The sequence below is a fragment of the Phocoena sinus genome, chromosome X, assembly GCF_008692025.1.
Source record: "Phocoena sinus isolate mPhoSin1 chromosome X, mPhoSin1.pri, whole genome shotgun sequence".
NCBI lineage: Eukaryota > Metazoa > Chordata > Mammalia > Artiodactyla > Phocoenidae > Phocoena > Phocoena sinus.
Genome location: NC_045784.1, coordinates 14,764,281 through 15,052,638, shown reverse-complemented (window position 1 = coordinate 15,052,638; position 288,358 = coordinate 14,764,281). Strand labels below are relative to the sequence as shown.

At 44.2% G+C, this 288,358-nt stretch overlaps 1 protein-coding gene and 2 pseudogenes across 7 annotated transcripts; 1 reads left to right on the top strand and 2 right to left on the bottom strand.

Annotated features, from left to right (window-relative positions):
• Positions 1 to 108,584: 108,584 nt before the first annotated feature.
• LOC116747744 lies at positions 108,585 to 110,255 on the bottom strand (annotated as a pseudogene).
• A 22,277-nt stretch (positions 110,256 to 132,532) lies between these two features.
• RAI2 (retinoic acid induced 2) lies at positions 132,533 to 288,041 on the top strand. Of its 7 annotated transcripts, none has more exons than XM_032620937.1 (3): positions 132,533 to 132,568; positions 160,593 to 160,641; positions 285,865 to 288,041. In XM_032620937.1, the coding sequence occupies exon 3, from the start codon at positions 285,889 to 285,891 to the stop codon at positions 287,467 to 287,469; it is 1,581 nt and encodes a 526-aa protein (XP_032476828.1). In that variant the 5' UTR covers positions 132,533 to 132,568; positions 160,593 to 160,641; positions 285,865 to 285,888; the 3' UTR covers positions 287,470 to 288,041. The 7 variants fall into 7 exon arrangements, with proteins under 7 accessions (XP_032476828.1, XP_032476827.1, XP_032476831.1 ...); XM_032620940.1 differs by lacking the exons at positions 132,533 to 132,568; positions 160,593 to 160,641 and adding an exon at positions 227,942 to 228,265 and having other exon boundaries at positions 285,865 to 286,023; positions 286,240 to 288,041; XM_032620939.1 differs by lacking the exons at positions 132,533 to 132,568; positions 160,593 to 160,641 and adding an exon at positions 227,942 to 228,265 and having other exon boundaries at positions 285,865 to 286,104; positions 286,240 to 288,041.
• LOC116747781 lies at positions 153,405 to 155,870 on the bottom strand (annotated as a pseudogene).
• Positions 288,042 to 288,358: the final 317 nt, after the last annotated feature.

Sequence of the window (288,358 nt, the reverse complement as noted above, 5' to 3'; positions counted from 1 at the left end):
TCTTTGTGACATCTTTGTCTGGTTTTGGTATCAGCGTGATGGTGGCCTCATAGAATGAGTTTGGGAGTGTTCCTCTCTCTACTATATTTTGGAAGAGTTTGAGAAGTATAGGTGTTAGCTGTTCTCTGAATGTTTGATAGAATTCGCCTGTGCAGCTATCTGGTCCTGGGCTTTTATTTGTTGGAAGATTTTTAATCAGTCTCAATTTCAGTGCTTGTGATTGGTTTGTTCATATTTTCTATTTCTTCCTGGTTCAGTCTTGGAAGGTTGTGCATTTCTAAGAATTTGTCCACTTCTTCCAAGTTGTCCATTTTATTGGCTTATAGTTGCTTGTAGTTGTCTCTCATGGTCCATTGTATTTCTGCTGTGTCAGTTGTTACTTCTCCTTTTTCATTTCTAATTCATTGATTTGAGTTTTCTCCCTTTTCTGTTCTTTTTTTTAACATCTTTATTGGAGTATAATTGCTTTACTATGGTGTTTTAGTTTCTGATTTTCTCCCTTTTTTTCTTGATGAATCTGGCTAATGGTTTATCAATTTTGTTTATCTTCTCAAAGAACCAGCTTTTAGTTTTATTGATGTTTGCTATCGTTTCCTTCATTTCTTTTTCCTTTATTGCTGATCTGAGTTTTATGATTTCTTTCCTTCTGCTATCTTTGGGCTTCTTTTGTTCTTCTTTCTCTAATTGCTTTAGGTGTAAGGTTAGGTTGTTTATTTGAGATGTTTCTTGTTTCTTAAGGTAGGATTGTATTGCTATAAACTTCCCTCTTAGAACTGCTTTTGCTGCATCCCATAGGTTTTGGTACTTCGTGTTTTCACTGTCACTTGTTTCTAGGTATTTTTTGATTTCCTCTTTGATTACTTCAGTGATCTCTTGGTTATTAAGTAGTGTATTGTTTAGCCTCCATGTGTTTGTATTTTTTACAAATTTTTTCCTGTAATTGATATCTAGTCTCAGAGCATTGTGGTCAGAAAAGATACTTGATGCGATTTCAATTTTCTTAAATTTCCCAAGGCTTGATTTGTGACCCAGGATATGACCTATCCTGGAGAATGTTCCATGAGCACTTGAGAAGAAAGTGTATTCTGTTGTTTTTGGATGGAATGTCTTATAAATATCAATTAAATGCATCTTGTTTAATGTATCATTTAAAGCTTGTGTTTCCTTATTTATTTTCATTTTGGATGATCTGTCCATTGGTGAAAGTGGGGTGTTAAAGTCTCCTACTATGATTGTGTTACTGTCGATTTCCCCTTTTATGGCTGTTATTATTTGCCTTATGTATTGAGGTGCTTCTATGTTGGGTGCATAAATATTTACAATTGTTATATCTTCTTCTTGGATCGATCCCTTGATCATTATGTAGTGTCCTTCTTTGTCTCTTGTAATAGTGTTTATTTTAAAGTCTATTTTGTCTGATATGAGAATTGCTGCTCCAGCTTTCTTTTCATTTCCATTTGCATGGAATATCTTTTTCCATCCCCTCACTTTCAGTCTGTATGTGTCCCTGGTCTGAAGTGGGTCTCCTGTACACAGCATATGTACGGGTCTTGTTTTTGTATCCATTCAGCCAGTCTGTGTCCTTTGGTTGGAGCATTTAATCCATTTACATTTAAGGTAATTCTCGGTATGTATGTTCCTATGACCGTTTTCTTAATTTTTTGGGTTTATTATTGTACATCTTTTGCTTCTCTTGTGTTTCCTCCCTAGAGTAGTCCCTTTAGCATTTGTTGTAAATCTGGTTTGGTGGTGCTGAATTCTCTTAGCTTTTGCTTGTCTGTAAAGGTTTTAGTTTCTCCATCAAATCTTAATGAGATCCTTCCTGGGTAGAATAATCTTGGTTGTAGGTTTTTCTCCTTCATCACTTTAAATGTGTTCTGCCACTCCTTTCTGGGTCACTGAGTTTCTGCTGAAAGATCAGCTGTTAACCTTATGGGGATTCCCTTGTATGTTATTTGTTGTTTTTCCCTTGCTGCTTTTAATATATTTTCTTTGTATTTAATTTTTGATAGTTTGATTAATATGTGCCTTGGCACGTTTCTCCTTGGATTTATCCTGTATGGGACTCTCTGTGCTTCCTGGACTTGATTAACTATTTCCTTTCCCATATTAGGGAAATTTTCAACTATAATCTCTCCAAATATTTTCTCAGTCCCTTCCTTTTTCTCTTCTTCTTCTGGCACCCCTATAATTCAAATGTTGGTTTGTTTAGTGTTGTCCCAGTGGTCTCTGAGACTGTCCTCAATCCTTTTCATTCTTTTTTCTTTCTTCTGCTCTGCAGTTGTTATTTCCACTATTTTAACTTCCAGGTCACTTATCCGTTCTTCTGTCTCAGTTATTCTGCTATTGATCCCTTCTAGAGAATTTTAAATTTCATTTATTGTGTTGTTCATCACTGTTTGTTTGCTCTTTCGTTCTTCTAGGTCCTTGTTAAACGTTTCTTGTATTTTCTCCACTCTATTTCCCAGATTTTGGATCATGTTTACTATCATTATTCTGAATTATTTTTCAGGTAGACTGCCTATTTCTGCTTCATTTGTTAGGTCTGGTGGGTTTTTGCCTTGCTCCTTCACCTGGTATGTGTTTCGCTGTCTTCTCATTTTGCTAACATACTGTGTTTGGGATCTCCTTTTCGCAGGCTGCATGTTCGTAGTTCCCGTTGTTTTTGGTGTCTGCCCCTAGTGGCTAAGTTTGGTTCAGTGGGTTGTGTAGGCTTCCTGGTGGAGGAGACTAGTGCCTGTGTTCTGGTGGATGAGGCTGGATCTTGTCTTTTTGGTGGGCAGGTCCACGTCTGGTGGTGTGTTTTTGGGGTGTCTGTGGCTGTATTATGATTTTAGGCAGCGTCTCTGCTAATGGATGGGGTTGTGTTCCTGTCTTGCTAGTTGTTTGGCTTAGGGTGTCCAGCACTGTAGCTTGCTGGTCGTTGAGTGGAGCTGGGTCTTGGCATTGAGATGGAGATCTCTGGGAGATTTTCACCGTTTGATATTACGTGGAGCTGGGAGGTCTCTTGTGGACCAGTGTCCTGAACTTGGTTCTCCCTCCTCAGAGGCACAGCCCTGATGCCTGGCTGGAGCACCAAGAGCGTGTCATCCACATGGCTCAGAATAAAAGGGTGAAAAAAAAAAAGAAAGAAAGAAGAAGATAAAATAAAATAGTTATTAAAATAAAAAATAATGATTAAAACTTTTTTTAAAGTAATAAAAAAAAGAAAGTAGAGAGCAACCAAACCAAAAAAACAAATCCACCAATGATAAGAAGCGCTAAAAACTATACTAAAACAAGCAAACCAACAAACAAAAAACCGGACAGACAGAACCCTAGGACAAATGGTAAAAAGAAAGCTATACAGAGAAAATCACACACAGAAGCATACACATACACACCCGTAAAAAGAGAAAAATGGAAAAAGAATATATATCGTTGCTCCCAAAGTCCACCCCCTCAATTTGGGATCATTCGTTGTCTGTTCGTGTATTCCATAGGTGCAGGGTCCCTGGATCACGGGACCCTGTGAGTGGCGGGCTGCACAGGCTCCCAGGAGGGGAGGTGTGGATAGTGACCTGTGCTCACACACAGGCTTCTTGGTGGCAGCAGCAGCAGCCTTAGCGTCTCATGCCCGTCTCTGGGGTCTGTGCTGATAGCCGCGGCTCGTGCCCATCTCTGGAGCTCCTTTAAGCGGCAGTCTGAATCCCCTTTCCTATCGCACCAGGAAACAAAGAGGCAAGAAAAAGTCTCTTGTCTCTTCGCCAGGTCCAGACCTTTTTCCAGACTCCCTCCCGGCTAGCTGTGGTGCACCAGCTCCCTTCAGGCTGTGTTCACACCGCCAACCCCAGTCCTCTCCCTGTGCTCTGACTGAAGCCCGAGCCTCAGCTCCCAGCCCCCGCCCGCCCCGGCGGGTGAGAAGACAAGCCTCTCGGGCTGGTGAGTGCCGGTCGGCCCCGATCCTCTGTGCGGGAATCTCTCCGCTTTGCCCTCCGCACCCCTGTGGCTGCGCTCTTCTCCGTGGCTCCGAAGCTTCCCCCCTCCGCCACCCGCAGTCTCCGCCCACGAAGGGGCTTCTAGTGTGTGGAAACCTTTCCTCCTTCACAGCTCCCTCCCACTGGTGCAGGTGCCATCCCTATTCTTTTGTCTCTGTTTTTTCTTTTTTCTTTTGCCCTACCGAGGTACATGAGGAGTTTCTTGCCCTTTGGGAGGTCTGAGGTCTTCTGCCAGCGTTCAGTAGGTGTTCTGTAGGGGTTGTTCCACATGTAGTTGTATTTCTGATGTATTTGTGGTGAGGAAGGTGATCTCTGCGTCTTATTCTTCTGCCATCTTGAAGCTCCTCCTAGGTTATCTTTCAAATGATATTGATTGGAAACTAATCTTGAGGTCCTCTTGGTAGAAAATAATTTTTTTTTTCGTTTAACATTTAATTTTATTTTTTGAATGGATAATATGTTCACATGATTCAAAAGTCAGAACCAGGACTTCCCTGGTGGTCCAGTGGTAAAGAATCCACCTTCCAATGCAGGGGATGCAGGTTCGATCCCTGGTCAGGGAACTAAGATCCCACATGCTGCGGGACAGCTAAGCCCGCACGCCACAACTACTGAGCCCTCACACCTCAACTAGAGAGCCTGCGTGCCTAAAGCTACGGAGCCCACGCACACTGAAGCCTGCGCGCCACAGCTAGAGTAGAGAAAACCCACACACGAGAACTAGAGAGAAGCCCACACGCCACAATTAGAGAGCCTGCAACCAAGAGCTAGTGCACACCTCAGGGAAAGATCCTGTATGCCTCAACAAAGATCCTGCATGCCACAACTAAGACCCGATGCAGCCAAAAATAAATAACTAATAAATTTTTTAAAAGAGAACAACATAAAAAGTTATATGTTGTGAGGTGTTATGCCCATTCCTTCCCCTATCCTCCTGTTACCTGTTCCTTTATCCCCTAGAGGTAACCATTTTTATTAATTTCTTATATATCCTCTTATACAATGCCAGCAAATATGAAAATATATTCTTATATCCCTCTTTCTTACACAAAAGATAGCATGTATGTGGTTCTTTACCTCAATTTTTTCAGTTAGGCCTGCAGTCTGGAGTTAAGACCAGATTTGCACTGGGAGATCTTATTCATTTTTTAAATATCTGCATAGTATTCCTTGTATGGCTGTCACAGAGTTTATTTAACCAGTTCCCTGTTTGTTGACATAGGGTTGTCCCAATCTTTTTGCTATTATAAACAATACTGCAATGAGTGACTTGTATATATGTTTTATCTGGAAGTGTATCCATAGAATAAATTCCAGAAGTGAAATTATTTAGCCAATGGGTCTTGAAATTTTGATAGATATTGTCAATTTGCTTTCCATTAGAGTTGTACCATTGTGTACTCCCCTTACCATCCCCACCCCCCTGCAGTGTATGAAAGTGCCTGTGTTCCCACAGTACAGTGAGAAGTGAATATACTTAGAAACCTAACTTGGTACTTAAAGTGCTCAACACAATCTCTGTAACATAGCTGCTCGCTCTGACCATCTTCTCTAATGGTATAACTCCAAGTAGCATTGGCTGAACTTTCTGCTGAGTGCAACTTAATCTTTTTCTCTTAAATCTTTTAAAGGGTGAAATACAACACACGTACATAGAAAAGTTCAGAAAACAACAATGCGTAGCTTAATAAATGATTGTGAAATGAACACACGTGGACCACAACCCAGATCAAGAAAGGGAGCATTTACAGCACTCCAGAAAGGCCTTGTTGTGCCCTCCCTCCTCACAAAGAAGTCACTGTCCTGATTTTTTTTTAGAACGTATTCAGTTCCTGGTGTTCTTTCCACTTTGCCTTCGTATATATGCAACCTTAAACATTACAGGTTAGTTTTGCTTGGGTTTGAACTTTATATAAATAGAAGAATACAATCTTTACTCTTCTGTATTATGGTAAACTACACATAACATAAAATTTACCTTATTAACTATTTTAAAGTGTACAGTTCAGTGATATTAATTACATTCACATTGTTGTGAAGCCATCCCCACAGACCATCCCCACAACTCTTTTCATCCTGTAAAACTGAAACTCTATACCTATTAAACAATAACTCTCCATTCTCCCCTCCCCCCAGCTCCTGGAAACCACCATTTTATCTTCTGTCTGTATGATTTTGACTATTCTAAGTACCTCAGGTAAGGGGAATTATAGTATTTGTCTTTTTGTGATTGGCTTATTTCATTTAGTATAATGGCCTCAAGGTTCATCCATGTTTTACCATATTGTAGAATTTCCTTCCTTTTAAAATTTGAGTAATATTCTTTTGCATGGATAGACCACATTTTGATAATCTATTCATCTGTTGATGGACACTTGAGCTGCCTCTTGTTTTAGCTATTGTGAATAATGCTGTTATGAACATGGGTATACAAATATCTCTTTGAGGCCTTGCTTTCAGTCCTTTTGGTATATACCCAGGAGTGGAATTGCTAGATCATGTGGTTCATATAAATAGAATAGTAGAGTCTCTACTCTTTTGTGTTTGACTTGTTTCAGTTAAATTTTGTTGGTGAGGTGTATCCATATTGATGTCTGTAGCTATATTTCATTCATTTTGGGAGTCTTATTCCATTGTATGAATATGTTACAATTTACCCTTTCTGCTCTTGATGGATCTGTGAGTTGTTTATAACTTGGGTCTACAGTGCTACAGACAGTGTTGCTGTGAACATTTTGGCAGGCGCCTCTGCTGCATACATTTCTACTTTGTATGCACCTAGGATTGGGATTGCTGACTCATAGGGTGTGTACCTTCAGCCTTAGCTGACTTGGATTATGTTACAGTGAAGAGAATGAGAAAACCTGAGTTAGACAGATATTGTTTTGAATTTTATTTTTAAAATCCTTTCAAAAGACAATTACATTTTTTAGGTCTTTTGCTCTTGGTAGATGTATCCCCCACATTTTGTAGCACAAGGTTTCTGTGTGTGGGCTATGACCCCTAGGACACGGAAGGATGCCTGTTGATGTCTCCTAGACATCTAGAACAGGGACTAGCAAACTAAATCCCCATAATCTGTTTTCATAAATGGACTTCTATTGGCACACAGCCACACCCATCATTTACATATTGTCTGTGATTGCTTTCGTGCTACCATGGCACAGCTGAGTGATTGCGGCAGAGATTGTATGGCCCGCAAAGCTCACCCCAAATCTCCTAGATGGCTATCGCTGCCGTGACAAATTACCACAAATATAGTGATTTAAAACAACACAGATTTCTTATTTTACAGTTTTGTAGGTCAGAAGTCCCACAGGGTCTCAGTGGACTAAAATCAAGGTGTCGGTAGGGCCAGCATTTTCTTTTGGCAGTTCTAGGGTAAAATCTGTTTCCTTGCCTTTTCCAGCTTCTAGAGGCTGCTTGCATTCCTTGGGTCATGGCCCCCTTTTCCATCTTCAAAGCCAGCAATGTTGCATCTCTCTGTGCCTTTCTTCAGTAGTCGCATCACCCTGTGACCACTGCTGGGAGAGCTTATCTGATTTTAAGGACCCATATGATTAGATTGGGCCCTAGACTACTCACATAGTCCAGGATAAGCTCCCTCTCTCAAGATCCTTAATCACATCATTGATGTTCTTTCTACCATGTAGGCTAACATATTAATAGGTTCTGGGGATTAGAACATAGACATGTTTGTGGGCCCTTATTCTGCCTAGCATACTAGCCCTTTCCAGAAAAAGTTTGCCAACTCCTGATCAAAAACAAAACGTTGAGGAATTTCTAGTTGGAATCTAATGTAATCTAATAGGAATATAACTTCCTAGTCAAGAATTTGGCACTTCCATAATCTTTAGCTTCTCCCGCAATCTACCTAAAGTCATCCTGGTAAATGAGACAAGTGGCAGGGCTGTATTATGGACACTTGAGCGCAGTGGAGGAATTAAAGTACAGACAATGCCTTGATGCCTTTCTCTTGCAAAATTCTGTGTTCTCTGACTTTCCCAGTGGACTTAAACAGCATCAAATTCAGTAGCAATCTCTCCCAACAGGCCAGCAAATCCTCATTTGTCTTCTAGTATTCTGACAGGTATTAGCATTTTCCAACTCAGCCGAAAATGACCTCAGTGAGATCACATTATAAAGCTCTGTTAAACATGATTGGCAATATAAAGTGATCAAGAGCTACCTTTCCCATATTTACTGAACATATTAATAGTCTGAAATGATTCTAATATTTTAGCTACCTGGTATGTATATATTCAGTGGGACAGATAATAAATTTTAGAGCAAGTTTTTGAAAGACTGAAACATTAGGATTTCATGTTTTTTGTATATTTTAAAAGGCCTCTGGCGGGGGAGGGACCAATTGGGAGATTGGAATTGACATATACACACTACTATGTATAAAATAGATAGCTAATAAGGACCTGTTGTACAGCACAGGGATCTCTCCTTAATTCTTTGTAATGGCGTACATGGGAAAAGAATCTAAGAAAGAGTGGATATAGGTATATGTATAACTGATGCACTTTGCTGTACACCTGAAACTAACACTAACATTGTAAGTCAACTATACACCAATAATTTTTTTATTAAATAAAATAAAAATTATCAAAGAAAAAATTTTTTTAAAGATCTCTCATTGAATTTTTCAATCAAAATCTATAAAAATAAATCTAAAATTCTTTCCTATTATGTGCAATTAAATGAATGTATCTTGAATTTAACCCAGCTTTTTGGTGTGCACAATATACATATTTCTGAATAAAAATTCCACACTAGGTAAGACAAATTCTTGTTATCATATAAGACAGTCCAAGAAATAGCATCTCCCAGGGAAGTCACTAGTGTGGGGTCAAGGGGCTGGCCACAGGGGCTTTCTCTGAAAATGTAGAAGGCATGCATGTCAGTTCTGCACCTGACCTGAGACTGTGAGGGATCCCAGGTACCCAAGGGATGTACGTTCAACCCATAGGTATTAGCTGGGAAGCTGTGACTACAGCTGCAAGATGATGGTTGGGGGTAGCCAAAGGCTGTCACTAGTGAATTGCCTATCAAAAGGCTTGAGTGACAAGGGCTTTGCTGAAAGTGTCTTTCATGGGGAGTGGGGTGTGGGGTTGGGCAGATATGAGTGCTGTGCTAAAAGGTCTTGATTAGCTTTAGTTAATCCAGTGTATTAATCAGTATAGGACAGGTTATGCTGTAAGAACAAACATCTATCAAGTGTCAGTGGCTTAAAATAACAAAACTTTATTTCTTTTTAAAATTTTTATTTATTTTTTTATACAGCAGGTTTATATTAGTTATCCATTTTATACATATTAGTGTATATATGTCAATCCCCATCTCCCAATTCATCACTCCCCCTCTCCCGGCCACTTTCCCCCCTTGGTGTCGATACGTTTGTTCTCTACATCTGTGTCTCTATTTCTGCCCTGCAAACTGGTTCATCTGTATCATTTTTCTACGTTCCACATATATGCGTTAATATACGGTATTTGTTTTTCTCTTTCTGACTTACGTCACTCTGTATGACAGTCTCTAGATTCATCCACGTCTCTACAGATGACCCAATTTCCTTCCTTTTTACGGCTGAGTAATAGTCCATTGTACCACATCTTCTTTATCCATTCATCTGCCGATGGGCATTTAGGCTGCTTCCATGACCTGGCTATTGTATATAGTGCTGCAATGAACATTGGGGTGCATGTGTCTTTTTGAATTATGGTTTTCTCTGGGTATATGCCAAGTAGTGGGATTGCTGGGTCATATGGAAATTCTGTTTTTAGATTTTTAAGGAACCTCCATACTGTTCTCCATAGTGGCTATATCAATTTACATTCCCACCAACAGTGCAGGAGGGTTCCCTTTCCTCCACACCCTCGCCAGCATTAGTTGTTTGGAGATTTTCTGATGATGCCCCTTCTAACTGGTGTGAGGTGATACCTCATTGCAGTTTTGATTTGCGTTTCCCTAACAATTAGTGATGTTGAGCAGCTTTTCATGTGCTTATTGGCCATCTGTATGTCTTCTCTGGAGAAATGTCTAGGTCTTCTGCCCATTTTTTTATTGGGTTCTTTTCTTTTTTAATATTGAGTTGCATTAACTGTTTATATATTTTGGAAATTAATCCTTTGTCAGTTGCTTCATTTGCATCTATTTTCTCCTATTCTGAGGGTTGTCTTTTTGTCTTGTTTATGGTTTCCTTTGCTGTGCAAAAGCTTTTAAAGCTTCATTAGGTCCCATTTGTTTATTTTTGTTTTTATTTCCATTTCTCTAGGAGGTGGGTCAAAAAGGATCTTGCTGTGATTTATGTCGTAGAGTGTTCTTCCTATGTTTTCCTCTAAGACTTTTATAGTGCCCAGTCTTACATTTAGGTCTCTAATCCACGTTGAGTTTATTTTTGTGGATGGTGTTAGGGAGTGTTCTAATTTCATTCTTTTACATGTAGCTGTCCAGTTTTCCCAGCACCACTTATTGAAGAGACTGTCTTTTCGCCATTGTATATCCTTGCCTCCTTTGTCATAGATTAGTTGACCATAGGTGTGTGGGTTTATCTGTGGGCTTTCTATCTTGTTCCATTGATCTATGTTTCTGTTTTTGTGCCAGTGCCATATTGTCTTGATTACTGTAGCTTTGTAGTAGAGTCTGAAGTCAGGGAGTCTGATTCCTCCAGCTCCGTCTTTTTTCCCTCAAGACTGCTTTGGCTATTCAGGGTCTTTTGTGTCTCCATACAAATTTGAAGATTTTTTGTTCTAGTTCTGTAAAAAATGCCATTGGTAATTTGATAAGGATTCCATTGAGTCTGTAGAGTGCTTTGGGTAGTATAGTCATTTTTACAGTATTGATCCTTCCAATCCAAGAACATGGTATATCTCTCCATCTGTTGGTATCACCTTTAATTTCTTTCATCACTGTCTTATAGTTTTCTGCATACAGGTCTTTTGTCTCCCTAGGTAAGTTAATTCCTAGGTATTTTATTCTTTTTGTTGCAGTGGTAAAGGGAAGTGTTTCCTTAATTTCTCTTTCAGAGTTTTCATCATTAGTGTATAGGAATGCAAGAGATTTCTGTGCGTTCATTTTGTATCCTGCAACTTTACCAAATTTGTTGATTAGCTCTAGTAGTTTTCTGGTGGTTTCTTAGGATTCTCAATCTATAGTGTCATGTCATCTGCAGACAGTGACAGTTTTACTTCTTCTTTTCCAATTTGTATTCCTTTTATTTCTTTTTCTTCTCTGATTGCCATGGCTAGGACTTCCAAAACTACGTTGAATAGTAGTGGTGCGAGTGGACATCCTTGTCTTGTTCCTGATCTTAGAGGAAATGCTTTCAGTTATTCACCATTGAGAATGATGTTTGCTGTGGGTTTGTTGTATATGGCCTTTATTATGTTGAGGTAGGTTCTCTCTATGCCCACTTTCTGGAGAGTTTTCATCATAAATCGGTGTTGAATTTTGTCAAAAGTTTTTTCTGCATCTATTGAGATAATCATATGGTTTTTATTCATCCATTTGTTAATATGGTGTATCACATTGATTGATTTGTGTGAATTGAAGAATCCTTGCATCCCTGGGATAAACCCCACTTGATCATGGTGTATGATCCTTTTAATGTGCTTTTGGATTCTGTCTGCTAGTATTTTGTTGAGGATTTTTGCATCTATATTCATCAGTGATATTGGTCTGTAATTTTCTTTTTTTGTAGTATCTTTGTCTGATTTTAGTATCAGGGTGATGGTAGCTTCATAGAATGAGTTTGGGAGTGTTCTCTCCTCTGCAGTTTTTTCGAAGAGTTTGAGAAGGATGGGTGTTAGCTCTTCTCTAAATGTTTGATAGAATTCACCTGTGAAGCCATCTGGTCCTGGACTTCTGTTTGTTGGAAGATTTTTAATCACAGTTTCAATTTCAGTGCTTGTGATTGGTCTGTTCATATCTTCTGTTTCTTCCTGGTTCATTCTTGGAAGGTTATACCTTTCTAAGAATTTGTCCATTTCCTCCAGGTTGTCCATTTTATTGGCATAGAGTTGCTTGTAGTAGTCTCTTAGGATGCTTTGTATTTCTGTGGTGTCTGTTGTAACTTCTCCTTTTTCATTTCTAATTTTATTGTTCGAGTCCTCTCCCTCTTTTTCTTGATGAGTCTGGCTAATGCTTTATCAATTTTGTTTATCTTTGCAAAGAAACAGCTTTTAGTTTTATTGATCTTTGCTATTGTTTTTTTAGTCTCTATTTCATTTATTTCTGCTCTGATCTTTATGATTTCTTTCCTTCTACTAACTTTGGGTTTTGTTTGTTCTTCTTTGTCTACATCCTTTAGGTGTAAGGTTAGGTTGTTTATTTTAGGTATTTCTTGTTTCTTGAGGTAGGCTTGTATTGCTGTAAACTTCCCTCTTAGAACTGCTTTTGCTGCATCCCATAGGTTTTGGATCATTGTGATTTTGTTGTAATTTGTCTCTAGGTATTTTCTGATTTCCTCTTTGATTTCTTCAGTGATCTCTTGGTTATTTAGTCACGTATTGTTTAGCCTCCATGTGTTTGTGTTTTTTTACGTTTTGTTCCCTGTAATTGATTTCTAATCTCATAGTGCTGTGGTCAGAAAAGATGCTCGATATGATTTCAATTTTCTTAAATTTACTGAGGCTTGATTTGTGACCCAAGATGTGATCTATCCTGGAGCATGTTCCATGTGCAGTTGAGAAGAAAGTGTAATCTGGTAATTTTGGATGGAATGTCCTATAATCATCAGTTAAATCTATCAGGTCTATTGTGTCATTTAAAGCTTGTGTTTCCTTATTAATTTTCTGCTTGGGTGATCTGTCCATTGGTGTAAGTGAGGCGTTAAAGTCCCGACTATGATTGTGTTATTGTCGATTTCCCCTTTTATAGCTGTTAGCAGTTGCCTTATGTATTGAGGTGCTCCTATGTTGCATGCATATATATTTATAATTATATCTTCTTTTTGGATTGATCCCTTGGTCATTTTGTAGTGTCCTTCCTTGTCTCTTTTAACATTCTGTATTTTAAAGTCTATGTTATCTGGTATGAGTATTGCTACTCCAGCTTTCTTTTGATTTCCGTTTGCATGGAATATCTTTTTCCATCCCCTCAGTTTCAGTCTGTATGTGTCTCTAGGTCTGAAGTGGGTCTCTTGTAGACAGCATATATATGGGTCTTGTTTTTGTATCCATTCAGTGAGCCTGTGTCTTTTGGTGGGAGCATTTAATCCATTCACGTTTAAGGTAATTATCGATATGTATGTTCCTCTTACCATTTTCTTAATTGTTATGGGTTTGTTTTTGTACGTCCTTTTATTCTCTTGTATTTCCCACTTAGAGAGATTCCTTTAGCATTTGTTGTAGAGCTGGTTTGGTGGTGCTGAATTCTCTTAGCTTTTGCTTGTCTCTAAAGCTTTTAATTTCTCCATCGAATCTGAATGAGATCCTTGCTTGGTAGAGTAATCTTGGTTGTAGGTTCTTCTCTTTCATCACTTTAAATATATCATGCCACTCCCTTCTGGCTTGTAGAGTTTCTGCTGAGAAATCAGCTCTTAAGGTTATGGGAGTTCCCTTGTATGTTATCTGTCGTCTTTCCCTTGTTGCTTTCAATAATTTTTCTTTGTCTTTAATTTTTGCCAATTGGATTACTGTGTGTCTCCTCGTGTTTCTCCTTGGGTTTATCCTCCCTGGGACCCTCTGTACTTCCTGGACTTGGGTGGCTATTTCCTTTCCCGTGTTAGGGAAGTTTTCGACTATAATCTTCTTCAAATATTTTCTCAGATCCTTTCTCTTTCTCTTCTCCTTCTGGGATCCCTGTAATGAGAATGTTGGTGCATTTAATGTTGTCCCAGAGGTCTCTTAGGCTGTCTTCATTTCTTTTCATTCTTTTTTCTTTATTCTGTTCCACAGCAGTGAACTCCACCATTCTGTCTTCCAGGTCACTTATCCGTTCTTCCGCCTCAGTTATTCTGCTATTGATTCCTTCTAGTGTATTTTTCTTTTCTTTTCTTTTCTTTTTGCGGTACACGGGCTTCTCACTGTTGTGGCCCCTCCCGTTGCAGAGCACAGGCTCCGGATGCGCAGGCTCAGTGGCCATGGCTCACGGGCCCAGCCGCTCCGCGGCATGTGGGATCTTCCTGGACTGGGGCACAAACCCGTGTCCCCTGCATCAGCAGGCGGGCTCTCCACCACTGCACCACCATGGAAGCCCCTAGTGTATTTTCAATTTCAGTTATTGTATTGTTCATCTCTGTTTGTTCTTTAATTCTTCTAAGTGTTTGTTCTTTAATTCTTCCAGGTCTTTGTTAAACATCTCTTGTATCTTCTCGATCTTTGCCTCCATTCTTTTCCCTTGGTCCTGGATCATCTTCACTATCATTATTCTGAATTCTTTTTCTGGAAGCTTTCCTGTCTCCACTTCATTTAGTTGTTTTTCTGGGGTTTTATCTTGTTCCTTCCTCTGGTACATAGCCCTCTGCCTTTTCATCTTGTCTCTCTTTCTGTGAATGTGGTTTTTGTTTCACAGGCTGCAGGACTGTAGTTCTTCTTGCTTCTGCTGTCTGTCCTCTGGTGGATGAGGCTATCTAAGAGGCTTGTGCAAGTTTCCTGATGGGAGGGATTGGTGGTGGGTAGAGCTGGGTGTTGCTCTGGTGGGCAGAGCTCAGTAAAACTTTAATCCGCTTGTCTGATGTTGGGTGGGGCTGAATACCCTCCCTGTTGGTTGTTTGGCCTGAGGCAACCCAACACTGGAGCCTACCAGGGTCTTTTGTGGGGCTAATGGCAGACTCTGGGAGGGCTCATGCCAAGGAGTACTTCCCAGAACTTCTGCTGCCAGTGTCCTTGTCCTAATGGTGAGACACAGCCACCCCCCGCCTCTGCAGGAGACCCTCCAACACTAGCAGGTAGGTCTGGTTCAGTCTCCCTTGGGGTCACTGCTCCTTCCCCTGGGTCGCGATGTGCAAACTACTTTGTGTGTGCCCTCCAAGAGTGTAGTCTCTGTTTCCCCCGTCCTGTCAAAGTCCTGCAGTCACATCCCACTAGCCTTCAAAGTCTGATTCTCTAGGAATTCCTCCTCCTGTTGCCAGACCCCCAGGTTGGGAAGCCTGACATGGGGCTCAGAACCTTCACTCCAGTGGGTGGACTTCTGTGGTATAAGTGTTCTCCAGTCTGTGAATCACCCACCCAGCAGTTATGGGATTTGATTTTGCTGTGATTGCGCCCCTCCTACAGTCTCATTGTGGCTTCTCCTTTGTCTTTGGATGTGGGGTATCTTTTTTGGTGAGTTCCAGTGTCTTTCTGTTGTTGATTGTTCAGCAGTTAGTTGTGATTCTGGTGTTCTTGAAAGAAGGAGTGCATGCATGTCCTTCTGCTCCGCCATCTTGAACCAGTCTCTCCAAAACTTTATTTCTTATTTATGCTATGAATCCCTCAGGGATCAATTGAGGTTCTGTTTTTGTCATCATCAGACCTAGGTTGAAGGGAGAATCACCATGTAGAGCACTACAAGTCACTGGAACAGAGCGAGAAGAGAATATGGCAAAACATGCACTTGCCCTTAAAGCTTCTACCCCAGAGATGATACATACCCCTTCTCCTCATGTTCTATCAATCAAAGTACAGGGATGCAGTTTTGAACTATATATGAAGAAGAATTTTCTGAAAATTTAAGTAAAGCCACCTCCTGGTCATGCCCTGTAAGGCCCTGCAAGATCTGGCCCCTGTTGGCCACTCAAATCAAATCTCATGCCATTCTTTCCTACCTGGCTTGGTTCTAGGCATGCTCACCTTTCTACGAATGCCAACAACACGCCAGGCTCTTTTCTGCCACAGGACTTTTGCACTTTCTGTTCCCTTTGCCTGGAAGGCCCTTTCTTTACCTTTTTTATAGTTAGCTCCTTCCCATTCTTTTGGACTCAGCTTCAGTGTTGCCTCCACATGGAGGCTTTCCCTGACCATTCAGTCTAAATTAATACCCACCTCTTGTCACTTATTTTCTCTCCCAGTACCCACATACATCAGTCTTAGCATTAGTCATGATGTATAGTTACTGTATGTATGTATGTATCTATCTATCTGTCTATTTTCTGATTCCATCCATATACAAGCTCCATGTGGGCAGAAAACTTATCTATCATTTCACCACTAAATCTCTAGCACCTTTACATACTAGGTGCCCAATACACGTTTACTGAATGAATAATAGGCTCTTTTATGGATCTTTTTTCAAGCATACCCAAGAGTAGGGAGAATAATATAATGAACTCTGACATCCCCATCACCAGGCTTCAGCAGTTTTCAACTCATGGCAAATCTTGCTTCATCTAGATCCCCAGCCAGTCCTCTCCTGAATTATTTTGAAGCAATCCAAGATATGATATAACTATTTTCTGCAAATAATAAATGTTGCAGTATGTACCTCTAAGAGATAAGGATTCTTTTTTAAAAAATAACCACAATAAGATTATCACACCTTCTAATCTTATCAGTACAGCTTAGAGCTGTCCGTGAAGAGCACAGGCTGCTTCAGAAAGATGCAAGCGCCTGGGTGGTTGACGAATGTTTACTGAGCCCCTACTCTGTGCCAGCCATAGATTTCGAAGTGAATCATACAGACAGGGTTCCAGGAGCTGATGTTCTGGGGAAGGGGCAACAGTCAGAAATGTGAGCTGGGGCCTCCTTCCCCACAGAGCTCCCCAACACGGGCTGTGTCCAAGTCAGTCTCTGTGAACAGGAATGTAAAGATGTCATGGCAAGGAGTTGTGCTTTACAGGGGGGACTAGTGCATCTTAAAGCTTATGGATTCTTATTTTCATGCTGTTTTTGCCTTCATTTGACCCAATTCCTTATTTATGTCTCAAAATATTTGTATGAAAAGTATTTTCTTTGGTTTTTCTTTGCAAGAAGTGACCTGGATTTTTCTCAATTCTCTGTGATTTACCCATTATGTTTACCAAACAGGTCACTAAGGGGGTGGGTGGCCAGGACTTCTCCTAGCCCATATGCCATCTGTGTATGAACGTAAAAGGCATGGCTTGCCCTGGGCTGAGCAGCCTATATTAGGGTACAAGGCTTGGTGTGCAGACCACGGAGTTGGATTTTAGAGCCTTCTTGCCCCCTCAGTCAAGCACTCACCCTTGTGAGTAAACCACCTCTAAATCAGTACATGGCAGGCCTGAAGGTGGTTATCTGTTCAGGGTGATTTCCTGACTATTTTAATTTTGTGCAACTTATGTTCTTGCCCCCAAACACAAGTAATTCAGTAAAACCATTAAATGCAAAGGTGAGAAATGGCATGTGTTTTGTGACAGATATCTGCTGTTCATTTGTCAAAATCCAACTCTGTGTGTGAGGAATAGTTAGTGGGACGATAGCGTTATGATTATAAAGCATGGTATTTTACAAAGTTCTCAATTCTACTGACAGCCAACTATGTGAATTATTTCATAAAAGTGTGGTATGCCTGTCTTATTCTGATGTATTTCTAAAAAATGATACATGGATAATAAATCCAGGGTTTATAAATTTACTTCTTGTCAAGAAGTAGATGTCATTATAATGTCTGCTGTCATGGAAATAGTTGGGATTTTTCAGACATATGAGGGCACCTCAATAGGTTGAAAATGTGTAGATGTGTTACACTCCTTCTGTCCCTTAAATTTTCTTCAAATTTTTCCTTTTGGAGGAAAAATACATTGCAAGAATAAAAAACCTAAAACATGTTGAAATAGCACACTTTCAATTTGAGAAGGCTAGTTTTTCCCCACTATTTAAGCAAAGGAAGAGGTAGTAGTTCTGGGTACCAAAGAACTAGCTGAAGTTCTGCACTTCTGTTTAGCATGGTATAGCATGTATATGGCAAGAGGCTGGAGGAATGTTATGTGTTACCTTGCTCTGTACTGGAACCGGCAGTTCAGTGGTGTTCTGTCCAGTGTGTCGGCCACAGCTACGTGTGGCTACCGAGCACTTGAAATGTGGCTAGTCTGAACCGAGGTGTGCTATAAGAACAAAACACACACTGAATTTAGAGACTTGGTATGAAAAAGAATGTAAAATCTCTCATTAATAACTTTTTAATATTGACTTCATGTTGAATGGTATTTTACATATGTTGGGTTAAACGTTATGATATTAAGATTATTTTTACCTGTTCCGTCTCATCCTTTATAATGTGATTACTAGAAAACTTTAAATTATCTATGTGGGTCACATTATGTATTTTTTTGGACAGTGCTGATTTAGATATAAACAGAGCCAGCTTGATGCCTAGATGTCTGGTCAACTGTGACAACCAAAAGCTCATCCATCCCTGTGAATATTTTCTCTGTTTGGCAGCCAGTTAGACTGCTGGCCTGGTTTTCTCTGAGCGGACACAGGCAGAGAGGAAGGTATTGTGGAGATGGGGTGGGCAGGGGCACATGCATTATAAAACAGGTTTCCAGCGGCATACTTACTAGGTGACTTGACGCAAACCTCAGTGAAACCCCCTTGACTGCTTCCAGCCAGACCTCCCCTCATGGTGGTCTGCCTGTCCCCAGGTGTTCTATTAATCTCTTTGGAGCGAATCGCATTATCTAAGACATTTAACTATTTGGAAGAATTTGACATTACATGGTAAAAGGGCTGCAATATGCATATGGATATTTTATTTTATGTGGATTTTTTGCACAGGAAAAGAACTAACCTAAGTCCAGTGAATTTGGAAAAGGTGGCAAACTTTTGGCAGAGTCCTGGCTGATATACTTCATTGCAAATCCATTTTTCTTTCCACACTATCTGAAAGTCCAGATTTCTCGTATTAGGGTTTATAAGGTGTAAATCTCTTTTTAAAGAGAAAAATCCCTGCTGCTGAAATTCCTTCATGATACCCATGTATATATTTGGATTCAGTTAGTGTACAACATTTTCAGCAATTGCTGAATGCCTCCTGAATGTTGGATCTTTATTTATTTATAAGAAACAAACTATTTTACCATATTTTTGCAAGGTAGATACTTTGATCCCATTCTACAAATGAAGAAACTAACATTCAAATGCTTATGTAGGGCTTCCCTGGTGGCGAAGTGGCTGAGAGTCCACCTGCCGATGCAGGGGACACGGGTTCATGCCCTGGTCCGGGAAGATCCCACATGCCGCAGAGCGGCTGGGCCCGTGAGCCATGGCCGCTGAGCCTGCGCGTCCGGAACCTGTTTTCCGCAACGGGAGAGGCCACAGCAGTGAGGGGCCCGCGTACCGCAAAAAAAAAAAAAAAAAAAAAAAAAACAAATGCTTATGTAAGTTTCCCAAGGCCTCAAAGCTGCTCAGTGGTAGATGGACTGAAGATTTGAAAACAGGTCTTTCTGGCTCCAAAGTTTAAGTTCTTTCCTCCAGAACTCACTGCCTCCTTTTAAAACACGGAGCAAGAATTGTTCCAGAGCCACAAAATTCTACATGTAAACTGAAGGCTTGGGTCTGCTCTAAAGGCTGGGCTTTATTCTAGATTCTGAGAGGTCCTCAAAGTGGGAGGGCCCACTGCCAAGGATAAATGGGCAAGGAGGAAATCAGTGAAGACTTCAGAGAAAATAATAAAGAGAACAGGACTGTAAGCCAAATGTCAAACTCTTCATCATTGGCCTTCAGACCCTCGACAGATCATTTAATTTCTGTGGGTCTTACTGCCTTTACTTGAAAAGTCGAGATGGTATTTGTCCACTCTGCCTCCTTTAGGGGTCACAATATGGACCAAATTTAGATATTGTCTGGAAAGTGCTTTGTAAACTCTAAAATGCTCTACAAATAATGTATTATTAAAGTAAAATTATGTTTTCGTATTGTTCTTTTTTTTTAATATTTTTTAAAAATTCATTTTTTAAACATCTTTATGGAGTATAATTGCTTTACAATGATGTGTTAGTTTCTGCTGTATAACAAAGTGAAATCAGCTATACGTATACATATATCCCCATATCTTCTCCCTCTTGCGTCTCCCTCCCACCCTCCCTATCCCACCCCTCTAGGTGGTCACAAAGCACTAAGCTGATCTCCCTGTGCTATGCAGCTGCTTCCCACTAGCTATCTATTTTACAAAAAAATTAGTTCACTTATTTTTGGTGCATTGGGTCTTCGTTGCTGCATGCGGGCTTTTTCTAGCTGCGGCGAATGGGGGCTACTCTTCATTGCAGTGTGCGGGCTTCTCATTGCAGTGGCTTCTCTTGTTGCGGAGCGCGGGCTCTAGGTACGTGGGCTTCAGTAGCTGTGTCTCATGAGCTCAGTAGTTGTGGCTCACAGGCTCTAGAGCACAGGCTCAGTAGTTGTGGCACATGGGCTTAGTTGCTCCACGGCATGTGGGATCTTCCCAGACCAGAGATTGAACCCCTGTCCCCTGTGTTGGCAGGTGGATTCTTAACCACTACCCCACCAGGGAAGTCCCTGTTCTTATTTTTAATGTGGGATGATACTTGATTCCTCTTAAGTAGATAATTGTCAACTGAATTTAAAAAAAGCTTATTTGTTTGTGTATATTTCAAACAGAACAAACCTAAAGTTCATCATCTGGAATGGTCATGAGAGGGAATGAGTTTTAAACATGCTGTGGTGGTAATACAAGAAGCTCAATGGCTAGAAACTAATGCTCTGTGGCCAGAAAGGAACTTAAGGTCACTCTGGTCAATACCTGGAAATCTTCTTATTCCTAAGTGTAGAAGACATATTTGAAATAGACTATACTGGTTTTACTGAGGGACATAAAAATAAGACCTGAGTGAATTATAGAGACATACTGTGTTCTTGAATGGGAAGATTAGAAAAATAGTAGTTCCACCCAAATTAATTGATAACATTAACATAATCCCAATCAAAGTTCCCATGAGACATTATTGATAATTTAATGCAATTACTTTAAATTTTATGTGGAAAACTACTATGTATAAAATAGGTAACTAATGAGAACCTGCTGTATAGCACAGGGAACTCTACTCAGTGCTCTGTGGTGACCTAAATGGGAAGGAAATCCAAAAAAAAGCGGATATATGTGTACGTAGAGCTGATTCACTTTGCTGTACAGCAGAAACTAGCACAACATTCTAAAGCACCTCTACTCCAATAAAAATTAATTTAAAAATTTATGTGGAAAAATAGCCAGGATAGTTCGAAAAAGAGGAGTAATAAGTGGAGGGTTGGAGTTTAGCGTAGATTCCTATCTTCCTATCTTGGCCCCAATTCCTCACCTTTCCTTTGCAGCTCCGTCATTCATCATGTGACTTTGCAGTTCTTCTAAAGGCCCCTTAGTGTGGAGCTTGACCATGTGACTTGCTTTGGCCACTGGAGTGTCAGTGGGAGTGCTAAGAGTCAGTTCTGAGCTTAGGGCTTGTGAGGCGTCCCAGGTTTCTACTTGTTTGTTGCATCTCTCATTGAGCCAGGAAGCATGCACCTTAGCTGGCCTGCTGGTTAAAGGAGGATGAGGGATGCGTGGAGCAGAGCCACCTCATGTGACTTGTAGACCTGCAGTGAGAAGCAGATCTCCCCAGCCATTGCAGCTTGAAGCAGACCCACCTAGATAAGTTGAATTCCAGTCAATCGCAGATGCCTGAGTGATAATAAATGAATGTTGTTTTAACGCTTAGGTTTTAGGGTGGCTTGTTACGCAGCAATAGGTAACTGATATGGCCTTATAACAGATGAAAATCTATTGTGTTGTTATAGCCAGTATGAGGTGGAAACAACATTCAATTTTGGGTCTGTTTTACTCCAAAGACCACATCTTGCTTTCCTGAGAAAGTTAATTCAAGGTTTGTGTTAAGAGACAGTGGCCAGGGGTTCCCCGGTAGCGCAATGGTTAAGAATATGCCTGCCAATGCAGGGGACACAGGTTCAAGCCCCGGTCCGGGAAGATCCCACATGCCCCAGAGCAGCTAAGCCCGCGTGCCACAACTACTGAGCCTGCGCTCTAGAGCTCAAGAGCCACAACTACTGAAGCCCACAAACCACAACTACCGAAGCCCACATGCCTAGAGCCCGTGCTCCACAAGAGAAGCCACCACAATGAGAAGCCTGCACACCACAACAAAGAGTAGCCCCCACTTGCCTCAAGTAGAGAAAGCCTGCATGCAGCAACAAAGACCCAGCGCAGCCAAAAATAGTAATAAATAAATAAATAATTTAAAAATTTATAAAAAAAGAGACAGTGTCCATACTACCCAAAGCAATCTATAGATTTTTTTTTCAATCTACAGATTTAATGCAACTTCTCCATGACATTTTTCACAGAAATAGAACTCATAACCCTAAAATTTATGTGGAACCATAAAAGACCCAGAATTGCAAAAGCAATCCTCAGGAAAAAGAACAAAGTTGGAGGTATAACCCTCCCAGACTTAGACAATACTACAAAGCTACAGTAATCTAAACAGCTGATACCATGGCACAAAAACAGACATATCGATCAATGGAACAGAATAGAGAGCCCAAAAATAAACCCACACACCAAGGGTCAATTAATCTTTGACAAAGAAGAAGGCAAAAATATACAATGGAGAAAAGTCTCCTCAGAAGTGGTGTTGGGAAACCTGGACAGCCTCATGTAAATCAATGAAGTTAGAACACTCCCTCACATCATACACAAAAATAAACTTGAAATGGCTTAAAGACTTAAATCCAAGACATGACACCATAAAACTCTTAAAAGAGAACACAGGCAAAACATTCTCTGACATAAATCATAGCAATGTTTTCTTAGGTCAGTCTCCCAAGGTAATAGAAATGAAAGCAAAAATAAACAAATTATAAGCTTTTGCATAACAAAGGAAACCATCAACAAAACAAAAAGACAACCTCAGAATGGGAAAACATATTGACAACCCATGTGACCGACAAGGGCTTAACTTCCAAAATATAAAAACAGCTTGGACTTCCCTGGTGGCACAGTGGTTAAGAATCTGCCTGCCAATGCAGGGCACACGGGTTCAATTCCTGGTCTGGGAAGATCCCACACGCCATGGAGCAAATAAGCCTGTGAGACACAACTACTGAGCCTGCATGCAGCAACTACTGAAGCCCACATGCCTAGACCCCGTGGTCTGCAACAAGAGAAGCCACCGCAATGAGAAGCCTGTGCACTGCAACCAAGAGTAGACCCTGCTTGCCACAACTAGAGAAAGCCCTCGCGCAGCAACAAAGACCCAACGCAGCTAAAAAAAAAAAAGGTTCTATATTAAAAGAAATGGACTTCCCTGGTGGCACAGTGGTTAAGAGTCTGCCTGCCAATGCAGGAGACAGGGGTTCAAGCCCTGGTCTGGGAAGATCCCACATGCTGCGGAGCAACTAAGCCCATGCACCACAACTACTGAGCCTGTGCCCTAGAGCCTGTGAGCCACAACTACTGAGCCTGTGTGCCACAACTACTGAAGCCCGCGTGCCTAGAGTCCATGCTCCGCAACAAGAGAAGCCACTGCAATGAGAAGCCCGTGTACCGCAACGAAGAGTCGCCCCTGCTCACTGCAACTAGAGAAAGCCCACATGCAGCAATGAAGACCCAACGCAACCAAAAAAATATATTAAATAAATTAAAAACAAAACAAAAAACAAACAAAAAGCCAAACAACTCATACGACTCAATAACAACAACAACAAAACAATCAAAAAATGGGCAGAAGACCTAGATAGACGTTTCTCCATACAGATGGCCAATAGGCACGTGAAAAGATGCTCAACATCACTAATTATTAGAGAAATGCAAGTCAAAAGTACAATAAGGTATCACCTCACAGTGGTCAGAATGGCCATCATTAAAAAGTCTACAAATAATAAATGCTGGAGAGTATGTGAAGAAAAGGGAACCCTCTTACACTGTTGGTGGGAATGTAAATTGATGCAGCCACTATGGAAAACAGTATGAAGGTTCCTTAAAAAACTAAAAATAGAACCACCATATGACCCAGCAATCCCATTCCTGGGCATATATCCAGAAAAGATGAAAACTCTAACTTGAAAAGATACATGCACCCCAATGTTCACAGCAGCACTGTTTACAATAGCCAAGACATGGAAGCAACCTAAATGTCCATCAACAGATGAACAGATAAAGAAGATGTGGTCTATATATACAATGGAATATTACTCAGCCATAAAAAAGAATGAAATAATGCCATTTGCAGCAGCATGGATGGCCCTAGAGATTATCATACTAGGTGACGTAAGTCAGATAAAGACAAATACCATATGATGTCACTTATATGTGGAATCTAAAATATGGTACAAATGAACTTATTTACAAAACAGGAACAGCCTCACAGACAACGTTATGGTTCCCAAAGGGGAAAGGGGGTTGGGAGGGATAAATTAGGAGTTTGTGATTAGCAGATACAAACTACTACATATAGCAGCGGTCCCCAACCTTTTGGGCACCAGGGACCGGTTCCGTGGAAGACAATTTTTCCACAGACTGGGGTGGCGGGATGGTTTCGGGATGATTCAAGTGCGTTACATTCATTGTGCACTTTATTTCCATTATTACACTGCAATATATAATGAAATATACAACTCACCGTAACGCAGAATCAGTGGGAGCCCTGAGCTTGTTTTCACTTGCCACTCACTGATAGGGTTTTGATATGAGTCTGCAAGCAATTGATTTATTACGGTCTCTGTGCAGTCAAACCTCTCTGCTGATGGTAATCTGTATTTGTTGTCATTCCCCAGCGCTAGCATCACTGCCTCAGCTGCACCTCAGATCATCAGGCATTAGATTCTCATAAGGAGCGCGCAACCTAGATCGCTCGCGTGCGCAGAGTTCACAGTAGGGTTGGTGCTCCTATTCGAATCTCATGCCCCCGCTGATCTGACAGGAGGTGGAGCTAATAGGGAGCGGCTGTAAGTACAGATGAAGCTTCGCCTGCTGGCCTGCCTGCCGCTCACCTCCTGCTGTGTGGCCCGGTTCCTAACAGGCCACGGACCGGTACCTGTCCGTGGCCCGGGGGTTGGGGACCCCTGATATATAAAATAGGTAAACAACAAGGACCTACTGTATAGCACAGGCAACTATATTCAATATCCTATAATAAACCATAATGAAAAAAGAGTATGAAAAGTTATATATATCTGAATCACTTTGCTGTACACAAGAAACCAATACCACATTGTAAATCAACTATAGTTCAGTTAAAAAAAAGAGAGGGAGAGACAATGGGCATTATACAATCATTGTGCTCTATAACCAGGCCATTCCTTATATTGCTTAGGAATGATATCCAAAGACCTGCTTTGTTGTGAGACATATAACATGAATCACCTCGCTGAGATAGGGGAATTGATAAAAAATCAATCCATGTGCCCCAAACCTTCCAAGAGCATAAATGGTTTAGCTCCCTTGTTAGAAATTCAGTTCAAGGCAGATGCAACAAAATTACACTTCTTTGTTATGAAACTCCCACTCCCTTCTTTCCAGAAAACTAACCTCTTTAGGTACCTTCTCCCCAAGAGGTCCTGAAGGTATCTTGAAAGCTGTGGACCTGCTAGGGAGGGATAATGTACAATGTCTCGGGCAATCATTCATGACTTATAAGGGCAAAGCTTTTTAGTTTAAAGAGAAGGAATGGCTTCTATGTTACCATTCTACACAGACTGCCAGAATCTTTCAGGAAGCTCCCATTGTCAAGTTCTCAACAACTTGTAATGACTCTTGGCTCCCACACTACACATTTCTGTGGCTGCGCAGCAGTATTTCAGACTCTTTCAGTATCATAAAAATCACAGCTAATAAACTCCAATCGGCACCTGAAGGAAGGGGTGCTTGCTTCTGACTGTAATATACTGGCCTCTGCAGTACTTCAAAGGGTGGGCGGCTGCTCAAGTCTACCTTGCCCTGGTTTCCATCCCTAGGTGAAGATTAACCATATGTGCTCTGGGCAAATCTGTTCTGAGTTTGCCTTCCAGTGTTTCGTACCCCTTTATATCAGCCGCTCAGTTTGACAGCCCACATGCTCAGTTTCCATTTGATCTTTCAGTTTCTTCGCGTCCTCTCTTACCCATCTCAGGCTTCTGATTTCTTCTTTTCAGAAGATGGAGCATGTATGTCCATGAGAGAAGCTTGATAATTTGAAAGTTTAAATGATAAGTCAAAACTAAATTTGAGAGTTACTGGGTGCCTGGCTCCTAATATTTGAAAATACTTTGTTCTTAGCTAAGGTTGGGTATCAGATGCATGATGATAGGGTAAGCGATATAAATTTTTATGGAATTTCAACTGAAAAAAATTTTCCTGTGTGTCCAGAGCTTTCCCCTCTGAACCTTTCATTGTCACTGTAGCTTTATATTGAGATCTCAAAGTTTGGGTTCTTTGAAAACACCTTGTGAAAATGCACGGACTATTTTTTTAAATAGCCTATTTAAAAGAGGGTTGCTGAACCCTGGAGAAATGGGAGAGCAATATTTATTGACCAGCGTAAAATTACTCCTAAATGATATGTGATATATATCACAGAGTGGGGGTATTACTTAGTGATTTAGGGGAAAACTGTCCCCTAAGTTTTAACCACATTTCTCTCAAGAGAAAACATATTTCCCAACTTGCATCCACATGCTTTTGATGAGGTCAAACAACTTAGACCTCATGTGCACATTTTAACATCTCTGAAATCGAGATGCGTCTAGTTGATGGTGCCTTATCGTTGTCAGCCAGGCAGTAGGCATTGTCTGCCCCCATGCAAACTTAGACCAAAAACCTTCTGTGCTTCCTCCAGGTAAAAATCTAGAAAGTACACCAACACTGAAACTTGCAGGATGGGCATCAGTGACTTGGAAGAAAGCCCCAGAGACAATAGTGGAGCCCACTTCTATGAAAAGCTGTGTCATCAACTCTTCGTGAAATAAAAATTGTAGATGGTCAGGAAGTATTATGTTGGCAATGTCTTTACTTCCTGGTGGCACATAAAATAATGGTGTCTCTTATAGTCGTTGGCATCTTAGCTTTGCTGAAATGCAGTATTCCAGTGCGCCACGTTCTTCCTTGTTCCTCTGATCAGTGATGTCCAGCCAAGGAAATCTGGCACTTACGGATGTGAGGAGTTTGATGCTGGCGCCAGCCTCTGGTCACTCCTGGCATAGTTCACCCTGTAGCTCAGTGGTTAACAGGCAGTAGGACTTGCCTCCTGCTGTTTCGTCATTGCACTGTGGGTGCCCGAGTCATTGGATGTGGGATACAGACCCCACCAGCTCTACATGCATTTATTTTCCACTTTGTCAGATATTTCCCTCTCTGGTCAAGCTTCTTTACTTGGAATGTGCTGTTCAGGCCAAAAGAGTCTTCTGGGAGGAGAGAGAGTTTAGGGTCACCTACCAGTAATCAGACCTTTCACAGTTTCAGTTGTCTAAAACAGAACTCCAGACCTAAGAGTGTGTGAAAATGTCCTTCAGGTGGCAAAAAGCTGTCACAGGGTTCTAGAACAGGAGCACAGAGCCTCAAGCCTTCTCTCAGATAATTAGGTGCAAAATAAATTAGGAGCTTAGAAGCAATAATATACACAAATTAGCACAAAGCAGGAGCCGAAGCTATGAAAAGGAGAAAAGAAAAAGAGCTATGAGAGTTAATCTTTGTCTAGAGTTGTGTAGAAATCTGATAGCCAGAGACATGATGGACAAGTCTTTTCACGTCTCTAAGTCTCAGTTTTCTTATCTGTAAAGTGGGATACACCTACCTCATGAATCGACTGGAGGCATTAAAATGCTTTCAAAATGCCTGTGTACAATAACATCACATTGAAATAATTATACATGCTAAGAACACCATATGACTTGATAATCTCTGAATGTACATGCCCGAGTGGATGTAAACAATGGTCTTAAGTCATGAAGTAAGATGTTCTGAATAATCCGTTTAAGGAAGTGGTTGCTGGCGGGGGGCGGGGGTGGTCAGTGGTAGAGGGATGCAGGCCATTTTTTAGAAAGATTTCCCTCAAAAACACTTGTATAGGGGCTTCCCTGGTGGTGCAGTGGTTACGAATCTGCCTGCCAATGCAGGGGACATGGGTTCGAGCCCTGGTCTGGGAGGATCCCACATGCCATGGAGCAACTAAGCCCGTGTGCCACAACTACTGAGCCTGTGCTCTAGAGCCCGCAAGCGGCAACTACTGAGCCCGCATGCCACAACTACTGAAGCCCACGCACCTAGAGCCTGTACTCTGCACGCAACAAGAGAGGCCACCGTAGTGAGAAGCCTGCCCACCGCAATGAAGAGTAGCTCCCGCTCGCCTCAACTAGAGAAGGCCCACAAGCAGCAATGGAGACCCAACACAGCCAAAAAAAAAAAAAAGAATAAATAAAATTAATTTTTAAAATATTTTTTAAAATGCTTGTATATATTGGAACTTATCAGTACATTTTAATTATCTGGATAATTGACATATATGAAAACCTCATCTTCAGCAACGCTGGATAAATGAAACATTGTGGTAAAAGCATATTCTAAGATCTCCAAATCAGGCTTTGGAAGAATTTAGTGCTATGATTGATAAAAACCATTGTAAGTCATGTAGTGAAAAATAGGTCTTGGAAACTGGGCCTTTTTTTTTCTTGTTATTCATATAAACACAGGAAACCAGGACTGTTTTAGCTACAGATTCTAGCAAATACTTAAAATGAAAGTGTAAGAGCAGAGCCCCATAACGGGCACCTCTCCTAAGGTTGCCTTAAAGTTGAATCCAAAAACCAATGATGACCACCTGCCGTTATTGCACGTAGGAAACTTGTATGTAATTTTGCCTTTCCAAAAGTGGCCAAGAAATAGTGGGTGGATAGGATGTGGAGATACACTAAAATAATTAGAGTCAAAGCCCTATGTGACTGATTTACCTTCTAGCACATTTCTCGACTTCTCTCTCGTCTGTGTTATTCATTAAAATCACCTAAACTGATATTTATGTAGGTCATCCAGTCCTGCCGTCCTTGTCCAGTGTGAGTTCTGCCAATAGTCTGGCTACATGGGGAGACCACCCTGTATATAAGGTTCCCTAATGCTGAGTACGTTTTTTTATCTTTGAAACCTAAGCAAGTTTGTAATCTTCTAAAACAAGCTACTCTGTTTCAGACAGTATTTTCAATTTAAAGGCATAGAACTAGCCTTTCAAAGAGCAAAGAGTGAAGAGTATGTTTTGCAGTTTTCCTTGGGAGGCCTTCTAGGGCTTTACCGTAAGACAATTGCAGGGAAGGGATTTCTTCTAGACCTGTGACATTAGCCATGGTAGCTTACTGAGCCCTTGAAACGTGGCCAGTCTAAATTGAGATGTGCTGGGAGTGTAAAATACATACCCAGACTTCAAAGACTTGGTTTAAAAACAAAAGTTAAATATATCATTAATATTTTAATATTAATTACATGTTGAAATTAAGATATTTTGGGGCTTCCCTGGTGGCGCAGTGGTTGAGAGTCTGCCTGCCGATGCAGGGGACACAGGTTCATTCCCCGGTCCGGGAAGATCCCACATGCCGCGGGGCGGCTGGGCCCGTGAGCCATGGCCGCTGAGCCTGCGTGTCCGGAGCCTGTGCTCCGCAACGGGAGAGGCCACAACAGTGAGAGGCCCGCGTACCGCAAAAAAAAAAAAAAAAAAAAAAATTAAGATATTTTGGGTTGAATAAAGTATATGGTTATAATTAATTTCACCTAGTTACACCCCCTTTTAAAATGAGGCTACTAGAAAATTTACGATTACGTATGTGGCTGGTGTTTATGGCTTGCATAATATTTCTCTTGGGCAAATAGGTCTAGGGCATGATAAGGTTGGCTCACCCTAGTCTGGTTCCCTGTATCAAGTCCTTTTAGGACTAAGAAACTGAGAGTGACAAATAGGAGATACTGGTCCTAAGCCAGACTCTGACATTAACCACGCCAGTCTCCCCTGTGCCTCAGAATCCGGATCCATGGTTTGGGGTAACATAACCTACTCTCCACACCTCACGGGTTGGCTGTGAAGATAAAATGAAATCATGTATGAGAAAGAAGCCATTGGCAAACTGCTCAGGGCTGTTGCTATCATCTAGGATACTCTCAACACAAAATAGTCATCAGAAGGTTTCCTGAGGCTACTTGTCCTCCCTATTCCAGACCTCAGGGGACATCATATTCCATACGACATGGGAACATCACTCCATCCACAGCTCACATTTACTGTGTGCTTCTGTGTAGTGGGCATTGTGCGAGGACTTGATAAACATTAGCTCATTTAATCCCCAAAACCATCCTATGAGATTGACACTGTTATTACTGAGCATCAGAGCTGCGTGGTGTTTAAGATGAGGGGCTCTAGAGCCAAACTATTTGGATGCATAACTGAGAGCCCCCACTTTAGAGCTGTATGACATTGGGCAAGCTACTTAACTTCTCTAAGCCACAGCTTCCTCATCAGTATGATGGGGGAAGATAATAAGACTGCATTAGTTAAGGTACTGCTAACTGGTATAACCAGCAAGATCAAATGGGCATGATGGCTCACATAAAACAGAATATTTGCACATGTAAAGCACCTATAAGTTGGATATTCCAAGCAGGGATCCAGGAATGCAAGCTTCTTTATGTCTCCTTCGAATGACTTTCAAAGTCACTGAGCTTGTCTGCACCAAGCTAAAAGAGGAAAGAGTACGCAAGATGATGTATGGAAGGAACCTGAGGCTCAGAGAAACTTGTCCTAAGGTCATACAACTAGGCAGTCGAGGCTTTGAGATTCACACTCAGCTCTGTCTGGTTCTGGAGCCCGTATTGACTGCACAGGTCATAACCCTATTGTTAGGGACACCAGTTCACTATGTACAGAGCCGAGCTACCACCAGAAACGGGGGCACAGTTGACCACTTGCCTTGGACTCTACATCTGAGAAGATGGAGAAGGATCTGACCAACAGCTACACTGGCTTCACACTAGATGGTGGAGTGGAGAATGTGCTCTGTGCAGGGAGTAGAAATCGGACACCACGGCTGGTCCTCCTGGGCATCGCCACTGTCGCCACCACAGTCACCACAATCTTCTCTTTTTCTCACTGCCTGCCTTCACTTCCTTTTGGAACATTACAAGCCCTTCATAAGCTTGAAAAAACAGCTCCTAAGACAGAGAAACAAAAACTATTTACAAACACAACTGGGGCAATGAGCTGGAGGTTAAGGGCTCTGGTTCTAATTCTTGCTCACTTACCAAGTGTGGAAGATTTCTTCATAGTTCTAATTCTCTACTCTTTATTGTATCCATGCTGTTTGCCATGTGTCTTTTTAGTTCCTACCACCAGTAGCAGAGAATATATCCCCGTCCTGTCAGTGTTGGACTTGGCCATGTTACTTGCCTTGGCCAATGAGCTATTAGCAGACACGTTGCAAGCAGAGGCTTGAAGTATGCTTACATCATTAAACTTGTTCTCTTGCCTGCCTTATATTCTCCATTAGAAGAACAAACTCTGGCTAGCCCACTGGTCCAAGTGATCAGAGGCACATGGAAAAGATTTGAATTCAACTTGCAGCTTGGAGCCTAGCCCAGCCTAAATCAATCAGTCCCTAGCCAGAGAAGAGTGAATGTTTTAAGGGACTAAAGTTTGGGGTAGTTTGTTACACTCATTATTTTGGTAATAACTGACTGATATATCAACCTTGATTACCCTCAGCAAGTCATTCCTCTCTGGAACTCAATTTACTTCTCTAAGCAATGAAAGCATTGAACAAGATACCCTAAAGCCCCTTCCAGCTGTCCTGAAGACAAAGCCAAGCTATCTTACCGCATTTTTCCCTAAGGCTTTGGGTTTAGGAACGGAAGTGGAGCTTTTAAGTGAGTATCCTTTAAATATGATAATTAGGCAACTCTCTCATTATAATTTTGAGCAATATGGCATTAATTTATTTTCATATTTTAATGAATAGGAGCAGATTTCATTAGCTTTCAAACACCAAAAGCTTGCTTTACTAGCCTCTTCTCCATAGCCAGCAGGGGCTGTTTCTTTGGCCCTCCTGGCAGCTCAGAAGGTAAAGCCTGGAGGCTGCTGAAGGGGTGGCAGGTGGCCTGTATTCAATCTCCAGCCTTGAGGAGATAGAAGTCTAACTTCAAAGGTAGTGGAGACATCCAAGCAGTCGTGAAAAGAGCTTACGTCCATCCACCCCTTTTCCAAAGGTGCTTATACTGGAGAGAGGTCCAAGGGGATATATAGCCATGGAATGTACATATGTGCCTTAAAAATTGGTCCCTCAGAACTGGCAGTGATTGTGATAGTAGATTTATTGTGTGTACCACAGGTCAAGGTTCACAGGTTACTTTCCAAATATCCTTTTCAGGTGTCTGAGAATTCCTATAAAAGTATACATTATGGGGGCTTCCCTGGTGGCGCAGTGGTTGAGAGCCCGCCTGCCGATGCAGGGGACACGGGTTCGTGCCCCGGTCCGGGAATATCCCACGTGCCGCGGAGCGGCTGGGCCCGTGAGCCATGGACGCTGAGCCTGCGCGTCCGGAGCCTGTGCTCCACAACGGGAGAGGCCACAACAGTGAGAGTCCCGCGTACCGCAAAAAAAAAAAAAAAAAAAAAATATATATATATATATATATATACACACACACACACACACACATACATTATGGTACAGAATACTGTGAGGAAAATCAGTTCATTACTTGTTCCACTTGGAGCCCAAATGAAAATAAGATAAATATTCTCTCTGGGGTCTCCAGGTCCTCAAGTTTCCTGGTGAAGTTTCTGGCACTAACTGTCAAGGGCCAGATGGGCTAGAACTCTGTTCTGACTGGAGTGGATGCACCTGACATTCTGTACTTGAGATTTTTCTGACACTTACTGATTCAGCAAAATGAACTGAATCTAGTCATCCTTCCATTTGATTAAAAAGAATGGTTTCTTCTTGTACCCATACATAAAAGTACATACCAGGCGAGACATTGTAACCTTATTTTCACAAGCAGAAGATTAGAGATGACAGAAATGTCCACCAATAGATGACTAGTTAAATAAAGTAGCCACTGAAGTGGTCTAGGGTAGTGCTTCATATCAAAGTACCTGAGGTCAAAGGCTGAATTCAAATCCCGGTAGTGTTGATTATGCACTTGGGGTACTGGGCTAGTCATGTCATATCTCTGTAGTTCAGTTCCTCATCTGTGGAATGGGGATGGTATACCTCTATAAAAAATGTTTAGGGTTAGTGGGAATTAAATGAGCCAAGATATGTAAGACACTTAGAACAATGCCTGGTATATAGTAAGCATATAAATATATGTTCACTATTATTATATTGTTAAAAAGAATGAGGTAGATTTCTATACTCTATTGAAATGGAATAATCACCCCAAAACTTAGTGGCTTAAAACAACAACCGCCATTCATTATTTCTCATGATTCTGAGGGTTGACTGGTAACTAGGGGACTAGGAGACTGAGCTGGGAGGTTGACTTAATTTTCACTGTAACTTGCATTGTTTGAATTATTTTCACCATGTCCATATTTTATTCAAAATGAATAAATAAAAATGTAAAGAATCAGCAATAATATCAATGTTGCAGCTGTCCCTAGTACAAGGGGAAACCATTCCTGGAGGAAGCAGCTTCATGAAACCAACCTTTCACTCTCCTGCCAGTCATCAATGCTGAATAGCTTTGGATAACTTTGAATTGTCCTCACTGACCAGAGAGGTCCCCCCAACACACACACACACACACACACACAGTACTGGTATGGTTTTTTTTTTAAACCACCAAAGTAGTTCATGTGTCTGTCAGGTTCTCACTAAGAATCAGGTTACTGGATACTTGAAAAACATTTTTCCATTCCAATTTAAAATCATCATTTATTTGTGACTGACATAACATCTCATTTATGTCTGAAATCTAAGAGTAGAATGACTCCACCAAATCGGGAATCTATAAACACAGTATCATATTTTGATAGACACATAGCTGTGGATTTCCACGTCATTGTTTGGTAGCTGTGGTTTTATGCTATTTCTCTGTGGTATTAGATGGTTGCAAGGAGTTTTCAATTCTTCTTTTACAAAGAAGGAGCAAAAACAGAGAGTACGGACACAAATTCCCAGCCATCTCATGTGCCACAGTAAGGAAGGCCGTAAAGTCATTCCAAGGTGAGGGACAGGAATGTTCTGTCTGCTCTGTTTCTGTTTGATGTGTGAGACCCTCTTGTCCTAAGAGCTGGGTAGTGGTGCCACTGAGGTAGGAAAGAGATGATTCCAGGCTCCACAGCTTATGTGCATCTTGTTATCGCGATGTTTGGCTTTTCGTTCTGGGCATGTGCTTGCCCATAACAGAATCTATTGCATTTCATTTTTAAAAGTCTTATTCTAACTTTATGGATATGGAAGCAAGCGTTCCAGATTTTTCACTTTCATTCATTTTTTTTTTCTGCCACACCATGCAGCTTGTGGGATGTTGATCCCCAACCAGGGATTGAACCTGGGCCCTCGGCAGTGAGAGTGTGCAGTCCTAACCACTGGACCGCCAGGGAATCCCTGCACTTTCATTCTTAAGTTTTAAAATGTCCATTTGCACTTCCATTTGTGACCCCATTTAGCATGATCTTTTGAATGAAGGCCAGCCAGACTGAGCACTAGTGAATTTCATGAATGAATAAATCAAGCAAGGGTCAAAGTGCAATTCATAGAGAATTTTAGAGGTCAGATTCACTTCCTCATTCCCCCTTGCCTTTAAAAGGGCCTTTGGGGGGTTATTATAAATAATCAGCTTCTCTATAGTCACCAACATCATTATTCGGGGCTCACAAATTTTGTGACACGATTGTGCTTATAGACATAACATTTTGAAGCAGAAAGGGGCCGTAGAGATTATAATGAAGAAATACAAGTTCATAGAGGTCAAGTGACATGCCGTCGCATAGGCGGTTAGTGAAAAGTTCCAAATAAAACTTGCAGATTTTTGCAGCTCCTAATCCATTGCTCCTTTTCCTGTACCACGACATTATAGCTATTATTGTAGGGTTCAGTGTCACCCTTGCCTTCAGCATGTTTACGGTGTAGTGAAATGCACCAGGAATTGTGCTACTGGGCCATTGGGCAAGGCTGGGGTGCATGTGGGGAGGGGATGATTCTCTACCGAAGCTTCAACAAAAACCACTCTACTTATATCCTTATTTGTTCATGCTTCTGGCTAAGATTTTGTTGGAACAAAGGGTTCCACGACTAAAGCATTTGGAAACCACATCAATAGTCCAATCCAAATTTAATGCAGGGTATAGGTTCAATAAAACATGTGTAAAGCATGCATGCGAAGTGGATTGACATGTCAAAAGAAGTCAGGTTTGTGACTGGGTACAGTGCTAGGTCAAGTTAGAATTCTGAGTCAGGTGAGCAAAGTCCTTTTTCATCACTCCAAGTTATAATGTCCTCTTCTCTTCCATCTAAGTCAGCAGTTCACACCTGGGGGTGGGGAGTGATTTTGACCCCCAGGGGACATTTGGCAATGCCTGGGGACATTTTTGGTAGTGATAACTGGGGGGGGGGGGAGGTTCCTACTGGCATCTAGTTCGTAGAGGCCAGGGATTATGCTGAACATCCTACAATACAGAGGACAGCCACACAATAGAGAAGTATCTGCCCAAAATGTCAGCAGTGCTGAGGTAAGAAATCCTGAACTAGTTAAACCCTACTTATTAGTCAGGGCCAGATCAAGGCCCACTGCTTCTCTTTGATGTTTTCCTGGTCTCCACCAACCCTTTTGGCTCTGAGATTTTATGGTTTCTACTCCCCAATTTAGCAGTGAGTTGAATAATTATCTTACTTGCTCATAATTTTCCAAGCCAAGATTAGTCTTAGCTGCTCAACTAGGTTATAAGTGTCTCGTGAGAAGGCAGAGTGTTTTATGAATGTACTTGTTCTGGGTGCCTTATAAGCACCTAAACTTGGCTAAACATATAGGAAATGCTTTTCTGGGGGAGATGTGACAGGGGAAAGTTCAGAAGAATGTCTCAGGTGCCCAGAGGAGCTACTTAAACAAATATCAGGAATCACTAGTAAAGAAAGTCAGCAGGGACTTCCCTGGTGGTGCAGTGGTTAAGAATCCACCTGCCAGTGCAGGGGACATGGGTTCCATCCCTGGCCCGGGAAGATCCCGCATGCCGCAGAGCAACTAAGCCCATGTGCCACAACTACTGAGCCTGCGCTCTAGAGCCCGCATGCCACAACTACTGAGCCCACGTGCCACAACTACTGAGCTTGCATGCCACAACTACTGAAGCCTGCGCACCTAGAGCCCGTGCTCCACAACAAGAGAAGCCACTGCGATGAGAAGCCCGTGCACCGCAACGAAGAGTAGCCCCCACTCTGCGCAACTAGAGAAAGTCCGTGAGCAGCAACAAAGACCCAACACAGCCATAAATTAATTAATTTGAAAAAAAAGTCAACAGATCAGCAGATTTTTCTAGTTGGTGTAAGGACAAAGATGGTGGTAAAAAGCGAGAAGGCATGGGGAAGAAGGTGGAGGCAAAATGGAAGGGGATTTTGAAGCCCACAGAGGATTTAATGATAGAACAGGTAGATAAAACAGATAGATAAATGAATCTAAAGATTTCATTCACCATTCATCCATTCAACAAATACTTATGGAGCATCTTCGAGGTATGGGTACTGTTGTAGGCATGGTAACCAGCAGTGAAGAAAACGGAGTGTCTGAGGACTGATATACATTCTGCTGGAGGGAGGGGAAGATCATTAATAAACTAATGATGTAATATAATGTATTATCTATGCATGCTGTATACATACACACATACATACAGCTAATACAATGTAAAAGCCACATATATGATGTAAATCCAGATAGTGATAATCAGTGCTATACTAATAAGGAGTTAACTGCTGACTTTAGGGGTGGGGAGAGCCTAGATTTATAGCATTTGCCAATTTCCATGGTATAAATACTCTGACCACAGATGATTTTAAACTACAAATGTGAGGTCACCGAGCAGGGAGTTGGGAAGAGATGCGTATAGTACTATAAAGAAGATAACAAAGCATGTTGAAGAGGCTGAGGATGACAGGGATGGTATTTTCTTTTTTTTAAATTGAGGTACAGTTGATGTATAATATTATATAAGTTTCAGGTGTACAACATAGTGAGTCACAGTTTTTAAAGGTTATACTCCATTTGTAGTTATCATAAAATATTAGCTATATTCCCTGTGTTATACAGCATATCATGGTATTTTATTTATGCATAGTCGTTTGTACCCCTTAATCCCCTGCCCCTATCTTGCCCCTCCCCACTTCCCTCCCCGCACTGGTAACCGCTAGTTTGTTCTCTGTACCTGTGAGTATGTTTGTTTTTTGTTTTATTCACTAGTTTGTTTTATGTTTTAGATTCCACACATAAGTGATATCATACAGTATTTGTCTTTCTCTGACTTATGTCACTTAGCATAATGCCCTCCACGTCCATCCATGTTGTTGCAGATGGCATTATTTCATTCTTTTTATGGCTGAGTAGTATTCCATTGCGTATATGTACCACATCTTCTTTATCCATTCCTCTGTCCATAGATGCTTAGGTTGCTTCCATATCTTGGCAATTGTAAATAATACTGCTATGAACGTTGGGATGCATGTACCTTTTCGAATTCGTGTTTTTGTTTCTTTAGAATATATACCCAGGGGTGGAATTGCTGGGTCATATGGCAGTTCTCTTTTTAGTTGTTTTGAGAAACGTCCATACTGTTTTCCACAGTATGCAGTAGGCTGCACCAATTTACATTCCCACCAGCCGTGCGCAAGGGTTCCCTTTTCTCCACAAGCAAGGGTGCTATTTTTGATGCTTCAGAAGATGTCTCTGAGGATGTGACATTTGAATAGTGCGGCTTCTGTAAAGAGTTGTGATCTTTGTTTTATCAGTATGTTTAGTGACTCATGAGACCGCACCTATTTCGCCTTCTCCCTGTAGGGCTGTGAATGTGGGCAAAATTGAGCTTCTGCCAAATCTTCTTTCTCTCCCTCAGAGGAGCAGCTGGTGAGATGCCTCAGAAGAGAAAGTTGAAAAGAGCTCCCTTTTCCACATCGCATCCCCTGGACCTAGCATGTGCTTGGAAGTCTCTGTAAGAGTAAAGACTGTCACCATATCTGTGGGAGTACCAGGGTCCTACCCAGAGCTGGCTGGAAATCTTGCCTCTTTCCCAGAGATAGATTGTAGATTTTTCTAGGAGTCACTCCACAACGTGAGCCTGGGATACTTGGCAAGGCAGTCCTACTTCAAGTCATAACATTGTCCACATGCTTTCTGGGTTGTTGTTGAAAAAAAAAATGTCATGCAAATAGGATTTTCCATTTTCAAACAAATGCCCACAGATCTCCACAATTACAAACTGGTGCTGCCTAAAAGAGTGGCGGTTTGGTTGAGAAATGGATTTCAGTTTGTAACTTCCAAGGGTAGATGATAAATTTCCAGGAGTAAAAAAGCTGGAAACATTAAGGAAATGTTTTCAAACTATCCTCAACCAAGCCACTGATATAAATGAAAAAAAAAAAAACTTTCCCCGAATGCCAAAAAAGCATACTTCAGATGTCCCCGTCAACTGTGAGACAGTTGCTTTCCCATGAAGACCTGCCATATGGACTGTATGAGAAATCTCAAATTAAAATAAATTGTTATTCAGAGAGAGCCTTTCAATAGAGCCAAGACTCCCAACTTTACATTTACAGCCTTTGCCACACTATTATGAGGTCCAGTTGGGTTGTTTAAAATTTTTGTAGTATTTAATCCCCCAAGTGCAGCAATCTTTGTTTTAATCTCTCCTCTACACTACAGTGGCCCTGAAGCCAGTGTGAAAGAAAACAGGAGCCCTGGGCGCCAACTTCCAGCCTCCTGGTTTCCCTCCCCCCACTCCAGCTTCTGGCCTCAGGCTCAAGGCTGGGCTGCTAAGCCCTACAGGATTCAGTCCTCCTTTAAAATGTTGGGCGGGCTTAGGCGGGCCCATGGAGGACAGAAGAGAAGATGGGCTGGATGGGACCCTGGTTCAGATTGTACAGTCAGTGTGACTGACAGGGACATTACTTCAGCCTCTGGGGATTTTTACCGGGGAAACAGACTGGTCTTGCTTTGGTGACATTGGCATCAGGAAGGGGGACACTTTATTCTCCCCTTGCATGCTGCTCGATGCTTGTAGGTCAAGCTTGCCCTCTGGGATTCTTCTCCTTCGGCCCCTCGCCTCTGATGGTTTGGGGGGGGGGTCATTGGAAATGGAGGTGGGAGGCAAGTAAGCCAAGGAAAAGGTTAAAGCCAATTGTGTTCATTTGCTGGGGCTGCTGTAACAAGCTGGTAGCTCAGAAGATTCTTCCTTGCCTTTTTCAGCTTCTGGAAGCCCCATGTGTTCTTTGGCTTGTGGCAACGTAACTGCAACTTCCGCCTCCATCTTTATATGGCCTTCTTCCCTCTGTCTATGTCCAGATTTTCCTCTTCTTATAAGGACACTTATATATGACCTCATCTTATCGTCACTAATTATATCTGCAACCACCCTATTCCCAACAAAGGTCACATTCTGAAGTCCTGGGGGTTAGACTTCAACACATCTTTTTGGAGGGAAACAGTTCAACCTATGACACCACTGAAGAAAGGGAGATTTTTTTTTTCCAATAAAGATACTCCACCCTTAACACATACTCAGTGTCTCAGCGTAGACGGCATCTAGGACACAAGTGAGCGGGAGGAAACAGCCCGCTGGTCCAGGCCTAGATGTCAGGTCACAAGCTGCATCCTTGTTGAAATTCTTGCCCCAGCCACAAATGTAAGGGTGTCAGGGACAGACTCCTAGTTTGGGAGTCTTAACTCCAAATTTCCCAACTCCTAGAGGTGTAATTGGACCTGTAATGGTATTCTAACTGTGTCCTTTGTGATTTAATACAGTTTATATGTGGCGTGGACATCTGATCAGAAGCCAGATTAAGAGCTCTTCTTCTGCAGAGCTCACCCCACCTAGGGAAGGAGGCTTGTGGAGGTGAGAGGGTGGGAGCTCCCCAGTGTTACAAGGGTCGCTGAAGAAGGCTTCTCGGTCAGAGTCCTCTCTCTGTTTCAGCAGCCCTGACAATCCTTTTCTCTTACTTACTCTGATCTTGAGCCCAATTTTTACCCTGGGGGCCTTCAATTATCTGTCTCCCTTGCATCTAAACCAGCTGACATGATGGAGTTTGGCACATAGAGGAAGAGAGAGGGAGGTTCCTTTTCCTTCCGTGATTAGAGGTGAAAGGGGGCTTCCTGGATAATGGTATAACTTACTTTTAAGTAAGCTGCAAAATAAAATGATCTCCCTCATTCATTCTCTGGACGGGGGGCAGAGGGGGACCAATATGCACAATGTAGACATTTCTGTCAAATTAACACAGCTGTAGCCCTCAAACCCATCACACAGATATTTTCTCCTTAGGTGTGCTCAAAAGGCAGACGCTCTTGTGATTGTAGGCTAAACAAACAAAAGAAAAGCCATACCAAAGACTCCCCACACTCCTGGAAATCAATTTGAGGCCTCCTTAAATTTCAGACCACTCTCCACAAGACTGACAAGCGTTGGCCTAAGTTGTCAGTTCCTGTCCTCATTTTGAGATATGGAACTCTTTGGAGACCTGGGGAAGACTGTAGATCCCTTCTCACGAAAGTGTTATTAAATGCATTAAACACAATGCAAAGACTTAAAACGGAAACCAGTTATCTTGAATATAGTTACCAAAATATTAAAAAAACAAAATTTTGGTATAATATTATTTCTGTGCATTTGTTAATGCTTTCAATAAGAAGTTCTAGCAGCAATAACCATGGTAATTTCTAAGTGATAATGAGTGTAAGAAATGATATTTTAGGATATCTGAAACAACAGTAATGTGATATGAAAATATCTGTGATTGCTGTTGGTGACAGTCACTGGTGTGGTTAATACTACTGAGATGTGTCGTCTATATTCCTAACTGAAGGACACACTCAGTTTCATCTAGAGGTGAGTAAAGACAAAGGTATAATTTTTTTCCCATCTAAGTTCACAGACCCTTTGGGGATCTGTGGACCCAGAACAGAAGCCCTGGCCTATGGGACTTTGGGGTCTCCTCAGCCCTCTCCCACCTGAGGCCTCCTTAGTGGCCCATGTAGATAACGTTGTCGATAATCCCTCCCTGTGAGAGGAAGCTGAGCCATATTCTGAGCCCTGCCTGAAAAGAGCAGAACTCAGAAAGTCTGAATAAGGCTCCCTGAGGCTGGGGGTTTGCCTCTTCAGACACCCCATCTGCCTCTGACTTCTCTCTCTGCAAATGCCCTTCCTCTCCCTCTCCCTTCCTCACAGCCAAGGGCATGGGCCTGGGAGGTCCCATTCCTGCCACTGTTGCTCATCTGTGGCTCCTGCAGCCAGAGCAGGGTTGGCCCCTGCCTCCCGGTGTGCTGACCTGCCTGATGCCACCTGTGTGAAATGGGCTGCTCCCCTAACACCATCCGCCATGGGCCCCTCTACACCTCTCCCTTGCTCTTCTGCCCAACCCCCAGCTCAGCCTGCTGCCCACAGAGCATTCTATCAGTCTTGTCCCAGTTCAAACAGAACAGCAAGGCCTCTGTTCTTGAACCAAACAATCAGTAAACTCCAGATCTTCCACCTGTTCCAGAACACACTTGGTCAAATTCCTTTTTAACCCAGTCTCCTCAACACTCACCACATATTTAATAATTTTCCCCCTCATCTTGGGAAAAAGATGGAAATAATAGAGTCCTTGTGCATGTTGAATCAAAACTGCATTTCTTTATTTTAAGAAAATCTTATGTAGCACTATGACTTTCAGGAACAGTTCTATATACTTTACAAATATACCATACCATTTAATCCTTGTAACAGCCCTGTGAGGTGGGTATAGATGAAGAGACAGAGGGACACAGTAGGGTTGCCAAATTCAGCAAATAATATAGGATGCCCCGTTAAATTTGAATTTCAGGTAAACAGCAAATATTTTCAGTTGTTTATTTAATATGCCCCATGCAACATTTGGAACATATTTATACTAAAAAGTTATTCGTTGTTTATCTGAAATTCAAATTTAGCTTAGTGTCCTGTATTTTATTTGGAATCTATACAGAGAGGTGAAGCAACTTGCCCAAGGTCACACAACCAGCAAGATTCAAACCAAGGTAGTCTGGCTTTGGAGTCTTTGCTCTTAGCCATCTGTCTCAGAGAGATGAAAGTCACATCATTGCAATACATGGAACATGTATTCCTTGTGATGGTTCCTTGCGATGGGAAGAATCTCTGTTCCAAAATTGTTTGAGATGACTGCTGAAGAAGTAGTCTGGTAGACCCACTTCAAATGAGGTAATGGATGCCTGGTTGCAAGCAAGAACTTTCTGTGTTGGCCCCATTGAATGCTGGATGCTTTGGATCTGAATGTGCAAAAGGAAGGCTTGACTTGCCCTCCGGCTGCTAGGAAAATCTTTTCAAGGATCAGTCGTGGAGTCCCACAGAACCATCCAGTTTGTACACCTCTTCTTCTGCCTGATTGGAAAGAAGACACCAGTAGAAGGCATTTTCCACCCACCACCCTGTCAGGCACCACTGGTCTCCAGCACTCTTGTTAAGATGCAAGTGGATGGTCTGTGATGAGTAGTCTCTCTGACTGTCACCTGCCCTTCACAACAAAGATCTGAAAACGGGGTTCATTGAATTGCATTTCTTAGTAGAGGGCAGAATCTTGGATACCTTGAATGTGTAGTTTCTGTGGTCAAATGCTCCCCATCAGAAGTAGACACTCTCATAGACTGTGGAAGCATAACACTGGTACAACTCTTATAAAGGGCAAGTTGGCAAAATCTATCAAAATTAGAACCCTTTGAACCAACAATTTCCCCTCTAGGAAAATTTCCTACAAATTCACTCTTCCACATTTGTGCAAAGTGGCATGTGAACAAGGTTGTTCTCTGCAACACTCTTGGTACTAGCAAAATATTTGAAACAATGTAAAGAATCCTCCAAAGGGAACATAAATTATAGTACATCTATACGGTGGAATACTATACAGCCACGAAAAAGGAATTAAGAACCTCAAGCATGAATGTGAAAAGCTCTCCAAGATATATTGTGAAGTGTGGAAAAAGAAAAGTGGAGTGGAGTTCGTATTGTGTACCACCAGCTGGTTAAAAAAAAAAAAAAAAGAGGGCTTCCCTGGTGGCGCAGTGGTTGAGAGTCCGCCTGCTGATGCAGGGGACACGGGTTCGTGCCCCGGTCCGGGAAGATCCCACATACCACGGAGCGGCTGGGCCCGTGAGCCATGGCCGCTGAGCCTGTGCATCCGGAGCCTGTGCTCTACAATGGGAGAGTCCACAACGGTGAGAGGCCCGCGTACCGCAAAAAAAAAAAAAAAAGTTTTAGAGGGGAAGCATATACAAATATATGTGCATGTATACTTGCTTGTATATAAAGAAAATATCTCTGAAAGGAAACATAAGAAATCGGTCATGGTAATTACCTACGTACAGTGAGGGAAACCGGGTGGCTGGGGGACCGAGGTGGAAGGAATGTTCATTGTATCATCTTTTATACCTTAAAAAAGTTGGATCATGTGTATTCATTTTTTTATTCAAAAAATATTATTAATAAAAGGGAAAACTTCTCCCCACCATAGACTAAAAGATCACCTAACCAGGGCAGGGGAGGGAGACAGTGGGAATTGGGAGCTACAATTCTCTTGGTAGATTTGGAGATAAAAATGTGATCTTGTTTGACTTCCTGGAAGTTTCCTTCCAGTTAGCACCTTCCTGCTTTTCCACAAAGAAAAGAAGGGGACATGCCCCCAGGCCAAACGAACCCTTTATCTGTTCCAGTACCTTTGGGGAGGCAGCAATATATTTCTCCTCAGTGTTTTCTGTTCTGCCTTTCAGAAATCCTACATGCTTCGGTTCGCTGTCTCCCATGGGTTTTTCCTTGGAACAGCTAACGTGGAACCGAAAATCCATCTGGGATGGCTGCCCCTTATTTAAAAAGATCAAGGTCGTTGTTAGTCCCACAGTCTAGCAAAGAAAGTGATACAAGCCCAAAGTCCAACAGTCGGGAATTTCCTTGTGGAGTAGAGTTGGCTTCTGTACAGCCTCCTTCTTGGTTATTTTCACCAAGAGTACCTGGAATTTTCCACAGATTTGGGGCACAGGGACCACTATAACAAGTACACTGTTGCTCATGTGGGGTTCACCTCCCTGAGGCTGTGATCTGAGATGGCACAGCAAGTCCCTGGGGAAGGGACAGAAGCCTCTTTGGTAGTGATCGTCTCGAAATTTAGCAATTCAAGTAGTTGGTGAAAAACACGTTCTGAGGGCTTCCCTGGTGGCGCGGTGGTTGAGAGTCCGCCTGCTGATGGAGGGGACACGGGTTCATGCCCCGGTCCGGGAAGATCCCACATGCCGCAGAGCGGCTGGGCCCGTGAGCCATGGCTGCTGAGCCTGCACGTCCGGAGCCTGTGTTCCGCAACGGGAGAGGCCACAACAGGGAGAGGCCTGCGTACCGCAAAAAAAAAAAAAAAAAAAAAAACACGTTCTGAGATACCATACAAACTGGGATATCTATTTATTTGTCTTGCAAACTCATATGTGGCACTTTTATGTGGCGACACTATGACTCACCTCATAAATATTAATTTGCTTAATTTTCATGGCAACACTATCAGGTAGTTACTATTAATATCCCCACTTTACAAATGAGGAGACTGAGGAGTAGAAAGGTTAGGTCACTTGCTCAAAGTAGTGATCGACAGACTTGCAATTCAAATCCAGAGGTCTAACTCCGTAATGCATGTGTTTAAACGTTAGCATAATGCGAAGTGGGTGAGTTTTCGATACCAGATGTCTTTGAGCATTCCCTAAAAAGGCAGATTAAGTCCATGTAACGATGAAGTCTCTTCTAGGGGTTCAAGATCTGTCCAGACAATTAACTGAATTGGAATTAAAATGGTCTGGACAGATCTTGAACCCCTGGGGTACTCTTGGTTGCTAATATGGAATTATTCTGCCTGTTCAGGAAATTCTCAAGACATCTGATTTTGAAATCTCATCAATTTCCCACTACTCTAGTGGTTTAAAATGCAAATATTTGGGGAGAACACTTCTATCTCTACCAACAACAGCCTAAGTAGATGCTAACATGTAAATAAATGGTTTTGTAAGAAATGGCCGGGGTGCTTGGACCTATGAGAGAAAGATAGGAAAGTTTTAATTTTGATTACGAGTATCCACAATGGATGTGAGACCCAGAAAATGATTGCTGCTTAGTAGATCATGGAGTACAATCTCCACCAAAAGATGTGGCACATCAAGAGTTAATTCAGGTTTTTCCTGAGCAGTCTCAGTCATATCTCTTCTTTTGCTCTCCTTCTAAATGTATTTATTTTATTTATTTATTTTTGGCTGCGTTGGGTCTTCGTTGCTGTGTATGCGCCTTCTCCAGTTGCGGCGAGCGGGGGCTACTCTTCGTTGTGGTGCGCTGGCTTCTCCTTGCGGTGGCTTCTCTTGTTGCGGAGCTCGGGCTCTAGGCGCGCGTGCTCAGTAGTTGTGGCTCGCGGGCTCTAGAGCGCAGGCTCAGTAGTTGTGGCGCACAGGCTTAGTAGCTCCACTGCATGTGGGATCTTCCCAGACCAGGGCTGAACCCATGTCCCCTGCATTGGCAGGAGGATTCTTAACCATTGCGCCACCAGGGAAGCCCTGCTCTCCTTCTGAATACTGAAAAATTGAGACAAAGGTAACAGTTTTCCCATGAAAATCACCATCCCTCCTCCCTCTTTCCCAAACAAGGGGGAACATCGAAACCATTCGCTATCACCCTAGGATCACACCAGGCATCATGACCACTGCCTTCTGGTTTCCCCACCATAAAGTAGCTTCCAGAAGATGTGCTGCACGGAGCTCTAAGAACACTGGCTGCAAGGGCTCTTTTACTCTGTTGCTTTCTGCAACAGCATAATCCATTGGCTGATCTTTGGAACACAATGTAGTAAAAAGAATTGGCCCCTGCCGGTGCTTAAAAGGGGCTGGAAGGGGAATGTTAATTTATTGCTAATATATACTGTGTTAAAAATAGAAAGAAAAATGTCTTTTGTACCCACTTTGCCTTTTGGTGCTCTAGAAGTGGGGTGGGGGGGTCTAGTGGTCATGATTAGAGGTCATGTTTTGGTTACAACTTAAACCTGTATGATTGTTGAGACATAGGGGAATGAAATCCTTTGTTCCATGCCTGACAAGAAGCTTCCCAAAGGAGCTGACCTCCGCAGAGGCCAGAACACACTTGCCGCACTAACGCTGGGGACATTTATCTCCTGGCCCCAGATCTTTTGAACTTGCATTTGCACTTTCTGCCTGTCCACCCGATGCCACACTAATGGGCTCTGGAAACCTTCTGCGGTGGGTCAGGTCTGCTGGCGACAGGCAGAGAGGAAGCAGGCTCGAGATCCCTGAAACCTCATTTCAGGGGTCTGGAAACAGAGGCTGGGAGAGAAAAATGGCCCTTTGGTGAGGCGCCCAATCAATAGTCTTTGGATTGAAGAGTTGTGGACTCAGAGTGGTCAGATGGGAACGATATTTAAGGGAGATGCAAGGAGGCTCCTGAGAGCTTCAGAGAGTGGATTTCCTCCTGCACTTGGGTATTTTTATTTTTTCATTTTTTTATGATACCCAGAAAGATGATCATTTCTTTTTTTATTCCAGTTTATTTATAATTGACATAGAGCAATGTAGAAGTTTAAGGTGTACAGCATAATGATTTGACTTACATATATCATGGAATGATTTTCACAGTAAGTTTAATGAACATACATCATCCCATATAGATACAAAATTAAATAAATAGAAAAAGATTCTTCCTTGTGGTGAGAAGCCTTAAGATTTCCTCTAATAACTTTCATGTTTATCATGCTATACATTGCATACGGCACTTATTACATTATAGTACTTATTTATCTTATAACTGTAAGTTTGTACCTTTTGACTACCTTCATCCAATTCCCCCTCCCCTTAACCCCCCAACCCTAGTAACCACAAATCTGATATCTTTTTCTGTTTGTTTGTTCTTGAATATAATTTTTAAAAATTTTTATTGAAGTACAGTTGCTTTACAATGTTGTGTTAGTTTCTACTGTACAGCAAAGTGAATCAGCTATACGTATACATATATCCCCTCTTTTCTGGGTTTCCTTCCCTTTTAGGTCACCACAGAGCATTGAGTAGAGTTCCCTGTGCTACACAGTAGGTTCTCATTAGTTACCTATTTTATCATAGGTAACTAATGTATCAATAGTATCAATGTAACATAGTAACATGTAACAACTAATGTAACATAGTATCAATAGTGTATATATGTCAATCTCCATCTTCCAGTTCATCCTACCACCCCCCTTTCTCCCTTGGCATCCATACGTTTGTTCTCTACGTCTGCACTTGGGTATTTTTTTAAATTTTTAAATTTTTTTAACATCTTTATTGGAGTATAATTGCTTTATAATGGTGTGTTAGTTTCTGCTGTATCACAGAGTGAATCAGCTATACGTATACATATATCCCCACATCCCCTCCCTCTTGCATCTCCCTCCCACCCTCCCTATCCCACCCCTCTAGGTGGTCACAAAGCACCGAGCTGATCCCCCTGTGCTATGCGGCTGCTTCCCACTAGCTATCGGTTTAACGTTTGGTAGTGTATATATGTCCATGCCACTCTCTCACTTCGTCCCAGCTTACCCTTCCCCCTCCCCGTGTCCTCAAGTCCATTCTCTACGTCTGTCTGCGTCTTTATTCCTGTCCTGCCCCTAGGTTCTTTAGAACCTTTTTTTTTTAGATTCCATATATATGTGTTAGCATACTGTATTTGTTTTTCTCTTTCTAACTTACTTCACTCTGTATGACAGACTCTATGTCCCTCCACCTCACTACAAATAACTCAATTTCGTTTCTTTTTATGGCTGGGTAATATTCCATTGTATATATGTACCACATCTTCTTTATCCATTCATCTGTCAATGGACACTTAGGTTGCTTCCATGTCCTAACTATTATAAATAGAGGTGCAATGAGCATTGTGGTACATGACTCTTTTTGAATGCTGGGTCACACGGTAGTTCTATTTTTAGTTTTTTAAGGAACCTCTATACTGTTCTCCATAGTGGCTGTATCAATTTACATTCCCACCAACACGCACTTGGGTATTTTTTAATTTTTAAATTTTTTTTTGGCTGCGTTGGGCCTTCATTGCTGTGCGTGGGCTTTCTCTAGCTGCAGTGAGTGGGGGCTACTCTTTGTTGCGGTGTGCGGGCTTCTCATTATGGTGGCTTCTCTTGTTGCGGAGCACGGGCTCTAGGTGTGCGGGCTTTAGTAGTTGTGGCACACGGGCTCAGTGGTTGTGGCTCGCGGGCTCTAGAGCGCAGGCTCAGTAGTTGTGGCGCACGGGCTTAGTTGCTCCGCGACATGTGGGCTCTTCCCGGACCAGGGCTCGAACCCGTGTCCCCTGCATTGGCAGGCGGATTCTTAACCACTGTGCCACCAGGGGACCCCCCTACTTGGGCATTTTTAAAAGCTGCTTATGGATATTTGGGCTGCAAGAAACAAGCATAGCCAGAGGGGAAAATCAGCAGAGCTCGCCAAGACTTTCTGGAAGATGTGACAGCCGGATGCTGTTATGCTCCCGGGTCTCAGTCACCAGTTGCTTCCTCTGTCCCCGGCAGTGCCAGCTCCCAAACTGTCCTTCATTTTGAGGAAGCCAGGAGACCCCCAAGGAATAGTGCTTGGCTGTAGTTGGAATCAGTTTCAGTGATTAAGTTAATTAACATATTTGGAGTTTTGACTACCTTTAATATCCTCTACCTCTATAAAAACTGCTGTGAATTAAGGCAAATATTTTTGTGGAAATAGCCTCCCTGGCCAACTTAGAGGAGGGGAAATGATAGTAGCCTGGATCTAACTACCTCTACTGCTCTTTAAGGGATTTCCAAAATATATGATTCTTTTTCCTAGAGAAAAATTTAAGTACACTTTTCTTCATCTGATTCCCTCCCTGTTCTCTCCCTTTCCCTCTCCTCCCACCCATTCTGATTTATCAAAATCCACTGGAAATGGACTGGCCCAGCCCACACGTTGAAAAAGGGCAGGTAGATGGAGTGCTCGGTGAGAGACAGTGGGGAGAATCAGCAGTCTTCCCTACGGGGCCAGGAAGCTGCGAGAAGGCAGTTAATTTCTTAGCACTAAGTGTCCCTTCCCCTGGCCTGCCTGCTTGAGAGAGACCCACTTTCAATTCAGTCGTGTTGTGAAAGGTCACCCACTCAGCTTTCTGTGCCGTGAAGAGAAATTGGTCAGGGCCTCGCTGAGAGCGGACCCTTGGCTGTTCATCATTTGGGCTGAGTTCTCCAGCTTTGCACTGGCCCAGCGTTTTATTAAGCAAAGGCGTAGCTGGTAGCCTGGGGCTGCGTAAGAAAGCTATGTGTTCTGTCCTTTTAGGAAGAAGAGGGGTAAGGGTGGGATGAGGCTTTAGGGAGAAAAATGATACAACCAAAAAGTAAAAATAAGGATGGAATAAAGACCATAATTAGTTCTGTTATTTTTCTTTATGTCATACAGTCAGAAACCACATTTGAAATCTTCCTCCTCCGGTAATAAAAATGTGCATGTCAATCATCATTGCTGGGCAAAATACTTTTTTTTTTTTGCCGTATTACGTTTCACCAGAAGTCTCAGTGACCTTTGCGTCTTAAATTGCAGCCAGGTAACCTGGCCTCAACTGTACAAGCCTATTTTCCTTTTCTTCTTGTCCCCCCCTTCATTCCTACAGAATAAAGTGATCCAGACCTACCGGCAGTTCAGGTAGGACATTAATCAAAAACCTAGTAGAAATGAGAAAGTCCTTCCAGCAGCAGGCAAGAGTTAGAGCTGTGAGCCAGGGCATTCAAGTTTGCCTTTAAACTGACATGAAAACAAAAAAACCTTGTTTAATCAGAACCTAAAACCAGACCGAATCTCATCCTCATGGGTCACTCTATTAACTCGTGTTTAGCATCAGTATCACTCACTGCCTCCCATCCCCCACCTGCACCCTGGAAAGAGCAATCTGTGTTTAGAAACTGTTTCGTTTATACAGATTATATATAACTACTTCATGTATTTGCGTTTGCTATTTCTGCGCCTCTTGTACTCATAGTTGACACACACACAGCACTCAGAAAGTTCTTAAAGACTTATCAAAGGACAGGGAGAGACAAAAAGAAAATGGTGAGACAGCTTCCCATGAAGATGGCAAATTGGGTTGGTAGAAAAGCCTTTGCTTTATTTCCCCATTTTTACCCTCTGATACACATGAGATGTATGGCTAATTAAAATCACTCTAAAGCTTATGGCAGTGAAAGGAATAGAATGTTTGAAGCCCCTTGGTCCTGGCTGCCCTTGGCAACCTCACTTAAAGGGCTTCCGTACGGAGCATTTAACAGTTGTGAGCAGGGCCAGCCCGTGAAATGAGCTGGTGGGATTTTTTGCCACCGAAGTGTCATTGTGGGGGAAAGTTCGATGCTGACCAGGACAACTGGTCCACCACGGCTCTGGCTCTCTCTAGGATACCGAGCAGGTCATAGTAACTTCGACAGAACTTGGATTCCTCACCTGTAAATGCAGCAGTATGCTATTTAAAGAGGTACTAAGTCCCTTCCATTGGAATATTCTAGGATTTTGGAGTAGAATAACATTTTCTTTGACCTCATTTTTCTTCTAGGGAGATGTAAATAAAGTTAAATGTGACAATTCAGTTGAAGTGTTAGATGGCCTCTTTCTGGGCCATAACTATGATGTCAGGGAGATGAACTAGTAAGTAGTTTTAACCTTTCGTGTATCATGGGTCCCTCTGAGAGCCTGATGAAAACTCTCGATCCTCTCCCCAGTAAAACACACATATGCCTATTTATGCTCGCTTCGTACAAAGGCCACATCAGGGATGGTGGATTTCCAGAAGCGCATCATTGGATCCCAGTTAAGAACTGCCAGACAGGAGATTTTAAAGCCCCACCCAACCTCTAGAGGTCTGTAGCTCCATTATACAGCTCTAGGCTGGACAATATTTTTAGCATTTACTAGTTCATTAAGCATTTTAGCTTCCAAGATCATCTCAGGACAGAGGTGCGGGACAGCCCTCAAACATCTATTCCCTCTCCCAGATCTTTCCTGCTCTCCCGTCCTCCTGAGTTATACCCTGGTTAACATTATTTATATCTAACAAATACTTATTAGCACATACTATTATATGTGGCAGACACCTATATTTTAAAAATTAATGTGTTTAATCCTTGCAAAAACCCTACGACATAGGTAGTATTGTCATTTCCATATTATAATTGAGAAAACCAAGGGACAGAGACGTTAAATAATTTGCCCAAGGTCATTGAGTTAGTAAGTGGTGGATCTGGGTTTCAAACCCAGCAATCTGACTCCAGAGTCTGTGCTTTTAACCACTGTGACTGTTTCTAAAGTATTTGGGTAATGGAGATTTCAAAACAAAAACCATTCTGTGAAAATTCTTCAAGTTGTATACTTACGATTTGTGCATATTTCTGTGTGTATTATACTTCAGTTTTAAAAAATTACTTTACAAATCTGTGTCAATTGGGAATACTTTTGGCAGCAAGAAAAATCTCTTGAATAGTGGACTAAACCGGAGGAGTATTTAGTGTTTATTTAACAAGGAAGTAGGTGGTCTCAGAGTTGATTTGGCAGCTCGGTTGCATCCCAGTGACTCAGACTCTTTCCAGTTTCCCTTTCGCCCATCTTCAGTGTTCTGGCAGTGTCTCTCCTCCTGGTCACAGGTGGTTACTATGTCTCCAACCACCACATCTGTATAGGAAGGGATGGGCAGTGGAGGGGGTCTCCTCACATACTTCTCTCCTCTCCTTTTGCAAAACCTCCTGGCACACTTTCCCATTCGTCTCACTGGTCAGAATTAGGTAACATGGCCACTTTCGTATAAGGGAAACTGGAAACATGAGTCTGACTTCTCCAAGCCCCTATGGGCTGTGATGGAGAAGGGAGAAGGGGTGGGAATAAACACTGTATCTCTCAACAGTGTCTGCTACACAGTCCCTAGGTAAAAACACTTCTGCACTGAGACAGGAGGAGAGGAATGGAAGTGAAGGGAAAGCCTTCTTTGAGATCAAAGGTAGCCAATTACTATTCTTTTCCTCTAGATTAAAAAAAAGCCTCATACTCATTCCTTGAGAAGATGTAGAATATAGCTGATAGTGAAAACTATTTGGAATGGCAGATTTGAAAGTCTCTGCCGTCAAATTGGAACGATGAGCTCTTAACCAGTGGCTTAATTTGAATCTTTGAAAAATGGCCATTTCATTACTTTCTTTAATGGAGTATACATCAAATTTCACGTGTCTCCTGAACACCAGGCTAGGTTTAGCCAGAGGGTGCACGTTTTTCAACCTTCTACTAATTCTTGCACATTTTTAGCGGTTAAAATGCCTAAAGGGACTACCATTCCAGTAGGAGGAGAAGAGCGGTTGGTTAGGTGGTCTTGTCCACAGCTTTGTACCTGAATGACAACGATCCTTCCTCTGTTCACATTATCTGCTAAACTCCTTAAAATTCCTGTCTGTGGAGAGAACCATTTTCCTGCAGCCTTCAAGAACCCTATCACCACAGTGTTCGGTTTGTGGGGTTTTGTCTTAGTTTAAATTCACCCAGAAGATGATGTCAAGATCAAGGATTCTGGTATAAGCAGTTTCTTTGGGTGAGGAAGGAAACACTGGTGGGAGAATGGGAAAGTGATACCGGGAAGGGAAAGCAGTGAGTAGAGCGCCCCAGGACCATCGCAAAATCTCCAAGTTTCTATTTGTATGCAGTCAGCTTACAGTGAAGGAACACTAATGAAGTTTCAGAAAATTACAGGTGATGCTGGGATTCCTTTGCCTGTCAACTCCTTCCACGTCCCAGTCTCTACTCAGGAGGCCTTAGAAACTTCCAAAGACAACCTGGGGGTCGCAGTCACAGAGCAGCGGCAGGAGTCTTTGGAAGATTTCATTGCTAGAACGTGTTCTCCTTCAGCAGACGTCATTTCTGGAACTGGAAGTCAAAGAAAAGAAGAGGAATTACCTAGAAATAGCAGGTCTTCTTCAGAGAAAATGACCAAAGCATAATATACCAAAAACTACTCTGCTAAGAAACAACCTGGGAAGGACCTGCATTCCTGCTCTGACTCACCTGTAAAGCAGAAAAGCAAAGGAATTGGGCAAAATAATTCTTTGCTTAATGAACCAATTAGAAGTGAGTCTTCGAAAAAACACATTTCTGTTAAGAAAGAGAGTACAATAGTGATTGTTTCATCAAAGACAACTAAAAGTAAACTCAGTCTACTAGAACATTCTGAAAGTGATACTCTTGGATCTGATTGTGAATTCCCAGAAAGCATCCATATTCCATCACGCCTAACGTAGGTCTAAATCCTGTGTTTACTTGATGTCTCTGGGAAATTCTGAGGAGATAGCGTAAAACACAGTTTAGGGTTCTTCTACCTGAGGGTAAGAGAGCTGGGGTATTTATATACCAACTCCCCAGTATTACTGGCGGAGGCTCCTTCCAAATGGTGTTAATTCCCTGGCATTTCTGTCCTGCCACACAGGCAGACAAATCTTCTGACTTCAGTGGCTACAGATAGCCCTCAGACAAAGAAAGGAAGGTGCTGGCATTTGGAAATGGTGAAGGTAAGGGGATGTAGATTTCTTAGAATTAGAGTCCAGAGCCCTCTGCTCTTCCTTCCTTCTCCTCATTTTATAATCAAAGTAAATATGGTACAGATACGTAAAGTCTCACACCTAGGCAGTGGCTGGACTACAGTGAGAACCCAGTCCTCTCACCTTTTCATCTTAGATTCTTTCATCCTCACCATGTTATTCACAAACCGGTGGGGGGGGGGATACTTAAAATAATAAAAGGTTATTGCTCGGTTGAATTATCATGAAATTCAGAAAATACTTTTTCTTTGTGTAATATTAAGAAAATGTAATCTTTAGGGACTTCCCTAGTGGTCCAGTGGGTGAAACTCCGTGCTACCAATGCAGGGGGCCTGGCTTCCATCCCTGGTTGGGGAACTAGATCCCGTATGCGTGCCGCAACTAAAAGATCCTGCGTGCTGCAACTAAGAACCGGCGCAGCCTAAATAAATAAATAAATAAGTTAAAATTAATAAATTGGTTATGGAACAAAGTAAAAATAGTCACAAACACTCCTTTCTCTGTACATATCCCTCTTGGATGTTAGATGATCTTCCCACAGCTGCGAGCAAGACTGTTCTCAGTTATGGGTCCTTCCGCTCTGCCCTTTGGATATTCTCTAAGGTCTTCTACTTAAAGTTTGTCCATTTGACTATTAAATACAAGAGCATGTGATGTAGCCAGCCCCATCCTCTTGTAGCACTACTAGTGCTTCTTAAAAATGCAATGAGGAAAGAATTTGCAAAACCTTCTAGTCCCACAGGGAACTGAAGAAACCCTGCAGGTGGAGCTCTAAGATATGGGAGTGTTTAGGAAAATCTTAGGGAAGAAAAAAGCTCAGCTTCACAAGAAGGTCTGAAGTAGAACATTTGGCCACTGTTTCTCTCCACACGCTCTACTCTCCGAGCTACATAGACTGTTCTTCACACACTTCTGGGAGCTCCTAGGGCTATTCAGCATCTCTGCTCCATTCTGATTTTCCTCCTTTTCTCTAATCCTCTTTTCATCTCACTCACCCATTTCTCCTACTCTAGGAAGGGCTTAATTCTGGCTCAGAGATCAAAGTAATCGGAATAGAAGCAAGGTGTTCAGACTGACCTCTCTTTGTTAAGTAGGTTTTGACATCTTTGTACCCAGAGGTTCATGGCTGGATCTTCCAACTGCAATGATTTAGAAAGAACTCCTCGTCACCTTCTCTTTCTTTTGCTTAAATCGTGGAATAATATGCATAATGTAAAGTGTAAAAATTTCAGGTGTACAGCTCAGTGAATTTTAACAAAGTGAACACATCCAGGTAACCACCACCCAGGTCAAGGTGTGAATTATCAGCACCGAGAAGCCTACTTCGTATGTCCCCCGTCATTACCGACACCCCCAAAGTAAAGATAACCTTTCACCATAGATTAATTTTGCATATCTTTGAACTTCATGTAAATGGAACCACACAACATGTACCCTTGTGTGTCTGGCTTCTTTTGCTCAACGTCAGGTCTGCAAGGTCGTTCTTATGGCTAGGTCATCCATGGTGCATCCGTGGTGTTGTGAGCAGAAGTGATTTATTTCTTTTTTCGTTGCTGTGTAGTATTCAAGTGTGTGAATCAACTACAAGTTATCCATCCATTGGGATCGTTTACAGCATTTTTAGTACTGAATTTCATAAGGTCATTGGGACGGGATGAGATCATAATTATATTTAGACATTTATGCCTAAAAACATTCATTGGCAGGTTGACAATGGCCTATCAAGTCTATTTATTTAGCTAACATGTATAGGGAGCTTACTATGTGTCAAGCACTGACCTAAGTGCTTTATAAGTGTATACTCATTTAGCTTTCATACCAACACTCTGAGGTAGGTCACTATTACTGTTCCCATTAAACAGATGCAGAAGCTTAGACACGGATTGGTCTGGTTAAGTCACTGCCTAAAGTTACATAGCTAATCCAGCAGACAAGAAAGTTCTGGCCAGTGGAACTACCTTAGATCATGTCTCTACTGTGCCCCTTGGATGTATTCTATTACAGCACCAAGAACATTGTAGTATATGTCTTTATTTACCTCTCTTTTTGCTCCTCTGGACCATGAGCTGGAGCGCAGCTCCTGTGTCCTATTTTTGCCAGTGTTGGTTCAATGGACAAGCCAGGGGCTTTGCTGAAGTAAATGCTTGTATGAGGAGGGAGTTTAGTGTGAGGCAATGAGCTCATGGGCACCTTTTGTTAAAGTGCCTAAAATTTCTTTATATTTTCCTGGTGAAAACTGGGGGAGCAGGACTAGGGAGGAGAGCAGGAAAGGGGAAGAGGAGAGAGGGGGCATCGCCCGTCGCTTGTGGATCAACCATGCAAACTGCTCAGTAACCATAAATAATATATTTTATTTAACCCAGTATATCCAAAACAGTGTCATTTCAGAATGTGATCAATGTAAGAATTATTAATGATACATTGTAGATTCTTTTTTACTAAGTCTTTGGAATGTACAACACACCTTAACTCGGATCGGCCACGTTTCAAATGCTCAACGGCTACCTGTGGTTACTGGCTACTGTGCTGGACAGTGTAGGCCTAGAGCCTTGCTACTCAAAGTGTGGTCCTTGGACCAGCAGCATCACAAATGGAAGTTTGCTAGAAATGCAGAATCTCGGGCTCCATCCCAGCCTTACTGAATCAAAACCTGCCTTTTAAAGAGCTCCTGGGGTGGGGACTTCCCTGGTGGTCCAGTGGTTAAGACTCTGCACTCCCAATGTAGGGGGCCCGGGTTCGATCCCTGGTCAGGGAACTAGATCCCGCATGCCGCAGCTAAGAGCCTGCATGCCACAACTAAAAGATTCCAGCATGCCACAACCAAGATCCCCCGTGCCGCAACTAAGACCCAGCGCAGCCAAATAAATAAATAAATATTAAAAAAATAATAAATAAAGAGCTCCCGGGGTGATTTGTTTGCACATCAAGGTTTGAGAAGCCGACCTAGTGATCAGCTGCATTGAAAGGGTATTTTCTAATGAATGGCAGATAATTCCCTAACCCTGAACTTACAAGCACAGTGTCTCTAAGTTCATTTGTTAACTTCCCTCCCTCTTTCCTTCCCTCCCTCCCTCCCTCCCGTCCTTCCTTTCCTGCTTCCTTCCCTCTGCCGGTTCGGTTCCCACATTACAAAGACTTTTGCAGTCAATACCGCCCCTTCTCTCAAATGACAGTACCAAGCTATGAAATTCTGCCAGCTCATCCTTTGTGAATGAAGGGAAGTGGATTCAGCCGCAGTCCTATCTTCCTGCCATTATCCTGTATTAAATGTCCTTCAGTTAGTGTGTGCTGTGGGTCCCCTGCGAGACCCCCTGCCGGTTTATGTCACTTGTGCATTAGCCTCATTGGTTACCAAACGTCCCTATTATTAAGCCTTTAAAAGCCAGCCTTGTTCACCTGCCAGTGCTTTAATTTCCTTTTCCATCTCCTGGAAGACTTTCCCAGATGGAATTTTTGTGAGTCTTCTCTCCACATCCATCTTCTCTTTTATCTTGCAGGAATTTATTTCCTTGCAGCCCTCTCTTCTTTCTCTTCCTTTCCCTTTCTCTGTCCCATTCTTCCTCTCCCACTACAGTGTGCTGTCTTTCTGCAATTTTCTTTTTTTTTTTTTTTTTTTGTGGTACGCAGGCCTCTCACTGTTGTGACCTCTCCCGCTGTGGGGCACAGGCTCCAGACGCGCAGGCTCAGCGGCCATGGCTCACGGGCCCAGCCGCTCCGTGGCATGTGGGATCTTCCCGGACCGGGGCACGAACCCGCGTCCCCTGCATCGGTAGGCGGACTCTCAACCACTGCGCCACCAGGGAAGCCCTCTGCAACTTTTTAATACCGCTCTCTCTCCCCAAGAGAAGGTAATTACTTGGTTGAGAACAGGTTGGTTATAGCTATGTGTGCATTCACCAAGCTGGAGCCTCGTCAGCAAAGCTGTTTCCAGCCCCTGCTGGCTCAAGCGACATTTGGCAAGTCATCGCTTTCCAACCCCATCCAATTGTTCCTGCCAATTTGATGAAATTGTGAAGCAGGTTGCTATATTGGCAGTTTGAAAATGGATACTGCAGAGAGTTATAGAACCATAATTTGAAAACTTGTTTTTGTATAACTTGTCCACCTTACCTGTTTGTTTTTAAAGAGCAGTGCGATACAGTTTTAGCAATGTCTGTATAGTATTAAGCTTGAATTTTTAGAGAGGAAATTCAGGATGCAGATAAAAATGCTCAGCCCATGGGAATGTGCTTTATTTTCAAGTTGACATTTCATCAAGGACGCAGTGGAAGCTTTTCATCTTGTTCTCCTTGCTCTGGTGTCTCGGGTTGCCTATGGTAGCAAACAGCCAACCATGGCTGGTGGGCCAAATCCACCTGCCTCCTATTTTTGTATGGCCAGTAGCTAAGAGTGGTTTTTACGTTTCTCAATGGTAGGGAAAAAACAAAAGAAAACACAAGTATTTTGTGACACCTAAAACCTACATGAAATTCACATTTCAGTGTCCATAAATCCAGTTTTCTTGGTCACACAGCCATGGCATTCATTTATTGTCTATGGCCGCTTTCGAGCTATAATAGCAGAGTTGAGTGGTTACGACAGACTTTATGGCCTGCGAAGCCCCAAATATTTACTCTCTGCTGCTGTACGGACAAAGCTTGCTGACCCCGTGTCATGTGAGCACCGATTCCTAACTTGGGCTGCATCCTGGGAGCTTTAAAAATACAAATGCATGTCTTGCCCCTAAACATACTGAGTTAATTGTTTGGGGTGTATCATTTGGTCATTTAAAAAACTCCAGGTGATTCTCCTTTGTGGCTGAGGTTCAGAACCACATAAGCCAATACAAGGAGATGTAAAACTTTTTCATTCATGACAATTCGAGGACCTAAAGAATATTTACTCCCTTACCTAACATGGAAGTACTAACTTCATTTCCTCTCCTTATGCTTATCGGGCTGTTTCTGATTCTTGCCCGCTTGCCTAGCTTGGATTTCTTTTCTTTTGACTATCTGAGTGTCTTTTTTAGCTCACATGTTTCCAAACACCGTCGAAGAAAAGCAAGGAAAACAAGGTTGAATGATGGTCACTCCTAATTTTAGAACCACCTCGTTGGGGCTTTGACGGGTAATTCATGGTTCCTCCGGGTGGAGGAAAGCCATGGTGGCTGATGAGTGCATAGCTGAGAAAGTTCCTTCTTCCCTGACCACCTGGCAACATTCCGTTCACCCCTCTTCGCAGGTGAAGCTTAAGAACCGACCGCTTATGAAACACTTCCTGTCCACTCCCCACTCCAGACCTGGCAGAATTGTCCCCTCCAGCCTCTGCATCCCCACTGCAACCCCCATGGACTTTTCCCCCAGCAGCTGGGACACCCTCTGCATTTACTGGTTTTATATGCCTTTCTCCCTCCACTGAAGTGTTGTTTGCTTGAGGGTAGAGCCCTGTCTCATTAATCTCTGTGGCCCTTGCTCCCAGAATCATGCTTATTATCCATTAGGTACTCAGTAAGTATAACGAAGGAGGCAAGGAAGTAATGAAGCTCTGTTTCCTCAGGAATTCAAGGTGTTTCCTGAGATGCCTGTATCGATACCGTCAGTTGCAGGCCGGAAACATAACGTGTTGTTGGAGACGGCACCTTAAGGCAAATCACTATAAGATGAACTCGTGGTTTTAGCAGAAAGCTTTGCTGGAGAACACCAACATGGCAAGGAGAATCATTGGGATCTTTATTGAATAGTATCAAATTAAGTGGGACCAGCCACCACACTGAAGACCAGGCTTTACTGAAGATAGGACTGTTCCAGAGAGGGGCTCATCAGGGGTCCAGAGTGGCCCCACTGGAAAGCCTGCTTTGCTCAGGAGAAATTCTTGGCAATTACCTGTAATGAATTCAGCTAAAATCGTACCCATCCTTTGGTTTGAACCAGCCCTCTGAATTCCGGCTCAAATGGTCAACTTGCCCTCTCTCTGAATCTTTAGTTCCCCTCTATATACATCTCTACTGTTTTTCCTCTCCGGTGGTCTAATTACTCCGTGAGGTGAGAGATCATGTCACTTAATTCACCACCGAATACCTGTACAAAACATGGTGCCACACACATAGTGGGCGTGTGACAAATAATTGTTGATTGAATGAATGAATGAACGAATCTGCAGGACTCAAAGCTCCAGTTTCTTTCATCTGCTGTGGTGGGTCATGGTGTTCAACCCCCCAACATCCAGACCATTCCAACTGATGAGTCTGAGTTCCAGATGCTCTTAACCTTGGGCCCATGGACCCTTAATTGGTCCATGGATAAAATTCGAGGGGTCTGTGACTGTGCATGGAAAAAATACCTCTTTATTTTCACTAATGTTTAACTGAAACATAGCTTTTCCTTTCATTATAAATGTAGGCAACAAACCATAGTAGTATATTAGCAGGAGCTATGGTTTTTGTCACCAGTGGAATCCTTTACGATCATCAGCAATTCAGAATTATTGTAGCAATTATATCTACCACGAGATTTTGTTATTTAATGTGTTAATAAAGAAGCACACATACTTATATCATGAATTTATTGAATGACCAAATTAATCTTAATTAACCTGAATGAATGCATTAAAATGCTAATAATGTTATTTCCAGATAACTGGATTTCTTTTTATTCTATGTATTTTACTTTATACCTTTAAAAAATTCTTAAAAAGAGTCCCTAGGCTTCACCACACTGCCATAGGATTCCCCGGCACAAGCAAGGTTAAAAATCCTTATCTAGTGCTGGTTATAGAGGTGGACCCAGTTTGTAAAAAATGCATCAATCTATACGCATATTTTGAGGTATATTATGCTTCAGTAAAATGTTTTTTAAAAATTGGTCTGAACCAATCATGGCAATCCCATATGAGTAATTAATTTAATAAAGGGTATATGTCCCAGTCTGGGCCAATGAGACATAAGAGGAAATTCTGCCACGGAGACTGGAAAGGAGACACAGAGAGAGAAGTCTCTCCTCTTGACCTGGACTTCGTTGTATCTGCATGTTCTATCTCGGGCTGCTGTGGCCATCCCACAGGGGTGGACAAAGCAAAGTGGAGCTGGAGATACAACATAACGTGCTTGGAGTCTGCCCTGACTCTGGACACCTTGTGATTGGGCTAACATATTTTCTCACTGTTTAAGTCAATGTGAGAGCAATTTTCCATTACTTGCAATGCTGTGCATCCTTACTGATGCACAGGTGTGAACACAGAAAAGTGAACAGTTCTACTCATACCATAAACGGACAACACAAACACAAGCACGATCAGTCCTCATAAAATTAATAAGATCATTTTCCTCCAATGCTGAGTGGAAAACATTTACCAAGCATAGATGATGGCCGAGTCTCCTATGAACAGCCTCACAGATTCTGCTTCCAATATGGGATAGTTTTGCAGCTCAAGAGCTGATTCCCTGCTGGCTGCTGATCTCCTGTTCACACCTTAGTGCATGGAGCTTGGGTGACCACCCATGGACCACAACCTGACTGACCACACGAGTAAGCAGCTAACATGCACTGATAGAACAGTCTGGGCCCTGTTCAGTATCCATTCAAATTCCCTTCTGTGACATTGGCATTATCCCAACTTTGATGTTCCTCTCTGGTCCCTGGACTTGGAAAGCTGTCTGACATCCTCTACTGTATCAACTGTATTAATACTTTCAAAGAACCGACTTTTAGCTTCATTGATTCTTCTCTATTGTTTTCTCTTGTCTTGATTTCCTTTCTCACCTTTATTATTTCCTTCCTTCTCTCTTCTCTGGATTTGAGTTGTTTTTCTTTAACTTTTTGAAATAGAAACATAGATCATTGATTTTCAGCCTATCTTTCCTAATATATGCTTTTAAAACTATAATTTTGCCTCTGTGCCCTTCTCTATCTACACCTATAAGTTTTGATATGCAGTATCTTTCCTTATCAGTCCAAAATGTTTCTAATTTCCGTTGTGATTTCTTCTTTGACTCATGGATTATTTATAAGTGTATTGCTTAACTTTCAATCAGTTTTGAATTTTCTAGTAATCTTTTTGTTATTGACTTCTAGCTTAAGGTCACTGTGATCAGAGAATATACGTACTCTGAATGATTTCCATCCTTTGAAATTTGTTGAGACTTGACGACCCAGTATACAGTGAATTTTGGTAAACGTTCCTTGTGCACTCAAAAAAGAATGTGTGTTTTGTTACTGTTGGGGACTGCCCCTGTATTGAACCTCTCTCCATACTTCGTTACAGTTTTGACTGTTCTATCTTTTCAGGCTCCAGTATGTCCTGCAATGGGACTCCCTGCTGAGCACTCCCTCATCTCCGACACCAAGGCCACTGAATGCCTCCTCACCCACATTCAGGTGAGTTGCATGGAATTTGGACAAGCAGTGCCTTTTCTCTAGTTCTTAGCAGGCAATCAGGGCAATTACCCTGCATCGGGGAGAATTACCTTAGCACTTAGATGTAGAAATGGAGCAATATCTTGAGAAACTGCTTCACTTCCACAGAGAGTGATCCAAATATCCACCTCCCACATAAAGACACGCTTCCACATACACACACAGTCTCCGTCTAGGGCTAGGTGGCGAGTGTCACAAATGCCCATGGAGGGGGTGCGCTTGGGGAACTTGGGCTCTAGCCCATATATGACTGCCACATATGCAAGACAAAGTACACGTGGCAGCGGCCACATGGTTATTGCAAATGCCTCTGGGCGGCTGTTACGTTGAAACCTAAAGATAAACGGAAGCAAAAGTAGATCCTCCATATATGTTTTCCACAATCAGAATCATTTAGGATAAAATGGGCACACGCTGTGAGTCAGTGCTGAAGAGAATAATCAGAGAAGAAAGATAAGGGAGCGAAAGTAGATGACGAAGGATCAATACGCCGCCTAGAGTGATATTAAGGAGACTGAGGCGAAGCCAGTTAGGGGCTCACAACTTCATTTCTACGGAGGCAGACGTATGGAAGATGGGTTCCTGATGTGCGTGACCATGGAGACCTCAGGTCAGAATCAAATCTCCGTAATCTCACTTGATGGGACTTGGGAGGGGATGACAGAAATGGTTCTGGGTAGTCAAGGATTTTCCCTTCATAGCTGACACACAAATTCACTTCTCTGTACAGGTTTAGGGAGCAAGCAGTTAGTCCAGGGTACGAGTGGGTCTTCCTTCCTGAGGGGAAACTTAGAAGAGAGAGATTAATGTGACAAATTCCAGTCTCCATTGCTGCAGTTGGACTTGGGGCTGCAAGTGGTATTTGCTATCTTCCTGTTCCACCGTCCTTAAATTCCCTTCACGCTCAGCGGCCGTCTCTGCTGGTCTCAATGGCTTGCCCGGTAACGTGATCGCCTCGGTAACTACTCCCTTCTCAGACTGAGCTCGATGCACATGTCTGTTCACAGTCACAGTCGGGTGAGGGAGTACCACAAGGTGGGCACACGGATCACCTGGGCGCCACGCGTGTTGCTCCTTGCCCTTGCTGCGTGAAAGTAGCCCAACTTCTCCTGCTGACCAGGGTCAATTACCCCGCAGAATGGTGACTCATTACTTGCTTGCTGGACCTAGGACACAGGGAACACAAGGGGACAGGTGTAGCTTGCTATGTCTTCTAAAGGGGAACTGTGGTGGCGAGAGTATGCCCCCTTTGGGACATACTGATCGAGAGGAGCCCAAAGTTGAAGGGGTGGGAAGCACAAAGTCCCCCAGTGGGTCACTGGCAATAATGGCAAGTGGAATCACTCCTACTTCCGTTTCTTGGTTCACAGATCCATGGGCTTTTCCTGTGGGGGATGTAGTGCCATATCAATGCCTCTGTTTCGGTGTGTATACTGAATCCTGGAGGATGGCACTCCATCCTTGCCGGGTCCTGCCTCTGAGCTGGCATTTCAGCTGTACCTTCAGCAGGCAGTCCTGTTGCTCTATGGTGTCCAGTTGTATTCTGAATGGTACAGTGTGTAATACAGCCAGTGCCTCCCACGATTATGAGTCCACTGTCCCACCTCCTGTGCTGTGAGATGAAGCGTCCTGGTCAGATGCTATGTTAAATGCTGTCAGGCATTTTGTAAGCCCCTGAATAGTGGAGCTGGTTGAGGCTGTGCAGGCAGATAAGGCAAACCCATATCTGGAATAAGTATCTATTTGTGTGAGAATGAACAGCTAGATTTTCCAGGATGGAGGGGACTCACATGAAGTCAATTGCTATCAAGTGGCCCATCAGTCTCCTTAAGGAAAAGTGCCATACTGGAGGCTCAACATTGGTCTACAGTGCTAACAGGTTGGGCAACTGAGGTGGCAATAATAGATTCCTGCTATAGACCCTATAGATTCTAATAGGTCCCTGTGTGACCTCCATCTCTGACGCCATGGTTACCCCATTGTTTCCATTGTGCCAATTCTGTGGTGGCTAATGATAAAAGCTGGATGGCATCAGTCAGCTGGATCATTTTGTTTACTTGGTTGTTCAGTGCCTTGTCTCCATGGTCGATGCTTTCTGGTGGGTGTTAACCTGAGAATCATGGATCTTCACACTTTGTACCTACTTCCATATATCCATCCACATGCCAGAATTAGTCACCAGGCTCACCTAAACACAAGGGAGCCAAGAAGTGTATTCCAACTCCTATGCTCAGAAAATAGAGAGCAGGAAATATTTGGAGAATAGCAGTAATGACTACCACAGCCTGCATTTGTTATACTCTGCTAGAAGGGTCTCAAGGCATGTTCTTTCTCTAATATTCTACAGTTTTAGAGAAAGTAAATGTTTACTTACAGCTTTCTTTCTTCCTAGAATCCAAGCAATGTTTCCTTGGGGCTGGGTCAGAGACAGTATAACTCTTGAATTTTACTCGCAACACTCTTCCCTTATACTTCCTTACTGGTAAAATTATGTTATTCCTGGTGATTTTTGTCCTGTTACGGAGGGATTTTTTAAAAGCAGCTGTTCAGTACTCATACAAATAGGCTTGCAGTGAGCCCACCCAACCAATCTGGCCGGCCACACCCATGCACATCTGAATCCCACAGAGACAAATCTGGCCTGCCACTATGCTTATAACACCATTTATATTTTTTTGGCCCTCAGCTGATTCTCTCCCCAACTACTATATAAGCTCCTTGATGCTGAGACTTTCTCTTTATAACCCCAGTTCCTAGGACGGTATCCTGCCCACTTAAAATGCTTTGTAATATTTGTCATTGGTGATGAAATGATTCTAAAAAGCAAACAAAATGGGTTTTATGACAAAGATAGCCACCCATGCAAATAATTCAAGGCAAACAGTTCTCAGAGGATAAACAGGACCCAGAATGCTTTTTACCCAGGGTGCCCACTGCTCTGACCCGTAGCAAACAGAAAACTCTGCAAGTTAGGGCACCGTGTTGACATTTCATGTGGCAAATGTTCAGAGGATCGCGGCTCCTCAGGAAGGCTTTATTGAATCTGAATCCCAGAAAGTAGGACAACCTTAGCCAAGTCTATGCTAATTAAAAGACTATAACCATTTTATTTTATGTGCAAGACCTTAAGGTGTTAAAGGCCACCATTTTCAAGTTGAAAAAGTCAATCTTCAGGGCCCTTGCTTGCTATCTGTCTATCTATCTATCTATTAACATCTTTATTGGAGTATAATTGCTCTACAACGGTGTATTAGTTTCTGCTTTATAACAAAGTGAATCACCTATACATACACATATATCCCCACATCCCCTCCCTCTTGCATCTCCCTCCCTCCCACCCTCCCTATCCCACCCCTCTGGGTGGGCACAAAGCACCGAGCTGGTCTCCTTGTGCTATGTGGCTGCTTCCCACTAGCTATTGATTTTACATTTGGTAGTGTATATATGTCCTTGCTTTCTGTTTCTATTCCTTTCTCCATTTTAACTTTTACCCCCAACCCAGAAGCACAAACAAAATGCCTTCGATTTGGGGAAACCAAGAACTTGTTTTGATATTTTGTTTTATGACCCAAACCTATATATTACTGGCTGCTGAGGCATTATTTCTCCCTACACACTTATCATTCATAGCTCCGGGGGTGAAAATATTCCAGAATAGTATGTAATGTCTGTTATACATTTAGATGCATAAATTTTCATTGTCAAGATGGTGATTTAATAGAAACTTATAGATTCATGGTAGAATATTTTTAATGCCTAGGTTTTTTTAAAAACAAAGTGTGTGTGTGTTCATTTCTCTCTTCTTGGAAATGTTATTTCTTTGTGATATAGTCTTTATTTATCATGGATGGGTCTAACAAATTTTGGCAATAGGCTAAAGAAAATTAAGGAAAAAGCATTTATCCTCTTAAGAGTAAGGAGGTAAAGCGTCTTGACTTCATATCCATCATGTCAGTAATAAACCCAAGGTCTCAGGTCCTGTAACATCAGGCATGTAAGTTGAATATGGGATTTCTCATTTTAAGGTATTCTTTCTTTGGGACTATAAATCACAGACATTGGATTAGCCCCCCCGAGAATTCAGGTTTGTACCAGCCTATGTTATTTTGAGTATTTTTTAGTCTAATTTGAAGTTTTTCTTTTTAGTGCTTTTAAAAGTATAGTTTCTTTCTCTTTCCCTTCCTCTCCCTCATTCACTTGCTCGTGTCCTCACTCTCGCTCTCAGTGTTAGTTTGATGTTACTGATCTCCTCCACTAATTCCCTCACTTGTTTTGGCAGGAACTTCTTTGTAAAGAAATATAATCACTCCTCTTGGCTATAAAGTAACCTTGGCCCAGTAAGATTATATTGAAGGGGAACCTAAGGTGTTCCTCAGGTGTCACGAGAAATAAGTTGTCTCTATCTGTTTTTAGAACCATTGTAATAGTTTCAAGCTCCTGAAATCAAAGTTCAGATTTTTTATCCTCATGTAGGTAGTCCAGAATGAAAGTCAGGATATAAACTGTAAGATATTTTTCAAGTAATTTGAATAATCCCTCACTGGGAATTTAAGTTGTAAATGCCTTTGATACGTTCTTTTGAAAGCTGGAACAGGAGTGAGTTACAGTAGTAAACGGCTGACATTTCTGTGCAATGGAAAAGGCAATGCTTATTTTACTTCATCGTGTTTAGTAATTCATCTTCAGGAACTGGGCCCTTCTTCAGCCAAGGCTAGGGAGAGGGAGGGAAATCAGACAAGAATGCGACTAGAAATTGTGCTGTGTCTCATCCCATTGACTGTCATCTCAGACTTTGCAAAACACCACCCATGCAAGACAAGCAATCAGAATATTGTAGAATAATATATGATTGGAGCGAAGAGGAGCTATAAGGCAGTGCTGTCCAATGGAAGTATAACGCGAACCACTTCTGTAATTTTAACTTTTCCAGTAGCCACATAAAAAAGTGCAAAGAAGCAGGTGGATCGAATTGTAATAACAGTTAATTAACACAGTATATCCAAGGTGTTCGCATTTCAACATGTGATTAATATAAAAAATATTAACGAGATACTTTATATTCTTTTTGGCACTCAGTCTTCAAAATGTGGTATTGTACATTTCTAGTATATCTCAGTTCGGACTTGCCACATTTCAAGGGCTCAGTAGCCACACGTGGTAAGTGACTACCGCAGCAGACCAAGCAGGGATGGATAATATCTCATTCAAAACCCTCTCTGACAAATAAGGACTCAGGAACCAGAGAGGTTAAGCCACTTGCCCCATGCAAACTGCTGTGTCAGACAGCAAGACTCAAAACCAGATCTTCTAATTACCTATCAAGGCCACTTTCCACTACTTCAAGAGGTTTTCTTGGCCTGATATCTTATGGACTTCCTCCCCCAAATTTCACGCCTCTGCAGCTTCCAACAAGAAAGAAATATTAAAATAGGAATGGGGGATCAGACAGATTCATATGTGAGACTTCAGCAGCATTCTCATACAAGGCTTAAGAAGGAAGTGAAGAGATATTAAATAATATTTTAAAATCTCCTATCTGCTTTAAATGAGTTAAAAATCTCGATGCCGAGGCAAATTATATCTGGGATCATTGAAAGAATGAGATGAGATAACAGAACTGCTATTGGTTACCGGGAAAATGATGGACAGGGGAATAAATGCTAGAGAATTGGCGCATATCCAGATTTCTCTAACTGGAAAAGACAAATGGTACTAGTAGCAAACACGTACATAGTACTCACTAGGTGGCAGGCGCTGGTTCTGAGTGCTTTACACATGTGGCTTCATCAGTTCCTCACAATAATCTTATGAGGTAGGTACTCATACTATCTTCACTTTTTAGATGAGGCAACTGAGACCACAGAGAGGTTAAATAATCTGTTTACCATGTATGGCCAGTAGATGGCAGAGGCAGGATTTGACTCTGAAGTCTAATTCTTTGGATTGGCATTGCACCATGCTGCTCACAGATTTAAGATTTCAGTATCTGTCTAGTTCCCTGCCCTCTTATTCTCCCTTTCTCCTTGGCTGGGAATCATCTGATAGCCTCTTAAAAGTTCAGCCCAAGCCAGGTTCTGGGGCAAGGGGTGACTTCAGTAAGAGAAGTCCTAGTTTAATGCTTTGCAGGTCCACCATCCTATGCTATTGGCTACCATCCCCACCCTGACCTTATGTCTCAGTTTGGGGTCCTGGGTCCTTCCTTGTATTATGTATCCCTAAGTTAAGTATTGGAGTCTGTTCTTGGACCCTAGCTTGCAACTTGTGGACAGAAGACTCTGATATCCCAGTCTCGTCAGGTCACTGTACAGAACCTTTCCTTGCGTCTACTCGCCTGCCACTTCTATTCCCTGTTACCTCTTTTTTTTAAAAAAAATACTTATCGATTGATTGATTGATTTGGTTGTGCTGGGTCTTAGTTGCGGCTCGCTGGCTCCTTAGTTGTGGCATGCGAGCTCTTAGTAAGGGCATGCATGTGGGATCTAGTTCCCTGACCAGGGATTGAACCCTGACCACCTGCATTGGGAGCGCAGAGTCTTATCTACTTTGCCACCAGGGAAGTCCCTATTCCCTGTTACCTCTTGAGAGACCTCCGTGACAACAACTGCTTTTGACAAAGCCTTGTGTGAAATTATACTCTCCACCCACCATGTTCCACCTATGGGTCAGAACTTGCTCCTATCGCTCAAATCATTTCCAACTCCCCATCCATTCCAGCGACTGAGTCTAACTTTAAGAATCAGCCTCTCGGGCTTCCCTGGTGGTGCAGTGGTTAAGAATCCACCTGCCAATGCAGGGGACACGGGTTTGATCCCTAGCCCGGGAAGATCCCACATGCCACGGAACAACTAAGCCCGTGCGCTACAACTACTGAGCCTGCACTCTAGAGCCCACGTGCCACAACTACTGAAGCCCGTGCTCCGTAACAAGAGAAGCCACCACAATGAGAAGCCCGTGCACCACAACGAAGATGCAACACAGCCAAAAATAAAACAAATAAATAAGTAAATTTATAAAAAAATAAGCAAACAACTGTTCTCTTTAAAAAAAAAAAAGAATCAGCCTCTCCCAGTTTGCTTGGTTTTCTGCACAGGTGAATCCTTCCAGTCATGAGTGAAACACCATAGTATCAAGTCATTGAGCTGGGCATTGGTCCTTGGAAAAATTATAAGTGTATTATTAAATAGTTGATTTGGAAGCACTTAAAATGGAAAGCGATTATTGTTAAGAAATCCTTGTAAAACCAAACTCAATTCTTTTTCCCTTCGTCTGGATAGTGTTCCGAAAATTGCCAGTAAGAAGAATGCCTTAGACATAGTGTATCTGGATCTCAGCAAGCTATTAAACAGGGCTATCATATTTTTGTGGATGAGAAGTAAAGAGATGATAGAATAGATATGTGAATTCACATCTGGTCTTGAATGTCAACTTTGAGCTGGATTCCAATACTGTTGTAACAGCCTTCCTCTTAACCCTGTCCTACTCTACTTCTTATTAAACGCTCTAATAAACACTTAATGAGGAAAGCTCAGTGAATGTGTAGAAGATGCAGAATAGAGACGAATAGATTCCATAGCCAGTGACATGTTCAGAAGTCAGAGGGTTCTCCACAAGGTAGAATGAAGAGTTAAAATGAACAAGATTAAATACAATAAGAATGCATATAAATGTATGTATTTTTGTTTAAAAATTAAACTATACAAAAACAGTATGAAAAAGACATGGGCCAACATTAGTATAGTGGTGGTAAAGGGGGAGTCTTAGGATCTTTATATATTGTAACTCACTGTGAGCCAAAGTGTGCACGGCTGCCAAGGATCGAATGTGATCTTGGACTACATTAATTATAGTATAATGGGAAGGTTAATTCCCTTGTAGTTGGTACCTGCCAAACTCTGCCTGGGTTTTTGTACTCAGATCATGGCAGTCTGACAAACTGCAATGGATCTGGTACAGGCAGCCAGGGTGGAAAAAGGTCTGGAACTAATGGTATGCTGGAGCCAGCTGGTACTCACTTGCTGGAAATTGCTAGATATTCAGGAATTTTGTGAGCTGGTTGTTAAGCTACTAAGTACCCTTAGTAGCTTGAAATGGGTCGTGGTGAGAGTATTTACACCATGGTAATCAGCAAATGCTGTAAATCAAGACTTTGTTTTCCAGACAGTGGTTCTGCCAGGGTACTACTGTCAATAATTCCCTGATATGAAGAGTGATTAAAGACAGACAGAGTGTTACATTCAATCAAAAAAAAAGAAAAACTATAGTGGGGAGAGGATAAGGATTTCAGAGCAGTCTTTAAATACTTAAAGAGTTTAACTCCCATTTACCATTGCAACAAAAAGAATAAAATACCTAGGAATAAACCTACCTAGGGAGACAAAAGACCTGTATGCAGAGAACTATAAGACAGTGATGAAAAAAATTAAAGATGATACAAACAGATGGAGGGATATACCATGTTCTTGGATTGGAAGAATCAATATTGTGAAAATGACTATACTTCCCAAGCAATCTACAGATTCAATGCAATCCCTATCAAATTACCAATGGTATTTTTCACAGAACTAGAACAAAAAATTTCACAATTTGTACAGAAACACAAAAGACCCCGAATAGCCAAAGCAATCTTGAGAAAGAGAAACAGAGCTGGAGGAATCAGGCTCCCTGACTTCAGACTATACTACAAAGCTACAGTAATCAAGACAGTATGGTGCTGGCACAAAAACAGAAATATAGATCAATGGAACAGGATAGAAAGCCCAGAGATAAACCCACACACATATGGTCACTTATCTTTGATAAAGGAGGCAAGAATATACAATGGAGAAAAGACAGCCTCTTCATTAAGTGGTGCTGGGAAAACTGGACAGCTACATGTAAAAGAATGAAATTAGAACGCTCCCTAACACCATCCACAAAAATAAACTCCAGATGGATTAAAGACCTAAATGTAAGGCCAGACACTATCAAACTCTTAGAGGAAAACATAGGCAGAAGACTCTATGACAGAAATCATAGCAAGATCCTTTTTGACCCACCTCCTAGAGAAATGGAAATAAAAACAAAAATAAACAAATGGGACCTAATGAAATTTAAAAGCTTTTACACAGCAAAGGAAACCATAAACAGGATGAAAAGAAAGCCCACAGAATGGGAGAAAATATTTGCAGATGAAGCAACTGACAAAGGATTAATCTCCAAAATTTAGTAGCAGCTCATGCAGCTCAATATCAAAAAAACAAACAACCTAATCCAAAAATGGGCAGAAGACCTAAATAGACATTTCTCCCAAGAAGATATACAGATTGCCAGCAAACACATGAAAGGATGCTCAACCGCACTAATCATTAGAGAAATGCAAATCAAAACTACAATGAGGTCTCACCTCACATCAGTCAGAATGGCCACCATCAAAAAATCTACAGACAATAAATGCTGGAGAGGGTGTGGAGAAAGGGGAATCCTCTTGCACCGTTGGTGCGAATGTAAATTGCTACAGCCACTATGGAGAACAGTATGGAGGTTCCTTAAAAAAGGAACTTAAAAAATAGAACTACCATATGACCCAGCAATCCCACTACTGGGCATATACCCTGAGAAAACCATAATTCAAAAAGAGTCATGTACCACAATGTTCATTGCAGCTCTGTTTACAATAGCCAGGACATGGAAGCAACCTAAGTGTCTATTGACAGATGAATGGATAAAGAAGATGTGGCACATATATACAACAGAATATTACTCAGCCATAAAAAGAAATGAAATTGAGTTATTTGTAGTGAGGTGGATGGACTTAGAGTCTGTCATACAGAGTGAAGTGAGTCAGAAAGAGAAAAACAAATACCGTATGCTAACACATATATATGGAAACTAAAAAAAAAAAAAAAAAAAGGTTCTAAAGAACCTAGGAGCAGGACGGGAATAAAGATGTAGATGTAGAGAATGGACTTGAGGACACACGGAAAGGGAAGGGTAAGCTGGGACGAAGTGAGAGAGTGGCATGGACATATATACACTACCAAATGTAAAATAGATAGCTAGTGGGAAGCAGCTGCATAGCACAGGGAGATCAGCTTGGTGCTTTGTGACCACCGAGAGGGGTGGGATAGGGAGGGTGGGAGGGAGATGCAAGAGGGAAGAGGTATGGGGACATATGTATATGTATAGCTGATTCACTTTGTTGTAAAGCAGAAACTAACACACTATTGTAAAGCAACTATACTGCAATAAACAAGTTAAAAAAAAACTTAAAAGAGTTTAGATTTTCTTTCTCAGCAAATCAGAGCAGTCTTCTCCAACACTCCCATCTTTATGGACAGAACAGCCTGAGCTCTCACAACCTCCCCACCCATCCAGAGGTGTGGCCCCAACTGCCAGCCACTAGTGAGTTTCTCATATTATGTTTAAAAGTTATGGGAATCTTACAGTTTGCTCCATAAATGATCCATATCTCTCTGAATATAAAAATAATGGATTGAAGAGGCACTTCTCAAATTTTTCTGTGTATGAATCACCTGGGGATCTTGTTAACATGTAGGTTCTAATTGAGTAGGTCTGGAGGAAAGACTGAGATTCTGAATTTCTCAGAAGCCCCCAGGTGGTGCCAGATCTGCTGGTCTGTGCATACTCTGAGTAGCAAGGGTTTAAATTATGGACTAGTCTCTTTTCTTGCCTTTTTTCCCCCCCAACTCCATCTTCCAGTAAATTCAGCACCCAGGGTGTTTAATCTGTATTTAATGTCTGTCTCCGATAGAGACACAAGCTTCTGGGGGGTATGTACATGTGCCTCTGAAAAACTCAGAGTTAAAACTTTTTAGACTTACTTGTATTTCATCATTTGTTCTCTTGTAGAATTCCTTTTTATTGAACAGCACTGCAGCCTTTGTACTTTCTGTCCATCCTGAGTATCATTATGAGAAACAGTGGAGGAAATTCATTCTTTGACCCATTGTAGGAAAATTGTCAAGGGTGTCATCTACCTTGTTACGTTCTGTTCTCTGTTTGAGGACTCAAAGGAACTTCAGTTTTATTTCTAGCAGTTGCTTCTTCTGAACAATTTATTCTTTTTGATCTTACCAATACCCTGAATCTCGTAATTGAGTGCATTTTCCTCTTTGACTCAACATTCATTCAACATATACTGGTTGAGCACCTGCATGGGGACACAGCAGAGAACAAAATGGACGCATTTTCCTGTTCTCATGGAGCCTTTTTGCAGTTTCTCTTCCTTGTCATTGGTAGGAAGCATCTGACTGTTAGGAAATACAGAACCACATTGGAGGCCACCTCCAACAACCCTAAAAGACCTGGTAAGGAAGACATTTCCGGTTTGAATCTGGCTCCTGGGTGTGTGAATTTCTAACCCTCATCTTCTCTTTACTGGATTCTCTCAACTTTTCATTTTTCTCTTTGGATACCCTGTGCATACTATTAGTTGTAAGCTGCCTCAAATCCTCTATGGAATGAGGCAGTATGTAAATAACTCATTAAGTATGTGGAGCTGGAAAAATCAGAACTAAAGCCAATGCAGTAAAGTTATAGGGAATCACACTTTAGCCTCATGTACAAACAGTCTAATGTCCTGAAAACAAATGGCTCACCTTATAATATAGTGATGTTTTGGACACTGATATTGGCAGTTCACCTTTGGGGAGTTTTGACATGGTGCTGCCCGACCTGAAGGGCGTTCGTACTAGATAATACCGCAGGTGCCTTTCAATAATCGGATTGTATAGAACTGTCCATGATTTCAGTTCTTCTGCAGGCACAACAATGGCTCCTCCTTTCCCTACTAGCCCCAGTATCTTTTGGAGAAGATGAATTCTTTAGGGAAGATGGTGGGCTCTGGGGAATCCCACATGTCGGGGTGGGGGAAGTTTTGGAGAGGGGCTTCTGCCAGAAAAGCAGCCCAGGGCTCAAATCCTCCACCTGGGGTGTGTTTTGTGACACTCACTAAAATCTAAACTCCTGCTTTTTCTTCTAACTTGTCTTGATCCAATTCATGGTTTTCCTCAGATGAATAAAATATCCTTGTATTTATAGTGGATGCCGTAAACCAGCCAGCCACCGTATTTTTTACATCGTAAGCAGCTGCTGTCTGAGCCAACACAGAGTAAGAGAGGCCGATTTGTATTTTTACAACCAGATACGAAGCCAGCTTTCAGTAATTCGGGAAGCACGTGCTGCCACTTGTGATCCTTAGGGTGCTAATGTTTAAATGAGTCCCTAAAGGTTGCAGAGACTACAGTTAATATAAGGCTGAAAGGCAGCCCCATTTTCGCCACTTACTCGAAAACAGGAAATTTTAAAGAATTAATTGATTTTAACTTCAATATGAAATATTGGCACTTGTGATGATACTACTCTGTGAGTAGATAGAGGCAGCATTTATGACCTTTTTAACTACATTCCATTCACTGAAAAATGACAACTATGCTAAAGAAATACTTTCCTCCTTGCTGCTGGCTTCTCCCAGTGAGAGCTTTTAGCAAAGGGCATAGAAAGTCCTGCCAATAAATAACAAAAATTTACTATCCCCACCATCATTTTACAGTCTTGCCCTCCCACAAGAGGAACACGGAGAGCAGAATAGATGAAATCAACCTGCTTTGCTCAGCACCAAGGACATGTCATTACTCAAACTGGGCGACTAAGGGGGGGGGGGGGATTAGTCTAGAAGAAATACACAGACTGAAAATGATGTTGCCCCAGACATGTTTTGTGGTGATTGTTGCCGTCATAGTCATTATTCCAGTTTTCCACCGCTAATGGCTATCTGCCCCAGTTCTTCCAGTGCCACAGAAATCAGAATTGTCTTCACCTTCTGAAGACACCGAAAGACAGAAATCCCTTGAGTCGAAAGCCATCTAGAAGGAATCATTTCTGTGTTCCTTTTGTGGGACTGAACATTCCCCTTCTATACGAGAGAGACTAGGATGCTTTAGAAAGCGCATCTTCAGACTCCTTGAATTGAGGAAGGAAAAGAGACAGAGCCAGAAAGAGCTTAACTGGAATGAAAAGCATTTTCCTGGACACTGCTCTCCTGGATTAATCAGGTCCAGCATGGGCGGCTTAAAGAGCTTCTTGGGGAAAAATTCCCTTCTTGTATGACTATTTCTAGCCAGGCTGCATGCAGAGGAGTGCCTTCTAGCCTTTGGTCCGGGCCATTGCAAGCAGAATCCAAACAACTGTTTGTTATTCCTATAAGGAACTTTGATGATCTGAAAGGAAATAGCAGGATGTACGAAAAGACCCAAATTTCTCTCCATTAGTGGTTTCAGGGGCTCTTGGTGTAGCGATTCTTGAAATTACAATTACAGTTCACGAAGTTTCTCAGACAAAGCCCAGCTATTAGATTTGGTTTAAGAAAAGGAGCAGGGAGTGCTCAGCCTCTATTTCAAAGAACCTCAGCTTTACCCTCCTTGTCTAAGTCCTGAGGAAAATAACTTGCACTGGGGGGGGGGGGGGGGGGGGGGTGTGTGGAAAAAATGTATCTTTCTTCCTTCGTAAGCACGTCTTTTTAAAACTTAGCCCAAGTTCTCTCTTTTTCCCCATGATCTGGGGCTTAATTCCCATATGCAGGCTATTATTGTCATAGCTAGTCCCTTGCTGCTCTAAATACATCTTTTATAATGCTGCAGATTTCAACACTTATTACTCTTTCGGTTACAGCAGTGGTATACCCAAACGCTCCCCAAGCAAGACATGCACAAGAGCAAGAGGCAAGGCACCAATGATTAGGTGGGTGTCTACGATGAATCAGGCACTGGGCTAGTGTGAGACTGGTGGAAACGCCTAGTGGCCTGGTGGAAGCCTCCATCTGTATGCTGTGAGGATAGTATAATGGGCCCCACCGTAGAGATGGAGGAAATGAGGCTCCCTTTGCAAGGAGATTCAGCCATTCTCCCAAGTTTCGACAATTTGAAGCCAGATAGTCTGACCTCAGAGCCCATGCTTTCTGATATGCCAAACTGCCTCTTGCTGAGGACAGATGATTTAGTCTCCATTTAGCAGATGGCAATATTTAAGGCTAAGAAGGTTTCTAACTTTCCCAAACTCTCACAGTAATCCTTGCCAGGTTGATGTTTCTGGAAGTCTGTTTACTGTACCAAGCCATTCAGTACAGGAACTCCAAGACAGATAATCTGGCTGAATCAAAGTGTTGCCGGAGCAGTGTATAGACTATTTAAGAGAAGCTCCAACTTGATTATGGAACCTATCAAGAGTCATCTTATACAGGGACTTCCCTGGTGGTGCAGTGGTTAAGAATCCACCTTCCAATGCCGGGGACACGGGTTTGACCCCTGGTCCAGGAAGATCCCACGTGCCATGGAGCAACTAAGCCCATGTGCCACAACTGTGGCCCATGAGCCACAACTGCTGAACCCGTGTGCCACAACTACTGAAGCCCACGTGCCTAGAGCCCGTGCTCCGCAACAAGAGAAGCCACCGCAAGAGAAGCCACGGCAATGAGAAGCGCGCACACTGCAACGAAGACTAGCCCCCACTTGCCACAGCTAGAGAAGGCCCGTGCGTAGCAACGAAGACCCAACGCAGACAAAAAAAAAAAAAAAAAGTCATCTTATACAGTCTTCCTTCGGTGTCTGTGGGGGGTTGGTTCCAGGACTCCCACGAATTCCAAAATCTGCGGATGCTCAAATCCCTTGTATAAAATGGCTTAGTACACTCGGTCCTCCGTATGCACGGGTTTCGCATCCGCGGATTCAGCCAACCGCAGATCAAAATACCAAGTGTCGACTGTACTCAGTGTAAAGAATAGCTTCAGATCAGAGCTTTCCTTGGAGATGGTAGAATCCTTCTACTATGACATCTACCAACTTGGTTATGTTATACTGTCTCATTGGTGGCCTGCAACCATTCATCTTTACTATTTTGTTGCACTAGCTCATTACTGGGGTTTCCTGTCTTCATAACAGCAACGTGGGATTCTGATTTCCCTCTTCAGCTATGCGAACATGGTACCCATTAGTATTGAGTCATGAGTCAACAGCTGTGTTTCTACACTATTCCTGGAACCACAGCACAGAGAATAAATATGCACTCCAATAGGTCTCATCATAGCTGTTCCTGGATACTGCAAACCATGCAAGGTTAGCAGAATGGGACAAGGACACCTCCCCCTTACTTATACAAACCCACCCTGGGCATCTGTGTCTGGGGAGGACCCCCCGGATTTCTACATAACTCATGGCAGAGTCAGGTCAGGGCAGTAGATAGACTCTAGTAGGGGACTGTGGTGAAGGCTCATATCTGGTCACTAAAATCCATTCTCCCCATCTTCCATAGTAATAGAGTTGTTGCTGGATACGTTGAATACCTCTCCCGTGTTCTTGCATTTGAGCCCCTCTGTACAGCGGACAGTATATTTAAATGTAATGCCTAGCTACACATTTCCTAGCATTCCTTGCAGTTATTTGTGGCCATCTGACTATGCTCTAGACCAGTGTTTCTCAAAGAATCACCATCATCTGAGAGTTGGTTAGAAATGCAAGTTCTTGGGCCCCACCCAAGAAACTCTGGGGTTGGAGCCCGCAGTCTGTATTTTAACAAGCCCTCCAGGGGATTCTGATGCAGGCTAATGTTCTTGAAAACGGAATGTGAGTAGAAATAATGTGTGTCCCTTCAGTGCCTAGGTCTAAAGACATTGAATATGCCTCTTCCATGCTTTCTTGCTACTTCCAGGCTAGAACCAGACAAGCTTTAACCATGCAGGTAGTGACAATGCTTTAGGGAAGGTTTTATGCTAAGTTTTATGCCAGTGTGATGAAGCTAAAGAATCTTTCAGACTTAAGTTTAAATGCATAGGGTGAAAAATATAGGATTAAAAATAATTTGTATTTATCAAGCCTGTGAAATTATACTATATGTACATTTTTAGTAATGCATTAACTAACAAGATCTGGTAGTGGGTCTAATGACTTCCATAAATCCAACATATCTGCAACAATTGTAATATGATAGGGAGAGTATCTGTGATTTCTATTGGTGACAAAGTCCCAGGTACTGCTAGTACTATTATGGGTTGTTGTCTACATTCATAATGTAAGGAAATGCTGAGTTTCATTTAGGGATTTGTGGTAGGCTGAATAATGGTCCCCAAAGGTATCCATGACCTAATCCTCAGAACCTGTGACTTTTACCTTACGTGGTAAAAGAGACTTTACAGCAAATGTGGTTAGATTAGGATACTGAGATGGAAGATCATCCTGGATTATTCAGGTGAGCCCTAAACGTAATCACAAGTGTCCTCCTGACCTCCAGAGCTGTAAGAGAATAAATTTGTGTTGTTTAAAGTCACTAAGTTTGTAGTAACTTGTTACAGCAGCAGTAGGAAACTCATATAAGGTTAGTTAAAATAATGGTAATTTTCCCCCATCCAAGTTCATGAACCTCCAGAATTCTATCCATGGGCCCCCCAGGTTAAGAACCCTTACCTCTAGGGGTTTGGCAAGCTACAAAGTGGAAGGAACCTGGGTCCCTGAATGACTCTAGGAGGCAGAGCTGCTTGGGTTCTCTTTGTTATAGTACCTTAGCTTCCCTTAAGTATTATGGGGAGTAGGAAATTCCTCAAGAGGAGGTAGGGAATAGATCTAAGGAAATCATATATGGACAGGAGAAAGAATCCATAGCACCCCAGCCCATCAGACTAAGGAGCGAACAGCGCTGTTGAGCAGTCAGGGCTGGAAAGCCAACAACCAGAAAGTTCAAACATTAGTCAAATGTGAAGAAATAAAGAAAAGAATATCTAGTTTTAATTATGCAGTTTAATTTTTTTCATATCAATGAATGAAAAATGTCTAAATTCACTCTGGGGTAGAACTATATAAATTATTATTAGAAGGTGATTATAATTTAATTACAGTTTTATTTCATTTAATACCTCAAATGCTTTCCTGGAAAGTTAAGGGAAAATCTATCCATTTTTTTCTTGAATATAATTATGATTTTGGAGCTTCCATCAATATACAAAATTCAACTTGATCTTTATACATCAGCAGTTTTACACATCAGGAAAAGAATTTTTTAAAAATACCAATTATAATGATAACAGAAGTATATAAGGTATCTAAGAGTAAATCTAACAAAAATGTGTAAGAATTCTATGGAATAAATTATAAAACTTTATTGAAAGGTGTTAAAGACCTAAATCAGTCATTTATGCACATACTATGTTCATAGATAAGAGGATTCTACTCTCCCCAAATGTATCTACAAATTCAATGGCATTCCAACAAGCTTGATCTTGGCATGCTGTTTCTAAAGCATACATGAATGGTAATGCCCAAGGATAGCCCTAAAGAAAAGAAAGCAGGTGGAGAAATTTGACTCCCCAAATATCATGACTTGCTATGTAACTATAGTAAAGACAATGTACTCTTGACAAGGGCTAGACAATGGGAGAGAAAAGAAACCCCAGACACAGACTCATACATATATGAAAACCTGATATGACAGTTATAATTGAAAATTGGGAAGAAAAAAATGAACTATTCAATACACGGTTGTGGGAAAATCGGCTATTCCTAAGGGGAAGGAATGGAAATGAATACCTACCTCACCATACACCATATGAAATGAACCTTTACCTTATTATACACAAACATCCATTCCAGATGGATTAAGAACTTAAATGTGAAGGGCAAACCTTAAAAACTTTTAGAAGAAAACAAGAAAATATTGATATGACCACCCTGGGGGGAGGGAATGATTTCTTAAATAAGACACAAAAAGTTTAAACTTTAAAGAAAAAGCTTGATGCATTTGGTTACATTAAACTTCAGGACTTCTTTATATAAAAAGTCACCATTAATAGAGTGAAAAAATAGCCACAATTTGAATGAAGATATTTGGCATGTTGTTTCTAACAGTTTTTTTGTTAGAAAACTGACAAATAATTCTTTTTTTTTTTTAAACGTCTTTATTGGAGTATAATTGCTTTACAGTGGTGTGTTAGTTTCTGCTGTATAGCAAACTGAATCAGCTATACATATACATATATCCCCATATCTCCTCCCTCTTGCATCTCCCTCCCACCCTCCCTAGCCCACCCCTCTCAGTGGTCACAAAGCACCGAGCTGATCTCCCTGTGCCATGTGGCTGCTTCCCACTAGCTATCTATTTTACGTTTGGTAGTGTATATATGTCCATGCCACTCTCTCACTTCGTCCCAGCTTACCCTTCCCCCTCCCCATATCCTCAAGTCCATTCTCTAGTAAGTCTGTGTCTTTATTCCCGTCTTGCCCCTAGGTTCTTCAGAACTTTATTATTATTATTATTCCATATATGTGTGTCAGCATACGGTATTTGTTTTTCTCTTTCTTACTTCACTCTGTATGACAGACTCTAGGTCCATCCACCTCACTACAAATAGCTCAATTTCGTTTCTTTTTATGGCTGAGTAATATTCCATTGTATATATGTGCCACATCTTCTTTATCCATTCATCTGTTGATGGACACTTAGGTTGCTTTCACGTCCTGGAACAAATAATTCTTATCCAGAATGTATTGTATGTATATGTTATCCATTTTTTATATAAACACACACATCTTTGTGTATGTGTGTGTGTGTGTGTGTGTGTGTGTGTGTGTGTGTGTTCTATTGCTGTGTAACAAATAAGCCCAACACTTAGAAGTTTAAAGCAACACACCTTTATGATCTCACAGGTTCTGTAGGTCAGGAATCTGGACAAGGTTTAGTAGCATCCTCTGCTTCAGGCCCTCTCACAGGTGGCAGTCGTCTCAAAGACTGACTGGGCGGGATCCACTTCCAAGCTCACACTCACGTGGTTGTTGGCAGGATTCCGTTCCTCGTGAGTTGTTGGACTAGGGCCTCAGTTCCTCATGAGCTGTTGGCAGGAGGCCTCTCTCAGTTCCTTGATACGTGGGCCAATCCATAGAGCCTCTCACACATGGCAGTTGGCCTCATCGGGGGAGCAAGCCAGAGGGCAGAAGAGGGTGCCAGCAAGAGAGAGCGTGCTAGCAAGGCACAATCACAGTGTTTTGTAACCTAATCTTGGAAGGGACACCTTATCACTTTTGACATATTCCGTTTGTTGGAAGCACATCACTAGGTCCAGTCCACACTCAAGCGGAGGGGTTACACGAGAGCATGAGTATCAGGAAGTGGGGATCATTGGAGGTCATCTTAGAAGTCTGCCTATTACAATACATATTAACCCAATAGAAAATTATGCAGAAGTCTTTAACAAATATTTTACAGCAAGAGAAACACAAATGACCATACACAATTGGAAAACTGTTTATTTCATTAATAAATTAATTATTAATACCACGGTGAGATACCATTTCATGCCTACCAAAATGCAAAACTGAGACGTGACTGTAACAATTGTTGATTATTTCTGTATCTTGGAGCAATACTATTCCTTATACACTGTTGATAAGTGTGCAAATTGGTACAGCAAAATTTTGGAAAAGAATTTGGCATTACCTAGTAAAGTTCACATTCAGAAACCTTCAGCCTGCTAATTTTACTCTAAAGAAACCCTGTGCATGTGCCCCAGGAGAGATGTATAACAATGTACATAGCAGCCTTATTTATGATAGGCAAAAACTGAAAAAGCAATGTCCAACGCTCGTAAAATGAATAAATAAATTGTGATATAGCCATACAGTAGAATAATATACAGCGGTGAAAATGGATAAATGATACCTATACACATGAACGTGAAGAAACATAAAAAAAGCGTAGAATTGAGTGAAATGAGCAATGCACAAAAATACAGTATGATTCCATTTATGTAAAGTTCAAGGACAAGAAAAGCCAAATAATTTATATATCTCTATCTCTATCAAGGACGTGATTAACAAGAGTAGAATAATGGTCTTCTGAGGTGAGCGATTGAATAGTATCAGGGAGGAGACACACAGGAGTTTCAAAGGTGTTGGGCAGTGTGTACTTAAGTGGATTTCTTTATTTGTTATCTCAGCACTGAACCCACAGTACGTTATTTTGTGTATATGGGTTTTCAAGCTAAAAATGTATGGAAGAATAACCACAGCTGATATTTATTCAGCATTCCTCTGTGCCAGCCACTTTGCAGATGTTCTTATTGAAAGAATGAATTCTGTGCTTTTATTTTTATTTATTTATTTTACTTTCAGGAGTGTTTACCTAAAACAAAATAGAACATATTTTGTTTAAAGCAAGGGTGAAATGATGCGATAATAAAAACAATGAGGAAAATACTAATACCCAGTTCAAGAAGAATTTTGCCTTTTTACAGAATACAGAATTTAAAACCATTTAATCTACCCATAGAACCCTCTTTGTTGTAGAGGGCTATCCTGCATACTCTAGGATGTTAAGCAGTGTTCCTGGCCTCCACCCCCTAGACGCCAGTAGGACCCCTTCCCCAGTTGTGACAAAAATGTCTCCAGACACTGCCAGATGTCACCTGGGAGGCACAATTGTCCCTGGTTGAGATCCACTGAACTAGATGGTCTTGACATGTTCAGTGGAAGTACATATAAAGGGAACCTATCACGTGTCTATTTCATATTCCCTTGGTAGTTCTTGTTCATTCATTTATTTGCCCAACATTTATTGAGGTACATTCTCTGAGAACTAAATGTTGAGTAGCTTTAGTAGTTATGTCATCACTCCAGGTCTCTTGAACATTACTCACTTGCCAGCTCAGAAAGTACCCAATAGTTTATAATCACCATTCTGCAGTTTTTTAAGTTTCAAGTTTATTTTAAAATAAATAGAAAGGTAGACTTCGGCAGGATTCAAAGATGTATTAGTGACCAGTAGGCTTTTACTGACCTTAAAGGGGGCCACTTATCCCCTCCACAACTCAGGGCTAATGCAGTTTCTTTGAAGTTTTGTTGGGTTTAGCATACGAGGAGCTTCCAGCTATGTAAATTCAGTGGCTGCTTTAATTGATTAAATCGTAACCTGAGCTAAGTGCATATGCTGAAAACAAGATTGACCTGTATTAAAAATTTAAGGAAAGGACATTTAAAAAAGTGAATGCACGCACTTATATGCATGCATAGATATTTTTTCTACTCTGCAATGAGAAAGATTTTCAATATCTCTGTACATATTAAGTGTAGGCTGCAGACTTTATCAAGCCCTTTGGATGTTCATTTTGTTCGCTTAGTCATTTTGAAGACGCTCCTCTAGCTGTGCATGATTTGCTCTTTCCCTTTCCTTGCTCATATTTTTAAATTGTGCATTTACAAGGAATAAAAAGAAACTCCTAACTTGCAGTGTAATTGTGCATGAGGAGTGTGTATTTTGGTCCCTGCCGCTATGTCAGAGCCTCAGAGCGAGGATGCTGTTGCCATAGAGACAGAGATGTTGAGCTGGTTTCATCACCTTTGCCCTGCTATTTAAAATCATACTCACAGCAAAGCTCTGACAGACATAGGGCTTCCTCTGGTAGGTCAATCACCTCCTCCCTTTTTCTCTTTTGAAAACAGCAACTTGGCAGATTAATGCCATTTTCATTTATGACTGTTATAAAATGTAATGTAAATATCCTCCTGCACAGAATGAATGGGTAGCTCTTTGTGTTGTTTTGTTCCAGAATGAAACTGAAATTCCTTGAGAGTTTGCCAAAACCAGTTCCTTCAATGGGTTCTGCTTAGGGTTCTACCCTCTCTCTTGGCTCTCTGACAGTACCAGAGCAGTGGTTAGAGAACAGAGAGATGCCAAGGACATCACGGGATGAGGCGAAAAGCAATAGAAAGGAAGTTAATCACAGGCTTTAAAAACGTTGTTTGAACAGACCCCACTGTCTTTGGGAGTAGGCACTGTTTTACACTTGTGGTGGATGAGTGGGCCAGTGCTGCCTTTCTGGAGGCAAGTTGCTAATACATATCAAAAGCCTTAAAAATGTCCTTTGCCCCATCAGTGACAGTCCTAGCAAGTTTTTCTAAGAGAACATACCTGAGTGTAAACAAAGATTTGCACACAGGATTATTCATCACAGTTTTATTTATTTATTAAATATGAGTGAAGTCATATTTTAACAATTGAAGGAAGTTAATTAAGTTAATTAAAGACCTTCAGGTTTTTGGAGGGTTTTGTTTTTTGTTTTTTGTTTTTTTTGGTTGCGCTGTGAGCCTTGCAGGATTTTAGTTCCCTGACCAGAGATCGAACCCGGGCCCTTGGCAGTGAAAGTGCCGAGGCCTAACCACTGGACCGCCAGGGAATTTCCATCACAGTTTCAGAAACATGTCCATAAAAGGGAATTGGCTTAATTAATTTTAGTACGTCACACAATGGAATACTAGGCAACTGTATTAAGTAATAGTGCGCAGAAGCTTATTTATTAACCTGAAAAGATGTTCAAGTGATACTATTTAATAAAAAAAAAGCAGGTTACAAATCAGTAATCCTAAGTATGTTTGTATTCCATAAAAAGTAATTGTAGAAACATACACGTATACATTTGGGGAAACCGGAAGGTTATGTGCCACATTTTGGTTCTGTGAGTGTTGCTGTCATTTCTTCTTTTTACTTCTCGAATTTATAAGTCTTACAGTGACCTTCCATTACTTGTATAATTTAAAAAGTCTATTAATAAATAACTAATTTTACTTACGTAAAATATTTTTTAATTAAAAAAAGTCCTAGAAGCTTTCCTTAAAGAAAGGGAATTTTTATTCAGTGTCCCAAGAATTCCAAGACTAACTCACTGTCTTCTGTTCTCAAATTGATTCTTCGCAAATTTGGGCAGGGGTGGCCATTTATTATTTTGGGCCCCATGAAAGACGGCCAGTTAAATCCAGTTGAAAGCATTGAACCTACTGAATTTTTGAGCTACTGTCAACCACTGTCCAGAACAGCCCCCAAGAAAGCAGGTCTCACACTATCACCTCGCAGAACTTCCGGCTCCCCAAGTAACGACATCCGTGAGGGCCAGCTCTATAGAGGGGAGGCACCAGCTGCCGTGAGAGCTGAGATGAGCTGCAGATGAAGGGATTCAATAGTCCCATCTCTGCCCTCTCAGAACCCTGCCAATGGAGATTCAGGGATGGGGGTGGGGAATAAACCTTGAGCAAATCATAAATAAACTTGCGGCAAGGATGTGATTTCAACTCTCCATGCATGTTCCCTCTCTCTCTCTTTCTCTCTCTCTCTCTCTCTCTCTCTCTCTCTCTCTCTCTCACACACACACACACACACACACACACACACACACACACACACCCTGCAGATGAATTTGATATTACCAGTGGCAGCTTTTCCCAGTATGAAGGAAGGAGGGTGGTGGTGAAAGAGTCTTCCCTTGTCACCTGTATTTATTATTTCCTTTCCTAATGGAGAAATTTTTGTGAGTCCAAAATAATGTGCAGAAGCGTTTGATGTGAACAGCTGAGACACAACTTCCGTGCTCATTACTCGGTAACTCTTCCCCCACTCCAGTTGTCTCAACACTGTCACACCAAACCAGATAAACTCTTGGGGCACAACAGCGCATACGACAGCCTGAATGAGATTTCCATGAACCCACTGTAAATCGTGGGTACCATATTAACTGTGGAGATCTGCAAACTGCCTGGTGGGAGGAGTGGTCCTTTCCAACACCCCTTTGCTGCTCCGCACCCCCGGAGGGGCGTGACCTTCATTCTCTGCCAGGCCAGGAAGGGAAGCTGAGGTCCCCGAGTTCCCCCTGACCTGCCTCAAAACTTCACCCTCAGGTTTCCATTGAGTGCCTGCTCTCCGGGAGTCCAGAAATGGCCCTGACGCTGGACAGGCGAGGCAGATCAAAGGCATAATGCCTCCTCAGGTTGCCTCTAACTGAGCACTTCAAACGGTAGCCTTTAATCACAAGAGCAGCATCTGCATGGGCTTTGGATTTTGAAAAACAATATTGGCCACAAGGTACCAGACAGAAAGGTCTAGAAAAAAGCACTAAAATACAGGGGAGAAAAGATATGTCCATACTAAATATAAGGCAGGCCATTGCTTTTTAATTTCCCCAATATTGCTTTATATATGGTACTTTTTTTAAAAAAAAAAAAAAGGTCAGGATGTACCTGTATTTCAGATTAGCTCAACCGAGTTTTACTTAACCTCTCTGTGCCTCACTATTCTCTTCTGTAAAATGGTAACAGAAATAGAAGATACCCCATAGGTTTGTTCTGAGAGTGAAATGAATTAGTATGTGTAACCCCCTCAAAGCCCCTGGCATGTGGTGAATGCTCAGTGATTACCGTTATCATTGTCACTGTCGTTATCATTGCCAAGCATCCCTTACTACCAGGCCCTCCGCTGAGAGTTGTATGTGTAATAGTTGAATCTTTATTATTGAACTATATCATTCCACTGTGTGAACACTAGTTATCCACTCTTCTACCAATGAACACTTGAGTTTTTTGTATTTTTTGGCTATTATTAATAAAGCTGCTATGAACCATCTTGTACTTGTCCTTTGCAGGACATATGCACCCATTTCTTTTGGGTACACACCTTGGAGTATAATTACTAGGTCACAGTTCAGCTTCAGTAGATACTGCCAAATAGTTTCCAAAGTATTGCCGATACTTACTTGTTAGGCACTTATTTTGTGTCAGGCATGGAACCATGGAGCTACAGGGTAAACAGAACACAGATTTAGAAGCACTACCCGCCCCCCCCCCCCCGACCGAATAGCATTTGAAACATCTTGGCTTTTACTATCCCCCTTTATCTTCCAGTAGAACATAATGAGTGCCACAGAACTGATAGGAGAGTTGAGAAGCAGAAAATGCCAGCAATGTGCTTACAGTCTCCCAGATCACAAAGCCAGTTAGCAGCAGAACTGGAATTAGTAGAGGAACAACAACAGCAAAATTCCACTCTTTGGTCTATACACCTTGGTCATAAACCTTCAAAGGGAAGCCATCCTCGGGTTTATGCAGTAGTGGGCAGTTCCTGCCCCTGCCTGCCTTTATTAGACTAATGTGCAGTACATGAGCAGAGTGTATCTCGGACCCTAGGGAGCTCCTGAAATCCTTGTCTGTGCTCTTGAAAATCCCAGAATTGAGCTACCTGAGCTAATCCTTAGTTTGGCTCCAGGAGAAGGCAAACAAGAGGAATATCAGCTGTTACCTTTCCCTCGGCGTAAGAAAACTGGATATCTTAAGAAAAAAGAGAGAAATAACATATTCTGGTACCTAGAGTTAAATGTTCTCCTTGCCACAGATCAGTACATTCTAAACTCAGAGTGGGGATGAATGGATACGAACAGTCCTGGGTAGAGGGGATAGACCATGGTTTCTCCACCTTGGCACTATTGGTATTTTGGGCTGGATAACTCTCCGTCGTTGGGGGCTGTTCTGTGTATTGTAGGATGTTCAGCAGCATCCCTGGCCTCCACCCGTAGATTTAAGTAACACCCCCTAGCCCCAGTTGTGACAGCCAAAAATGTCTCTAGACATCGCCAAATGTCCCTTGGGGGGCAAAAGTGTCCCTGCCTGAACCACTGGGATATGCTTATGTTAAGAATGTGGGACAGTTGAACTTTTATATTTTTCATCATTTCAAATCCTGAACATGTAAAGATTGTAAAGCAAAAGGGCTGACATTTAATATCACAGAACTTTGATACTCTCTAGACAAGTGTCAGGAACACTTAGTCTTTTACTTCTTTAAGGGAAATACACTAGAATGCTAAAAAGAGTAATAAACAGAAAATCCCATTTCAATTCTTGAAAAGTCTGAATTATTCAATTTTTCAGTATGATCTTATTTCAAATTCGGCAGTGAGTTCTTCAGTTACTTCTTTGTTGAATAATAATTTGCCATCGCATATTGGTTATATATTAATAGATATTTCCAAAGGGCTTTAAGGTCTTTGAAAACAATTTCTTCTCTTAAATGCTTAGTTCTTGTTGATATTATTGATATATGTGATTTTCTCTATCGCTGAATAAAAGCTTTGGTAAACAGATGCTAAAATTTTGGACCTTGTCTAATTATGTCCAGCTGGGTCAGAGGATTATTTATTCCAAAGAAGGAACTTCTTTCCCATTATGATAAAGGTTTAACACTTTGTATCTCTCATTCAGTTAAAGACAGCAATTACTGAGCACTTACTAGGTGCTCTGCCCTGGGGATATAATGATCCACACGACAAGCTCAGAGAGCATGCTGGTGGTGTTAGGTGGAAAGGGCACTACTGAGCCATCAGTAGTGGCAAGTTCTTAGTTCTGATCTGCCAGTGGCCAGCTCTGAGACCTTTGGAGGGGCACTCCGTCTTTCTAGAACCATCTATTAAATGAGATAGATAGATTAACTGAAATGGCAGACAGTGCCAACTCACATCAACTGCTATTGGCTACCCAGAGCACTTGATTTGTGGGCTCCATCTTCACTCAATGGCAGAGAAGGCTATCATTGATTACTGACGTCTGCCATGGGCACACTATGGGAAACGGATAGCACCCCACATGAATTCGCCATCCCCGGATTCCTGAGGCATCAGATTCTATGATTTGCAAGAAATCTCCCTTCCCGCTTCAGTATAGTTCAGCGTGGGAGAGCAAGGTTATTTAAGTTTCTTACTTTGGAAACAGGCTGTATTCTCCCTTTCCCCTTATCCTCCGCTTCTAATTCTCTTGGTCCTAGAGAAGAATTGTAAGTTATTCCACAATATAATTCCCCCTAAGTTTAGTCTGCAATATTCTCTGACATCTTGTTCTGTCTTTGAAAAGATCAAATTAGGCAAAATTTGACCTCCCTTCATTCAGGGCTGTTTTGGGTAAATGATTTTTCAGTGCAGTGAGAGATGACTGTTTTCTTAATTTTGAGTAGATGAAAATAGACACCAATCAACAAACCTTTGGCTAAGGGGAAAAATCTTTTAAACTCACATTTTGCTTCAATTACATTGAGGACAAAGGAGCACATTGCACCCTGTGCATGAATAGATGCTCCATTATTCAAAACAACATCAACGAGCATTCTGTCCCCTATAGAAAATATGCAGTCACTGTTTAATTCAATGGTAGGATGCGAATTTAAATTCCCAGAAGGGGAAGACTGTTAATGCCATTTAAATTGGTTGTAAATTACAGATAATACGCTTGAGACCCCCGAATACAGATTAGTGAAGTATTGCTTTAGGAATTCAATTCTAGTTTGAACTTACTGTGTATTTATCTATGAAATATAAAGCCATGAAGGCTTGTTTACAGCTCTATTTTATTGCCTATCTTTTTTATTTCTGAAGCAAATATTTCACTTTTAAATGCCACGGAGATGGTTCAGCGTAGCGTAAAGAACTATAAAGAAATGCCATGATGTTAAAGACAGATTAGCACCCTCAGAGGCAGCTCCTCATTAAAAAACAAACAAACAAAACAAAACAAAACAAACCTAACACAGGGACACTACAACGGAATTTAATCAAGATACCACACTAGCTGACTCTTCTTTTTACCTCGTTTCTGTTGGTGTTCCTGCAGTTTAAAAATCCCAGAGTCACAAGACAATCGTGAGTTTCAGAAATTAGGGGCTGGCTGTGATTAGCTCTTGCTGCTAAAGTATATCGGCCACTTAGAGGTTGTTTCTCATTTTCACAGATTAACTAATCATGAGTGGGATGCCTGATGGGCGAGTCTTTGTTGGAAGAATCATTCCTTAAGAACAAGGGCTTTTCAGAAGGAGAAAGTGTTAGATAAAAATGGACACTTTGCAGCAAAGGTTTCAGAGTTTCCAGCTTGAAGAGTAGCAATTTCCCTCCCAGTTCATAGAAATAAAAAACGGTTCCCCCCCTTGATGTGGTTTCATGTCTCAGGTAGGAAATAGGTTACTCAGGGTGATACAAATAAATCAGCTTTGAGCTCGTGTTCTTTCTCTGGCAGCCTATGGGCTGTGTTTTTATTTTGTGTGTGTGTGAAACTGAAAGGTATAAAAAAAAAGTCACCATTGATATATATACACAGAATGGAGCCAAGCTACGGAACAATGGAGGAATGCCTAATTCATTATGCCAGAAAATGGATTGTTACCATCAATACCACATGGAGTTAATCATTTCCAAAGAACTAGAATGCCAAGTTATCCATAACACCGCACCTAAATGGAATAATGTTTTATTTTTTCTTTGATCTGTCAAAGGTGCTTCAAGCTTTGCCAGGACCTTAGTGACACTATCAACATTTCATTGTATAGTTCCTATGAATTACACAGACCTTGTGATATCCCAGAGGTTAATGGAATTTTTAAAATCCTTGGTATTATCTTTTTTACTTGTCATGTGTTTACGCGTTGTAAAATAACACAGAACCTGCCCCCCTTTTCTTTTTCTGGCTATTTGCAATTAGCTTAAACAGAAGTTTTTCTTCTCTACACCTAAGGATAAGGATGAAAACAGCCAGTTAAAACCCAAAGCTTCAAAAAAAAAAGGTGGATGAAATTCAGGTAATCTCTGCCTGTGTTAGGAGACTCTGACAAAGTTTGTGTGTGTGTGTGTGTGTGTGTGTGTGTGTGTGTGTGTGTGTGTGTGTTAGTAGTGGCGGCGGGATCTCTCTGCCTTTTCCTTGACAAGATTTGGGTTAGAATAGTCCTAATGCACATAAAGTGAATGATGAGACTCTGGATTTCATTCTTAAGTCTCCTTCGGTCCTCTGGGCATCTGTATGTCTTATCAGATGAGGCTGGAGGCTGGCTTCCAGTGCTAGCTGTGTCCACCTGCGCCAGCAGGCAGTGATCAGCACAGCAACGGTCTCTTATCTTTTCTCTGTGTCCTGGGGGTGGATTTGGGACATGCACACTCTTTCTGGGAGAAGCCATGGACCAGTGTTCCAATGTGGTGGGTGGGCAGTGCCAGCCTGCTCTATCTAGGTCCCCATAACCTGGCCCCCAACCCCCCAAGCTAACAGGAACAGAGAAGCAGGGCAGAACAAGTGCCAGACTGGGGACCAGGTGACCTGGGTTCTTGCCTGGCCTCTGTCATCTTCTTTATCAGATCTCTGGGTCTCAGTGGAGAGTGATGAGTTTCCTCATCTTGAAAGCAAGGAGGGTCATTCATTTTGACTAACATTTGGTGAGCACTTAACACATACTAGACTCTGACCTGAATCCTGGACAAAAATAAAAGTAAGACATGATTCCTTTCCTCAAGGGGTTTAAGGTGAAGAACCAGAGTGGGTGTAGACAAACTTGTAGACAGATAATAGCAATAAAATGCGGTAAGTTCTTAACCCCAGTATAAACAGAATACTGTCAAAGCCTAGAGGGAGAACCACCAGGTAGAGTTAAGATCACTTCAGCATAGCCATTAAAAGCATATACTTTTCAAGCCAGACTTGGGTTCAAGACCTGGCTTTACCTTTATAAGCTGTGTGACCTTGGGCAAGTCACTTAACCTCTCCGTGCCTCATTTTTCTCATCTTTCAAATGGAGGTGATAATCGTACCTACCTCTTCGGATTGTTCAAGCAGTTATGACAGTGCCCGGCATGTAATGAGCCCTACCTATATTCATATATTATGATAATGTTCTAGAATTCTCACAAGTCCACGGGGCTGCAAAGGAACTAGTGAATGAAAGGGAATCCTTAATTGAAAAAAATCTAACTGCATTTCATAGAGAATGAAGATACATAAGCATATTTCATGCTTATTAGGTGTCAGTTGGTTCACTAACATCCCTGCCCCCATGAATGCCCATAAGTCAGGGCCCAGGCTGCCAAGCAGGAGCGTTTGGCATGGTTAGGGATGTTCCGCGTTAAGACTAGGGAAGGAACATTCTTTGATCTGCAGCGTGCTCCCGGGGAACACACACAGAGAAGCTAACCATCCCTGGCCCACCCGGCTCAGGCGGATCGTGGGAGAGAACATTTTCAGGCAGGAACATTTTCGGGCCTCACTGACTCCAGCGCCTGAGAAGGAAAACAGGAGGGTGAGTGGGTGTTTGTGCTTGGAAGTTGCCATGAAGGTAGAACTTGGCCCTGGCAGGAATGAGGGCCACGGGGTTGGCTGGATATCGGAGGACTCAGGCCAAGTGTGGGCAGCTGTGGGCTGCTTCGGAAGGTCCTTCTGGGAAGTGGGAGTCAAAAAGAGAAAGGGCAAAGAGACGCAGGAGACTGGGCTGAGGTCTTGGTAAGGAATTGAGAGGAAGGAGACCATGTTAGGCCTTGGAGACACAATAGTATCTCCAGAGAAGGACGGGAAAATAAGTCACATTAAGCACACACCTGAGACATTCATGGAGCAGAGATGGTCAGACTCACGGGAATAGGGATGCTCTGGTAAATATTTAACAACCATCTCCCTTCAGGGAAGAAGGGCAGAGAAGGGACTCTTAGAGAATTTGCTGATTTCCCTAGTGTAAATACTACCACCGTGGCTGACTTCAAGCTACCGATGTGATGTCACTCGATGTGGAGTTGGGAAGAGTTGCTGGGTGGCACCCTGTGATACATGCTTTCCCCCCTACACATGCGGGAGAGATACAGGTAAGCTCAAGTGCCAGGATAAGAGTAAAATGTCATAAATGGATTAGGAAGTGATGAGTTTTGAGTATTTATTACCTTTGTCTGAATATAATTTATCTAATTGTAAATTTCTATAATTTCATTTTAAATAATGACCATCATTTATAATGGGCTTCCAGAATTCCTGAAAATTTAACAGTTGGCCCTTGGAAGATGGTTCAAGCTAGCTGTAAAGCATATCAGTTTTCTCCGTGGTAAACAGGAGCCCCCTTCTCATCATACTGTCTAGATCACAGGGTTCTTGTGAGGGTCAGAAAAGTATGTGAAAGCATTATTGTCATGGGAAGAGTATAACCTAGTGGTTGAGAAGGCAGTTTCTGGAAACAGGTTGCCTAAGTTGAATCTTGGCTCTACTCTTTTTTAGCTGTGTGACATTTGGCATATCCTTGCCCTCTCTGAGCCTCAGTTTTCTCATCTTTAGAATTTCTGAGAGGCTTAACTGAGTTAATATTGTAAAGCACATGGAACCGTGTCTAGCACACAGTAGGCACCATTTAAACATTGACTAAAATTGTTTTCAACTTGAGCAGCAGTAAGCCTGCAATTCTTCCAGAACCAGAAAGCCTTATAATTGGGGAACCCAAGAGCCTGGCCTCCTCCCCACTGCTTGGTTTTAAAGGGACAGCTCTCCTCTATGGTAATGGAATTGCTACTTTGCTAACAGCCAAGGCTTTTTAGATAATGAACCCTGAGGCCTATTGCGGAGATAAAGATGCTGCTAGAATCAGATTCCATGGCCACTCACCGCAGTAGTGGGGGGCGCTGGGGGAGAGAGCAGGGAGAGCTATCTTATTACATGCCTGGCTGGCTCAATTACTTCAGTCCTGACCTAGGCAGAGCCCCAGAGTTCCAGGGACCATTAGCTGCCCCGCAGAACCTGGTCTCATTTACTATCTCAGGACAGGAAATGGAAGAAAAGCCTGCTCACCACAGGTCCCAGGGCTGGCCAGGGTAAGAAAGTAGACAGATGGGTGGAGAGAGATGGAGGACAGCTTGCGGCAGGGGACAGGAGCCGTGGCTGCCACAGCAGCCACAGACTCCTTCAAGGAGTCTGGGATGTGAGGCAGACGGTTCTCAGGCAAAGTCAGGGACAGATTTGGGGGTGGGGATGGGGAGGAATGTGGTCGGAAAGGTGGTCAGGGTCTCCTCATCAGGGACGAAGAAGTCAGGTGGCTCGGAATGAGACTAGAATGGCAGAAGCGAGAAAGGTTTAGTCCGCAAGGAGGAAAAACATTAATGCAGGCCGCTAGGGCCAGGTTTTTCCAGTTAAGGCTTTGCAACCATTACGGAGTCCTGACTCCCATGGAGTGGGTCAGACAGAACCAGCATTTCCTCTTTCTTAGCAAACTAAACTAGAAGAGTGTGGCATATACTGTCTGGGTGCTCATCAATCCCACTTGCTCTTCCTTGGGTGCTCAGACTGTGTTTCCCTGTGGCCCTTACAGTTAGGTTGGAGCCTTGTAACTATGGCCGTGGAGTGTAGACAAAAGTGAGATAAGCCATGAAATCCCCTGGATGACTCTGTGTGTGTGTGTGTGTGTGTGTGTGTGTGTGTGTGTGTGTGTGTGTGTGTGTGTGTCTGTCTCTCTCCCCCTCTCGCTCCTTTCTCCCACAACCCTGTGTTAAAGGTGGTGGCATCATAATATGGAAAGAGCCTTGATCCCTGGAGGGGGAAGGAAGCCACTAAGTAGAGCTGCCTACTCTGCATTGGGCTAGGGCATGAGCAAGAAACGAACTTTTATTTTGTTAAGCCATTGAGATTTAGGGCTTCAGAGCCTAGCAAGCATTTTCCTGACTAATAAAAATAACAGAATGAAATGGAATGGAGTGGAAAGGAAGGAATATAATGGAATAAATTAGAATAGAATGGAATGGAATACAATAGAATAGAAGCTATCAGAGTACACTGCGGTTCGTAAAAAGTAAACTGGTTTGTTGAAACATTTGTTTCAGTTCATATATAGATTACTTTTTTTTTTTTTTTTTTTTTTTATGCGTTACGCGGGCCTCTCACTGTTGTGGCCTCTCCCGTTGCGGAGGACAGGCTCCGGACGCGCAGGCTCAGCGGCCATGGCTCACGGGCCCAGCCGCTCCGCGGCATGTGGGATCCTCCCAGACCGGGGCACGAACCCGTGTCCCCTGCATCGGCAGGCGGACTCTCAACCACTGCGCCACCAGGGAAGCCCTATAGATTACTTTTTAATAAAAGTTTTATTTTTTGCTGGAGGAAGAGGTTAAAAGTTTTGAAAATCACTGTCTTAGAGCTAGAAAGAGATTTGTGGGGTGTGATAGAAGAAAAAGCTTTAGGTAAGATGGGGATTGCATATTTACCACCCTTTTAAAGAAGGTGCTGTAGACTTGCTGGGCACCTCTATCTTATGTCTAGTTTTAGTGGAAGTTTGCTATTTGTGCCTGCCAGTCTACTTTGTCTTCCACTGGGAATAGCATCTTAGTGTTAGTCCATATAGTTTGTTTGGGGCTGGCTCTACCCCTTTGAGATCAAGGTGGAGGACACATGTATGAAGCCTGGAAAATCAAAGTGTTTCATTCCTGAAGCCACAGTGATTGGTTCAGGGATGAACACAAGACCCAATTTGGTCCACTCAGAGCTAAAACTGGGACTTTGGCTGGAGTGATGAAAGTAACTGCTTTGTGTCCCCTGGTTTTGGAGCTGTGGGGATATAAATCTGAAACTGCTGACGGCTATCCTGCCATCACAGGGGAATACTTGCCAGAGAATAGAACCATCATTGAAGAAGGCAGAGCTAGAGATCAAACAAGACCAAGTCCCAATGACATCATTTGAATCCCTGGATCTAGCCATGCCTGAAGTCATCCATGTAGTTTATAGTTGAGTCTAGAAATTCAGTTCTTGGCTTCTTCCAAATTGGGTTGAGTTTTTGACAGTTGTAACTGAGTCCTGAGGCTGTGGTCTTCCACATTTTTAAGATGTCTCTTCCTTGGTAAAATGGGCCTCAGAAAAGAACTAAGTGGAAAACAGCTGGTCCTCAGGCTCCTCCAGGCTTTGCCAAGGAAGAATTTCAATCACAGAAGAATCAGGCTTCCACATTAGGAAAAACTATAAGGTAAAATCAAGGAGAAACTCATTGTTTCTTGTTTTGAGAGGGTAAAGAACAGATGAATGCCATTACAGCTACTAATATATTTCTCTTCATTTATTCAACAAATATTTATTGAGCACTTTCCATGTGCTAAGAAGTATGTTAGGCCCTGGAGATATAACATTGAGTAATAACAGATCAGATTCTTCTTAAGAGCTTACTATGTGTCAGAAACTGTTCTAGGAACTTTATGCTTATTAATTTTATTTGCCCCTTCTATCTACCCTATCAAGCAGATAACTATTACTATCTCCCATTTTATAGATGAGGAAACTGAAGCACAGCGAGATTGTTAGGAAGGAGCCTTGAACCACACTGCCATAGTCCTTAGTCGCTGTAAGCGCATGGTGGTTTCTACGAAGGACCATCCCCAAAGTCTCTTAGGCTCTCTGCTCTGAATTAGAATTCAGTTTAACAAAGTCTGACTTTGACTTGAACTACAGCATCACTTGTTGAATTCCAGGCACTGCTCAACTTACCTTTGGGAAATTAGTCTATTAGCTATTAAGATGTGTGACCCAGGGTGGGGAAGGGAGAATAAAAGGTCACTTAGAAACACAGTTTAGTCTAATGGTTAAGAGCACAGTTTGGGGACTCATCCTAGATCCTGGGTTCAAATGTCTACTCTGCCATTTTCTAGCTGTGTGACCTTGCAGAAGTCACTGACCCTCTCTGAGCTTCTGTCTCTTCATCTTGGAAATTGGGTTAATGATTCCAATTCATTTGGTGGTTGCACAACTGGAATAAAGTAGTGAAGTGCCTGGGGCCGAGTCAGCACCCCGTAAATGCTGGTTGTTATAACTCTTCCTCTTTGGCTCCCATCTCCCTGTTTGTTACTGGAGGAATTGGGCAAGATGCTCTCTGAGGTCTCTATTGGCATATGTTTGTGTGACTAGAGTTTTCCAAATGCTAATTTGGGAATGGCAGATTCCCACTATCATGGTTTTTCTTCTTAAAGAATTATTTTCTGTTGTGTCTCTGTAAAAATTGGGCTTTTTGTGCTAGTTTGCAGCCACAGGAGCGTTAAGCCTTTCATGTGACATCATAAGTTGGTGCCCATAAAAGCAGTGAAACACCATATACCAAAGCAGTGAGGAAGAGAATTCCAGGGGCTGATGGCCCTAATCCAAATCTGGACATTCTCTAGGGGAGGGGGGTGTTGGCTTCCCATTCCTTGACTCCTCTAACAGCTCTGGAGACACTCCCACCCCCAAGCTAGAGGATGTGGCATTGGAGGGGGGCACGGAGTGAGGAAGAGCAGGGGAGGGGAAAGGAAAGACAGCAGGACGGGGAGGGGTGTGGAGAGGGGAAAGGGATGGAAAGGGTAGAAGTCAACTAGGAGAATACAGAGAAAGAAGAGCTGGGCAGGCAAATTGAGGAGGTCAGCTCAGACCTCACCATGAAATATTCAATCTCTTCTAGTAGAACTTGATTTCAAAAATGTCCTATTGGGATAATGACAGGATTGGTTCAAGATGGCGGACTAGAAGGACGTGCTCTCACTCCCTCTTGTGAGAGCACCGGAGTCACAACTAACTGCTGAAAAATCATTGACACGAAGACACTGGAACTCACCAAAAAAGATGCCCCACATCCAAAGACAAAGGAGAAGCCACAATGAGAGGGTAGGAGGGGCGCAATCACAATAAGATCAAATCCCATAACCACTGGGTGGGTGACTCACAAACTGGAGAACAATTATACCACAGAAGTCCACCCACTAGAGTGAAGGTTCTGAGCCCCATGTCAGGCTTCCCAACCTGGGGGTCTGGCAATGGGAGGAGGAATTCCTAGAGAATCAGACTTTGAAGGCTAGTGTGATTTGATCGCAGGACTCTGACAGGACTGGGGATTCCACACTTGGAGGGCACACGCAAAGTAGTGTGTGCATCGGGACCCAAGGGAAGGAGCAGTGACGCCATAGGAGACTGAACCAGACCTGCCTGCTATTGTTGCAACACCATTAGGACAAGGACACCGGCAGCAGAAGTTCTGGGAAGTACTCCTTGGCTTGAGCCCTCCCAGAGTCCGCCATTAGCCCCACCAAAGAGCCCAGGTAGGCTCCAGTGTTGGGGTGCCTCAGGCCAAACAACCAACAAGGAGGGAACCCAGCCCCACCCATCAGCAGTCAAGTGGATTAAAGTTTTACTGAGCTCTGCCCACCAGAGCAACACCCAGGTCTACCCACCACCAGTCCCTCCCATCAGAAAACTTGCAGAGGCCTCTTAGATAGCCTCATCCACCAGAGGGCAGATAGCAGAAGCAAGAAGAACTACAGTCCTGCAGCATGTGGAACAATAACCACATTCACAGAAAGAGAGACAAGATGAAAAGGCAGAGGGCTATGTACCAGATGAAGGAACAAGATAAAACCCCAGAAAAACAACTAAATGAAGTGGAGATAGGAAACCTTCCAGGAAAAGAATTCAGAATAATGATAGTGAAGATGATCCAGGACCTCGGAAAAAGAATGGAGGCAAAGATGGAGAAGATGCAAGAAATGTTTAACAAAGACCTAGAAGAATTAAAGAACAAACAAACAGAGATGAACAATACAATAATTGAAATGAAACTACACTAGAAGGAATCAATAGCAGAGTAACTGAGGCAGAAGAACGGATAAGTGACCTGGAAGACAGAATGGTGGAGTTCACTGCTGTGGAACAGAATAAAGAAAAAAGAATGAAAAGAAATGAAGACACCCTAAGAGACCTCTGGGACAACATTAAAGACGCCAACATTTGCATTATAGGGGTGCCAGAAGGAGAAGAGAGAGAGAAAGGACCCGAGAAAAAAGTTGAAGAGATTATAGTCGAAAACTTCCCTAACACGGGAAAGGAAATAGCCACCCAAGTCCAGGAAGTGCAGAGAGTCCCATACAGGATAAACCCAAGGAGAAACACACCGAGACGCATAGAAATTAAACTGGCAGAAATTAAAGACAAAGAAAAATTATTGAAAGCAGCAAGGGAAAAATGACAAATAGCATACAAGGGAACTCCCATAAGGTTAACAGCTGATTACTAGCAGAAACTCTACAAGCCAGAAGGGAGTGGCATGATATATTTAAAGTGATGAAAGGGAAGAATCTACAACCAAGATTACTCTCAAGGATCTCATTGAGATTCGATGGAGAAGTCAAAAGCTTTACAGACAAGCAAAAGCTAAGAGAACTCAGCACCACCAAACCAGCTCTACAACACATGCTAAAGGAACTTCTCTAAGTGGGAAATACAAGAGAAGAAAAGGGCCTACAAAAACAAACCCAAAACAATTAAGAAAACGGTCATAGGAACATACATACCATAATTACCTTAAACGTGAATGGATTAAATGCTCCAACCAAAAGACACAGGCTTGCTGAATGGATACAAAAACAAGACCCATATATATGCTGTCTACAAGAGACCCACTTCAGACCTAGGGACACATACATACTGAAAGTGAGGGGTTGGGAAAAGATATTCCATGCAAATGGAAATCAAGAGAAAGCAGGAGTAGCAGTACTCATATCAGATAAAATAGACTTTAAAATGACTATTACAAGAGACAAAGAAGGACACTACATAATGATCAAGGGATCAATCCAAGAAGAAGATATAACAATTGTAAATATTTATGCGCCCAACATAGGAGCACCTCAATACACAAGGCAAATGCTAACAGCCATAAAAGGGGAAATCCACAGTAACACAATCATAGTAGGGGCCTTAAACACCCCACTGTCACCAATGGACAGATCATCCAAAATGAAAATAAATAAGGAAACACAAGCTTTAAATGATACATTAAGCAAGATGGACTTAATTGATATTTATAAGATATTCCATCCACACACAACAGAATTCACTTTCTTCTCAAGTGCTCATGGAACATTCTCCAGATAGATCATATCTGGGGTCACAAATCAAGGCTTGGTAAATTTACGAAAATTGAAATCCTATCAAGTATCTTTTCCAAGCACCAAGCTATGAGACTAGATATCAATTACAGGAAAAAATCTGTAAAAAATACAAACACATGGACGCTAAACACTGCGTTACTAAATAACCAAGAGGTCACTGAAGAAATCAAAGAGGAAATCAAAAAATTGCTAGAGACAAAAGACAATGAAAACACAATGATCCAAAGCTATGGGATTCAACAAAAGCAGTTTTAAGAGGGAAGTTTATAGCTATACAACCTACCTCAAGAAATAACAAACATCTCAAATAATCTAACTTAACACCTAAAAGAGCTAGAAGGGCTTCCCTGGTGGCGCAGTGGTTGGGAGTCCGCCTGCCGATGCGGGGGGCGCGGGTTCGTGCCCTGGTCCGGGAGGATCCCACGTGCCGCGGAGCGGCTGGGCCCTTGGGCCGTGGCCGCTGGGCCTGTGCGTCCGGAGCCTGTGCTCCGCGGCGGGAGAGGCCACAGCGGTGAGAGGCCCGCGTACCGCAAAGTTAGTAGAAAGAAGGAAATCGTAAAGATCAGAGCAGAGATAAATGAAATAGAAACAAAGAAAACAATAGCAGAGAGCAATAAAACTAGAAGCTGGTTCTTTGAGAAGATAAACAAAATTGATAAACCGTTAGCCAGACTCATCAAGAAAAAGGGGGAGAGGACTCAAATCAATAAAATTAGAAATGAAAAAGGAAAAGTTACAACAGACACCGCAGAAATACAAAGCATCCTAAGAGACTACTACAAGCAACTCTATGCCAATAAAATGGACAACCTGGAAGACATGGACAAATTCTTAGAAAGGTATAACCTTCCAAGACTGAACCAGGAAGAAATAGAAAATATGAACAGACCAATCACAAGTAATGAAATTGAAACTGTGATTAAAAATCTTCCAACAAACAAAAGTCCAGGACCAGAGGCCTTCACAGGTGAATTCTATCAAACATTTAGAGAAGAGCAAACACCCATCCTTCTCAAACTCTTCTAAAAAATTGCAGAGGAAGGAACACTCCCAAACTCATTCTAGGAGGCCACCATCACCTGATACCAAAAACAGACAGAGATACTACAAATAAAGGAAACTACAGACCAATATCACTGATGAATATAGTTGCAAAGATCCCCAACAAAATACTAGCAAACAGAATCCAACAACACGTTAAAAGGATCATACACCGCGATCAAGTGGGATTTATCCCAGGGATGCAAGGATTCTTCAATATATGCAGATCAATCGATACACCATATTAACAAATTGAAGAATAAAAGCCATATGATCATCTCAATAGATGCAAAAAAACCTTTTGATAAAATTCAACACCCATTTATGATAAAAACTCTCCAGAAAGTGGGCATAAAGGGAACCTAGCTCAGCATAATAAAGGCCGTATATGAGAAGCCCACAGCAAACATCATTCTCAATGGTGAAAAACTAAAAGCATTTCCTCTAAGATCAGGAACAAGACAAGGATGTCCACTCTCGCCACTGTTATTCAACATAGTTTTGGAGGTCCTAGCCACAGCAATCAGAGAAGAAAAAGGAGTACAGATTGGAAAAGAAGAAGTAAAACTGTCACTGTCTGCAGATGACATGATACTCTACATAGAGAATCCTAAAGATGCAACCAGAAAACTACTAGAGCTAATCAATGAATTTGGTAAAGTTGCAGGATACAGGATTAATGCACAGAAATCTCTTGCATTCCTACACACTAATGATGAAAAATCTGAAAGAGAAAGTAAAGAAACACTCCCATGTACCATTGCAACGAAAAGAATAAAATACCTAGGAGTAAACCTACCCAGGGAGACAAAAGACCTGTATGCAGAAAACTGTAAGACACTGATGAAAGAAATTAAAGATGATGCAAACAGATGGAGAGATATACCATGTTCTTGGATTAGAAAAATCAGTATTGTGAAAATAACTATACTACTCAAAGCAATCTTCAGATTCAAAGGAATCTCTATATCAAATTTCCAATGGCATTTTTTATAGAACTAGAACAAAGAATCTTAAAATTTGTATGGAGACACAACAGACCCCGAATAGCCAAAGCAATCTTGAGGGAAAAAAATGGAGCTGGAGTAATCAGACTCCCTGCCTTCAGACTATACTACAAAGCTGCAGTAATCAAGACAATATGGTACCGGCACAAAAACAGAAACATAGATCAATGGAACAGGATAGAAAGCCCAGAGATAAACCCACACACCTATGGTCAACTAATCTATGACAAAGGAGGCAAGTATATACAATGGAGAAAAGACAGCCTCTTCAATAAGTGGTGCTGGGAAAACTGGACAGCTACATGTAAAAGAATGAAATTAGAACACTCCCTAACACCATCCACAAAAGTAAACTCCAGATGGATTAAAGACCTAAATGTAAGACCGGACACTATAAAACTCTTAGAGGAAAACATAGGAAGAACACTCTTTGACATAAATCACAGCAAGATCTTTTTTGATCCACCTCCTAGAGTAATGGAAATAAAAACAAAAATAAACAAATAGGACCTAATGAAACTTAAAAGTTTTTGCACAGCAAAGGAAACTACAAACAAGACGAAAAGACAACCCTCAGAATGGGAGAAAATATTTGCAAACGAATCAATGGACAATTAATCTCCAAAATATATAAACAGCTCAATATTAAAAAAACAAACAGCCCAATCCAAAAATGGGCAGAAGACCTAAATAGACATTTCTCCCAAGAAGACATACAGATGGCCAGGAAGCCCATGAAAAGCTGCTCAACATCACTAATTATTAGAGAAATGCAAATCAAAACTACAATGAGGTATCACCTCACACTAGTTAGAGTGGGCTTCATCAGAAAATCTACAAACAACAAATGCTGGAGAGGGTGTGGAGAAAAGGGAACCCTCTTGCACTGTCGGTGGGAATGTAAATTGATACAGTCACTATGGAGAACAGTATGGAGGCTCCTTAAAAAACTAAAAATAGAATTACCATATGACCCAGCAATCCCACTACTGGGCATATACCCAGAGAAAACCATAATTCAAAAAGGCACATGCACCCCAGTGTTCATTGCAGCACTATTTACAATAGCCCGGACTTGGAAGCAGCCTAAATGCCCATCGACAGATGAGTGGATAAGGATGATGTGGTACATATATACAATGGAATATTACTCAGCCATAAAAAGGAACGAAATTGGGTCATTTGTAGAGACGTGGATGGATCTAGAGACTGTCATACAGAGTGAAGTAAGTCAGAAAGAAAAAGACAAATTATCGTATATTAACGCATATATATGGAACCTAGAAAAATGGTACAGATGAACCAGTTTGCAGGGCAGAAATTGAGACACAGATGCAGAGAACAAACGTTTGGACACCAAGGGGAGTAAGTGGTGGTGAGGGGAGTGGTGGTGTGATGAATTGGGAGATTGGGTTTGACATATATAAACTAATGTGTATAAAATGGATAAGTAATAGGAACCTGCTAAAAATATAAATAAAATTCAAAAAAAAAAGTAAAATGTCCTGTTGGAAACCATGGAACAAATCCCCAAATAGGAGACTATGTGGGGTTGAGGAAGAATTAATGACCATAGAATGCTCCTTAAGAGCAAAAGTGTCATAATACCATTGACCTTATTTTCTGCTCTGCAGGTCTTCTACATACCGTGATTTATTTTATTGTTGAAATAAAAAACCAAATGCAATGCAAACACAAAAATAAGTGAAAAAGACTAAATGTCTATACTCCTCAGAGATACCCTCTCCAATGGGATAATGGTTCCTTCCTTCATTCACTTATTCATTGCTTTATCTACCAGTCACTCATTGGGTGTCTACTCTGTGCCATGACCCAAGCTAGATGGTAGGGATTCAGAGATAACTAAGACACAGTTCCTGCCCTATAAAGAGTGAAAATGCAGTGCCAGTTTTGACACTCCTCCCCTCTATAGGCGGGGGACCATATCCCTTCCCCTTGAATCTTATCTGGTCTTAATGACTCACTTATAACCAATAAAATGAAGTGGAAGTAACATATAGGGTTAAGTTATAAAAGGTGATAACAGCTTACGCCTTGCTTTTTTTAAAATTAATTTATTTTTGGCTGCGTTGTGTCTTCGTTGCTGCGCGCGGGCTTTCTCTAGTTGTGGTGAGCGGGGGCTCCTCTTCGTTGCGGTACGTGGGCTTCTCATTGCAGTGGCTTCTCTTGTTGTGAAGCACAGGCTCTAGGCACGTGGGCTTCAGTAGTTGTGGCACGCAGACTCAGTAGTTGTGGTGCACGGGCTGAGGTGCTCGGCGGCATGTGGGATCTCCCCGGACCAGGGCTCAAACCCGTGTCCCTTGCGTTGGCAGGCAGATTCTTAACCACTGCGCCACCAGGGAAGTCCCCTGCCTTGCCTTCTGAAGCATTCACTCTTAGAGCCTTGAACTGCCATGAAAGAAGTCCCGCCATCATGAGACCACCATGGTGTGAGGAACCCCAAGCAGTTACACAAAGAGGCCATATGTATATGTTCTGATAAACAGATGTCCCAGCCAACAGCCAGGATCAACTGCCAGATGTGAGTGAAGATCCTCCAGGTGATTCTCGCCCCCAGCCATTCATTCTCCTGTAGCAACTGAATCTTCCTAACTTAGGTCCCAAACAACATGGAGCAGAGGCAAGCCATCCACTGTGCCCTGTTTGAATTACTGACTCGAGAATCCATCCATGGGCATAGTAAGTATTGCTTTATGTCACTAAGGCTTGGGATAATTTGTTATACAGTAGTAGTAATTGCAACACTTTCTAGTGATTGTTAAAGCCGCAAATAAACCTGAAAACACAGTTATTAAATTAAACCACCATGATCGTCATCCCCAGAGGTGTTCATCACTCACCCATTTGTGATATTCACCAGTGCTTACAAAGAACATTTTATTTTATTTTATTTTTTTAGTTTATTTTTATTGGGGTATAGTTGCTTTACAATGGTGTGTTAGTTTCTGCTGTACAACAAAGTGAATCAGCTATACGTATACATATATCCCCTTCCTCTTGGACCTCCCTCCCACCCGACCCCCCACCATCCCACCCATCTAGGTCACCACAAAGCACCGAGCTGAGCTCCCTGTGCTATACGGCAGGTTCCCACTAGCTATCACAAACAGCATTTGAAAGAGAGTTACTGTCTTCAGGAAGTTGACAGCCTGAGATGGGCAGACCCACCCAAGGGGCTTAACGCTTGAGAACCAGAGTGTGTTAAAGGGACTAAAAATCTGGCCCTTCAACTTTTATCAAGTTCTGGCTTTATTTTTCAGTTTTAGATCTGTAACCCAGTTGATCCAGTTGGCATTGGCCTTTGTACGTGGTGTGTAAGGGGCGAAGACACATTATGGTTTACATATGGCTATCCCATTTATCCAGCACCATTCTTTGCAAAGACTATACTTTTCCCACTGCTCTGTTGTGAATCATTTATCATAAATCAAGTGCTCACATACATGTTCTGGATACTTTATTCTGATCCATTGATCTGTTTGATTTTCTGGGTGCCAAAACCCACAATGTTTTATATATCAGAGCACTGTAATAAAGCATAATTTTTAAGAGTAAAAAAGAACAAGCTTATCAATGCAACTGCCTAAAAATGACAATGAAAGCCCTTCTTATACCACGATTCAGAAATATGCCAACTACTTAATTGGCACTTAATCAATTTCATATTCTACCAGTCGATCTTAGGCCCCAGATACCCACCTTTGATAACCATGCATGAAAGAAAATATGATTCCACCATAGACTCATAGAATGCTAAATCTGAAGGAGGTCTACAGATCGGCTGGTCCAACTCATACACAATTACTGAGATCCAGAAAATTGGGTGCCTGTTCCAGGGCCGCACAGCTAGTTAGTGGCCAAGTGCCAGGGGCCAGGGTCCCTATCTCTGGACATCAGGGGAAGCATGGTACTCGGGGTGTCATCATGTAGAAGTGCCAAACACAGATCATGGGGTCTGATAGAACTGGTAAGAATCGCAGTTCTGCTCCTTACTGACGGGGTGAGTATGGCCAAGTTACTTAACTTCACTGAGCCCCTGATTTCTCATCTGTAAAATGGGGGATAATTATGAAACTTACCAACCAGGGTTCATTATGGGAGTTCACTGAGTTGATGCACAGAAAGTACATAACATCTTGCCTGGTCCAGTTTGTAGTAAGCACTTACAAAGTCCAGATCTCTCAAGAATGAAACATTCTGGTCTGTACCTTAAAGAAGTGGACTCTAAGCCGAGCGAAGAGGTTTGCTTAATTCTTTTCTAGTTTGAGGATGATCAAAGGTCGTCCAGGCCGGCACGGCCACCAGCCCTCTGGGAGAAGTAAGTGGGTGCCGGCCTCACTTGAGTACCTGTGAGGTTACTGCATACACACCTCTCTTCCCTGAATACCAACAGATACCTCCTTGGCTTGTCCCTTCTGAGACATTTCCCTCCACCTGGGAATGATGGTTCGAGTCCTCCAGGCATAATGCACCTCAATCTGATTCCTTCCCCTCTTGATTCTCCTTGTCACCCCTCAGAGTTGAGGGCTCTCTGTGGATGTCTGTAAGGGACTGTGATGTCATCAGCTTTCTGCCTGCCCATGCCAGGGAGCCGCACAATGCACCCTTGGGGCAATAAAAGTCCACCTGCTCAGCTTTGGCGTCTGCCACCTCAGAGCACCCTGGTGACCTCAGATCCTAGGGCAACCTCCAGAGCTCAGCTATACATCAAGGGAGAGGACTGCGGGGGGCCCAAAACAGAAGCAGTTGAGAGCACAGCACAAGCGAACATTCCCATCCAGGTGTGTGGAGCAGATCTTACACCAGGAATGGTATCAATTACTGGAGAGAAAGGGTTAAATCTCCTTTGGGCTTTCTGAGGCCCGGGCGGGCGTTCACAAGCATTTCTTACAGATGTACAGCGTGCCAGGCATTCTCTTAAGCCCACAAGTAGGGTACAAAGATGAACAAAATGGCGACATCCCTGCTGCCTATGCACTCAGTCTTCTGGGAGAAGCCAGACTCAGAAACAATGACAGCATAGCGGGCTCAGTATTGAATTTGCTGCGCGTGTGCCAATAGCAAGGTACGCAGGAGACGCGGCTCTTGGTGCTGTTGGAGGTAGACGGAGGGGCGAGCAAGTCTTCGTGGAAGAGGTGCCATTCTAAGTGGGTGCTCGACAATGACGGGGGTTGGCTAAAGGGATAAGTGAAGTTCAGGCCTAAGGAGCAGCATATGCAAAAGAGGACAGCAGTCTGAAAGAACACAGGGTGTTTGGGGGAGTACAAGCTACCTGCTGGGAAGGGGAGGACGTGGTGGAAAAGGAGGGTGGAAGGCTGGTTTGGAACCAGCCTTGAGAGCCCTTGGCTGCATATATAATCCGAAGTTGGTCCTTTATTTCATAGGCATAGTGGAGCTACTGACGATCGTTGAGCAGGGGAGTGACAGGCAGTCTCGTATTTCAGAAGGATAACGCTGCTCCCAGCATGGAGGGTGAAGCAGAGAGGCCTGAACTAAATGCCGGGAGAGCATTCAGCGGGCTCTGGCTTCATCTAGGCTGGACGAGATGGGATCTTCCGTGTGGCCGGGCCCCTCGGGGCAGGGGCTGGCAGAGTTCTATCTAGCAACAGCCTGACCAGACTTAACTTATGCACATTCCTTCCATATTCCCCAGACCCTGACTAGCAGTTAGTGCTCCATATACATCTGTTAAAGGAATGCACAAATGTGGGATGTCCCGTCCCCCAAGGATTCCCCACGGTGTGGATCAGCAACCTCGCGAGACCCCAGATTGTGCTGGGATCTTGACCTGCTGACGTAGAGCACAGAAGGTTCAGTCTGCAACAGGGCACACCGGGACTGCTGTGGCTCTGCTCCTGTCACTCTAGGTAGCGAAAGGCTCATTATTTAGGAGGAGCAATGGAAACAGGCTATCAAGGTTGCTCATCATCCACAGGTTTTGCACAGAGGTCAGCAAAAAGGGAGCAGAAATCAGTCGGATGATTTAGACAATCACGCCAAGATGCTACAGATACAGGGGTTTGCTGGCCTCCACGCTTGTCTCTTACAGTGCCAGGGTCCATTCAGAGCTGTTAGATCACCTTTGTGTCTTTTACATCCCGAGGGGTGCCCTCAGACAAAAACTCACATGCAAGTTGGTTATTTGGAAGGAGGTCCCAGGAAACACTGTTTGGAAAGTGGAGGAGTGAGAAGAGAAGGGAAGGGAGCCACAGGTGCATGTGAGAAGAAGCAAGTGCCCATCATGGGCTCTTGGAGATCAACCCCAGCAGCGACCTCTTGGGGAGAGTGTTGAACACGTTCCAGAGTTATCCCACCAGTGGGATGAGGAAGCTAGGGTATTTCTCCGCCAACTCCCCATCTGTCATTGTTTGAGGGCTGCTCTCAGGGAGACTAACTCTCCAGCACTTCCGTCTTGCCCTGAGGACCAGCTACGTGTGTTCTCGTAGATAGTTACAGACGTTTGCAGCAAGCAGCCTGGGGTATGTAGAGGGAGCAGGACGATGTGTGGAGGTGCCAGAAGGGTCTTTTAGGTGCTTAGAACCACAGGGAGGGCATCCAGGCTCACCCTCGGGAGGTGCTGCAGTCCTGAGCTGAGAGAGGAAAGGGGGCGTGCTAAACACTGAGGTTTAATGGAAATGCATTGAGTTTTCATATGGGGTATTGAGGTGCACGTGTCAGGAGGCTGAATTTTTAAAAAGTTATCTTTGTGTCTCATTCAAAGTACAAATCACATTGTCTCTTGGGCTTCAGCATCTTTTCCAGCTTGTAGGGGGGTGGGAAGTAGGGTAATACCATTACATGGCATGGCTGGGGGGTAGGCTTTAGTATCCCCATAATTAACTTCCTCCAAAGCCACACTTTTGGGGGAGCTGCTTGGTCAATACGTTTATTACTGTCTTTATCTGAAAAATCTTCATAGAAAAGGGTGGTTTGGTTTACTAGCTCTCAGCAGCCCATTCCTGCGCTCCGAGGAAGCTTGCCCTCTTCTGAGCTACCTGATCTTTGTTCTGGGCAAGAGACCTTTGGGGATGGTTCCTCTTCTTCTTTTTAACTTCTTTCTTAGGCTTCTTGTCATAGACTGGATTCTCTCATATAGCAGCGTGAGCTTTCTTATACATCTCCCCATCACGTCTGGAGTTTTGTTCTTTATGTATTCAGAAAATTGTTTCTTATAAGCATTTCATCTTCTTCAATTAGGTAATGCATATCATCTGCAACTTTTTTTTACATCTTTATTGGAGTATAATTGCTTTACAATGGTGTGTTAGTTTCTGCTTATAACAAAGTGAATCAGCTATACGTATACATATATCCCCAGATCCCTTCCTTCTTGCGTCTCCCTCCCTCCCACCCTCCCTATCCCACCCCTCTAGGTGGTCACAAAGCACCGAGCTGATCTCCCTGTGCCATGCGGCTGCTTCCCACTAGCTATCTATTTTACGTTTGGTAGTGTATATATGTCCATGCCACTCTCTCACTTTGTCACAGCTTACCCTTCCCCCTCCCCGTGTCCTCAAGTCCATTCTCTAGTAGGTCTGTGTCTTTCTTCCCGTCCTGCCCCTAGGTTCTTCATGACTTTTTTTTTTTTTAGATTCGTATATATGTGTTAGCATACAGTATTTGCTTTTCTCTTTCTGACTTACTTCACTCTGTATGACAGACTCTAGGTCCATCCACCTCATTACAGATAACTCAATTTCACTTCTTTTTACGGCTGAGTAGTATTCCATTGTATATATGTGCCACATCTTCTTTATCCATTCATCTGTCGATGGACACTTAGGTTGCTTCCATGTCCTGGCTATTGTAAATAGAGCTGCAGTGAACATTTTGGTACATGACTCTTTTTGAATTATGGTTTTCTCAGGTTATATGCCCCGTAGTGGGGTTGCTGGGTCATATGGTAGTTCTATTTTTAGTTTTTTAAGGAGCCTCCATACTGTTCTCCATAGTGGCTGTATCAATTTACGTTCCCACCGACAGTGCAAGAGGGTTCCCATCTGCAACGTTTTGACCCATGATGTGCTTCCAGTGTACTTCTGTGTTGAATGCCTTGTTTTCTGAATCATAACCAGGGAACCGTTTGGTACTGTGAGGGATAGACAAGCCTCCGTCCACAGCGTCCTTCAGGCCCTACTTTATTTCTAGTAGTAAATCTAGCAAGCCCTGCATCGAGATGGCAGGTGAAGGCACCAGGTTGACCATCAGTGTTTTCCACATTGTATTCATCACTGGGTACCTCCACAAGGCCTTCATAGATCTTGTCCATGCCAAACCGACTGAGAAGCCTTTGGGCCATCAGTGGACCAGTACAGTGTGCTACAGCATAATTTGTCAGGCCAACCTTCACGCCGTACTTTGGGAGTTCATGAGCATTAGCTGCCCAGACTGTCATATCCCCTTCTCTACGGGCATAAGCAATATGACAAATGATATCTCTGTTGGTTACATGAACTCATCCTGTATTTGCATGTACTGTACTTCTTTTTATCCTGGATTACCAAGCATTTCCCAGCATAGTAATCAGTTTTACCCTCTTGTCTTCTTCTGAATTTCACTTGGTATCTCTTGAAGTAGGTCTTATTCTTTACAACCTTAACAAACCCCATCCTGCGGAACAGAGACCTGTGTCTGCAGCTTGTCACAGACCTGCAGCCTCCAAAGCCACTTTGAACAAACACGCAGGTACCATGGAGCAGCTAGATGACTGCTAGCCAGTGCAGCCAGACGTGTCTCCTAGCCCACCTCCGACCCTGTAGAACACAGTGCCATGCCACAGCCTAAGACATTCCAGAGCTGCCACTCCTTAGAAACTTTGGACCGGTGCTGGGCAAACCAGTGAGTCTTAGAATCACCTGGGGCATGTGTTTAAAAGGCAGTTCCTGGGCTGTACTCCTGAGATGCTGATTCAGGAGGTCTGGAGTAGGACCTAGGAATCTACATTTTAGACCAGACTCCCAGGTGATTCAAAATAAGGTCCAGAATGTTCAAAGAACTGAGGATATGAAACCTTGTCTACAAACTGGGCAACAAGAGAAGATATCAGTAGACCCTAGTTAAAAACATGGGGTTGGTGGGGGGGAATCCTGCAAGTTTAACACTCGCTTACCTTGGATGAATATTCCTACCTCCTACCTGCGTGCTTGCTTCTTGGGGAAAAGGGACTTTGTGTGGCGGCTCCATAGTCCTCCACACTCCTTCAAGATGAACATGATACACTCACGTCCGCTCTATTTAAAGACACTAAGCAGGGCTTCCCTGGTGGCGCAGTGGTTGAGGGTCCGCCTGCCGATGCAGGGGACACGGGTTCGTGCCCCGGTCCGGGAAGATTCCACATGCCGTGGAGCGGCTGGGCCGGTGAGCCATGGCCGCTGGGCCTGCGCGTCCGGAGCCTGTGCTCCGCAACGGGAGAGGCCACAGCAGTGAGAGGCCCGCGTACCGGAAAAAAAAAAAAAAAAAAAAAAAAAAAACACTAAGCAAACGGGGAAGCTCTATGTCAACCCTAGCTTAGAATTCAGGTCATTCCCAGCCTCTGAAGAGGAGACTAGACACCTTCATATGAATAATAAACTCTCTGGAGACCCTTAGTTCCACCCAGTAAATTTCAATGCTTGGGACAGGCATGAGCCACTGTCTCATATTTCCAGTCCTTTGCAGAGTCCTACAGGCCCCGCCCCCGCAAAATTTTTAATTGCCCTGGCATTAACACTGTTTTGCTGGACCTAAACTCTCAGGAAGTATGAGTTGAGCTAGAGAAGAACTGCTTCTCAGTATATAAAGAAACAGGATCTCCTTAGTCCTATGCCATAAATTAGGCTGTTGGAAAGGAACATGGTAGCTCTTTTAAGTCACCAAGATATGCTTTGGAGCTGTACTTATACAACAGGAGAAAGACAGCTACTTAATAAGTCTCAGATGGGGGTTTCCGTTCAGCTCCTTCAGTCCACCGATTTGCTTCTATTCGTTCCACGATGTCCATGATATGCTTGTACATTTGCATTCACGACCTAGTGTGAGCTCTTTACTTTTGTTTTCACTTTAATCAGCGTCCATGAATTGCCCACAGATACTCAGATCTCTAAATCATAGGGTGAATTAAGGGCATGGATTAAATTAGGAATATGACATTGAAGGTGAATCTCTTAGAGCAGTTCTTTGTAATAATTTGAGGGGCTCCCAGGCCCATATGAAAAGCCCACAAAAGCAGTAGACCCTCTTCCCAGAAAAATACACCTATAGACAACGTTTTGCAATATAATTGTATAGACCCCTCAGGTTAAGAGTCCACAACTCATACCCAGAAAAAAAATAATCCCAATGAGACGTAAGAGGCTAGGGTGGGAGGGAGGGGAGGGGCAGAATAATGAAGAAGGGCAAGTCCCAGATGAGCAGCCCCTGTGTTAGTTGAAGTGACATAACAGTAGCTGCTGTAACAAACAACTCTCCGAATTTAAGTGTCTTGACATATGATGGTCCTGGCCAGTGACTGCGTGAGTTTCCCATGGCAAGTGAGTGACTCAGGGACTCAGGATTTCTTCTACCTTGTACCTCTACCACCCCCCAGAGCCTCAGTCCTGTGCAAACAGCCAGCAGGAGGAGAAAAACCATGGATAAGGTACATTTACTTCTGCAAAGTCCCAGCCCAGAAGTGCTGCCTCTCACCTCCAGTCATATTTCATTGATGCGAACTGGTTACAAGGCCACATATGGGTGGAAATGGGGCTAGAGAATGTATGCCCTGTCAGGGTAACCACTTCCTACAACAACACCGCGGAAAGGGGAGCATGAGCTTTTGGTAGGCAGAAAGCTATATCTCTTCCTAAGCATTGCATGCAAGTGAAATCAGGTTAAAATAAATGGCAAGGACGGCCTTGAGAGGGAAAAGAAGCCACCAAAAGACATTATGAAGCCCCAGGCATGTGTACAATAGGGCAGCTGTGGCTCCACCTTACTGGTAGCAAGTAAGTGAGATTGCAGATAAATTGCCTTCCAGTCGCAGAACTTTCTAGAACCAGATGGTCTAGCCCCTCCTTCTCTCTAGCTCTATCCTTCTTTCATCCTACTTCTAAACAAAAGTGCCAGTTCAGGAGCAATTTCCCATTTATAATGTATGCTTTGTACCCATCCATCTGAACCAGAATTTGGTTGGTTAACTGAAAAAAAAAAGATAGTTAAACAGGGAATCATTGAAAAAATGGTATATACGAACTGTAGATATTTTATTTAACTTAAAAGATGTAAATATACATTCATTCACTAAACTTTTGTTGTACAGCCAAGTCATTTTCTTTGTATATAGATCTGCTGATAGGAGTTACAGGCTTTCTTTCTCTCATGAACTGTCCCTAAAATGCACTGTCTATGATTTCCAGTTTTGAAAGTAGAGCAAGAATGTAAGACATTTGTGAAACAAGCTCAGCGCATAATCCTCCCAATTTTTAATGATTTTCAATCTTTTACAGTTTGTTTGGCACACACATAATTCAACAGTAATTTTTTGTCTATTTTTAAATGAAGTATAGTTAATTTATAATGTGTTAGTTTTCTGGTGTACAGCAAAGTGATCAGTTATAATGTGTGTGTGTGTGTGTGTGTGTGTGTGTGTGTGTATCTTTTTCATATTCTTTTCCATTATGGTTTATTACCGGATATTGATATAGTTCCCTGTGCTGTACAGTAGGGCCTTGATTGTATCTGCTAATCGCAAACTCCTAACTTGTCCCTCTCCCACCCCCTTTCCCCTTGGATAACCGTAAGTTTGTTTTCTGTCGTGAGTCTTTTTCTGTTTCATAGATAAGTTCATTTGTATCATATTTTAGATTCTACATATAATAGATATTATATGGTATTTGTCTTTCTCTGTCTGACTTAGTATGATAATCTCTAGGTCCATCCATGTTGCTGCAAATGGCATTATTTCAATCTTTTTATGGCTGAGTAGTATTCCATTCTGTATATACGTACCACACCTTCTTTATCCATTCATCTGTTGATGGGCATTTAGGTTGCTTCCATGTCTTAGCTATTATAAATAGTGCTGCTATGAACATTGGGGTGCATGTATCTTTTCGAATTAGGGTTTTCTCCAGATATATGCCCAGGAATGGGATTGCTGTCAACAGATTATATGGCAACTCCATTTTTAGTTTTTTAAGGAATCTTCATACTGTTTTCCATAGTGTCTGCACCAATTTGCATTCCCACCAACAGTGTAGGAGGGTTGCCTTTTCTCCACACACTCTGCAGAATTTAATATTGCGGACTTTTTAATGATTGCCATTCTGACTGGTGTGAAGTGATACCTCATTGTAGTTTTTATTTGTATTTCTCTAATAATTAGCAATATTGAGCATCTTTTCATGTGCCTGCTGGCCATCTCTATGTCTTCTTTGGAGAATGTCTATTTAGGTCATCTGCCTATATTTTTTTAAATTTACTTAATTTTATTTTTTTTTGGCGGTATGCGGGCCTCTCACTGTTGTGGCCTCTCCCGTTGCGGAGCACAGGCTCCGGACGCGCAGGCTCAGCGGCCACGGCTCACGGGCCCAGCCGCTCCGTGGCATGTGGGATCTTCCCGGACCGGGGCACGAACCCGCGTCCCCTGCATCGGTAGGCGGACCCTCAACCACTGCGCCACCAGGGAAGCCCATCTGCCTAATTTTTGATTGGGCTGTGTTTTTGTTATTGAGCTGTATGAGCTGTCTATATATTTTGGAAGTTAAGCCCTTGTAGGTCTCATAATTTGCAGATATCTTCTCCAATTACGTAGGTTATCTGTTCCTTTTGTTTATGGTTTCCTTTGCTGTGCAAAAGCTTATAGGCTTGATTAGGTCCCATTTGTTTATTCTTTCTTTTATTTCTATAGCCTTGGGAGACTAACCTAAGAAAACATTGCTATGATTTATGTCAGAGAATTCAAAAGCATCTTTAGCTACCCGTTACTATTACATCTTTCCAAAATTTTCAGCTTTGTTCCCATAGAAACGACTCCTTTTTGCATTCATATTTCATTAATTCACATGTTGTATAAAGCACTAAATTTTAATAAAAAGTACAACTGGAACGATCACCGTAAACAGGTTTGGAATCAAACACAATCAACTCTTAGTAAGTGTAGGACCCAGCTATTGGGAGCAGAAGTGTATGCTGTATTAGAGTGTGGCTGTGAGCATTCAGTGAGCCACGGACCTCAGTCTTTGTGTTTTGCAGAAGGAATAGGGCGCCTTGGCTTATTTGGTGTGGTCACCAGCCTCCAAGATGACCCACAATGAGTCTTGCCTTTTGGTATTCACACCCTTGTGTAGTCTTCTCCCACAGTGAACTCATGGTTGGGAGGTGTGACCATTAGAAAATGGCAGAAGTGTCAGTTGTGTGACTGCTGAGGGTAGGTCACAGAGGGTGTTGGGACTTCTGCCTTGGTGTCTTAGATCCCTCACTTTGGGAGGAGAGGCCATCATACCAGCAGCATTGGCATCACCTGGGAGCTTGCTGGAAGTGTAGCATCTCATGCCCCACCTCAGGCATCCTGGCCAATCTGCCTCGCTCTTGTTTGCTTTAATAAGGCAAATTCATCAAAACCCAATGATGTTTTCACACTGCTTGAGGGTATAGATGTGGCTCCAGGGGAAAAACATACATTTTTTCTGATTGCGGTATACCTAGGCCACATGGCTTCCCAAGAGGGTGAGAAGGCAGACTGCTGCCTCCTGTTATTTACATCCTGGGGCTCTCCGTGGGGTGGCTGTGAGACAAGCCATTGCGAGCTGGAAGGCAGAATTTTTAAAGAGCAAACAGGAGACTGGAGAAGTCATTAATTATGTTATCACAAAAAATATTTGGTGCTTCTTCTTAACATTACAGCTGCCGTGCTGCTGGTGATGCCCTTTTATTTGTCCAGGGCGGTTTGCTCCCATTAGATTAGATTAAGTGTCTCATCTAAGGCACAGTAACAGATTTGGCCCCATGCTTTAGCTGCTGGCTGTGGTTGACTGATACCCAAGCTTTTGACTCCCTGCTGAGTATCTAAGCGGTACGAGCTGCAGTCAGTGCCTTTAATCTACATAAAAAGAACACAAATTACACATTAGCCTTTTTGAGTTCAGTAATCAGGTTCACACACACACACACCTCTCTCCCTCCCCCCAGCCCTGCTCTACTGGACAATTTGAGCCACCCTTGTGTCACAAAAATTTTTTTCTGAGTCAGGTAAAAAGAAAAGTCTTTTGCATTTTAATTGCACTTGATCTGCTCATTGAATGACCCCTGTAATTTATATATTGTTCATAGTGCTTTCTGCAGTCCTGCTGCGCAGCTGATAGCGTAATTCACAGGCGCGCACCTTGGGCTCTGTGGGTCGTGGCTTGGCTTTTCCGTTCTTTCTGAGTTGGCGAAATTCTCTCGCTCGTCCTTCAGATTCAGGCGGCTGCAGCTGATGTCAGTCGCTGTCTGCTTGTGCAGGTGTAGCGAAAAGGACACTCAGTGAGCCCCGGCCTTCTCCTATGTTTACATTTAAAGATTGCCCCGTCCTAGCCAGCCGCCTACACTGTTTGCAGACCAGCTGGCTGTTTGTGACGCAGCTTCCTCCAGTCCCTCCCTGGATCCTGCAATGAATTGGCTTAAACTAGAGCTGTGAAAGAACCGCAGACACGGGTATCATGCTCTCACAGGCTAACTACGGAGGCAGTGACATACGGGACAATCGGTAAATACGAAGGGCATAATAAATAGGGAACGCAGAGATGGCTCTTTTTTTTGGTACATTAGATGGTTAGCTTTTGGGAAGTAGAGCCATGCTATCTTGTGATTCGGAAAATATTCTAAGCATTTAAGGCAAATCCATGGGAAATCAGAGTTCAGTTTTTACAAAATGTTTAGGTGTTTAATCATTTTATTTGCTTTGTAGTCACATTGAAGCTGTATTCCACACACTCTCCAGAAGGATAAATGACGGGGTTGAGTTGGATTATTTTGGCCCATCTCAGATTTTGCTTTAGTGGTTTTGCTCTCAGAAGGTTTGAGGGGTGAGAGGTTAGATCCTTGCCGCTCAGAGTACGGTCCGCCGTACATCTGCATCGTCCTCACCTGCGAGGTTCTTAGAAGTGCAGAATCTCAGGATCTGCGTGCTGACGCGATCCCCAGGGGGCTTGCACCCACAGTTTGAGAAGCACTGAATTAGACAATCGGGTCTCAACCCTGGCTGCACATTCAAATCATCCAAAAACCTTTAAGAAAATACTAATGCCTGGACCCCAACCCCAGAGATTCTGATCTGATTGCTCTCGGGTAGAACTAGGCACTGAGAGTCTTTACAACCTACTCACATGATCTAACATGCAGCCAAGGACCAGAATCACAGGATTATGCAAAATCTTAGAGAAGGATTCAAAACAAACAGTTCTAAGCCTAAATCAGTGCCCCACGGACATTTCCAAAACCCCCCCCCCCCCCCCCCCCCCGCCCAGGCTCCCTGGGAACCAGCAGGATTTTCAGTACAACTTAACAAGTATTTCTTCAGTGCCTCTTACGGGTACATCTTGCTACACCCCAGAGGTCCACTCAGACAAGCCAGAAGGCAAAATCACCTTGTGAGCGAGACAGAATTTTCCGTAGAGTCCCCTGCGCTGCGATACTGAGAGAGTACCCCCTGCGTCTTCTGACGGCTCCATGGGACTCAGAAGGTGGGTTCTCACACAGCTCCAAAACATGTTCCTTTGTAGAAGTTGTAGGGCACACCAGTCTAGGTTCCTCAGAACCAGTTTCAAAGAATCCCAGTTTCATGGGAATGCATGATTTACTCTTTTGACATCTTTTCTAGCATATGTTTAGCAAACTTGCTGATTTTTTTTTTATTAGAAGAGAGGCATGTGGCCCTTTGGAAAGGATTTTGGAATGGAATCAGAAGACCTGGGTTCGAATTCTTATTTCACCATGAAGCGGTTTGTTATAATGTCTGAGATTCACGTTAAAATTCCTCGCCAGTTATGAGTGACATTGTGTGCCTCAAATTTAGGTTAAGCAATAACCCAGATGTGAATCAAGGATGAACACCCCAGGGCTGGTCTGCGGGCATTCTAAGCAGAGGGGCCCTCGTCCAGAGGCTGCGACTATATGCATTTCCGCTATTGAGATCACCCGGGTTTTGCTAATGAGCATAGCAAATGTCACAAAGAGGGTTTTTCTGTGAAATGAAGGACTTGTTAATTAGCATGGTGAATGACCTCTCACTGGTGAAATCACATGAATTCAAGATATGTGGCCCTGCCCATATATTTTTGCAATACTCTCTACTCTTGCATGAACCAGGTAGAAGAGCCTAGTGACATCTATAGCTCGTACCCTTAGGGATGGCCCCCAAGAATTGAACCCTAAGTGGGCCCTTGCCCAACCATTGGTTAGGAGGATTTCTTATTGCCTGATGCTGGCTGTGATGAGAACATAATCCCTGTCATGCTATGTTGTGGTGGTCGTGTCTATTTCTGAGTAAACCTTTCACGCAAGGCAATAGAATATGGTTTGAGAATTGCTTTCTTCATAACCTTGTCCTGAGGCTGCAGTGGAGTAGCTAACTCTCATTCACTCAGACCTTTTCTGCTTTTACCATTAGCTACCAAAAGTATTCTAATAGTTGAGAATGAACAAATAGGCATGAGTCAGCCGCAACCCAGTTGTGTGACCTTGTGTCTCACATCTAGCTGCTATATGTCTCTGGGTCTCAGTCATTTTATTAGAAAACAAACAAACAAAAAGAACCCTGGGAGGATCGTCCTAAAGATTTTTTTCTGGCTTAAGGTTCTAAATTAAAAAAAAAATTCTCACATGAGGAAAAGTCAAACAGACCAAGATACTCTATGCTGCTGTAGATGTTGCTTTTGAGTCCCCTGCGTCCCCCTGTTGGGCCCCCTCAGTTGCATCCCATACCGTGTGACTCTTTTCAATAATCCCAAGCCCCTGGGAAACTTAGACCATGCTTGCCATTCTCTCTGTATGGTCCCAATTAAGTCTGTGGACTGTAAATATGGAATTCTGACAAGGCTCTGAATGTTGCTAAGTTAATAGAAATTTCTGGCAAAAAGCAGAGTGGAGGAGATGATACTCTACAATTATCTCACTTAGCAGAGGCTCCTTTTATTCTGAGAAACACTGGCAATGGGGTTGTTTCAATTTAACATTTTTCTTCAAGGGAACCTAGCAGTGGCCACTCATCTCTCAGTGTGTCTTAAATGAAGCATCAAGTCTGATAACCCCAAGGTAAGCCCCAGAAAACTCCTGCTTGGTGCTTTGTGGGGTCAGTGAAGCTATTGCAAGAAGCAGGACCCCAAATGGTGAGGCTCAGTCACTTGCTTGTTTCCAGCAAAGGAAGAAGAAAAGCATCTTTAACGGACCTGTTTGGTAGATGGTTGTTCTTATTTCATCCTCCTAAACAGCCTTGGTATCTTTCTGTTGTGGCTTCCCAAGGATTCCCGGCATGGAGCCTTTTATAGCTCCTAATGAAACTATTGTACTATTTTCAGTCAAGATCTGTGGCATGAAACAAAGAGGGGACCTTGACAGAGCTGTTTCCAAGCATAGTTATTGAAAATAATCTCACCTATTGGGGCCAAAAATAACAGAGATCAAGACAGAGATCAAGCTATTGTTTGCAATAGCAGCTCCAATGAAAAAACGCTGGGCAGCAAACCAATGGAGACCGTTCATCTCAAAGATTTTTCCTTAGAAAAAATTCTTCGGGACCTCTGGCCCCCAGCTCTGAAGTTTTGTTTTGTGCTATCTAAATGTTTGTCGGGTTTCAGCTTTGCTATGTGTTTTCTAAAAAGAACTTACCTTCTCTTAAAAGACGGTATAAAGTGAAAGACGCATTAAGGGCTTCAAGTAGGTTGTGATTGCCTACTATTGTATCTGACTGTATTTTAAATAATGGAGTATTAAAATGTGAGTATCAGAAGTCTTGGTTAAAATGTCCATGAAAGATAACCAGGAAGGGTTGATGGGTGTTTCCTTAAGGTGATTTGTAGTTTTAAAATCTAGTATTTGGCTACTAATAAGTTCATTTGTCTGCAGTTTTATAAAACTAAAAAGAACACTTAGTCTGTTTCTTTGAAGGGGTCTGAATATAAAACCCCAGTGATCTTAATGTTTTCCTCAAACCAAATGCAGATGCTCCTTGAACTCAGGTCAAAGACTTTTTCTTAGATAACACATGCACCGCCATTGTTCATAGCAGCACTGTTCCCAATAGCCAAGAGATGGAAGCAACCTAAATGTCCATCGACAGAGGAATGGAATAAAGAAGATTGGTACATATATACACAATGGAATACTACTCAGCCATAAAAAAGAATGAAATAATGCCACTTGCAGCAACATGGGCAGACCTAGAGATTATTATATTAAGTGAAGTAAGTCAGACAAAAACAAATACCATATGATATCACTTATATGTGGAATATAAAATATGACACAAATGAAATTATTTACAAAACAGAAACAGGCACACAGACATAGAAAATAAACTTATGGTTACCCAAGGAGAAAGGGGTGGGGGAGGGATAAATTAGGAGTTTAGGATTAGCAGATACAAACTACTATATATAAAATAGATAACCAACCAGGACCTACTGTATAGCACAGGGAACTATACGCAAAATCTTGAAATAACCTATAGTGGAAAAGAATCTGAAAAAGAATGCACACACACACACACACACACACACACACACACTTTGCTGTACACCTGAAACTGACACAACATTGTAAATCAACTATACTTCAATTAAAAAAAACACTATATATAAAATAAACAACAGGGACCTACTGTAGAGCACAGGGGACTATATTCAATATCCTGTAATAAACCATAATGGAAAAGAATATGAAAAAATATATATATATATATATATAACTGAATCACTTTTCTGTGCACCAGAAACTAATACAACATTGTAAATCACCTATACTTCAATTAAAAAAATAAATTAAAAATTAAAAAAAGAATTTTTCTTAGATAAACATTAAATGAGTATCCACTATACACCAATTACTGTGCTAGATTAGAAGTATACCTCAAAAGTTGTAAGGAGGTACAAACACCCATTCTGAGAACCACCAGCTACCACCCTGATTTTGAAATGGCACGTTCAAGCTTTGAGCAATGGGAAGTGCTAATGAGAACCATCCCGTACCCTAAGAGACCAGTGGAAATGCGATGCAGATGCAGTGGCCTAGAGCTTGGAAGGAGGAGGGGTTGGAAGGCTCAGGGGTTCAGCTTCCGAATTCACCCCATTCTCATCTCTTCCCCCTTGTTCTTCCGTCTCTGAGGACATGGGTCTCTAGTCAGGAGTAAGTCAGTGGGTCATTGCATCGAATGTCTCAGCCACGCTGTACTTCAGAATCATACCGTACAACTTAAAAAAAAGTACAGATTCCTCAACCCCTGCCCAGATTTCAGAATCAGAATTACTAGGGTGGGGCTAGGGATTTCCACATTTTTAAAGCATTCCCCTCACACTTCTGATGCACATCCAGTGTTAAGACTTACTGGACGTAGACCCAATGTATCCAGAACATTTTGTGCTAAAGGGCCAGGGAGCCATGAAAGAAATAGAAAGCCAGGTCCCAGCCTACGAATGATTTCTCACAAGCAGAGGGGAACTTTAGGGAGAGAACAAGAAAATAATAGAGGAAGTGAAAGGAAAACAAGTAACCCAGAAGGAAGGCCGTGGGATTGTGCGCTACATTTGCTGTTTCAGATGTTGGAAGTAGTATTTAAGCTTTTATACAAGCATCCTCACTGCTGATATTTGGAAGTCCTGAAACCAGAGTACAAATGGATGCCCAAATATATATCTAAATACTTAAAAGTTATAAAGCTAATAAACTGTTATTCAAAACATGTCCGTCCTCCTGCCTTGAGAAATACACCTTTGCAAGACCTGGAAGACCAGGTTTGAATTTAAAGTTATTGCACTTCTTGGAGTTCCACACTGGACCATAATGGCACGGGGAGAGGAAGCCTGGGTCACCAGCCTGTAGCTCACCCACCCATCTCTTCCCTCCTAGACCCCACCTCCTGCTATAAGGAGCCTTGTGGGCACATGGACCAATGGGCTGGAGTGTCCACCTAAATTCTATTCGCACATCCCTGCAAACAGCTACCCCATGGCCTTACCTCTAGCATATGGTATTCATACTGGCTACACAACCTGCCTTTGGGAGGAAGAACCCAGGGAAGAAGCCCATGCAGGTTCTGGAAGCTGGATTGAGCCGTCTGGTCAGGGAACTCCAAGGTTCCTGTCACGTAAACCATGTTCTAGAAAATTTTGACCTTGCTGGCTCCTCCTACATCCTGCAGGAAGGGGCCCAGCCAGAGTGGGGTTCTTTAATGGTCAAGGCCAAGGATAGGGCCCCTCTTGATGGGATCAAAGAATAGCACTGTGTACAGGCAGGATAGTGGATGAGTCTTACAAACTATAGGCTTGGCCCACAGAAACCTGAAAATCAGTGTGTGGAGAATAGCCCTAGAGAAAAATAAGTTTAAATTATTCCCCATACTTTTTTGTCCCAGATGTGGGTTCAAATTTAGACCTACCAGCCACACTTGTCTCAGGGTTTTTGTTCAGTTAGGATTAGGTTCAGATGGAAAGTAGCAGTAGCATTAGGTTCAGCCAAAAAAGAAAAAAAATAACAGTGGCATAAACAAGACAGAAGTTTTTCTCTTTCTCGTAAATGTAAGCAATAAAGTCTACTGTAGCAACTTTAGAATCAGGGTCACAGGCTCCTTGTATTTTGATGCTCTGCCATCCTTAAGACTTGGTTTCTACTTTGTGGTCCAAAAATGGCTGCTCAAGCTCCACCCATCACATCCATATTCCAGCCAGCTGGGGGGAGAAAAGTGTATCCTATTTAAAGATACTCTCCAGAATTTGTATAGCACACGTCCACCTCTGTCTCATAGATCAGAACTTAGTTATGTAGCCACAAGTAGCTAAAACTTGCACCCAGATAAAAATGGAGATTCTGTTCTAAGGAGAGAAAGGAATTGGGTGACAACTAGCAGTGTCTGCCAAGGGGCTTTTGACTTCAAACAATAGAAGCTGACTCTGGAACATTTAAGCAAAAGGAGAATTTACTGAATAGCTGTTGGGTGGTTCAGATATTTGAAAGGCTGAGTAGGAGGTCAGGCTCTGAAAGTGGGCAAGTGATTTCTCTAGAACACCACCATCAACCCAACCCTCAGAGCTGCCAACACCACGACTCTAAATGCTGCCATCGATGCTGTGTGTAATTTCTCAAAAGTCCCTGCAGCTTGGCATCATTCTGTCTAGAACCGTGCTACATGTGACTAGAGGTACCATGTTGGACAATGCAGATGTAGGACATTTCCATCACTGCAGAAAGTTTAACTGGACAGTGCTGTTCTAGGCTCAGAGTCCTAGACCAAGGCATCATATTTGACAAGCTAGTTTATGTGCCTACCTCTGGGCCACCAGGAGTACCCTCACCAAGATGCAATAGAACTCATTCAAAATAGGAAGGGGTTTTTTTGATGCTGAGAAGCTAGAAAAGCAGGAAATGTCCTCTGCACACTTACTGACAGTGTTATCTTGGGCTAAATACTTCTCTAGCCTCCATTTTTGCATTTGTACAATGGAAATAATGATAACTGCCTCTTAGGATTGTCATAAAGATAAAAAGATATGAAAACTACTAGGACCATCGGGGTTAATAGAGTGTTAGATATAATGCCTTGATTGGACCCTGGTTTGAACAACCAGCTGCAAAAGACATTTGGTAGACAATTACAGGAAATTTTTTTTTTTTTTTTTTAAACATCTTTATTCGGGTATAATTGCTTTACAATGGTGTGTTAGTTTCTGCTTTATAACAAAGCGAATCAGCTATACATATACATATGTTCCCATATGTCTTCCCTCTTGCGTCTCCCTCCCTCCCACTCTCCCCATCCCACCCTTCCAGGCTGTCACAAAGCACCGAGCTAATATCCCTGTGCCTTGCGGCTGCTTCCCCCCCAGCTATCTACCTTACTACGTTTGTTAGTGTGTATATGTCCATGACTCTCTCTCGCCCTGTCAAAACTCACCCCTCCCCCTCCCCATACCCTCAAGTCCGTTCTCCAGTAGGTCTGCGTCTTTATTCCTATCTTACCCCTAGGTTCTTCATGACATTTTTTTCCCTTAAATTCCATATATATGTGTTAGCATACGGTATTTGTCTTTTTCTTTCTGACTTACTTCACTCTGTATGACAGACCTCTAGGTCTATCCATCTCATTACAAATAGCTCAATTTCATTTCTTTTTAAGGCTGAGTAATATTCCATTGTGTATATGTGCCACATCTTCTTTATCCATTCATCCGATGATGGGCGCTTAGGTTGTTTCCATGTCCTGGCTATTGTAAATAGAGCTGCAATGAACATTTTTGGTACATGACTCTTTTTGAATTTTGGTTTTCTCAGGGTATATGCCAAGTAGTGGGATTGCTGGGTCATATGGTAATTCTATTTGTAGTTTTTTAAGGAACCTCCATACTGTTCTCCACAGTGGCTGAACCAATTCACATTCCCACCAGCAGTGCAAGAGTGTCCCCTTTTCTCCACACCCTCTCCAGCATTTATTGTTTCTAGATTTTTTGATGATGGCCATTCTGACTGGTGTGAGATGATATCTCATTGTAGTTTTGATTTGCATTTCTCTAATGATTAATGATGTTGAGCATTCTTTCATGTGTTTGTTGGCATTCTGTATATCTTCTTTGGAGAAATGTCTATTTAGGTCTTCTGCCCATTTTTGGATGGGGTTGTTTGTTTTTTTGTTATTGAGCTGCATGAGCTGCTTGTAAATTTTGGAGATTAATCCTTTGTCAGTTGCTTCATTTGCAAATGTTTTCTCCCATTCTGAGGGTTGTCTTTTGGTCTTGGTTATGGTTTCCTTTGCTGTGCAAAAGCTTTGAAGTTTCATTAGGTCCCATTTGTTTATTTTTGTTTTTACTTCCATTACTCTAGGAGGTGGGTCAGAAAGGATCTTGCTGTGATTTATGTCATAGAGTGTTCTTCCTATGTTTTCTTCTAAGAGTTTGATAGTTTCTGGCCTTACATTTAGGTCTTTAATCCATTTTGAGCTTATTTTTGTGTATGGTGTTAGGGAGTGATCTAATCTCATACTTTTACATGTACCTGTCCAGTTTTCCCAGCACCATTTATTGAAGAGGCTGTCCTTTCTCCACTGTACATTCCTGCCTCCTTTATCAAAGATAAGGTGTCCATATGTGCGTGGGTTTATCTCTGGGCTTTCTATCCTGTTCCACTGATCTATCTTTCTGTTTTTGTGCCAGTACCATACTGTCTTGATTACTGTTGCTTTGTAATATAGTCTGAAGTCAGGGAGCCTTATTCCTCCAGCTCCTTTTTTCGTTCTCAAGATTGCTTTGGCTATTCGGGGTCTTTTGTGTTTCCATACAAATTGCGAAATTTTTTGTTCTAGTTCTGTGAAAAATGCCAGTGGTAGTTTGATAGGGATTGCATTGAATCTGTAGATTGCTTTGGGTAGTAGAGTCATTTTCACAATGTTGATTCTTCCCATCCAAGAACATGGTATATCTCTCCATCTATTTGTATCATCTTTAATTTCTTTCATCAGTGTCTTATAATTTTCTGCATACAGGTCTTTCGTATCCTTAGGTAGGTTTATTCCTAGATATTTTATTCTTTTTGTTGCAATGGTAAATGGGAGTGTTTTCTTGATTTCACTTTCAGATTTTTCATCATTAGTATATAGGAATGCCAGAGATTTCTGTGCATTAATTTTGTATCCTGCTACTTTACCAAATTCATTGATTAGCTCTAGTAGTTTTCTGGTAGCATCTTTAGGATTCTCTATGTATAGTATCCTGTCATCTGCAAACAGTGACAGCTTTACTTCTTCTTTTCCGATTTGGATTCCTTTTATTTCCTTTTCTTCTCTGATTGCTGTGGCTAAAACTTCCAAAACTATGTTGAATAAGAGTGGTGAGAGTGGGCAACCTTGTCTTGTTCCTGATCTTAGTGGAAATGCTTTCAGTTTTTCACCATTGAGGATGATGTTTGCTGTGGGCTTGTCATATATGGCTTTTATTATGTTTAGGAAAGTTCCCTCTATGCCTACTTTCTGGAGGGTTTTTATCATAAATGGGTGTTGAATTTTGTCGAAAGCTTTCTCTGCATCTATTGAGATGATCATATGGTTTTTCTCCTTCAATTTGTTAATATGGTTTATCACATTGATAGATTTGCGTATATTGAAGAATCCTTGCATTCCTGGAATAAACCCCACTTGATCATGGTGTATGATCCTTTTAATGTGCTGTTGGATTCTGTTTGCTAGTATTTTGTTGAGGATTTTTGCATCTATGTTCATCAGTGATATTGGCCTGTAGTTTTCTTTCTTTGTGACATCCTTGTCTGGTTTTGGTATCAAGGTGATGGTGGCTTCGTAGAAGGAATTTGGGAGTGTTCCTCCCTCTGCTATATTTTGGAAGAGTTCGAGAAGGATAGGTGTTAGCTCTTCTCTAAACGTTTGATAGAATTCACCTGTGAAGCCATCTGGTCCTGGGCTTTTGTTTGTTGGAAGGTTTTTAATCACAGTTTCAATTTCAGTGCTTGTGATTGGTCTGTTCATATTTTCTATTTCTTCCTGATTCAGTCTTGGCAGGTTGTGCATTTCTAAGAATTTGTCCATTTCTTCCAGATTGTCCATTTTATTGGCATAGAGTTGCTTGTAGTAATCTCTCATGATTTTTTTTATTTCTGCAGTGTCAGTTGTTACTTCTCCTTTTTCATTTCTAATTCTATTGATTTGAGTCTTCTCCCTTGTTTTCTTGATGAGTCTGGCTAGTGGTTTATCTATTTTGTTTATCTTCTCAAAGAACCAGCTTTTAGTTTTATTGATCTTTGCTATTGTTTCCTTCATTTCTTTTTCATTTATTTCTGATCTGATTTTTATGATTTCTTTCCTTCTGCTAGCTTTGGGGTTTTTTTGTTCTTCTTTCTCTAATTGCTTGAGGTGCAAGGTTAGGTTGTTTATTCGAGATGTTTCCTGCTTCTTAAGGTGGGCTTGTATTGCTATAAACTTCCCCCTTAGAACTGCTTTTGCTGCATCCCATAGGTTTTGGGTCGTTGTGTCTCCATTGTCATTTGTTTCTAGGTATTTTTTTATTTCCTCTTTGATTTCTTCAGTGATCACTTCATTATTAAGTAGTGTATTGTTTAGCCTCCATGTGTTTGTATTTTTTAAAGATCTTTTCCTATAATTGATATCTAGTCTCATGGCGTTGTGGTCGGAAAAGATACTTGATACAATTTCAGTTTTCTTAAATTTACCAAGGCTTGATTTGTGACCCAAGATATGATCTATCCTGGAGAATGTTCCATGAGCACTTGAGAAAAATGTGTATTCTGTTGTTTTTGGATGGAGTGTCCTATAAATATCAATTAAGTCCATCTTGTTTAATGTATCATTTAAAGCTTGTGTTTCCTTATTTATTTTCATTTTGGATGATCTGTCCATGGGTGAAAGTGGGGTGTTAAAGTCCCCTACTATGAATGTGTTACTGTTGATCTCCCCTTTTATGGTTGTTAGTATTTGCCTTATGTATTGAGGTGCTCCTATGTTGGGTGCATAAATATTTACAATTGTTATATCTTCTTCTTGGATCGATCCCTTGATCATTATGTAGTGTCCTTCTTTGTCCCTTTTAATAGTCCTTATTTTAAAGTCTATTTTGTCTGATATGAGAATTGCTACTCCAGCTTTCTTTTGGTTTCCATTTGCATGGAATATCTTTTTCCATCCCCTTACTTTCAGTCTGTATGTGTCTCTAGTTCTGAAGTGGGTCTCTTGTAGACAGCATATATAAGGGTCTTGTTTTTGTATCCATTCAGCCAATCTGTGTCTTTTGGTGGGAGCATTTAGTCCATTTACATTTAAGGTAATTATCGATATGTATGTTCCTATTTCCATTTTATATATTGTTTTGGGTTCGCTACTATAGGTCATTTCCTTCTCTTGTGTTTCGTGTCTAGAGAAGTTCCTTTAGCATTTGTTGTAAAGCTGGTTTGGTGGTGCTGAACTCTCTCAGCTTTTGCTTGTCTGTAAAGGTTTTAATTTCTCCATCAAATGTGAATGAGATCCTTGCTGGGTAGAGTAGTCTTGGTTGCAGGCTATTCTCCTTCATCACTTTCAGTATGTCCTGCCACTCCCTTCTGGCTTGTAGGGTTTCTGCTGAGAGATCAGCTGTTAACCTTATGGGGATTCCCTTGTGTGTTATTTGTTGTTTTTCCCTTGCTGCTTTTAATATGCTTTCTTTGTATTTAATTTTTGACAGTTTGATTAATATGTGTCTTGGCGTGTTTCTCCTTGTATTTATCCTGTATGGGACCCTCTGTGCTTCCTGGACTTGATTAACTATTTCCTTTCCCATATTAGGGAAGTTTTCAACTATAATCTCTTCAAATATTTTCTCAGTCCCTTTCTTTCTTTCTTCTTCTTCTGGAACCCCTATAATTCGAATGTTGGTGCGTTTCATGTTGTCCCAGAGGTCTCTGAGACTGTCCTCAGTTCTTTTCATTCTTTTTTCTTTATTCTGCTCTGCAGTAGTTATTTCCACTACTTTATCTTCCAGGTCACTTATCCGTTCTTCTGCCTCAGTTATTCTGCTATTGATCCTATCTAGAGTGATTTTAATTTCATTTATTGCATTGTTCATCGTTGCTTGTTTCATCTTTAGTTCTTGTAGGTCCTTGTTAACTGTTTCTTGCATTTTGTCCATTCTACTTCCAAGATTTCGGATCATCCTTACTATCATTATTCTGAATTCTTTTTCAGGTAGATTGCCTATTTCCTCTTCATTTGTTAGGTCTGGTGGGTTTTTATCTTGCTCCTTCATCTGCTGTGTGTTTTTCTGTCTTCTCATTTTGCTTATCTTACTGTGTTTGGGGTCTCCTTTTTGCAGGCTGCACTTTCGTAGTTCCCGTTGTTTTTGATGTCTGTCTCCAGTGGCTAAGGTTGTTTCAGTGGGTTGTGTAGGCTTCCTGGTGGAGGGGACTAGTGCCTGTGTTGTGCTGGATGAGGCTGGATCTTGTCTCTCTAGTGGGCAGGTTCACGTCTGGTGGTGTGTTTTGGGGTGTCTGTGGCCTTATTATGATTTTAGGCAGCCTCTCTGCTAATGGGTGGGGTTGTGTTCCTGTTTTGCTAGTTGTTTGGCATAGGTTGTCCAGCACTGTGGCTTGCTGGTCGTTGAGTGAAGCTGGGTGCTGGTGTTAAGATGGAGGTCTCTGGGATATTTCCACCGTTTAATATTATGTGGAGCTGGGGGGTCTCTTGTTGACCAGTGTCCTGAAGTTGGCTCTCCTACCTCAGAGGCAGAGCCCTGACTCCTGGCTGGAGCACCAAGAGCCTTTCATCCACACAGCTCAGAATAAAAGGGAGAAAAAGTAGGGAGAATTAGTAGAAGTATGAGTAAAGAAAGAAGGAAAGGAGGAAAGGAAGGAAGGAAGAAAGAAGCAAAGAAGGAAAGAAAGGAGGGAGGGAGGGAGGCAGGGAGGAAGGAAGGAAGGAGGGAAAGAAGGAAAAAAGACAGAAAGAAAGATGATACAGTAAAAATAAAATAAAGTATAATATAGTTATTGAATTAAAAAATATTTAGAAAAAAAAAAAAAAGGGACGGATAGAACCTTAGGACAAATGTTGGAAGCAAAGCTATACAGAGAAAATCTTACACAGAAGCATACACATACACCTTCACGAAAAGAGGTAAAGGGGGAAAAATCATAAATCCTGCTCCCTGAGACCACCTCCTCAATTTGGGGTGATTCGTTGTCTAAAGGAGGGAAGGAAGGAAGGAAAGAAAGAAAGAACGAAGGTAAAGTATAATAAAGTTATTACAATTAAACTTAATTATTAAGAAAAAGAATTTTTTAAAAAAAAGTCATGGACGGATAGAGCCCTAGGACAAATGGTGGAAGAAAGAGTATACAGACAGGATCTCACACAGAAGCATACACGTACACATTCACAAAAAGAGGAAAAGGGAAAAAAATCATAGATCTCGCTCCTAAATTCCACCTCTTCAATTTGGGATCATTCCTTGTCTATTCAGGTATTCCACAGATGCAGGGTATATCAAGTTGATTGTGGAGCTTTAATCCGCTGCTTCTGTGGCTGCTGGGAGAGATTTCCCTTTCTCTTCTTTGTTCTCACAGCTCACAGGAGCTCAGCTTTGGATTTGGCCCTGCCTCTGCGTGTAGGTCGCTGGAGGGCGTCTGTTTTTTCGCTCAGACAGGACGGGGTTAAAGGAGCCGCTGATTCGGGGCCTCCGGCTCACTCAGGCCGGTGGTTGGGGGATGGGGGTAGGAGGGGCACTACGTGCGGGGCGGGCCTGCGGCTGCAGAGGCGGCGTGACGTTGCGGCAGAGGCCGGCGTGACGTTGCACCAGCCTGAGACCCGCCGTGCGTACTCCCGGGGAAGTTGTCCCTGGATCCCGGGAACCTGGCAGTGGCGGGCTGCACAGGCTCCGCGGAAGAGGGGTGTGGAGAGTGACCTGTGCTCGCACACAGGCCCCTTGGTGGCGGCAGCAGCAGCCTTAGCGTCTCCCGCCCGTCTCTGGGGTCCGCGGTTTTAGCCGCGGCTCGCGCCCGTCTCTGGGGTTTGCGCTTTCAGCCGCGGCTCGCGCCCGTCTCGGGGGCTCGCGCCCTCAGCCGCGGCTCGCGCCCGTCTCTGGGGTTTGTGCTTTCAGCCGCGGCTCGCGCCCGTCTCGGGGGCTCGCGCCCTCAGCCGCGGCTCGCGCCCGTCTCTGGGGTTCGCGCTTTTAGCCGCGGCTCGCGCCCCTCTCTGGAGTTCCTTTAAGCAGTGCTCTTAAACCCCTCTCCTCGCGCACCAGGAAACAAAGAGGGAAGAAAAAGTCTCTTGCCTCTTCGGCCGGTGCAGGCTTTTCCCCGAACTCCCTCCCGGCTAGTCGTGGTGCACTAACCCCTTCAGGCTATGTTCAAGCCGCCAACCCCAGTCCTCTCCCTGAGCTCCGTCCAAAACCAAAACCCGAGCCTCAGCTCGCAGCCCCGCCCGCCCCGGTGGGTGAGCAGCAAGCCTCTCGGGTTGGTGAGTGCCGGTCGGCACCGATCGTCTGTGCAGGAATCTCCCCGCTTTGCCCTCCGCACCCGTCGCTGTGCACTACTCCGCGGTCCCGAAACTCCCCTCTCTGCCTCCCGCAGTCTCCGCCCGCGGAGGGGCTTCCTAGTGTGTGGAAACTTTTCCTCCTTCACAGCTCCCTCCCACTGGTGCAGGTGCCGTCCTTATTCTTTTGTCTCTGTTTTTTCTTTTGCCCTACCCAGTTACGTGGGGAGTTTCTTGCTTTTTGGGAGGTCTGAGGTCTTCTGCCAGCCTTCAGTAGGAGTTCTGTAGGAGTTGTTCCACGTGTGGATGTATTTCTGGTGTATCCGTGGGGAGGAAGGCGATCTCCGCGTCTTACTCTTCCGCCATCTTCAGGGTCCCCCCTACAGGAAATTTTTAATATAGAAAGAGTGTTAGATAATATTAGGGAATTATTGTTAATTTTGTTAGGTGTGATAATGGCATTGTGATTATATAGGACGTGATGAAGTCTTTAAGGGTAAAAGATTATTATGTCTCTAATACTAATTCTAAATGCAAAGTAGATGAAACAAGTATGACAAAATGTTAATTATTAAATATAGATGATAGGTAAATGGATGTTATTCTCCTTAGTCTCTGTTATTTTTGACTTTTTTTTCATAATTTATTCAAGAAAGAAAGAAAAGTACTAGGTTCATAACAGGAGTTCAATAAATGTGAACTTCTCTTCTTCTCTCCATAGTCTTAGGGACCTCAAGTCTTCTCAAAACAGTTCGAATGCTTCCCATACTTTCCCACCCAGTTTTCCCAAGGCTTCACCTACTTAAGGGCTTCCTGCCCTTTTTGTGACAGCATACTCTCTGTATCTGCGGAGACCTTTGAATACAAGGAGTAGTTTGCCCAGTAACGGAAGGAGCCCTGCAAAGAGGCACTTGTTGACGGCACTGATACTGGATTCGAAGTTTTCCCCCTTGTGCCATAGCAGGGGTTCAAAGAAAAAAAAGTCAGTGTACCAGGGTTTGTTTTCACACTTGTCGGATCAGCCCCCTTTCCTGATGCCTAATCCAGAAAGAAGAGGTGTCGGGAAAGAGAGGGACGTGGCAGCCCATCTTTCATTTTTAGTTGAGTCACTTTTTCGGTAAATGTAGAGGAGAAAGGGATAGAAGTTTGGAAGGTTTGAGTCATCTCACAGAGACCGCCTGATTTTCTCTCTGAGTGGCATTGAGAAGTGACTCCTCAAAAACATGGATTGTAAAGCATTTGGTAAATAAACAGCAAACTATGAAGGCTAAATAATGTCTTCCTGTAGTGTTGAAATATCAGCAGTTTCCCTGTGTATGTGAGATTAAGTCAAGTGGAATGCCAGCCTCCTGGCCAAGATCATCAGTGCAAAGGCAAACTAACTCATGGTACAGGATCTATCTTTAAGTACCATATGCAGAAACATCAGCTTTGTACACAAGAAGCACGCATCTTGAGGCCTATCGCCACTCTCAATATTAGGGCTGATGAATTAGTGACTAAATAAGGCAGCTAGGTTTTTTTTTTTTTTTTTTTTTTTTTTTGCGGTTACGCGGGCCTCTCACTGCTGTGGCCTCTCCCGTTGCGGAACACAGGCTCCGGACGCGCAGGCTCAGCGGCCACGGCTCACGGGCCCAGCCGCTCCGCGGCATGTGGGATCCTCCCGGACCGGGGCACGAACCCATGTCCCCTGCGTCGGCAGGCGGACTCTCAACCACTGCGCCACCAGGGAAGCCCAAGACAGCTAATTTTATATTTGGCATAGTAAGTGAAACAATGAATAATGGCATTTATTTTTATTTTTTTAAAATTATTTATTTATTTTTGGCTGCGTTGGGTCTTCGTTGCTGCACGCCGGCTTTCTCTAGTTGTGGCGAGCGGGGGCTACTCTTCGTTGCGGTGCATGGGCTTCTCATGGCAGTGGCTTCTCTCCTTGTGGAGCATGGGCTCTAGGCGCGCAGGCTTAAGTAGTTGTGACACATGGGCTCAGTAGTTGTGGCGCACGGGCTTAGTTGCTCCGCAGCATGTGGGATCTTCCCGGACCAGGGCTCAAACCCGTGTCTCCTGCATTGGCAGGCAGATTCTTAACCACTGAGCCACCAGGGAAGTCCCTGAATAATGGCATTTAAAAACCAAATTTCCCCCTAAAACGGTATGTTTCAAAGTTTAACAGTGAACCTTCTCCTTCCAGCCATATGGTGGTGGTGGGGTGGTGGTGGGTATGTGGGTGGTAGAAGGAGTGCTCTGAGGAACTGTCCCACTGCACAGCAGCTATGTCCTGGATATAAAACACTCTTCAAGGCATTTCTGGTCTTGCAAGTATTGGAGAGATTCCCAAAGGCTTCCACAACAGCTACCCACCAAGCAAAACCTAATCCAAACCTGGACCAGAGCAGGAAGCCTTAAACTGCAAGCAGTAGTTGTGGAGGGGAAGTGCCCTGGGAGTAGATACCAATAGCAATTCTTACAGGAATACTGAGATGTGGACCAGCATTCAGGTGGGCATGCTGATCCTGGGACCCGTTTACTAAGCTAAGAGCCTCACAGTGGCCAAAGTGGTCTTAGATCAGAGGTGTCTTCAACTTTCTGCTGAAGCAAATCCTCCTTGGAAAAAACTTCCCCACCTTAGACCTAGAGGACTCCCACAGATTAAAATCAAACAATAAGCTCACAACATGCTAAGGCAAGCCACCATGAGCCAGAGCTGGCATAAACAACATGTGATAGATTTGGATCTCCACCATGATTGGACATACAAAAACTTTCAGACACAGACTACAGAACAGCTATGTATGAAGTGTTTAAAGACATAAAAGATGCAATCACACAGATAAGCAGGCAACAGTAGGCTAGGAGAAACAATCAGAAAGATTTTTTAAAATTAAAGTATAGTTGATATACAATGTTGTGTTAGTTTCTGGTATACAGCAAAGTGATTGCTATACATGTATATACGTATTCTTTTTCAGATTCTTTTCCATTATGGTTTATTACAGGATGATGAATATAGTTCCCTGTGCTATACAGGAAGATTTTTTAAATGGAGCTTCTATAAATAAAAAAACAATTATTGAAACAAAATCCCAAATGGACTGGTTAAACAGTAGATTAAATCCGGCTGAAGAGAGGATTAGAAATTACCCGGAATGCAGCACAGAGAGGGAAGGAGATGGAAAATATGAAAGAGAGATTAAGTGATTGGAGGCTAGAATGAAAAGGTCAAACAGGAATGTAAATGGAGTTTCAAGCTAAGGCGGGGACCAGGGGAGGGAGAAAGAAGAAAGAGAGTGATTGATTTGAAGAGATAATGTCATGAATCTTCCGAGACAGATGAAAAATGTAATAACACATACAGAGGAATCATAACTTATACCAAGAAGGATATTTAAAAAAAATGAAAATTCATGCCTAAACACATCATAATTCAACTGCAGAACACCAACTGCTGAGAGATCTTAAAAGGGGCCAGAGAGAAAAGATGGATCATCCTCAAAGGAATGACAATTAGACTAACAGTTGCCTTGAACAACAATGGAAATCAGAGGACAGTAGAATAATATTTCCCAATTGTTGAGAGAAAATAACTTACAGCTTAGACTTACGTGCTCAGAAAATCACATTTCAAGGAGGGTAAAATTAAGATACTTACAAATACACGAAAACTAAGGGATTTACTACCAAAAGATCTTCACTAAAGGAACATCTAAAAGTTATACTTCAGGAAGAAGGAAAATTATGTTGGAAGGATGATCTGAGATGCAAAAAGGAATGGTGAGCTTTAGAAACATATATGCATATGAGCAAACATGTAAAAATGTATATATATGAACAAATAATATTTGGGAAAAAAGGAATACTAAAGTTGAATTTATAGAGTTAAGAAAAAATGACAGAAATAAACTATTGGACAGTAATCACATACAAGTCAGGAGAGGGAAGTTAGGATCTCCTAAAATCCTTAGGAATAACGTTAGAGAACAGGGGTTGGCAAATTTTTTCTGTGAAAGGGCAGATAGTAAATATTCTAAGTTTTGCAGACCATACAGTCTTTGTCATGACTGTGAAACTCTGCCACTGTAGCATGAAAGTGGCCATAGACAGTATGAAAATGAAAGAACGTGGTTGTGTTCCAATCAACCTTTTTTACAAAGACAGGTGATGGGCAGATTTGATCATTGGGCCACAGTTTGCCTATTCCTGTTCTATAGGGAAGTCAAAATGCTGTTTAATTTTTGACTTTGTAAGTTAAATATACATGATAAAATTTCAAGAGTAATCACCAAGAGAATAAAAAAAAGAGTCTATAAAGTCCAAACCAGTAAAAAGGAACAAAGAAATAAACAAATAGAAAAGTAAGCCGCAAACAATCTTAAAAATGGCAAGAAATGAGAAAGAAAAAGAATCACAGAGAAAACAGGACAAATAAAAACTTAAAAAATGGCAAGCCAAGTCCAAATATAATAGTAACTATTACTCACCAAATATGCAAGTGAATTAAACTAGGCAATTAAGAAACAAATCGTCAGATACAGGGTTTTTAAAAATATAGTTATATGTCTGTTACGAGAGCCACACTTAAGTCGTAAGTATGCAGAAAGGCAGAAAGTAACAGGATAAAAAAGACACACCAGGCAATTACTAACCCAAAGAAAGCTACATTGGGGAATATAGACTTTAAGATAAAAAGCATTATCAGGGTTAGGAGGGGTCACTAGATCATTAGAAAGGATTCAATTCCTCAGAAAGATAAAACAATTCTAAACGTGCATGCACCTAACAAAATAGCCTAAAACGCATAAATATTGGCAGGGGAGACAGCCCATCGGGAGATCCTAGGAGTAGGTGATGATTTTAGGAGCTTAATGAGATTGAGCACTTAAGTAGCCAGGGTCACAGAATCATGTGCTCCCTATCCTTAAAAGCAGAGCCACACCCCCAAAATAGAGTAGTGTTAAGGCCACCTAACACCATGAGAGAGAGTACTTGCGTGTGAGTGTGTTTTAAACTTAATTAATTAGAGAGATTCCCCAGGGAGTGTCGGGGTGCTAGAAGATTCCTATTTACATCATAGCCCAGGGGCTGGCTGGATTCCATTATTGGATTCCCTGCACATGTGCCCTGGAAAAACCAAGCAGAAGCGAGACCATATGGCCAGCATGAGAAGAGGGCTAGTGGGGTCAGTTCACCCTGCACAAAGGAGATCCATCCCAGCTTCATTTATTTCAGGAAATGGTGACTTGGCCGGCTAAGGTAGATATTAGGAACACTGGGAAGAATCTTGTAGGGAAAAAAACCCCAAAACACTCAAAACGCGATTCTGAGGTCATTAATCATTAATCACCATTCTCATCATCACCATCAATCAGTCAGTTCAGGCTGCAGTGGGGTGTACATAATATTGAGGATATCTGCTCTTTGCCTTCAAAGATCAGCCCACGTCCTTTATAGAATAAAGGCAAGAAATCAGTGATAAGGCAAAAAAATGTCCATCTCGTTATGTACAGGACTCATCTCTAAAAGGCTGAGTGCAGGACAGGCGATGGCTCAGAGGCTCTGGGCGTGGCAAGGCCGAGTCCCCTAGAAAATAGGTGGTGGGAGGGGCTAAGGGAAACTCACTAAACATGGCTGTTCTGAGAATCAAAGGTGGGTAAGAGAGGTGGGGCTGAGGGCTTGGAAAGCAGGATGCTTTAAGCTCTTGGTTGCTACAGGAGTAGTGAGGTGTGTTGCTTCTCTTCCTTTGTCTCACTCCCACCCCACCCCCCGAGTTCCCCTGCTAGATCAATTGCCCACCTCTCTCTGCCTTACTCTGTGCCTGGGGAAGTTGAGCACTGTGCATGGCCTCACCTGGGCTCACTGGCTGGCCAGCTTCCCATAGAGACTAAGCAGGAAGGCGGAGGGCAGGAGAAGAAAGCGGTGAGGATCCTTCCTCCTTGTCCCCTCTCTGCTTTGGCAGTGAATCACTTCGGCACTGTTGAACCTCCGAACATCCTTTGGCTATAAACAGCCCTACTGTAATGATAATGGCTAGCACTTATTGAGTGCTCGCTATGTTTCAGTGCTTGCTATAACTCAGCACATTATACAGATGAACTTACTGAATCCTCCCAACAGCCCTGTGAGGTAGGTACTCTATTTACAGATGGATAACTGTGACCCAGAAAGGTTAACTAACTTGCTCAAGGTTAATCAGTTTCTTGGTACAGAGCTGGGTTCTCAACCCAGGCTGTTTGGCTCAAGGGTCTATATTCCTAACCCCCAATAGAAATATAACACAAGTCACATGTGTAATTTAAAATTTCTACTGGCCATATTAAAAAAAAACGAAATAAGTGAAATTAATTTTAGTTTTATATATATTTTTTATTTTATTTATTTTTTTTTTTTTTTGCGGTATGCGGGCCTCTCACTGCTGCGGCCTCTCCCGTTGCGGAGCACAGGCTCCGGGCGCGCAGGCTCAGCGGCCATGGCTCACGGGCCCAGCCGCTCCGCGGCATGTGGGATCTTCCCGGACCGGGGCACGAACCCGTGTCCCCTGCATCAGCAGGCGGACTCTCAACCACTGCGCCACCAGGGAAGCCCTTTAGTGATATATTTTATTGAACCTAATATATCCAGAATATCATCTCAACATGTAATCAGTGTTTTAGAAATTATTAAGATACTTTGTTTTGTATGAAGTCTTCAAAATCTGGTATGTATTTTATACTTGTAACACATCTCATTTTAGATGCTAAATTTTCACTGGAAATACTTGATCTGTATTTAGATTTCCTAAAATTTACAGCTGGAAAAGTAAGTTAACATACTCAAGTTGTTCCAAACATACTTAAAAGTTTTCCAATAACTGATTTGAATAACAGTTTTATTCTTTATTTTTATTTTAAATAAGGTTTTTATTTTAGAATAATTTTACATTTACAGAAAAGTTGCAGGGATGGTACAGAGGTTCCTGTATATAACTCATATGTTTCCCTATTGTTAACATCTTACATTACTGTGGACATTTGTCACAGCCCAAAACACAACACTGATACATTACTATTCACTAAACCCCAGTCTGTATTTGGATTTCACCAGTTTTTCCACTAATGTCCTTATTCTGTTCCAGGACACCACATTGTATTTAATCATGTATCCTTAGTCTCTGCTGGTCTGTGATAGCTTCTCAGACTTTCCTTGTTTCTTGTGACCTTGATAGTTTTGAGGATTACTGGTCAGGTATCTTGAAGAATTTCCCTCAGTGGGGGTTTGGCTGATATTTCCAAATGGGATTTGGAGAGGGAGACCACAGAGGGGAAGTGCCATTCTCATCCCATCATATCAGGGGTACATGCTATCAACGTGAGTTATTACTGGTGATGTTGATCTTGATCACTTGACTGAGGTAGTGTTTGCCATGTTTCTGTGCTTTAAGTTACTTTTTCTCTCCCTTTCTATACACTGTTCCTTGGAAGAAAGTTACTAAGCACAGTCTGTGCTGAAGGATGGTGGGGGAGGGGCAGGGATAAAGCTCCAAGTATCCATTTTATTTTATTTTTTTGAGTTGACACACTATCAAGCAGTATGTCTTATTTATTTATTTATTTATTTATTTTTGGCTGCGTTGGATCTTCGTTGCAGCGTGCAGGCTTTCTCTAGTTGTGGTGAGCGGGGGCTGCTCTTTGTTGTGGTGCACGGGCTTCTCGTTGCGGTGGCTTCTCTTGTTGTGGAGCACGGCCTCTAGGTGCGCGGGCTTCAGTAGTTGTGGCACGTGCGGGCTCGGTAGTTGTGGTTCGCGGGCTCTAGCGCACAGGCTCAGCAGTTGTGGCGCACGGGCCTAGTTGCTCCGTGGCATGTGGGATCTTCCCGGACCAGGGCTCGAACCCGTGTTCCCTGCACTGGCAGGAGAATCCTCAACCACTGCGCCACCAGGGATGTCCCCAAGTATCCATTTTAAATTTAAATTTATTAAGATGAAATAGAAAATTAGCTCCTCAGTCACACCACCCATATTTCAAGTGGCTGAAGAGGGAGCTGATGGGCCTATGTTAGCAGGAAGGAGGAGTGATGAGAGATGAGGGTGACCTAAGCAGAAGTGTTGAAGAACAGAAGGTCAACTCAAAAGATAAGTTGGCTAGAAGAATTAACATAACATGTTGTATGTGTGTGTAGAAAGTGGAGAGGGTAGGAATGGTGAGATGTTCCAGAGAATATACACCCTAACTGCGTGTGCAAATTGAGCCCTGATTTTGGTTCAGAAGTTTGAACTCACAGATCTGAGCTCATGTTTTAACTGTGCCATTTCTTAGCTGTGTGATGATCTTGGGTGAGTCACAAATTCTCTAAGGTTGTTTCCTTATCTGCAAAATGGGAGATGTCCTGAGGATCAAAGGATATGTGTGTTTCGAAGGGCTTCATAGTCTGTACTGTAATTTACACATGGAATCATGTTGTGGGATGGTGTTGGTGGGACGTGAATATTAGCTGTTCTGTTGGAGAATTGAGATGTGTTGGTTCCTCTTTTGCCCCTCCCAACTGCTAGATCCATTCTCTGCCCCTCTCTGCCCTGTTCTGTGCCTCAGGAACTTACGCACTGCATCACCCAGTCTCCTTTGCCACCTGGCATGCAGCTGGGGTTGGCCAGTGGGAGACACCAGCAGGAGATCTGAGTGGTGGGAGAGAGAAGCCAGGGAATTTCTTCCCTGCTCTTTCTGTGCTCTTTCTCTGCTTTGGCATCCTGTGTCTGATAGTATCTGCAACCCTCAGAATTACCTCTTCTACTGGGAGGCCCCTCCTCCGTGGCTCCAACTCCCACCAGGCTTAAGTAACACTATTTCCTTCCCTCGTCCCTTCAGCCCTAGGGTGGCAACAGCTTCCCACTCTTACTGGTTCCAGAGTGCCTTGCCACCTCAGTTTGTTCCCCTAACCCTGCCTCTACTTCAGGGTGTTGTTCCTTCAATTGAGTTTTCTTAATTTAAATCATCTGGTATGAATTCTGTATCCTGCTTGGCCCCTGACTGTGGTGGAGAAACTGGTGAAGAAGAGAATGTCGAGAGTGACATTCAGGGTCAACTGAAGGAGATGAGAGTAATGGAAGGACGAGCAGATTGAATTGGGGATTAATCAGGCTCTGGACCAACACGTTGTCAGTGAAATCAGAGGAGAAAAGGCATTTTGGAGTAAAGTTGTATAGAGAAGCATGGAAGATGCCAGTGGTGTGGGTGAGTTAGAGAACAGAGAGAAAAGAGTTAAAGGCTAAATTGAGGTTTCCATGCCAAGTGCGCCAAGAAGTCAGCCAGACCACAAAAGCCAAAGACACGTGGCCCTCAGCCAAACAGGCGGTACTACCCACAATGACGAAGACATCAAGAGGCCATACTTGGTTTTGAAAAGAGTGTAAATATTGGATTCATACAAGTGTGGTCCTGGTTCCACTACTGACTGGCTGTGTATCCTTGGGATATTTGATTGACCTCTCTGTGCTTATTTTCTCATATGGAAAATGAGGTAGAGTTGCAAGACTTAGATAAATAAAAGTCATTCATTCATAGTCTACAAATATTTTTTGAGCCCCCATTCACGTGCCAGGCACTATTCTAGGCCCAGCCAGTAAATGAGACAGATAAGGTCCCTGCTCTCATGGAACATTCTAGTGAGAACTGACAATGAACAAGTAAATGTTCTTAAGTCGTGTTCCCTGGAAACAGACTGCAATGCAGATGTGCACCCAGGAAGTTTATTATGGATGCTCCTAGGAACAACACTGGAAGGGGAGGGAGGGAAGAGAGACGGCAGAGACTGTCAGGGAGAAGTTGAGCCACCCCCGCAGAAGCTCTGGAACTGGGATAACACTTTGGAGTTGCCCTGAGGCAAGACAAGCATGTCAGCCCTTATACCCCTACTTTGACCAATCATTAAATCCAGGCGGCCCCAGGGAAGAGGTGTGATCAAAGGCCAAGTGGTCACTTCCAAGGGCAATTCTTGGAGGGACACTCAGCTGAGAACACTCAGAAGCCATCACTCCCAAGGCCTGGAGGAATGAAAACTAGTCCAGAAAGGAGGATCCAAAGGGCGCAACACAGCATCCATTACATAAATTAATAACTGAACATGATAATTTCCAGTAGCAATAACTGCTGTGAAGACAACCAAACTGGGTAATGTGGTAGTTCAGGGAGTGGGAGACTTACATTAGATTAGATAGTTAGAGAAAGCTGTGGCTCATCTATAGCTGCTCAATAAGAATCGGTTTCATTGTTTTTCCTTTTGTTTTTTTTGGGAAATATGGACGTCAACCCATCGTGAGAAATACGTGATGCCACTTCTAAATGAGGCAGATTCCTAGGTGCTATGGAGGTTGCAGAAATGTAGAAGACATTATCTCTGCCCCCTAGGAGCTTGCAGTGGAGTTGAGGAAGATAAGGGCTATAGAAAATTAGCAAACAGTACCAGGTGGTATAGCATTAGTGCCAACAAATGGTACAAACCAGGTTAGGAGTGTCCAGATCCTTTAAGCCTAGGTGGAATTTCACAGGTGGAAAAGAGTCTGGAGGGCAGTTTCGGTCAAGAAGAATAACTGGGAGGGGGTGTGGCGTGGGAGGAATTGGGAGATTGGGATTGACACGTATACACTATTGATACTATGTATAAAATAGACAACACATGAGAACCTATTGTATAGCACAGGGAACTCTACTTAATGCACTGTGGTGACCTAAATGGGAAGGAAATCCAAAACAGAGGGGATATATGTACATGTATAGAGGATTCATTTGGCTGTGCTGTAGAAACTAATACAACATTGTAAAGCAACTATACTCCAATAAAAATTAATTTAAAAATAGAAGAATAACTGGAGCAAAAACCCAGGGATCTGGGAATGGGCCTGGGATCTCTGAGTGTTTGATTTGTGGGTTGGGATCGGCAGAGGTAGGCTGTTGTCCTTTCCCTTGGCCTCTGATATTTTTCTAAAGCACTGTCGGGTTTGGCCAAAGTTAGAATGTCACTAAGACAAATTTCTTAGACATATGAGATCTTGCAGTGCTTTGGTGGGTGGTGATTGTGTGGGGTGGGAATGACAGAATGGGACCAGGCGGTTCCAGGAGTTTCTTAATAAGGAGCGAAAGAAGCCTGAGAGTTTAAGTCCAGGCTACTATGAGAATGGTGGTCTGACCCATGGAGGTGGGACTTGCAGGCAAGTGGAGTGTGGGATCAGATTCCTTGAGAGAGGCTGGGAATGAGATGTAATGTTGGAATAATATCTGTAGCGCTAATGTCTTAAAACCAGGAAGGAGGACAGGAGCCCCAAGAGAGAACTTATGAGAAAAGATTGGAGTGCTGGAAGGCTTTGAGAGGCACTTGGAAAATGGATCCTGTATTACGACAAGAGGGACAAAGTTTGATCCTTGAAAATGTATGTTCTGAAGTGTTTTCAGAAGATCAGGTTGGTCACCAAGACTCATAGGCATCAAGAAGAAAGAGAAATGGCGGCAGTTTCAGAGACTTAGCTCTAGTACATTTTCTGTTTTCTCGGTTTGAAAGACTTTGTTGGCAGCATGGGTCTGTGCATTCCAAGGGTTGGAACTTGAACGTTATGTCATTTTTGTTAACCTTTAACCAAGAAGGCAGTCAGGGAGGAGATAAATTATCTGTTCAAGGAGGAATAATGGTTGCATTCAAAGAGAGAATAGGAGATTACTGAGGCACTACTGCGAATGACCCTGCGACCCTTCGCTTCATGAGAGGATTGATGGAGAAAAGGTTCCCCCCACTTTTTCTTTGGGCACTAAGGGTGAAGTCCCAGGAGTACTAAGGAAGGGGTGACAGGACAACGTGAAAAATTAAGCAGGATATGAATCAACTAAACAAGGAGGCATTTATCCAAGACTTCTAAAGCAACGAAAGAAAATGTATTAACCTCCTAATGAAAATACCGTTATCCAATTCATCTTTGGAAACAGCTCTTTGGGTAACTGCTGCATTCACCACTTTAGGAAGTTGCTTAGCAGGATCCAGGATCTTGGGGCTTCATCTGCGAAGCCTACCTGTTATTGGTCAAGAGGCAGTGACGAGGGATTTAGATTAAAAGGAATAGAATTTTGTTCCACAGTTTTGAAGTGTGGTTAGGACAGTGGTTGAAGGTGCTCAGTCAAGTACGTGCTCTAATGGGGTGGACACTAAGAGTTAGTGATCCACGTGGCTAGTTTAGACTCCTCAAAGATCACTAGAGACAGGGAGAATGGAGGCCAGACGACTGAGGAGAAATAGAATGGCAGATTAGTAAGTACTTTAAAAGCGTAACACAGAATAAGGTCAGTACTCTAGGTAACGGCACTGTAGCAACGTCGGTCTCCTGGTTTTGTTATCGCACCAGCATCGCATTAGATGTCACCATTGGAGGAAGCTGGGTGAAGGGTACATGGGACTCTATGTATTGTACTATTGTTACGACTTCCTGTGAGTCTATAATTATTTCAAATAAAATGTTGAAAAGAAGTCTTGCCTGGGTGGGGTAAGGAGAACAGTTCTCATGAACTATAATGAATATTTGTGTGGTTCTTTACAGTGTTTAACGCTTACACATATGTTTTCTCATTCACACCTCCCGACAACAGTGTTAGACGGCAGAGGTGTACTATTATCCCTATTTTATAAGTGAAGAAACTGAGGCTCAGAGAGGTTAAATAATTCACCTATGGGCACAGAGAGCAAATGGCAAAGACAAGGCAAATTCGCCTCTTTGAATTCTGATCGCTATGATTCCTCGAGTCCAAACCCATCTGGCCTAGGTTAGGTCACAAAGGCACAGACCCTGAGACAAGGATTTAAGGACAGGAAGTTTATTTGGGAGGTGATCTGAAGCTCCGGTAGGGAGCAGGGAAGCATGGCAGGAAAGGGTACGTTATGGAGCGTATCGCTTCCGTGGGCAACTGGGGCTCGATCCCACCGGGGAACTCAGGGAGTTATATCCAACTGAGGGGCAAGGAAGCTGGTATATTTACCTCTCAGTCCATTAAGTGTCGAATGAGGGCTGCTTTCATGAGGTGCTTACGCCGTGGCCCCTCTAGATTCCTCTATTCTCAGGCCAAGAGAAAACCTCAGGCAGGGAATCGCAGATACTGCTTGAAGTAGCACACTGTCAGCATATACTGGAGAGGTTAGTGCACAGGGGATGTGGGCAGGGCCCCCACCAACAGTGACTGTCCCTTTACTCAGCATCCATACCATAAACCTGCTGCCATGCAGACCATTTCCTCTCGTCTTAGAATATTCTCTCACCACACACACATCCAGATAGGTTGAAACAAGGGAGGCAGGGGACTTGCCCTGATCTTGTTCGTTGGGCCCAGGAGTTAGCAGCTAAGAGCAGCAAGGTGCCTGCGTGTGCACGGGGACTAGATGTGTGCGTATCTGGGTCTTTGCATATCTTGATTGTTATGCTCCACCAACTTATTCCAGAAGCAAGGCTGAGGAGAAGATATACATGTTGGCGTCCACGGGGTCAGAGGTTAAGTCAAAAGTCAAAGGTTAGTTGGCATTTTCCATTATTACCAGTATAAGCCTGGCCCATCTATTGGGACTTACTTAAAAGGATCTAAAAAGGACCAAAAAGAGCAATTGGCTGAGGGACGGAGTTGCAGATTGTATTTTATTTAGTTTGGTGGATGCTACAGAGGAAGGTAATGGGATTCTGGAGAAATGAGCTAGTTAGACGATCACGTGATTGGAGGGGTAGCAGCGATCAGCCGAGGCCTTTCTCATGGTGACGCCACTCACTGAAGAGTTGATTGGCTCATTCCTGATTCATATGGCGTTTCTTCTCCAGGATACATGCTGATATACTCTTCATCTCTCCAGGCTAATTTAATCATTATGTGTGCACTCTAGAAATTAGTGCCATTTCCCCTACTTGTGCCTGAAATAGACATTTCAGACATTTATAACTCTCAGTCATTTTAATCTAGTCGTTTGCCCAAGTATGTTCCCAATTAGAGCCATTTTGTTCTGTGTTTGATACCATGAAGTAGAACACGTTCTGATCTTTTAAAAAATCTTTTAAATAGCAAAGGTATAGTATGTTTCCCCCTATTATGATAATTCAAAAGCAGCTGATGGAACCTTTCTCAACTGTTCACACAGCCATAAAAATTTGACCATTGAATTAAAATCAAATAAAAATATCCAGGGGATGTAATACCTTGAAATATAGAGCACTTTTTATCTGTAGAAGGCTTCCACAGCTTTAATTCATTATATCCTAACAGGTTTTTTTTCTTATTTAAAAGATGCCGTAAGGTTGTGATACCAAGTCATAAATAATAAAATAGTGTTCGGTTTTGGTTCATGTAACATCGCTTTGTTTCCCAATTTAGCATCAATTCCTTCTAAATCATAGCCATATACATGCATTAATACTAACACATTTCCTATGCCTACATGTAAACAAACATAAAACCACTTTAACCTAGAAAATGCGCTTGGATTTATTCCTATTTTGACTCCAAGCTTCTCTGTGCTCTTCAGACTTCGGGGTTTTGTTTTTTGTTTGTGTCTCTCCCATTTTCTCATCATAAACTGAAAACCACATCCATCCACTGACAGCCTGATGCTTTTCCATCAGGTCTGCCTCCTTTGCAAGGGGCTGGCGATTTAAGAGGGACTGTCTCAATGCTGGAGTCACCAGGAGTCCATTTGTTTCTCAGGTTGAGGACCTAAGGTACAGGTCTGCCTCCCTTTACAAAATAAAAGTTCTCTGACGTCTGAGAATGGAGAGGAACTTAGCGCAAGTAATGCTCACCAGGTATAAGCATCGGGAGAGTTACACGCCTCTGCCAGTAGCATATCAACGTAGAAACTTAGCTGTGGTGGCTTCTCAATGATTTACCACCAAATGGATGCACCTGAATTACTAAACAGAAAATGAATAAAGGATACTCAAATGCAGTGTTAAATGGCAGAGGCTGCAGTACAGCTATGAACAAATAGTAAGCAGTATCAACAGAGCCTGCCATGTAACTTAATTTTAAAAAGTGATTTGTGATGTGATATGACGGTTCTGACTTTGCCAAGAAAGGACGATTCAAAAGCAACCTGACCATCAACCATTGGACTCAATTCATCAAAGAGAGGCCATTTGAACAGTCAAACAGTGCCAGAAGCAAGGTCTTTATCAGTGCCTGAAAATATAGCAATGCCCTCCCAGGAAAGGTGGGTCTTTATCTCAGTGGGACCCAAGTTCTTGGAGAAAGGGATGGGTGAGACCAACTGTGTTCGGGGAAAGTAGAGACTTCACCCTAAGCCCCAGCTTTTGGTTTTTTTGATTTTCTACCTGAGAAGCTATGAGTTCCTGGCGAGCATAGCAGTTTGTCTTAATCCAGAGACACAGGTCCTCTTAAGTTGCCAGCACTTTGCAAAGCCTCTTTATTCTGAATTCTTATAAATTACTTTTCTTTATTGAGGCCAACTTACAGGAGAGTGCACAGTTCAGTGAATGTTTACCTATGTCCACACCTGTGTGACCTCCATCAGATCAAGATACAGAACATTTCCAGAACCCCAGAAAGCTCACTCTTGCCGCCCCTCCCCTCAGCCAGTGCCCCAGGGTAAGCACTGTTCTGACCTATAGCGCCATACAGTGGAATTGCCTGGACCATAGGGTGTATGCACGTTTAGCTTTAATAGGTACTGCCAAAGCTTTTGCAAAAGTATTGAACCAATTTACAATCCTAACCAATCACTTTCTGTTTGCCCAGATTTTCTGCTGTTCGCACTGAAAATGCTGAACCACACTTCTCTTTCTAGTTGCTTGACCTAACCTGTGACAAGTTTTCATTACCCCCTGGGTTCTTAATGGTGTCCAAGCCAGTATGGCTGTCATTTGTCATTTGCTTGTGGTGGCAACAACCAGCAGCTTGAGCAATATGGTGGCCCACTATGATTTCACAGTTACTGTGGGTGTTACTGTGGATTTCATGGTGACTCTTCACAAGACAAAACAAGGTCATCTCAGTAGATCTCAACAAATTGTGATCTGTGGCGTTACCTTATGAGCACCCAAAGCCGGAACTATTCCTTCTGTCTCCCAGGCAAGCAGATGCACAATTCCCAAAAGTCCCCCAAAAGCTGTTTGGAAAACAGTGGATTCTAAAGCCCAGAAGGAGTGGGAGAGGAACCCAGGGGCTTTGCCAATGGAGTGTCATGATTCAGGCCCCATTTGGAATCTAAACCAGCTGATGGTGTCTCTTTACTTTTTGGGGTTTTCTTGTTTTTCAAAATTATAGTTAGGCTCAAAATTTTGCGTTTCAGCTTTTATTCAGTTAGTCTTGGGAAAATGTGTACTTTTAAAGATCTGGGGGCTTCCCTGGTGGCGCAGTGGTTAAGAATCCCCCTGCGAATGCAGGGGACACAGGTTCGAGCCCTGGTCTGGGAAGATCCCACATGCCGCGGAGCAACTAAGCCCGTGCGCCACAAGTACTGAGTCCACGTGCCACAACTACTGAAGCCCGCGTGCCTAGAGCCCGTGCTCTGCAACAAGAGAAGCCACCACAATGAGAAGCCCGTGCACCTCAACGAAGAGCAGACCCCACTCGCCGCAACCAGAGAAAAGCCCGCACGCAGCAACGAAGACCCAACACAGCCAAAAATAAAATAAAATAAAATAATTTAAAAAAAAAGATCTGGGCACAGCTGACAGAGAGTGTGTGACACAAATATTCTGTTTGGTATTCATGTCATAGACTATTAATGCCGTTTGTTCAGAATTTGGTTTTATTTTAAATATTGCTCAGGGAAAAAAAAAAAGAGACAGCAAAACACCAAGTGTAAGTTTATCTGATCCGCTAGAAATGTTACATTTAATCGAATCCTTTTCTAGGGATTTAGAAATGAAATAAATATGTAAATGCCTACCAGAAAACACCTCTGCATTTTCTTGCTGCTGACCCAGCTAAGACTGTACGCCCAATGACAGGAAATGTTATCTGAGGATTGCTTTATAAACATCCAGTGAAAGGGGAAGATGGAAAGGGGAAAACAGATGAAGCAAGACTGGCCAAATATAGATAGTTGTTGAAGCTGAGTGATGGGTCCAGGGGTTCATCATACAATTCTCTCTACATTTGTGGGTTTGAATTTTTCATAATGAAAAAAATTTAAGCTATGTATCAACAATTATAAAAGCAGTCAAGTTAATAATATTGAAGGGGTATAGAGCTGTAGAATAAGCAGAACTTTAAAACTAATTTATGGAAATACGAACATGGACCGGCTATTTGCTGGTGTGAAGGAATTATAATCATGGTATCATGGCTATGTTTTTTAAAGTAATCCTTTTAGGAGTATGTCCTGAAATTTTTGTGAATAAAATGATATGATGTCTGGTTTTTCCTTCAAGATGATATAGGGAGAGGGCAGGAAATGGGCGAGGTTGGCCATGGGTAAATGGTTATTGTTGGTTGACGGGGCTGTGGGGGTTCATATACTGCTTGAGCTACCTTTCTACACATTCAGAAATAAAGCAAAATGTAATTTGTGCCTATGAATTCAGAGAAAACAGATCAGTACTGTGAAATTGCAGAGTTGTTTTTTTCTTCATCCTTAGGGTATAAAGAGCTTAACTTGAAATGAAACCAGCTATTGTATAAAGCACCTCTGAAATTATTCTTTCATTTGGGGAATGCATTAAAACCAATAAAAATTAAAAGTGCAAGTCCAAACAAAAAGGTAATTGTAGGGTTCAGATAAACATCACCCAGTGGACTAACAAATTCCCATGGTTCCAAGGTTACAGTGCAAAGCTGCCTGGGGAGTAGGGCTTCTGGGCCTCTCTGGCATGGCCACTGAATCACCAGTTGACAGGCTGGGTAGGGCAGAGGTGAGACCCAGCTGCCAGATGGTGCTTCCCCAACCCTGCCTGTTCCAGAAATTCACAGACCATTGTATGAGGAATGACCTTTTCTGAACCTGTATCAGAAGCTACAGTCTGGCAAAAGCACTGGCCCGTATGGAAACTATGTGAATGAACAACGGTGCAGTAGTGCAGTGGTTAGGGACACTGGCTCAAAAGCCAGACTCCCTAGGTTTAAATCCAGAGCTGTGTGACTTTGGGTAAGTTATTTAACCTCTCTGTGCATCAGCTTCCTCATCTTTAAAACAGGAGTGATTATAACAGTGCTCCATCCCATGGGGTTATTGTGAGGCATAACCAAGGTCAAGCTCTTAGGACAGTGCCTGTTATGTGGGAAGTGCTTCACAAATGATAGGCATCATTATCATTATTTGTAAGTGGATCTGTCCTAAAACATCCTTGAATTGTGATCTCTTTTCCCATAGAACAGCAGGCAAGTGCTCAAACAACTAACAGCCATGCCTCCCGTTCTTTTTACCCACATAGCCCCAGCCAGAGAGGAAGGACTGCATACTGCAAGGAACTCTGGGAGTATAGTCTGAAGGAGTCCTCTTCCAAGTACAAATCTCTTTAAAGTTTAATGTTTTCCCTTAAAATCCCCACAGATTTTTGCATCCTGCACCATAATATAGCAGAATTGAGAGTCAGGAGAGATGCTTCGTGTTCAGCCCATGGCTTTCCTGGTCCTCTTGATACGCCTCTCAGTTCGAGAAGCTGAGACATTTAGAGCCATTTGATTTAGCTAATTTCCCAGATCCTCCTCCCAGACATCTGGTGTACTTTCTATCAGCTTCTCCTTAGTACCACCTTCCATCCTCCGTAGGGCACTGCCTAGCGTTTTACCTGATGGCCTTTTATGGTCAGGGTACTGGGTCGCATCTCCTCCTGTCCTGGTTTTCACTGCCTCCTCTGTGACTGTTGACTCAGTCCTTTTTGAAACTCACTGAGTTGGTTTCTGGGACATCACTGGCTTCAGGATCTTCTTCTACTGCTCTGGCCACTCCTTCTCCATCTCTTTTGCAGGGCTGTCTTTTTCTATTCATCCCCCAAGTGTCATGCTCTGAGTTACAGGCCTTGGCTCAGAAATAGACATGTAACCCCCAGTGTACCAATCATAGCCTTCACTGAGACTTTTCCACTGGAACTATCAGAAGAACCAAACCAAAACAAAACAAAAGCAAACTTCTGCTGAATTGTTGAATGAATATATGTGAATTGGGGACTTTGGGGTTGCCAGGGGCCATCAAGCCCAAGAAAGTCCAAGAGAGGAAAAAAGAAGACAGAAATCCAATACTGTCATTTAAACCTTTGGATCCAGCTATCCTTGAAGCTGGAGAAACAACCCTGACCTTTTTGGTGTCCTCAGCCAATGAATTCCCTTACTTGGATTTTTGTTGTTGTTTTCTTGGTTTTCTGTTTTTGGGTTTTGTTTTTTTTTTGTCACATACAACTACCCATATGCTCATGACTCCCAAATCTACATCTGTGGCCAAGGCTTGTCTCCTGAGCAACAGACTCATAGAAATAACATGCAGTTAACCAACCCTCACACAGATGTCCCACAAGGACATCTGAAACATAACATGTTATTTGCTAAATATGGCAACCCTAATCACACTATAAATTTATATTTGTTAATGTTTTAAAATCTTCCACCAGAATGTAAACTCTATGAGGACAGGAACTTTGCTTGTTTGTTCACTCTTGTGTCTCCAGCACCTAGAGGAACACACACACAGTAGATATTCAATAAATATTTGTTGATTGAATGAATGAGTCAGTAAATGAATGAAAGCTAGGAATTTTCCTTGACTCCTGTCGTAATATCATCTACCACACTCAATCAGTTACTAAGTTCTATAGATTTTGACTCATGAATATCTCAAATCTCATATCTGATCCTGTCACTGTACCCTACTGCTTACTTCAAGCCCATGTTGCTTCTTGCCTAGAAAATGGGAAGTCTCCTAATTCCTATTCCTGGCTCCAGCCACCCTCTACATAATTACCAGGCTCTTTCTAAATTAGAAATCAACTGCTCTGGGCCTCTGCTTTAAATACATCAGTGATGCTGCAGAGTTTTTCTGGCTCAAATCTTGGCTCCTGCCTCCCTTTCCAGACTCATCTCCTGGCTCTTTCTTCATACAGCTAATGCCTAAGGAAGAGGGAATCACTTGGGCTCTCCCAAATTCATTCGCACATTTCCTGCCTCTGCATCTTTGCACGTGCTGTGGTCTCCTCCCATGCTCCCCTTTTCACCCTCTTGATTATCCTGCAAAATTCATGTCCTGTCCTTCAGAAAGCCTTCTCTGGTCTCTGTCTCCCCGTTCTGATTTAGAAGTCCCTCCTCCATGTTCACAAAGCTCCCTGTACACCGCTTTGTCTACCAAAGCACTTATGTGGCGCAGACTATTTTAGTGCTAACTAGTATCCATATTTTACTTTTTTCCTCTTGGGCTCACAGCTGGACTACATTTCCCAGCATGCTTTGCAGTCAGGGGTGGCCATGTGACTGAGTCCTGACCAATGGAATGTTGATGGAAGTGATGTGCACCAATTCCCATGAATGGGCCTGGCCCATTAAAACCTCTCACATGTGGTCCTCCTTCTCTTTCCCCTCAGCTGAGTAGAGAGGACTCAGAATGTTTGGGAAGGAGGAGCCTCAAGGTGGATGGAGACACCGCACAGTTCTGCAACTTGGGCTACCTTGGGGTCAAAACCAGGAAATAAAAGAGGAAAAACAGCAACAACAAGAAATTCAACATAGTACTGACTTCTTGAAGTTTTATTTCCCTCTCCAATCTGCCTGCTATTATTTTATTTTCCAAGTCCTCAGTGAACTGTGGTCGTAGTTATTTTTGTCTCCTGTCTAGAGCTTCCAGTTGTAATCAGTGGGGCAGATAGGATGTAGAGGGCTTATCCATCTTGGCCAGCACCCCACCCCCCTTCTTCTTGTTTCTGTATCCAAATTTCTGTTTGAATACCTGGTTCATATTTGGGACCTTAACAGTGGTTTGCTTGGTGGACTTTTAAATTATCCAGATTCATAAAATCAACTATGGCATGCTCTTAGCAGAACAGTATTTCTTATTCTGCGCTTTACAATTTATACAGGTGTGAAAATGTTTGAAACGGTTCTCAGGAGAACTACAGATGTGATTAAGGGTGGAAAGTAGATGCTCCAAAGAGAGGTTACACTATGTGGTATTGATATTAACTTTCCTGGTGGAAGAAGAATAAGTAGTGGTAATTTTACATATAGATCTTCAAATTAATAAAGGAAGGAAACTTGCAGATCACTCTTTTGTAAACTGTGGCTTGTTTCTTCTACCTTATATATGTATTTTAAGCAGAGATAAGAGTTCTGTACTCATATGTATGTGCAAATGGAGAATCTAATTTGTAAATTTTTGATTCCCTAAAAAATAACATTTACAACTCTTTATTGTTGTTTATTATAAACAAATATATCACTCAGTTAACACATATTTGTTAAGACCTTCTACATGCAACGCTCAACGAGGGTTAAAAGAAGCATAAGAGTGAACTCCTGATTAAAAGAATAATGAGAAAGTCCCAGTGATGAGAACTTGACATTTTACAAAACACTTTTATTCTTCTTATCTAATTTTTTCCCAGCGAGGTGGGTTTTAGTCCCATTTAAGAGAGTCTACAGAGGCTCAGAGAGCTTGAGGAATCTGTCCGTGATCACATAAGGGCAGAATTGAATCTTCTACCCAGGTCTTCTGGTTCCAGTTTCTGTTCCCTTGTCATTATATCTCAGTCTAGCTGGGGAATAAAATATACCATCCACAAACAGTTATCCAATGGTTCAAGGCAGGCTATGACACATGCCAGTGGAATGATCAAATATAGCAGGGAGCACACTTTCCTACCTCCCCTTCCTAACTCTTGTTAAGGAAGGCAGCATTCTAGAAAGGATACCGTTAACCTGATTGGTTAACGTTGAGCACTAAACTCGTAGTTGCAAATGTTCTTACCAATCCCAGTGAGGTTATCTTATTCAGGATACAATAAATAAAGAGTGCCAAGAAAAGACTGAGAGAATACCTAAAGCCCAAACTGTGAGAATTAGGCACCTTTAAGTCAAAGTGTGTATATAGAAAACTACAAATAGTATACAAGGTGGTTCCATATTCACTTTCAATCCTTCCGCACCAAGGAACTATGGAAAGCTTTAGCTAATCATTTTTTTCTTTGTAAGTAATTATGTATATTTTAAAATTTTAGAAATCAAATTAAAGATGTGCCAGAAGAAAACTAGTCTAGGGTGAGAGTCAGGAAGTTGAGGATTGCCTGGAAAGGGGCATAAGGGGCGATTTGGGGGCGATGGAAATTTGCTTTAGCTTGTTTTCAGTTGTGGGTGCTCACATGTCTACAGTTCATAGGAAAGCAACCCTTAAGATCTGTGTATTTTATTTCTTATTAACTACACTTCAGTTTTTAAAATGTGGAAAAGAGTGTACAGTTTCTCAAAATTCTTTTAAGGGTATGTTAGCAAGAAGTTTAATAACCATTGTTCTAGGCATATGTGGAATAAATCTCTCTTCTTTCAAGATTCTTACTCTTTCTTTAGGTGTCTCAGAACCATGTAGCTTGACTGTAAGATAAAGTCGTCAGTAGCATGTCACATTATTTATGTTTTTTGATTATTACCTTTAGTGTTTTTCTCATAGCCACCTTGGATTTTTATGCCTAAGGACATTCTCCTGCGGAATAGAAGAGAAGTGTGGGGAGTAAAATTAACTAGGGAAAAGGTTAACCTTCATTGTATATATGTGCCACATCTTCTTTATCCATTCATCCGATGATGGACATTTAGGTTGTTTCCATCTCCTGGCTATTGTAAATAGAGATGCAATGAACATTTTGGTACATGACTCTTTTTGAATTATGGTTTTCTCAGGGTGTATGTCCAGTAGTGTAGTGAGGTGGATAGACCTAGAGTCTATCATACAGAGTGAAGTAAGTCAGAAAGAGAAAAACAAATACCATATGCTAACACATATATATGGAATCTAAGAAAAAAAAAAAGGTCATGAAGAACCTAGGGGTAAGACGGGAATAAAGACACAGACCTACTAGAGAATGGACATGAGGATATGGGAAAGGGGAAGGGTAAGCTGTGACAAAGTGAGAGAGTGGCATGGACATATATACACTACCAAACGTAAAATAGATAGCTAGTGGGAAGCAGCCGCATGGCACAGGGATATCGGCTCGGTGCTTTGTGACCGCCTGGAGGGGTGGGATAGGGAGGGTGGGAGGGAGGGAGACGCAAGAGGGAAGAGATATGGGAACATATATATATGTATAACTGATTCACTTTGTTATAAAGCAGAAACTAACACACCATTGTAAAGCAATTATACTCCAGTAAAGATGTTAAAAAAAAAAGGTTAATCTTCAGAGAGTTTGGTCAATGAATGTATTTTCCCATTTATCTTTGTAATTGCTCCCCCCCCAGAACCTTTTTTTGAAGAACAACGTAGTAATTAAAGTAACTTTTCATGTAAATGGAGTCCACAGATTGATCATCTAGTTTTAAAGAATTGCTCTTGAATTCCGTATGAATTTAGAAAAGAAAATGCATGAATTGCATGAACCAATGAACGATGGATGATGCCCCACGTCACACTGAGTGGAGATGCTCAGTACCGATGATTTTATCCTGACCTGGCCCTGATAATCATTTCTCTGCAACTCACCAATTCAGCTTGGCCATAAAATCTTAATAACCGGCGGAATCTTCTTGCAAAGAGGGCATGACGCCCCAGGCTTCTTTAATCTCCTGGTGCTGTGACAAGTGACAAGGTGGCCTGTGCTTCCATGAATAATATTCCCATCTCATGGGTGCTTCTCACCCATGCTACACGGCTTCAAGAGATTGCTGTCTGCTACGAAGGGCCGCCTGATTGTTCTCCTGTGCTTGAGATGGTTGGTCTGTGAGCTTTCAGACCTGTGAGCCAGATCCGAGAATTCCTCTGAGCTACAGAGATCAAAAAGTCTTGTGTTGGGCTTCCCTGGTGGCGCAGTGGTTGAGAGTCCTCCTGCCGATGCCAGGGGACACGGGTTCGTGCCCCAGTCCGGGAAGATCCCACATGCCGCGGAGCGGCTGGGCCCGTGAGCCATGGCCGCTGAGCCTGCGCGTCCGGAGCCTGTGCTCCACAACGGGAGAGGCCACAGCAGCGAGAGGCCCACGTACCACAAAAAAAGGAAAAAAAAAAAAAAAAGTCTTGTGTTGTTCTTCCCTTTTTATAAGATCTTAGGCCGAAATGGTTCTTTGGCAATAAGGGACATCAATTCCTTCATTTTCCTTCTTTTCAGGTGGGGCAGTGATAACAGGAATGAAGAGCTAATGGGTTCGCTCGGCACAGTTTGAATACTGATCTTTCCTCAGGGCCCAGCATGGAAACACCTCTCGTTTGAAGAGTTTGATTTCTTGTACTCAGTAACACTGCCGCGCATCCTCAGAAGCAACTTCTCCATCAGTGTCAGTACATAGGATGTAGCGTCCCCACGGTCATTTTTTTCTATTTCCATTACCTTTTGTCACTTCCATTCCTTTTTTTTTTTTTTTACCTGTTTGATCTGTATTAGCAGCTTCCACTTTTATTCCAGCATTTAACTGCTCTAATGCTGACTCATTCAAAATCCACATGTCATCCTGAGTGCCTAAAACAATGTAGGACATATCTCCCTCTCTAGGATTTCCGCATGTATGTGGTAAGGTCGGCAGCATAGGGATACCAACCTCTTCGGTTCTTTCCCTGGTGTTGGAACTTTCCTCTGCATGTTGCTTCAGTTGGTCTTGGCTTGGAATATCCACGCTGTAGCCCTGGAGTGGTGGTGACAGGATTCCTTCTTAGCTTGTCATAGAAAGGACTTGGATATTTCACAGAGAAGTGCTGATGTCCAAGTAGTTCTCCTGAAAGATCTCCACCACAGGATCCCTCCGCCAGTATACGCTGACCTGTATATTGCCTGACCACTTGCACAGTGCACGTGTCACCTTTGTACCTGCCACCTGCAAAATCCTCAGAAGTGGCAGCTTTATTGTACCTGTTGTACACAAAAATCAGTCTGATCGATTTGGTCTGGGGAGAGCCTGCAAGCACCATCAGATGTTCAACCCTGGATGGACGTGGAAAATGCTGTCATTTTGGCACTGAGGAAGTTGCAGTCCGTTGACCCGAATGGCCAGCTACTCCGTGGATTGCTTGCTGTACCTCCACTGCATCTGGAGGGCGTCGGTAACGGGTCCAAAGGCTTCAGCAGTATTTCCAAACAGTGAGCAGCTGAGGAGTTTTAAGAGACACTTTCTTCCCTGAGACAATCTCTGTGCTCTTCTGTTCTGGGTTGAATGGCATCCGCCCCCCCCAATTCATGTCCACCTGGAACCTCAGAATGTGACCTTATTTGGAAATAGGGTCTCTGCAGATGTAATTAAAGATGAATCCATCCATACTGGACCAGGGTGGGCCCTGAGGCAATGAGTGGTGTCCTTTTAAGGAGAGGAGAGGACACAGAGAGACACAGAGTGGAAGGCCATGTGATGATGGAGGCAGAGATGGGGTGATGTGTCTGTAAGCCAAGGAACATGGAGGACTGCTGGCGACCACCAAGTAGCCAGAAAGAGGCAAAGAAGGATCCTTCCCTAGAGCCTCCAAAGGGAGCATGACCCTGCCGACAATGTGAGCTTGGACTTCTGGTCTCCAGAACTGTGAAAGAACACATTTCTGTTGTTTAAAGCCACCCGGTTTGTAGTACTTTGTTGCAGCAGCCACGGAAAACAAATATCTTTTCGTTCACTGTCCACACTCCGTATCATTTGCAAATTCTTCTCTAAGTCCCACAGCAGCAAGAAGAATCTCAGTGTTGTGGTTCAGTGTGGTGATTCCGAAGCCAGATTATTTGGGTTTGAATCTTGACACTACCATTCATTAGCTATGTGACCTTGAAACTTAGCCCACTGCTCTGTGCCTCAGTTTTTCTGACCTGTAAAATGGGAGTTAAATGAATGAGTAATGTTAAGGGCTTAGAATAGTGCCTGGCACATAGGAAACGCTAGCATGTGTTTGTTATACGAAGAGAAAAATGTCTGTTGGACTGAAATGGCCACATGGAAATGGGAATGGTTCCATAGAAGAAGAGCTAGGACATGAGCTTGAACTTCAGAAATTAGGTAAGGTTGGTCAGAGGCCACCCAGTTGGGAGAAACAGTGTGAGCAAAGGCTTACTGGAAGTGTGAGGCAACGGGGCAGCAAGACTCGATTAGAACAGGATTTCTCACCCTTTTCTCCATGGTGGTCAGTGGCGAATCTTAGAATATTTGCATACACGTGGGGTCAGTGAGGCTGCTTGCAGCTGGACCCTGGAGGTCGCTGACCAAGTTCCTGAGAGCTAAGGGGAGACAATACCTTGGCACATCTGAAACCCATTCCCAGCACCTGTGGGAAGCTCAGGACTTGAGCAGCACTTCCCAAACTCGAATGTGCATTAAGGTGCAGATTTTGACTCAGTTGGTGTTGGGTGGGGCCTGAGAGTCTGCATTTCTAACAAGCAGGGGGATGCAGAGGCTTCTGGTCTAAGGACCACCGCTACTCCAGAGGTGGTCCATGTACCAGCAGCATCAGCAAACCCTGGGAGCTGGTTAGAAATGCTGACTTTCTGGTCCAGTCACCCCACCCCAAGCCTACTGAATCAGAATCTGAATTTTAATCAGGTCCTTAGCTGATTAATTTTCACATTAGCATTTGAGAAGCGCCAAATTAGAGGACTGGGCTTGGCGGTAGCCCAGCTTGCTAGAGGGGAGGACCTAGCCACCTCGGTTCTCAGACCCAGCCACACAGTAGATCCTTGTGGGCGGCTTTGAAAAATCCTGAGGTCGAGATCAGAATGACTTAGTTAAATCGAAATCTCTGTGAGTGGGGCCCCGGGGAATGAGTATTATTTTTCAGACTCCTTGCGTGACTTTAATGTGCGCTCAGGGTTCAAGAACCACCAGGCTAGGGAAAAACCCCTAAGCAGGGCTGAAGAGAGACTGAGGCCATGCAGAGTTCTTGCCAAGGTTCAAAGTCCTTTTCCCAGCAGAGCACAGCAGCTTGAAGGCGTGGATTCTGGAGCAACGAGGGCCTGCCTGGGTTCAAATCCTGCCACTTGCCAGCTGTGTGATGGGCAAGGTACTTAACCTCTCTTTGCCTCTGTTTCTTTACAATGGGGATGATAATAATAGTAACTGTGCCACAAGGTATTTGTGAGGATTAAATGAGTTAGGAGGTAAAGTGCTCATTACACTGGTTGGCACACAGTCAGTGCTATGGAAGTGTTTGTTTATTTAAATACACGTTTTATTCTTTCTGATGCGGAATTGTGGAAGGTTTCTCAGTTTCCTGTTTCCCTACCCCATCCTTGGTGCTAGGTTCTTGGGCAGCAGTCACACCTCTAATTGGGCGCTCAATAAATGTTTGAGGAATGCATGACGGAATGGTTACAATGCCCCCTTGTGTATTCAGTGGGAAGAAATAACAAAACATACAGTTGTTTTTCAAGGAACCTCCATACTGTTCTCCATAGTGGCTGTAGCAATGTACATTCCCACCAGCAGTGCAAGAGTGTTCCCTTTTCTCCACACCCTCTCCAGCATTTATTGTTTGTAGATTTTTCGATGATGGCCATTCTGACCGGTGTGAGATGATATCTCATTGTAGTTTTGCTTTGCATTTCTCTAATGATTAGTGATGTCGAGCATCCTTTCATGTGTTTGTTGGCAATCTGTATATCTTCTCTGGAGAAATGTCTATTTAGGTCTTCTGCCCATTTTTGGATTGGGTTGTTTGTTTTTTTGTTATTGAGCTGCATGAGCTGCTTGTAAATTTTGGAGATTAGTCCTTTGTCAGTTACTTCATTTGCAAATATTTTCTCCCATTCTGAGGGTTGTCTTTTGGTCTTGTTTATGGTTTCCTTTGCTGTGCAAAAGCTTTGAAGTTTCATTAGGTCCCATTTGTTTATTTCTGTTTTTATTTCCATTTCTCTAGGACGTGGGTCAAAACGGATCTTGCTGTGATTTATGTCATAGAGTGTACTGCCTATGTTTTCCTCTAAGAGTTTGATAGTTTCTGGCCTTACATTTAGGTCTGTAATCCATTTTGAGTTTATTTTTGTGTATGGTGTTAGGGAGTGTTCTAATCTCATACTTTTACATGTACCTGTCCAGTTTTCCCAGCAATCCCACTACTGGGCATATACCCTGAGAAAACCATAATTCAAAAAGAGTCATGTACCAAAATGTTCATTGCAGCTCTATTTACAATAGCCAGGACATGGAAGCAACCTAAGTGTCCATCATCGGATGAATGGATAAAGCAGATGTGGCACATATATACAATGGAATACTACTCAGCCATAAAAAGGAACGAAATTGAGTTATTTGTAGTGAGGTGAATGGACCTAGAGTCTGTCCTACAGAGTGAAGTATGTCAGGAAGAGAAAGACAAATACCGTATGCTAACACATATATATGGAATCTAAGAAAGAAAAAAAAGGTCATGAAGAACCTAGGGGTAAGACGGGAATAAAGACACAGACCTACTAGAGAACGGACTTGAGGATATGGGGAGGGGGAAGGGTAAGCTGTGACAAAGTGAGAGAGTGGCATGGACATACATACACTACCAAACGTAAAATAGATACCTAGTGGGAAGCAGCCGCGTGGCACAGGGAGATCAGCTCGGTGCTTTGTGACAGCCTGGAGGGGTGGGATAGGGAGGGTGGGAGGGAGGGAGACGCAAGAGGGAAGAGATAAGGGAACATATGTATATGTATAACTGATTCACTTTGTTATAAAGCAGAATCTAACACACCATTGTAAAGCAATTAGACTCCAATGAAGATGTAAAAAATAAACCGAAACATACAGTTGGTTCTCCATACTAGTATGGACAGTGTGACCAACTGTTCCGGTTTGCCCAGGAAAGAGAGGATTCCCTGGGCATGGGACTTATGGTCGTAAAACTGGTGAAGTCTGGGGAAAACTGGGACAAGTTGGTCACCCTCAGTATGGGTACCACCCAGATGTCCATTTCCTCAAAATACCGTTTGCAGGTAAGCATAAGGAGAGACTCCCAAGGCTAGCTCATTTATGTGCACGCAACCAAGGCAATGGCAGTTCACTTCCTGGCCATTTGTGTGTGTGCGTGTGTGTGTGCGCGTGTGCGCGCGTGTGCGTGCATGAACGTACCCACATACACACACGTACACCAGTAATCATAGTAGCCAGGATATAATCACAGTGTGACACATGCTGTGTGCTGCGGTGAGCAGTTCACATGCTTAACAGGGGGCATCAGTTGGCCTAGTTCAAATCCCGGTTATGCCAGGCAATGGTTTTGTGGTGATGGGCATGATTCTTAGCCTCTCTGTGCCTCAGTTTCTCCATCTGCAAAATAGAGAGAATACTATTACTCACCTTTCAGAGTTGTTAGAGTAGATGTGTTCATCCATGTGAAGCGTTTAGCGGAGCGCTGGGCACTTCCTAAATTTGATCGATGTTAGAGATTATTACTATTGCTATCATTAACAGTACCAGGCAAACTGCATCCCTCCTCTGCTTCTGTCCCTTTCTCACCTCCCAATTTCTTCCCTTTGCTGTGAGCCCACAGCATCCTGCCTTCTGTTTCCTCCCCCTGCTCTCTCCCTCCGCCACCAGAGGGGCCATCAACACTTTTACGCTGCTTGGATGAACAGAGCCCCCAGTCCATGCTCAGACACACAACTGGACACAGCCTTATGTTGTATGCCACTACAGCATTATGAATCTGTGTTAAGCCTCATTAAATGAATATAGAAAACCAGTACACCATATTTTTCTCCTTTGGTTGGCAGATCAGTTAAGGAATCGATGGCAGTGGATGCGAACTTCAGCAGACATGTGGTGAGTTCTGTCCCTACAACCTTAAAGACGAGATGGAGAATCATAAGCCGATCACTATTAAAATTAAGTTATTAATGTGTAAAGAACGAGCAAGAGTGCTAGGTAGTGTAGGTTTCTGGTAGAGCAGTAAGACGTTTCTCAATCTTATCCCGTTCACTGTTTCTCACCCATAATTTGGATGAAAGTATAGAAGATACACATCAGATATGCAGGAGATTAGAAAAATAACAAATACTTTTAATGGAGTGTAGGGATGTGAAAATATCAGGACCCTTGAAGCAATGGGTGAGATATAACCAGATGAAATTATCATGGATAAATGTAAATCTTGTATGAGGGTCCAAATAAAACCCCACTTGGACGTATGTAAATTAATACATATTATTACATTATATATCATGTAATTAAAACATTAATTTTTGAGTTATTGTATTATAGTTATTATATTACTGTAGTGTTAATATATTATATATAATTATATAATGAATAATATAATGACATATATTACTATATATATATATAGTTTATGATATTGCATATCCTCTGGACCCAGAAGTTCTACTTCTAGGAATTTATCCTAAAGAAAAATTATATGTGTGTGTGGGTGGAGGGAATGGTAAAGAGAAAGCCTAGAAATAAAGTCAGTGCAGAACTAATAATACTATTAAAAAATTGGACAGTAGCCTAAATACATGTTAGTGGGGATTGGTAACTAAATTGTTGTAAATGTAAACAAAAGAAAATGAGGCAGTTCTTAAAAATTGTGCTTTACCAACAGTATTTCTCCACCTGCAATCCGAAAACTTTATGCATTAGAGTTTTCTGGGATACTGGTTAAACATACAGGTTCCTAGGCCCTCCCCAGAGTACTAAATGAGTGTCTTTGGGGGAGGATCCAGGGAAATACTTTATTAACCAGTGCCCTCAGATAATTCCAATACACACTTAGAGTCTGAGAATTACTGTAGAAAAGAACATTTAGTGGAATAAGAAAGTGTTCATGATATAAGTGACAAAACAAGTTCCAAAACAGGGTGATCCCTTTTATGTAAAAATACTTATTTGTATAGAAGAAATTATGGAAGGATAAAAGCCAAAATGATAACCATGATTAATTTAATGTTCTATGGCATTAGTAGAAAGACGGTGTGCTGATGGAGAGTTCCACTTTATTCTGCACTTGTCGTATAATACCTGGAATGTTCCATTTGAGGAGGTAAAATCTGTTTAGATTAAGATAGTATTGGATGTAAGGACAACAGAGAGGAGGAGTCAAAGATGGATCCAAAGTTTGGAAGAATGGTCATGCATCAATGGAGCAAGGGCGTCGCAAAGAGAAGCTGGTTTAGGGAAGAAAGATGAGTTGGTTTTGAACATGGCAGGTTTGAGGTACTGGTGGCACATCCATCAGGAAACAATCAAAAGGCAGTTGGAATTCTGGGTCTAGAATTCAAGAAATTGAGTGGGGCTAGAGATGTAGATTTAAAGACAATAAAAGTTGTAGGAGTGGATTAATCAAGGAGGAAGATTAAATAGAGATAGAAGTGGCTAGAGATCAGCTCCCTAGAAGATGCCTTTGATTAGTGGAAAGGAAAGGAAGAAAAGCCAGTAAAGGAATAAAAGAGAACATGGTCTGAAAGGTAATGGGTGAACCAGTAAGATCCAACGTCACCAACCATCCCTCAGAGGAAAGAGTTTCAGGGAGGAGGAGAAGGTCAAAGAGGATGAAGACAAAGAGTTGGCCACTGGACTGGACAACTGGATAGTGAGGACCTTCTGCAGAGTTGTTTTGGAGAGTGGTGGCATCTGTAGCCAGGTGGCAAGGAGTTAAGGAACAATCAAGTGGTAAGGAAGGCCCAAGAGCTGGTGCAGTCATTGCTGTGTTTTTAGGGCATGTAGTAGCCTCTCCCATTGTGGAGAAATGATCTCATGGTTTTCATGCTCCTTTCAAGATGAAGCTGGGACCATTTCCCCCAGCATTCTTTCTCCCAGAAAAACTGAACTGGAATTTGGGTTGTTTGTCCTTTCATGGAACTTTCAGTCACTAGGTGCAGTATCATTTTTTTGAGAGGTAATTTGTATTTCCCCTCCCTGCATTTTTCCATTTCTTTCCCCACTCTTCTTTCTTGTCCTGGTGGAGGTTTTGGGCTGGACAAAGGGTAGAAGTTACTTACATTTTCCTTCCTGGCATTTGTTTCAAAAAACCTGGGTCCCTCCAGGTAATTGTAATGGTGTCCTAGAGTATGAGACAAGAGAGAGAATATTTTTGAGGAGAACAAGAAGTATTTCCCTAAGACTGGAAAGAAATTCCTCTGACTTGGAACAGGAAAGGTGTCTGAAAGCCTGGCGAGCCACAGATCCCTATAGTCTTCATCCTGACTGTACCAGGAGAGCAGGCCAATTTTAGACAATAGAGCTGAGGGAGGGAGGACCAAGGCCTAGGCTCCCAGCCAACCAGGGATTCCCCAGCCCCCAGCACAGACAAGAACCTGCAGTCTGGGGAGCTGAAGGGGCCCTGTGGGCTGGGTCTTTGACATCTTGATGATACCTCTGTACCTCCTTGAGATTCAGAAGGTCACCCTGATATCTTAGCACTTTCTGAGACCCAGAACCTTGACACCCCGGAAGAGTGGGGGAAGAGCCCTCAAGAATGTTTGGGATTGAATTTCCTGCTTGGCAGGACAGGGCTGGTCTCTTTATTAGAAAATAAAGACATACAGTGTTTCTTGCTCACCTAAGTTTGTGCATGGAGATTTGTGTCTGCTACACAGGAAGAAATCAGGCTAGCATCCTCAAGCAAGGTGAGTGCTTTCTTCACCTGGGAAGAAAACCAAGGTGGTGGAATGGGGATCTCTAGATGACGTGACAACTGGTGTACAGGTGGTCATCGGTTTGGTAGGATGTGTGAAGGAGGGTAGAAAACAGTGACCCCGTTGTCAGAGAAAATGGATTCTCGTCCATCTCTGCTGCTTGAGCATCCTACAACTTTGGCCATATTTCACCTCCCTGGGCCTCAGTTTCCTCACGTGCAAAACGAAACCATTAGATTCAGTGAATGCTAAGGCTCCTCGCACATTCTGAGAGACCGTTTGGCTTCGTTCTCTTCTTTCTCAGGGTAAACTTTCTTATCTCTAAGGAATGAGGTGGATTACACAGTCCTATAGCCGCTGAGCTACAGTCAACTTAGCCTAGCACTCGTGAGGAAAGCAGCAAACTGGGACAGCTTGCCCTACGAAGGAGGCTACAAGCGTGTATTGTAATCTGCACAGCTCTGGGATTTCAGATGTGGTGTGTGAGCCCCTCCACATTTAATTGAAGGGGGCAGAGGGTGATGAAACTACCAAGTTTGCTTTTTAAGGTTGGGCCATCCAGTGAAGAGGGGTTTGCATACTAGTCTCAGAAGGCTAATTTATCACTCTGGACAGCAATTTCTCATTAACACAATGTCAATACTGCTGGGGGTTGGCTGGACCACCTTTGGAAGAGGTTAAATTACCTTTTAATCAGTGTATGGAAGAACAATGCTTCTGCTCCATCATGACATAGCAGCCTTGCTAATTTGACATCTTATAAAAGCCAAGGCAGTTCTACCTATACTGGTGTGATATGACCAGGATTATTTCCAGAGAGGCAGAAGACAGGAAAGGAGGGTTTCTGTGGCTGTTATCCAAACTGGCATAATTGATGTGGGTGCAGTGGGTTATAGCTAATGGTCTGTGTTTAATTATGGAGGCAGTGACACAAGGGCTGGAGGATGATAAGGCACTAACCAGATGATGTACCACTCTTTCAGTAGGAGCTCGCTGAATAGGGTCAGTAGAGTGGTAAGGTGGTCTAAATTCCATGTTTCTCCTGGGATTTGGGCTTGGTCCCCGAGAGGCACAGGGCTATATTCATAAGATGTGTCCAAATTCACACTGAAGAGGTCTCCTAGGAGAACAGCCAGTCACACAGGCCCCCGATGAAAGTGCTTTGAAATCCACTGCTCTAGGAATTCATTCATTCATTTAAACCAGGATCATTTGCATTGATACATTGATACATATCTAAACCTCATGAGCCACAGTGGAAAGATAGGGCTTTTCATCTCTCGTTCCTCAGAGCAATAAAAGAACAAACAGTTCTTTATCCACTAGCCTGAAAAATAATGACAATACCTGTTGTCAAACTGCATATTATCCACCGTATCCATTATCAGCTTTTAGCAATAGAGCCTTCAGGTTTTAGCTGGACACGTGGCTTCCCAGCCAGAGTATATTTCTCAGCCTCTGAGGCAGCAGTGTGAGACCATGTAACTTAGTTTTAACCAATAAGAAAGGAACAGAAGTGATGTTCCTCCACTTATTCTTTTCTCCTTCATGTGGGTAAGAATGAGTTTGTGTCGGGTGGTGGTTTACTTTCAATCTAAAAGATAAGAAAGGACTTCCCTGGTGGCACAGTGGTTAAGAATCCGCCTGCCAGTGCAGGGGACATGGGTTTGAGCCCTGGTCCGGGAAGATCCCACATGCCGCGGAGCAAATAAACCTGTGCGCCACAGTTACTGAGCGTGACCTCCAGAGCCTGCAAGCCGCAACTACTGAGCCCACGTGCCACAACTACTGAAGCCCGCATACCTGGAGCCTGTGCTCCGAAGCAAGAGAAGCCACCGCAAAGAGAAGCCCCTGCACTGCGATGAAGAGTAGCCCCTGCTCGCCACAGCCAGAGAAAGCCCACGCGCAGCAACGAAGACCCAATGCAGCCAAAAAGAAATAAATAAAAATAAATAAATTTATAAAATAAATAAATAAATAAAAGATAAGAAAGATACCTGTTGGGATAATGGAACAGTAACGGAAAAGGAACCTGGGTCCCTAGATGACCTTGGGAAAGAAAGTCATCCTACCTCCATCAACTGCCTATGAGCTTGGACTTTTATAGAGAACTAGATCTTCTATCTTATTTAAGCAGCTGCTATTTTGGTCTCTGTTACAATAAATACAGTTATTTACATGGGTAAAGGACCTTGCAGTTTGCAAAGCACTTTTATATGTTTTATCTCTTAGCTTCACAAGACAAGCAGGTGGAGTAGACAGATGGGGAAGTGGTCAGAGCATCTACTTGACAAGGAGGGAAACAGGCTCAGAGAGGCTGTAACTTTTGTCCTCAGTTACATACCTATGCAGATATGGAGCCACATCTTGAACCCAGGTATTCTGACTCCTTCTCCAGTGCTCCTTTTACTATAATATTGCCTCTTGGTCCTTGGAAACCTTAAGACATAGTCCGATGTGTGCATGAGAGGGGAATCTCCATTTATTAAAACTCTTGCTGTTTGATGGGTTAAGCATCTCCATCTAGCTCTTCTCCTCTCCTTCCACCTCCTACATACCATGCCCCAAACAGCAAAAAAAGCAAAGCTCCATAAAACAGGGTTTTTAAAAATAGTTGATGGACTTGCTTAATATCAGAACTGCCAAGGTTCTGGGGGGAAGGGAAGTTGCAGTGGGAGGAGTATTTTATCAATGACATTGTTTACAATTGTCAGCACATGGGGTAATAAAAAGCAGAACAACTTTTAGTCAGTTTTATTATTGTTTTTAAATTCTCTACAGACATTAAATTGTTTTTAAATTCTCTTATTACCTGTACCCCCTTTTTGCCTGCACCTTGTATGGACCACTTCTATCATCCCCTCACTAGTATGCCACAAAATAATAGCAATGAAGGAAAGCAAAATCATAAAATGCAAAATCCGATTGACTCTTCCCGTTCTCTCTTTGATGTGTGTACATGTGCAGGAAATGGCTGGAGTGTTTGTACCAATTGTCGCCTGTTACATTTAGAAGAGCTTCTGTAAAGAAAAGGAAAGCTTGTCTGTTTCCTTGGGTTTTTCCTACCCTCTTATTTCCCTAGTTACAAAAGTTGGTTCTGTGCATTTTTTTAAAAGCTGGCATCTTGCCCAACTCAGATTGATTATAAAGGTTGGGAGGGACAGTTGAGATCTGCAGCTTGATTCCCCAGTAAGTTGGCTGTTTAGAAAGATAGCATTGACAGCCGAGACAGCCTGCAGATGGGAAGGCAAGTCTGGAGATTCCCTTGTTTATTACGGAGCCACTGAATGACTCACTAGGTTGGGCTCTTCCTTGGAGGAACACAGAAAGATAAGTGCCTAAGTGCCTGGGAGAAATTAGCGGAAAGGTTCTTTCCTCAAAGGCTTACAGTAGGGTTGCCAGATTAAATATAGGACACCAGTTAAATGTGCATTTCAGATTAACAGCAAACACTTTTCTTGCGTGTAAATATGTCCCGAAATATTTCATGGGACATACTTATACTGAAAACACAGGTGCTCAGTTACATTTACATTTCAGATAAACGAGGAATAATGTTTATGTATAAGCATATCCCATGCTTACAATTAAACATTATTTCTCGTTTATATGAAATACAAATGTTTTATAATTAATTATTCATTTTATTTTTTTAACTTAAAATTAAAAATGTTTAATTTAATTTTTATTTTATTTTGGAGTATAGTTGATTTACAACACTGTGTTAGTTTCAGGTGTACAGCAAAGTGATTCAGTTATACATATACCTATATCCATTCTTTTTCAGATTCTTTTCCATGAAATGCAGATTTTAACAGGGCATCCTATATTTTTATTTGCTGAATCTGGTAGCCCTACTTATAGAAATCTAGCAAGATTTTATGAAATGTTCTCTTTCAATTCAGGAATAGCCAACACTGTTTTTCTCTTAAAGGATTATGTAGGCTGTTGGTTTTATTTATTGGCAGGGTGGAGACATGCAGGGGAGAAGGTCAAGGGGAAAGAGACTGGACTGGAAGACAGGAGACTGGGGTCTGAGTCTTGTTCTGCCAGCAAATGGCTGTGTGAAGTTGAACAAGGCACTTCACCTGTCCGAGCCTTAGTGTCCTAAAAGGAGAGGATTGACTAGTCCTTCTAAGGATAAAATGATTCCATTGTCCTATGTCATTCCCTATGTTACAAATATTATGATGGAATTCATTTTCCCAGGAGATGATACAGGTTGTCCAATAGAAATAAAATGCACATCACATGTGTAATTTTAGATTTGCTAGTGGTCACATTATAAAAGTAAAAAGAAACAGGTGAAGTTAATTTTAATGATACATTTTATTTAACCAATTATATTAAAATATTATCATTTTAATATGTAATCAATATTCAAAGTATTAATGAGATAACTTACATTCTTTTTTTTGTACTAAGTCCTCAAAATCTGGTGTGAATCCTTACAGCACACCTCAGTGTTGGACTAGCCACGTTTAAAGTACTGATAGCCACATGTGGCTACTGTACGGCACAGGTATAGGCTAACTAAATAACTAGATAGACAAATAAATAAATTTTAGTAAGTTAGATTCAGAAATGAGCAATCTGTAGTGGGTTAGGGAGAGAACTTAGGCTATTGGGGAACATGTTCATAGCCTTTTAAAAATCAATATACAGTTGATCCTTATTATTCATGGATTCCATATTTATGAATTTACCTACTCACTAACATTTATTTGTGACCCCCAGATGAATACTCATGACACTTCTGTGGTCATTCGTGAGCATGGCATGTGCACAGGGTAAAGAAATTGAGTTGTCCAGTGCACACATTCCCACCTGAGGTGGAATGAGAGGAAGCTCTGTCTTCTTGTAGCAACTCGCATACTACAAACAAGTGTCCTTTCTGTGGTCTGTTTCGTGCCAAGTTTTGGGCATTTTTGTGCCTTTTGTGAGTGATATCGCTGTTGAAAATGCTCCCCAAACATAGTGCTGAAGTGCTACCTAGTGATCCTAAGTGCAAGATGGCTGTGATGCGCCTTCTGGAGGAAATACATGTGTTAGATAAGCTTTGTTCAGAAATGAGTTAAAGTGCTGTTCACCACAGATATTTAATATTAATGAATCAATTGTATATTAAATGAAGTGTCTTTAAACAGAAACACACGTAAAACAAGCTTATGTATTGATCCAAAAATGTTGTGACCAGAGGCTCTCAGCTGGGGGTAATGGCTCAACGTGCACCAATTCAGTGTTCGCGGAGATGTTATAAAACATAACTGTCAGAATACAGAGAATTGACTGTACTCTATTGTTTAGAATAGTTTTAGATTTACGGAAAAGTTGAGCAGATGGTACAAAGATTTTCCATACACCTGCCTCCTGCACCCAGTTTCCCCAATTATTGACACTTTACACTAGTATGGTACATTTGTTACATTTAATGAACCAATCAATACATCAGTATTAACTAAAGACCATACTTTATTCAGATTTCCTTTGCTTTTACTTAATGCCCTTTCTCTGGCTATCAGGATACATTACATATAGTCACGACATCTCCTTGGGCTCCTCTTGGCTGTGATGGTTTCTCAGACTTTGTTTTTGATGACCCTGACAGTTTTGAGGGGCACTGGTGGTATTTTGTTGAATTCCACCCTCACCCCCCAACATTGGGATTTGGCTGATGTTTTTCTCATGATTAGAGTGGAGTTATGGATTGGGGGAGGAAGATCACAGTGATAAAGTGCCATTTTCATCACATCTTATCAACAGTATATACTATCAACGTGATTTATCACTGTTGATATTGGCCTTGATCACCTGGCTGGAGTAGGACTAGTAGGTCTCTTTTCCAGGTCTCTCCACCATAAAGTTAGTGTTTTCCCCCCTTTCCATACTGTCCTCTTTAATTAATTAATTTATTTTTGGCTGTGTTGGATCTTTGTTTCTGTGCCAGGGCTTTCTCTAGTTGCGGCGAGCGGGGTCCACTCTTCATCACGGTGCGCGGGCCTCTCCCGTTGCGGAGCACAGGCTCCAGACGCGCAGGCTCAGCGGCCATGGCTCATGGGCCTAGTTGCTCCGCGGCATGTGGGATCTTCCCAGACCAGGGCTCGAGCCCATGTCCCCTGCGTCGGCAGACAGATTCTCAACCACTGCGCCACCAGGGAAGCCCCATACCGTCCTCTTTAGAAGGAAGCCACTCTGTGCAGCTCACACCTAAGGAGTGAGGAGTGAGGCTCCACCTCCTTTAGGGAGAGAACCTACATAATTTATTTGGAATTCTTCTGCATAGGAAACTTGTCTCTTCTCCGCTTATTAAGATATTCAGGGCTTCCCTGGTGGCGCAGTGATTGAGAGTCTGCCTGCTAATGCAGGGGACATGGGTTCGTGCCCCGGTCCAGGAAGATCCCACATGCCGCGGAGCGGCTGGGCCCGTGAGCCATGGCTGCTGAGCCTGTGCGTCTGGAGAGACCACAGCAGTAAGAGGCCCGCGTACCGCAAAAAAAAAAAAAAAAAAAAAAAAAAAAAAAAAAAAAAGATATTCAGTCATTTATATCGGTATGGTTTCAGGGGTATTTATTTTACATTTTGGGTTATAATCCGATACTACTTTATATATTTTGTTACTCAAATCGTTCCAGCTTTGGCCATTGGGAGCTCTTTTACTTGACTCCTGTGACCCTTTGACATAATCCCTTCAGTGTGTGTGTGTGTGTGTGTGTGTGTGTAGCTGAGCACTTCCTTACTTTTCGGCTCTACAAGGTGCTTAGGCTCATATGGTGTATTTCCTGCCTCAGCCCTAGAATCTGCCATTTCTCCAAGGAGCCCTGGTTCCTTTTATTGGAAAATGGTGTTAGAAACCAAGGTCTGGGCACTAGGCTTTGTTGTTACTGGAGTGTCATTCCTTTTAGGCCGTCTCAGCTGACAGAGTAAAGAAATATATGTGTGTATACTAACCCATGCATACATACATATCTATAAATATTTCTTTACATATCCATCTGTATCTATATTAAGCTAAACATGAGTTCATACCGATGTCTCCAACTAATCCATTACCACATGGATCATTCTAGCTCCCTGGCTGATCTGTAAATTTCCACTCCAACAGTGGGAAACCTGGCTCCCACCATCTGCCATCCATTTACTTAATTGTTCAATTCCAGTGAACACGTATGAAAGTATTAGCTAGACATGACTATCATAGGCTTTTATGAAATACATCTATTTCCATTATAGAAACAATACATGTTTAACAAAGAGAATTTGAAAACGAGATACAAATTGGGAAAAGCATCAAAAGCACAACCTTTGCTGACGTTTAGGGTTATTTCCTTTCTCAGTGACCCTTTAATCCAGCCAAACTCTCCCCACACTCCCTAAAGCTGCTCTATACTGATGTCATCACACGTCCACAGGCTGTCACTGGCTACTGAGATGAGAGGAGAGCCAGCTTTTCGGGCACCACGCACAGAGATCCCAGAAGAATTCATGATCCTAGATGGTTTAACCATAAAGTGAGCACAAAATGGGAAAGGAAAAGTTAATGTGGCATGTTGAACAAAGAAATAGGGGAAGTGGAGAGGTGGGGTGGTTTCTCTACAGGCACTGACTTAGTTAAGCAACGTAAAAACTTCTCGATTTTCTAGAACAAAACAAAACAAAAAAAAACAGATGCTCTCTAACTGCATGGTCTTTCGCATGACAGTTGACTGCTATGGGGTTTAGTTTATGCAAAATGCTCATGTTAGCCCAATTGTTTCAAAAGCGTCTTCTATGATCCTATGACCTATGAACTATAGAATGGTAAGGAACACTTCCAGAGCCCTGAGAAAAGCCTCCTGTTACATATCTTGATCTGGCTGGTGGTTACACACATGTGTTTACCTTGTAAAAATTCATTGGGCTGTACACTTATGATTTGTGCACTGTCTTTATGTATGTTATTCTTCAATTTCCAAAGTTTACAAAGGAAATAAAAAAGCCTGTCACCTTGTCCATCCCTCTTCAAATATGGAGCCTCACATAGTTTTTCAGAGTCCAAGAGTCATAGAAACGGCAGAGCCCAGAGAAGGCGGCCATGAAGCCATGAGCTACCAATGAAAAGGTCCTACAGCTCCATTCCAGCTCCCACAAGGCCACCTGTACTGCCATTCCTTCGAGGTGTAAGCACAAGATCAAGATCACTGTGACCTTTATTTAATCTCTCAGCTCCTCCATGCATAAGACAAGGATAATAATAATAATGCCTATTTCTTAGCATTTTGTGGAGATTAAATAAGTCAATACATGTAAAGTGCTTGCAATAGTGCCTCCCACCTACTAAATGCTCAGTAAACATTTGTTAAGTTGATGGTGAAGATGATGACAATTTTCACAAGTGTTCTTAGGCCCACAAGACCCAAGGCCACCGGAGTGACTCTGTAAGTTTCAAACAAGACTCTAGTTATTTTAACAGGTATTTTAATTCCAAAGTGTATGGATCAGTATTAATTCCATGCCGGCCTTACCTCCACTCAAACTTTGCTTCCAAACACAGTCTAGTGTCCTCTCTCGAGGCTGTCCTCTAAAATGGTTCACTGTTTAGTTTAGGTTTATTTATTTATTTTTGGCTGCGTTGGGTCTTCATTACTGTGCGCGGGCTTTCTCTAGTTGTGGCGCGCGGGCTTCTCATTGCGGTGGCTTCTCTTGTTGCAGAGCACAGGCTCTAGGCACATGGGCTTCAGTAGTTGTAGCATGCGGGCTCAGTAGTTGTGGCTCGTGGGCTCTAGAGCGCAGGCTCAGTGGTTGTGGCGCACGGGCTTAGTTGCTCTGCAGCATGTGGGATCTTCCTGGACCAGGGCTCAAACCCGTGTCCCCTGCATTGGCAGGCGGATTCTTAACCACCGTGCCACCAGGGAAGCCCTGGTTGACTGTTTATTGTCGTGGCTATTAGTGGCTTCACCGTCATACGAAGGGAGCCTGTGGATGTTTTAGGCACTAGAGAACTTCTGGCAAGCTAGAAGCACAGGAACCTTACAGCAAGGCTGATCTGAGCAGTGAAGAAGGAAGACACGCTAGGTATACAGATGTGAACTTGGAATGCAAAAATACCTTTTAAGATGAGTGGTAAACTGGAAATGTGTGCTCAGTTGGTAGAGCATTCTTGTTTTTAATTGAAGTATAATTGACTTACAATATTGTATTATTCAGGTATACAACACAGTGATTCAATATTTTTATACATTTCAAAATAGTCACCATGATAAGTCTAGTTACCATCTGTCACCATACAAAGTTATTATAATATTATTGACCATATCCTCTGTGCTGTACATTACACCCTTTGACTTATTTATTTTATAACTGGAAGTTTGTACCTCTTAATCTCCCTCACCTATTTCACTCCTCCCCCCAACCCCTTCCCTCTGGCAAGCACCTGTCTGTTCTCTGTACCTATAACTCTATTTTGGTTTTGTTATGTTTGTTCTTTTTTTTTTTTTTTAGATTCCACAGATAAATGAAATCATTCAGTATTTGTCTTTTTCCATCTGACTTACTTCACCTAGCATAATACCTTCTCAGTCAGTCCATGTTGTCCTAAATGACAAGAAATCATTCTTTTTTATGGCCGAGTAATATTCCATTGTATATATATATACAACATCTTTATCCATTCGTCAAACGATGGGCACTTAGGTTGCTTCCATATCTTGGCTATTGTAAGTAATGCTGCAGTGAACATAGGGGTGCATATGATCCAGAATTCTAATATACGTCCTCCTCCCCTGAAACCCTGACATCTTGAAGCCTGCCAAAATGCCAGGTTGCCAGGACTTCTGGGAGAAGATAATTGTCTTAGCTTGGGTTCCTCCAGAGGCTGACTCCAAAACAGGGACTCAAGCACACAGAGCTGACTGGAGAGTTGGTCCGAGGAAACACAGTAGGGGAGCAGGGAAATGAAACAGGGAAGAGAAGGCTGCCAATAAAGAGTGTGGTATCAAGCCAATTATCACCGTGGGCAATTGGCATTAATTACTCAGCACTTCCGGCCTACCACATGGGAGGGCAGTGCAGACTTAAGGGGCCGGAAAAGGCAAAGAAATACAGGCTCTGGCACATGGAAGTCAGGCTGGAATGCACTGAAGTGGTAAGGACAAGGGGACACAGGCCAAACCCTGACGGTGTCTGCTACAATAGCCCAGGCCTCATTTGAAGTTGTGGCTACGTGTGCACTTCTGGGGATCAGGTGGTCGTCTTACAGGCCATACTGACAAGCTGCAATTTGTCATTTTGCAAATCATTTGGCTTGAGACAAATGTGATGGTTCTCCTAAAATGGTAATTGCGTTTTCCTGGAAATCAACCCAGGTTTGTTTATACGCCACTTGGATGTTGCAGCACATAACACATGCAGATCCTGAACATCTCGAGAAAGCAGTACAGGGACCCAGCACAAGTCTGTTCACAGACCTGCCCGGAGGACACCAAATGGTATGTTATTTCCTCCTCTCAACTGCATGTCACCAACAAAGGAACCCTACATTCTGGAAGCAGTGCTTTTTGGAGCTCTTGCAGCAGGCTACAGACGTGAGATTTCTGTCAGTGACAGGTCTGGCATCCTTTCTGCAGTGTGTCAGTGGCACGGATGAATACTCAGGATTGGGACAGTTGCTATTTTAATTTACATGCTATTGCTACCCGTTTTGGCTGGCTTACCCAGAATGCCCCAGATACCTATTTGAATGGGAAGTGTTCCATATTTGAAAGACAGACCATCTTGTGGAAATTGGTGTTTTGTCACTCTCCTGAACCGTGTGAAGTTAGGAAAATGGCTTGTGTGTCTTGTTTGTGTTACAGAATTCTGGCATTTTTTTCTCCCTGTCTTTCTTATCAGCATCTTTCTCAAGGGAGCTGGGAAAAGCCAAAAGGATCCTTTTTACCATTTTTTCAGAACCATCCAACATGAAAAATACAACCTTCTGTTACACCTTAATTATTATTTCATTTTTTAATCTTTATTAGAGTATAATTGCTTTACAGTGGTGTGTTAGTTTCTGCTCTATAACGAAGTGAATCAGTTATACATATACATATGTTTTCATATCTCTTCCCTCTTGCGTCTCCCTCCCACCCTCCCTATCCCACCCCTCCAGGCGGTCACAAAGCACCAAGCTGATCTCCCTGTGCTATGCGGCTTTGAGAATTTCTTCTTTTTATTTTTCTCTTGGAATATTGATAAAATAAACAAAAGTGATCCTTTGTCCAAGGCCCGATATGATGGTCTGATTTGCTTGAGATATTTACTGTTAGAAGGCGTATAATTTCTTTTATATCCTATTATTTTTGGAACATATTTCTGTGAATTATTGAGTTATCATATTTTTCTTCATTTTTATATATGAATTTTGTTTCTAGAACACTCAAATTGCCGTATATAATATACATGCATATTTAAAATGATAAAGAGAAGCATTCAAAATCTAACAAGAGTCTCATATAATTGCAGTGATGTAATATAATATAATGCAATAAAAATGCAATTTATCCCAAGGACATCTTTGGCAGAATGCAAAGGTCATTGTTTTCTGACCCTAATTTTCAAGCTACTGTCTGACATTTACATTGTATATCATTAAGAGCATACACAAGTATATCATGTCTTTTTGGGACTAATTTTACATAAATTATGTGTCTCTATGATTTCTTTGCATGATGGGGTATTCAGTCTATATTAGGAATGTCACACAGATCATCCTTCAGTCCCCTTCCCACCCCTGTCACAAGAATGCTGGAAGTAAATCAGAGTAAAGAGATCGTAGAGTTCTTCTGAGACATTCTCAAAAGAATCAACAGCAGACTCCTTCCAACAATATGACAGACTAAGATCTTTCTCCTATTACTAACACATAGTAATGCTGTAAAAACATATCCCCAGAATTTAAATACATATATGCGCTCAGAAAAGGATAAAAGGGCAACCCCCACATGCCAGACAGGAAGAAAGGAATCATAGAGTAGTAGGGCCAAATAGGTACCACAGCAGACGATGAAGATTGCACACCCAGATACAGGACCCAGAGACTGGGGACTGGGGTTCTAATACCTATATGGTACAGGAAACGAGGATCCAGACCTTGACGCTGCAGGGGAGCCACCATCTCAGACAGCTGTTCCATCCAGGTTCTGAAAAGGGGACTGGGAAACTTGCTAGGGAAGCAACTGCGGCCCAGGGAATTTATGAGGAGGCTGGCATCTGGGACCTCGAGTAGAAAGAAGTCATCTGCAGGAGTTGAAAAACCCAGGACTGCACCCTACTCGATTTCGAATTCACATTCACAGTTCCTGTATGGCAGAGGAAACCCAAGCCAAACAACTATCATTAAAACGTATCTAAAACCTTTGACACCTCCAGAATTCCCAACTGAAACAAAAGCAAAACCAGTCCACAGGTCCATTCTCACACCTAGTGGCTCACAGGATGCCAGGGCAAAAAAATAACCTGCTAAAGAAAAATTCACAATAAAAGATTATGGATGTATATGGAATAATGCATCCATTGTGAGGGACAGATAGAAAACTCAGCAAATAAGAGAATTAGCACCACACAGTAGGTATAATAGATTAATTTTAAAGACACCATAAAATAAGTATATTTTAAATAGTTGAAGACATAAAAGAGAGAAACCAAAATGAAAGCCCAAAATAATGTGAAAAAAGACCAGAGAGATTTGAATGAGAACCAAACAGTTTCTAGTAATGAAAAATATAGGCATAGAAATTAGTCAACAGGTTAAACAGTAGTCTAGACAACGGTAAGAAGAGAATTAGTGAACTAAATGATATGTGTAAAGAAATTACCCAAAATGTGGCACAGAGTCGGGGGAGGGGGAGAGAGAGAGAGGGAGAGAAAGAGAGAGAGAGAAATGGACTATGGTAGTAATTTAGAGGAAGTTCCAACATATGTCTAATCAAAGTTGCAGATGAAAAATTAAAAGGAAATGGAGGAGAAACACTATCCTAAGAAATAATGGCAGAAAATTTTCTAGGACTAAAAAAAGACATGAATTTTTAGGCTAAAAGAATATCATGTCCCAAGCAAGTAAATTAAAATAAATCCACACATAGAAAAATGTAAAACTACAGAGCATTCCAGCAGAGGAGAAAAATCTCAAAAGAAACCAGAGAGAGAAAAACAAACAAATAACCTGCAAAGGAACCACACAGGTGGTAATTTAGTCACATGACCAAACCTAACTGCAAAAGGAACTGTGTGCTTGAGAAGACAAGAACATAACTTTTGGAGACCAGATACCATCTCTACCATGTATACATGTGGCCCTCTGTATCCATGGGTTTTGCATCTTTGGATTCAACCAACTGCGGATGAAAAAAATATTTGAAGAAAAATCTTCCACAAAGTTCCAAAAAGCAAAACTTGAATTTGCGGCTCACTGGCAACTATTTGCATAGCATTTAAATTTTATTTACAGCTATTTACATAATATTTGCATCGTATTAGGTATTATATGTAATCTGGAGCTGATTTAAAGTATACGGGAGGATGTGCGTAGGTTATACGGAAATACTGCAGCATTTTATATAAGGTACTTGAGCAGCCGCGGATTTTGGTATCCACAGAGTTCCACTGTGGAACTAGTCCCCCACAGATACTGAGGGCTGACTTAATTATCACATTCTGAGTGTTGATCTCAGGCTTATGGGAGAAGGGAAGAAGAAGGATGCTCTTGGGAAATGAACCTTTCCAACTCTCTCCAAATCATGGGAATCACTACCCAAAGCACGGGAACTTTCTTCTCTGATATTATTTTGGCTTTAGTATTGCAAGTGGTGGTGAAGGAATTCTCCCACCCAGGTTGAACGTAACATGTTCTAGCAATGAATCTTGTCCAACTTAAGCTCACAGAGAAGGGTGCAAATTTGGATTTGTTTCTCAGACATCGAGCTGAGCCCCAGGCCAATGCACCAAGAGTAACCAGTGTCTGTCTCATTTGTGTGTGACACGTAACAGACTCCGCAAAAGCCTATTGAATACATTCACTGATTCTTACATTCAACAAATATTTGTTGGATGGCTACGCTGAGCCATTGTTCTAGATCTGCCCTGTCCAGTAGGATAGCCATTAGTCACACATGGCTATTTAAATAAAGTAAAATTAGAAACTCAGGTCCTCAGTCATACCAGCAACATTTCAAGTGTTCAACAGTTACACGTGGCTGGCGGCTACCACATTGGACAACACAGATGTATAATATTTACATTGTCACAGAAAGTTCTATTGGATAGTGCTGTTCTAGATGCTGGAGATACGGTAGTGAACACAACAGACACTTCCTGTCTTCATGAAACCTAAATGCTATGTCAGATCGTAATAAGTTTATGGAGAAAAATTAAGCAACGATGGAAAATAGAGAGCAGGAGTGGAGGAGTGGAGGGGAAGTAGTTACAATTTTAAATATGGTAGTTTGGGAAGCTCTCACTGAGAAAGTGACTGTATTAGTTAACATAATGCTAGCTGATATAACAGATAATCCCTCAAATCTCAGTGGCTACACACAATAGTTTATTTCTTGCTCCAGTCAAGGGTTGTAGGGAGAGACTGTGGAATCATTAGATGGAATCTGTTCCATGTGGTCATTCAGGGCCACAGGCTAACAGAGGATCTGCCATCCACAACCCAGAGCTTCCAGAGTTGCCCTGGGCGTCGCCATCAACCCAGCAGATGGGAGAAGAGAAAGAGTGTTGTTTAAGAGGTTTCTGTGGGTTTCTGTGGGTCAGGCCTGAAAATGGTGTAATCATTTTCACTGGCATTAACTTGGCCAAAACTTAACCACATGTAGGGTGACCAGCTGTACCAGTTTGCCAGTTATTGAGGGTTTTCCTGAAATATGGGGCTTCCAGTGCTCAAACCAGGAAAGTTCCAGCCATGCTGGGATGACTTGGTCGCCTTAGCACATATCCTTACCCAGATACAACAGAAACTATACCATTTTCTACACTATTGAAGGGGAGCATGAATTTTGGTGAGCAGCTAATGTTACTGCCATAGTAACATTTCCCTCAAAGAACTGAGGAAGCCAGCATGCGGATCTCGGCGGCGGGGCGGGGGGTGGTGGCGGGGGAGAGAAGAGCATTTTAGCCAGAAGGGACAGCAAATGCAAAGGCCTGAGGCAGGGGTGTATCTGGCACAGAAGAGGGGAGGAAAAGCAAGGGGACCCAGTAGGGCTGGAATAGAGTAGATGAGGTAGAGTATCCCAGAGTATTCTTTCAGGTTCCCACTGATCCACCAGCAACCCTCTTGAGATGTGATTGTTCACTTCCATCCAGTTGGCCATAATTTGTTTATCAAGAAATGATGGTAGGATGGGTGGGAGGGAGGGAGACGCAAGAGGGAAGAGATATGAGAACATATGTATATGTATAACTTATTCACTTTGTTATAAAGCAGAAACCAACACACCACTGTAAAGCAATTATACCCCAATAAAGATGTTAAAAAAAAAAAGAAACGATGGGCTTCCCTGGTGGCGCAGTGATTAAGAGTCAGCCTGCCAATGCAGGGGACACGGGTTCGAGCCCTGGTCCGGGAAGATCCCACATGCCGTGGAGCAACTAAGCCCGTGCGCCACAACTACTGAGCTGGTGTGCCACAACTACTGAAGCCCGCGCGCTTAGAGCCTGTGCTCCGCAACGAGAAGCCACCGCAGTGAGAAGACCGCACACCACAAAGAAGAGTAGCCCCTGCTTGCAGCAACTACAGAAAGCCCGTGTGCAGCAACGAAGACCCAACGCAGCCAAAAATTAATTAATTTTTTAAAAAAAGGAAATGATGAAGATCTTGGCTAACTCCTTCGCTGAAATCCAGATACACAGTCTATGGCCTTTCCCTGGTTTAATAGTTTGATAGCCCTAGCAAAAAAGTTAACTGGCATGAGCTAAGAAACCTTAAGTTTCAAGGCCCCTCACCTGCACAGTCTTGGAAGGGGCCCTAGCAATGTGTTCAGATGTCATGTATTTTTGCAAAATTTGCAAAAATAAGATGTTCTGACCACAGTTGGTTAAGTTCTCTGTCTCAAGTTCTTACCTCCCCTTCAAGTCTGGTGGTGGTGAAGTGGCCATGGACATTTTTGAGATCAAACTGGGTAATTTGAGTTGGGGGTACACTTAGTTTACTCTCGGTGGGAGATATTTACGTGGTTCACAGTGACTTGGGTATATAGTTAGTTTATTGCTAGCCATCCCATTGTAAGAGTGACTCCGGAATCCTTCTGCTCCCCACTGTGCCAACACATGCAGCCTTGTGACATGAAGACTCAGGTTACGATACGACTCCTGGCCGTATTGAGATATCAGCTGGACCTACAGCACCTAGTACCAGAGATATGTGAGTAGTGGATGAGGAAGGTTTGGAAACTTTGGTAGCTTGATGTTGTAGAAGACTCTTCCCATCAACAGACACAAGTGGAGGATTCAGTTCTCATTGATGCTTAATCAAATTGGAAGTTCTCCTGGATGGACCTAGAGACTGTCATACAGAGTGAAGTAAGTCAAAGAGAGAAGCAAATATCGTACATTAACACATATATGTGGAATCTAGAAAAATGATTTGGATGATCTTGTTTGCAAGCAGAAATAGAGACACAGACGTAGAGAACAAATGTATGGATACCAAGGGGGAAAGAGGGGGGTGGGATGAATTGGGAGATGGTGATTGACATATATACACCACTCCGTATAAAATAGAGAACTTACTGTATAGCACAGGGAACTCTACTCAGTGCTCTGTGGTGACCTAAATGGGAAGGAAATCCAAAAAAGAGGGGATATATGTATACGTAGAGCTGATTCACTTTGCTGTACCGTATAAACTAACACAATATTGCAAAGGAGCTATACTCCAGTAAAAAAATAATAATAATAATAAATGGAAGTTCTCCTGACAGGGATATACTGGATATGCTGGGTTGAGTAGTGTCCCCCCAAACTCATGTCTACCTGGAACCTCAGAATGTGACCCTATTTGGAAATAGTGACCTTGCAGTGTAATTAAGTTAAGATGAGGTCATACTGGATTACAGTGGGCCCTAAGGCCAATGGCTGATGTCCTTATAAGAAGAGGAGAGAGGCACACAGACACACAGAGAAGAAGGCCATGTGAAGATGGAAGCAGAGGTTGGAATGATGCTGCCACAGGCCAAGGAATGCCAGGAGCCACGGGGAGCTGGAAGAGGCGTGGAAGGACCCTCCCCCACAAACTTCGGAAGGAGCACAGTCCCGCTGACACCTCTGTTTTGGACTTCTGGCCTCCGGAACTGTGAGAGAATAAACTTCTGTTGTTTTAAGCCACCCAGTGTATGGTAATTTGTTACAGTAGCTCTAGGAAATGAATACACTTAATAAATGCAATGTTTACAACTATAAGCACATAATATGTCTTTTTTCTTTTATTAATTAGAAGAAATAGAAATAGAATTCCTGTGCTTGTTTCCATAAGCTTGTAGCAATACTATAAAGGATAAGAACGCGTGTGTGAAGTTGCATGTTAGATGCATCCCAGCTATCAGTCTTTTTATGACGTATTTCATTTGGCCATGATGGAGGTAAGCTGAATTATTTCTATTATTTCTATAGAACATGATATTATAAAATTATTGTCACATGAAGATGTGATCAAAGAGGATCCAGCCCAAAATGGAGGGGAAAAAATATTATAAATATATTTCAAGAAGTTAATTAATACAAAATATTATCTTATTTTTATTTATTTTTGTTTGGGATATTTATCTCTTTTTTTTTTTTTTTGAAATTTACAATTTGTTGCGAGTTTTGTTCTCATTCTTAGTAAATACTTATGTTTGTACCTAATTTTGTATCTGCTATTTTGTATGCTTTTTAAACCATCTTCCCTCACCAAATTCTGTAAAGCTTCACGGCCCCCCAAAAATCTTGTCTGTCGTTGGGCATGAAAAACTGACTCCAGTTTTTGCGTCAGCATCTGTTCACAGCATGCTCTTCAGAAATCTACCAGCAATTTAAGCCTTCTGGAAGCTTATATCCTAAGCGAACCCAGTAATCTCTAGATTTACAACTATCCTGAGCAAAAAGGATTTTCATGAGGTCGTGTAAACAGCTCGAAAATTGCTTGCGCTCCTTGTGGTCTTTCAACAGCACTTTGAATGGCATCTTGGGTGGGACAAACTCAAAATGGATTAAAGACTTAAACGTAAGGCCAGACACTATAAAACTCTTAGAGGAACATATAGCCAGAATCCTCTATGGCATAAATCACAGCAAGATCCTTTTTGACCCACCTCCTCAAGAAATGGAAATAAAAACAGAAATAAACAAATGGGACCTAATGAAACTTTGGCATCCTGGCCCCCTGCCCACTAGGTACCAGAAACAGGCTCTGTCTTTGCCAATCAGAATCATCCTCAAACATCACCAAATTTCCCTTAGGCTCGTGGTGGGGGAGAAGTACTGTCCCCACTGAGAACCTCTGGACGGTAGATGGCCCCGAGATATTCTTTGTAAATCTCATTTTATCCAATTAAAACCAAATTAGAATTTAATGTGAGGGCAAGGCCCCTTGCTCTGTATCTCACTTACCAGGCAGACCCTCCCCAGCATCTCCAATTCCGCCCCACTCCGCCACAAGTGAGGCCTGGGAAGCATCTTAAAACGGCTCCCCATGTGATTCTGACATCCACTGAAATCTGAGAACACTGGTTCTCAAATGATAGTGATTTTGCGCCCCCAGAGGACACTTGGCAATGTCTGGAGACATTTTTGATTTTGACAGCAGGGGAGTGGGTACTCATGGCATCTAGTGGGTGGAGGCCAGGGTTGCTGCTGAACAGTGCGCAGGACGGCCCCCCTACAGCAAAGAGGGATCCAGCTCAAAACATCAGCAGTACCAAGGTTGACAAACCCTGATCTAGACATTAGGTGGGTCCCTGAAATAGTCTATTTCAGTCCCATTTTAATAAGTCCTATTTTAACAGCATTGAGAGACTTGAGTCCACCAGGCTCTCTGGCTTTCAACCAGCTGACTTGCCTGGCAACCATAAGTAATGTGCCTGTGACATTCCTATCATCCCCTGAATTGTTGGGAACCCTCCGGCTTTGCTCCCCATCCCTTTCCCACATCTGTCAGGCTGCCCCAGCCCTTCTCAGGTCTGACGGGGTTGGTCTGAGCTCTCAGCGGGTCCTGGTCTTGCTTAGCCTCTCTAGGTAATTATGACACAGCCAGACTATAAGTACTCAGCGGACTGTCTTGTTGGGTATGCGGGAACCTTACATTTCCCAGCCTCCCTTGCAGTTAGCTTGGGGGCCATATGACTGAGTACTGGCCCATGAAATGTGGATAGAAATGACACATGCCCTTTTCCTGGCGATATTGGCTCTGGGATAGCAGGGAAGGCTTCCAGAAGGGCCCTGTGCAGTGGTCCCCAACCTTTTTGGCACCAGGGACCAGTTTCGTGGAAGACAGTTTTTCCACAGATGGGGGCGGGGGCGGGGGGGGGGAATGGTTCAGGCAGTAACGCGAGTGATGGGGAGCGGTGGGGAGCGGCAGACGAAGCTTCACTCGCTTGCCCACTGCTCACCTTCTGCTGTGCGGCCCAGTGCCTAGCAGGCCGCGGTGGACCGGTACCAGTCTGCGGCCCGGAGGTAGGGGAGCCCTGCTGTAGAGGGAAGCCAACAGTAGCCTTGATGCTGGCTGGTGAGCCCACCAGAGGAGGTGCTCTAGGTGGGGGCAGACTGACCCCAGGACTGAGGACTGCGAGGTGAACCCCAGACCGGGCGCCTTGTGCGGGCCCAGCTGGACTTCGGGGGATACACAGCCCGTGTAAGAGCCGGGAGAGAGGATGCGGGGCCCTGAGTGGCTGAGTCCCAGTTTTTCCAGCAGCAGAGACAACAGGGTGAACAGGGGCAAAAGAACAGGGATGTTATTGCTGTTGAGGCCTGCAAGGACTTGATGAGTGTCATGAGGACATGGCAGGTCTCTGACTCCCTACCCACACCCCCATCCCTTGAGGATGCTGAGTGGAGGGACTTTTCTCAGATCTTCCCCCAAATTTTTATTTCTAAAATTGTTAAATGTTAAGAAAAGCTGAAAGAATAATACAATTACCCCCTGTAAACTCTTCACCAAGAGTCCCCTAACATCTCTCCATTATTCTGACATTATTCCATTATTCTCCCCCGACCTCTCTCCTCCTCCTCCTCTCTCCCTCTCTCTCTCTCTCTCTGAAACATTTGAAAGTAAGCAGCATTATAATCCATTCCTGTCATTAGTCTTTGTGGTGGTAAATTTTATGTGTCAACCTGACTGGGCTAAGGGATGCCCGGATAGCTGGTAAAACATTATTTCTCGATGTGTCTGTGAGGGTGTTTCTGGAAGAAATTAGCCTTTGAATCACTAGACTGAGTAAAGAAGATCCATCTCACCAATGTGGGTGGACAGCATCCAATCCCTTGAGGGCCTGAATAGAACAAAAAGGTGGAAGAAGGGCAGGTTTTCTCTCTCTGCTCGAAGTGAGACCTCCATCTTCTCCTGCCCTCAGTGCTCGTGGTTCTCAGGCTTTCGGACTCATAGCAGGACTTACACCGTGGCGCCTCCCTGGTTCTCAGGCCTTCAGACTTGACCTGAATTTCCCACTGTGTTTCCTGGGTCTCCAGCTCACACGTGGCAGGTTGTAGGGCTTCTTGGCCTCCATAAGACCTGAACCAATTTCTACAATCAATCCCTTATTGACCTATTTATCTTTCCTGTTGGTTCTGTTTCTCTGGATAGCCCTGATTAATACAGATTTTGGTACCAAAAGTAGTACTAGAGGGACAGAATTTTAAGGATGAGTTTTCTGCATTGGTTCTGGGCTTTCTGGAATTGGCTCTCTAACCTGATTAGATTTAAAGATGCTGATGACTCTATTTCCAGTAGTAAAGAGAGTGAATGTAGTTTTATCACGTATTACCAAATTCTCGTCCATAGTGGCTATACCATTTTTCCCTTTCACTCGCCACGTAGAAGAGCGCCTGTTTCTGCACAGCATTGCCAGCAAAGCGTTTTGTCAAGCTTTTGGATTTTTGCCCAACGGATGGATGTGAAATGTGTAGTTTTAACTTATCGTGTGTGAAGTTGAGCGTATTTTCTTACATTTAAGAATCACTTGTTCATATTTCTTTCTGGACTGTCTTATTTATATTTGTCCATTTTTTAAAATTTGCTTTTGGTCGTTTTCTTCTTTAAGAGCTCTTTATATATGTAAAGGAGATTAACCCAGAAAAGGGTTTTTGTTTTTTTTTTTTTAACTGAAAAGGAAGTTTTAAAACTGGGGGAGATGAAGACATGATCAATTAAAAAGCCGAACTTGCTCTGCTAATAAACAGGAGGGAACATGAGGATGATTAGGTCAAATACAGAAAAATAAGATCGTTTACATGTTTCCCCCACATGAAAGTCTAGTGTGAACAGAGCTGTGATGCATTACATATGGCTGATGCTCCAGAAGAATTTCACATCAAGTGGGCCTTCTCCCTGGACTTCCTAAAAGTGAGACCAGTTTATGATATATGTAGCAAATGTACCAACCAGCTCCTTTCTTAAGAACACAGTGATGTTGTGATCTCAAAAAGAAACCTTGTAAAGGAGGCGACACGTTTCTAGCTTTTTGAGGCATTAACTGGGGCCACAATTAGAGGATAGCTGTTTAAGTATCCCAAAAGCCAGGTGTTTCATAATTAGCAGCAGCACGCTTTTGGTCCTAATTTGAGTTTGGGGCGTCCGTTTAAAGTATAAAATAACAATAGAAAAATGTGGAGCTCAAACTAGTCTCTAGATAGACATCTTGCGAGCAGTGATAACTTGAGGACGTTCTGAATTCAGAGTTTCAACACTGTCATGCCGTGTCTGCACGGGCATTCCGTCTGATGGGAAATAAAGGGAAGAGGAAAAGAAATCAGCCACCCTAAGGGAAGGCAGCTTGACTCTTCCTTCGAGTCTTTGCCGTGGCTGAGGTGTTCTCCAAGAAGAGAGGCCTCGGGTGGGACAGGTCTCAGAGAGATCGATTCAAGTTCCATTCTCAACCTTAGAAAGAGACAGCAACAGCTCTAGTGGCAGCCCTGTGAAACGTCCCTTGCAGGGGTGCTCAGGGAATGGGAGTGGCAGTTTCGATGGAGTGATGGACAGAACCCGACTGGAGTGGGATCGAAAAAGAGGCAAGTGAAGATGGCAAGTATAAACAACTCATTCTAGGGATCTGGGTGAAAAGGGGAGCAGAACGTTAGGGCAGTAAGTGACATTGGACATCGGGTTGAGGGAGGTGCGTGTGTTTTAAAAGTTTTGAAGTATGTTCAGTGTGCTTGTAAGCTGGTACTGCATTCTCCTGTACAGAGGGGGAAATTGATGAGAGAAAGGCTGGGGTGAGTCCTTGAGAAGGCACGTGGGTAGGACTGGCATCCAGGCCTGCAACCCATGCAGGTGCCCAGGGCCCCATGCTCAGAAAGGCCCTGTGCTCGGTTTAGTGCCCTCTTGTCACCGTCTTGAAACTCTTGGTATTTCTTCCTTTGTAAATAGAGTCTAAAGGAGCAGAGGAACACGTGCCAGGGGTTGGAGGCTCGGCTCACACACAGTCCTGCCTTCTCCAGCTCCCTGGAAGAGGTTCTTACACACCTGCTCCCCAGCCCTTTAGTGCCCCAGGTCCCATCTGGCTTCCACCCTCCCCAGTCCCTGCCCCGCGAGCTCACTGCCCTTTGCCTGGGATGGCGGCTGGGTTGCCTTGCGGGGAGATGGAGGGGGACCCGATTTCTGCTGTCTTCCTCCACTCCCAATGGGGCCTGGGGACAGGGTGGTGGAGCTCAGGCTTGCACACCCCGGGGAGCTTTAGGGCAGACTGTGGCGGTTGGCCGTCTTGCCCCAGGGTTGGCGTTGCCAACGCCGCAGCATGTCCAGGCAGCTTAACAGGCTGCATCTTGGTGGGGACAAGCCTGTCGCCCACCGCCAATCCAGGTACCTCGTGTGCCTTGGCGCACAGGTTTAGATATCCTTAAGGGTCATCCAACTGCCTCGGATCAGGGAGACAAACCCATGGGGAGCTGGGCTGGACTTCCGCAGAGCTCACCCCAGTCTCAGTGCAGTGGGTCTGCACGGAGGCTAGTGGGAGGGGAAACCCGGCAGCCAACAGGCCCAAGTGTGTGCAGTAAAATTTATGCTAATAATTTAAACCTTTGACCCTTTTCTTTACCTAGAACGACACTGAACAGCAAATAAAAGGGCCACGAAAAGTTGAGAGAGAGACTGAGGAAGAAAGGAAAAGGCCTTATACTTGAGCACCTTTGCCCCTGCTTTTCAAACAAGGTGGCCCATATTTTGATTTTGAACCGGTCCCCACAAATTTTGTATCGAATACCGTCTCTATGCCAGCCACTGCGCTAGATATTTTTTACATCAATGACCTCATCTGATTCTCCTGGTAATTCTGCCCTAATGACACTGTTCTTAGAGCTGAGGAAGAACATCCTTGAGTGAGCTCGATGCTTAAGGAGGGACAGGGCCTCAGGTCTGTCCTTTTCCTGGGAAGCACCTTGAAATTCTCCGGCCAGCAGAAGTGAAGCAGTATCTCGCCTTGAGCCTTTATCTTAATATCGGCTCTTATCAATTTTAGTAGCCACCTACTAACCCCTAAGGTGCTCTGTTTGTAAATCTTCCCTTTAAAAATGTATAAGGGCTCAGATTTTTGGAGACGCATGGGGGCTTTTGCAGGTGGGATGGTGTGCAAGATGCAGAATGTTAGATGTCTGTAGTCGGAAGAGGATGGGCAAGATGGCTTTATCTGCCCTCCCTTCTCTCCGGTGGAGTGCTGGCAAATGTTGAACAACCAGCTCTTAGTAAAAATTAAAAACCTGATTTATAGCCTTTGCCAGTTTCCATGGTATAAATCCTCCCACCGTGGCTGATTTCAAGCTACCAAGGTGAAGACGAGCTAGAGAGGGGCGCGCAGCAGGCAACGCAGCATCATATACTATTTCCATCGTACAGACGCGAGACAGTAAGAAACCCTTAGGAGCATAGATAATATAAAGTATAATCAAATGAGTAGTCAATGATGAGCACTGAGTGTTTAGTACCTTTGTTTTTAATATGATTTATGAAATTGTATGTTTATTCAATTTAATTTTAAGTAATGGCTGTTTCAATTCCTAAAAATTGAACAATCGGCTCTCGTGAGCCGGTGTGCGCTGGTGTAAGCAGTGGGGGCAGATGTGAGTTGGTATGAACCAGTACGAGCCAGCTCCAGCACGTCACCGCTTTAGGGGAGCCAAGCCAGGGAGTGGGGGTGAGATGTGTTTATGCAGGCTCCTGGCGGCTGCGTGCCCAAGGAGGTAGGATACGGGGATCCCCGTGTCAGAGCTTTAGCCGTGGACCTGTCCCACTTACTCCCATTGTATGCACTGTCCTTTCCAGTTGCTCTGAAGAGCTTGCTCGATCTTTCTGGCCCCTTTCTCCAGCTTCTTCCCAGCTGTCCCCACCCCAGCTCAGAGGGAACCACTTCTGCCCTGCCCACAGCTGGAGGGGCTTCACAAGCCCTACCTCCAAGGAGAGCCCTGGCCTGATCCTGGGGCTGAAGAAAGCCTCCCTTCCCTTGGGTCAGTTTTCTTTCTTGCTGTGCACATCCCAGGGCAGAGACGGAAGCCCAGAGCGGGAAGGGCCCTGGGAAGCTGCTGGGTGCCTGCCCATTTTGCAGAGCTGGAAATGGAGCCCTAGAGAATGCCAGGGGCTTGCTCCCAGTGCACTGCACACCTGCGGACCTTGAGGATCCTGGGCAAGCTGCACGTCTTTTCCCCCATGCAGTCAATACAGGTTTTGAGGGTCAGTTCTGCACCAGGCACCATGCCAGGTGCTGGAGACTCACCAGTGACCAGCCTGTTATGGGGACCGTGTAGGGGGCAAGGAGCAGGTTCAAACGAACCCAGGTCTGACTCTTGACTGTGCCATTTAGAAGCCGCATGACAAGTCACTTCAGCTCTCTGAGCCTCGGTTTCCTCTTTTCCTATATGGGCAATGTAGCACTTTTCTTGGGGGATTGTTGTAAGACCTTAACAGGGTGATGTAAGTGTCTGGCCTGGAGTAAGAGTTTACCGTGTGAAGAGAGAAGAGGGACACCTGTGAGACCACGTGGTAGCTGCTGCAGTTTGCCCAGTATCCCAGGCTACCCTGAAGGATGTGGCGTGGAAGTGCTAGATCCCACTCTCCCTGCTCTGCCTGCATGGACCAGACAGCATGTGCTCCCAGCGCCCCAGGGGCCCTAGGTGGGCAGACCTCCTTCTGCCTAACCCTGGGCCCAGTCATCTTATCTCTGGAGCAGGGCCTGGCACTGGCCATGTTCCTGGAGGCCCTGCCCATTCCCCTCTACCACACAGTACCTCCTAGGGGTCTCCCGCCACATTCTTCCCTAGTGACGGGCAGCCTGGGTGGGGTCTGCTTGACCTTTGTCCTTAACTCCCTTGTTGTGGCCCGGCAGGGTGGACACTAGTTCTGTCCAACTAGGGAAGCCAGCGGCCCCAGTGCTGAGCATGAACACCATGGGCCCTCTGCCTGCCCTGTCGCCAGGCCTGGGTCTCCCAGGGAAGATGACCAAGCCCACAAGTACCGCACCTGCACTGTGGCCAGTACTTCCTGAAGCTCAGCATTTAAGAGAAGCACATCCAGTCCTACACACACAAGAGGTCATTCCTGTGTGCCACCCGTGGCATTGATTTTGTAACGCCAAGCAACCTATATAAGCACAGGCAGATCCAGACACACCTCAGCACCTCCAGCTGTCCTGAGTCTGATGGGGACAGGGTAGCCTCCCGGAGGAGGGAGACAGGCTGAAGAGACACTCAGAATGGAGGAAGGTTGATGGGGCATCAGAGGGACCTCCTTCTCCGGGCACCCAGGGTGGTGGGCAGTGTCCAGCGTCCACCACGCATCTGCCCCTTGCTGCTAAGAGCCTAGACCTGAAATCAGAAGCTGTTCCCTGTCCAGGCCCACATGTAGGGACTGCCAACAGGGAACCCCTTTGGACTCTAAAACGCGGCTTCCCCTGGGTTCCCCCTGGCATAAGATGCCAGAGTAGACATCGCTGATTGCCTCTAAGCCTTGGCTGTGGCAGTGACAGCAGACAACATCCCTGGAGAAGTCCTCGGGCAGACACCAAGGCATCAGAGGGCAGGCTGAGAAAGAGAGAGGGCACAGACTCAGGCTACCTGCCCCACTCCAGCAGTGCAGAGTGGCTGCTGACCCCTTCCAGCGCCCTGTGCCTGCAAGGGCTCCTTCCATTTTGATATCCAGGCTCCGGAGCCCAGTGGAGGAAGCACACTGCCCTCTGCTCGGCCCTTCCACCTGCACTCCTCTGGACAAGTCTTCTTTCACTCTGTCTCCATTCAGCTCTCCCCCCCCACGGAGTGCATATCAGTCATCAGCGGCAGCTTGCTGCTCTTCACCAACGGCAGCAGCACACGACGCACCCTTGGAGTCCTTTGGTGTCTCCTTAGCTTCTTCTTGGGTTGTCCTGAGACATGCAAGGCTGAGGGCAAAGGACCCCCATTTCATTCTGTGGCTACCAGGCAGTGTCTCAAGACCCCAGATGGCAGTGGCTCCCTGCTGGCCACCTAGCCGTGGCTTCCTGGGGGTCCTTGCTTCTCTGGAAGACAATGCCTGTTCCCCAAATTACCTCCTCAGGTTACCTCAGAGAGAGACCCACTCACCACTGCCAGGATTCTCTCTGTGGGAGAGGGTAGCCCAAGGAATGGGCATCCTTTCTTGGGCCAGGGATGGAGGCCAGTTTCATGGACATGTGACCTGTGTGGTCACACAGGACTCTGGCCTCAGAAGGGCACCATGCTTGGCTTAATGTTCTGCTGTTGGTGTCTTGACATTTTTAATAATTTTCGAATAAGGGACCCTGCATTTTTATGCTGCACTGGGCCTCCCAAATTGTGTAGCTGGTCCTGCAAGTGGGGATGGTAACCAGTGCACAAGTGAAGGGTCAGCCTTAGCTAAGAACGGACACTTCGTCCATAGTGGAGGGGAGGCACAATCAAGGTAGGTTGGTGGATGTATCGGTGGTGGGAACCTGAGGGGCTTCTCTCTCACTGCTTCTACCTTTCCAGTGGAATAAGAAACAGGGTCATCAGATACTACCCAAGGCAATCTACAGATTCAATGCAATCCCTATGAAATTACCAATGGCATTTTTCACAGATCTGGAACAAGAAATTTTTTAATTTGCACGAAATACAAAATACCCCAAATAGCCAAAACAGTCTTGAGAAAGAAGAACGATGCTGGAGGAATCACACTCCCTGACTTCAGACTGTACTACAAAGCTACAGTAATCAAAACAGTATATGGCACAAAAACAGACACATAGATCCATGGAACAGGATAGAAAGCCCAGAAATAAACCCACACATATACAATGGAGAAAAGACAGTTACCTCAATAAGTGATGCTGGGGAAAACTGGACAGCTACCACGTAAAAAGAATGAAATTAGAACATTCTCTAATACCATATACAAAAATAAACTCAAAATAGATTAAAGACATAAATGTAAGACCAGATACTATAAAACTCCTAGAGGAAAACATAAGCAGGACACTCTTTGACATAAATCGCAGCGATATTTTTTGGATCCGTCTCCTAGAGTAATGGAAGCATAAGCAAAAATAAACAAATGGGACTTAAGAAACAAGGTCATCAGGTGTAAGGAAGAGAGAGAATTGTTTGTGGTCTGAAGAAACAAGATATGGTGTGAAATAGTAATCTGTGAGAGTGGGCTGACTTGGTCCTTCCCAACGTCTGGGACAATTCATGGGCCCCTCAGGGGCACTGTGTTTAGAGGGTCTGAGAGGGTCAACTGGCCAGGAGGAACTTCCATTCCACCCAATAGACAGGCTGCTGGAGCCAACCTTGACAGTGTTGTCCAGTCTGGGGAAAGAGCTTCAAAAACAGTCCCACCTGATAGAGGTGAGAACTGATCAAGCTGTCTCAATGGCCCCCACCAGTCCCTGAATGGGAGCACAGGATGGTCTGAACTGCAGGTAGCCAAAGATAAACCACTGAAACTGCTCTTATAAAGGATGCTAATGACCTCCATGTTGCTAAATCCCATGGCCAGTTCTTAGCCCTCATCCTGCTTAACCCATCAGTAGTCGTGACACAGTTGACCACCATCTTTTCCCTAAATTCTTATTTTGTCGCTGAGACACCACCCTCTTTTGGTTTTCCTTTTCCTTACTGGATTCTCCTTCTCACTCTCCTTTCCTCTAGTACTTCCTTACCTTCCCGACCTCTAAGTTTTGGAGCACCCCCAGGCTTGATCTTCATGTCTTTTCTCATTTCCTTCACTTCCTAGTTATTTTTATCCAAGCCCACAGCCTAAAACACCTGTATACTGATATCTCCCAAATTTGTAACTCTAGCTCAGACCTCTCTTCTAAACTCCACATTTGTATGTCCACCTGCCTACTGGACATCTTGACTAGGAGGTCTAATACACATCTCAACTTAAATGAGCCTGACATGGAGCTACTGTTATTTTTCTCAAACCTTCTGTCGTAAAGACTTCTCCCTCTTAATGAACACCCAAAGCTCTGCCACTGCTGCCTCCCAGAAAGAAGGCTTCTTCCTCCACCACCCATCCCCCAGACCAATTTTGCATGGAGCCCACTCCCTTCCGTCTTAAATCCTGATTGGCAGAGCCTTGTGCCTGCTCCCCAGCTGCACTGGAGGCTAGGAGAATGAATTCTGACTTGTATCTTGAGAAAGGTAATTTTCCAAACCTAGGAAGGGTTTTCAAAAGATGCTGAGTAGTCACAACTTATAATTTCCTCATATTTTATGAGGAAATCTGAATACAAACTCTTTTGAGAGTTTTTAAATATTCACCTAATATTTTACACCTGAAATCTACTACATCCAAACCAATAGCCTTCTTTTTATATCCCCAGCAACTTGCCTTAATCAAGTCTATCCAATAACTCTCAGGCTTTTTATAGTCTTCCTTCCATCAATTTAAGTCATATCTAAATCGATTACAGAATTCTAATGACAGCTACAAGCATAAACACGTTTGGGGACAAATTCAGCTCACTCTTTGCTAAATACACAACTCAACCAGTGGGAACATAAGTATTCTGGTATCCTAGAGAGTAGCCTTCTAGCTCTGAGCAGTTTCAGGTCCTGGGCATCAGTATTATTTCCAGTGGAGAGCATTGGTTAATCAGGTGAATCAAGTAAGCAGAGATGGGTTGAGAGCTTCTGCATGCTTTACTTATTACTATTATGGGAGTGATTACTTTACATTTACTGTCTATCTGGATTTCCCCCACCTCCCACTTCTTTTTCTTTTTGGCCACGCTGTGCGGCATACAGGATCTTAGTTCCCTGACCAGGGATCGAACCTGTGCCCCCTGCAGTGGGAGTGTGGAGTCTTTTTTTGGCTGTGTTGGGTCTTCGTTGCTGCGCACGGGCTTTCTCTACTAGCCCCCGCGTGAGCGGGGGCTGCTCTTTGTTGCGGTGCGCAGGCTTCTCATTGTGGCGGCTTCTCTTGTTGCGGAGCATGGGCTCTAGGTGCCTGGGCTTCAGTAGTTGTATCACGCGGGCTCAGTAGTTGTGGCACGTGGGCCCTAGGGTGCGTGGGTAGTTGTGACTCGCATGCTCTAGAGCGCAGGCTCAGTGGTTGTGGCGCACGGGCTTAGTTGCTCCACGGCATGTGGGATCTTCCTGGACCAGGGATCGAACCCCGTGTGCCCTGCATTGGCAGGTGGATTCTTAACCACTGCACCACCAGGGAAGTCTCTGGATTCCCTTTTGATGTTGAATACTTTGAGCTCTCATGTGTTCCCTGCCCCATACTCAAGGAAAGGCTGGTTCTTTTCTCCTTCAGAGCCCTTTGCTGACACATCAGTCTGTTGCCTCCTGGAGGAATAACGTGTACTTCCAGCCTGATTCTGAAACGATCTGATTGCAGGGAGAAATAAATCATATATACATACATACTTATTTGTTTGTTTGTTTGTTTACCAACTAACAAGGACAGTTTTGAGGGTGAATAAAGGGGGCACTATTAAACATTAGGATGGAGCAACAGGTTTAAAAACTGAAATGTTTGTCTTGGTAAAGTGGAACATCTGATAACCCTGATACATAAATGCTCATGCAATGGCAGTCTTCTCCAGAGCTCACAGAGAGGCTTGTAGGGATTGTCAACATGGTAAAATTTGCTTATTATATGTCATATGGAGGATGCAGTGACTTTAGGGATTGAGATCAACCGTTTTATCTGTGGTACAGTGGCATTGCGGAAGGATAGACTGCTTGGGATATACACACAGGGATAATGTGATCCTATCTGGTAAGATTCTGACCCATACCTGGAAAACCAACATCTGCTTCTGGTTCCAAACCAGTGAGTTCTGGTATGTACTTAGACTGTGCCAACTCAGAGAGTTTGAGGGTGATGGATACCACTTTGTTTATACTTGAAAATACCGTACCCTGCAATTGCATTGTGTATTGTATAACTCCAAGATTGATGAGGTGTACCTGGACCAATGGTTTGAGTCTTCCCAGCCCAGGTGCCAGACTATATGAATGAGTGAGCTTTCAGATGATTTCAACCCCAGCCATATGCATCCATCTGAGAGATCCGGGGCCAAAACCTGCCCAGCCAACCAATCTCAAGTTCCTGACCCATAGAAACTACGAGAGATAATAAATTATTGTTATTGTTTGAAGCCACTAAGTTTATGGGGTGATTTGTTAGGCATTAATGAATAACTAGAACGAGTACCTATGTGCTGTCTCAACAGAGTATCCAACAATCAATAGATTTCATGAATTAGAACTTCAAGGGAGAGCTCAATGCTGAAAACAATAATTTGGGGGAGAATCTGAATATATATAACAGTTAAAAGGACTGAAGATGAAACCAGAGGCCAGTGCTCACATGAAAAAGGTCAAGGAGGGATAGTCAGAGAGTTAAGCCTTGGTTTCCCAAACCCCACTTTCTCATGGCTCTCCTCTAGCTCAATGGCCATTGTTTCTCAGGGTCTTTGCTGCTTTCTCCTCATTTCTCTGGCCTCTAAACTTTGGAGTCCCAAGCTGCTTCTCCTCTATACATATTACGTAGACGGTCTTATCTAAACTCATGACTAAATATGATCCTTGTGCTGGTGACTCCTCGCTTTGATTGTCCAGATATAACCTCTGTTTTTCACTCCAGACACATGTACCCAACTGCCTGCTATACGTCTCCATTTGGAATTCTACTAGGAATCTCAAACTCAACATATCCAATACCAAACTCTCAACTTCCTCCAAAACATGCTCCTTTCTCAGTCTTCCGCATCTCAGTAAATAATGAATCCATCATTTAGATGGCTCAGGAAAAATTTGGAGTCACGTTTGAATTCCTCCATTTGTTTCACATATTTGGTCCATCCACAAATCCTTTTGGTTCTACCTTGAACGTACACCCAGAAACCACCCACTTCTCACTATTTTCACAACTTCCTCCCTAGTCCAAGTCGCCATTGACTCACACCTGGTAGATGACAGTGATGAAGAGAGATAGTGAGTGGTACAGCCAGAAGATAATGATTCAAAACAGGAAGTTTATTTTGTATGTTTTTATTAAATTAAACCCTTTATTTAAGATAATTGTAGATCCCCATGCAGTTAAGAAATAACACAGAGGAAAAAAAAAGAAATAACACAGAGAGATCCAGTGTTTCCCCAAAGGGTAGCATCTTGCAAAACTATAGTACGATATCACAACAAGGATACGGACACTGATATGGTCAAGGTACTGAACATTTCCATCACCACGGCGATACGTCTATTGCCCTTTAATAACCACACGCACCTATCTTTCACCCCTCCACCCCATCCCTAACCACTGGCAACCATTACTCATTTCTCCATTTCTAAAACCTTGTCAGTTCAAAAATGTTATATAAATATTATCATACAGCTTGTAATCTTTAGGGATTGGCTTTTTTCACTCAGCATAGTTCCCTGGAGATTCATCCGGACCTTTTTGTATGTGTCTCAATAGTTTGTTCCTTTTTGTTGCTGAATAGTACTGTAACTTGTTTAAGCATTCATCTGTGGTAGGGCATCTCGTTTTCAGTTTGAGGCTGTTATGAATAAAGCAGCTATGGACATTCATGTACAGGTCTTTTTGTGAACATAAGTTTTCATTTTTCTGGGATAAATGCCCAACAGTACAATTGCTGAATCATTTGATAGTTGCATGTTTCATTTTTAAAAAATAATTGCAAAACTATTTTCCAGTGTAGCTGTGCCATTTTACATTCCCATCAATAGTTCGTGAGTCATCAGGTTTCTATGCATCCTTGCCAGCATTTGGTGTTGTCACTGTTTTTTATATTAGTCGTTCTGATAAGTGTAGTGATAGCTCATTGTGGTTTTTATTTGCATTTTCTTTAGTTGTTCACGATGTTGAACACCTTTTCTTGTGTTTATTTGCCATCTGTATACCCTCTTCCGTGAAATGTCTGTTCATGTGTTTTGCCCATTTTCTGTTTGGATCGTTCATATTTTATTGCTGAGTTTTGAGAGTTCTTTACATATTCTAGACAATAGTCCTTTGTTGGATATGTGGTCTGCGAATATTTTCTCCCAGTCTGTAGCTTGCCCCTGTATCCTCTTACAGGGTTTTCACAGAGCAAAAGTTCTTAATTTTGATAAAGTCCAACTTATCAGTTTTTCTTTTTATGGATCATGCTTTGGTGTCAAGTGTAAGGATTTTTTGCCTAGCTCTGGCAAAGATCTTCTGCTGTGTTTTCTTCTAATATGTTTTATAGTTTTACGTTTTGCATTTAAGTTTGTGATCCAGCACCATTTGTTAAAAAGGCTATCCTTCTTTTGAATTGTTTTTGCACCTTTGTCAAAAATCATTTGGACATATTTATGCGGGTCTATTTCTGGGTTCTCTATTCTGTTCCATTGACCTATGTGTCTATCTCTCTGCCAACCACACTGTTCTGATTATGGTAGCTCTTTAGTAAGCATTAATGTTATGTAGAGCTATTTCTCCCAATTTATTCTTCTTTTCCCAAATTGCTTTAGCTATTCTAGTTCCTTTACCTTTCCATATATATATATTGTAGAATAATCTTATCTATAGCTACAAAAAAATCTTGCTGGGATTTTGATAGGAATTGCATTAAACCTGCATATCAATTTAGTGAGCACTGACATTTTTTCTATTTTGAATCTTTCAATCCATGGGCAAGGTATGTCTCTCCATTTATGTGTATCTTGTTTGATTTCTTTCATCAGTGTTCTGTAGTTTTCAGCATATAAGTCCCACACAGGTTTTGTTAGATTTACACGTAAGTATTTACTTTAGGGATTGTAAATGGTATTGCATTTTTAATTTCAGTGTTCATATGTTCATTGCTCGTATACAGAAATGTGACTGACTTTTATATGTTCACTTTATATACTGCCACCTTGCTGAACTCATTAATTCTAGGACCGTTTTGTAGGTTTCTTGGGATTTTCTACATAGACAATCATGTCATCTGCAGATAGGGACAGTTCATTTCTTTCTTTCCAAACTCTATGTCTCCTTTCTTTTTCTTTACTTATTACACTGGTAGAACCTCCAGTACTATCTTGAATAGGAATGAGAAGAGCAGACATTCTTGCCTTTTCCCTGATCTTAGAAGGAAAGCAGTCAGTCTTTCATCATTAATGTAATATATGTAGTTTTTAGTAGGTATTCTTTATCAAGTTGAGGAAGTGCCCCTCTATTCCTAGTTCTGAGATTTTTCATTTATTATGAATGGGTGGTGAATTTTGTCAGTTGCTTTTTCTGCATCAATTGATATGATCATATGATTTTAATTCTTTAGCCTGTTATTATGATTGATTTTTGAATTTGAACCAGGCTTGCATCCTTAGAATAAGACCCACATGGGCACAGTGTGTAATTCCTTTTGTATATTGGTGAATTTATTTGCAAAATATTGTTAAAGATTTTTGTATCTATATTTATGAGAGATATATATTTTTGGTACTGTCTTTGTCTGGTTTGGTATCATAGTAATACTAGTTTAATAAAATGAATTAAGAAGTGTTCCTTCCTCATCTATTTCCTGGAAGGGGTTATGTAGAATTGGTGTTAATTGCTCTTTAAACATTTGGTAGAGTTCTCCAATAAATCCATCTGGGCCTGGAGATTTCTTTGGGGAGAGTTTTAAAATTATAGATTCAATGTCTTTAATAGTTATAGGGCTATTCAAATTATTTATTTATTGTTGGGTGAGTTATACTGGTTTGCACTTTTTGAGGACTTGGTCCATTTCATCTAACTTGTCAAATTATATGTGTACAGTTTTCCTGGTATTTCCTTATCCTTTTATGTCTGCAGAGTCTGTTGTGATAACCCCTGTTTGATTCCTGATATTGGTAATTTGTGTTTCGCTCTTTTTTATTTTTCAGTCTTGCTAGAGTTTTGTCAATTTTATTGATTTAAAAAAAACCCAGCTTTTGTTTAATTAATTTTCTCTATTGTTTTTCCATTGTCAATTTCATTGATTTTTGTTCTTATTATTTCCTTCCTTCCACTTGCTTTGGGCTTATTTTGCTTTTCTTTTTCTAGGTTCTTGAGGTGGATATGCATAGTATTGTTTTGAAGTTGTTCCTCTTTTTTAATGTAAACATTTTGTGCAATAAATTTCCCTCTCAGCTTTAGCTGGGTCTCACATATTTTGATGTGTGTATTTTCATTTTTGTTCAGTTCAATGTATTTTTAAAATTTCCCTTGAGACTTCCTTTTTAACACATGGATTATTTAGAAGTATGTTTAATTTCCAGCTGTTTGGAGATTTTCCCATTATCTTTCAGTTATTGATTTCTAGTTTGAATCCATGATGGTTGGAGAACATACTCTGTATTATTTCAATTATTTTAAATAAGTTGAGGTTTGCTTTATGGCCAGGATATGGTATCTTGGCATCTGGTCTGTGGGAACTTGGAAAGAATATGTATTCTTCTGTTGTTGGGCAGGGTGTTGTATAAATATTAGATCCTGTTGGTTGGTAGTAGTGTCGAGTTCTTCTATATCCTTCTTGATTTCTTGTCTAGATGTTCTATCAATTGTATTGTAGTTTCCAAATATGATTGTGGATTTGTCTACTTCTCCTTTCAGCTTTATCATTTTATTGCTTCACAGATTTTGCAGCTCTGTCATTTAATGCATACACATTTAAGATTGCTCTGTGTACTTGATGGGTTGACTCTTTTACTGTTATGTAATATGCCCCTCTGTCTCTGGTAATTTCCTTTGCTCTATTTTATCTGATATTAATGTAACCACTTCTGCTTTCTTTTTACTGTTTGCATGATATATCTTTTTCCATCCTTTTACTTTCAACCTACCTATATCATTATATTTAAAGTTAGTTCCTTGTAGATACTATATAGTTGTGTTGTGTTTTTTTATTTTGTTTGTTTGTTTGTCTTTTGCGGTATGCGGGCCTCTCACTGTTGTGGCCTCTCCCGTTGCGGAGCGCAGGCTCAGCGGCCATGGCTCACGGGCCCAGCCGCTCCGCAGCATGTGGGATCTTCCCAGACCGGGGCACGAACCTGTGTCCCCTGCATCGGCAGGCGGACTCTCCACCACTGTGCCACCAGGGAAGCCCTGTATCGTGTTTTTTATCAACTATGCCAATTTCTGTCTTTTAATTGGTGTTTAAATCAGTTACATTTAGTGTAATTATTAGTATGTTAAGGCTTAAGTCTTCCATTGTATAATTTTGTTTTCCATTTGTTCTCTATGTTTATCATCTCTGTTCTGTTCTTCATGCCTTCCTGTGGGTTACTTGAACGTTTTTTAGAATTAAATTTTGAGTTATCTATAGAGTTTTGAGTATCCCTGTGTAGCTTCTTTAGTAGTTGCTCTACATATTACATTATATATACACAACTTATTGCAGTCCGCTAGACATTTTACCATTCAAGTGAAGTACAGAAACCTTAACCCCTTTACCCTTCTTCGTTTATAATTGTCTTAAATAATTCCTCTGCATACATTCAGAAACACATCAGACAGTGTTATAATTTTTGCTTTACTCATGAAACATAATTTAGAAGACTCAAGAGAAGGAAAATGTATTTAGCCGTATTTTTACTCTTTCTGTTGTTCTTCCTTCCTTCCTTCCTTCCTGGTGTTCTAAGACTCCTTCTTTTATCATTTCCTTTCTGTTTAAAGAACTTTCCTTAGCCATCCTCTTAAGTTAGGTCTTTCAGTGAGAAATTCTCTTAGTTTTTCTTCATCTGAGAATGCCTTTATTTCCTCTTCATTCCTGAAAGATATTTTCACTGGATATGGAACCCTGAATTAACAGTTCTTTTTGCTTTCAATACTTGAAAAGTGTTGCGCCACTTTATTCTGGCTCCTGTGGTTTGTGATGAGAAATCTGCTGTTATGTAAATTGTTTCTCCCCTCCAGGCAATTTGTTGTTTCTCTCTCACTGCTTTCAAGGTAATAAAAATAGTAAATGTATTAAGTGCTTATTAGATACCATTTTTCTGATGGCTGCTTTTACGTCTTTGTCATATAATTCTAACATCTCTGTCATCTCAGTGTTGTCATCTGTTGATTGTCTTTTTCATTCACATTGAGATTTTCCTGATTCTTTGTATGATGAGTAATGTTTTTTATTGAGACCTGGACGTATATGCTGTGGTACTCTGGCTGTGATTTAAACCTTCTGCTTTAGCTAGCTTCCTCTGACACTGCTCAGACAGGGGAAGTAGGAATGCCATTTTCTTCCTGACAAGTGAGTGCAGAAGCCCAGATTCCCCACCTAGCCTCTGTTGTCATCCTAGAGAAGTGCCAACTCCCCATATAGCCTTCACTGATGTCTGGGTGGTTGCCTCACTATCACTGGGTAGTGGTGAAAGTCCTGACTCTCCACTAGGCCTCCCCTGGCATCACGCAGCGGGGAGGGGAGGGCGAGGGGTGTCTCATTACTGCTAAGTAGGGATGGGGGTCCACGCTTCCCACATGGTATCCACTGACACTGCAAGGGAAGTGTGTTTGTTTCCACCAAGCAGGGATGAAAGACATGGCTCCCTACTCAGCCTCCTCTGACACCCACCCTGGTGAGAGGGTAGTCTAGACTACAATTCTTTGAGTGGTGTTTTTCTCAAGTAAGCTGGTTATTTTCTAAAGGTTCTGTGTTGCTAGGCTGTCCTTTTCCTGGTACTTTGGCTGGAGACAGCAGGCTTTTGTTTGGACTTTTTTTTTTGTCTGCACGTGTTTGTTGTTCCAGATTGTCAGCTTCTTCAGCTCATATTCTGTGATATATGAGACAAAAAGAAAACCCAGAGGGCTGGGCTTCCCTGGTGGCGCAGTGGTTGAGAGTCCGCCTGCCGATGCAGGGGACACGGGTTCGTGCCCCCGTCCGGGAAGATCCCACATGCCGCGGAGCGGCTGGGCCCGTGAGCCACGGCCGCTGAGCCTGCGCATCCGGAGCCTGTGCTCCGCAACGGGAGAGGCCACAACAGTGAGAGGCTCGCATATCGCAAAAAAAAAAAAAGAAGAAGAAGAAAGAAAAAGAAAGCCCAGAGAATTCACCACCCTGTTGTTCCTCACGTCCTGAGGTCCCTAGCCAGTCTCCTTTCCGCTCTCCACCTTTCAGACTCTTCTTATGTTTGTTTCATATATAATGGCTAGGGGGTTTAGTTGTACTTAGTGAAAGGAATAGGGAAAAGTACATCTATTCCATCTTCTTGGAAGTGGAAGGTCCCCAGAAGGTTTTTATATAAAGGTAGAGGAACAACAGTTTGGAGGAAGGACAGTTGGATGATGATGATAATTTCCATGAAACCCAGTAGAATAAACAGTATCTGCCTAAAGGAGCTTTAGGAAGTAGAGCTTCGTGGGAGAGCCAGAATTCATTTAACACTAGGTGATGGAGGAGTGGCAGTGCACAGGGCTACTTGCTGTGGAAGGGGGCACTGGAGTTCCAGTGGACACAGTGGACAGGATTGGGAGGGACAGGAAGAGCAAGAGAGGTGATAAGCAGAGCAAAGAAATCCTTGGCTGAAAGTATGAGAGGGGAGAGATGACCTGTGGGGCTTATATTTGAGAGGCGACACAGGTGTGACAAGCTGGATTGACTGCCTCAGCAGTCACAGATAAATCTGGTGTCACATCAGAACCCAATCACAATACACTCTTGATCTCTTAGCGGCTGGGAAATGGCTCTTGCTACAATGGGGTGCATGTAGGTGAGAACAGGAGTGGCACCTGCAACCTTTGGGTTCCATTTTCTCATAGGCACAGCCAGCCCTCATACAAATAACCTAATGAAGGGTTTAATTTCCAAAATGTTCTGGAAGAGTGGTAGACCACTCATTAATTAATTCCCACCCATCATTTTTTCATTCTAGTAATGTTCTCAAGCAAACCAGGATTATTCCTTTGCAGCAGGGCATTATCTGGTATAAATTTTTGGAAGATCTGAATATTGAGGTTGTCACTTTAAAATAAGTTATTGTTGCAATTGCAATAATAATAAAAATAGTAAATGTATTAAGTGCTTATTAGATACCAGGTACCGTTCCAAGTGCTCGAAGTGTTTTAAGTCATTTGATCCTTAAACCACCCTATAAGGTAGATACTAATTATTGCATTCACTCCATTTTATGCCTGAGAAAACCAGGGATGTGGCAAAGGAATTAGAAATATGTTCAAAACCTCCATTGAATTAAAAACTGGCATAGCCATCTTCTTTGTTACCACATTCATTCCATGAGAATCACAAAGAATGATGTTTTCCAGTGCTTTCGCAAATAATTGCTACAATCCAGTTCTTGTATTTATTTCAGTTGCTGGGGTAAAAAGTAACGGTGTTAGTCTCATTCATTTCATCCCTGGCAAATCACTCGATCCATTATCCCTATTTTTCCTGTCTTTAAAATTGGGGCAGTCGTACCAGGCCACCACCCCTCTAGCCACAAAGAACAAAAGCAATAAGTTTTTATTGCAAAGCGTTTTGAAAAATATTGAACTTGTGCTAAGTTATTATTCAACCCGTAGGGAGCTGGGTGGTGGCTAAAGTAGGAGAAAAGCAGGAAATAGGAGAGAAACCACAGAGGAGAAGAAGGGTTGCCTAGTGAGGTGGAACCCAAGAAAACAAAGGATCCGGGACATTTCCAGCTACCAGAGTTTGTTTTCAACTGTACCCACCCCCATGTTGACTCTCGACTCCTTCATGCGGTGTCCGTGGGCTTGCCTTGGGGCCTCACAGATGGCTACATCAATGTTAAATAATGACTTGAGAATAGATAAAGCTTCCTAGTATTGTTTCCCAAGTCTTCCCCCTTGTCTCCCATTTCCTCTTCCATCTACCTTTCCAAAGGTTCCCAACAGATGTTTCTCAGGTTCACCCATATTGATTTTGCTTCATGCAGAAATATGCCCGAGCATCTCTCTCAGAGCAGAGACCCGTCCAATGCTCAATGGTGTGTGTGTGTGTGTGTGTGTGTGTATCTCCTCAGAGCACAATTCTCTTGCTTAATTTAGTATCGGTGTCACACACATTGCATTTATCTTCACAGAGGAAAAAAAAGAAAATTTCAGCGTGATCTTATTATAAACCATTTTTTTCAGTTTTATTGACATAAATGACATATAGCATTTATAAGTTTAAGGTGTATAGCACAATGATATTTGACTTACATGCATCACAAAATGATTATCACAATAAGTACAAACCATTTTTAAACACCGAAAATTCCCCCTTTGTGATGCACTCCCAGGGTGGGGCAAATTTGGACCTTTTTTGAGTCAAGACTATAAACAGAAAATTCCTCACTCCTGGGTTGAAGGCTACCACGGATCAACTTACTGCTTGAAAATCTGCAGATTCTCCCATCAAACTGGCTCGGGTTCAGAGCAGACTTGAAGATTTCCATGCTGTCACTTTTTAGGAAAACTTGAATAATGGAAGACCAAAGCTCAAATTCCATTTGTTTGCCTCTGTCTACTTTTCTGAGAGGAATGCTGGCCCAAGCTTCTCACCAAAATTTAATTCCCCGAGAAGCACCTCTTTCCTCACCTCTGTTTGGAAAGAACACTATATAAAATAGACTTTTAAACAACTTAAATAAATTCACGAGCTCTTTCATGTACTTTCTGTGTGTATCTCTTCCTCTCCCCTGCTCCACACCATGGAATATCCCGCAACCAGATTAAATAGTCCTAAAATAAGGTTTCCATCATGTCCTGTCACCACTCAAACGCATTCATTTACTCCCAGTTGCCTGCAGGATGAATTCCAAAATCTTCAGACAGACCTTTACATTCTTTTCTCCCAGTCTTCTTTTATACAATCTCTTCACTTCAGAATCCTCCTAAACACATCTTCCACTTTCCCAACCTTATTCCTCCTAACACTTCCTCATCTCAACCCTTGACATAGACCGTTGGTGTGTCAACTACCAATGACGAGAGCAGGTCCCAGAAAACTCTTGATTTAGGAAAGTTTGTTGGCCCAGTTCTGGTTACTTAAGACAAAAGGTCTGTAAATGGTATCTCAGAAAGGTCAATCTGATCAACCACTAGGACCCGGTGGCTCTTGCCCACCCCCACCCTACTCCCTGGGGAAGTGACCCTTCTCAACATGGAGGGCCTCATGGCCAAACATCATGAGAGGTAGCTCATCCTGTCTCAGAAGGTAAAGTGAGGGCCCCACCCTTTCAACGCCATCTTCTTCTATAATTTTCTTCCCTTCTTGCCCACCATGAATCCTGCATTCTGATATTTTCATCTGCAAGACAACCTGCTCTTAAATTCCATGATGCCCAAAGAGAAGTTAACCAACCAAGTTGCGGGAGCTTTGTGAGAACAGAGGGAGAGAGTCCTCTGTAAGACACTTTGGGGCAAAAAAAGGGGGTTTATGATTTTTGTTCTGAGGCTCTACTGTGGCCTGAGGTATTTCAACAGGATGTGTGGTTAGTGCTCATAAACCATTCTGAGATTCCAACCCCGCTTAGAGGAGTGAGCTCTAAAACTGTTTTGATCCAGGGCACCTGTATCAATAAAAATATTTTGTGCACGAACCGTCAATAGAGACACGTTTGTTTCTAGATTATATTTGTGTACTCCTGATCTAATGTACTACGTACGTAATAAGTCACATACACAAAAATATACTTTGAAGGAATGGGGAAAAGGTAATTGTGTTAGCTTCCTACTGTAATTTTCTAAAACGTCAAGAAATTATACACAGTCACAGAAAGGTTCGTTGTGGTTACAGGCGCTGTCAGTGTCCAACCAAGATCCCCTTGGCCCTATCGGTCACCTGCAGAAGTTTCCTGTATAAGCAACAGCTTCCTGTGTCTCTCTTCACGAAAGCATTCTCTGACTATTAAAGCATGGTCAGTATGCACAGGAGAGGCTGGAAGTGCCAAGGACCTAACACACCCTAGGAATGACGCTTAACCAATGAGAGATGAGAGTCAATGGATAAATAGCCCAACTTCCTTAAACATCAGAGGGGCAATTTTGTTCCACAAAGTCCCTCAGAGGGTCCCCAGCAGGACAGAGTCCTGGTCGCCCAAAGTAGTAATCCAGTCATCAACATATCCTTTAGTGGCTTTGCTGCGTTTTTTTTTTTGTTTTTTTTTCTGTACACGGGCCTCGCACTGCTGTGGCCTCTCCCGTTGCGGAGCACAGGCTCCGGATGCGCAGGCTCGGCGGCCATGGCTCACGGGCCCAGCCGCTCCGCGGCATGCGGGATCCTCCCGGACCGGGGCACGAACCCGCGTCCCCTGCATCGGCAGGCGGACTCGCAGCCACTGCGCCCCCAGGGAAGCCCCCTTTGCTGCCTTTTTATGTCACTTCCCCACCCCCTCACTGTACATCCTGGAATCACCTCCCAAGTAAGATACTTGCATCTAAATCCTGGTCTTAGAGTCTGTTCTGGGGGGACTCCAAATGAAGATAATTATTAATAACATATTTTTAAATGATCTCCTTGACAGTTTCTACTTTAAAGTAATCTGAAGGAATTTCCTGGCAGTCCTGTGGTTAGGACTCTGTGCTACCTCTGCAGGAGGCCAGGGTTTGATTCCCGGTCGGGGAACTAAGATCTCTCAAGCGCTGAGTTGAGGCCTAAAATCTAAATAAATAAAAAATCAAGTAATCTGATTAGAATTCCTTATTTTATGTGATATGCTGAGCTATTACTAGGATGGGAGAATTGGCAGCGCTGCCAATCTTCCTATACTTTTGTGAGCTTGAGTTAATGGTAGTATCTTGATCTATGGTTTCTTTGCAGGGATTTTTTAAAAGTTACTTGCCAGTTTTGAAAGAGTTATTAATTAAAACTGGATAGCATAATTTGTAATGCCACCTGACCAGGAACATGTAAACCGTAATACTTTGCAATATGCTGAAAGGCACGATCACATGAGGGCTCCATTGTCAACCATTCCCAGTGTGGAACATTCGCTCCTTCCTCAGGACACCTTGTAAAACATGAAGCATATGACCCTGTCACACAGACCAAGAGAGGGCACCGGTGACATTCTATATATTAAATAGTGGTAAAACTGAGTCTATCTATCTATTCATGCTGACATTTGTTCCCTATACCGCAGTGTGTTATGTCACTCACTCCTGGGGTGTGATCACCCCATTTTGGAGACCACTGCTCTAGAGACTCTAAGGCCATGTCTAAACAGCCAAAGCCAAGTGGAGGACTGAGGCCAATGAAGAAGCCACTCTCTCACAGAGAGTCACCACTCGGGGCACAGGGGGTATGGTAGAGTGGGCAGTATTTCTCTGAAATGATGTCCATGAGTCCTTGAGTTCTGTATCTGAAGGAAGAAAGAAGAATTAGATGTATGAAGTGTGCAGGTAGAGAAGGGTGGAGAAATTAGAAATCAGTGCGACAGATGAGAAGGCAAGATTTTCGTTCTTGCCTGGTTTGGTAGAATGGTTTTGAGCCTTTATGGAGAAAGGTACTATTGAGATCCAACACGGAAGGAGCCATTTTATGAGGCAGTCTGATGGGACTGAACACAAGCGTCTTTGTTTTGGGGCTCAGGTGACAAAGAATACCATACATGGACCATTTAGAGAGCGTGGCAAGAGAGCACACTCGGTGAGGAAGTTGGGATTCTCAGCGGCAGCAGTAACACTGGGAAGAGATTCTCACTCCTCTTTTGAGCAAGTGAAACTGACACAGGGAAGCTGTTGATCCTAGTGGATGTGTGGGGCTTGTAGCTGCCATACTGGTTCCTGAGCTCCCTGTGAAATCTCCCCAGGGACATCCAAGAATACTTGACTGGGAGGGGGCTTTTCCAGAAAGCAGTCTGTTTGGGCTGCTATAACAAAATGTCACGCACTGGGTGGCTATGAACAACAGAAATTTATTTCCCACAGTTCTGGAGGCTGAGAAGTCCAATATTGGGGTGCCGACATGGTCAGGTTCTAGTGGAGGTCCACTTCTAGGTTGCAGACTGCTGACTTCTTGCTGTGTCCTCACATGGTGGAAGAGGTCAGGGGGCTCTCTGGGGTCTCTTTTATAAAGTACTAGTCCCAGTGATGAAAGCCCCGCCCTCATGGCCCATCACCTTCCAAAGGCTGCAGCTCCTAATGCCATCAGTTTGGGGGCTAGGATTCAACATATGCATTTTGAGGGGGACAAAAATATTCAGACCTCAGCACTGGTGACTCTGAATTAGCAGGTGGAGTTAAGGGCCAGGAAGTTTGGATTAATTTGACCTCATTCATATCCCCCAGGAGACATTTGGTTCACAATAATAATTTGGGTTCTTTTTACTATCAAATAAGTAAATGATTATTTAACATCAAATAATCATTTCTTCACTTTGCTTTGGTACTGCAGAGCCAGCCACACTGCAGAGAAAATAACAGTGACTTTCTACCTGTTCACTTCACATGAGGGCAGTATTTGGTGCAGGAGAATAGAAGCATCAGTTGATGATATGATATTGAAGAACAAATGAAGAAGAGAATTAATAATATTACTGCTTCATCCAAGCAGCTTTGCAAGGGCAGACTTGCTTCCTGCTGCCCTGAGTTGCAAAATTATAGGTGTAAGAACTTGCCCTATGAACGAGTGTATCACTCCTCTTGGTGCTTCACTTGTACATCATACGAGTGATATTTTGTGGCTCTGACCCTTAGGTTCCCCCAGGTTGAGTAATAATTTATACTACTGGATGAATTTTTGCACCTGTAATTTATAAACTTGATCATTCTTACCCGGATCCTTGCCATCTCACCTCCTCATAGAGTCATGATTTAATAGCTCAGCTGTGAGGTAAGGTCTTAACAAAGCATTGTAACTTTTACCACAAATGCTACAAGACATGCAGGAGGAAGTTAAGACCCCCCAAATCAGTTACACCTCATATATAGGTGTCAGCTAACTGCATGTGGACACTTTTGGAAGCTCGGTTCACTTTTTGGGGATGCTGGGAAGCCATTTAATGCGCCAGAAGAAATTTGGGGGTGGGTGAGATGGCATCCTAACGTCTTAAAAGTTAAGAGATTTTCCAAACATACCTTAATCCATTTCCAGTGAGTAGTTTCCTGTGGCTCAGTATAACGAATACTCACTGCCCAATCACACCGATCAAAATGCATAAACCTGTTATATTGGGTAGTGAAGATCTAAATTTCATCCAGGATGCTATCTGCAGTTTGATTTCATTTGGAGGTAGTTTTCCTGGAGAATTTTGGGGGGAAGAAGGTCTCTTGTCTTGAGTTTCTTTTTTTTAACATCTTTATTGGAGTATAATTGCTTTACAATGGTGTGTTAGTTTCTGCTTTATAACAAAGTGAATCAGTTATACATATACATATGTCCCCATATCTCTTCCCTCTTCTGCTTCCCTCCCTCCCACCCTCCCTATCCCACCCCTCTAGGTGGTCACAAAGCACCGAGCTGATCTCCCTGTGCTCTGTGGCTGCTTTCCACTAGCTATCTGTTTTACATTTGGTAGTGTATATATGTCCATGCCACTCTCTCACTTTGTCCCAGCTTACCCTTCTCCCTCCCCGTATCCTCAAGTCCATTCTCTAGTAGGTCTGTGTCTTTATTCCTGTCTTACCCCTAGGTTCTTCATGATCTTTTTTTTTTTCTTAGATCCCATATATATGTGTTAGCATATGGGATTTGTTTTTCACTTTTTGACTTACTTCACTCTGTATGACAGACTCTAGGTCCATCCACCTCACTACAAATACCTCAATTTCATCTCTTTTTATGGCTGAGTAATATTCCATCGTATATATGTGCCACATCTTCTTTATCCATTCATCCGATGATGGGCACTTAGGTTGCTTCCATGTCCTGGCTATTGTAAATAGAGCTGCAGTGAACATTTTGGTACATGACTCTTTTTGAATTATGGTTTTCTCAGTGTATATGCCCAGTAGTGGGATTGCTGGGTCTTGAGTTTCTTTTAAAAACAATTTCTCTCTGGGAAAAAAATCTAAATTTTATATATATAAAAATGTGTGTGAGTCTTTCATTAGATTTCTAAAAATTGACCCTGAAAAAGGCAGAAATATAGATACCATTATATAGAGAGAAAGACTCTAATGAAAGATCTAATGAAGCACATTTAATTAGGACATGGTCAGCTTTTATCTGAGATCCTGTATATACCATTGGGAACAAAGGTTTAGTTTATATGGAAGTGACCATGAGCAAATGAAACTCAGAAATGTGACATTTTAGAAGTTGTCAAGGATAAATTCTAGAAGTCAGAAGCTTAAAGAAGGATAAGATACAGTTTCACAAACTTATCCAAACGCCAATTATCATTTAATACTCTCCTTCTAGGAGTAAGCACTCCATTGGTAATTATTATCTTGAAATGAATTCGTGAACATTCATTAAGCCCCGTCCAAGCAGGATGATTAAAAGACAGTTAATAAAAGACATTTAATACTTGTCAAATTTACTAAACATTTGTTGCTATTGAAATTTTTTGTTCAAAATTTTGCCAGATAGGTAAAAGGTACTTGACTGTTGCCGTCTATCTTCTAGCAAAGGTTGTGTTTGGAGTTTGAAAGTGGCACCCTGGGAAACAGTGTGCTGTTACCATGGACTTGGAATGCCATAGTCCTGAATTCTGCAACCATCCTGCAGCCAAATGCCAGAGAAATTTTGGGGCAAGCAACCTAATGCTCCTCTGGTTTCTAATCCCATAATAAAACAAATATAATAATAACCTCTCTCAGCTTCTTAACACTCTTTCTACCCTTGGCTTCAAGGCGCTTCTTCAAAACCTTTCTAATGTCTCCTTTTACTTTGCTCACCCTCAGTAGCAAAGCTAGTATATTTGACACCTGGACCAGATCATTTTTTTAAATGCCCTTTATTTCCATGCCAAAATTATTTCTGGTATCAATCATATAATAATCACAATGATCATCTTCTTCCGTTATTCTTTGGTCTTAAAATAAACAATTAAAAGAAATTTTGGTCTGGGCAAGATGGCTCGGACCCATTTCTCCCTGATTCCCCCTGCTAAGTACAACTATAAACCCTGGAGAGAACTTAAGAGGCAACCAAAGGAGCACTCTGAAATGTGGAAAGAGGAGCTGTTTAGGGATCTCAGGAGAACAACACAGCAGCAGGATGTCTTACATCTGTACCTCCCCTCAACGGAAGAAGGCAACCCAGGCCTAGCATTTCCAGACTCCCAACCTAGTAACACAGGGTGGCCCAGGTAGGCTCCTTCCTCCATCAGATGCAATAGTAGGCCCTCTGACAACACCAGGTGAACCTGACAGCACGGGCAAGGGGGATGGGTCAGGAGCCCCACTAAAAACAAGCAGCTAAAGGAAGTGCTCCTCTCTTTTGCCAGACCGGAGACTCCTCTCTCTTGCTGGGAGACACCTAGTGACACACGTTGGCACTGGCAAGAGAGATTCTGCCACACACAACAAGCTGCCTGGCCCAGGAAACACTCTTCGTCCCTATGGGCCCCCTGACTCCCTTCCTCCACGTAGAGACATCAGATGACCCTGCCTGGAGCAACCCCTTTGGCCCTCTCAGGCAACACCATCAGGGACCAGTGGGAGCCCCAGCAGCAGCAGGTAAACCAAGCATGCCAAAAAAATACTGCAGAAGCTGTGAAAAGTAAGCTGTCATTCAAACCACAATCCACAAAAGTAGGTCAGGACCTGCATGCTAAACCTAAACAGGTGACTACCTGCTAAAATAAAAGATTTAAATAGGAGCTAGAGTCTTACAACATAATAGTAAAAATGTTTTTTAAATAAAATTTATTTACTTATTTATTTATTTTTGGCTGCGTTGGGTCTTCGTTGCTGCGTGCGGGCTTTCTCTAGCTGTGGTGAGCAGGGGCTACTCTTCTTTGCGGTGCACGGGCTTCTCATTGCGGTGGCTTCTCTTGTTGCGGAGCATGGGCTCTAGGTGCACAGGCTTCAGCAGTTGTGGCCCGTGGGTTCTAGAGCGCAGGCTCAGTAATTGGGGCGCACGGGCTTAGTTTCTCCACGGCACGTGGGATCTTCCCGGACCAGGGCTCGAACCCGTGTCCCCTGCATTGGCTGGTGGATTCTTAACCACTGCGCCACCAGGGAAGCCCCAGGATACTATTGAAAATCACTCATCAGGGAATTTCCTGGTGGTCCAGTGGTTAGGACTCCGGCTTCCACTGCAGGGAGCACAGGTTCAATCCCTGGTCAGGGAACTAAGATCCCACATGCTGTGCGGTGCGGCCAGAAAAAAAAGAAAATCACCCATCATATCAAGAGCCAGGAAAATCACAGTATGATGTTGGAATTATCTGACAAGGAGTTTAAAGTAGCCATAACAATAACAAAACAAAACTTCAACAAGCAATAACCAATTCTCTTGAAACAAATGAAAAAATAGAAAATCTCAGCAAAGAGCTATGTTATGGAAAAGAATTAAATGGAAATCTTCTAACTGAAAAATATACCAAAATTTTTAAAACTTGCTTGATGGGGCTTCCCTGGTGGCGCAGTGGTTAAGAATCCGCCTGCCAACTCAGGGGACATGGGTTCGAGCCCTGGTCCGGGAAAATCCCACATGCCACGGAGCAACTAAGCCCGTGTGCCACAACTACTGAGCCTGTGCTCTAGAGTCCGTGAGCCACAGCTACTGAGCCCGCATGCCACAACTACTGGAGCCTGTGCGCCTGGAGCCCGTGCTCCGCAACAAGAGAAGCCACTGCAATGGGAAGCCCACACACTGCAACGAAGAGTAGCTCCCACTCACCGCAGCTAGGGAAAGCCCGCCGCAGCAATGAAAACCCAATGCAGCCAAAAATAAATTAAAATAAATAGATTCAAAAACAACTTGCTTGATGGACTCAATAGTAGAGTAAATATGCCAGCAGATAGAATCAATGAACTTGAGGAAAAATTAATAAAATTTACTCAATCTGAAAAAGACAGAAAACAGATTAGAAAAAAATGAAGAGACTCTTGGGGACCTGTGGAACAATAAGAAAAGATCCAACATTCATGTCATTGGAGTCCCAGAAGAAGAGGAGAAAGAGAGTGGGGCTGAAAGAATATTAGAAGAAGTAATGATGTAAAGCACCCCAAATTTGGCAAAAGAAAACATAAAGATAAAAGAATCTGAGCAAACCCCAAACAAGATAAATTCAAAGAAATTCATATTCACACACCATAGTTAAACCTCTGAAAACTAAAGGCAAAGATAAAATCTTGAAAGCAGCTGGAGAGAAATGATGATTACCTATCATCAGGGAACACCAATTCGAATGACAGTGGATTTCTCATCTGAAACCATGGAGGACAGAAGGAAGAGGTACAATATATTTCAAATTCTGAGAGGAAGGAACTGCCAACCCAGGACATTCTTTAGGTGAGAAGGGGAATCAAGACATTCGAAGATGAAAAACATTAAGAGAATTTGTTGCTACCAGACCTACTCTTAAATATTGGCAAAAGGATGTCCTTCAAGCAGAAATGAGCTTATAAAAGAAGGAATCTTGAAGCATCAAGAAGGAAGAAAGTTAATTTTGTATGCTGAAACTTTACTGAATGTTTATTATTACTTCTAAGAGTTTTTTTTGTGGAGTTTGGGATTTTCTATATATAGGATCGTGACATCTGCAAACAGAGACGATTATACTTCTTTTTTTCCAATGTAGATGCCTTTTATTTCTTTTTCTTGCCTAATTCCTCTGGCTAAGATTTCCAGTGCTTTCTTAAATAGAAGTGGTGAGAGTGGGCATCCTTTTCTTATTCCTGATCTTACAGGAATTGCATTTACCTTTTCACCCTTGAGTATGATGTTAGCTATGGGCTTGTCATATATGGCCTTCATCATGTTGAGATACATTCCTTCTATACCTAATGTGTTGAGAGTTTTTATCATGAAAGGATGTTGAATTTTTTCAGATGCTTTTTCTATATATGTTGAGATGATGTGGTTTTTATCCTTCATTCTGTTATGTGATGTTTATCACATTTGTTGACTTGTGTGTGTTCAACTGTCTTGTATCCAAGGGATAAACTCCACTCGATCATGGTGAATGATCCTTCTAACATGCTGTTAAAGTCGGTTGCTAGTATTTTGTTGAAAACTTTTGCACTGTGTTCATCGAGAATATTGGCCTGTGATTTTCTTTTCTTGTAGTGTACTTGTCTGGCTTTGGTATCAGAGTAATGCTGGCATAATAAAATGAGTTTGGGAGTGTTCCTTCCTCCTCAACTTTTTGAAAGAGTTTGAGAAGGACTGACATAAATTCTTCTTTAAATGGTTGATAGAGTTCACCAGTGAAGCCATCTGGTCCTGGGATTTTCTTTGTTGAGAAGTTTTTTTATTACTGATTCAAACACCTTAATCATTATTGGTCTGTTCAGATTTTCTATTCGTGATTCAGTCTTGGTAGGTTGTACGTTTCCAGAAATGTATCCATTTTTTCTAGGTTGTCCAATTCACTGGCACATAATTTTCATAGTAATCTTTTATGATCCTTTGTATTTCTGTGGTATCAGTTGTAATGTCTCCTCTTTCATTTATAATTTTGTTTGAGTCTTCTCTTTCTTTTCTTAGTCTAGCTAAAGGTTTTTCAACTTTACCTTCACAAAAAAACCTCAGTTTTATTGATCTTTTTATTGTTTTTTCTAGTCTTTATTTCATTTATTTCTGCTCTTATCTTTATTACTTACTTCCTTGAACAACAGAAAGAGCAGAATATGGATGAATATGGATGAATACAATAGACTGTCCTTCTCATGAATTTTATAAGTTATATTTTACAATTGAAACAAAAGTCATAACACCGTCTGATACTCAAGACAAAGATATTTGAAAGCAATGAGAGTAAAAGGGACCTAATGGAAGTAAGATTTCCACACTTTACTTGAAGTGGCAAAATGCTGATCTTTGACAAAGAAGCAAACGCGATACAGTGGAGTAAAGAGAGTCTCTTCAACAAACGATGCTGCCGCTATGCTTCCAGAGCCTAAACAGTGCCTGGCACATAGTAGGTGCACAACAAATATTTGTTAAATGAATAAATGAATGATTTAAAAAGTCAAAGAATGACCCTTACTCCAACGCCAGTGGGCAATCCAGAACTCTAATGCTAGTCAGCAATCCAGTAGGCTTGAAAGATTATACTCCCTAATGGTGATTATTCTGTAATGAAATCATTTTTAAATTCTAAAAAAACCCCCCAAAACAAATGGTGCTGGAACAACTGAACATCACATGCAAAAAAAAAAAAATCACACAGACCTTGCACCTTTCGCAAAAATTAACTTAAAATGGATCCTAGACCTAAATGTAAAATGCAAAACTATGAAACTCCCAGAAGATGACACAGGAGAAAACCTAGATGCCCTTGGAAATGGCAGTGGCTTTTAGATACAACACCAAAGGCACGATTCATGAAAGAAATAATTGGTAAGCTACATTATAAGTTAAAAGCTCTGCTTTGCAAAAGACAATGTCAAGAGAATTAGAAGATAAGCCACAGCCTGGGAGAAAAGGTCTACAAAAGACACATCTGATAAAGGACAGTTATCCAAAATATACAAAGAACCCTTAAAATTCTACCATAAGAAAACAACCCAATTAAAAAATTGACCAAAGACCTTAACAGACACTTCACCAAAGAAGATATATAGATGGCAAATAAGCATATGAAAAGATGCTCCACATCGTATGTCATAAGGGAAATGAAAATTAGAACAACAATGAGATACCACTACACACCTATTAAAATGGCCAAAATCTGGAACACTAACAACGCCAAATGCTGGTGAGGGTGTAGAGCAACAGGAATTCTCATACACTGCTGGTGGGAATGCAACATGGTACAGCTACTTTGGAAGATAATTTGGTGGTTTCTTACAAAATTAAACATACTCTTACCATAGGATCCAGCAACCCTACTCCTTGGTATTTACCCAAAAGAGCTAAAAACTTCTGTCAGCACAAAAACCTGCACATGGATGTTTATAGCAGCTTTATTCATAATTGCCAAAACTCTGAAGCAACCAAGATGCCCTTCAGTAGTTAAACAGATAAATAAACTGTGGTACATCCAGACAATGGAATATTATTCAGCACGAAAGTGAAGTGACCTATAGGCCATGAAAAGACATGGAGGAAACCTAAATGCCTATTATTAAGTGAAAGAAGCCAATCTGAAAAGGCTAAATATTGTATGATTCCAACTATATGACACTTTAGAAAAGGCAAAAACTATGAAGACGTTAAAAAAATCAGTGGTTACCAAGAGCTGGGGGTCAGAGGAGAGATGAATAGGTGGAGCACAGAGGATTTTTAGGGCAGTGAGAACACTCGGTATATTTATGACGATGGATACATGTCGTTATACATGTGTCAAAGTTCATAGAATGCACAACATCAAGAGTGAAATCTAAGGTAAATCATAGGCTTTGGGTGATTATGATATGTCAGTGTAGGTTCTCCAGTTGTAACAAATGTACCCCTCTTGTGGGTGATCTTGATAATGGCAGAGGCTATGCATGTGTGAGGGAAGGAGGTATATGGGAAATCTCTGTACCTTCCTCTCAATTTTGTTGTGAACCTAAAACTGCTCTTTAAAAAAGTAAGTCTTCTCACAGACCTACTAGAGAATGGACTTGAGGATACGGGGAGGGGGAAGGGTAAGCTGGGACAAAGTGAGAGTGGCATGGACATATGTACACTACCAAACGTAAGGTAGGTAGCTAGTGGGAAGCAGCCTCATGGCACAGGGAGATCGGCTCGGTGCTTTGTGACCTCCTGGAGGGGTGGGATAGGGAGGGTGGGAGGGAGGGAGACGCAAGAGGGAGGAGATATGCGGACATATGTATATGTATAACTGATTCACTTTGTTATAAAGCAGAAACTAACACACCACTGTAAAGCAATTATACTCCAATAAAGATGTTAAAAAAAGTCTTTTAAAAAATAAATCAATGAAATCTATCATATCAATAGAATAAAGAATAAAAACCAAATAATCAATATTAATTGATGGAGAAAATACATTTGACAAGATTTAATACTCATTCATGATACACGCTCTCAGCTTTGTTCTTTCTCAAGATTGCTGTGGCTATTTGGGGACTTTTGTGGTTCCATACAAATTTCAGAATTGTTTATTCCATTTCTGTGGAAAATGCCATTGGAATTTTGATAGGGATTGCATTGAATCTGTAGATCACTTTAGTTAGTATGGACATTTTAACAATATTAATTCTTCCAGTCCACGAACATGGGATATCTTTCCATTTATTTGTGTCTTCTTTAGTTTCTTTTCATCATTGTCTTATAGTTTCCCATATATAGATTGTTCACCTGCTTGGTTAAATTTATTCCTGGGAATTCCCAGGCGATCCAATGGTTAAGACTCCACATTTTCACTGATGAGGGCCCAGGTTTGGTCCTTGGTCGGAGAACTAAGATCCCACAAACCTCGTGGCACGGCAAAAAAAAAAAAAAAAATTCCTAAGTATTTTCTTCTTTTTGACTCTGTTGTAACTGGGATTGTCTTCTTAATTTCCTTTTCAGATAGTTTGCTGTTAGTGTATAGAAACGCAACTGATTTTTATACGTTGATTCTTTTATCTTGCAACTTTACTGAATTTATTCTAACGGTGTTTTGGTGTAGTCTTTAGGGTTTGCTGTGTATAAGGTCACGTTATCTGCAAACAGAGACAATTTAATTTCTTCCTTTTGGATTTGGATGCCTTTTTTTTTTTTACATCTTTATTGGAGTATAATTGCTTTACAATGGTGTGTTAGTTTCTGCTTTATAACAAAGTGAATCAGTTATACATATACATATGTTCCCATATCTCTTCCCTCTTGCGTCTCCCTCCCTCCCACCCTCCCTATCCCACCCCTCTAGGTGGTCACAAACCACCTAGCTGATCTCCCTGTGCTATGCGGCTGCTTCCCACTAGCTATCTGTTCTACGTTTGGTAGTGTATACATGTCCATGCCACTCTCTCACTTCGTCCCAGCTTACCCTTCCCCCTCCCCATATCCTCAAGTCCATGCTCTAGTAGGTCTGTGTCTTTATTCCCATCTTACCCCTAGGTTCCTCATGACATTTTTTGTTTTTTTCTTAGATTCCATATATATGTGTTAGCATACGGTATTTGTCTTTCTCTTTCTGACTTACTTCACTCTGTATGACAGAGTCTAGGTCCATTGGATGCCTTTTATTTCTTTTTCTTGTCTAATTGTTCTATCTAGGACTTGCAGTACTATGTTAAATAGAAATAGTGAGAGTGGACACCGTTCTGTTATTCCTAATCTTAGAGGAAAAGCTTTTAGCTTTTCATTGTTGTGTATGATATTAACTGAAACACAGGGAAAAATCTCCTTGACAGTGGTCTTGGCAGTGATTTTTTTTATATGACATCAAAAGCAAAAGCAATAAAAGCAAAAATAAACAAGCAAGAGTACATCAAACTAAAAAGCTTCTAGACAGCAAAGGAAACAATCAACATAATGAAAAGGCAACCCGTGGAATGGGAGAAAATATTTGCAAACCTTATATCTGAGGTATATAATATGAGAGGTTAATATCCAAAATATATAAGGATCTCACACAACTCAATATCAAAAAAAAATCACAACCTGATTTAAAAATGGGCAAAGGATGTGAATAGACATTTTCCCAAGGAAGACACACAGATAGCCCACACATATATGAAATGATGCTCAACATCACTAATCGTCAGAGAAATGCACATCAAAACCACGAGATATTGCCTCACATCTGTTAAGACAGCTATTATAAAAAATACAGCAGATAACAAATATAGGCAAGGGTGTGGAGAAAAGGGAACCCTCGTGTACTGTTGGTGGGAATGTAGATTGGTGCAGCCATTACGGAGAACAGTATGGAGTTTCCTCAAAAAATTAAAAATAGAACTACCCTGTGAACTCTCACTTCTGCGATTTGTTTGTCACTATTATGACATACATTTATTTTGTATTAAATAAAAGACACACACATAAATAAAATGCAAACATTATGATTTAATTAATAAGTGAGTGAAAGCAGTAAACTCACAATTCCCTTAGGTATACAAGGAGAAGGCACACAAAGAAAAATGGCCCGTCTCCCTAGAATCAGTGAAATATAATTTAAAACAAAATGAGACAAATATTTTGGTGTAGCCTAGTGAGTAGTCCTAAGGCAAGTACTCTCAGAGCTCCTATTTGGGGTTGTGAGTGGAACATACTTTTTTTTTTTTTTTTTTTTTTTTTGCGGTTCGCGGGCCTCTCACTGTTGTGGCCTCTCCCGTTGCGGAGCACAGGCTCCGGACGTGCAGGCTCAGTGGCCATGGCTCACAGGCACAGCCACTCCGCGGCATGTGGGAACTTCCTGGACCGGGGCACGAACCCGCGTCCCCTGCATCGGCAGGCGGACTCTCAACCACTGTGCCACCAGGGGAGCCCTTGGAACATCCTTTTTAAAATCAGTTTGGCAACATGTAAGTGTTTCTGTGTCTGCCCCAGAAATATTACAGCTGTGTATTTATTCTGAGAAATAATTATTAATAGGAAACATTGATATACACAAAGATACTAATTGTAGGGTTCTTTACAACAGCAGAATTTGGAAATAACCTACACTTCCAAAGTAGGGCAAAAGCTAAGTATATGGTGATGAATCCACTTAATAAAATTATCCATTGAACCATTGAAAATGTTTATTTTGATTATGTAATATTATTAGAATGCTATTGGAAATACTTATTAGTTGAAGATATTAAGAGACAAAAGCAGGGCTAAAATTATATATAATATTATTTCACTTGAGTAAGTGCTATAAGGAGAAAAACTTGAAGGGAATATACAGATATTTGAGAGTGGGTGTGATTGAATGTTTATACTGAAGATAGAATAGCCTTTTACACTTATAATTTTTAATGAATGTTATAATGAAAAATCGTTTTTAAAAGAATAAATTATATGTATTGTACAGTACTTCTACGTTAAACATGAATATTTTCTAAAGCAATAATGTACTTTTTAAAAGGTCGCCTCTATTTGCAAATAAAATGTTCGTTCTTCAAAAAAACAAAAACAACCACTATAAATCTCTAACGAGGACCCATCTAATAGGAGTGAAAGAGATAATCCAGGATGGTGGTAGTCTGCAATGTATGCAAATGCTCTTGTCATGTTTGGGGGCGGTCTCTTTAAGGCAGGATGTCAGTGAATGAGAAACCAGCTCTGTCCTATACAGACAGCAATGTGGACCTCAGAGACTGATGGGGATGCTGGTGAGTGAGGTTTGGTGGTGGAGCTCCATTTCCAATGCAAGTCATGAAAGCTATGCAGAGAAACAGACCCAGAAGCCTAATCCTAGGGCTGGGGCCAATGTGGGGGAGGGTCGTGGAGAGGACGACCTGGTGAATGCTGTGACCTGGTGAATGTGGCTAAGCGATGCCTCAGGGGCACTGGGAGAAGCCAGCTTCATCTCAGATCCTCACACTGGTGGTCTGGCTCAGAAATTAGGCAGGGATAATCCTAGGAGTGAAGAGTATTGAGATTCACCTGGAGGGGCCGAGGTAGGCAGGGGCTGATGGAGAGTAATCTCGTGAGAGCACTTGGATGTTGACCCGGCAGAGAGGCCACAAATGCAAAGGCCAACGATGAAAACTGCTAGCCATCCTAGCCAGAGAGATTTTTACTCCTGCTCTCTTTGCCTCCTTCTATAAAATTGCTCTGTTCATAAAATTCTGTGATCTGAGAAATTTCCCAGCTGAAGAAAAAAGAAATGATTGAAGTCCGTTCTGTATTATACATTGATGTCCTGTTCAAAATGAATGACCTTGCAACTCCTTTTACCCTTGAAATTATAGCAACAGAAACCTTGTCAGTTCTGTTGGAGAGACTTGCCACTCTTGAATCGGACAAACCTGACGGTCCATCCACACACTGGAGCTGCAGGAGTGTGCGGTGCATTTTGTGGCATAAAGCATTTGTGAAATTGATGGCTGTGTTCTCGTTTGTTTATAAGAGGCGTGCTAGCTAGGTCAAATAGGGTGTATCTATGGGAGAGCTAGCTAATCACTCCCAACAGCCGATGGATGGTTGGATGGCTGAGAAGGCCCTCAGTTGCTCGAGACAACTGCAGAGATAGAATCTTGTCCTGACCACAGCCCCAGGCACAGGGGACTGTGGTTTTCAGTGACTGGGGATATTAAGGGGCCACTGTTTGTTGTCCCCTTTAACATGAACACTCATGCCTTGGAGTGTCTCAGCAGTTATTTTTTAGGATTGTTTTGGCTAATATTCTAATTGTCAGTGCTCAGTTACTCCAGGGTAACTTTGTCGATTTTTCCTTTCTTATTGGGAGATCAGTCTGGCTCATTTGTGAAAGGATCTTTAAGAAAGGAAAAGGTGAGTCTGACACCTGGAAAGAGAAGAGGAGTTGGCAGGTGTAAAGGTGTGTGTGTGTGTGTGTGTGTGTGTGTGTGTGTGTGTGTGTGTGTGTGTAGTTCTCTGAGCATCATTTTCCCCATCGAAAGGTTGGGCAGTGTGGGACCATCTCTGAGAGAGCCTGTCGTTGGTCCTTTGTGTGCCAGTATTTCAACCACACTCATGTCATAGTTGGCATTGTTATCCCATCCAGCAAATTAACTTGCCTCTCCAAAACCAAATCTGGGTGTGTTTTCCACTTAACCAAAATCCACTGCCTTATTGTTTCATGCCCCTGAGTCCAGCTCTCTCTCCCAGCTATAATTTTTGTTTCTGGTCCTTTCTTGGTGGCGAATCTGCATGCTACTCTGTCTCATGCAACCTGGCTTCTCACTTGGCTTGTACAGGGCTCTCCATTGATTTGGACAAACCCTGAAAGCCTCAGGTGATGATCACCCGGCTTCAACCCCCAAACTCACTCAGTCCACATCCTCCCACCACATGGAAAAAGAAAGTGCGTTTGACAGTCGTAAGACTTGTACAAGATGGGGAATATTGATGCTCCTTAGTAATAAGACCAAAGCACTTACTGAGTGAGGGGAGATAATCATGGATTTAACCGTTACTTGTTTTTAGATTTATTTTTAATATATTTATTTTTATTGAAGTATACTTGATTTACAATGTTTCAGGTATACAGCAAAGTGATTCAGTTATACATATAACTATATTATATACACATAATATAACTATATATATATATATTCTTTTCCAGATTCTTTTCCGTTGTAGGTTGTTACAAGATATTGAATATAGTTCCCTGTGCTATACAGTAGGTCTTTGTTGTTTATTTATTTTATACTTAGTAGCGTGTATCTGTTCATCCCAAACTCCTAGTTTATCCCTCCCCACCTTTCCCCTTTGGTAACTGTAAGTTGGTTTTCTATGTGTCCACGAGTCTATTTCTGTTTTGTAAATAAGCTCCTTTGTATCATTTTTTTAGATTCCACATATAAGTGATATCATATGGTATTTGTCTTTCTCTGACTTACTTCACTTAGTATGATCATCTCTAGGTCCATCCATGTTGCTGCAAATGGCATTATTTCATTCTTTTTTATGGCTGAGTAATATTCCATTGTATATATGTACCACATCTTCTTTATCCATTCCTCTGTCGATGGATGTTTAGGTTGCTTCCATGTCTTTAACAATTACTTGTCGAAGTCCCCCTACATAAAGAGAACTAAAGTAGGTTCTGTGGGAGATGTAAGCCGTGGGTCCTCCCTTGATATTGACAGTCAAGTCAGAAAGACAAGACATAAGGGTGATGGCAGCTACTGCTGGTACAAGGGATCCAAGTCCAAAGAGAGAACCTTGCTGGCTCAAAGCCACTCAGAGCAGTGAGAGGACAGGAGATAGAAACAAATTCTCCTGACCCTGGGCGCAGGACTCTTAGCGCTCTGTCAGAGTCAGGGGAGTGCCTCCAAGATGCTGCTAGTGTGAGAGCCACCAGTGTACAGTGGGCTTCCAAATTCGGCAGAGCCATGTACTTCAACCACGTTCCAGTTCAGATCATTTTCTGCACTTGTCTTCAATCAACTTAAAATATCAATTACTGACCTACTTCCTCCCTCCACTTATTTTTGTTAGATCTCTTGATTTCAGAACAGCCCTTACCCCTTATCTGGGACTCAAGCAAAACAAAGCAAAACAAAAACAATCCTGTAATCCTGCATGTACGTCTTATGACGCTTTCAGTTGCAAGCAGTAGAGACCTGAGTGGAAGAAGAAGCTTTGAAGCAGTGTAATGATGTACGTAATAGGAAGTGCAAGTTCAGGTGGCTCCAGAGGTGGCTGGTTGTTCTAGCAGTTCAGTAACATCCTCACAGTTCCAGGTTCTTTCTCTGTTTCTGTTGTGCTGCCTTGAGCATCAGCTCCCTCCTAGCATCATAGTGACCATCCATCCTGCTTTGCTGGGAAAACCCAGTTTATGCCTTTTGCCCTGACATAATTAGCAACAGCAACCCCTTTCATCCTCAGTAGTGTCCCTGTTTAGATGATCAATTATATGGTCACCTGCATCGCGTTCTTGCTGCCAGTTGCAACTATGGTTACATTGTCTTCACGTCCGTTGGGAGAGGGTGGTATTCTCTCCTGGAACGGTAAGAACTTACCCATAAAGCCCCCAGCAAATCTCTCCTCTCATCTGTTTGGTCCAAGTTATAGCAGGAGGGATGCAATTAGCCTCAGATCAAACAGGCCCCACCCTAAAGTTAGGATCAAATTTAAGGTACGTGATTTCATAGGAGAGGGATGGATACCTGAACAGCATTAGGTTTCTGTTAGGAAAGAGGAATGGAGAATGCAGAATGGAGCAGCCACAAGCAATGCCCTTTATAATAAGCCTCCTTCTTACTCTTAACAATTTACCCAAATCCTCTGAAATCACATGTCCTCCTGATTGAGACTAGACAGAGCTACAACTGGACTGTGAGAGACTCCATTGCCTGACAGGGACGGTACCTCATTACTCTGGGTGTTGTAGCGTGTAGCTTATTACTGTAAAGTAATAGCTGTTTGAGATACGCTTGTCGATTGCCTAACTGAAGGACCACTCACAAACCCTTTGATTCACTCTTTGCTAAAATGATCAGAGATTTCACATGGACTCTACTGTGGTCTTTGGATAAAATCAGGGCATAAGAAATTTCATATGAAATCTCTGAATGAAGAATACTGAAGCCCCCATGCCGACCACATTGGAAGTCTCTGTTCTATCAAAATTGTCAAAACCTTTCCCTTACCCTGTGGCTCTGTATATTCCTTAGGTTAAAATGTCATTGCAGCTGGACTGTCTCTCTCAATGCTCTCCATCTTCTTTCCCGGAGCCTGGGTTGGATTTCAATCCTCTGTGATTTAATTACCCCTTGCATTTTTTTACCAGTATTTGTCCCTTTTGCATTGTGACTATGTTTTCAAATGCCTGCCACTTTCAATCACTTAATCATCCAGGAAATATTCTTGACCACAGAAAAATTTTTAAAGAGTTTCAATTTTAAATACATTATTCAACTTCAATAAAATATAGGCCCCTTAAGAATTTCTTTTAAGCAGTGGACCCTTTCCCCCAGTCACATTCATACCCATGAGCGTTAACTGACATCAACAACTTCATGGCTTCCAGGAACTCCTGCAGAAATCCGCAACAGTGTTCATTGCAGATCAGATCAAATCACGTTGGCACGGCCCAGGGTGATGGGCTCGGCCAACAACTCAAGTCACGTGTGTCTTCTGCGGAGCTCATCAACACCCGCTGCTTCGACCAACACCCAGAGCCCAGTAACTCCCAAATCTAGGTCTGCAGCTTAGATTTTGAACTCCAAAATCTAGGCAAATGCCTACTGGACTTGTCTATGTGGCTACCCAACGAGTACTTCCAACTCAAGATGTCCTAACCAGAGCTCCCTGGAGCGCACACTGACCGTGCTCCAGCCCCCTCCCTGGGATGCTACCATTTTAACGTGCTTCACAGACGTCCAGCTGCCAGTATCTTCTCCCTGTACCCGAGAAGGACTCGCTGCCTATGCTGGGTAGCAGGTCAAAAGTGCCAGAAACTCAGCACCCCCTGGGTCCTTAACCAGCTTCCTCACCTCTTGATGGAACAATTCTGAAGTGAGTGTTTTTCATCGTGTCCAAGAGTTTGCCTGTGGGATTAAGCTGCAGCTGCCCATGGTAGAAATTGGCCTTGATAACATCCCCGCTATTGGCTGCCGCCCGCCTCTCTCCCTTCTCTACTCCCCTACCAGTGTTTCCTTCACTTTCACATTCAGGATCCGCTTCTGGGGGACCCTACAGCATTCATCATCCCCAGCCCCAAATCTGCTTCTCTTCCTAAGGACCTCTGTCTCAGTGATCACACCCTCACCCACTCTGTCACCCAATTCAGAAAGTCAGGCGTGAGTTACTCCAACTCCTGTTTCCTCCGGCACTAAGTCCTGTTGATTCCGTATCCCGAGTATCACTCGACTCAAGTTCTGATCCTTCGTCTCTGCTGGCACTGCTTTGACTCAAACTCCGATCATTGGCACAGTCTCTCTCACCTGGTCTCTCTGCTGCCAATCTCACCCCCCTCCATTCAGCCCTTCACACCCAACACCAGAGCGATCATTCCTCAACCCACATCTTCCCTGGTCACTCCCTTGCTTAAAGTCCTTCAGTGGCTCCCCATTGACTACAAGAAAAAGCTCCTTTACAGGACAGACCAGGGACCTCAACTGACCCCTAGCTTCCTCCAGCCCTCTCTGCTGCTGTTCCTCACAGCCCCTGCTCCGGCCTCACAGAGTATTTGCAGCCTCCAGAACGTGCTTTGCATCCGAGCTTCGGTGCCTGCTGTTCACTTGTAATGACTTTTTCTTACTTTGAAAAACTCCCATTCATCTCTCACTGCTCTGCTCTTGTCACCATCTCTATGCCATCTTTTCTGACTGCCCTGCTCCATGCCACTCCCACACAGTGATGGGCCCACTCCTTCGGGGTTCGCCTAGCCCGTTTTACAACTCCTCGTGTACATATAGTGTCACACTGTACTATTAATAGTTTATTTACTGGCCTGTGAGCTCCTTGAGCTCAGCAACGTATGTTGACCGTCTCTCTCACTGCAGTCCTTAGCTCAGTGACTGGCATACAGCAGATGCTTCATAGATGTCTACTGGACGCATGAATGAATCACTCGTCTAGCAAGTATGTGAAAACTAGATTATTAATAGATGCTGTATTAGAGAAGCAGGATATAGATCAAGAATCAGATCTGAAATGGGAACTTTCCTGAGTCCTTATTTAAAATCACCAAATATTTGAATTTTAGATCTCAAAAATCACCCTGATCAACCCTGAAAGATTTTTTCGCTTCTTTCCTGCTGTTTGGGCATGTCCTTTCCTCCCTCCGTTTTCCGTATGAATGCAGTTCTTCCATATTAATGTCCTATTTCTGTCCCCAAACATCTCCTCCCCCCAGTCCAGACCCTCCTTTATGGACTCCTCTTTTCCCCTTCTCTCTGCAAGGGCAGCCACAGTGAAAATACAGAGGGGTGCCACTGCACATTTCTCTGGAAATGGGGGCCATGATGCCTGTTTATTATGCATTAATCTGAATCAATATAGTCCTTCCTGAAAACACAAGCACCTCAAAGGGCAGCAAATATGAATCACAACTGCCAGTGAGGATCAAACATTAACCCAGGGCTGTGATGAGGCCAACAAAAGAAATAGGCTAGTAATTGCCTTCCAGGATATCAGTCCCTACCTTATACACACATACCCCCTCAACACACACAAAACCTTTATGGATCTTTCAGCCATGAACTTGCCCGATTATAATTGCCCAGCTGTGTCTTTAGTTGTATTCAGGCTCGGTCCTGGCAACCGAGACCTCACGTACCTGACCCAGAGACTCGGTTCTGAGATCTATAGAGGAAGTGTTTGGTTTCTGAAATGGTTGAAGACGAATTCACAGACAAATATTTCCACAGGTATCATTAATGACTCGGAGCTGACTTAAAACTCCCAGAGCCTGACTGAAACAAGTAGGAACTGGTACTTTTTGTTGATATTCATTTCTATCAGTTCTTAAACTTGCATTGTGTGTCTTTCTGCCCTTAAGTCGATTGGGTACTCCTTAGTTGAACTCTTTTTTTTTCAAAAGAGGAAATTCAGTATCAAGGAACAGTACCACCAGGGCTGACTTCTCCCTTAGGACCAGTAGGCACGGTGCCTGAGGCCCAAAATACTTTTCAGGGCCTCAGGGAAATGTTTTCATTTCTTTTAAAATCAGAAGAAAATGTGATCTTCGAGGTCGAAGAAGTTGTTTTAATAGATAATATTAATTCATTCGTCTTCACACCAATGCAGTCGTAAAATGTAGTTTTTACTATTTTTTCTATGGAGGAAAGAGTCCACAAAGGCAAAGGGCCCACGAAAGGTATAACGTGGTCCTGGTTTCTACCACATCATGCTTGCAGCACGACAGGGTTAGAGTAGAACCTTTCAAACACAAGTTCAGGTTCCCATACTAATCATGAACTTGCCAGACTGCTCTCTATGTACTGTACCCTCTGGCCACCCCAAATTCTACAAGAGGGAAGTCATAGCCACTACTCATGTGAGTGTTGAAACTCAAGGAGGTTTGAACGACTGCTCTCAGCTCTGATTCAAGTAATTTCTTCTCTGCCCTTCTCTCTCAAATGTCTGCATCCTGTTTTGATTACCAGAAAAAAAAATCTTTTCACCTTTCGGGATTAATTAAACCAATGGAGTTGCTTCCTTTGCCCTCTTAAAACATTTATAGGATTTAGGTTTTTTACTTTGTTTTGAAATGATCAATACTGCTACTGACACCTATGATTTATTTACTGGTTAGCGAGCCCATAGTCATCATCTCTGTAACGCCAGTTCTTAGCCCAGTGTCTGGCAAACACTAGGTGCTTCATAAATGTTAACATTAACAGATGAATCACCTTAAAGGCAAGTATGCGGAAATGAGATTATGTCTGTAGGCTAATTTTGTCTTCAATAATCTCACACCTTGTGAGAAGGATCTCCGACCTGTATCACAATTGGCATTTTAGGAGGTGGTCGCTGGGCCCTCACCACCTCCCCGGCCTCCATCCACCAGTCACTTCCTCCCTCCTGGGCTATGTTCTCTCTCCTCTGCATCCTGGGGTCTGAAATGGTCCCCAGCCCGCCGGGAGGCAGCAGGGTCCCCGCTCCGCCGGCTCTCCCCGGCGTCGGCTCCGCCCCCCGCGCCCCGGCACCCCTTCCACCCGCCACCCCGCGCCTCCGACAGCCACGCCCTCCCCGTGGGCGAGATCACCTGTCCCTCCTCCGCCGCCGCCTCCTCGGGTACCCTTTCGCCCCCCTCCTGCTCCCCCTCCTCCGCCACCTCCCCCAAGCCCTCCCCTTCCCCGCCTCCTCCCACCCCTCGGTGTATATAGTAAAGGCCGGGCGCCGCACGCAGACACACTCGTCTGGACACAGGCGCACACACGCTCACGCACGACCGGCAGCAGCGGCGGCGACAGCAGCTCGGTGACAGCGGCGACGGCAGCTCCCACCGCTGCGCACCCCCTTCAGGCGGCCGGCGGCGAGGCCAGACCGGAGAGTTCCCGCACCCGCGACCACCCCTTGGCTTCCTGGAGGCGGCGGCCGCGATTGCAAGGTAGCGGCCGCGACGCCCCCGTGCGGGCCGGGGTACCCCCCCCCGTGCCCTCCCCGCGCGGACCTGCCACCGGGACGCAGGGGGCGCGCCGGGCTGGGCGCGCCTGGCGGGGCCCGGCGCCCGGGGAGGGGCCTGCTCCCGGAGGCAGGACGGCGCCCGGAGGCCGGGGCCAGCGGGGAGGGCCGGGCGGGGGCGGGGACGCGAGCCGAGGCCGCCACCCGCGCGGCGTCCCCGGGCCCCGCTCCTGCTCCCGGCGCCGCGCACTGGCCGGTGGGGCTGGGGCCGGCCGGGGAGGCGGCGCCGGGCGGCGGGGCGGGGGCCCCGAAGTGGGTTTCGGGCCGCCACCGGCGCTGGCACCGGGCGCAGAGGGCGGCGCGCGGCGGACTCCGCGCCCGGGCATCGCACCGGGCCGCCTTCGGCTCTGCCGCTCTGCCCTGGCCCGGAAAACCCGGCGCCTTCCAGGCCCTTCGAAAGATGGATTCTGTTGACGTATCTGGCGGCCCTGGCGAGCAGGGTGGAAAGTTGGGTTTTGCCAGATCTCACTGGGCTCGTCTTTGTGACGCTCGGCCAGCCCCGCATCCTTCCGGAGCTGGGTGAGTGTGCGTCGGCGCCCCGCGAGCCTTCGTGCCCCCCAATGCCCAGACCCGGGGTGGCCGCACCAGCTCGGGCTTTCTGCCATGTTAGGCACCGAGCAGCCTTCTCGCTGCATTTTTTGCGTGCGTTTCAGCGGTGCCTTTTGCTGCGGAGGGAGTCCTTGCCTTCCTCCGCGTTGGCTTTTTCGGGGTTGGGGTTATGCTCTGTGTGTTTGCTTGTTTGCCGTTTAAAGCCCGACTATTGTTCAGGATAAGCTCCGCCTGAGTGGGGAAATGGCATCCCACCACAGTTGCCGGCGAGGGGGTAGAAATGTTGCCAGACAGCTGCTGCTTTGTTTTTCCCTGTCAGAAGTCCCTGGAGTAGGTTTGGGGCACGACGGATGGATGCAGAGAGGGATGGGGCACGGAAGAAAAAGGTGGCTGTGGAGGAGCGAATTGTCACCCACCCCCAAGGCACGCAGTCAGCTTCCCTCTCTGCCTGCCAAACTTTTATGAATATTCCTTTTGTGATGGGGGAAGCTTAATGAATTCAGCCCAGTTTTCCGGGGAAAAGCAACCCGGCTTTAACAATGGTTTGAGAACTTAATCAATGAGAAAGGCAGGGGGAGGAGGAGGAGACGCTGACACCGTATCGGGGATGTGGCTGCTTCTTACAGAGTCAGGTAGGGGAGAGGTGGGCAGGGCAGGGCGCAGCGCCTGCGTGGCCGCGTTGCCGGAACTGTCAGCAGCTTTTACCTGTGCCCGCTGGAGCCACCCACCGTCGTTAGCCACCTCACGGTCTACCCAGAACTCGGCGACGGGGCTTGAGGGGCCGCTCGCGGCGGTGCGGGGGCGGCCCCCCCCTCATCTGGCGTTTTTAAGGATGTGTAAATATTTTGCTGAGGATAAGTGACATCAACGGAATGATATTCCGCAGAGCCCGGGTGTGCAGCGATGATAAATAGATACGGCCAAACAAAGTTTTGATAATCGCGGATTCTCAGGCTGGCTCTGTTTCATTTGGGTCTTTGTTTTTGTTGGTTTAGCATTATCTCTCATCCTCTAGTGTGAGCCCTTTATTTAGCTGATTCTTGGAAGCTGCTCTTTAGAACAGAGAGAAAAGCAGCCAGCAGGGAGAAAACAATTCTTAGCCTTGCGTGCATCGGGCAAGGTTTTGTGTGCTTTTCCCGAGGAATCTCCCACCGTTTTCTAGACGTCTCTCTTCCTCCTTTTGCGTCATCAGAATCGTTTGTTGATTGACCAAGACACTTTTGATAACTTTGAAAATGTGTTGTGATATGCCTTTGTTCCAGTAGAGGGGTGGCAGCACGGGAGGAGGGCAGTGGGGCGGCGAGTGAATGGGAGCTGCTCACCCGAGCAGCATCACGTCCCTACCCACTGTTTTGTCCTCGGTGTTTTCTTCTCAAAGGGGAACACGGGGAGCTCTGCTACTTTCTGAAGGCGGGGTGGCTGGAAGGCTGTAAGCCCGGTGGCATCCCGATTTCTCTGCCCCTTGGAAGCCCAGAGAAGCCACCTACCCCCCACCCCACACACAATATCCTGTGAATGGGCGCTTCCGCCTCATTCTGACAGATGCCCACTAGAGATGTCGACAAGGTGGCCGGGCACCACGAGCCGAGTCAGACTGGATCTTGGGGTACTGGCTGCTTTGGCACCAGCCCATGGTACCATTCAGCCAGCCAGAGAGGTCCTTTATCATGCAAAGAAGCCCCAGACCTCCACAGGTGAGTTTTGGCCCAGGAAAATCTGCCCATCTCAGGAACAAATGAGAAAACAGCTTTCCAGGTGATGCCAATTGCCAATATGAGAACTTGGTTGATGGGCATTTTGGTCAAGCGCTGTAAAATAAATGAAAAGTCTTGTAGCCAGAAAGCAGAGCCACCAAGACAGGACCCCTGAAATGGAAAAAAAATAAGAAAAGAAAGAAAGAAAAAGGCTGGAAGGTGTGTGACGAGGCGTTGCTGGAAGTGGTATAGCACCGGAAGACCAATATAGCCCTAGCTATAATGACCTGAAAACTAGATAGGACTGGTCTCCCCAGACCCATTTGACCCAGAATGGAGGTATTCTGTATGTGGAGACATCCACACACAGTGTGCTCTGAATCTACAGTAAGAAAATAGCAAGTGTCTATTCTCTGGCTCCTTCGGTAACCTTAGATTCAGGGAAGGAGGGTAGTGGAGGGAAATAAGTCAAGGAGGAAATCAACATTTGTTGTTGCCCTCTGTCTGCCAGACGCTTTACATGTGGGAAACCATGATGTAACAGAGGCATTATTTTACAGATAAGGAATCTGAGGCTCAGAGAAATTTCCAGTTGAGTGTCTGATTCCAGACTTCGGTGGTTATGACTTAAAGGGGCAACATGTTCCTCTACCCTTCCCCCAAGTCTCTTATTTATTTCTCCCAGAGACCGGAGTCCTCAGCCCCTACCGAATATAGTACCTAACTGGGGGAGGGGGGCACCAGTGAGGCAGCCCAGCCACCCAGGGTACATGCTTATGTGCCAAGTAGATAGACCCCAAATAGCCCTTAACTATTTCAGATGGAAAGACCGTGCCTTTTCATCTTGGAATTCCCAACACCCAACCGTTGCTTCATGAATGAGAGTCGAGTGACTAAACGATGGAACTGATGGAGTGAATGGTGGCGGGAGGGAGCTGTAAGTTATTATCAAGGGAGAGCAGCAGGGAGAAATCCAGAGATTTGTGTTTCGTTGGGGTCTCGGAGCGCCTGGTGTCATGCTGCAGTTCTAGCCCTGGGTAGTTTCCAAGCCGACGAGCCCCTGTGAGATGAGCATTGGCGTTCCCATCTTATACACGAGGAAACTGAGGATGAGACAGATTAAGTAATTAGCCTGAGGTCTGTGGTGGGCCCAGAGGGTAGGTAAGGTATTTCTGACTCTTAACCGTCTCAAACAAATAAACTCTAAATAAAGATAAGGTGGGTTCTCGCTCTGCAACTGCACCATCAAAGCAAGTCTTTTAGCCCCCTTCCAACCAGATGGTGGCCTTTAACCCCCTAGAAATTCTGGGGCCACTGGGAGAGCCAGGATTTGAATCCACATATGAGTTGTTTCTGACTCTGCTGCCTCCGTGATCAGAATGTGAGGGGGACCTCAGAGAATGAGGCTCTTGAGGAAGGGGAAAGATGGCTAATTGCACTCTCCCGTGCACAAAAGCCTGTGTGGGACCCTGAAATAAGCTTGATTTGGGGATCAGGGTGACATCCTTGCTGCAGAGTTGGCAGCGCTTGTCCCTGGAGAATGTCTCTGATTGCCGCTTCTCCCTCCCACCTGACCGTCTGCCCGGATGCCCATCATCTCATTTTTACCAGACTCAAGGCGTCTCCTTTGTGGCTCGCAATTTCTGATGAGCCTTTCAAGGCTACCGCTCTGCTGTGTTCTGATGGCAGCTGCCGAGGAGGTGATTTGGGCGGCCACGTTAGTACTTCTGGATTTCGCACATGACCCTCCTTCTCTCTCCAGCCAAGAACACTCATAGGAACACACGTGCACGCGCAGACACAGGCGCATGTAATTGGATCATGTTTCTGTATCTGCTTCACCAAATTAGGTTGCAAACCCAGAATTGTTAGTGAAAGAACATACGTGACTTCGGTGATCTTCTGTCCCGGCCCCTGCCTTAAACAGATCCGAAGAGCTAAGATACAGGCTGCTCAAGCAGCAGATGCCTTAAGTAACGATTGTACTCGCTGGCCTTGCCACCTCTGTGAGGGCAGCCCGCAGCCCCCCACCATGTCGGCATGGGCCCTGGGCCTTTCGTAAGAGCCCATTTTAATCTCCGCTTAGAGGTAGGGCTGGGCTCCTAGAACATCCCAATCCTTGCAGTTCCCATTTCTGCTGGACCTCTGAGAAGGGCTCCTCCCCTGTGTGTGTGTGTGTGTGTGTGTGTGTGTGTGTGTGTGAGATCCCGTGTGTGCTGTGAGCATCTGCTGTGTGTTGGGGGGGTCTGTGCGGTGTGTTGTGTATGTGAGTGTGACGTGTATGTGTGATGTGTGCAGTGCTCTGGGTGTGTGTGACCGTGTGGGCTATGTGGGGTGTCCCAGTGGTCGTGTGTGAGTGGGCTGTGTGTGGGTGTGTTTGCTTTTTTGGTCTTTCAGCCCAGCACTGTCTAATAGAACTTTCTATGATGACGGAAATATACTATACCTGCACCATCCCACATAGTAGCCGCTAGTCTCATGTGGCTTTTCAGCAGGTGAAAGGTGGCTAGTCCAAAGCAGGGTATGCTATGACGATAACATACGCACAGGATTTCCAAGACTTAGGACAAAGAAGGAATGCAGAATAGCTCACTAATAATTTTTACATTGATTGCATGTTAAAATGATAATATTTTGAATATATTTGTTAAATAAGCTAGCGTTAAGATTAACGTCACCTGTTCCTTTTAATCTTTTTAATGGGCCCACTAGAAACCTTAAAATTACATACGTATTTCTGTTAGGCAGCTCTGCTCTACCAGCCTGTGTCTTCAGCCTCGTAGCACCTCCAGAAGTTTTGGGGGGCATAAACGCCCTCCATCCCCATGGCAGGTGGGAGGCATGGGACTGACTCAAGAGCCACACCAGTCTGGCACCAGGCAACTTTGATTATCAGTAGCTAAGGTGCCATTTTGGGGGTCCCCATCAAGCCTACCCATGAGCATGTTTGCTCAGTCACCTCCCGTGAGGAATGCGGGCTCCTGAAACTGAATGGAGATGAGAGAGCGAGACAGGGGTGGGGTGGGCGGGGCTGGCCGTCCTTTCCTCCACCCCAGGCCAGTGTCCTTGCCCACTGGAGAGCTGTCTCCCTGCTGAGCGACTGATTTCCTTGACACCTGCTCTAATAATATCCTTCCCGGGGATGTGTGTTTGGAGAATAGTGTCCCAAGTCGGCAGCCTTGTGCCGAGAGTGGGTTATTTGGGTCTGGGGCCAGTCTTAAAGAAGAGAAAGGAAAAGAGGGGGATGTACATAGTCATTTCCTGACAGCTTGATGAAAACAAGAGCAAGGGAATAAATGCAGTTTCCGCGAGAGAGACAGGATGAACACCAGGAAGGCCGGTTTTACACACATGTGGTGCCACCGATGAGGAGCCCTGAGCAAGGGGCAGTTCAGGAGGGTGGGGGAAGGCTCACGGCAGACACTGCGGTCTTCCTGGGCCCTACCCTGGGCCCTGGGCATGGCCCGAGGAAACAGAAAGAGCTGGAATAATGAACTTGGGGCTTCGGTGATTTATAGGTCAGGCGCCTGTGGCTCTGGCTCCTGAGGGGGCTGCCCCCACAGGGGACCCTTGGCTGACCTCCTTGAGCTCCTCGGAAGGAGCTGGTTTTGTTTCCCATGGCAGAAGCAGACTGTTTACTGGAGCACAGGAAGAATCCGACATTCTGGCGAAAAATAATTCATTAACAGCCAGGGTATTACCAGTTCCCTGGAAAAGCTCCTCCAGCTGCAGTGTAGCAACTGTTCTTTCTCAGCAGCGGAACTGGGCCTCACTGGCAGCCAAGGCTGGGTATGCTTTGGCGTTTTTGTCACTGCTGTTATTTTTGCCTTTGTGTGTTTGCCCACTTTGGCCTTATAACTCACGGAAAGGAACGGTGGCCTGGAAGGGTCGAAATGCTATAGCTGTCAGCCATTCTTTCCGCCACGGTTTTAGCCTGGAAGCTCTAGGCCAACTCTAGGAACACGCTTTTTTTCCTGCCCGAAGCCCATCCTCATGCTGGGGACACCACACAGACACACAGAATGTTCTAGAACTAAAGGAATTTTAGAGAATCTCTGCACCTGCTCTTAAGACTTTATGGAAACAGTTGGCTGAAGGACTCCCACACCCACCACACACCCACACACACGCCCCCCCCCCCCCACACACACGCACACACAGTGGGGCCACGAAGTATGTGATTCATCATGCCAGTTTTGAGGGTATTTGGAAAGCCATGCAGGCGTAGCCAGCAGAATGGGCTGCATGTGTTGTTCACTAAAGAATGATTGAACCTATAGTAAATAAAATAGAATGATTCAGAAAGCTTTTTATGCTCTGGAAAAATCTGCTTAAAAAAGGGGGGGGGCTTTGTCTGCTTGTTTGCTTTTTAACGCCTCATGCTCAGAAGTGTGTACCCGGCTAGCAAGAAATGGGAAAGAATGGCATTTCCTTGGTTTAGTTTTTTAAAACACTAATTGCAGGTTAAGTAGGATGCAGTGTATTGATTTTGGTTTTGTACGGAATGTAACTAGATAATCATTTTATTTTATGAGATATTAATTTCCATCCATTTAGACTGATGAAATATGCATTTAAAATGTACCCTGCCTAGCTCCACCATCATCACAGTATTTCTTTAATGTTCCCAGATTCAGATTGAGAACCTGCTTCATTTATTTGGAAAGGAGTAAATATGTCCTTAGTAAACATACATGTAAGCCAACCTTAGATTTCAAGGAAAATGGGATTTTTTCTCCTTTGATGACTGCCAAAGATACAAATATTGAAGGCCAAGCGTATTTGCCTTTATCCGGAGCGCGGTTTCTCCACCTTGGCCCTGTTGACATTTTAGGCCGGGTCACTCTGCTGCGGGGCTGCCGTGTGCCCTGTAGGCTGTTTAGCAGCATCCCTGGCCTCCACCCACCAGATGCCAGAAGTGTTGGCCCCTCCCCACCCCCGTTGTGGCAGCCAAAAATGTCTCCAGGTCTTGCCAGATGTCCCCTCTGGGGCAAAATGGACCCTGCTTGAGAACCACTGGTCTAGACCAAGATTTAATAGGTAATCTGTGGCTTTTGGAAATTTTCAGTTCGAAATAATAAAAGACACGATTTCGCCCTCTGAATTACATGTACAATTCATGGGGGTGATTAATTAACAGTTGGAAGTGGGTCATGTGCCTGATTTAATTTTAAAGTGGGTGGAAGGGTCTATGAGATTGTATAAGAGATTATACAGAGAATTTTTTTTGTTTTTTGCGGTACGCGGGCCTCTCACTGCTGTGGCCTCTCCCGTTGCGGAGCACAGGCTCCGGACGCGCAGGCTCAGCGGCCACGGCTCACGGGCCCAGCCGCTCCGCGGCATGTGGGATCTTCCCGGACCGGGGCACAAACCCGCGTCCCCTGCATCGGCAGGCGGACTCTCAACCACTGCGTCACCGGGGAAGCCCCAGAGATTTTTTTTTAAGTCAGGTGATCAAATAAGTCATAGGTAATTGGGGGGCACATTGTAACAACTAACAGCTCCTCTGTTTCTTCATGAAGAGAACAGGTTTATTTCTCCCCAGTTTCTTTTTCATATGCACCTGATTCCAGGCATGCCTTCAAAGCCACCAGGCATCTTCCTCTACCCCACCCCCGCCCCCCACCGTCATTTCTCCTGTAGTGTCTTAAGCCTGAGCCATTTAATTTAGCCCTTTAGTGTACTTGGGAGAGCTCTGCTCAAAACACCGTAATAGACTCATTTCAGATCGTAGCAGCGCTTTACCCACCACTCACTTCTGTGTTTTCCAGCACTGTTGAGAGAGAAAGTCAATGGTGAGGAGATGGAGAATTTTTCAAAATTATTGGACGTTCAAATTCAGGTGGGCCTCACCACCCCTTCCGGTTTCCCCCCCCTTACTCCCTGCAGCAGTTCTGCTTGGGAAAGAGAACGGCAGCAGGGCTCCTTCAGCCAGCTCCGTCCTGGTAATGCCTGCAGTCAACAGTAACAGATGGAATGCTGCCGCTGGATGAGCCCTCGGCCATCTTCCTACTGGTGGTCCCTGGAAAGGCTAGAAGGGGGGTGGTCCTGCCTTCGCGGGGAAGGTGTCATGGGGTTGAACCATTCCCTGCCCATCCGTGGAAATGGGATGGGCGCTTGGGGGACGGAGAGAGAACAGAGAGGTGGATTGCTCGTTCCACAGGACAGTGTCCCAGGACCAAGCCTGCCCTGACAGTCTTTGGAGGGGGATGGGTGTTTGCGGGTGCTCAAGGGTATGGCCAGGTGCTCAGTGCAGACATCACTGGGGGCCACTTCATTTTGCAGCCATCCGAGGCAGGCCGACCTTTTCTAAAGAGTGTCCGAAGGAGTTCCAAGTGTCGATCGTAGAGGGATTCCTTTGCAGGCTTAGCCAGTGAGGAAAGGTGGAAAGTTGAGCATGGAGGGGTTGGCCAAGCCAGCAGTTAGACCCTCAGTGGTGGGTTCTAGCCTCCCTTGAAGAGTAGTTGGACTCTTCCTTGTCAGCGTGAAGGAAGAGGCAATGAGCTGGCAGGCATCCACCGAGCGCTGGGTCCAGGCAGATAAATAATTGACACGCAGCACGTGACTCTTGGTCACTCTGAATTGCCCAGCCCTTGCAGGGTAGGATTTGGGTGATGGCTGCAACAGTGGGAGAGGAAGCAGGATCATAAATCTGGGCTTTGGAGGCCAGTTTCGTGGTGCAGAGCCCACTGGGGCCACCACTGTGCTGCAGAAGCCAACAGACAGGTCCAAGTGGTATGTTGTTCCTCAAAATAATGGCAATGGAAATGGCTGTGAAAAACATTTAGACCCTTGTCATAAAAATGCAAACAGTCTTCCTGCTATAGGGAAAAGCTAAATAAACTCTATTGCAGCTGTATTAAGTAGAAACAGATTTGAAAATCGGGTGTTTTTTTTTTTTTCCTGAGACACTTATTTATAGCAGGTTGGGCAAAGGCTGCCACTATCTTTCGCGACTCCGGAAGAGTGTTTTCCAGATGGTCCTTGCTGTTTTTCTCTTTATTAAGCTTAGCTGAACACAGCCTCGCTTGGAAAGGTTCAGAGAAACTGGTGTTATTTTTTTCAGATTACAGTGGCCGTTGATTGGCCGACAAATCAATGGATGGGAATGGATTGAGCCTGTGCCTATGAATTTCCTTTTGCATTTAAAAATAAGAAAAATGTCAAGGAAAGCTCAAAATAGAGGCGCTATTTCCACTGTGTACATTGAAGCTTTGAAAACCATTCAGGACTGCATTTTCTATTAATTTACATTTGCATTTTTTTCTCAAATAATGCCCTCCTCTTTGCTAAAACTCTGCAGTGTTACCGTTTCCTTTCCAACATCTAAACAATGTCCAGATACATTTCAGATCGAGCAATTAGCTCTGGGTGCAATTTCCTTTTGTGAAAAAAAGAAATCACTAACCCGCTAGACTAAATATGGAATTATTGAATGTGAAAATATCAATATTTGTTCTAGGATCTTTGTGGCTTATCACTTGCATTTTAAGAAGGCTAGAAGAGACTGATTCTGCCTGGCCTTTCCACGTTAGACACACCCACGCCAGAAACCTTAAGCCTTGTTTTTGCTCTTAGGAGCTGGGCAGTTGGGTTTGGGGTCATCAGGCCTGATTCTTACAGCCCAAACTGCACAGGGAACCGTTTTGGAAAGTCACATGAACCCGTGATCCCTACGGACCGGGCTTGAGGACTACCACGCCATGTGGGACAAAATTTCTACCCACGCACAGTTAAATGGAAGAAGAGTGAAAATGTACTCAGTCTCTTTTTTAAAGCTAAACCTTTTCCATTTTACAGAGCTTCCCTTTATTCTAAAATGGCCTTTCCCACTTTTCTTAGTGTTAAAGTCTCTTTTATGAATGATGACATTTGTAGTTTAACATCTTTCTTTGACAAAGTCGGAAGTTGTCCAACTCATGTTGGATCCTCCTTTTTTTTTAATGTTACTCATCCAGAACATTAGAAAGTCTGGGATTCACCCAGGAGGCCTGAGTAGATCAGGAAAGGGAGCCTTTGTTATGATTTCTAAGCCAGAAAACCCGACCTGAGCAAGGGTCCTGCTGCCAGTCCCTTACCTGACTCTTCTGACCCGTTACCCACAGAGCTGGCTTTGTCCAGAGTCCACGTGAAGAATGGAAATGCTTCTCCAGAGGATTTGATTTTCTTTTTTTTTTTTTTGGCCACACTGTGCCGCTTGCAGGATTTTAGTTCCATGACCAGGGATCGAACCCGGGCTCCCTGCAGTGGAAGCGCAAAGTCCTAACCACTGGACTGCCAGGGAAGTCCCTCCAAAGGAGTTTGAAGGGGAAAACTGGCCTCTTGGACATGATGTCTGAGCATGCAGCCTCAGTGCCGGGAGCCTGGACCCTTTATCCCTGGCTCCCCATGTCAGCTCTGCTGCCGGTTCACATAGGCTCGACCCACCGTCCTCCTCTCCTCAGCCCTGCCCACCGCTGTCGGGAGCACAGGCCTCAGCATGGCTCACCTGGCAGGATCCTCAGTCTCCTTACTACTCTGCCCCACTCCTGTCTTGCTCCCCCAGCTGCTCTTCCTCTCGCTAAAGCAACCCTCTAACTTCGTCACTCTAGCTCAAGAACATTCAGTGACTCCCTATTTCCTAATTAGAATAAAACCCCATATGAAGTATTATTCCCATTTTCCCAGCCCATTCTCTCCCTCATGACTGCTCTTCAGCACAGAGGATGTTTCCAGGTTGTACAGTTGCTCTTCGCTGTGTGTGTGTTTTATTGAAGGATAGTTGATTTACAATGTTGTGTTAGTTTCAGGTGTACAGCAAAGTGATTCAGTTGTATATATATATTCTTTTTCAGATCCTCTTCCATTATAGATAATTACAAGATATTGAATATAGTTCCCTGTGCTATACGGTACGGCCTTGTTGTTCATCTGTTTTATATACAGCAGTATGTATCTGTTCATCCCAAACTCCTAATTTATCCCTCCTCCCCCTTTCCGCTTTGGTAATCATAAGATCATAAGTTTGTTTTCTATGTCTGTGAGTCTATTTCTGTTGTGCAAATAAGCTCCTTTGTATCATTTTTTTAGATTCCACATATAAGTGATATCTTAGATACCTGGTTTTCTCTGACTTACTTCACTTAGTATGATAATCTCTGGGTCCATCCATGTTGCTGCAAATGGCATTATTTCATTCTTTTTTATGGCTGAGTAGTTTTCCATTATATGTGTGTGTGTGTGTGTGTGTGTGTGTGCGTGTGCGTGCGTGCGTGCGTGTGTGCGTGTGTGTGTATGCATGACACATCTTTATCCGTTCATCTGTCGATGGACATTTAGGCTGTTTTCACGTCCTGGCTATTGGCAGTGGTGCTGCTGTGAACGCAGGGGTGCATGTATGTTTTCAAATTATAGTTTTGTCTGAGTATATGCCCAGTAGTGGGATTACTGAGTCATATGGTAATTCCCTTTAGTTTTTTGAGGAACCTCCATACTGTTCTCCACAGTGGCTGTATCAATTTACATTCCCACCAACAGTGTAGGAGGGTTCCCTTTTCTCCACACCCTCTCCAGCTTTTATTATTTGTAGGCTTTTTGATGATATCTCGGCTGTGTTTTGTTTGCTTTCTTTATGGGGGGAGGTTTGCAGGAAGGTTACAAGATCTCTCGGGCATCTTTCTAGATGAAGAACACTGAAGCCTTGAGTCTAATGTAATGGCCCCTTCCCATGGATTGTGACATTGGTGGTTTAAAAGGAAAAAGGAAAAATCTCCACACAAAATGAGGCTCTCTGACTTCAAGAATTGTAGCCTTCCTACAAGTCTTCTTCAGTACTGCTTCTGGATTAGAATGCCCCATTTTTCGACCTGCCAGCAAATGGGTATTGCATCAGGATGGCACTGCTGGCTTGTCCTGCTGAAAACAGAGCCACTCCCACAAGCTTCGAAATTTGCAGTCAAAACGTAGTGAAAGGAGTCCATCTTAGCCAGTGCAGATTGTCCATTCTATTAGAAAATGTCTCTGATGGTTGCTTATAAAATCATAGTAGCAAGAGTATTACCTCTTACTTATCAAGCTCCTGCTATAGCCTGGACAGTTGTACCAGGTGATTTACATTTATTATTTTAGTTCCAGCTCCATAACAGCCATATGAGGTAGGTGGATGTTATGAGCTTTATTTCATAAAGGAGGAATCGGGGGCTCAGAGACGGTTAGTAACTTACACAAGGTCACACAGCTCAAAGGAGGTGGAACTGGGATTCTCTACAGTGTGGTTCAATAGAACTTTCTGCGATGACGGACATGTCCTACGCTGTCCAATATGGTAGCCACTAGCCGTAAGTCGCTGTTGAGCGCTAGAAATGTGACTGGTGTGGCTGAGGCCTGACTTTTTCATCTTTTTCTTAACCATTTTTAACTGTACCGTTCAGTGGTGTTAACTACATCCATATTGTTGTGCAGCAATGACTACCGTCCATCTCCAGAGCCCTGAGTCTCTGTCCTCGTTAAACACTAACTTGCTATTCACCCTCCTCCCAACAACCCCTGGCAACCGTCCTTCTATTTTCTTTTTCAGTCTCCCCTTTTGCCTCACATCCCAGCCTCTGGTAACCACCATTCTACTCTGTGTTACTATAAATGTGGTTTTGTGGTTTCCTTCGAAATATTCTACATTTAAGTGAGATCATGCAGTATTTGTCTTTCTGTTTTAAATGTAAATTGCCACTTGTGGCTAGTGGCTACCATATTGGACAGCGCAGCTCTAGAGCGTGCTTGCTTCCCTGTGCCATTCTGCCCCTCTGCTCTCGCTTGTGTGCACCTCTCCTGTAACACCCAGCCGCTTTGTGCCTCTCTTCCTCCCTCCCAGCCCGGCACAGCTCCTCCCTTTCTTGGAGGCCCGTAGACCAGTGGTTCTCAAGCTTTAGCGTGCATTAGAATCATCTGGAGGGCTGGTTAAAACACAGGTTCCTAGGACCCGCTCCCCGTGCAGGCCTGGAGTGGGGCCCAAGAATTTGCATTTCTGACAAGTTCCCAGGTGCTCTGGGGCTGCTGGTGCTAGGATCTTTGGATGAACATTATCTATCGGGGCTTAAGGACTAATTCCTGCTTCTTAAAGTGGTGTGGCCTGGGGCTTAGCTGTTACCTCCCGGTCCCGCAAGGAGCAGTGGTTGCTGGCTCACATCAGCTGGGAGAATCCGCCTTCCTGCTCCTGTCCCGAGGACCTGGCCCTCTGTCAGTCCCAACTTTACTTGTACCTCTGTTAGCTTGGGTCACTCCCTTGTCAGTTGTTCTGGAGTGCCTTCATTTTAACTAGGGGCTCCTTGGGAGGGGCTGGAAAGCCTGGCAGGGGGAAGGAAGAAGCATCATCTCTAGGAATTGCCTAACCATGTAGGGCAGGCCTGGTCGGAGAGGCCCATTTACTGTCCGAGCTGCTGTTCTCTGCAGTTCAACGGTGGCAGAAAACTTAAACAGGAAAGAAAAAAAAAGTGAAGCAGGTAAGGCAGACGGGTGACAAAGCTGAGTCCCCCATCCTTGTATCTTCACCCTAATTAAGGTCTTTGTCCATTTTGGAGGTCAAAGGACAAATGCCCTGGGGCAGGACTGGAGGTGAAGTGGTGGGAATGGCCAGGGGGCCAAGAGAGGTCCCTGGAAAGGGTGCTGTCTTGTTGGCCACCTTGATTCTTTTTTTTTATATACATTTATTTATTTATTTATTTTTGGCCGCGTTGGGTCTTCACTGATGCACGCGGGCTTTCTCTAGTTGCCGAGAGCTGGGGCTACCCTTCGTTGTGTGCGCAGGCTCCTTCTCACTGCGGTGGCTTCTCTTGTCGTGGAGCGCGGGCTCAGTAGTTGTGTCTCGCGGGCTCTAGAGCGCAGGCTCAGTAGTTGTGGCGCACAGGCTTAGTTGCTCCTCAGCATGTGGGATCTTCCCGGCCCAGGGCTCGAACCCGTGTCCTATGCATTGGCAGGCGGATTCTTAACCACTGTGCCACCAGGGAAGCCCTGGCCACCTTAATTCTTGATCTAGCTTTCATCCCTGCTGAGAATGTTGTTCTTGTTAAAAATAAATACACATGTAAAGAAGTAGCTGCTAGGCTGTTATTCTTATGAATATTTGTAAAATAAAAAAAATCATTTTTTTCCTAAGTGTACACATATCCATATTTTCTCCCACAGAACCTGAGCTTTTTTTCTTTTCTTTCTCTGTTTCCCCCTCTTTGTTTTGTTTTGTGTTTTGAGGGCAGGAATCACGTGTCTTTTTTTTTTTTTTGTGGCTTGGTCTCAAACCAGCATTCATTCTCTTGAGCCAGGCAGCACTTCCTAAAGTTCATTTTAATCACCATCTAGGACAACCCAACCCTCCGTGGCTCCTGGCAGTATGCTCCGTAGTACTTAGATGCTGATAATACGTTTAATTAAAAAAATTACAGCTAGGCAACTTTCCCCGTTTGTCCGTTTCCGAAAGCAAGTCTTCAAAGGCATGAACTCGAAGCCTCATTTCTCTTATTTACAGGGGTCTGTCCCCGTTAATCGGTGGTGAAATGTCAAATTCTTGTGCTTTCAGTACTTCCCTCTTGTTTTTAATCACCACCACTCATCCCACCTTCCTCTATTCAACTGGACCCACTCTCAGCTCCATCTCGGACGCTTGGAACACAAAGCTCTTAATCCCCCGACTGTATGGAATGCTTCTTCCCTTCCTTCAAATCTGTTGCTTTCCCCCCTCTCTGGGATGGCCAGTGCCAAGTGCCCCGTTCCTTTTTCCACTTCTGTGGGTGGAGTGGAGATTCCAAGTTCTCCAAAACCATGATGGAGCTGAAGCATCTGGACAGGAATTTAATTTACATGCTCTCACTTAAAACTGCACAGTAATATTTAGAAACAGCTGTTTTCATTTGCAGATGAGGAAACTGAGGTGTCAGAAGGGCAGGTTACGGACGACGAGCAGAAAAGGTGGGCGGGGTCCAGATCATAATGGGTCTTGTAAGCCTTGGTAAAGAACTTGGACTTTATCCTAAGCAGTTTCACAGCAGCCAGTGACATTATTTACTCTACATGTTTTGTTTTTCTCCCTAGTGGAGAATGAACTGGGGCAGGAGGGAAGGTAGACCAAAAAGGCTCCTTTGCAGAAATCCAGGGAGACCAATGGCCTTGACCTTGAGCTGAAGCGGCATGGTGGCTGTGAATGGGGAAGCAAGTGGCCGGATTCCAGAAGCATCTAGGAGGCTGACTCTGTGAGACTTGGTAATGGCTGGTAGAGTAAATTGTGACAACAGCCTGGTTTCTCTCGTTTAGGCCCCTTGATGGGCCAGGAGCGGGGGGAGTTTGGGTACCTGGGTCCCACCCTCCCTTTGTAGCCAGGGATGGGGCGGCCCAGATATAGGCGAGTGGTCAGAAAACCTTGGCACTGGCCCACGTAATCATATGAGCACCCAGTTCTGAAGGGAATATGATGAAAAGAGTGAATGAACCAGAAAATGGGGGAAGAAAGGAGACCTGACAGACATAGTCAACAGCAAGGAGCACCTTCAGTCAGCAGCTTTAAATACACTTTCCAAGTTCATATGCTTTAAATAGGTCAGAATTTGTAAGCACTGGGGGACATGGGTAATCCTGCTGGTTCAGGCTTTGACTGGGCCCAGCTGGTAGAGAGGAGTTTGGCTGGTGGCCTGCCACCAAGGTGACCAACTGTTCTGGTTGGCCTGGAATTGAGGGGGTTCCTGGGACGTGGGACTTGCAGCTTTAAAACCCGGCAGTCCTGGGCAAACTGGGACAAGTTGGTCACCCCACCTGCCGGGGGAGGAGTTGCAGTCTGGACAGCCAGGCTGATCAGAGCGAAAGCAGTGGAGACTCAGTTCAGCCTGGGGACTCGGTTATGGGGATGCCACCACAGGGCAGAAAGGGAGCTTGGGAATGGAAAAGGCAAGAACATATCCCGAGCCCTTTCACATAGCCTCTCTGGGTCTGCATGAAAACGCTTCTCTTAAAATAAGAGCCTGAGCGCTCCATTCTGCTTTCCTGGAAACTAGCCTGTGCCTCGTGCTCCTTAAACTCCTGCGCGTGTGGGGATTCAGCCGGGCATTTCCAGTGAACGTTATAGGTGAGTGAACAAATTCTCTGGTCCTGCTGGCATCCTGGACTTGCAAGTCCTTAACCAGACGTGGGAAGAGTTAAACTGGGTCCTGGGTGAGCAGAACACTTTCTTTACATAATGTGCTCCTATGTCCAATATAGTTAGAAAAGCCTTTTTATGTTTTTAAAAGCAGCAAAATGCAGAATCATTTGTAGCAGGAGAACATTCAGATCTTCATTTGCAAAGCGACCACAGCCCTCCATTATTCATAACCCTTTTGAAACCAAATGACAATTTTTTTGTCCTCAAAACTTCCCTTCCCCACCCCCATCCCAACTATTTCTCTTCCAAAATAAACCTCAGTAAATAAGCCGACTGAGTGTCCCAAATGGTAGGACAGAGGAGCGCTTGGAATAGGAAACTAACGAAACAGCTCTTTCCTTTGAAGGCCTGGCCTGACACAAGCCCTCCACTCCATTCAGAAATGCAGAGAGAAATGGAGGGTGAGGTGACACTCATCTGAGGACACCAGTGATACCAGCGACAGGGAAAGGTATCAGAGTCCATTCTTGTGGTGGACAGCAGCAGCAGGAATAAGGAGAGATTCCGTGCGGGGAAATAAAAGAGAAAGAGAAAAATAGAGGACGATGTGAAAAAAGTAAGGATGAGATTCCTCAGGCCCCAAGGCTCAGATAGCATAGGAGCGAGAAAGGACGCGAGTGGGACTTGGGTCTTTGGAAGGAGCCTCCAACAATAGCCTGTCTTAAAGTGAGTCGGAGAGTGAAAATGAGCTTTGTCGTTTCCCTGTGCCCTTCTGGATCACTTTCTGAGGAGTGGATATTAGTTGTAGCAAAATTGCCTACAGTATATTCTTTCCCAAGCATAAAGGGCTTGGTGGGTAAAAGCTTAAATGATAGTATCAGCATTTTAAAAAGGTTTTCTATTTCACATACACTTTAAATAGGTCAGGATTTTTAAGCAGTGAGGGGATAGGGTTTATTCTTTTATTAGCAAAGTTTGACTTCTAAAGCCACTTATGTGGATGGGAGAAGTCCTAAAAGTTATCCATCACAGATTTTTATTTTCAGATTTTCGTCTGAACTCCTAACATACATACAGGAAAGTGCATGTGTTATTAAGTGCACTGCTTGAAGACTTTTCACAAACAGCACACTCACATCACCAGCATCCTGGTGGAGACAGGGGACCACACCAGCTCCCCAAAGCCCCCTGTGCCGTCTTCATTACCCCTCACCAACAGTAACCACCATCTTCCCGCAGCACAGATGAGTTTTGTCTCACACAAGACTTTTTCAGTCAGAGCTTTGTGTATGAGTACCCAAAAAAAAAAAACCAAAACAAAAATAACCCCAAAACTCCCCGTAATTTTTTTAGGGAGGAGGGCAGAAATTCTGTAACAGTTTCCTTTCTCTAGCTGCTCTGAGTTAGGCCTGTTAAACAGGAAGTTTCTGAGCTGGGGCCCTGCTAGCGCAGGGCTTGGGGCAGACTGGTCTCTGCTGCCCAGAACGATGACCAGGCTGCAAGCCAGTTGCCTGCCCTTGGCACCACCTCTGCCAGAGGCAGCCACCGAGCTTGCCTTATCTGCCTCCTTAAAGCCTCTGTCAGATCTTGCCGTGACACGTGTCTGGAGGTACTGGGGACAGCACAGCAAAATGGCCGAAAGTTCCCCGAACGTGTTGGCCTTCTGGAAAGGAGGGCCAGGCACCGCTAAAACAGCTTACCCAACAGGCTCGTTTTTCTCCGACTTCCAAATTAGAGTGTGATTGATTAATTTCGCTTCCTGGTAGGTTTCGATGTGCTTTCTGCCTCCTTTTCTTGTTGCTGCAGGAAGCAAACAGGATGAATGCAGGAATAAAGCTATGGAACATACATCGTAATGTTTCTGGAGCGGCATCAGAAAAGGACTTATTTGTTCTCCTGGGTTGTGTAGTGCCGAGTGATTGAATGCTCGCCAAGCTGTCAGTTTTATGAAACAAATTCCCTAACCCCCTTGGCCCAGAGCTTTGCTCAGCCTGAGATGGAAAAGAAATAACTTTTAATAGAAAACTCATTGCTAAAATCTAAGATAAGATTTCAGAGTTACTTCTCTCCTAAGAATAAAATGAAATATTGAAGAAAGCATTTGATGGGGGACTCTTAGGGAACGTCATTTCTCAGTTCTTGGTTAACAAACTATGTTAATAAAAATATTTAGACCTTCGTGATGCATAATGCATATTTATTCCTAGTGAGCTGGCCTGTTTGTATACACAGATGTTTCCTGTGGTCCTTCTATCATTGCTTCTACTTTTTCTGAAACAATATTTCTAGCAGGAAACAGAATCTTATGTTAAGATCCTAAGTCCCTCACAGACCCTGTTAGTTCGAGTGAGGATATTTCCATTTCTGTGTTTGATATTGGTGGGGGAGGGGCGGTAGGAATCTTCTTTTATTCAAAAAACGTGGAAGATAATGCATCGAATCCACCATATTGAGACATTATTAGACGATTATTCCTTGGCTTCTAAATTAGACCTGGCCGATTTATCCGGGCACATTCATTGCTGAAGGGCTGGATGGCTTTTCAGTCTCCGTTCTCACTGTCAAAGGCACCGTGAGTAATGCCTGCCCTTTCATACAAACCTTAGGTGTGTTTGACTGGGTTTTACAGATTTTCCAAGGCATTGTTCTCACAGAGCTGCAGTTTCCTTTCCAGCACCAGGAATACTGTGGCAACACAGCTCACCAGCCCAGTTTCTCTGCCAGTCTACGCAGCGCTTGGAAATCAATTAAAAATAAAATCCATAGGCCAGCGTGCTGAGGAAGAAAATGAGGTTTTACACATCAGCACTTCTCAAAAAAAAAAAAAAAAAAAAAAGATGAACCTGTCTTAATAGAAAAATGGCACAATGCCCTAATGAAAAATTAAGCTTCAGGACTCAGTCCCTAATATCTCAGTGCTGAGCGTGTATTTCCTCCTGTGGCTGCCCCTGCGAGTGAATTCTGAAACAATCAGGCAGTGTGTTGAAATAAGATATCATTCCGCGTGACTATAGCGGTGAAGCATCACCCTGTCTGGCTGACTTGTCAGTTACTGCCTAGATGCTCGCAGAGGAAGGTTCTGGTTCTTGTGAAGTTTATTTTTCTTTAACATTTGAGTAAATTTGTTTCTCTATGATTATAAAAGTAATAATACTTATTTTAGAAAATTTACAAGTATAGAAAGGTGACAAGAAAAGAATAAATATGATTGTTTTGGGTTCTTGTCCTTAAGAGTCTTTTTTTCCTGTGTGTATGTCCTTTATCTTCTCCAGGAGTTTGGAAGATATATTCCGCAATTCAAAGTGTTTTTGTGCTTAAATTGATTCCCACCCCCACCCCAAAACTCTGTTAACATACATTTCTCTAATTACCAACATCAAGAATGAAAAGCCATCTGTTTATTACCCCCTCATGTGTGACAAAAAATTTGGCTTATTTACTCCCCGCTCTTCCACTGTCCCTTCCCACCTCACTTGTTCACTGCCGTATCCCCAGCACCTAGAACAGCGCCTGGCACCTAGCCAGCTGTTGCTTGATAAATTTGTTGAATCAAATCAGTGAATGAGTGGTGAGAGTTTATCCTCACATTACTTCCAGGAGGTGAGCACTGACTCCTGAGGCCGACCTCTTTCCCCACCTTCCTTTGCTGCCTCTCCCGACCAGTACATTTAAGCCATGGGTCCCATGGCTGTCTGTTGGGTCTGCTTTCCCTGATCATCCACGTGGGGAGGCAGTGAGGGGTGGCGGTGAAAAGTGCCCAGTCTGTGGAGTCAAACAGACCAAATCCCCAGGTCTGCAGATTGCTACATAATGGGGCAAGAGTCTTAATCTCTGTGGGCCTCAGAGATGCTATCTGTAAAATAGGCAGTGATAATACTTTCCTGACAAAATCAGTGACAGGTATGCATGATATTTGGTACACAGGCTCCAAAATCTCTAGCTCCTCGTATCGTTCCCACTTCTTTTTCCAATGACAGCAGAAATAAAGAGCCCATGCGTCCCAGAACACTGCCTTTCTCCTTGCATTTGCAGTCATTTCATCTAACGAGCATAGGAGACTTTCTGATGAGTTACTTTTTGCTTCTGTGCCAAGTAAATCATCAGTGGCAAAGAATCAAGTGGCCTTTCTAATAATCTGTGCTTCCTCTGCAGCACATGTCTTGGTGCATTGTTATTGTGTGTCTACCTAGCTGACTCCCTCACTAGACAGTGAATGGGTGGGCCTTCCATCTTGGTATCCTCAACCTAGGACCCACAGTGCTGTAACTGAGGAATCACTCAATATGTATTTATTAAGTGAATGAATGAATGGATGACTAGTATGTTGTACACATCTTGCCATATCTCAAGCACACCTGTGGGCTTTCTGTAATCTCCTGGATGACAAAAGTAAACCGAACTATACAATTAGGTTTCTAGCCCTCTGAATCTCTGATGTAAGCTTCTGACAGACAGACGCAATACTTATTGGTTCTGCAGAGAGCCAGCTTAAGGAAAAAAATTCTAGTTCCGCTTAGTTCCCGTGATTAAGTCCATGGATTCGCTGGCTGGCGTATAATTCCTTTAGAAGAGGAGAGATGATACTGTGTGCACGGTAAAGCTCATGTCTGTAGCTTTTAGTTTGAGTTATGTGTGTTGGCATCTCTTTCACACAGAATCTGATGAGTTGGCATTTATTTTTGACAGCATCTCAAATCTTGTGAAAGTCAGAGCTGGGGGCTGATGATTTTTTTTAGTAATATCTCAGATGGTGGCAGAACAATCTTGATAATAAAAAAGAGAGGTTTAAAAAGATATCCCCTTAGAGTTCAGCAAAGAGCTTTGGAACTTTCCAGAACAAAGGCTTCCTGAGCATTGGAATTTCGCAGACTGGACACAAACACACACACACACACACACACACACACAGAGTCTCTGAGGTGTGTTTCCTCTAGTTCACTGTGACAGCACTTGCTGGTTAGTCCCCCAAACCTGTTCTGTTCATCTTCCCGGGCACCCAACTAGACTACATTTCCCAGCCTCCCTTGCAGGTTTATGTGTGGCCATGTGACTAAGTTCTGACCAATAGGCTGTGAGTGAAAATGATGTGTGCACCTCTAGTCCAATCATCAAAGCTTTCCAAGTTTTCCTCCATACTCTTTTTCTCATCCACTGGCTGTCTGGGATGGAGCAAAGTCCCGGGGTAGCCTTGGAAGGAAGGTGGCTGAGCCTCCTCTGCCTGGAGAGGATCACTGTGTGAAATGGAAGTGCTTGATCCAGAGCCCTCACCCTAGACTGTTACATAAACAAGAAATAAGCTTATCCTACCTTAACTAAGTCATACTCTACGGATATTAAAAAAAAAAAAGAATAGCCAGCAGCTTTCCAAGGCCTTTTATTTGCCAGGAATTGTTTATGTTAATAATAATCCTTTCATCAGGCCTGCGACGTTACCCTCATTTTACAGCCATAGGTACAACTCCAAGTGGGAAGGGGGTGAGGATTTTGTCCACAACGATGGTCCTCAGGGCTGGCACAGAAGGTGGCGTTGAGTAGGCTCTCAGTGAGGCTCGTTGATGATGGAGGAAAAGAAGGCTCAGCGAGGCGGAGTCGCACGCCCAGGGTGCACATCTGGAAAATGCTGGACTCACTATTTTATCCTGGTGTGCCTGGCTTCAAGGTCCAGCTACCTCTGAGTATCTGTAACCCAAGACTTTAAAAAGAATGGGTGGGGAGCCAGCGATGGGCCCTTAGAAAAAAGGTTTTAGTCTCTCATCTTGTATTTTGGATGGGAAAAAGTAACATATTTTAAAAAAGAAAATATTATAGACATCTAAAACAAAGAAAGGAACACCCTCTTTAATCTTACCAGAGAAAACTGGTACAAGCTTGGTTTTATTCTTTACATTGTGAACGTATACACACATTTAACAAAAGGAAATCTAGGTTCTCTCCTGCCACGTGACCTTTTCACTTATTTTCCCGTTAAATAATTTCTTGGCCATTATTTCCATATCAGGACATACCAATCTGTATCATAGTTTGCAATGACTGGTAGTACTCTGTATTACCAGCAACAATCTGCGATAGTTAACCAGTTCCCTCTTGGTTATCATTTAGGTTGTTTCAGTCTTTATAACACAAAGGAGCTGTGATCAACATGCTTGTGCGTATCTCTCGGGTAGAATCCTAAGAGGGGAGCTGTGGGTACACCGACAGGCACGTCTCATTGCCTTCCGTGCGTGGAGACCTATTTCTGCAGAAGGTCCAGGTGGTCAGCAGATACTGAAATGGACTTGATGGGTGTAGTTCTTCAAGTGAAGGTAACAAAGAACAGTGGAAGAAAGGGTTTCCAGCATCTCAGAATGTGGCAGGTATGCTCCAAGCCCGTGACAGAGATTAACAGTGAGGAGGCCCTGGCATCCCATCTACCCATCTAGAGGCGGTGGCACCTGCTGGGCATTGGCTGCTTTCCCTGCCACCTTCTGGCAATGAGGTCAGCATTGTCTGCAAGGCCGGGGCTGATCTGGGCCCCAGGGAAGATACTGCCCTGCACAAAAGTGAAGCCAGGCTTCCTTTTGGGGGAGGGGTCAGTGGCCAGTAGGCCAGGGAGAAAGGGAGGAGGAGGGTGTATGGACGTCGCCGCAAGGTTCCTGCCGGGGCTGAAGCTGGAGGTGACAGGACACTCATTCCTCAGGACCAGACGTAAGCCTGATGTGCCTGGACAGCTTTCGGGGCGAGCAGGCAGCTCCAGGCAGATATCTTTGTGGGCACAGCTGTGTATGCGCTGAGACGTCCTGTCCGTGAGGGATGTTCCCGGAACGATGGTGATGATGATGACAGTGGCCTTGGTTGGCAGCAGGAGGAGGAAGGTGGTTACCCGGACGGCGCTGGGGCCTTCAGAGCTGGACCTCTGAGAAGGGCTCCTCCCCTGTGTGTGTGTGTGTGTGTGTGTGTGTGTGTGTGTGTGTGTGAGATCCCGTGTGTGCTGTGAGCATCTGCTGTGTGTTGGGGGGGTCTGTGCGGTGTGTTGTGTATGTGAGTGTGACGTGTATGTGTGATGTGTGCAGTGCTCTGGGTGTGTGTGACCGTGTGGGCTATGTGGGGTGTCCCAGTGGTCGTGTGTGAGTGGGCTGTGTGTGGGTGTGTTTGAGGGGGTGCCGATTAAGTCCCCCGAGGCATTAGTGTGGCCTACTGGAGACTCCACGCTTCTCACTTTGAGTTTTTCCTCCTGTCTCCCCTGTTTCCTGTGGCAAAGATGCCAGCTTCCCCCAAGAGAACCCTCTTGACCTTTCTGTCCCTTGGGAGGCCAAGCTCTAGGGAAGCACTAGTTCCTGCTCTTCCTGCTGGTCATTGCATCACCTGACAGAGTTAGAGAAAGGGACACAGTGTCCTCTAGGGCCGTCTTATTTTATTCTTTTTTGTACTTACTGTTCTCTTTTACCTTTTCACTGAGGTACATATAACACATAAAGTGCACGGAGTGCACAAATCTGATGGTTGTTTACATGTGTAGCCACCCCTCAGATCAAAACAGAATCCACCTCCAGCACCTCATAAAGCCCCCTTGTGCCCTTTCCCAGTCAGTATCACCCAAAGGCAACCATGATTCTAACTTCTGTCTCCGTAGATTCGTTTCGTCTGTTCTAGAACCCCGTGGTGTTTTGTGCTTGGCCGCCTTCAGTTCGCACAGTGCTTTTGAGACCCGTCCGTGTTGCCGCGTGCATCAGCATTCACATCTTTTTATTGCCTCGTAGCATCTCATTGTATGGATGTATCACAGTTTGTTTATCTGTTCTCCTGCTGACGGACATCTGGGCGGTTTCCAGTTTGGGGCTATTGCAAATAAAGCTGCTACGAACATTCTTGAACCTGTCTTTTGGTGGCCATATGTAGAGCCGTCTTAATGTTGCCTGTGAGAGCATCTGACAAAGATAGAGCTTGCAGAAATCAAACAACAACAGCGAAAGCCCCAACTTACTCCAGCAGGTTTCCCAGGAAGAAGGAAGCAGTCGACTTGCTGGCCTTGACTCGGACCACTCCTCCGCCTTGGGGAGAGCGGCAGGCTGTCTGGGCTCAGACTCTGCAGCAAAACTGGCATCACCTCTGAGGACAGCGCTGTTTCCGCAGCCGGGTTTCCCAGTGTAAAAGTTACTCCTTAGGGGTAACTTGGGTAAACTGGGGTCTTTGAATGGGCCAATAGCTGCTGCAGGGTCTGTGGGCTGTGATTTGGGCTCCAACGCCAGGATTTTCCCACTGGGAGCCCTGTAAGGCTGGGTCCAGACAACTTCGAACGATGCCCCAACTCACTCCGAGGGAGCTGGGACCTGGGCAGCAGCCGGCCTGCCGCCTGACCCCGGGACACAGGGAGGGACTTCAGGGAGCGAAGAAAAGAACCAACAGGCCTGCACCTGCCCAGTGGCCCTTTCCGACGCTCTGGTTTCTGCAGCACCTACACTCTAGCCACGCTCTCCAATGGAAGCTCTGGGGTGACCCCTGCGTCCCTGGCACTCCATCCACCTGCCTGTCGGCACACCGCCACGCCCTTCCCCCAGGGCTCTCCGCAGCACTCTTCAGGGGCCCCGGGAGCATGCTTGGCCCGGAGGCAGAGCAAGCAAGAGGTGCTGGAGTTTATGTCCCCAGGGGCAGCCCCCAACCAGTGGCACAGTGGAATTGGGAGGCAGACCCTATGGCTTCCCCATCTCAGCGGGGATGGCCCTGAGGTGAAATTAACTCCCAGAGGGACTGAGCCCCGCAGCCCATGGCAGGACCTGCTCATCAGAGCGCCTGGGACCAGCTGCATGCCCACCCTGACTCCCCGCCCTGGGGCTACCTGGGACCCTTCCCACATCAGCTCTCTGCCCTTGAGTCTCTGTCTCAGGGTCTGCTCCGGGGGATCCCAAGCGAAGCAGTGTCTTTCCCCAAACCAAACACGCTCTCCGGCACATACATTCATTTTGTCTGGGAATTTTGCAAATTCCATGGTGCCTTTTGACCACCCACTCCGGGATTCAGCCAAGCCAGTGCCAGTTACCTTTGCTGTGGAGAAGTTTGAGATCGGTGGCTGACCCAGGGGAGAACAGTGATCAATAGTATTTCATTTTCAAGCTACAGTGAAGACGGACAACCCTTCTTCCCATTACTCCCCATCAGTGTTGCTCCCAGTACTGTGCGTGATGGGTGTGACATTGTGGAAAGTTGCGGTGAAATGAAATCATTTAAAAATGACACCCACGGGGGGTGTGGGGAATACGGAGGTGTGAGGAGTAGGATGGGGGATGGGCATTGCTACTTAAGGAGATTCCAAGCCACTCTGTAGCCCCCGAGGAAAATGGCTTATCATGAAACACAGAGCGAGAAAGAAACGCCGAAAATTGTCTCTGCCACGATAGGTTGTTTCCTTAAAAATGAAAACAAAATCAAATAGTTTCGATCTGTTGGGGGCATAAGACTCCTGAATGAATTTTTCCTTTTGTTTTTGTTTTTCCAAAATGCGGTTGTAATGTAGGTGTGAACATCTTCAAAGAATTCTAAGATGAATTGTTTGGGGGAGAAAAATCATAATGCACAAAGCAGCAGTTTCTTTCTTGGAGAGGTATTTTTCCACATAACTGAAGAAGGGAAACAGAGGAGGAAGGTGGCGTTGGGGGCACAGAGGTATAATTAGATAGAGCATTCGATGATTTGAGTTTGAGTTTGCCGTTCTGAAAGGATAAACACGCAGACCTCTCCTTGGGGCCGGGGCGATCGGTGGTCTGCAGCACTGAGGGAGGGCAGGGTGTGAGGTTGCAGATACAGACGATGGTCCCTCTGTGTGGAGGGCACAGATAAACTCACCCTCCAGGGACCGGGAGAGGGGCGGGTGTGTTCTGGGTTCTGAAGAACTCCCTTTGGCTTGGTTCTTTCTCCTCACCACCCGGGCACATTCAAATCCTTTTTTTTTTTTTTTTTTTTTTTTGCGGTACACGGGCCCCTCACTGTTGTAGCCTCTCCCGTTACCAACGGAGCACAGGCTCCGCACGCGCAGGCCCAGCGGCCATGGCTCACGGTCCAGCCGCTCCGCGGCATGTGGGATCTTCCCGGACCGGGGCACGAACCCGCGTCCCCTGCCTCGTCGGGCGGATTCTCAACCACTGCGCCACCAGGGAAGCCCACCCGGGCACATTTAGAAGCACGCGTTGATCCAGCACACCACCACACACATTTCCTAAACGTTCTGCTGTTTCACTGATTGTGGAATTAGAAGCCTCCCCTGCCTGGTAAAAGTAGGTCAGGGGAGTTCCTGACTTTGGGATGTTGCTAATAGATTTCTGAATGGCAGCGTAAGGGCGCCTGGATGTGACATTTGAGCAGAGCAGTGGTGATCACGCACTGACGATTTTGAGCTTGAGTCATTTGTTTCTCCAAAACCAATGGAGAAACCCACACAGGAGCATGTGTGGGTGAGGTCCCACAGATCGCAGGTGCTGCTGAGAAGTAAACTGGCCCTGGACTGTTCATTTAGAAGCGAAGAAGTGCTTTTATCTGCGCCTTATCTCTCCATGTCGCCTCTTCTGGGGGCTCTCTGCCATTTCCCTTTCCCATCAGCACCCCCCCCCCCCCCCCCCCCCCCCCGCCGAACCACGGCCACAGGAACCTTTTCTGTAACTCTTCATCTGGGGTAGCGGTAGCCTTGTGCAGGATCCCACGCTATCGGCCCTCCGTTCCCATCCTGTAAGCTCCCATGGCTTGGCCATCTCCCCTCTCTTACCTGGCCTTCTCCGGAGCTTCCTTCTTCTCTTGGTGTTTTATTCTCTTCTGATATTATTCTAGCTTTAGGATACTGTTGGCCACGCAGAAGCCATAGGAAATGGCACTGCATAGCCTTATGATACAATAGCTAAAAGCCTTTAGGTTGCCCTCAGGAAAAAAGTAAATTGAATCAAATTATTAAGACCTAGACATTGTCAAATTCACCATCTGGGCATTTCTACTGTGAAGTAATTATTTGGACAGGGCTTGCTGTGGGTGTCTCTCTTAGCTTGCTCTCTCTCCTTCTTTTTAATTTTTAATACGAACATTTTTTTGTTTAAACCACTTCTTTCTTCTAGTAGACAACGGCGATCATAATCGTGTCCAGCTAAAACGTATTGCTCGTGTGTGTTCACGTTTAATTTGAAAAATGACAACAGTGATTTCTTTGAAGTCTCATACTCACCCAGAGCTAGCCCGCCATTGGTTGCTTTAGAATCCAGAATCTCCTAGAGGAGGAGAAAGAATAAATCAACATAAAATGATGTAATAAAATCCTCTTAAATAACAACCAGGTAGTAAATTAACATATACACGACCTTTGAAATGATCATGTACAGGGAAGTCGAATGCAGCAAACAGCTGGCTGGGTGCCTGTCCTTGACTAATAGGCTGAGAGATACAGCTGCTGGAAAGATTTTTTGAGAGTGAGTTCTAAATGCAGAAAGCTGTCTTTTATAAAAAAAAAAAATAGAAAAAATCAGATCTTTCATTTGACAGACCCTAATTTCATTGAGATTGACAGCACTGCCTTTGTCGAGCGTACATTTAACAAATGAGATTGAACAAGCACACCACTCAGTTTCATCTAATTTAATTTGACAACCAAAGCAGGCAGGTAGAATAATGTACTTACGGGGGGGGGGGGGGTGGTGGTGGTGAGAAAGCTTCCTGGGGTTCAATGACAGGGCTTGCTGGATCAGGCTGAAAGTGGAGAGCTCCTCCGTCGCTTTTGTATTTTTGTTGTTTTCGTTTCCCTTTACTTCTTTAATTGATGTATAAAAAGTACATCAAGTGAGTTTATCTTAAAGGTACAACTTAATAAATGTTTGTCAATGTGTACATTTACATAGCCACCATCCAAATTAAGATATAGATCATTTCCATCCCTTCAAAAAGCTCACTTCCCAATCAGTATAAGCCCTCCTCCTGCCCGCAAGGTAACCACTACCCTGACTTCTAACAGTTTCTCAAAACAGTCGCCTGTTTTTGAACTTCACATAAAGTGTATCAGGCAGTAATGTCCTTTTGTGTCTGTTTTCTTTCACTCCGTGTGAAATTCATCCATGTTGTTGTGCGTGTCAGTAATTCACTCTCTGCTATTGCTCTGTAATATTCTGTTATGTGAAGATAGCAGCGGAGTTTATGTATTATTGATGGACATTTGGGTTATTTCCAGTTTCCCCCTTGGCTTCAGGTTTAGCTTATTTTTCTAGATAGTCTATAGAAGGGCATCCAGAAATAAGCAAGAATGATATGCCCATGGGTGAACTTGTTGCAAACTGGGAGCAAAATCTACCCACCATCCCATAAGCAAGTGTCCTGTCTCCTGAATGAAAGGACAGTCTTGGGTTATCTTCCTCCTAAGAATCAAGCCAGCTTCATGTTCTCTCATCCTATCCCCCACAGAATTGTGGGGCGAGGAGGCTGCTTCATCGCCTTGCCTCCGTTATCCCTGAGATGGAGGAAGGGGAGGTGAGCAGGGCCTGCGGCCAGTTATGACGAGACAGCTTAGCAAACAGATGGGAGGGTGGGCCTTGGGGTGGGTTTGAAAGCAGCGAGGAAGGGAGAGGAGCAGCTTCTCATCTGGAGTGCCTGTGTATCTGGCACCATGCCCACCTTCGGGCAGACTCAGGGACGCGGCTTAAATGTGGGCATCCTTACTGATCATTCTGACACCTTCCCATTCTCTGAATCTGGGAAATAAAGAAACCATTCTCATCTCTCATAAAGAAAGCGATCAGGGACTTCCCTGGTGGCGCAGTGGATAAGAATCCGCCTGCCGACACAGGGGACACGGGTTCGAGGCCTGGTCCAGGAAGATCCCACATGCCGCGGAGGAACTGAACCTGTGAGCCGCAACTGCTGAAGCCCGGTCACCTAGAGCCCGTGCTCCGCAACAAGAGAAGCCACCGCAATGAGAAGCCCGCGCACAGCAACGAAGAGTAGCCCCCGCTCGACACAGCTAGAGACAAGCCTACGCGCAGCAGTGAAGACCCAACGCAGGCTTAAATAAATAAATAAATAATTTAAAAAGGAAAAAAAAGAAGAAGAAGAAGAAAGTGACCAGGCAGTAGGGCTAGGGTAGGCATTTGTCGTTGGGCGGAAATGGAGCACAAAGGGTTGTCATCTTAGAAGGCCGCCCCCGCCCTCCAGCTGATGGGTAAGGCCAGCAACTGTATATACAGGTGCGGCAGGGCTGGGACCTTCTGGGCAGGGCAGCTTTGCCAGCTGGATCTGGTGATGTGGAAACGAAGGGAGAGGGTAAGCCGTTTAACAGTCTCTTTTGCCCGGGCCTGTCTCAGGGTGAGCGCTGAAAATCCCAGGTCCTGAGAAGCCCCTCAGTCCAGGATGGTTGGTCGCCCTACAAGAGGAAGACCTTTTCACTCACTTATCTGTGCATTCAGTTAACGAATAATATTGAACTTTTAGGACAGACCATGCACCTTGCAAGGTTTGGGGGTAGAGTGCTAATCAACAAGGCAGTAGTGGTGCCGGCTCCCCTTCCAGAGTACTTCCTCTAGAGGGAAAGGTGGGATTTAAAGAAGTGATTGCAGTCCAGGGCAGTGCTTGCTCTGATAGGGATAATAAGGCAATACTTTTAATTGGGAAAATCCTGGACGCTACGGAAGCAGGTGGGGAAGACAGTGCACCACTGATCCTTGAGCTCCTTTGCATATCCACAAAGTTCTTGAGCTGCTCAGAAAAGCAATTTACAGCAAACTGATGCGTTCAGAATGGCCGTGGAACAAAAAAAAAGGTGGGGCTGGGGGGTGATAAGGAAGTAGACAGATTTAGGTCTTCTTTGTGATCCTCCGAACCCGCTCAGACCCCCGGGTGTGCCTCCCTGCATTTCTCCCGCTCAGAGGGCACCTGTTGGGCGGTGCAGAGCAGGCAGTTGTGTGGTGAGATCTTGGAGTTGTCCGTGCGCGTGAATCCACACTGATGAGCATGGCCTGGTAAACCTGCTGCCGTCTTTTTGGGTCGTGTTGATAAAATATTGTGGGGAGGGGAGGGGGCAGGGATGATGTACTGGGGTTAATAATTCAGTATGTTTGGAAACAGGGCTCTAGGAGTGAAAAGTTAGTGCCAGAACAGAACAGCATGTACTTCTAAGTATGTAAAACTAATAGACATGTGTTCTTGCCTAAGAGGCCCAGTTATTGTTGGTTTAAAAAGAAAAACAGTTTAATGCATTGGAAATATATGGCAGCTGTTGTAAGATCTGAAAGGCTAGCCCAGTGCAGGTTTGTTCATTTTCCATTCATTTCACAGATATCTATTGACATATATGCCCCTGAATATTTTACTTTCCACCCAGCCATCACGTAGCACCAACAAAAAAATCCCCCAGGGCTTCCCTGGTGGCGCAGTGGTTGAGAGTCCGCCTGCCGATGCGGGGGACACGGGTTCGTGCCCCGGTCCGGGAAGGTTCCCACACGCCGCGGAGCGGCTGGGCCCGTGAGCCATGGCCGCTGAGCCTGCGCGTCGGGAGCCTGCGCTCCGCAACGGGAGAGGCCACAACAGTGAGAGGGCCCGCGTACCAAAAAAAAAAAAAAAAAAATCCCCCCGATGAAAGCCCTTATCTCCATGAGAAGAAGGTCCAAACATTTAGTCCATCGTCAAAGACATAGCCAAGCAGGATGGGTCTTGAATCTCAGAGTCTCTTTCTTATATTTCTTAGCCTAGACGGTGTGAGTGGTGTTTCTGTAAGGTGTGTGCTTTTATTGGTGTCTCTAGAAAAGATAGGGGTGGAGGATTTTTTCTAGAGGGGAACTTTCATCGTGCGTTAGCACAGATCTGTTGGGTGAGGGTTTGTTTTTTTCTTTTGTTTCATTTGTTTCGCTTCTTGCCCTGCCTTTGCCACTGTGCGGTTAAAACAAGTCCTTCCAAACGATTTTTCTTTTCTATCACGTGGGAAGCAGTGTACCACCCACCTGCTCTGAGTAGTGACCCTTGGGGGTTCCCAATTATCATGCAGCCCTTTGCCGTCGAGCTGTGGCGGGTTAGGGAGGGACCATGACGCCCTCCCCTAGATGACCTCCGAGCTTTCCTCCGAAAGGAAGCAATAATGGAGACTTAGCCATGAGGAACGAAGCGCCTCTTCCCTTTACAGTTTGACGATGCCTTCCTTTGTAGCTAGTTCAGCACACTTGTCCTGATTTATGAGTTTTTGCCATCTGGTTTATTTCTCTTGTTGTTTTGTATTGTTTTAAATACGCCCAAGGCCATCTTTGAGTCTTTTCTTTAAAAAATACAAATTGAAAAAGCAAATCATAGGAGTGTCATTTGAAGGTTAGGGATGAAAGAGAAGTTTAAATAGGACTCAGATCTTCCCTGTGAAGTTCAGTAGCTAAAAATAAAGTTCTTTTTACTTTGTTGATTATGTAATAGAACACATTCTCAGATGTGAACGCTATGGAATGTCTCAGTTGTTCAGAGAATTCTTGTCTCGGTTTTCTTAAACAGAGGTGCAAGAGTTCTATCAAACAATGGAATTCATTCACTTGGTGATTGAGCACCTATTGGGTGGAAGCCACTGTCGAGGATCACTTTGTGATGCCGATGAGTTTTGTTTAACCAGAGGCAGGACTTGGTTTTTGTTTGGTCTAACCTCAGTTTTCATTCTCTTGAACTAGGTTACTCTCTCTAAAGAAAAACTTGTTCCAGGAGGGAGTTAAGGAGGTAGACCTTTTGTAAGAGGAAAGGGTGCAGTTGGGTGGGGGCAGTCTTCATTTTTAACAGAGAAGGTTCTCTGGGTGCTGTGTGCTGCGTTTTGGGGTGACCTGGATAGCTATGTTTAAACCATGTTATTATTAAAAACAGCAGTTCTGGCTTTCCCAGACAAAGAAATTCTGAGACAATTTTGGAAATACATTCACAAGAGCAGAATTCATAAGTGGAACTGTACGGCCGTCAGCTGCACTGTTTAGACATAAAGTTGGATGAGCAAAGGGGGAATTTTACAAGTATGGATTCAAAGCTTTTAAATGAACTTGCCTAATTGGTAGTAGTGATGTAGAGCATCTTGCTGGAAGGAAAACAAATCCCGTATCTAAAAATGTTCTCTTTGATGTAAAAGCAAACGCAGCTTCAAACAATGCTCGGGAAGTATCTTGGTTAAGGATTTTGAAAGTGATTTAAGGATCGTGGTTTAATGCCTGGCACTCGGTCAGTTGCCTCACACAATTTAGAAACCTCATCAAGAGGTTCCCAAATCCAATCGACTGACCTTAGAATCACCTGGCGGGAGTTTGGGACCTGCACATTTCCGGACCCCGTCCGATGTACTGGGCGGCCAGGCACGTGAGGGTCACATAGAGAATCTGTATGCTCAGAGGGCTCTCCTGGGGATGTTGACGATTAGCCCAATTTGAGAACTGCTGGCCTCGTCCATTCCTCTGGACAGGATCCTATCCGTACCATCCCAGACAATTTTTTGCCACACAGCTGGCCATGAAATGGCATCTCTGCAAATGCCATTGACCCTGGATTATACGTTCGTTCATTCATTAGCTGAAGCCCAATTTTAAAATCCAATGAACTATATGATTCCTTTAAATGACTTTGAATCAAGCCCCATACAGGGCTTCTCAAGGTTTATTTTTGTTTGTTACCGTTCTGCTGAGTACCCAGGACATCTGACTGCTCCTGGGTTGGTGGGCGAGAGATATAAATGGCTTTCGGATCCCTCGGGTGTCGGGATGGTTAAAAGGATAAATGGTGATAGTTGGCTAGGGAGCGAACAAACGTTTGACGAGGCTCTACTCTCATCTACACGGTGTGAGGCCCTTTACAGCATCCCCTGCTGACCCGCGCAGCATCTTTCCGGGGGTGTCGGGACCCCCACTTCACAAGTGGGTGAGGTGGGGTGATGATCCGGAGCTCAGGGGCACCGACAGCATTGAAGCCGGGCCTTCGGGATTCACCCCGGCCTAGTTCCCCCCACTCTCTCCAAGCCCAGGTCTGCCTCTGCACTTTCTTCTTGCTGTCATCTGTAAAGAGCGTTTTAAGTCATCTGTGGCTCTGCCCTGGGGTCCAGCTTGGAGATCTTGTTCAGCCCCAGCTGGGCTCCTGAAGGTCCACTGGCTTCTCAAGAGACCGTCATCATTTCTTTGGAGGAACGGCACGTTCTGTTCTGATTTGGCATGTTTGAGGGCCATCGGGGTAGGACTGTTCGTTTCTGAATTATACATAGGCTGCCCTTCAGCTCTAGAATGTAATTAAGAAAAAGGGCTCGAGGAATACCAGGTTCCAAGCCAAGAGTCTTACGAAGCTGCCAAAGGAAGTGGATATTAGCAGCCTCTGCTGTGTGCCGGGTGGGCCAGGCTGCTCTTAGCCTCTCAGCAGGAGGGAGCGGCTGCGGGGCCAGGAGACGGCAGAGAGGAGGGCCCGGGGCGGAGGGTGGGGGGCGGCGCTGGCCTTCTGCCCTTCAGACTCGGTAGAGGTGAAGCAGGACCCAGGCGGCATTTCTCAGGGATTCCCGGATGGGCGTCCCCTTGCTGGCCTTGCCGCCGTGTTCGTGAGTTTTCTGAAAGGTGTCTCTGGATCAGCAGGGTCGCTCCCCCTTGGCACTGTGGACGTGGACCAGGTCTGTCTTTGTTGTAGGGCCCGCCCTGTGCGCTGTAGGATGTTTCGGCAGCATCCGTGGCCTCCACTCCCTAGATGCCTTAGCACCCTCCTCTCACAAGTTGCGACAACAAAAAATGTCTCCAGACATTGCCAGATGTCCCCTTGGCAGCAGGGACAGAATCACACCAGGTTGAGACTCGCTGGCCGAGACCTAGAGTAGAAATAGGAAAGGAGGAAGAGATCTGCTGTGGGGGGCAGGGGGCCCCCAAATTCCATCTCCCCACCTTCCCTCAGGCATATAAACCCTGCACCACCCAGGTTCCCTTAAGGGGTAGGTAAGCCTCCAACTTTCCCACCTCCCCTTTCTCCTTGCTGCCCTCCCTCCCACCTGTCCTTGGTACACAGTGCTGTGGCCCCAGTTCAAATCCCAGCTCTGCCACCGAGCAGCAAGTCCCCTGTTCTCTTCATGCCACTGTTTCCTCATCCCTAGTGATAATAACAGCGTCTCCCTTGTGGGGTTGTTGGTGAGGATTGGATGCTTATAAGCATTTAGAAGAGTACCAGCACATAATGAGCACTTTGTGTAAGTGTTCTGTAAATAAAACATAAATAATCTGGACGCAGAACCTCCGTTAAATACAGCCATTCAACAAATGTTTATTCGGTGTTGAACAAGGCCCCACCCCTACCTTCCAGGTGCTCAGAGTTTGGCCATGAGCCAACAGTAACTTCGGTGTGTTAAGCCAGTAAGTAAATTAGTGAGAAGCACCGCCCTGGCCGTGCTCTCCTATATAGTCCCCAAGAAAAGCCCTCGGTATCCCAGTGGACACACCATCCGGCCTTAGCACCCCACGCGGTGCTTCTTGTTTATCATAAGCGGAACCCTAGTTCACCTTGCCGTCAGCTCAACTCTCCGTTTGACAGCGACTCAACTCTGTATAGCTTCAGCTATGGCCAAAATACATGGAACCCACTATTCAAAATTTAGCGGCACCTCTCTGAAGAATTTGAGGTATTCCAGTCGTTAGGTGCACTGGTTGGGAACACTGTCCTCCCTCCCTCCCTCTCTCCTTCCCTCTTTCTTCCGCTCCCTTCCTTGCTCCAAGTAGCCACTGAGCACTGTCTATAGACCGAGTGTTATTCCAGGTGCTGGGGATACTGCGATGAACATGGCAGATGAGGAGCTCACCTTCCAGACGGAATGGAGGAGACAGACTATAAATAGTAAATCAAGGGGAAAAAAGATAACTTGCAAATGCTGAAGGAGAGACACATAGAAGTTGATGTGAGACAGAACAGCTGGGATGAAGTTGGGGGCTTACAGATGGTCATAGAATCTTCTCTGACGAGACTGGTTTTCAGACTTAAAGCCTGACCAGGAACCAGCTGTGAGAAGGACATTCCAAGCCGAGGAAACGGCCAGGGCAAAGGCCCTGAGGCAGGAAAGAGTGTGGTGGTTCTAAGAAAAGAAGTATTCTGATGGAGGAGGAAAGTGATAGGAGCAGAGGTTGGAAAGGGGTAAAGTGGGGCCAGTCTGATAGGGCTTTGTAGGACTCGGCTTTTTGTTTCAAGTCCAGTGAGAAGCCAGTGAGCTGAGTAAAGCACTCTGATTTATGTTTGAAAAGAAGGAAGGAATGGCCAACCGTGTGGAACGCTATAGAGATGAGTAACATGAGGGCTGACTCAGTGGATCTGGCCACGTGGTCAACATGACGTAATGAGAGCTATTGCAGCGGAGAAGTAGACAGCAGGTGCGCCCTCTGTCTTTTGGTTTTAGAACATACAGTCTCACCAAGGAATAGGCATTTGCGTTGCAAGGGACCAATAATTTGATAACAGTCCTTAACACTGCTTTGGTCAGCTTTCACGGAGTTAATTTGGCTTCAGTTCTCTCAACTAACAGCAATGGTCACAATGATGTTGGTGGTGGTGATGTCATCCTTGGTGTCCATGACGTCACCAAGTGCCTGCCGTCAACCTCTTCGGTGTTTCCAGTTGCGGGACAGTGCAAGCCCAGCCACAAACAGCCTCTGGGCCTCTGGGCGATCCATGACCCAGGTTCATTGCAGAATGGCTGCCCGAGGCTGGGGGCTGCCTGTGACATGGGAGAACTACGCAGGCCCCTCCTAGGTGGGCCACGCAGGGCTCAGAGTGGTGGCCTGAGCCTCCAGTGCCATGTTCTGACGGCTGTCCTCTGTATGGCCTTTCACTTCTAAAGTCCACCCACCTCTGTAACCTTGCCTGAACTTTTAAGCCCAAGAATTGTAGGAAATCCCTCAGGATAAATCCTCAAAGAGGCATTTGACAAAGCATATATAAACTTACACTTGCTGAAAAGTGACTGTAGAAAAAAGTATGTTTAGCCCAAGCTTAAATATGACCGTGCTTTTTCTGCGGTCTCCCGCAGCATTTTGGAACCCTGACATTTTTCCTGACTGATCGTTCCCTTTGATTTTTTTTTTTTCCTCCACTGCTTTGATTTTGTAACACAAGAATAATATTTTTTCTGGACTAAACTTCTTATAAGTGGTCTTACCCGGGGAATGTTTTTAAATTTAAAGATGATTCTATTTTTTCTTAAGTACCAAGAAGTACGTACACATACAAACACATTTAATGGCTTCAGATGGGATGGTTTGACTTTTTAAAGGCATATTTGCAAGAGTTCTTCTTGATTCCAGCTCCTGATTCACAGTTTCATTATTTTAACGCTGTTGCACACACAGTGTAGAAGATCCCTCATCACCTGCCCGGTAGAGGTTCCGTCCCGAGGGGCGGACCTTGGTTCTGGACAAACGGATTCACCCTCATGTATAGTGCCTTCAAGACGAACTCAAAGGCGAACCCATCCTGTCTTCAGAGGGGGAAGGTTTTTGACTTCCTCAAGGCAAATACGCATCTTCAGTGTGTTAGACAAGGCTTCAGAAAGCCAACACCTTTGTCTTTACCGCCTGGCAGGACTGGGTCCCGTCAGTAACCACTTGGGGGCACATTTTGTAGTTAACCCGTCCTGGGGTTGGGGAGGGGCTGAGAGGGGCCCGCTCTGCTCACAGTCTAACATTGGGCCCTGCCTTCCTGTGATTTTTTGTTTTTAATAGCCTAGGTGACTAGCTGCTGGGTTTCTGTAATCTCTCTCCTATCTGGGAGAACCTCTCTTGTGCTTACTCCTCTGAGCTCTGGGGGTCTAGGCTGAGTTCTTATCTGAAAGTCTGTGCAAATCTCAATCCCTCATGAAAGAAAAAAAAACACTGGCCTTGCCTGAGGGTGCCCTTTTCCCACCTTCCCATGGAAGTGGAATGTCAAGAGCATGGGCACCCTGGACTCTCCACTCTTCCTGTTCTGTTGCCCACGGATCTCTCTTTAATCAGAACTGCAGGCCCTTGGGAGAAAATCCAGCCAGGGCCTTCATTGCCTTGGGGTGATGCCAAGAAGTAGATTTTCTGGGTCAGTGGGTATGAATGCTTTTAAACTGCCCTCCAGAAAGGTTTTAACCAAGTTTTCTTCCATATCAGCAGACATTTGCTATGGTACAGTATCCACTCATTCATTCACACATCCATCCATGTGTCTGTTCACTCAGGGATTCCTCACCAAGATGGTGTCCCAGGCACTGTGGACTCATACACAAATACTAATCAGCTCCTGCCCTGGATGGGCTGGTGGGTTTTCTCTGTCTCTGTGATGAGAATTGAGACTGTGTGTCTGGGCCTCCTGAGGACTGACCAGGAAAAGCGCTCGTTCGTGTTGGGGCGTGGGTGGGCAGCCCTGAAGGTGGGGTCCTCGCCCCTGACTGCACATTCTCATCACCTAAGGAGCTCTAACAGATCCTGACGCCCGGGCCGACCGTGGAAGATACTGATTTCATTGGTCTGGGATGTGGCCTGGGTATCTGGATCTTTCAAAGCTCCCCAGCCGAGTCTCGTGTGCAGCCCGAGTTGATTCCTCCTCCACACTCTTCATCCCGGAGAGTCTGGCCTAATGAAAGCCCTCCATCAGGTCCCTACTGCCTCTGCTCTCGACCTTGCACTTGTCACTTCAGACTTAACGGCAGTTACCGTTCCCTTGCACACCTTGCCCACCGTGGCCAGCGCCATGCCAGGCTTAAAACTGCCGAGAAGCAAAGTCACCTTCTTTTCATCTCATTCATTGCTTACTTACAGTTTAACATGAAATGCTCCCCTCATTTATTTAGTGTCCCACAGTGAGGGTCCTTTGGCTCCCTGTCCTTATTATAATAATAGCTCGCCCCTATTGAGCGCTTACTGTGTGCCAGGAACTGTTCTAAGTGTTTTGCATGGTAACCCGCTCACTCCCTTTCACAACCCTGCAACACAGGTACTGCTCTGACCCCCATTGTACAGATGAGTAAACTGAGGCATAGAGAGGCTCAGGAATTGCTCCTGCACCCACAGCCGGTCTGTGGCTGAGCTGGGCATCTCCAACCCATTTCATTAAGTGAGGCTCTTCTCCACCAGTCGGAAGGGATTGTCTTGGATTACTTATGCTTCAGCATTGTATTTTCTTTCTCCAGTTGGAGCTTCGGGGTGTGAGTGAGGGTACACCTGTGAGGTCTACCAGCGTCCCGATTCTTCCACAGTGGCAAAGAGTGGCTTAGCGCAGAGAGCTTAGCAAGGGAATCATTCAACAGCTTCTCGGCCAAAAGTCTGAGTCACTTTAGTTGCATCCACCCTGGAGACACAGCTTAAGTAACTAAAAGCAGACGGTTCTTACCTGCGCCAAAAGATGTCAGGCCCTTCTGCCATTAGCGCCCTCACATCTGTGTACTTTCAGGATTGTCCTCACAAGAAAAATGAGAGGCAGGGAAAAGCCTGGGCATGATTCCGAAACAGCCTGAATTTGTCTCTTTGAAAATACGTAGAGCTTCTCATCTGCTTATTCTCCCGGGAGAAGTCAGAGGCTCTCGGAAGTCAGTAATTGTGATCTCTTGAGTCATAATTTCTGCAGTTGTATTGGAGCTCAGTGTGGGGACACAGGATGGAAACAGCACGTGGGTCTGTTGCCACAGAAGAGTCGCAGAGTGGAGGGGCTGAAATCTCCTCCTAGAAGGAAGGGATTAGCCGGTCAACGAGGAAAACAGATTTGAGAAATCCATTTACCCTGAAGGTTTAATAGGGAACGCAGGTCAGACTGACTCCAGTGTCTTTAGTCACGGCGCTCCGTCCCGGTTTTATCTTGTACCCGGCTCAGACTTTCAAAAGAAAAGGGTAGGTGAGCCTTTAAACTCTCTGACCTTAATATTACCATCCATATTTTAGGAGTAAGAATTTTTATGTGTTGAACCGAAGGGATGGCATTAAAACACATGTAAAAGTATTAATCTACTACTTGTATATTTCTCACTTATTTGTAGATTATTAAGAAAAATTCTTTGTCCTGCTTATGTGATCATAGCACCCACCTCAGATTTCAGAGAACATCACCAGCGTATCCTTGATTTTTCTCTTGAGAATATCACCCATGACAAGAAAATACCTTGGAAATATTCACGTGGATTTTGACATGGCCCTTAAGGCCATTAAAAAATGTCAGAACCCTAATAATCTTTTTGGCAATAAAGAACTTCTGGTTGGAAGAACACCATTTCAATATGCTACTTGTCAGCTCATTACCTGAAAGCCGCTTGGAGGCATTTGAGGGCCCAGAGGAGCAGTGCGTTGTCAGGAACCATCGCCTTGAACAGAGGGGACTTGGAATTCGAGCCATAATCTTGTCCCCGGATGTGTGGCCTGGGGCAGGTCGCCTTTTCTCTACCTTTGTTTCCTCATCTGCAAAATGGCTTATACTAGGTAGTCTTTGTGAAATGAAAAGTAGGTGGCCCTCCTCTGTCTCCCTATCTCTGTCTCTCTCCGTCTCTCTGTGTCTCTCCCTCTCCTCTCTCTCCCCCACCCCATTCCCCTGTGTCACTAACCCTGATTTACTTTCTTCTTAGCACTTAGCCCCATCAGAAAGTATAATAAGACACTCTGATGCTGGTGCAGGGGTAAACAAAGGAACGGAGAGAATAAAAAGTCCAGAAACAGACCCACGTGTTGTTGAGTGGACCATGCCTTCATGAGTGTTTATTTTGTTATTTTAAATGTCATAATATTAAAAATAAAACAAATGAAAAACAAGGGAAGCCGTGCATGGAACAGTGTTATGAACCAAAGACGATGACTGCACAAATTCTGTGTACCTGCGGTCCAGAGATTTAAAAATGAATGCTAATTCGTCTGGAGGAGGTCTCTGCTCCAGTCGAGAGTTTGGCAGTAGGCGTTATTTTCCCCATTTCACAGGCAGGGAAACTGCAGCTCAGAGAGGCTGAGTCACTTGCCCAAGGCCTCAGAGTTCTGAAGGGGCAGAGCCAAGGGGTCGGCTGGCAGGCCTGATTCACAAGCTCATGCCTGTGCCAGTATGTCAAAAAGCCGCCCTGGGCTATTTGAGGGCTGAACACCACGGCGAATGGGCGAGACTGCTGTGGTCTCTTACTAGGGAAATAGAAGATGCCTCTCCCCCGTGCAAAATAGATCTTTGCCCTTAACGAACTTCCAACTTTACCGCTCCTGCCCAGGCTTTTCTGGGTGCCCCACCCCAGAGACCCTTGGAGGGGGTCTCGGTAGCAGCACTTTGAAGCTTCTCCCACAGGGCCCCTCAGTCGGGCAGCAGTTGTGCAAAGACCAACACGTTTTGGCTTTTGCTTGCCTTAATACTCCCTCCCTTTCCCAAACACAAAAATATTGGCATTTCCTGGAAAGTGGTTTTGGCTCAAAGCCTGATAGCGATCCCACACTCTTGGGCCAGCTTCCTTCGGGGCCTCTGTTCTTTTATTTCATTGAGCATTTGTTTGGAGGCTGAGGCTGCGTCCTTCGATTGTACCTGGGATAAAGGGCCCCTGGCAGGTGCCCTGGGGGTAACCTACTCCCCCTTACTAGCAGAATCCTCTGCTCCGTCTTACCTCCCTTCACTATGCTCAGAATTGGTCAAAACTCACCATGTGCGCACACAGAACCATTTGGGGTGGTTTTTTCTTTTTTGCAGTTTGATAGTATTTTCAGTGTCTAGTTTCTTAAATCAAGGGACAATTAACATAAAGTCAAATGATTCTTAAGTGGCCAGATACGTCAGCGTTGACTATTGTGTGCATCTGTGTAACCACCGCCTGAAAAAGGCTATAAAAATTTCCATCACCCCAGAAAAGTCCTTCCCCCTCCCCACTCCCCAGAGTAACCACTTTCTGATTCCTATCATTATACATTTTTTGGCTTGCTTTTGAATTGTGTCAATGAAACCTTATAGCGTGTACACTTTTGTATCTGGCTTCTTTTGCTCAAGACAGTGTTTTCGAAACATCGATGTCATTGCTCGTGGCAGGCGTCCTCTGCTTTTTATTGCCAAGTAGAGGTCCACCGTGTGGGTGTTGCCCATTGTGTTTATCCATTCACCTGTTGACAGACATTTGGGTTGTTTCCAGTTTGTGGCTCTTATGACCAGACTGCTATGAACATCTGTACGCGAGTCTTTTGTGAATATATGTTTTCATTTCTCTTGGGAGGATACCTCAGAGTGGAATTGCTCGGCCTGAGGATGGGCAGTTGTTTAACCTCATTAGAAACCGCCGGACGGTTCTCCACAGTGGCTGCGCCGTTTTACCAACAGTGTAGGAGCGTTCCAGTTGCTCCGTGTCCTTACCAACTTTTGGTGTTACGGTCTTTCTCATTTTAGTCATTCTAATGGATGTGATATGATCCTTTAGGTTTTTCTTTTAGAGGACATTTTTAAGAATTTTCAAGCATGTCAGTCAATGCCAGCTCAGACACTGAAAAGATCCTGTGGAGGGGAAGCGAAGTGTTACATTTTTATGGTGCGGAGGTTTCTGTTTATCATCCCTGTCCGTGAAGCGGAGTCTTTCCAGCCCTGAGGGCTGTCTACAGACTGCCGCAGGGCAAGCTCAAGGCCAGAGCCCCAGTGGGGGGGGGGGGGGGGGAAGGCAGGGCAAAGCAAGAGGCAGGCCAGGAGTCAGAGTGGAGGAGGGAGGGGGCTCCCGCGAGGGGAGCTCAGAATGCCAACATGACAACCTCAGGGGGACAGATCGTGCCCCACGCGCGCACTCACACACAGACGCTGAGGATCTAAGCTTTAAGTAGCCAGCAGGCACAGGCCAGTTCACAATCCTGCTGTCTTTTCAGCTTCTGTGATCACACATGGTATGAAAGCTCCACGCAACGGGGATATGACATTTCCGATTTCTTACCTTGTAGTTGGCCTGGGCAACTGGAAATCCTCCAAAACCAGTTGCCAGGCATGGGACCACTTAGGTGGCGAGCGTCGGAACCATCCCTGGGGGTGCTGGTTACAGCCTTCCTGATTTCTCCAACCCTACGAGGGTGGGGAGCGCCTCTCAAATACTTTAATCTGTGTATCTTGACTATCACTAATTTTACCCATTTCTAACAGTCATCACGCTAATAAGCAAGCCACCCATTTTACCACCAAAAGAACATTTCTAATATCCCCTGTGCTCTGCTAGCCAGGCTTCAGGTATTACTAGAGACGAAGGGGTAGCTAGAACTCCTCCGGTAGCAGCCCAGGGTTGGGCCTCCCTGGTCTGAACTTGAGCTCACACCTCCCCACAACCCGGGGGGAGTGTGTTGATGACAACGCTGGCTGACTGACTGCGTTAGGGCTTCACTTAAGTTAAGTCACGGGCAGGAAATGTCCCAGTGTAGGTGAGGGTGCCCGTACTGTGTAGAAAGTTTGCTCCAGTGTGGCAATGCCCCAGAGGCTTTAGACGGATGCGTACTTTGGAGAGAAACCCAGAAAGAGGGCAGTAATGTCAAACATCGCACGAGAGCCTGCGAGTAGTGAAACATGTGTTTGGTGGAGGGGAGGATACTTTCGAAAGGGCAGTCTTTGCCTGGATAATCAATGATGTAGGGCACCAAGGGAAAGCTGGCCGAGCCCCTTGAAGCATGGATGGTGGACCTGCCCGAAAGGAAGATGCACAGGGACCTTTCCTATAAAGAATCCCGTGTGCCTGGGGAAAGGGCAGAAGTCCCAGGCCTCCCTGCTCTTCAAACCAGCAAAGCATCAAAGGGTACAGAGAGAGAAGGGGGTGTTATGGTCCTAGCAGCTTCCTCTGGCCAGATGCCAGGCCCGCCAGCTTCCTGGGTCTGTTTGTCTGCGTTGAGCCAGGGCCCCGCTGCTTCTCCCTCCCACACCCCTACCCACTCGCACGGGTGGGCCCCTGGGGGTCTCCAGGGCGGAAGGATGCTAAAAGTCTGGCCTTCTCTGCTCTCTGATGGCAGCTCTCACTCCCCCTGGCCTCTCCCGACCCCGCCGGCTCTGTGAATGCCAAGGAAATGGACTCTTTCAGTGGAGACTTACGCAGGAACCAAGCAAAGAATGGTCCCGAACCCATGTTCATAAATCGATTGAAGTCAGGAAGAACAGCCACGGGAGTCAGTGCTTTCAGTGCAGAAAAGTTTGCACGTGGAGGCTCCGAACTGGGCTCTGAGCACTTGGGCGGCTCCTGCCGTTCTGGTTTTCAGCCAGTGGGGCGGGGCTCGAGTTGCTCGGAGGCTGCAAGTCTGCCTGCCCCCAGCACCCGCTGTGTACAGAGCCGTCCGTCCCGGGGAGCACGGTGTCGGGTAAGGTGATGCTAGCGGCTGTTCTGAACAAGTCGAATGTGTATCGCGGCTCAAGCGCAGCAGAAGTTTGCTCCTTCCTCACATAAAGCCCAAAGTGGGTGTTCCCAATGGCCGGTCGCCCTCCACCAAGCCGTGAGTCGGGTGTGCAGATTCCATCTTGTGGCTCCACTGTCTGCATCAGGTGGCTTCCAGGAGGTCCCTGTGCGTCAAGCTGAGGGGAGGAGAAAGAGGTTGGAGCATCGTGTGTGGAAGGTTGGTAGCAGCCGGTCCTGGAAGTGCTGTACGTCACTTCCACCCACATTCTGTTTGCTAGAACTCAGGTGCGTGGCCACACCAAACTACCAGGGAGGCTGGGAAACGTAGTCCAGGCAGATGAAGAGATGGGTATGGCGAACAGCTGGCCAGTTGGCCGCAGATGACATCCTTTTCTGGGAAGGGTGGGAATGAACCCTTACCTGGGATTCGTTGAGGTTTAGGAAGAGAGAGCTGTCCTTCAGGGGCCAGGGGTGGCTGGTGCAGGGGCAGTGGTGGAGCGGGGAGCTCAGGTTGAGGCCTGCCGCAGGGGCAGAAGCAGGCCAGGGAGTTCTAAGCTCTGGTCGGAGGCAAGAAGACACTCCCCCTTCGCCACCCTCAGCAGCCCCCCCACATGGGGCCCTCTCTTCCCCTCTCCCGTCCCCCAGACCTGCCTTCCCTGCAATGTGTCCTTCACATTCTTGGAAAGCTCTGTCCCTTCCTCGCATCAGAGCAACCATTCCCCGGGGATTCACAGCTCAGTTTGTGGGGGAAAAAGAAAAGGGAACAAACCAATTCAAACCAAGGTGGTACTGATGTGCTGGGGCTGCTGAGAAAGTGGACGAGAAAATGAATGTGAAATGCCTAGCGGGGCACCTGGCACATAATAAGCAAATGCTTAGTAAATAGCTTATTATTCTCATCTTGTGAGTGTGAGTGTGTGAGTGTGTGTGGGGGGGGGGGGTGAGGGGAGAGCTAGCTAAGTCCCGCAAATTAATCTACTCACTCTTTTCCTCCCTATCTAATGGTCTCATGACTGAATCATGACCTTCTGTTCAGCAGGGCCTGTGGAAACATCAAAATTGTGTTGGTTGAGTCAGCAATCCTTTGGCGCACGGGTTCATTGCCGAAGGGCAACTTTTAACCCCCTTTGGAGGAGCCAGACACGCCTCTCATGTTCACAGCACCCTGTCTCTCCCTCAGGCCCTCCCCAGGCCCGGGCCCCGGGCTCCACACCTTTCCTCTGGTGCCTTTCCTCCTGCTTCTGGACCGCCTGCCCCGCTCATTCCACCACCTCCTCTACTGAAATCCTGCCCCGTGGCAAGACCCGGTTCACATTGTCACTTCTGGGAGTAAAGGTTGAATGACTGGAGCTCAGGGGTGGAGCAGGTGAGGACAAAGGAGAATTAGCATGGATCCTGGTTTGGGGACCACCTTGAGTGTTAGAGGGACGACAGGCGGACTCATTCGAATCTGCCTGCCCACCGTGGGGTGTATGCATGTGTGTGTGTGAACACACGTTCCAGAACTCTTCCCTGAAAGAAAATAGGAAATAACACCTATAATCTTCATCGTCGACTAGCCAGGTGTTACACTGCAGCTTTTCCCCCCCATGCAGCACCCGTGCGTCGTTTATGCCATATTAGCTGCGACCACGACACTTGCTTTAAGATAAATATAGTGCATTTCTAGAATTTCCAAAGACTCACCGACCCAAAGATTCTGCAGAGTGTCTTGTTCTGTTCTTGAGAGAGCTTGTCTCCGGGCAGAGGGGTGCTTCTGACAAAACAGAATTCCAGAAAGAAGGCTCCCTGTTGAAAAGACGAGCATTCTCCGCCCTCTTCCTGCATTGTCTGTGTACTTCTCAGGTCGAGGTTACTATTATTATTATTTTTAGGCGGTATGCAGCTGATGAAGTGAAGTGGCATTTGTTTATTTATTGTTTTTTGGGCCCTGAGTTGGAACACAAGATCACTAGAAGAGAAACTCCCTCTGTGACTCATCCCAGGAACATCTTGCATTCCAGCCAGCACAAATATGATTAAAAGAACCTTCTTGAGGGCCCAAATTATATTCTAGCAAAGGAGCACATTAGCCAAGCTGAGCATCTCTGGAACATTTTGCTTTTGGAAAGGGAGCTGTCTCTGGCCTCGTCGTGTGCCTGACTCTTTATGAGATCTCAAGGCACACTTCTAGCAGATCCCTCTGTGGCTTGGAGATTGTTACCATAACAGAGTGTCTTCTTCACAGGGCTCATAGAAAGTGCCAGCAGTTGGGGAAACACCTGGTCATGGTGGCCTGAGCTGGTGACATTTGAGTCGTCACATAATAAGCACTAGAACTTTCCAGGGCATGGCTGGTGTAGCAGACATGGTTGACATCCTGTCCCCGTGCCCTCTCAGGGTGACCCCTGTACTCCAGAGGCTGCTCACTGAAAATACCTGTGGTTTTCCCTCAGGTTTTTTTTTCTTAGTCTCAGGAGTGCACTAGGCCCGCGTGTTGGGCTGGCTGGAAGTGCCAAGGAATTAACACATCGTCCAGGAGCAGCCCTTGACGTCTGATGGTTGGGGGTTGGTGAATAAATGCCCCACCTCCCAGGCAGGTGTTCTCCACTGTCTCCCAGCGTTACCTGTGCAGCTGAGCCCCAGTTGCCCGCGGTGGTAACTAACTTGATAAGTTGGCTTCTTTCCTTTCCAAGTCTCACTGCTTCACTTCTCTGCTGGTGTTTTCTAGATCTTCTGCCAAAGAAACTTCTTGCAGTCAAGCCAGTCTGTGGAGGAGCCCAAACTAAGATAAGGAGCCAGTTGGGAACATCAAAACCCAACAGCTTCCCCCGCCACCCCCCCCCCCCCCCCCCCCCGCTTACCGTGTCTGCCACAGTTGGTGGTCGTTAGGCTTCCACCGTGGCTGTGACATTGCAGTAGCATGTGTGCATGGGGGTGCAGTCCTTTGAGACCCCTGACCTCTGCAGAGAAACCTGGTGAGACAGAGACCAGGGCTGGAGGAGGTAGCCAGTTCAGTAACAGGGCCCTGAAGAATTGACTCGCATTCACTTCCTCTGTAAGTTCTGAAGGCTTAAAGGTTGAGGCCATGTCCCATCCCCTTTTTGCATGTCAAGTGCCTTTTAATGGAGCCAGCAAACTTGGACGTAGTTGTAGGCTCTCGTCTCTGTGGAGGGATTTCAAGATAAGTAAGATTTCTCCCTTTGGTTGGTATCTGAAATCGCTCAGTTAGGATTTCATTTCTTCGTCCATAACATTATCACTGACTGAATTCAGTTTATTATACCAATAAAGGAAACATAATTCTTGAACCTATTAGTCATAGACCTCATTGAGAATGAGTTTATCAGCTCCATTCTGGAACACCCAATTCTGGTAGAGGAAACCCAATTCTGACTGCCCAAGGAGAGGCTGAGAGGTAAGCAAAGACAAAGATCAGACACCAAAAGAAGACTAATCTATGTTGTTTTCTACGACTGACGAGTCAAGTCATAAGTGAATGTGCTTGGTGGTTTTAAAAGCATGGGAGAAGCTTTCCCCGAATTCGGATCACCTTTCTCGTGTACCTCTAGTGCTGGTGAACAATTTCCTATTTTCCCTCATTCTGCTGGGAAGCTCCACTCCCGCCTCTCCCTCCACCACGCTGCACAGCAACCAAGTGGTTGTAGCTCAACAGCGATCCCTTTTGGGCAGCTGAATAAAGGTCATTCCGCGCTTTTCTCACCGCTTTCCTCAGTTTCTGGGTTTTCTCTCTTCCAGCTGAGCAACCTTCTTTCCTGCAACTCTTGCCCAGTTATCTCAGAAAATTCTTCTGCTTTCTCTCTCCCTCTTGTCCTTACCCAATTGCTCTCCTCTTCCACCCCTCCCTTGTTTTTGAGAAAATGCCCCTAATCTTGCAGCTAGGCAGGAGAGGAGAGAGCTATTCAGGCCCTTCTGTCACGGAGAAAGAAAACTGTAGGATCTGAAGTGAAATGACGCATCACAGCCAATCAGCTATAACTTTGGAACTTTACAAATGCTCATGAGTCCATATTCCAGATACAAAAGGCTCTGGCCACCTCTTCTTTCTCCCCCAGCCTCCCAGCCTGAATGAGAAGTAGATTTTTGTATTTATTGAATTGTTTTCCCATTGTCTTTCATTTCCTGTAGGGCAACAGTGTTGTTTTCTATCTTCACCGCAGATGTTCAATATTTCAGCTATGCTGGGGGTTAAGTGAGTTTTTGTGGAAACCTCGCCATCAGATGTAATATTAATTCTATGGTAAATGCTTTCCCAGTTCCTAGCAGCTGCTTTTAAAACGAACCTCTGAACAAACAGGGTTTCAACTCAGAAACTGAATGTACAAACCCACTGGGAGCGTTTGTAATGCTACTTAAGACGCTGAGAGGAAATATAGGCAGTGGATCTGATAATGGTGACAGTGATGCTGGTGACAAGGTGACAGTAATGATGGTGATGCTATGATGGCTGTGACAGTGAGACTGATGATGATGGAGCTGAAGACAATGGCAGTGGTGATGACGATGGTGACAGTAGCGGTGATGATGATGTCAGCCATGTTATTCTCAACATTATCACCAACTTTTTTTTTTTTTTTTGGCTGCGCTGGGTCTTCGTTGCTGCACGCAGGCTTGCTCTAGTTGCGGTGAGCGGGCTTCTCACTGCGGTGGCTTCTCTTGTTGCGGAGCACGGGCTCTAGATGTGCGGGCTCGGTAGTTGTGGCTCGCGGGCTCTAGAGCTCAGGCTCGGTAGTTGTGGCGCACGGGCTCAGTTGCTCCGCGGCATGTGGGATCTTCCCGGCCCAGGGCTCGAACCCGTGTCCCCTGCATCGGCAGGTGGATTCTTAACCACTGCGCCACCAGGGAAGCCCTAGCCATGTTTTATTGGGAACTTTCTAAGTGCCAGGCCCTGTGCCAGCTACTTTACACTGATGATTTCCTTTCATCCTTACAACAGTCCAGCTCTTCCCCCCACCCCAGGTCTTTTTTAACCTCCATTTTGCACAGAGGGAAACTGAGGCTTAGAACTAACTTGCCCAAGGTCACACAGGTAGCAAAGTTAGGCAGAGCTGAAATTTGAACCTAGGCCTGTCTGAGTTCGAAGCTTGTACTTCTGACCCCTCTCGGGAGTGGCGGGCAGAGGGCAGTGCCCAGGTGAGGCTGGCACAGTTTTCATGCCGAGAGTTGGTGAGCGGCTCGTGTGCGTTAGGTAGGATAAAGGGAAAATCTGAACTCCAGTCCTTTGCACCTCGCAGATCTGCACCCCTTCCTTCCAGTGACCCCCTCGGAGGGTCTATTTCTGGCACACTAGTCTCTGGAAAATGTCCTGCTAATGACACGGGATTATAAACAGTCCTTTTCCCAGAACAAAAATTTAACCTTTGTATCTCAATCTAATTAGAAGTATTTTCTCTTCCAGGAGCAGGTTTTTTTCCCTCTTTGTTCCTTATTTAAGAGGTTTCTTTATTGCCAGAAAAATCTCCAAACACCATAGCCTTTTAAGATGATAGACCCTGGCCAGAGATCTTGAGCATGACCTGTGCTCCTGCACGAGATGGCCACTCCGGCACCAGCACCTGAGGGTGTTCGGGTGCTGTGTGTCCAGCTTAAGGTTCTGGGACCTTGGCCGAGTGCAGGGGTGGACACTCCTGGGCTCTCACAGCCCACATCCAGGTGGGTGTCCCCTGCCACCACCAGCAGTTCTTTATGATTTTCTCTGGTGATTCTGATCTGTGTCTCTCCCCTTCCCCTGGGCTCACCAAGACTTGAGGAGGGTGCTTCTTTCCTCATAGTTTCAGGGGCAACCCTCCCTGAGCAGTAAGCATTTCTCCTCTACCTTAGAGGGGTCCTCGCACTGACATCTCTTCCCATTGCTGTCTAGGGACTGGCATCCTTTTAGAGACTTACTCCTTTACCTCTGCAAGAACTGTGCACCTTGAGGGAGCCCTGTTAGAAGCAGATCGCCCTGGGAGAGTATCGGTTGGTGAATCCTTGGGGAATTGAGCTGAGAGAGAAGGCGATGAGCCTGTGGAGAAAACAGCATCAGGGTGGAGGGCTAGGAGATGCACGCCTGGCACGCAGTGAAGGCACTCAGATAGTTTTTGAAAGAATACATACATGACTGGACGTGAACCTAGTTCTCTATTCCGGCCCCGCACCCAGGCCTGCAGCCCGAGGGCCGCCATAGGTCCTCTGTGGGCAGGCTGGAGGTACTTGGGAGTCTAAAATGAGATGGGAAATGCAAAGACATCTGACAGTCTCCTCCTGGGCCAGAAAGGAACCAGGGCAACTGCGTGGCACCCTCCACAGCCAGACCCCCAGATCCCTCCTGTGCTCTGGTGGAATCCTACCACGTCGTAGGGACGTTTGGCACATCGTGGGTTCCCGACAGCGCTGTGATGTCTTCACCCCACAGACCCTGCCCTGCTCTGGAGGTCGAGTCCCAAGAGAGATAAACCATGCTCTGACTGAAGCCGAAGGCTCTTCTTACCTTCTCCCCTCCTTTTGGCCTTCTCTTCTCCCCTGGCCTGGTTTAAAGATGAACCAGAACTCCCAAAAGAGCCTGCCTCCTTTCTCTAACCTTTCCCTCTTCACCATTCCTGGTCCCTCCCTCCAAGCTGCTCCCCTCACCCACGCTGTGGGCTTTGGAGTTGGGAGGATAGGGAATGGCGGCTTCTGGGGGCGGGGTGGGGGGGTCATGGGCGTGGCCCAGAAAGACCCGCCCCCATTCTGCCCTTCCCCCACCCCTTGTGCCCTTTCCCTCTTCCATCCAAGTCTCTTGAATTCCCACACGTCCCCATCCCTCAGGACCCGCAGCAATTCCTAGAAGGCCGGGTTTGACTCCTTCCCGCAGACACCACTCACTCGTGGGAGGCCTGAGTTAACTTTCCACCCCACCGTGAGAGGGGGGCAGTACCCCACGTTACAGAAGAGGAAACTGAGTCCCAGGGACACAAAATGACTTTACCCCAGTCACAAAGAGCTCGTGTGTGTGTGTGTGTGTGTGTGTGTGTGTGTGTCTTGAATCTCATCTTTTACTTCTATTTCAATTTCTTATCTATTAGACACCATGCACTCGAGGGTTTATTTCATCTTTTTCATCAAGCTCCTCACCCATCAAACTCTATTTGACAGTCTGATGGTTGAATCAGACCATCCCACATACTTTGGTGTTGGACTCTGGTTAAGGGATACAGACGTAGCAGGGGACCCCTTTGACTCAAGTGAAATTTGAACCCAAGGCAATGGCTGAGGGACTGTGCTTTTGAAGGAGCACAGGTCTGAGAGTCTTGCATGCCTACAACCTCTGAGCCTCACTCAACCAGTGAACCTCAGCTTCCTGCTCTGCAGAATGTGAGGGGTGGCCTGGGCCAGTGACCCCAAGACTCGTTCAGGCAGGGGGAGACCCTTGGAAGTCTCGCTGGGCCTTGGAAGCTCTGTCTCTCCGGCCGAGTTCCACCTTTTTCATGCTTACACTCCCATCAGAAACAAAAGAAAGAATTGAACACCCCTCAGCACATACACATTGTTAAATTATATATGTCTTCCTGTATTTATTTATTACATATGCCATAAAGTAGAAAAATGAGAATCAAAAGGATGAGATGGTAAAATGGACATAAATAAGTTTTATGACGACTTTACCCTGCTCCCCGGGAAGGCCTGGGAGTGCCCTGGTGTCAGTGGCCAGTTTACCGTGCTCAGGCTCGCTGCTTCCTCCTGCCCGACTGTCTCACAGCTCCCATCTTTCGCCAATATCACATCACATCAGAGCTAAGATTTGCACTCAGTCCTCTCTGGCAGAACTCCCCACAGCCGCTGCCCACCTTCACGAAGGTGAGACTCAGTCACGAGCTGCATGGCCACCACCGTTTTAATAAATGAAGTAACGTGTTGGGGACTCGTTCCCAAAGCTAGCTTGGGTTGTCCTAGTCCTTTCGGAGGGCCGTGGAGATCTCCGCGTGTAAAAGGCAATCGGCTGTAAGCCAGGTGACTATTTTGTGTACTCGGCGCCCTATTGTAGCCAATTTGGGAATCCATTCATGTGATAATTATGTTCACAGCTTCAGTAGAAACGCCCTGTGCTGATGTCTGAAGCTCAGAAAATTTAATCACTGGGGCAAGTAATTGACAATCATTACACCCTATGGGGAGAGCAAAACCATTTTTTACCCAGTTGGAATTACTTCTTAGATATTTAGTGCATATCAGGTCCTGAATGGTGAAACCGTATCTACGTTGGATTAAAGGATGCGAGTTATGCTTTGCTCATTTCCCTCATAGTAAGCGGCTGGTGATTTTTATACACCATTAGGTTGATCATTGAGGCTGTAGTTTTAAGTGCTGGATCGAAAGCGAGAAATAGATTTAGAATAAGGTGCAGTTGGGAGGGGGAGGATACTTACAGAGGTCTCTGGGAAGTCAGCCTTGCAAGAAGGAGTGACACCTCACTTTTTCCCGGGGGCGGGGGCACATGGGAAGACTCTGTGACGGCCAGGGTGGAAGTTGAGGGAATTCCGGACTTGATGGCTTTAGTCTTTTCTGTGAAGTAAGAAGCAAGATGAGCCACTAAGAAGAAGGTTGGCTGACCAGGTGCCTTGTTCTCTGGCCTTTGGATTAAGGCCATTCTGACTGCACGTCATTCTGACTGTAGGGTCACCTGGGGTATTTTTCAAAACCCCAATGCCCCGGCTGTACCCCAGACCAATTAAGTCAGAGTCTTGGTGGTGGGACCCAGGCATCAGTATTTTTTAAAGCTTCCGGGTGATTCTAACATGTAGCCGAGTTGAGGACCAGAGCTAAGCCAGCACCGGTCAGATGTGAACGTGCTTGTCGAGACGCAGGTGCGCATTCAGGTGGTCTGGGGTGGGGCCCGAGACTCTGCATTTTTAGCAAGCTCTCAGGTAATGCTGCTGCTCCAAGGACATCGACGATCCAATTCTGACCTGAAAAAATGATGGCTGCCTACAGGCTCCATAAAAACCAAAGCTGTTGATATTTTACAGTTGGAAAACACATAGTATCGGGATATATTTTTAGAAAATGAATGTCTTTTTTAAAATAAATTTATTTATTTTTATTTATTTATTTTTGGCTGCATTGGGTCTTCATTGCTGCGCGTGGGCTTTCTCCAGTTGCGGCGAGCGGGGGCTGCTCTTTGTTGCGGTGCGCGGGCTTCTCATTGCGGTGGCTTCTCTCGTTGCGGAGCTCGGGCTCTAGGCACACGGGCTTCAGTAGTTATGGCTCGTGGGCTCAGGAGTTGTGGCTCGCGGGCTCTAGAGCGCAGGCCCAGTAGTTGCGGAGCACGGTCTCTAGGCACGAGGGCTCAGTAGTTGTGGCTCACGGGCTCAGTAGTTATGGCTCACGGGCTCAGTAGTTGTGGCGCACGGGCTTAGTTGCCCCGCGGCATGTGGGGTCTTCCCGGACCAGGGCTCGAACGCGTGTCTCCTGCGTTGGCAGGCGGACTCTTAACCACTGCGCCACCAGGGAAGTCCTGAAAATGAATGTCTTAAAGGAAGAAATTTATCTTGATAAAATATCTAGGTGAGGCTGACTTCAGGGGAAGAGGAGGGCAGGTCACATCTGCAGGCTGTTCGGGCTGAAGGGGGTGTCCCCAGGATCGGGCCCAGGGGACTCCAGAATGGCCCGCCCTAGATCATCCAGGTCCTGGAGGTGGAATCTGCCCAGATCACTAAGACTGCTTCCCCTGAGGCTGAGCTCACTTCCACGTGACCTCGCTCCAGTGGTCCCAGGGTCCTCACAGGGCTCCCAGGCAGCCAGTGGCCCCTGGCTTGCGTTACCACGAGGTGACCCTGCCCACCAGACCTAGGAACCCAGTCCTCAAGCATTTCCTCAGGGGCGCTTGGCGCTGCAGACCAGGGGCCTTGTGGTCGTCTTGATAGTTGTTTCTGTGGTGAAAATGCTCTCAATTCACGGTACAAAATCAAGCCCCTCTCTAGAAGGTGATTTAGGGCTCCTGGCATGCCCACAGGGCTTTTGTCCAAATTCCCAGCTCAGAAATCAAGCGCTGCGTGAGGCGGTCTCGGGGATCCTGTTCTGGGTTAAAGTGGGGTTCACAGTCACATTCTGAACTTCCTTCAGTTGGAGTCGGTGCAGGCTCCTCAGGGGGTCCCCATGGGATCATTTAGGATGTAGCTGAGGGTATTAGGTTGAGTGTGTGAGTGTGTGTGTGTGTGTGTGTGTGTGTGTGTGTGTGTGTGTGTGTGTGTGTGTGTAGAGAGAGAGAGAGGGAGAGGGAGATTAGGTGTTAAAATGCCCACAACAGGGAAAATAGATGGACTCTACGACCTAGAGAATAGTCTAAATTATCTGAGTGGTCAACTGTTTTCACTTTTGAAATTAAGCTATAAATGAATCCTTGTCCAAAAAATGTCAATTTGTATGGAAGCCTGTAAGGTAAATTGAGTCCTTCGTGCGATGCTCTGGAGGCAGGAGGCCTGAGAGGCAGGCCCGGCTTGCAGGGCACCCAGTGGGGTGCAGATGTGGGGCGGGTCACTGACCTACTGCCTGGGAGTTGGGCCCCAGGTTGGCTTCTTCACGAATGTAACGCCTTATCAGGAAAACGGCACACGTGTCGCTTTGCTTTGGTTTTCTTTGTGTGTGTGTGTCAGAGAAACACGGGACCCTAGGATGAATCCATTCACAGGTCACCGTGTCAGACTCTTCACTGTCCACAAAGTGCTTTCGCATCTACTGTCTCGTCATTGGAGTCTCCCCCTGGCTGGTGAAGGTGGGTGACTGCCATGTTCCCCTCCGTGGCACCTGTGGGCCTGACCCTCTGCTCTCTCCACACCAAGAGCAGGGTGACCTCTGTGATAACTGGCCTCTGGCGAGTTTTATTCAGCCTTTCTGGGTCACGGTTTCCTCATCTGTAAAAAAGATCGGGAAGAGGACAGAGATGTAAGCTTTAATGTCCCTGCCAGTCTTGATATGCCATGATTCTATAAATGTGACAAGACGCTGGTTATGAGAACGCCAGGCTGCGAAAGGCCTAGATACTCATTCATGCCCTCCTTTCTGAAAGGATTCACCAGCTACGGTTATAAAGATGAGCAGGTGAGAAAGTTGTTTCTCATACTGGCAATGCCAGTATGAGGGGGAGGTTCAGGACTTGCCAAGGTAAGTTGGGGTCCTGTGGGAGCTCAGTGGGGTTGGGGGAGATCTCAGAGGATGAGAGTCCAGCGTCTGACAGGTGAGCAGGAGTTGGCTGGGTGAAGGTCAAGGCCCGAGAGGGCTCCAAGCTGAGGGGCAGATCCTGGGGACATTGTGCCTCTGGTATCCTTAGATCTTCGTGAGAGTTAGACGAGGGGTTCAGGTGGCAATTTTGTGACCCCACAGGTCTCTGAGCCCAATTACTGCCCCAGACAGTCCTTCCTCACCTCCCCAGCTGCTGTGTGCCCTGAGGCTTCTCCGCAGGGTCTCCATCTGGGGGGGCACGTAGGCAACTGGCCACGGGCCAAGAGAGCGAGGGTCTCCAGCACCCGCGGATCCAGATCGCCCACTTCCCCTCCCTTTACGCCCCGCCCCATACCCCCAGGGGTAATGGGTGCAGGCCGAATGGATGGCCGATCTCATTTAAATCCATTTAATATTTTGAAAAACCCAAACAAAAGGCTCCCTGCCACCTCTGAAGAAATGGCACCCCCTCAGCGTGAGCATTACGTGATGGTTTCTGTGACAGGACCTCTCCAGTTGGCATCCGGCCTCTGGCTTGTCCTCAGGGACACAGACTTGCGCTGTGAGCCCTCACCTCAGGAGCCGGTGGTTTTCCTCAGGGCATCCCTGGGGCTTCCAGCACTGGCTCCTACAACAGTGACAGCCACTCAGGCCCCCCAGCTGCTGACCCAGAGTCGGGGGGCGTGCTGTCAGGGTGAATGAGGGGAGGAGGAGCGGGGCGGAAGAGGGGAAGAGCCCCCTGGGAGGCGGGAGGGTGCTTGACGAAGGCAGTGTGGTCCTGGGCCCCGCGTGGTACGCGACGCGGAGCGGGTGCTCAGTCCCCGGTGGGGAGCGGTGGGCATCGTCTCAGCAGGCCTCTAGGTGAGCGACTGCGGCTGCTCCCCGGGCCTGCTTGGCTCAGTCATCAGGCAGGTGCAAAGCTGTCACGTGGGAGGAGGCAGGGGTGGTAGCCCCGCCCTTGCCCCCCCCCCCCCCCCCCAGATGCCGCACACCGCCACCTGCATCCTGGCCCGTCCCGCATCGCATCTGGCCCCGGCCCTGTCCCCAGAGGCTTGAGGCCCCGGCAAGGGCCTGATGGTGAGAGTTTAAAGGCACCGAGCGCCCCCTGTGGGCGGCACCCTCACCTCTGGCAGGACGGCCTCCTCGTACTCTGAGCGGGAAGGTTCTGGAGGCTTAGCAGTCCTAGGGCCAGGGCCAGGCCGGGAGAGGAGTGAGGCTGCGCGGGGAGAGGTGAGAGCCGCCACCGGAGCCGAAGGTATGTGCCAGGAGCCGGTCGGGGAGGCGCCGAGAAGGTGTAGCCTGTTATGAGAAAGCAGCCTCACAGCCGGGTAGTCCCAAGCCCGCGGGAAACACGGGACGTGGCTTCTCCTGGCGGCCTGCCTCACGGGCCGGACGGGTGGCCGCGGTGCCTCCTCTGACCGCTGCTGTCCTTGTCCGCACCAGCCCCGCCCAAGCTTCCCTTCAGCCTTCTGCCACCCCGCCCTGAGCTCTGGCCACTGTGAGGGACAGGGCGGCCCTTCTGGAGGAGGCCCTGGGTGCTCAGGGCCTTCGGAGGGCTGTCTGTGAGTGGCCGACAGAGCTCTGTCCTGCCGAGGCTGATGCCCCTCGTGGCTTCACGCTGACGCCTTCTCACGCTAGCCAGTCTCTGTCCGATCAACGGCACGCACCCCCGGTAGACTCTAATCCCCATGAAAGCAGGAGCATCTCCAAGATCATGACAGCATCTCCAGCCCCCAGCAAAGCGTTGGGCAGGCAGTAGGTGTTCAGCAAATTGATTGGTTGGATGGATGAATGAATGCATGGAAGAATGAATGATGGTGTACTGGAGGCATGGCATTTTCTGGGCTGAGTCAGGGAGCACTCCTCTCAGGAAAAACCAGGCCCTTCAGCTGGGGCAAGCCCCCTCGGGCTCCCTGGGGACAGGCTTCCTCAGAGGCTCTGCAGTGTGCCCTGCCGAGGGCATCACTCACCGTTCCTTCTCCATAAAGTTCTTTGCACAGCATCCTTCCCCTCGTCCTCCCCTCCTCCCGCTTCAGAGAAACTCCTTGTTCTGTGCATTTGACACGTTGTGATTGTCTGGAAATATCACAGAGTTGTTCATTTCTTAAAGCTGCCTTCCTGTAGTGAGGCCTCGTTTGTTCACTTCTAATCCCATGGTGTGCTGGGCCGCCCCTCTTGTTTTGGAGGTTGTGTTGGTAATTTCGGGGTGAGGAGAGAAGGACAAGTTGACCCCAGGACGAAAGTCTAGACCGCTTAGACAGGTGAGGTCAAGAATCGGAGTTGCCCAAGGCCTGCCCAGCAAGACTGAGGATTATTGAATTATTGTTGAGCCCAACCAGACTCCAGGGCTGCACAGATCCCCGAGTTAGACATGGTGCCTGCCTTCTCCATGGTAACAAGGCTAAATATGGACGCGTTTCCATGGAGAGCCATATCGCAGCTGCAGCCCCGCTTCCTCCAGGAAGCACCAGCGCTGGGCTTCTTTGGCGTCTCAGGAGGTGGCCAGTGGTGCCGCGGACATCAAGAAAGTATATCTCACCTCTGAGGGTGTTTGTTTCCAGCAAGGGTTCCGTTTCCCCGGCCCTAGATTCGTCAACAGCTGTTCCTCTTGACAGCTAGAAGTTAGGAGAGAGAGAGGTCACAGGTCAGACAGACGGAACGGGGACAGTGACGCTGGACCCAGTGAGCATTCGTGCGAGTTATCCTGTCTTCACTCCTCGGAGTGGCTTTTCCTATTACTGGAGGAAAGGGGGTGTCACTGGTTGGAGGGAGACAACTATAATGAGCCTCGTATAAATACACTGCTGTTCCTCTCATCAAGCCTCTTTTGGAAGAATTATTGCTGCTACAAAGAGTTTTTTAAATGCTTTCCATAACTGGGATGGCCCCCTTCCAATTCCATACAATATTCTAACGTGACAGGGTTCTATTTTTTTTCTTAAAGGAAAGTAAGTCTTTGCTGCATATTTGAATTTGAACGAGTCCAATCCCCGCATATCTTAACTGTCCGATAGAACAATGTGGAACGAAACTTTGTGTTTGTCGCAGGCTGAGCGCATAAGCTGAGTGAGTATTCGGCTTCACAATACTCTGTTTAACCGCACTTGGCTATTTCGTCATTACATCATCTGTGTTTATAGTTTAATCGTCTGTTAAATTGGGGCTGTCCACGCACAGCTGATCGTATGGGTGTGTTCGTATATGTTAGGAAATATCTGTAACATGTATGTATACACAGAGAGATGGGTGTGCTCCCCGGTTAACTAAGATGTGGAAACTTTTAAAAGATGTAGAGAGAGCTCTCAAGGCAATTATACATTGTCTCGGAAGGAAGATTCATATGGTGTGTTCTGTGTTGCAGGCCGAGTGGCATCAGAGCTGAGTGATGGACGATCTGCAGTCCCAGAACCTCTCCATGGACATGACCGACTCCTCCCCTGCCTTGGCCAATAACAGACTGGAGAACGGCATGGCCCAGCTGATCACCACTGAGGCCTGGAACATCAACTCCACTGACCTGGTAAAGAAGGCCCTGGTGACCGTGCCGGCCCCGTCCATTCTGAACCCCCCGGCTGAGTCCCAGAGCGGCATGGCTCTGAAGGTAGCGGCCACTGTGCTTCAGCCCCTGTGCCTCGGGGAGAGCCCGGTGGTGATGCCCATTCACATGCAGGTGGAGGGCAGCCCCGCGCCTGAGCTCAACCCTAACGGCAACGCCACTTACGTCATGACCACACAGGGCCCCGTGCAGCTGCCGGTGGTGCTGGAGCAGCACGTCTTCCAGCACCTCAACTCCCCTCTGGTCCTGCCACAGGAGGCCCCGTGCTCCTCCAGCGCCATCCACAGCAACCTCTTCCAGGGAGCCGAGGACCCCGAGGCCCAGCCCCAGCTCCTGGACCTCAGGATCCCCAGCCAGCCGCAGGAGCCCACGTTGCCCTTCGAAGCCGTGCTCCAGAATTTGTTTCCTTCGCAGGGCGCTCTCGGCCCTCCACCCTGTCAGCCTCCGCCGGGATACGCCCCTGTGCCCCCCCAGCCGTTTAACTCCCCCTTGTCCCCCCTGGTCCCGCCAGCCACCCTCTTGGTTCCCTACCCTGTGATCGTCCCCTTGCCTGTGCCGGTCCCCATTCCCATCCCCATCCCGGTGCCTCAGAGTTCTGAATCCAAGTTCAGCCCCAGCTTCCGAAAGCCGCCATCTTCCTTCGGCCTACACCCGTTTAAAGGCACCCAGACCCCTCTCCAGAAGGAGGAACTGAAGCCCTTCGACCTCCTCCCGCCGAGGGAGTACTTCCAGCTCGGCCGCCACACCGTCATCAAGATGGGGAGTGAGAACGAGGCCCTGGATCTCTCCATGAAGTCGGTGCCCTGGCTCAAGGCTGGCGAAGTCAGTCCCCCGATGTGCCAGGAAGATGCAGCCCTAGACCTGTCACTGGCAGCCCACCGGAAATCTGAGCCCCCCCCTGAGACATTGTACGACAGCAGCGGGTCAGCGGACAGCCCAGGTCACACTGTGATGGAGAAACTTCCCAGTGGCACGGAAGTGCCCTTTGCCCCCACCACGCCCCACGAGGCCTCAGCCGTGATGGATAGTCACATGGGCAGCAGCGTTGCTGCCGAGCCGCCCAGCCAGCCCAGCGGTGAGGTCAAGGCTGAAAATAACATTGAGATTGTGAGCGAGTCCCAGGCGGCCAAGGTGATCGTCTCCGTGGAAGACACTGTGCCTACCATCTTCTGTGGCAAGATCAAAGGCCTCTCGGGGGTGTCCACCAAAAACTTCTCCTTCAAACGAGAAGACTCCATGCTTCAGGGCTATGACATCAACAGCCCAGGAGAAGAGTCCATGGGAAACGCGGAGCCCCTTAGGAAACCCGTCAAAAACCGGAGCATAAAGTTAAAGAAAGTGAACTCCCAGGAAATACACGTGCTCCCAATCAAAAAACAACGGCTGGCCACCTTTTTTCCAAGGAAGTAAATAACGGCTTTTTAAAATTTTTATGATTATAATATGGGGAAAGGTGCATTGGTTTTATAAAAAGGCATTTAAAACAAATTATCTTTGTTAATTATTTTGGGGAGTAGCTGGGAAGCGGGAAGGCAAATTGGCTCCAAGCAAGTTTCATTTTCTTTTTTAATTTTTGACTTTTCACAAATGAGTAAATAAGAGCAACCTATTTTTCAAGCAGATTGCACATTTTTTTGCAGCTTTAATGGAATATTGGGTGAATCAGAGGGGTAAAAAAAGCTATTTTCATTGCCACAAAGTGCTTTGATGATGTAATACCTAATAAAGGGTAGGATGAATATTTCACAATAAATGTTTGTTTGCACTAACTGGTTGCAGTATTCTATCATTTATAAGATCTGCATTCCTGCACTGGCAGGGTTTGGCCAAAACTGTCGCTTGTGAAGCACTGCAAGCTATCCGTGTTTAGAGACCGAAGCTCTTCGGGCATATTGGGCAAAGAAGAGTCATATTGGCCTATGTCCTCAGAAAAGGAGGATTAGGGGCAGGACAGGAATAAAGATGCAGACGTAGAGAATGGACTTGAGGACACGGGGAGGGGGAAGGGTAAGCTGGGACGAAGTGAGAGAGTGGCATGGACATATATATACACGACCAAATGTAAAATAGCTAGCTAGTGGGAAGCAGCCGCGTAGCACAGGGAGATCACCTCGGCGCTTTGTGTCCGTCCACCTAGAGGGGTGGGACAGGGAGGGTGGGAGGGAGGCGCAAAAGGGAGGGGATATGACGATGTATGTATATGTATAGCTGATTCACTTTGTTATATACAGCAGCAACTAACACACCATTGTAAAGCAATTATACTCCAATAAAGATGTTTAAAAAAAAAAAGAAAAGG

Bases quoted from the DNA above. Each gene is read 5' to 3' on its own strand.
- RAI2 (XM_032620937.1), top strand. From the start codon at position 285,889: ATGGACGATCTGCAGTCCCAGAACCTCTCCATGGACATGACCGACTCC.